Source organism: Aquarana catesbeiana, linkage group LG08 (assembly GCF_042186555.1).
Source record: "Aquarana catesbeiana isolate 2022-GZ linkage group LG08, ASM4218655v1, whole genome shotgun sequence".
Taxonomy (NCBI): Eukaryota; Metazoa; Chordata; class Amphibia; order Anura; family Ranidae; genus Aquarana; species Aquarana catesbeiana.
The window spans coordinates 293394927-293680820 of NC_133331.1; the positions used below are offsets into that span (position 1 = coordinate 293394927).

A 285894-nucleotide genomic window follows, 5' to 3' on the forward strand; every position below is an offset into this window, starting at 1 on the left:
TAACCAACCACTAAACCGTAGGGGTCAGCATTTGCTGGTTGGGGTGGTATAAGAGGTGGGAGGGCTTGGAATTGACACCAAGGGCCTAATAAAGATCAGTCAATGCTAAAAAACATCGGGTGTTCGCCCGTTCGCCGAAAAACAAACATTATAGAGCGTTCCCGGGAAATTCGAGCCCCCGCTGAACGCCCCATAAAGCACTGCGAGATCGCAGTGCATTGCTGTATGATGATTGGCCAAAGCATGCACCTGACAGTCAGTCTAGTATATATATATATATCTATATATATCTATATATAGATACATATATACTCTGCATCCAGTGTAACCTATATCTACAGTGCATTCCATAGTGTACTGTTTCTACTACCTTTCTGGTGGTGTACACAGTACACAATACAGTGTGGTGTTGCAAAACAAAATTGCCATCATGTCCGGAAGACCACCAAGGAGAGGCAGACGCTCACAGGCCACTAAAAGAGGGCAAGCAGGCTCTGTGTCTACAGTCGACAGTGCTGGTCGTGGACACGGTGCATCCTCTGCAGGTGGCCGTGGGACACACTTGTCCTTTTTTCTGCTGCTGGCCATGTTATTGAGCCAGAACATGCAGAAGAGTTGGTGGAGTGGATAACAAAGCCGCCCTCATCCTCCTCATCCTCTGTCACCCAGGCTCAGAGTAGTTTGACTTCCAATGCATCTGCCAAAGCGGCCTATTCCACCGGTTCCTTGTCCACAGTCACTCCTTCCGTAGCCCCACCATCATGCATGGAGGAGTCCCCCGAACTATTCGACCACAGTTTTGGGTACATGCTGCTGGAGGATGTGCAGCGATTGGAAGGCTCCGATGTTGGTTCCCAGGTTGAGGAAGGGAGTAACTTGAGCCTAAAGAGAGGGGGTGCCCAAGAAGGACAAGAAACTGGCAGTCATGTTCCCCCAGCTGCAGCATACTGCCAAGTTTGCTCCAGTGACAAGGATGGAGGGGGTGATGAGGTCACTGACTCTACTTGGGTGCCTGATAGAAGAGAGGAGGAGGAGGAATAGGAGGTGGCACAACTCCAATGAGGCAGGATGTCCTCTAGGGGGCAGCTTAAGGGCAGCCACCTTACTGCAGCAGGTGCTCCGCAGGTGCAGGGCGCTGCTGACTCCCTGCTGATTTTGAAAAGTTTCTTGGTGTGGGCCTTTTTTGACACATGTGCAGCAGATCGCACCATTGCTGTTTGCAACCCATGTCTGAAGTGGATCAAGCGTGGCCAGAACAGAAGCCACTTGGGCACCACATGCTTGACCAGACATATGACGACCTCCCATGCAGTCCGTTGGCAACAGCACTTGAAAGACCCACATCAAAGAAAAAGGTGGACTTCTCCTTGCACCTCATCTGGAATCTCCAACCCCACTATACCTCCAGTCCTCTCAAAAACCTGCACTGAGAGGAATGAAGGTATAACAATAGGTGTCTCAAGTACTTGTAGCCAATCTGCTAGCAGTACACCACCATCTGATTTTAGCAGGCAAATTTCCCTACCCCAGTTGCTAAACCGTAAAAAGAAATTTGGACCCAGCCATCCACATGCTCAGCGTCTGAATGCTAGCTTGGCCAAATTGCTAGCATTGCAACTGCTGCCTTTTCAGCTGGTAGACTCTGCCCCCTTTCATGAATTTGTGGAATGTGCTGTACCTCAGTGGCAGGTTCCAAAAAGCCATTTCTTTTCATGGAAGTCCATTCCGGCTCTCTACCGGCATGTGGAAGGCAATGTTTTGGCCTTGTTGGACAGGGCGGTCAGCAGTAAGGTGCATATTGCTGCTGACTCATGGTCTAGCAGGCATGGGCAGGGATGTTACCTTTCCTTCATGGCGCACTGGATAACTCTGCTGGCAGCTTTGAAGGATGCAGGACAGGGTTCAGTATTGTTGGAGCTTGTTCCACCACCACGTCTCCAAAATGCTAGTGGTGATTCTGCCACAGCTCTCTCCTCCACCCCCTCCTCTTCCTCTATGGCCTCTTCTGCAGATTTGTCCTCTGAACCAGCGGTGCTCCCTAAGCGTTCAAGGGCCTACGCAAGCACTTAGGCATAAAGATGCCATGTGGTGCTTGAGTTGATCTGTTTAGAGGTGGTTGATGCCACGCCAGCTTAAGCCAGAAATGGTTGTATGCGACAATGGCACCAACCTTCTCTCCGCCATCCAACAGGGACACTTGACCCATGTCCCATGTTTGGCACACATCCTGAATTTGGTAGTGCAGCGGTTCTTGAGCAGGTACCCAGGCTTACAGGATCTCCTGAGGCAGGCCAGAAAAGTCTGTGGTCATTTCCGCCGGTCATACAATGGCAGTGCTCGGCTGGCTGACATTTAAAGGGAATGCAACCTGCCCACCAACCGCCTCATTTGTGACATGCCCACCAGGTGGAACTCAACGTTGGCAATGCTGCAGCGGCTGCACACACAGCAGAGGGCGATTAATGAGTACCTGTGTGATTATAGCACCAGGACAGGGTAAGGGGAGCTTGGCTTTTTTTTCGCCATGCCGGTGGCTACTGATCATGGATGCATGCACTGTCTTGTCACCATTTGAGGAGGCCACAAGGATGATGAGCAGCGACAATGCATGCATCAGTGACACGGTCCCTCTAGTCTTCCTGTTGGAGCACACGCTTGGTGGAATAATGGACAGGGCACTTGGGGCAGAACATCGGGAGGAAGAGGAGGACTTCCTTACCTCTCAATTCCCCCTTTATCCAGATAGTATTCCTGCGGGCCCGCCAAACACACAGAAAGAAGAGGAGGATTGTGTCAGCATGGACGTGGAGTATAACACTCAGCAGCAGCCTTCAAGGATGGTTTTCAGTCCCCAGAAACCCAAGGAGTTGTACGTGGCTGGGAGGAGGTTGTTACGGATCATGTGATCCTTAGTGACCCAGAGGACTCAGAATCGAATGCCTTTCCAAACTTACGCTGGATGGCCTCCCTGATTCCGCAAAGCCTGCAAAAGGACCCTAGGATTCGTGGTATCAAGGAGAGGGATCATTACTGGCTGGCACCCCTTCTTGATCCACGTTACAAGGGTAAGGTTGCTGAACTCATCCTGCCTTCCCAGAGAGAGCAGAGGATGAAACATCTTCAGGAGGCCTTGAAGAAAGGTTTGTGCAATGCATTTCCAGACCCTGGGAGGTTACAATTTCCTGGTGCTGGACAATGTGTTGCAGAGGGTTTCTTCAGTCAGAGGAAGGGCGGTGGAGAAGGTGGCCAGCTGACCGATGCCTTTAAACAATTTTTCAGTCCTCAGCACCAAGTTTTGATTGGTTCAAGCAACCATCGCCAGTATCTGCATTACATGGTGCAGGAATATCTAGGGGTAAGAGCAGACTTGGAGACCTTTCCAACAGACCAACCACTGGGTTACTGGGTCTTAAGGATGGACCACTGGCCAGAACTTGCTCAATATGCAAGAGATACTGGCCTGTCCTGCATCCAGCGTTCTTTCTGAACGCACATTCAGTGCTGCTGGAGGGTTTTTAACGGATCATAGAGTGCGCCTGTCCACAGACTCTGTTGATAGGCTCACATTCATAAAACTGAATCAGTCTTGGATCAGCAGCAGCTATCAAGCACCTGATGCTGATGTAACTGATTGATTTTTCTATGGATGTGGGATCCCTTGAAGACTGCCTATGCTGAGTGACTATCCTATTCCTCCTCAATCTTGATGATGCTAGCTTCCAACAATATTTTTGGTTTAGGGCACCACCACCACTGCCTAAGGCTCAATTTTTCTGCCCCTGTTTAACAGGGGCACGTAGTTACAATTTTTCATATATTTTACAGCAGGGCCTGTTCCTGTGCCCACCAAGAGTAACTGTGAGGGCTTACAGTGTTGTGGCACCACCACCACCACCAAAGGCCCAATTTTTCTGCTCCTTTTTAAAAGGGGCATGTAATTACAATTTTTGATATAGTATTTCACAGCAGGGCCCGTTCCTGCGCTCACCAAGAGTAACTGTGAGGGCTTACAGTGTTCTGGTACCACCAACACCTAAGGCCCAATTTTCTGCAGAGTATATATGGCAGGCCGTATACTATATATACTTCTGTTCAGAGTATATACTGTAGGGCCTGGGGGAACCCACACCATTTTTTTTTTAATTTGGGTGCGGGGTTCCCCTTAATATCCATACCAGACCCAAAGAGCCTGGTAATGGGCTGGGGGGGGGGGGAACCCATGCCATTTTTTCTCAATGATTTTCATCTATATTGCTGGGACCCGACAATACATTACAGCAGTTTTACATGACTTTTTTTCCTTTAGAAATGTCATTTTGCTGCAGGGATTGTTCTAAACATGGGAAAATGGTGCCACTTTACAGGCATACTAAAGACACCCCCCCAGGCACAATATTTAAAATGAATATTTCATTTTTATTGTTTCACTTTAAGCATTCTTAAAATCATTGCTCCTGAATAAATATCAGTTTTTAAAACTTTTTTTGCATTGATTCATGTCCCCTGGGGCAGGACCCGGGTTCCCAAACACTTTTTATGGCAAAAAGTGGCATATAAGCCTTTAAAATGAGCACTTTTGATTTTTCACATTCGTGTCCCATAGACTTTAACTTTAATGAACAAACTTTTTGCACGTTCGCATTTTCTGCTGCGAACCGAACTGGGGGGTGTTCAGCTCATCCCTACTGCTGAGTAGCTTGCTGGAGAATTAAGGTTCAAAGTTTATTCCTAGCACTGTTGCTCCTCCTTGGCAATGTGTTAGAAATTCTGTACATAGCCCTGCAGAACAGACAGACAGTGAACAGTCCACATGGGCTTTGCTGCTTGATAGGGATGAGCCGAACACCCCCCGTTCGGTTTGCACCAGAACATGCGAACAGGCAAAAAATTTGTTCGAACTGGTGAACACCGTTAAAGTCTATGGGACATGAACATAAAAAATCAAAAGTGCTAATTTTAAAGGCTTATATGCAAGTTATTGTCATAAAAAGTATTTGGGGACCTGGGTCCTGCCCCAGGGGACATGTATCAATGCAATAAAAAGTTTTAAAAACGGCCGTTTTTTCGGGAGCAGTGATTTTAACAATGCTTAAAAAAAAACAATAAAAGTGTAATATTCCTTTAAATTTCGCAGCTGGGGGGTGTCTATAGTATGCCTGTAAAGGGGTGCATGTTTCCCGTGTTTAGAACAGTCTGCCAGCAAAATGACATTTCTAAAGGGAAAAAAATCATTTAAAAGTGCTAGAGCTAGTGCCGGCTATAATGAATTGTCGGTCCGGAAATACACATAAAAGTTCATTGATAAAAACGGCCTGGAATTTCCCCACAGGGGAACCCCGAACCAAAATTTAAAAAAAAAAAAAAAATGCGTGGGGGTCCCCCTAAATTCCATACCAGGCCCTTCAGGTCTGGTATAGATATTTAGGGGAACGCCGTGCCAAAATTTGAAAGAAAAATGGCGTGGGGGTCCCCCTCAAAATCCATACCAGACCCTTTAGGTCTGGTATGGATTTTAAGGGGAACCCCGTACCAAAATAATGAAAAAAATGGCGTGGGGTCCCCCCAAAAATCCATGCCAGACCCTTATCGGAGCATGCAACCTGGAAGGCCGCAGGAAAAGAGGGGAGGACGGGAGAACACCCCCCCTCCTGAACCGTACCAGGCCACATGCTCTCAACATTGAGAGGGTGCTTTGGGGTAGCGGCCCCCCCAATGCACCTTGTCCCCATGTTGATGGGGAGAAGGGCCTCATCACCATAACCCTTGCCCGGTGGTTGTGGGGGTCTGTGGGCAGGGGGGCTTATCGGAATCTGGAAGCCCCCTTTAACAAGGGGACCCTCAGATCCCGGCCCCCCGTGTGAAATGGGGTACAAATGTTCCCCTACCATTTTACAAAAAATGTGTGAAAATGGTAAAAAAAAGACACTACACGCCTTGGGACAAGTCCTTTATTAAAAAAATGAAAAAATAAAAATGTCCCACGGAGTCTTCTTCTTCTCGCGTTCCAACGGACCGAAAAAGAAAAAAAAAAAAGCCACAAGCTGCCTACGATCTGCCTCCATGGGAGGCACCCACTGTAATGACGGGCCTCTCAGGTGACAGTTCTTTTATAAGTGAGGGTGGAGCCACACGATGTCATCGCTGGGTGACCCCGCCCACCTCTGACGTAAGGGGATATCCCTATGGCTTTCCCGTAGCGTCAAAGGGGGCCAGGGTCACTCGGTTAGGTAACCGGGTGGCCCCGCCCCCTCTGACGCTACGGGAAAGCCATAGGGATACCCCCTTACATCAGAGGGGGGCGGGGCCACCCGGCGATGGCATCGTATGGCTACTGTTCTTGATTCAGAGATACTTATGTTAGGATCATTTAAAGTATTGTCCCAATGGACATTGCCAGATTTCGAGAAAGGTCGCTGGGTGGCCCTACCAATTTTTTTTCTTTAAGGCCTTGTGGCATACCTCCCAACATTTTGAGATGGGAAAGAGGGACACCTACTAGCAAATGTATGTAGGCATAGGAAACGCCCCCTTCCACACCCCCTTAAAGGAGTATTAACCCAAAAAAGGTTAATTAAACCGACAAGTGCTTTTTTTTACCACTACTATTCCTTTATATTGGCTTTTAAAATGTACAAATGCAGCAATTTAGAAATTGGATGAAAGCTTTAGCACTGGGAAACACTTTTTGAAAGATAAAAAGTGCATTTTATATATAACTATATAGATCAGACCATAATGTGAGACAAATGAGGAGGAAAGGGGGACATTGCTCCAAATCAGGGACAGTCCCTTGAAATCAGGGAGCTGTGCTTGTGGACTGTAGTTATGCCTCTGCTTGCCTCCGTTTTTTTTAATAGGCCTAACATCTTCTACAATATTGCATATCAGGACCCTAATACTGTTCAGTACATGATCATATGGAATACCCCGATGAGTACTGAATGTGACCATTCCATGGCATCTGTGTGGAGGTGGACACATTCTTCACAAACTCTAAAAAGAAGTTGCCTGATCCTTGAAAAGGGGATCCACAGAAGTGAGTATATGTATCTATTTTCTACAGGATTCTTTTGAAAGCTGGACCCCTCTCTTGGAAATTGTGTCCTTTTTATTTTTCCTGGTCTCCCAATTTTATGGAAAAATGTTGCATGTCCTACACGGCAGTGAGGACTCAACAAGCATTAACACTTCCTCCTCAAAGTCTCCTAGCAGAGTCTACCAGACAGAACTTTGTCAACTTTGATGTCTTTAGTGAACACTGATTTCCTTACATGTGTTTTTACATTATGAATGTAGCGCTCACCCCATAAAGGGCCCACAGTTTAGGTCCCAAGGCTCTTTCCCAGTAGATGCACCGGCAGCCACAGTCATTATTTTGGCTCAGTAATCAGTTTAGGGGTATGCTTTTTCAACACTTTTTAGCAGAACTTGACATTGGATGGATGTGGAGCAGGGGTCTCCAAACTGTGGCCATTTGCTTGCCTTGATCCGACCCTTGGAGCACTATTCCTCCAACTGACACCAGTTATGGGGTATCATTTACATCCATTGATGCCGAGGCATTTTCTGCTCCCACTGGCCAGTCTGGCCCCCCAAAAGTCCGAAGGATAGTAAACTGGCCCTTTGTTCAAAAAGTTTGGAGACCCCTGGTGTAGGGCAACTGTGGGATACTCCAGCAACATCAAGAAGTAACTTCTTTCTATTGAACAATCTGAGCACAGTCTTTGCAGCAGCAAATAATGGGCTGAGCTACACTAGGACATCATAAACAATGTCCCCTTTAAGCAACACTGACTCTAATGCAAGAGGGATAGTAGCAGTACAGTCACTGGGATCTCCCACACTGGTCTGTGCTCACTAATGTTCTTGGGTAATTGGATGCCTCTTTCCAATATCTTCAAGACACCTCTCCTGTGAATTCTTCAAGCCGGATCCCCAAAAAGAAGTCCCTCAGTCAGCTCCAGAAAACTTCAGAATAGCCCCCCCCCCAGCTAGCATACCTGGGACCTTGATGACCAGTAGAGGCATGGCAGGTCTGCCCAGATGGGCAGCAGCCCTCCAGGATGGGATCTCCTCCTCTAGGATAAGAAGCCCTCTGTTCCAGGCCCCAGGCTATTTATGCTCTCTCCCAGCCACCGTCTGGGCATCACTTCCCAGGGATTGGCTGTGTGTGTGTTCAGTCACTTAGTCGTGACCTCATGGACCAGGCTTTTCTGTCCTCCACTGCCTTCCTTGCTTAACTTCACATTCATTGTTTCCATGATGCTATCTATCCATCTTGTTTTCTCTCGTCCTCTTCTCCTTTTTTCTTCCATGTTTCCCAGCATCAGGGTCTTTTCCCTCTGAGTCCTCTGTTTGTATTAGGTGGTCAAAGTATTCGAGTATCAGCTTCAGGATCTGTCCTTCCAGTGAATATTCAGGGTTGATTTCCTTCAAGGTCGACTGGTTTGATCTTTTTGCCGTCCAAGGAATTTTCAAGTCTTCCCCAACACCATAGTTCAAAAGCAGGGATTGGCTAGGACTGCGTAAATATTCAGCTGCTGATTTGACTCTCCCAGCCCACTATCTTCCAGAACCCTCCAGACTGACAAGGGGTAGGGTAAACCCCACAGTCAGTGAAACACAGAACAGACCACAATATTCACAAGCAGCTGAACCAGGGCTGGGGTGGGCAGGAGGGGAAGTTGCCCTGGGTGCAGTGAAGCAAAGTGGCAAAAAATGGACACAGGGTGGTACACCCGTACTACAGCATAAATTAATAGTGGAGGAGGGGGGGCACATTTCTGCATCTGGGATGACCCTGTCCCGGTACTGAGCTCAATTGATTACAGTTAGCCGAGAGCTAAATTTACCTAACCAAGCACCTATCTAGGAGGTTGCTACATTAATATTAGAACACAGGCTTTCCTGTCCTCCACTGCCTCCCGGAATTTGTTTAACTTCATGTTCATTGTTTCCATGATGCTATCTATCCATCTTGTTTTCTCTCGTCCTCTTCTCCTTTTTTCTTCCATGTTTCCCAGCATCAGGGTCTTTTCCCCATGAGTCCTCTGTTTGTATTAGGTGGTCAAAGTATTTGAGTTTCAGCTTCAGGATCTGTCCTTCCAGTGAATATTCAGGGTTGATTTCCTTCAAGATTGACTGGTTTGATCTTCTTGCCGTCCAAAGGACTTTCAAGAGTCTTCTCCAGCACCATCACCAAAGTTCAAAAGCAGGGATTGGCTAGGACTGCATAAATATTCAGCTGCTGATTTGACTCTCCCAGCCCACTATCTTCTAGAACCCTCCAGACTGACAAGGGGAAGCAGTCAACCCCACAGTCAGTGAAACACTGAACAGACCAAAATAATCACATGCAGCTCAACCAGGGCCGGGGCAAGGGGTGGGCAGGGGGAGTTGCCCTGGGCGCAGTGAAGCAAAGGGGCAAAAAATGGACGCAGTGTAGTGCACCCGTTCTATGACATTGTGGCCCTCAGGTAATTTGAGTTTGAGACCCCTGCAGCCACAGTACCCTACTGCAGGGCCAACTCCTGGCCTCTGGATAGTGGTTCTGCTGACATCCCAAAAGGAGCTTACCCAACTCCTGGGATGAGATCTCCTGTCTCCTGACTAGGGCTGGGGCATCCCTGAACCCTGGTTGAGACCTCCTGTCTCTTGACTCCTATCTATGCCCCCTCTGAAACCTGGGTGAGACCCCCTGTCTCCAATATTGGAGCTGTCTCCAAACTGGAAGCCTCGAGCTATCCACAGGCTTGAGTATATACTGAACCTGCACACCTGAGCACTCACACAGGCTGCAGGCGCCCAGCAAAATCTGGACACAGGATTGAAGGTGTCCCCTTGGGGACTGCTTGGATTTACCTGCTCATCTGCACCCCCATGACCTTGTGGACATTCCAACCCACCTGACACTCTGGGTTCAGACATCTTTGCACCACCTTATAGTAATAAGTCAGACAACTCAGTGCATTTATATTCTATTAAGGTTCACTGGAACAATTCAAAGAGGGTATTGTTACACAGAGGAGGCAATAGATCTACTGAGCTTTGGGTAACAGTCCCAACTCAGCAGAGGAATTCCTCTACAATAACACAAGTCAAGATAATTTGTAGATAACAGTATATTATATACACATATGTACAGTAGAATACTACTGGAACCTGAAAGGATAAGCAAAGGTTAAGTATTTATGCTGGCAGACTTCTAAAGGGGGAACTGTCAGGGCTAGGCTCAGCCCTTCCTTCTCTGAGCTGGCCGCTCAGCTGTTGGCTAATTGCCAGCTCCTATCTCTCCACAGTTACGCAGCTGTTGATGATATCCTGCTCCTCAGTTCTGCCTACTTAAACCGTCCAGCCCAGAGGATCTCTGCCTTTGCCTTGGTCAACATCACAGAGACCATCTCCTGCATTCCTGTTAAAAGACTTGCTTGGCTGACATCCCTTCTGGCTCCAGATCCTGCTTGCCATTTTACTATGCTCATCTCCGGCTTCCTGGCGTTTGGCTTGTCTGACTATCCGTTCCGGTTCCTGAACTCTGGCTATGTTTTGACTACGTTTGTTCTATTTACCTTTATTATTAAACAAGTGTGATTTAACTGTACTTCTGTCTCGGTCTGATTTCATGGTTTCTGACAGGAACCCAGTCCAGCCTATTAACCTTTCATCCTAATGAGAGATACGGCTTAATAGAAATGGTATGAGGGCCCTTTAAGTAATAATGGCAGCAACATCCCCGTTGCAGGCCTGATGGTCTTCACTGGCAGTTGGAGCTTATTAATTATATCCAATAAGATGCAGTAACAAGCGATGGGATTTCTTGAAATTGAAGAAGCTATATTGGAATTTCCTTTCAAATTTGGCTATTTGTGAACGTAACGAATACAAGTTCATCTGAAGCTACGAATTATCCGAAATAACGAATGCCGCATCTAAACAAATTAATAATAAATAATAATAATAAAAAGGTTTTATTATTATTATTATTTATTATTATTAGATCGTTACGTTCCATTCTTTTAGATACGGCATTCGTTATTTCAGGTCATTCAAAACTTTGGATAAATTCGTACTCGTTACGTTCACTAACAGCCAAATTTTAAAGGAAAAGGAAATAACTAATAATAACTATTAAATTGTAGGTATTTCAGATTTTCAAATTTTCATTCTTATTTTTGGATTTTCAAATTTCCAAATTTCCGAAATTCCTCATTTCGAAATTCCAAATTTCCTCATTTCGAAATTCCAAATTTCCGAAATTCCAAATTTCCGAAATTCCTCATTTCGAATTTCCAAATTTCTGATATTTCGAGTTTCCAAAATTTTCCAATTTCCGAAATGTCCAATTTCCGAAAATTTAGAAATTCGGAAATTTTGGAAACTGAAAAATTTGGAAATTTTGGATTTTCATTCTTATTTTCGGATTTTCAATTTTCCGAAATTCTGCATTTCCTCATTTCGAATTTTCAAAATGTCGAATTTCCGAAATTTTCCAATTTCGGAAATTTTGAATTTCTGAATTCTGAAAATTCTGAAATTTTGGAAATTGACAAATTCAGAAATTTCGGAATTAACGAATTTGTCAAAATTTGTTAAAAAACGAATTTGGAACTAAACGAATTGCACGTGTCTAGTGTAGTCCACATTCCTACACAAGCAAAACATTTCCCGTACTCCCGTCCAGAATACGACTTCTTCCTCGTATACAACCTCTGAAGCCTGACATGTTCCGATTTTCATAGAAACCATTTCCAGCACCCCGGACAGGAACGCGGGATCGCTCCAGGGTGGGATATCTTTGACGTGTGACCATTTCTGATTTCCACGAATAACATTTCCGGCATTCGGGGTAGGAATGTGGCTTTTTAACACCTGTGAGATCTTTGATGCTTGTAAAGATTGGACTTCCATGAGAAACATTTCCCGCACTCTGGGCAGGAATATGGTTTGTCCCCCGTGTGAGACCTCTGATGCATGGCAACGGTAGATTTATATGCAAACCGCTTCCCGCACTCAAAGCAAGAATACGGCTTCTCCCCCGTGTGGCATATCTGGTGAACAATAAGGTGGGACTTCTGTGAAAAACATTTCCCGCACTCCTCACAGGAATACGGCTTCTCTCCCGTGTGAGTCCTTTGATGTGTGACAAGTTCTGATTTCCGTGGATAACATTTCCCGCACTCTGGGCAGGAAAACGGCTTCTCACCGCTGTGGCATATCTGATGTTTGGAAAGAAGGTACTTCTGTGAAAAACTTTTCCCACACTCGAGACAGGAATACGGCCTTTCCCCCGTGTGAGATCTGTAATGTATGACAAGGTCCGATTTATAAGGAAAAGATTTCCCGCACTCGGAACAGGAATGGAGCTTCTCGCCCGTGTGAGATTTCTTATGTACATAAAGATGGGACTTTTGTGAAAAACTTTTCCCGCACTCAGCACAGGAATAGGGGCTCTCCCCTCTGTGAGATTTTTGATGTGTATTAAGATTGGACTTTTGTGAAAAACGTTTCCCGCACTCAGCGCAGGAATACGGTTTCTCACCAGTGTGTGATCTCTGATGTACAGAAAGATTGGACTTTTGTGGAAAACATTTCCCGCACTCAGAACAAAAATACGACTTCTCACCAGTGTGAGTTTTCTGATGTACAGAAAGACTTAATTCAGAGCTAAAACTTTCCCCACGTTCAGGACAGGGAAATGTCTTCTCCCCCTGAATTCCGGCCCCACCCCTCACAGTACGAGGTTGCTCAGAGTCAGAGGGATTCCATGGTCTATCCACACTGTGAAGTCCACCATCCATAGTGGAGATCATTGTCTTTTCTCCTCCACAATCTCCTGTGATGTCCTCATCTTCCATTTTACAACCTGGAGATAAAGTGAGAAGATCCTTTGAGGGTTTCTCCATGGCGTGTCCTGGAAAAATATAAAAACACCATTAATAGATATGAGAGGGTTAGTTCACTTCCATCAAGATTCCATCTGGATCAGGTAGATATGAATGATGTTCTCTGTGGAGGTCCCAACCAGTAGGGACTCTTCCCCTCTTCGGCCAAAGGGCCTTTGGTCCTCCTCCCAGATCACTTCTACATTTACACAGCCTTGTCAGAAGAGCCGGAACCAATGGGGACTGGGAGGTCCATGCTCTTTACACAACCACAAGCCTAGGCACTGGGTCATGTGACCTCTGATAGACAAGAGGGTCATTATCTATTCTACTGTTTACTTTTCATCCCAACAAGATTTTTATGGTAACATTTAGCTATAAGTCTGCTGGAAGAAGAGGAACCAACCTAAGAAAGGCTCAATCTGTGTTATCACATCTGTGCTACTGTGACTAGGAGTGGACACACAACCTAATACTGCCAGCTGAACCCCAGGACGGGTATCAGTACAGGGAGGTGACCATTATCAACCTATTATTGGCTGATATCACTCAGCTCCCGCCCTCCTCTGGACCAATCAGTTTGCAGTAACAGATCAGAGATAAGAGAAGAATATATTATGGGTCACCTGTGCTGATCTCTGTAGGAGTGTCCTCCTCTATGAATGTCCTCGTCATTCCAGCCTCCTCCATATATTGCTGATCATCCCTCACATACGTCTCTTCTACTTCACCCTCAACTTTCATGTTCATCAGATCTTCACCCTAAACCAACAGAATGGCAGAAAATAACATCTGTAACATAGAAGTATTTATGATGTGAGATCACATAGAAAATATCATCTTGTAGAGTCCACACATCATCTCCACATGTCAGAGTGTTCAATCACTTTATGTTCCCGACCCTCAACTCCACCTACCTGATGATGGTGAGGGATGGTGTGACCTTCCTGTGTGGAATCCAGGGAATACAGAGGACGGGGACATCTCTCTGGTGGGTTTCTGCTACTAGGTGGCTCCATTATATTGTCCTTGTAGAGGTCCTTGCATTCTTTAGAAAACTCCTTCATTACACCATATTCATCATCCTCCTCTTTAAACTCTTCTTTCAAAACAATATTATAATCCCCAAGGTTTCCACTCTAAATAATAATAAAACATTCATTGCAACATTGAAACATTTCTGTATAAATCTCAGCTATCAGTGATTGTTCCTCATCTACCTGATGATGGTGAGGGATGGTGAGACCTCCCTGTGTGGAATCCCGGGAATACAGAGGACGGGGACATCTCTCTGGTGGGTTCCCATTACTGGATCCATCTGTAGGAAACACACACACTGACTGAATACATTGTTTCTATGTGTTTAGCAGATGATGGGGGATCTAGGTGGACCCTCCGTACTGCTCTCTTCTTTACAATAAAGTCTCCTCTTACCCGGTGATGTGAGGGGCGGCTGATTGTCCATCATGACGTCCTTGTAGAGATCCTTGTGTCCTTCTAAATACTCCCACTCCTCCATGGAGAAATAGACAGTGACATCCTGACACCTTATAGGAACCTGACACACACAATGATACAGTCACCATCCAGACACATCCCTTGTCTGTTACTGGATAATGTCCCAGAATTCCCAGCACCGCTCACCTCTCCTGTCAGCAGCTCCATCATCTTCTTGGTGACTTCTAGAATCTTCTCCATGTTGTGTCTCTCAGGTTTTAGGGAGTCACACGGAGGCACTGTGATGGTCATATGATCACCTGACTTCACAAGAGGAAATCTCTGTATTGGGGAACCAATAGGAATATCATGTTAGAATCCCAGAATCCTCCTCACCTCTCCGGTCAGGTCTGTGTTTTATTAATAGAGATAAGAGTGATGTCATGTGACCTCCCAGAATCCTCCTCACCTCTCCGGTCAAGTCTGTGTTTTATTAATAGAGATAAGATCGATGTCATGTGACCTCCCAGAATCCTCCTCACCTCTCCGGTCAGGTCTGTGTTTTATTAATAGAGATAAGAGTGATGTCATGTGACCTCCCAGAATCCTCCTCACCTCTCCGGTCAGGTCTGTGTTTTATTAATAGAGATAAGAGTGATGTCATGTGACCTCCCAGAATCCTCCTCACCTCTCCGGTCAGGTCTGTGTTTTATTAATAGAGATAAGAGTGATGTCATGTGACCTCCCAGAATCCTCCTCACCTCTCCGGTCAGGTCTGTGTTTTATTAATAGAGATAAGAGTGATGTCATGTGACCTCCCAGAATCCTCCTCACCTCTCCGGTCAGGTCTGTGTTTTATTAATAGAGATAAGAGTGATGTCATGTGACCTCCCAGAATCCTCCTCACCTCTCCAGTCAGCAGGTAGATGATCTCCAGGGTGAGGTTTAGTATCCTCTCAGTCATGTGACTCCGGTCCTCCTCCATCCTCATTAGTCATGTGATCTATACAGGTTTCCTGTAGACCAATAATTGATAACAGATCATTATAAGGGCTGTACTGGTTGTAAAATATTAGGATGGGGGTGTACGAGGGGATAATATGAGGGTTATAACTGTTTTGTTTTGAGATGTTTATCTTTCATTAGTCTTCGATCTGTAGGCAAGAAAACCTAAATAAGATCCCCTTTATGTCTAAATAACCCCACACCATCAAACCTTCATATAATCCATTAATATAGACCAGTGCTCTCCAAACTCCGGCCCTAAATCTGGCCCTTGAGGCAATATTCCTCCCACTTACACCAATGATGGAGCACTATTCTTCACACTGACACCTATGATGGGGCACTATTCCTTCCACTGATACCAACTATTTCTACCCCAAAGATAGGGCATTGTTTACTCCCACTGGCCACAGTCTGGCCCCCTTAAAGACTGAAGGACAGCAAACTGGCCCTTTGTTTAGAAAGTTTGGAGACCTCTGGTATAAACTGATGAGGTGAAAGGGTGATTGGTGGGAAAGGTGACACATCCCCAAAATGAAGAGAATTTTCCGGCCCCGTAAGTGGGGAATGTTCTGACCCTGAAAGGGTTAATCTAGGTTTCCACACTATATATGTGTGTATCATCATCTGCTGGAGATAAAAGACGTCACAGTGACTATGGAGGAAGAGGACGGAACATGACGGGGAGGGGGGGGGGGGGTTACTGGGTGTAAATAGAAAATAAGATCTTATTACCTCCTCTACTGCCAGTTCCAGCAATGTCTTCTCTCTACTTCCTCCCGACTCACCTCTCACCCGGGAGTTACTATTTATACCTGACATCACTTCCTGTCTGTACCCGACATCACTTCCTGCTTGCTGGTATCATAGAGGCTTAGTATCTCCGTATAAGTGAGATTACCACCTTGTGGAGCTCAGAGGAATTTCAGCCCCAATAAGCATCCAGTATAATCATGGCCTTGTGTTGTTTGTGTATTATTATTATTATTACAGGTACTTATATAGCACCATCAATTTACACAGCACTTTACATTTTATTACACATTCACACGTGTTATATCTGGTTTTCACCAATATCTGTATTATTCCCAAAACAATTTCCTTCACACTTTTGCTACTCTCATGTAGAAATTTATAATATAATAAGTCCTCGCGTAGAATCAATGTCAGAAAGGACATGCCCAGTGCTTCTTGACCAACCCAGCCCTCCAGGCAATGGGCCAGCATATAACCTCCAGCATACTTATACCAGCCTGCAAGCATTTAAAGTGATTCTAAAGGATATACACCAAAAGTATTGTCTGTACTGTCTGCCCTAATGTTGTAAAGCGCTGCGTAAACTGTCGGCGCTATATAAATCCTGTACAATAATAATAATAATAATAATAAAGTATTGGGACGCCTGCCTTTACACGCATATGAACTTTAATGGCATCCCAGTCTTAGTCCGTAGGGTTCAATATTGAGTTGGCCCACCCTTTTGCAGCTATAACAGCTGCAACTCTTCTGGGAAGGCCGTCCACAAGGTTTAGGAGTGTGTCTATGGGAATGTTTGACCATTCTTCCAGAAGCGCATTTGTGAGGTCAGGTACTGATGTTGGTCGACCTGAGGGCCTGAAATTTTGAAGCTGAAACCCATGGTTCTTGTGAGAGCTGACTGAGGGAGGATGTCCACAGGTCCTGTCTGGTGCTACTGAGGATGGCTGCCGTGGGGGCTTCAGGAGCCTTGTGAGTACAGACCCCCACAGGGGATCCTGGGGTCTAGTGCTGTTAAATCCTCCTCTGGGTGCTTGGAGTCAGTTACTGGGTGCAAGCTAAAGGGGACACTGGCTAGTGTCTTGAAGAGGCAAAGTTACATAGTAGGTGAGGTAGGGTTGCCACCTCATCCCTTTAAACCCGAACACATATGAATTACACAGGTTCTGTGGCTGATTAAGATGGTAATTAAACTCACTTGGTGCCTTATGTGCCATAAATTAGCCTCAGAACCTGTGTAATTCATATGTGTCCGGGTTTAGAGGGATGAGGTGGCAACTCTAAGGTGAGGTTGAAAAAAGACACAAGTCCATCAAGTCCAACCTATGTGTGTCAGTATTACCTTGTATATCCCTATATGTTTTGGTCATTCAGGTGCTTATCTAATAGTTTTTTGAAACTATCAATGCCCCCGCTGAGACCACCGCCTGTGGAAGGGAATTCCACATCCTTGCCGCTCTTACAGTAAAGAACCCTCTATGTAGTTTAAGGTTAAACCTCTTTTCTTCTAATTTTAATGAGTGGCCACGTGTTTCATTAATCTCCCTTCTGCGAAAAAGTTTTGTCCCTATTGTGGGGTCACCAGTACGGTATTTGTAAACTGAAATCATATCCCCTTTCAAGCGTCTCTTCTCCAGAGAGAATAAGTTCAGTGCTTGCAACCTTTCTTCATAACTAATATCCTCCAGACCCTTTATTAGCTTTGTCGCCCTTCTTTGTACTCGCTCCATTTCCAGTACATCCTTCCTGAGGACTGGTGCCCAGAACTGGACAGCATACTCCAGGTGCAGCCAGACCAGAGTCTTGTAGAGCAGGAGAATTATCATTTTATCTCTGGAGTTGATCCCCTTTTTAATGCCAATATTCTGTTTGCTTTGCTTGCAGCAGCTTGGCATTGCATTGCTGAGCCTATCATCTACTAGGACCCCCAGGTCCTTTTCCATCCTAGATTCCCCCAGAGGTTCTCCCCCCAGTCTTTAGATTGCATTCAGATTTTAGCCACCCAAATGCATTATTTTACATTTTTCTACATTAAACCTCATTTGCCATGTAGTTGCCCACCCCATTCATTTGTTCAGATCTTCTTGCGAGGTTTCCACATCCTGCTGAGAAGTTATTGCCCTGCTTAGCTTAGTATCATCTGCAAATACAGAGATTGAACTGTTTACCCCATCCTCCAGGTCGTTTATAAATAATAAATAAATTAAATAGGATTGGTCCCAGCACAGAACTCTGGGGGGACCCCACTTCCCACCCTTGACCATTCCGAGTATTCCTCATGTAGCACCCTCTACCTTAGGTAGGTGCAAGTGTAGGTTTTAGTGTAAACTGCCAGTGCAGGTCAATTTAAGCAGGCCTATGCTGTGAGCTAGGTCTGCTTGTTTTGATCTGGGGGCAGGGGAGTGGTTTAGTATAACAGTAGGTGACTGACATGTGCCTCAGCTCTTTGGCGCCTCCTCTGTTTCCAGGGAGAATGTTCTGGAAAAGGGTCAGGGCAGAGAGCTGGAGTGACATGGGGTGCATGTGAGGAGCTCTGACCAATCAGCAACTAGGATTGGCAGGGGGCAGGCCTCCTACATATACCCATAGTCAGCCTACTGAAGGAGGTGTTGTCGGGTGGGTGAACAGGATGATGGAATGTTAGACTGTTGTGTCTGAGGGAACCTCCTTTCTGGGGGGGGGGTGTACCTCAAGCAGAGAGCTTGGGAGCCTCTCCTTACCCGGTCATGGAGAGGTGTCCTGGAACAGGAGCTGGAGGAGACAGTTGGTTAGCACGTCCGGAGTAAAGTCACTCAGGAAGGATCCAGGGCAGGTGTCGGTGAGTGGAAAGCACAGTGGAAAGCTCTGGAAGAGACATGCCAGGGGAGCTGGATGTAGAGCCAGAGGGAGAGACTGTGGGAGTTTGTGTCAAGTCGCTGCAGCCAGGAGGGCAGGCAGCATTTGCAATCGGACTTGCTGGGATCCGTAGTCCATCTACATTTATTCTTCTCAGGTAAATTGGTTGCTACCACAAAGGGGTACTGCAGGCCCCCGCCCTACAAATGGCCATTAAGTAAAGACACTGGGACTGATTCAGAGTGAGGCCTAGTCATGTTCTGATGGTGTGACTTGAGTACTAAAATTGGACAGAGAAGTAGTGTGCTGGAGGACGTGTTCTGAGGTAAAAAGTCTGTCAAGTTTAGAGTCAGCCATCTTGTCCTGCTGAGAAGTGTGACGCAGTTACTTTTATTCTACAAAGTACAATTCATCCTATGGGCATCTCATGTCCCTTTTCCGCAACCAAGTTCAATCCCCTAATAAAAACAAGCAAGAGACTGTTCATTGACTGAGAAGTGTGTCTAATGGATGTCTGGCAGCAGGGTGAAATGTGTGGATGCTGTAACACGTAGCAACCTAGCGAGGCCATCGCTACACCCATTTATCACCACCCTCTGAACTCTCCCTTGTAGCCAGTTTTCAATCCATGTACTCACCCTATGGTCCATGCCAACGGACCTTATTTTGTACAGTAAACGTTTATAGGGAACTGTGTCAAATGATTTTGCAAATTCCAGATACACCACGTCTACGGGCCTTCCTTTATCTAGATGGCAACTCACCTCCTCATAGAAGGTTAATAGATTGGTTTGGCAAGAACGATTCTTCATGAATCCATGCTGATTACTGCTAATGATACTGTTCTCGTTACTAAAATCATGTATATAGTCTCTTATCATCCCCTCCAAGAGCTTGCATACTATTGATGTTAGGCTAACTGGTCTGTAATTCCCAGGGATGTATTTTGAGCCCTTTTTAAATATTGGTGCTACATTGGCTTTTCTCCAATCAGCTGGTACCATTCCAGTCAGTAGACTGTCAGTAAAAATTAGGAACAATGGTCTGGCAATTTCTTGACTGAGTTCCCTAAGTACCCTCGGGTGCAAGCCATTCGATCCCGGTGATTTATTAATGTTAAGTTTCCCAAGTCTACTTCTAATTCTGTCCTCTGTTAACCATGGAGGTGCTTCCTGTGATGTGTCCTGAGGATAAACACTGCAGTTTTGGTTACTGAAGCCCCCCCAGATTCCCCCGTAAAGACTGAGGAGAAGATTAAATTAAATTCAATACCTTCGCAATCTCTACATCCTTTGTAACCAGATGTCCTTCCTCATTCTTTATGGCGCCAATATGATCTGTCCTCCCTTTTTTACTGTTTACATACATAAAGAATTTCTTGTGATTTTTTTGCTCTCCTCTGCTATGTCTTTCATGTTCTATCTTAGCCACACTAATTGCATCCTTACATTTCTTGTTGCATTCTTTATAAAGTCTGAATGCTGAGGATGATCCCTCAACCTTGTATTTTTTGAAGGCCTTCTCCTTTGCTTTTATATGCATTTTTACATTGGAGTTAAGCCATCCAGAACTTTTGTTCGCTCTTTTAAATTTATTACCCAATGGGATGCATTGGCTAATGCCCTTATTTAATATGCTCTTAAAGTGAACCCACCTCTCCTCTGTGTTCTTTGTTCCTAAGATTTTATCCCAATTTATATCTTCTAGCAAGGTTCGTAGTTTAGGGAAGTTGGATCTTTTGAAATTCAGGGTCTTTGTATTCCCTTTATGTTTCCTATTTGTGTGATTTATACTGAAGCCAATTGACCTGTGATGGCTGTTTCCTAAATTGCCGCGTATTTCCACATCCGTGATCAGGTCTGTATTGTTGGAAATCAGTAGATCTAGTAACGCTTTATTTCTACTTGGTGCATTTAGCATCTGACCCATAAAATTGTCCTGCAAGACATTTAGGAACTGGCGAGCCTTAGACGAATGTGTGGTTCCCTCTGCCCAGTCTATGTCTGGATAGGTAAAATCCCCCATTATGATAACACTTCCCATCCTTGCTGCTAATCCAAATTGTGATAGGAGGTCCACCTCCCCCTCAGGTTAGGGGGCCTATAGCATACTCCCAGTATTATTTTCCCCTTAGCTTCATCGCTTTGGAGCTCTACCCATAAGGATTCCACCTCCTCCCTAGCTCCCTTAGTGATGCCATCTCTCACATTCACTTGTACATTATTCTTGATAGATAGGCATACCCCTCCCCCTTTTTACCCTCTCTATCCCTGCGATAAAGGTAATATCCTTGAATGTTTGCTAGCCAATCATGAGAACTGTTGAACCAGGTCTCTGAAATTCCCACAAAATCCAAATCCTCCTCGTACAACAGTATCTCTAGTTCACCCATCTTGTCCACCAGGCTCCTGGCATTGGTGAACATGCTACGTAGTTTAGACCAGTTGCATACTATCCTCTTATTGGGTGTTCCAAGATTGCTGTTAGGTCTTGTTTGGGGTTTATGTGCTTTAGTCAACCTACCACTAATGCTCCCAATACTACCCTCTTGACTATGTTCCGTGCTGACTATCTCTACCTCTGGACCCCCACCCCGGTCGCCTAGTTTAAAAACCTCTCTAACGTTTTGGCCATATTTACGCCCAGTTCACTGAGTTCCTTCAGCTGTAAAGGGACTTGTTCATTCCATACAGGATCTGTATGGTCCTACAGATAATCTGCTACACAGAGTCTATTGAGAGAGTTGTCCTCTTGTGAATAGTTCATTTGGAGTATCCTACTAATTCCCTTCTCCTATCCAAGTTCTCCAAAAAAAAAAACAAAAAAAAACACAAAACCAAATCCCCTAGACTGGTAATTGGAGACAACGAGCGGAAGAGTGTGTGCACCTGGCTGTGTGAAAATACCCTGTGACTGGCTGTGGATTAATCAGTGGGAGACCGGGAAAAAAAAATATCCAGGCTGCTCCAGTGGGGGTACCGCTACACCCCCTTAAAATCTGTACAAGACTCTGTTAAGCATTTTGGATGGGACTCTGTACAATTGTTTTTTTCTGTAGGATGTGCTACCGCAAAAATTACATTTACAAATGTAGCACTAACTCACGGTGGAGCTGCTGGTTTAAACAGGCTTATTACCTTCACTCTCGACACCCCTGCTTCACTGGCACCGGGTCTAGGGTTCCATTGAGTTTACCTCTGGACGATGAAAGCACCAACACTTGAGTACGTTTTCAATGATTTATTGAACCAAGTAGCAAAGGAAGTAGCAGGAAAGAGGCAGGAGGGAAGCTACAGGGAAGCTCAAATACCTTTGTTTAAGATTCTTGAGAACGTCCTTTAAAGTGGAATATTGAAATCCGATGCAATCCCCTTGTGGGACACAATCTCTGCTCGCCTGGATAGGCCTCTCTCACTTACCTAGCAGCCAGTACGTAACACGAACAAAAGTCTCTGCCACAGACTTGTTTAAAATAAATCCGTACAATCCTCTGCCACAGGATATGTTAAATTTTGCGGTAAATGTCAGACACAGTACTTGGACCTCTAAGCCAACCTGGCAGTACTATGCTGTGGAACTATTTTAGGATACGTCCTCCAACCGAGTCACCAGGCCCCTCTCCAGACCAGCACTCTGCGTGATCCTTCCATGACGGGTCCTCCCCTGGGATCTCCTCGGTTGTCCAGCTTCTTCACTCTGGATAGAAAGCTCAGGACCATTCCTCGGCTGCTGTGGTAGGCCCCAGACATGCTTCTGAGCCCACCCACGCGCCGCAGGCCTCCGGAACGGAGGACCACGAGGTAGCACTAACGCATACCTGTCGGCCAGGAGGGCCAGCAGGTGGCTGTAAAACAACCTATAAATGCCCATAAATACCCTCTCCCAGAATGCAACTCGGAGGACCACCTCCACGAGTTGTCACCGGGACAAAGGAGCACCCATACGCTTAGACACGTTGCCCTTCCAACACTAACCAGTGGTAACAGCGACACCCAGACACCCACCGGCTCAGTATGGAAACACACGCAACGTCAGCCAAGCTGGAACAGAGGCAAATCTAACTTCCCTAACGAACAAGTTACTAAATTTACCTATCAGTGGGTAGATCATAAATCTACCAGCGCTACATACTCCCCCCACTACAATAGACGTTGTCCCCAACGTCTGTCCAAACATAATGATAATAACTCCCAAGCCTGGGAGTAGGTATTTGAGCTTTTAAAACTTGGATAGATAGAAAAGAAAGAAAGACAGTGAAAAGACATTATAAGACTTACATCTATAAAACAATATGTTCACATCCGTAAACAAAATCATCCTATGACTGTACATAACCTCACTATCTATCTAGCTGAAAAGCCTCCCAGCTTGATAGGAGATCAAATAATTCCTGAAAAGAAAACATGTTAAACACATATATACTGCACAACTTCAGGAGCAAAGCCTCATTTAAAAATGAGACTCTCTTCCCATCATCTATTATCAAAAAGAATCTTTAGGAGTCCATCCCTGTATAAAATGTTTTTTCCATGAAAGAAATATGGCTAGCAAAGAGTCTTTGAATCTGAAGACGTCAAAGTGAACATTATATTTTGACCACGAAGATCCCTTTATACTGACACTAACTAACTAACTTTAAAGTTCTATTGTCCAAAGTTACCAATAAAACCGGGGATTTGGCAATGTCAGTGTCTTTCCCAGTTTATCCACTGTGGTAATTAAATACACAACGTTATCTTTTCCGGGCCTGCAGATGACCACTTTGTCAGCATAGATGTGCCGACCGAAGTTCCAGTGCATAAAACATCCACTAAAACGTTCATCCATTTTAACAGAACATCCAGTCTTTCGGAAAGGCTTAGGCACAGACAAATAGTCCCAAACAGCTTCATTGTACCAAAGTTCCGGTTTAGTTTCAATCACTTGCCTGTCCTGGGGCACATAAGGGAACTCCAAGCCATACTCCGTAGCTACACGCTTGTTTAACACTCTCTGCAAATGTGCAAGTTTGGGTAAGGATCTGTTTTTATAGCAGAGACGATGTCTTTGCCTTGTGACCATAACAGTTCCTGTGACATAGTCTCAAACAAGTCATCATCACCGTAAAGATCCGACATGGATTCTATTTCCGAATCTCCCAACTCCTCCGCCGGTAGATATTTATTTACAGTCCCATATACATTCCCCACCAGCAGCTTACCCGTTCCTGTCGTGGACTTTACTGCATCCGGTTCAGGTAACCTCGGGGGTAGGTCTCGGCCACGGCCGCTGGAAGCCTTCACATATCCCACCTTCCTCTGCACAGGCACAGTGGATTCAGAACTCAAAGCAAAGTCCGCTGATGTGACGGCAACAGCAGCGTCTCTCTCCGGAACATTCTCAGCAACAACAGGCAAAGTGACGGCCTGCCGCTCTCTCTCCGTAGCAATAGCAGCTTCTACTGTGGCGATACCTGTTGCCCAATCCATCCGATAAGCACGGGGCGACATGGTAGGTTGCTCCACCACAAACAAGTACTCTCCACATTGCGGACAATGACCAAATGGATGGAGATGTACGGCCAGTCCTTCACATTTATGGCAAATCATGCCCAGTTCCTCAATATCTCCTGAGGTATACAGAACAAACCTCCCCTGCGGCTTCAGACGAACTCCCGTGTCTGTAAGCAGGGTTCCGGTCAGCACAGTATTCAACGCATTGCTCGCAGGGAACATTCTCTGTCCCATAATTGGCTGCATCGCTGAAAAAGACATGGCCACACTCTGATCTTCTCAGCATGATCACGAGGCCTCTCTTCTTCTCTGGCGCCAAACACATACACGCGTCAAACGCGGTATCAAGTAGGGTAGGCTCCTCCCACTTGTTCTTCTGATCATGTAGCTCCCGGGCTTTTACTGGCGCCCGCCGCCTACGCACTCAGAAATAAAGTCCTGTAACTTTTAACCTCTTCTCTTCCTGAATAACTTTGACAAAGTCCAGCTCTCACTGTAAACTCCTGGTGAAACACCTCTCTGGGTTGTGAGAATTGACGGTCAACAAATCCTGGACGACGCCCCCACATGTAGCACTAACTCACGGTGGAGCTGCTGGTTTAAACGGGCTTGTTACCTTCACTCTCGACACCCCTGCTTCACTGGCATCGGGTCTAGGGTTCCGTTGAGTTTACCTCTGGACGATGAAAGCACCAACACTTGAGTACGTTTTCAATGCTTTATTGAACCAAGTAACGAAAGAAGTAGCAAGAAAGAGGCAGGAGGGAAGCTACAGGGAAGCTCAAATACCTTTCTTTAAGATTCTTGAGAACGTCCTTTAAAGTGGAATATTGTAATCCGATGCAATCCCCTTGTGGGACACAATCTCTGCTCGCCTGGATAGGCCTCTCTCACTTGCCTAGCAGCCAGTACGTAGCACGAACAAAAGTCTCTGCCACAGACTTGTTTGTATTAAATCCATACATTCCTCTGCCACAGGATATGTTAAATTTTGCGGTAAATGTCAGACACAGTACTTGGACCTCTAAGCCAACCCAGCAGTACTATGCTGTGGAACTATTTTAGGATACGTCCTCCAACCGGGGCATCAGGCCCCTCTCCAGACCAGCACTCTGCGTGATCCTTCCATGACGGGTCCTCCCCTGGAATCTCCCCGGTTGTCCAGCTTCTTCACTCTGGATAGACAGCTCAGGACCATTCCTCGGCTGCTGTGGCAGGCCCCAGACATGCTTCTGAGCCCACCCACGCGCCGCAGCGACGCGGGCCTCCGGAACGGAGGACCACGAGGTAGCACTAACGCATACCTGTCAGCCAGGAGGGCCAGCAGGTGGCTGTAAAACGACCCCCAATATATGGCGTCTGTCCCATAAATACCCTCTCCCAGAAGCACCCATACGCTTAGACGTTGCCCTTCCAATACTAACCAGTGGTAACAGCGACACCCACCGGCTCAGTATGGAAACACACGCATTAGGTCCACCTTGCTAGTCCCGGGTCGGACCCCCTTTGTTAGGTCCACCTTGCTAGTCCCGGGTCGGACCCCCTTTGTTAGGCCCACCTTGCTAGTCCCGGGTCAGACCCACTTTATTAGGTCCACCTTGCTAGTCCCGGGATGGACCCACTTTGTTAGGTCCACCTTGCTAGTCCTGGGTTGGACCCACTTTACTAGGTCCACCTTGCTAGTCCCGGGTTGGACCCCCTTTTGCCTTCATTCTTTGTGGCATAGATACAACAAGGTGTTGGAAACGTTCCTCAGAGATTTTGCTCCATAGTGACATGATGGCATCACGCAGTTGCTGCAGATTTGTCGGCTGCACATACATGATGCCACCACATCCAAAAGGTGCTCTATTGGATGGAGATGTGGTGAATGTGGAGGCCATTGGAGTCCAGTGACCTCATTGTCCAGTGGTGAGATGATTGGAGCTTTGTGACATGGTGCATTATCCTGCTGGAAGGAGCCATCAGAAGATGGGGACACTGTAGTCATAAAGGGATGGACATGGTCGGCAACAATACTCAGGTAGGCCATGGCGTTTAAACCATGCTCAGTTGGTACTAAGGCGCCCAAAGTATGCCAAGAAAATATCCCCCCCCCCCACACCATTACATCACCACCACCAGCCTGAACCGATACGAGGCAGGATGGATCCATGCGCCAAATTCTGACCCCACCATCTGAATGTCACAGCTAAAATCCAGACTCATCAGTCCAGCCAAGGTTTTTCCAATCTTCTATTGTCAAATTTTGGGGAGCCTGTGCCAAAAAAGAAAAAAAAAGTGATTATTATTTTTTTTTCTAGTTTTTTTTTAATCTAAGTATTGCACTAAAACATTTTTTTCAAGTCAGTATAACGAAAGGAAATCCTTGTTCGTCTTATAAATATAAATATTTAATAAGTAAGTAAATTACTAAGTTATTGCGGAATAAACAGGTTCTTAGCAAAGATGTTCACCTATACAAAAATGTGCGGGTAAAATGTTATAGCAACTTTGCAAATATCTGCATGTGCTCCTTTTTTTTAAAAAAAAAAGGGCAAAAAAATGAAAAAAAAAGTGTTTATTTTATTGTAAGGATTGCAAAAAATATATATGTACATATTTTTTTTGGAAAAAGTAAAAAAGTAAATGACCAAGTTATTGCTGAATGAATAAGTTTTTTTGCAGAGATGTACACCTATACAGGTTTTGTTAAAATGTTATAGTAATTTTGCAAATATCTACAATACATGTGCTTGTTTTTTTTTTTTTAATGCTGTCAAAAAATGAAAAAAAGGGTTTATTCATTTTTTTTTCTAGTTTTTGTTACTTTTTTGTTCTAAGGATTGCATTTAAAAAATAAAAAAAAATTCAAGGAAATATTACGAAAAGAAATCCTTTATATGTCCTTTTTTTCCCCCTAAAATAATAGTAACAGTAAATAACCAAGTTTTTACTGAATAAACAAGCTCTCATCAAAAATGTGTGGTTAATATTTTATAGTCATTTTGGAAATATGTACGTGTGCTTTTTTTTCACACAATATAATATTTGGTGGTCTTTTTTTTTTTTTGCTGTTTTTAAGCATGCTTTTTTGCATATTTTTTTTTTAATGATTATTTCCTTTGTTATAGATATTGTAACACACAGTATATTTGGTGGTAAGTTTTTCTTTTTTTTTTTTTTTTTGCTGTTTCTCAGCATGACTTTTTGCATTGTTGTGTGTGTGTGTGTTTTTTCTTTCCTTTTTATTGTAGATAACACACAATATAATATTTGGTAGTAATTTATTTTTATTTATTTTTTTTAGTATGCCTTTTTGTTTATTGTTATTTCCTTTGTTATAGATAATACACAATATATTTGGTGGTCGTGTGTTTTGGGGTTTTTTTGCTGTTTTTTTAAGTATGCTTTTTTTGCATTCTTTATAATATTATTTCCTTTGTTATAGATAATACACAATGTATTCGGTGGTCGTTTTTTTTTTTTTGCGGTTTTTAAGCATGCTTTTTTTTGCATTTTTTTATATTATTATTTCCTTTGTTATAGATATTGTAACACACAATATATTTGGTGGTAATTTTTTCTTTTTTTTTTTGCTGTTTTTCAGCATGCCTTTTTGCATTGTTGTGTGTTTTTTTTCTTTCCTTCTTTTGTAGATAACACACAATATAATATCTGGTGGTAATTTTATTTTTATTTTATTTAATTATTTATTTATTTATTTTTTAGCATGCCTTTTTGTTTTTTGTTTTTTTATTATTATTTGCTTTGTTATAGATAATACACAATATATTTGGTGGTCATTTTTTTTTTACTGTTTTTAAGCATGCTTTTTTGCATTTTCTTTACATTATTATTTCCTTTGTTAACATACAATATAATATTTGGTGGTAATTTATTTTTATTTTATTTTATTTATTTTTTTTTTTTAGTATGCCTTTTTTTTATATATTATTTCGTTTGTTATAGATAATACACAATATATTTGTTTTCTTTTTTTTTTGCTGTTTTTCAGCATGCCTTTTTGCGTTGTTAAGGGCTGCCCATCGAACGGCAAATATCACGACCCCAAAACTATGCTGCACGCATTCCCCAAGGATCTACACTTAATAAAAAGGTGGTTAGAACAGCTACCGGACGGTAGAGGGGACATCAATGAATACGTTCAGAAAATAAAGGAGGGGAAACCAAACGAAACGTTCCGCATGTGCTCCAAACACTTCCCCCCGGACAGTTACTACGTCACTAAAGCGGGAAAAAAACGGTTACAAAAATTGGCCCTTCCGACTATTTTCCTCGATGGTTACATCCAAGACGACCTTGAATCTCAGATTTGTCCTTATAGAAAAAGGTGGCTACGCAAAGCGTCCGTCTGTCCTACTTGTGGACACTCCCTTGTGGAGCCGGAAGTCAGAGTGGAGATGGGGGTTCAAACAGAGGATCCATATCTGGGATATGAATCCACGTCTCCAGACAACAAAAAGAAGAGCAGAAAGCATTTTAAGACGCACACAACACGGTATAAACATTTTTACAATCGCCTTAGTGGTCTCTTAGAGGTGGTGGTGTGGGGGATTAAGCGAGGTCCACACGGTCACAAAGGAGCTGGCTAGTGATCTAGGGCAGTGGTCTCCAAACTGCGGCCCTTTGATTGCTTGTATCCAGCCCTTGGGGCAGTATTTTATTCACTGACACCAATGAAGGGCCACAGTTCCTTCCAATGACCCCAACAATGGGGCCCAGTAATACCCATGATGGGGGAACATTCCTCTCAAGGACACCAATGATGGGGGCACAGTTCCTCCCAATGACACCAACAATACCAACGATGGGGGAACATTCCTCCCAATGACACCAATGAAGTGGCACAGTTCCTCCCAATGACCCCAACAATGGAGCCCAATAATACCCATGATGGGGGAACATTCCTCCCAAGGACACCAATGATGGGGCCCAATAATACCAATGATGGGGGAACATTCCTCCCAATGACACCAATGATGGGGCACAGTTCCTCCAAATGACACCAAAGATCGGGCACTATGCCTCCAACTGGCCCTTTGTATGGGAAATTTGGAGACCTCTGATCTAGGGTGTCCACCAGGAAAAGAAAGGGGAGGGAGATTGGAGAGCCCTTATAGTAGATAGCTTCTTAAGTGGTAAAAAAAAACCCCACAAAGCTGTTGAGGCTTTGGTCACCAAAAGGCATGGGAAAACACTCAACCTTCCAATACGCGGGTGGAGGAAGCCCATCTCCAGGCAGGGAAGAGGCAGTTGTTCTCTACGCCTTGATGCTCCCATCCTGGGTCCTCTCTGGGATTCTCAAGTGGGTGCAAGGAGTTGGTTGTGTGCGAAAAAAACCCGTTGGTAGTTTTCGATTGGCAGAGGCGTCTGGAGTTGTGAACAGACCCTTAAAGTGGGTAGAAGTGGTCAACTTTACTGAACAAAAAGTTTCTTCATTTGAAAACGCATTTCGTGGCTTGGCACTTCCGCACTGAGATCCAATCAACGGAAAAATGCTGTAAAAATAACCTGATGATTTGGACCCCTGCTGGGTGTGAGCCTCCCCAGAGCCCATCTTGCCCGATAACCGACTGCGAAAAAGAATATGGAAGGGCACACCGGGAATTTTCCCAGTTCTAGGTTTATCATAAAGTTCAGCTTTTTCTCCTTCCAAGGCACTCCCCTCCAACACGTTTCACCCGAGATGGGCTTAGTAGGAATGAGTGAATGAATGAATGAGTGACTTGTATAGCGCTACCTATGCGAACTGAATCGCCTCAGGGCGCTTTTTGCTGCCGGTGTCCGTCTGCAGTATAGCGCGGTCCTTGCCCCATGGGGTCCTGACACGCTTACAAACACATACACATACAACATACACATATTTGGCCAATTTTTTGACAGGATCTAATTAACCTACCAACATGTCTTTGGAGTGTGGGAGGAAACCGGAGTACCCGGAGGAAACCCACGCAGGCACAGGGAGAACATGCAAACTCCAGGCAGATGGTGTCGTGATCGGGATTTGAACCAGCGACCCTATTGCTGCTAGGTGAATGTGCTAACCACTACACCACTGTGCTGCCCATCTACGACGTCCAATCTACAAGTTGAGCCAGGAAACACATTTCATCTTGGGAAATGAAGAAACTTTTTGTTCTAGCACTTTTGCGGCTAATACCCGATGGGGTTCTGAATGTCGTTTTTGGCTTAGGCTGATGGGCTTAGTTGTAGACGCCCTCTACGACTAAGCCTATCTTGGGTGAAATGCGTTTAGTGGGGCATGCCTTGGGAAGAGAAAAAGCTGAAGCCTTTCTGATAGACTTTTTGGCTTCCCCGGTGTGGACTTCCACCCCCGTTTCATTGCCACGTCTTCAGTTCAGGGTGAACACAAACCTGTTTTCCTTGGAGCAATGACATCATCAGGTCCAGGAGGATCACAGGAACCCCGGGTGTTCACCCTGAACTGAGGATGTACCAGGCTGAGCCACAAATCCTATTCACACATCTTATTCCGGGCGTCTCTGCCGATCAAACTTTTGGGATTGCGTTAAAATTTGAGCCCAATTTCCAACAGCATTAAAGTTTTGGTCAAATTTGCTGTTGGTTAACTTTACCCCGGAGAGCGATCTATGTTCCATGGGGGAAAATAGCTTTATTTTGGGGGACCCTCCCTGCACTTCCTTATTTTCCTAGGTCAATGCTTGCTGCCTCCTGGGATACCTTCTTCACAGGTCTCAGGTGGCCCCAGGATATTCTAGGGCGCATATGTCATGCCATTAGGTGGGCTGGCCATTTATTTATGTTTTTTGGAGAGGCCCCCCTGATGGCACAGTGCATGACCCAGAAGAGACAGTGGGTTCCCCCTTGGTGGAATCAGAAGAAGATGGCAGCTGGGGACTGGGTGTGCTATGGCGAAGCGGTGGATCCCTAGTGAACTTCGCTGGATCTCAAGATATGTGGGTATATACCCGGCTGCTATACAGGCAAGAGGGGAGTGGGTAAAAAAGGGACAGGGTTCGTCTTTAATAAGTTCACCTTTTCCAAAAAAAGATGAGCCAGTTCTAAATATCTTGACCCCACCACAGATAGTGGCTGTAATGACCCGTGCTACTGATCTAGAGGCACTTCTCTCTTCTGGGACCTTACTTACAGGAAGTTTCAGATGCTCTACTCATTGGTCAGCGCAGACACATGGCTGCGCTGACCAATGAGCTCTTGCTATTGCAGGTGATATGATGCAAGTGATCCCCTCTGGATGTGTTTAGCATGAGTATTTCCTATGATCGTCAGCTCCACCTATTGGCGATAAATTTCCTAGAAATTTCCTGATTGAGGTATTTCAGGAAAGATGGAGCTGACGGTCATAGGAAATACACATTGGATACATTATGAGGATTATTGGCAATGACGGCCAACTTTATACTCCTATAAATATTGTACAACCAATACAATCTATATAATTCCCCATCCATTATCATCTACAGGGCAGCCTGCATAGATCACATGACCAAATCACTGAGTAAAAGGAACGGAGTCACATGACTGAGAGGATACTAAACCTCACCCTGGAGATCATCTACCTGCTGACCGGAGAGGTGAGGAGGATTCTGGGAGGTCACATGACATCACTCATATCTCTATTAATAAAACACAGACCTGACCGGAGAGGTGAGGAGGATTCTGGGAGGTCACATGACATCACTCTTATCTCTATTAATAAAACACAGACCTGACCGGAGAGGTGAGGAGGATTCTGGGAGATCACATGACATCACTCTTATCTCTATTAATAAAACACAGACCTGACCGGAGAGGTGAGGAGGATTCTGGGAGGTCACATGACATCACTCTTATCTCTATTAATAAAACAGACCTGACCGGAGAGGTGAGGAGGATTCTGGGAGGTCACATGACATCACTCTTATCTCTATTAATAAAACACAGACCTGATCGGAGAGATGAGGAGGATTCTGGGATTCTAACATGATATTCCTATTGGTTCCTCAATACAGAGATTTCCTCTTATGAAGTCAGGTGATCATATGACCATCACAGTGCCTCCATGTGACTCCCTAAAACCTGAGAGACACAACATGCAGAAGATTCTAGAAGTCACCAAGAAGATGATGGAGCTGCTGACAGGAGAGGTGAGCGGTGCCGGGAATTCTGGGACATTATCCAGTAACAGACAAGGGATGTGTCTGGATGGTGACTGTATCATTGTGTGTGTCAGGTTCCTATAAGGTGTCAGGATGTCACTGTCTATTTCTCCATGGAGGAGTGGGAGTATTTAGAAGGACACAAGGATCTCTACAAGGACGTCATGATGGACAATCAGCTGCCCCTCACATCACCGGGTAAGAGGAGACTTTATTGTAAAGGAGAGAGCAGTACGGAGGGTCCACCTAGATCCCCCATCATCTGATAAACACATAGAAACAATGTATTCAGTCAGTGTGTGTGTTTCCTACAGATGGATCTAGTAATGGGAACCCACCAGAGAGATGTCCCTGTCCTCTGTATTCCCGGGATTCCACACAGGAAGGTCACACCATCCCTCACCATCATCAGGTAGATGAGGAACAATCACTGGTGGTTATACTGTATACAGAAGCTTGTTTGTTACAATAAATGAATTTATACATTTAGAGTGGAAACTTCAGGGATTGTAATATTGTTAAAGAAGAGTATAAAGAAGAGGATGAGGAGTATGGTGTGATGGAGGAGTTTTCTGAAGGACATAAGGATATGATGGAGCCACCTAATACCAAGAACCCACCAGAGAGATGTCCCTGTCCTCTGTTTTCCTGGGATTCCACACAGGAAGATCACACCATCCCTCACCATCATCCGGTAGGTGGAGTTGAGGGTCGGGAACATAAAGTAATTGAACACTCTGACATGTGGAGACGATGTGTGGACTCTACAAGATGATATTTTCTATGTGATCTCACATCATAAATACTTGTATGTTACAGATGTTATTTTCTGCCATTCTGTTGGTTTAGGGTGAAGATCTGATGAACATGAAAGTTGAGGGTGAAGTAGAAGAGACGTATGTGAGGGATGATCAGCAATATACAGAGGAGGCTGGAATGACGAGGACATTCATAGAGAAGGACACATCTACAGAGATCAGCACAGGTGACCCATTATATATTCTTCTCTGGGAGGAGAGGAGAAGAGTCCCAGCTGGTTGGGACATCCACAGAGAACATCTGCTCACTCATATCTACCTGATCCAGATGGAATCTTGATGAAAGTGAACTAACCCTCTCATATCTATTGATGATGTTTTTATATTTTTCCAGGACACGCCATGGAGAAACCTTCAAAGGATCGTCTCACTTTATCTCCAGGTTGTAAAATGGAAGATGAGGACATCACAGGAGATTGTGCCGGAGAAAAGACAATGATCTCCACTATGGGTGGTGGACTTCACAGTGTGGATAGACCATGGAATCCCTCTGACCCTGAGCAACCTCATACTGTGAAGGATGGTGCTGGAATTCAGGGGGAGAAGACGTTTTCCTGTCCTGATCGCGGGGAAAATTTTAGCTCTGAATTAAATCTTACTGTACATCAGAGGTCTAACAAAGATGGAGACTTCCATTCCTATTCTAACGTTGGGCAATGTTCCGCTTACATATCAGAATTCATGAGCTATTACAGATCTCAAAACAGGGAAGAAGCAGTATTTCTGTTCAGAGTGCGAGAAATCTTTTTCGTGTAAGTACACTCTTTCCAAACATAAGAGGTTGCACATGGGCGAGAAGCTGTATTCCTGCCCCGACTGCAGAAAATGTTTCATGCAGAAAGGAGACCTTGTTAGACATCAAAGATCTCACAAGGGTGAGAAGCCGTATTCCTGCCCCGAGTGCAGGAAACGTTATACACGGAAATCAATCTTTTTTTAAACATCTAAGATCTCACACGGGTGAGAAGCCGTATTCTTTTCCTGAGTGCGAGAAATGTTTTTCAGAAAAATCAGAACTTGTTATACATCAAGTATCTCACACAGGGTAAAAGCTCATTTTTCGGCGAGTCTTTCCAGACATCGGAGAAGTTGTATTCCTGCACCAATTACGCGAAATGGTTTCCAAGAAAATCAGACCCTGTAACACATCAAAGATCTCACACGGGGGAGAAGCCGTATATATTACGTACTTCGTAGCAGAGCCTGAGTCAGAGGCCTCTTTTACATCTCTGACTCGGGGGGGCCCCAGATAGTGTAGACAGGAGGCGCAGGAGTGCCAGAAAGTCTTGCTAGCAGCTGGGCAGATGTCCTTGCTGGGCAGGTGAAGTCGTCAGATGGTTTCAGCAGGTAGGCAGGCAGATGGTGCTGGTGACAGCAGGCAGGCTGGGTCATACACAGACTTGAAGAATCGGGTACAGGTCACAGACAGGAACATAGTCAGGAAGCAAGCCGGGTCTGGATCCGATTAGTGGAACTGAAGCCAAAAGGAGCAGACAGAAGAACGGTCACTGGACAAGCCGAAGTTGATGCAGGTGGAGTTCAGGGAACAGATACACAGGAGGCTGAAGACAAGGCAGCATTGAATCTGAGCACTGGGTGGGTTTAAATAGTCTGTTTGGCGCCAGCATCTGTCACAGGTGCACGCAAGCGTCGGCGCGCACGACTTGTGTTTGCGCACGAGATCGCGCATGCGCATATCTATTAGCCAATGCCCAGTTCTTACGAGCATGAAAGGGAATCAGTTTTAGCTTGTGCCCAAGAGTTCTTCCAGAGGGATTATTCTGTTTGCTGGCATGTACACCCTGACACTGTATTCCTACTCTGAGTGCGGGAAAGGTTTTTCACAGAAGTCTTGCTTTTCAAACCATCAGAGAACCCACAAAACCCTTGAGGTGTATTAACATCCTGAGTGTGGGAAATGTCTTCTATATGGATCATATTTTGCTGTACATCAGAGATCTCACACCGGGAAGAAGCACACCTTGATATACACCTCAGAAAACACGTGGCTGAGCGCTCCTCTGATCTTAATCATGGAAGAAACTCTTTATAAGGAAATTAGAGATCACTAAAGACTTAAAAGTTCTGTCTGAGTTACTCTGCTAGGAGAGAGAAGGAGGGGGTGTCACTGCTGGTTGAGTCCCTCTAGGAGAGAGAAGTAGGGGGTGTCACTGCTGGTTGGGTCCCTCTAGGAGAGAGAAGGAGGGGGTGTCACCGCTGGTTGGGTCCCTCTAGGAGAGAGAGAAGGAGGGGGTGTCAGTGTTGGTTGGGTCCCTCTAGGAGAGAGAAGGAGGGGGTGTCACTGCTGGTTGAGTCCCTCTAGGAGAGAGAAGGAGGGGGTGTCAGTGTTGGTTGGGTCCCTCTAGGAGAGAAAAGGAGGGGGTGTCACTGCTGGTTGGGTCCCTCTAGGAGAGAGAAGGAGGGGGTGTCAGTGTTGGTTGGGTCCCTCTAGGAGAGAGAAGGAGGGGGTGTCACTGCTGGTTGAGTCCCTCTAGGAGAGAGAAGGAGGGGGTGTCACTGCTGGTTGAGTCCCTCTAGGAGAGAGAAGGAGGGAGTGTCACTGTTGGTTGGGTCCCTCTAGGAGAGAGAAGGAGGGGGTGTCACTGCTGGTTGAGTCCCTCTAGGAGAGAGAAGGAGAGGGGTGTCAGGGCTGGTTGGGTCCCTCTAGGAGAGAGAAGGAGGGGGTGTCACTGCTGGTTGGGTCCCTCTAGGAGAGAGAAGGAGGTGGCGTCACTGCTGGTTGGGTCCCTCTAGGAAAGAGAAGGAGGGGGTGTCACTGCTGGTTGGGTCCCTCTAGGAGAGGGAAGTAGGGGGTGTCACTGCTGGTTGGGTCCCTCTAAGAGAGAGGAGGAGGGGGTGTCACTGCTGGTTGGGTCCCTCTAGGAGAGAGGAGGAGGGGGTGTCACTGCTGGTTGGGTCCCTCTAGAAGAGAGAAGGAGGGGGTGTCACGGCTGGTTGGGTCCCTCTAGGAGAGAGAAGGAGGGGGTGTCACTGCTGGTTGGGTCCCTCTAGGAGAGAGAAGGAGGGGGTGTCACCGCTGGTTGGGTCCCTCTAGGAGAGAGAAGAAGGGGGGGGGTCACTGCTGGTTGGGTCCCTCTAGGAGAGAGAAGGAGGGGGTGTCACTGCTGGTTGGGTCCCCCTAGGGGAGAGAAGGAGGGGGTGTCACTGCTGGTTGGGTACCTCTAGGAGAGAGAAGGAGGGGGTGTCACTGCTGGTTGAGTCCTTCTAGCAGTGTAGTTTGAGCTTTAGTAGAAGCTTCAAAGGAAAAAATCATGGTGACAGAGGAGCTAGATAATGCTCTTGTAGAGAAGGAGAGATCAGACTAGAGGACAGTACTGGTCATTTCATTGCAGTCGTTATCAGCCTATACAAGATTCTTCATTTCTTTCTAGTAATGTAGTCTGATCTCTCTTGCTCTACAGCAGAAGCTTCAAAGGAAAACATCATGGCACGAGAGGAGCTAAGCATTATCTGTGGATGGAAGAGAAGGGGAGGTCAGACTATAGGACAGAACTGAAAATTTCAGTGCAGTCGTTATCAGGATGCTTCTTTGTTTGCTAGGCGTTTACCACCTGCTGGCTGAACGTGGAAAATATGACATTTTCAGATAGATTTGCCTCATAAAAATTAAAAGTTAAACAAATAAAGATTAAATGTTCTTCATCTGATGATATTCTTTGTAAGTTTATTGATAAAAGTTTGCCTTCAGATCTGTATGATGAAATGTTCTTTTCTTTTCCTTTATTTCTTTCTCTAACACTACAAGTACGGTCCATCCTGTAGGTTTTAGTTTTAGTCTTAATCTCGTGTCTTAGTAGTTTGGTTTTACCGGCTTGTAGTTGTTGGAACAGCCGACTCTCCCCCTTCTCATAAATCTCAGGAGATCTGTAGTAGACTCCAATGATAAGTCCATCAGTTCATAGACCCATCTATCATTTCTCCCGTAATTCCTTCTCCGCACCATCACCATCTCCAACCACAAGATCATCTTTCTTCCTCACTTTCACGTCCCATCTAACATAGAGAAACCCCCCTCCATCTTTTCTATGTTCTGTCTCCTTCTAAACAAGAGGATCAGCATGAATACAAACAGCCCAGTCTTGTGAGGAGTCAAGCCGTGTTTCTGGAACACCAACTATGTTGTCAGATCTGTATGATGAAATGTTCTTCTCTTTTCCTTTTTCTAACACTACAAGTAAGGCCCATCCTGTAGGTTTTAGTTTTGTACTTTTATGTTTGTGGTTTTGGCTTTGTGGACCAGGCCTGGTATAGATTTTAAGGAGGGACCCCAAGCAAAAAAAAAAAATTTAAATAAAATTAAAAAAACTAAAAAAAAATTGTAGGTTCCACGCAAAATATATACCAGACCCTCTACCTGAGCATGCAGCTTGGTCAGCCAGGAAAAATAGGGCAGCGAGCATGCATCCCTTTTGAACCAAACCAGGCCACATGCCCTCAACATGGGGAAGACGGGACCCCATAGCAAAACACCTTTTCCCCATGTTGATTAGAACAAGGGCCTCCTCACCACAACCCTGGCCTGGTGGTTGTGGGGGTGTGTGCATTAGGACCCCTCAGGTCTGGTATGGATTTTAAGGGGGGGAACCAGGCAAAAGAACAATTACAAAAATTGCAGATTCCCCCGCAAAATCCATATTAGACCCTTATTGTTATTATTATACCAGAGCATGCAGCCTGACTAGGCAGGAAAAATGGAGCAGCAAGCATGAATCCCCTTCTGAACCAAACCAGGCCACACGCCGTCAACATGGGGAAGATGGCACCAAGGGCCTCTTCCCCATAACCCTGGCCCAGTGGTTGTGGGGGTTTGGAAGAAGAAGAAGGCCCTCAGATACTGCCCTCCACGTGAATAAACAACAAAATATACACACTGCCGCAATAACAAAGTCTTTAATTAAACATTAAAAATCCCCAAAAATGTTCCATGATGTAAATCCATCCAGTGATATACTGTAGATCCAGGTCAATCGCAATGAACAAACACCCGCTGAAAAATGAAAAAATGGGGTGGCACATCTGCTCCTGACAACTGCTTGCTGCAGATGGCAGCTCCCAGCCCCTGGTATAGATGAAGAACTGGGCCAGGCTGGGGTTGTGAGGAGGAGGCCCTTCTTCTCATCAACATGGGGACAAAGTGCTTTGCCAGGTGGGTCTCCAGATTTTGATGAGTCCCTACCTAAAGACCCCCCTCCAAGCCACTGCTCAAGGTTGTGGGGAGGAGGCCTTTATCCTCATCAAGATAAGCACAAGGTGTTTTGCCATGGAGGGCTCCAGATATTCATGAGTTCCTACCTGCAGAACCCCCACCGCCAACCACTGTCCAGGCTTCTGGGGAGGAGGCTCCATTTTTCAATAACATGGGGACAAGATGCTTTGCCGAGGGGAGGTCTCCAGATTTCATAAGTCCCTGCCTGCAGACCCCCCTCCCAACCACTGGCCAGGATTGTGGGGAAGACAAACTTATCCTCATCAATATTGGAACAAGGTGCTTCACTAGGAAGGCCTCCAAATTTCATTTGTCCCTTGCCTGCAGACCCCCCCCCCAACCACTAGCCAGGGTTGTGGGGAAGAGGCCTCTATCTTCATCAACATGGGGACAAGGTGCTTTGCCAGGGCGGTCTCCAGATTATGAGTTCCTTGCCTACAGACCCCCCCAAACAGGGTTGTGGTGAAGACACTCTTATTGTCATCAACATGAGGACAAGGTGTTTTGCCGGGCCGGTCTCCAGATTTGATGAGTCCCTGCCCGCAGAACCCCCTCCCAACCACTGGCCAGGGTTGTGGGGAAAAGGCCACTATCTTCATCAACATGGGGACTGGGTGCTTTACCAGGAAGGTCTCGAGATTAGATGAATACCTTGCCTGCAGACTCTCAACCACTGGCCAGTATTGTGGGGAAGAGACCCTTATCCTCATTAGCATGGGGACAAGGTGCTTTGCCAGGGAAGTCTCCAGATTTTGATGAGTCCCTGCCTACAGAAGCCCCTCCCAACCACTGTCCAGATGTGATGATGCCACCTAGTAACAGAAACCCACCAGAGAGATGTCCCCGTCCTCTGTATTCCCCAGATTCTACACAGGAAGGTCACACCATCCTTCACCGTCATCAGGTAGGTGGAGTTGAGGATTCTGTATATACAATTATATACAGAACTTACAAATTTCCTTTACAGGACCATAAAGTGATTGAACACTCTGACATGTGGTGACGATGTGTGGACGCTACAAGATTATATTATCTATGTTATCTTACATCCTAAATTAACAAACGATGAAAAGGGCTCATCAGCCTCGTGCATTTCAGGTTTAATATTAGGTCAGAGGAGAATGGGCAGACTGGTTCGAGTTTATAGAAAGGCAACAGTAACTCACATAACCACTCGTTACACCCAAGGTATGCAGAATACCATCTCTGAACGCACAACACATCCAACCTTTAAGCAGATGGGCTACAGCAGCAGAAGAGCACACCGGGTGCCACCCCTGTCAGCCAAGAACAGGAAACTGAGGCTACAATTGGCACAGGATCGCCAAAATTGGACAATAGAAGATTGGAAAAATGTTGCCTGGTCTGATGGGTCTGGATTTCAGCTACGACATTCAGATGGTGGGGTCAGAATTTGGGGCATGGACCCATCCTGCCTTGTATCAGCGGTTCAGGCTGGTGGTGGTTGGCAATCTTTGGGCCCCTTAGTACCAATTGAGCATGGTTTACACGCCACGGCCTACCTGAGTATTTTTGATGACCAGGTCCATCCCTTTATGACTACAGTGTCCCCATCTTCTGATGGCTCTTTCCAGCAGGATAATGCACCATGTCACAAAGCTCCAATCATCTCACCACTGGACAATGAGGTCACTGTACTCCAATGGCCTCCACACTCACCATATTACTTTCAAAGACTCTTCCCTTTACCCTCAATAATCTTGTTTCTTGGGGTTGAAGATCCTCTGAGCTCTACTAGGTGGCGATCTCACTTCTGCCCAGACAGGAAGTCTCTATGGTAGACAGGAAGTGATGTCAGGTACTGACAGGAAGTTCCGGGTGAGAGGTGAGTCAGGAGGAAGTAGAGAGGAGACATTGCTGGAAGTGGCAGCAGAGAAGGTAATAAGATATTATTTTCTATTTACACCCAGTAACTCCCCCCCGTCATGTTCCGTCCTTTTCCTCCATAGTCACTGTGACGTCTTTTATCTCCAGCAGATGATGATACTCACATATATAGTGTGGAAACCTAGATTAACATTTTTTATTATTTTTTTTAAAAGCCGTGGCGTGTGAAACACACCCAAAAAATCCACCTGGTGGCAAAAAAAAAGTGCACACACATAAAGAGTGACACAAAACGTGCAACCGGTGTACTATGGACCTCCCTAGGAAGGACCTTACAAGTGGTCGGCCCGTGCATTAAGGGCACATGGGCGCCGGCCTCTCTCTTTTGCCACCCCCTCTATCACCAATAGACAGATTCATGCATTGCATGAATCTATCTATGGCCGCCGCTGCCGCCCCCTATTCAGGCGCCCGGTCCCTTTTCGGGCGCAGGGTGCTTGAATTACAGCGGCGGGAAGTGTTTTTGAAGCACCTGATTGAAGCCATAGAATCTAGTAGGCGTCAAAAAAGGTAACCCGCGGGGGCCATGCTGGGCCCTCGCAGGTCACTCAGCTGTGTTAGAAAAGTGAATGAATATTCGCTTTCCTAACACTAAACCGCCTCTCCGCCAATCAGGTGCTCGGGTCTGTTACCCATCACCTGATTGGCTGAAACGACAGGCGCTGTGATTGGACGCCAGGCGTCCAATCATAGCAGAGGACGGGAGAAGACATCGAGGAGCTGTCCCACCGAGACAGGGTAAGTGCAGACGGCGGGCGGGGTGCACACTGGCGACAATTGATGGGCACAGTGGCTGCGTTTGATGGGCACAGTGGCTGCGTTTGATGGGGCACAGTGACTGTGTTTGATGGGGCACAGTGGCTACGTTTGATGGGCACGGTGGCTGCATTTGATGGGCACAGTGACTGTGTTTGATGGGGCACATTGGCTGCGTTTGATGGGCACGATGGCTGCGTTTGATGGGCACAGTGACTGCGTTTGATGGGGCACAGTGACTGCGTTTGATGGGGCACAGTGACTGCGTTTGAAGGGCACAGTGACTGCGTTTGATGGGGCACAGTGGCTGCGTTTGATGGGCACAGTGACTGCGTTTGATGGGCACAGTGGCTGCGTTTGATGGGCACAGTGGCTGCGTTTGATGGGCACAGTAACTACGTTTGATGGGACACAGTGGCTGCGTTTGATGGGCACAGTGACTGCGTTTGATGGGCACAGTGGCTGCGTTTGATGGGCACAGTGACTGCGTTTGATGGGCACAGTGGCTGCGTTTGATGGGCACAGTGGCTGCGTTTGATGGGGCACAGTGGCTACGTTTGATGGGGCACAGTGGCTGCGTTTGATGGGCACAGTGGCTGCGTTTGATGGGCACAGTGACTGCGTTTGATGGGGCACAGTGGCTGCGTTTGATGGGCACAGTGGCTGCGTTTGATGTTTTTTTTTCAGAATTTTTCAGTTTGTTTGCACCCCCCAAAAATTTGGAGCCCCAGCCGCCACTGGACCTTACCCTGATCCCCCGGGGCGTTTAGGCTCCAGATGGGGACTGAGGTACTCACTATGGCTATGGTTGCCACCTCATCCCTTTAAAACCGAACACATATTAATTACACATATTAATTCTGCGGCTGATTAAGGTGGTAATTAAATTCACTTGGTGCCTCATCTGCATTAAATTTCAATTCAGAACACCTGTAATTCATGTGTGTTTGAGTTTAAAGGGATGAGGTGGCAACCCTAATTATAGCCCGTCTGGCTGAAACCAGATGTACCCCGTTCTCTGGAGGGTCTGCCGCAACAGACCCACCCAAGTACTTGGTGGGGCTCCCCCCCGAAGGGAGACCCATGTGAGAGAGGGTGAACCAAGCCAGAAGGCCATGTCCACCCCCTCACAAGACTTTCTAGGCAGGCCCGAGGACCCACACCCTACCAGTCACACAGTGACAAAACAGTGTACATAATCAACAAAAAAAATACAAAAAGTGACAAACACGGGGTATATAAATAAAAGAAAGTGGGGAAGGAGGAAGTGAAGGCAAGTGAAAGTGACCATTGTGCGGGACAATGGCCGGCCCTTCGGCCAGGAATGAAAAATTCCTATGGCCCTAGCCAAAAGGCCCGGCCCAAGAGGCAGGTGTGAAAAAAAGTGTGTGTGGTGCAGTGACCAAGGTGCCAGTAAAACTCATAGTGCCCCTCACATAGTGAGAATTATGGCGCCCCCGGAACTGCCACTCCAGGGGCACATACATCACGAGCTTTTCTCCAACCCTGGACCACAGCCAGGCCAATGCAGCCCCCATCCCAACCAGGAAGGTATCGGAACCCTGAGAGCTTATGGAGAACCCCGGCCGCAGGGCTCCAACATCGCTCCCATCTAATTACATTCGGTAGTACTAGCCAATTCCCTCCAATAACACCGAAAGGGGGCAGGCATTCTTCCCAAAAGACTGACAAGGACAGGAACTGCACAAATCTAGGCCAGGGACCTGACCCTTCGGCCAGACCCAGTGGTCCTCCATCCCCATCAGGAGGCTCCCTTTCCGTCTTTCTCTAAAGGAGACCTGTTAACGGCCCTCAGTTACGTCGAGCAGTCCGCTTTCGACTCTCCCTGATACTTACTTTCAATTCTCCGTTAAACTAACTGTCCAGGTTACCATTACGCCAATTCGATTTGCATAGCCACCGCCACCCCTAACCCACCGCCGTGGATCAGGGAAAGTTAGCACAGTGCCACCACTCGGCAACTGATAAGAACAGATACTACACTTGATCTTAGCCAAAAGGCCGAGAAATGATCTAGATGAACATTTCCCCACGTACAGGCCGGAACATTTCCTTCAGTTTGGAGATGTCACCTTTCCCACCAATCACCTTCTTACCTCATCAGTCTAATGGATTATACCATTTTTATTGGGTTGGGGGTGTTTATTTAGATATAAAGAGAACGTTATTTAGCTTTTCTAGTATGCAGATAAAAAATCAAGTGAAAGATAAATATCTCAAAACAAAACAGACTTTACATAACCCTCATATTATCCCCCATCCTAATATTGTACAACCAGTACAGTGTAGATCATTCTCTGTTATTAATTATTGGTCTACAGGAAACCTGTATAGATCACATGACCAATGAGGATGGAGGAGGACCGGAGTCACATGACTGAGAGGATACTAAACCTCACCCTGGAGATCATCTACCTGCTGACCAGAGAGGTGAGGAGGATTCTGGGAGGTCACATGACATCACTCTTATCTCTATTAATAAAACACAGACCTGACCGGAGAGGTGAGGAGGATTCTGGGAGGTCACATGACATCACTCTTATCTCTATTATTAAAACACAGACCTGACCGGAGAGGTGAGGAGGATTCTGGGAGGTCACATGACATCACTCTTATCTCTATTAATTAAACACAGACCTGACCGGAGAGGTGAGGAGGATTCTGGGATTCTAACATGATATTCCTATTGGTTCTCCAATACAGAGATTTCCTCTTGTGAAGTCAGGTGATCATATGACCATCACAGTGCCTCCATGTGACTCCCTAAAACCTGAGAGACACAACATGGAGAAGATTCTAGAAGTCACCAAGAAGATGATGGAGCTGCTGACAGGAGAGGTGAGGAGGATTCTGGGAATTCTGGGACATTATCCAGTAACAGACAAGGGATGTGTCTGGATGGTGACTGTATCATTGTGTGTGTCAGGTTCCTATAAGGTGTCAGGATGTCACTGTCTATTTCTCCATGGAGGAGTGGGAGTATTTAGAAGGACACAAGGATCTCTACAAGGACGTCATGATGGACAATCAGCCGCCCCTCACATCACCGGGTAAGAGGAGACTTTATTGTAAAGGAGAGAGCAGTACGGAGGGTTCACCTAGAGCCCCCATCATCTGATAAACACATAGAAACAATGTATTCAGTCAGTGTGTGTGTTTCCTACAGATGGATCCAGTAAAGGGAACCCACCAGAGAGATGTCCCCGTCCTCTGTATTCCCGGGATTCCACACAGGAAGGTCACACCATCCCTCGCCATCATCAGGTAGATGAGGAACAATCACTGATAGTTATGATTTATGCACAAACATGTTTGTTACAATCTTAAGAAAAAGTGTGTAGCGCCAAAAGTAAATAAACAGCGATAAAATGTGAATACAATGGTATAAATGGACAACAAATTGAAATAAAGTCCAAAATACTGTTAAAGTGTAAAAATATATATATATAAGTCCAATCTTAAATGAAAATCAACAATGAAAAAACGATATAGTGAAAAATATAAATTTAGGTGCACAGTCCCATGATAGGATCAGCAATATAAACTTGTTGAAAGCACAATAGCTCAGTGCAAAGATGTGCACAAAAATTTGGTGGTGACTTGAAAAGTGAAGAGGTGATCCAGCACAGTGCTCCAGAATCATCCAGAAGCTGGCTGCCATTACAGCAGCAAACACGCACTCGGTGTAGATCTGCCATGTGTTGTGGGGGAAGGCTATTCAGCAATTAGCACCACCCAGATGTAGCTGTAGTAAATAAAGCTCACCAGGAGCCAGGTGAAATCTCCACAGTGTAGTATTTATTGGATTTGTATGTTAAAAGCCAAAATAAAATGAATCATAAAAACATGACAATGGGTGCCATAACGTCCTCTTGGACGAAACACGTCGGGGAGGAGACACTAGTGCTGACGTCAGGCCACTATCCAATACCGAGTCTGCAGTGGCACCCATTGTCATATGTTTATACCGCAGTATTCACATTTCATCGCTGTTTATTTACTTGTGTCAGCTGCCGCCCCACCACAGCACAGAGATGCACCTTTTTTTTACTTATGTTTGTTACAATTAATGTTTTTTTTTTATATCCAGAGTGGAAACCTTGGGGATTATAATATTGTTGTCAAAGAAGAGTATAAGGAGGAGGATGAGGAGTATGATGTGATGGAGGAGCTTTCAGGAGGACACAAGGATATGATGGAACCACCTAGTAACAGAAACCCACCAGAGACATGTCCCCATCCTCTGTATTCCCGGGATTCCACACAGGAAGGTCACACCATCCCTCACCATCATCAGGTAGGTGGAGTTGAGGGTCGGGAACATAAAGTGATTGAACACTCTGACATGTGGAGATGATGTGTGGACTCTACAAGATGATATTTTCTATGTGATCTCACATCATAAATACTTCTATGTTACAGATGTTATTTTCTGCCATTCTGTTGGTTTAGGGTGAAGATCTGGTTATCATAAAAGTTGAGGGTGAAGTAGAAGAGACGTATGTGAGGGATGATCAGCAATATATGGAGGAAGCTGGAATGACGAGGACATTCATAGAGGAGGACACTCCTACAGAGATCAGCACAGGTGACCCATAATATATTCTTCTCTTATCTCTACTCTATTACTGCACACTGATTGGTCCAGAGAACATCTCCTCACTCATATCTACCTGAACCAGATAGAATCTTGATGGAAGTGAACTAACCCTCTCATATCTATTGATGATGTTTTTATATTTTTTTCCAGGACACGCCATGGAGAAACCCTCAAAGGATCATCTCACTTTATCTCCAGGTTGTAGAATGGAAGATGAGGACATCACAGGAGATTGTGGAGGAGAAAAGACAATGATCTCCACTATGGATGGTGGACTTCACAGTGTGGATAGACCATGGAGTCCCTCTGTCTCTGAGCAACCTCGTACTGTGAGGGATGGTGCCGGAATTCAGGGGGAGGAGACATTTTCCTGTTCTGAGTGTGGGAAATATTTTAGCTCTGCATTAAGTCTTTCTATACATCAGAGGTCCCACGCGGGTGAAAATCTTCATTGCTGTCCTAAATGCGGGGAATGCTTTTTTCATATCGGAGAATTCGTCCAACATCAAAGATCCCACACGGTGAAGAAGCCGTATTCGTATTCTTGTTTTGAGTGTGGAGAAAACTTTTTTCACAAAGGAGAATTCCTGAAGCATTACAGATCTCACACAGGCGAGAAGCCGTATTCCTGTCCTGAGTGCGGGAAACGTTTTACAGAAAAGGCCACTCTTTCTAGACATCAAAGGTTGCACACGGGAGAGAAGCTATACTCCTGCTCCGAGTGCGGGAAAAGCTTTACGCAGAAAAGCCTCCTTGTCCGTCATCAAAGAACTCACACAGGAGAGAAGCCGTATGTCTGCTCCGAGTGCGGGAAATGTTTCACACAGAAACGCCTCCTCGTCCGTCATCAAATAACTCACACGGGGGAGAAGCCGTATTCCTGCCCTGAGTGCGGCAAATGTTTTACGCAAAAGTCCAGTCTTAATGAACATCAGATACGCCACACGGGGACAAAGCAGTTTATCTGCAACGAATGTGACAAATGTTACGTACGGAAATCAGAACTGGTCGACCATCAAAGGTCTCACACGGGGGAGAAGCCGTATTCCTGCCTTGAGTGCGGCAAGTGTTTTTCAAGGGAGACTTATCTTAACAAACATCGGAAAACCCACACAACCGTTAAGATTAATTAGTATAGAATTTTTTTCTGTACATCAAGGATGTCACCTTGATTTACATCTCCAAAATCAATGTGGCTGAAGAATGGATGCTGTGGGAGCTTCCTAATACCTGGACATCATCCTCTCCTTGGCTTGGAGGCCAATTTCGAGAGACTCTCTTTTCTCTTTCCTCCATGATTCTCCCCTTTTTCTTTTACCATTTTATGTCTTGACTTTTTTTTTTTTAGTTTGTATTGGTTTTGGTCTCTTAGGTGCATCCAAGGACTACATGGATATGGCTCAGTGTTTTTTTGGGAGTTAGGATTGGATTTATGGGGTGCAATGTGAAGACCACATAGGGATGGGAGATCTCGTTCTTGACTTCTGCCTTTTTTTTATAGAAAGTCGTCATCACAACCTCCTTAGTATTTATGGAAGTTGAGGCCTTATAGGTGGTAGACTTATCTCCTCAGAGGACCTCCTCCTTTACTCCTCCGCTTGGAAGTGACGCTTCAATCTGGAATAAAGAGACATGATGTTTATGATGCATATTCTAGAAATTCTAGCTCTAAATTTTTTTTTCGATGTTCCACCTGCTGTTTGCGTATTTCGGTATGATTAAAAATATCAATAAATACTGTAAGATATAAAAAAATGAAATAAAAATAAATGTTTTATCATATTTCATGGGTACCAGCACTACAGTTTATTATTAATAAATTATCATATTCGATTTTTGGGGTGTAGAACATCCACTGGCAGCTGCTGGGCATTGTGCACCTACAAGTATAGAGCATAGGGGTCTACAGTATCTCACAACAGTGAGTAGACCCCTCAGATTTCTGTAAATATTTTCTTCTATCTTTTCATGTGACAACACTGAAGAAATGACACTTTGCTACAATGTAAAGTAGTGAGTGTACAGCTTGTATAACAGTGTAAATTTGCTGTCCCCTCAAAATAACTCAACACACAGCCATTAATGTCTAAACCGCTGGCAACAAAAGTCAGTACACCCCTAAGTGAAAATGTCCAAATTGGGCCCAAAGTGTCAGTATTTTTTGTGGCCACCATTATTTTCCAGCATTGCCTTAACCTTCTTGGGCATGGAGGTCACCAGATCTTCACAGGTTGCCACTGGAGTCCTCTTCCCCTCCTCCATGATGACATCACAGAGCTGGTGGATGTTAGAGACCTTGCGTTCCTCCACCTTCCGTTTGAGGATGCCCCACAGATGCTCAATAGGGTTTAGGTCTGGAGACATGCTTGGCCAGCCCATCACCTTTACCCTCAACTTCTTTAGCAAGGCAGTGGTCGTCTTGGAGGTGTGTTTGGGGTGGTTATCATGTTGGAATACTGCCCTGTGGCCCAGTCTCTGAAGGAAGGGGATCATGCTCTGCTTCAGTATGTCACGGTACATGTTGGCATTCATGGTTCCCTCAATGATCTGTAGCCCCCCAGTGCCGGCAGCACTCATGCATCTCCAGACCATGACACTCCCACCACCATGCTTGACTGTAGACAAGACACACTTGTCTTTGTACTCCTCACCTGGTTGCCACCACACACGCTTGATACCCTATGCGTTTATCTTGGTCTCTTCAGACCACAGGGCGTGGTTCCAGTAATCTACATCCTTAGTCTGCTTGTCTTCAGCAAACTGTTTGTTGGCTTTCTTGTGCATCATCTTTAGAAGAGGCTTCCTTCTGGGATGACAGCCATGCAGACCAATTTGATGCAGTGTGCGGTGTATGGTCTGAGCACTGACAGGCTGACCCCCCACCCCTACAACCTCTGCAGCAATGCTGGCAGCACTCATACATCTATTTCTCAAAGACAACCTCTGGATATGACGCTGAGCACGTGCACACAACTTCTTTGGTGGACTATGGCGAGGCCTGTTCTGAGTGGAACCTGTCCTGTTATACCGCTGTATGGTCTTGGCCACCGTGCTGCAGCTAAGTTTCAGGGTCTTGGCAATCTTCTTATAGCCTAGGCCATCTTTATGTAGAGCAGCAATTCTTTATTTCAGATCCTCAGAGAGTTCTTTGCCATGAGGTGCCATGTTGAACTTCCAGTGACCAGTATGATAGAGTGAGAGTGATAACACCAAATTTAACACACCTGCTCCCCATTCACACCTGAGACCTTGTAACACTAACGAGTCACATGACACCGGGGAGGGAAAATGGCTAATTGGGCCCAATTTGGTCATTTTCACTTAGGGGTGTACTCACTTTTGTTGCTAGTGGTTTAGACATTAATGGCTGTGTGTTGAGTTATTTTGAGGGGACAGCAAATTTACACTGTTATGCACAACAAAATGAACCTCGATGGGTTGATAGGGAAAACAGTCCCACAAATAGCAGCAAACCGTAAACATGAACAGTTTATTCAATGATATTCATATAAAAACAATCCAATTGTCAATGTAAGAGGAAGTGGGGAGTAATGGAAAGTGAATTGAAAGGCTTACGGAGTCACTGGAGGTCCCCAGAGCAACGAGGAGCTGACGGCATCTAAGGGTGGGGAAAAACACTAGCAGCAGGGGAGGCGTCAATGTCCCTGCTGTGCTCAAGCCAAACGAAGGACCCGCTCAGTTGTGTGGAGGGATGCAGGGCGTACTGGTGATGGAGGAGGGGGAGGCAGCGGTTGGCGGGAAGGTGGAACTCCAAATTCCGTGCTCCACTCCAGGACGCCGAGCCGGCTGGAGTGCTGACCAGGGATGAGATAGTGCCACGGTCCACAGATGTATCCAAGCTGCTCTCTCCTGGTGGAGCCATACAGGCGTATGGCTGCTCACTGCTGGGTGGGAATGCCCTGTGGGGATGTAAAAACCAGGAGGATGGAATTGGAGCTGGCATGGAGAGCGGTCAGCGCTGATGGAAGCTGTGGTGACTGAATCTGTTTAGGGACCGGAGTGACCCCACAAGCTTCCTTGTTGCAGTGACGACGCGTTTTGCGCGCACGCACTTTTTCAAAGTCACGTGAATCGGCAACCAAGAAGTTTAATTACCCAGTGTAAGGGGGGGAGTGGGCAGAGCAGTGAGGGCAGGACAATTTGGTAAAAAGCATTAACTCCTCGTTGCTCAAAAGGGAGTCTCTAAAGATATAAATGATTATACAAATACAATTGGTACAGAAGTAAAATCAATAAGCCATAGCTGAACCATTGGCCCTTGGTATTGTGTATGCATATGATAGGCATACAAAAAGCATAATAGATGGCACAAAAAAAAACGCACAACAATAAATTGTAAAATAAAAATTTCAAAATGGAAAATTTATCACAATTGTAAAAATATAAATAGAGATTTGTATGTACAGTATATGTATATACAAGTAAACATATACATGGAGTCCACCATCGATCAAAATGGAAATATGTATATGAATAAAAATTTAAAAATGAAACATAAATAAGTAGAAACAGTGAAAAAAAAAATATTGAAAAAATGAAAGAAAAATAAAAGATGTGCAATGTAATATGCATTGTATAAAGATCTGTAAGGGAATTTACGGATACCTTAAGCTCAGTCAGATCTCTGTTGGTTAAGAACCCAGCAAGCCAGACTGAACCCCAACGCACACTGTCCAGCCCTCGGGCGTCCACCTCCAAGGCAGCGGAGGTCAGTGACTTCAGGGGAAGAGGGGGCAAGAGCGCTTCTTTCCCTCACGGATTCGGATGAGAAGGAAGATGATAGCAAAGCATCCAGATACAAGCTATCATTAGAGGAGGTAGATGATCACCTGAGAGCGATCTACACGACTCTAGAGATCCAAGAGGAGAAAGTACAATTGTCGGTGTATGACAAGATGTACCAAGGCTTGGATGAATCCAAACACAGAGTGTTTCCTGTTCACAAGGTTCTTTCCGATGCAGTCAAAAAGGAGTGGAAAGACCCAGAGAGGGGTCCTTTTTTTTTCAAAGACCCTCAAAAGAAGGTTCCCCTTTGAAGATAAGGAGACAGAGTTGAGAAGACATGGGGATATTAAAAGACGCAATGGACAGGAGGGCAGATTCCCTGCTGAAAAAAGCATGGGATTCCACCTCATCCAGCCTCAAGCCCACAATGGCTTCCACAGTAGTGGCCAGGAACCCAACTGATCCCGCGGGTCCTCAGGAAATTCAGGGAGGAAAGCACGGATCTGATCCTGGTCACCCCCTTCTGCCCCGAAGAAACTCTGGTTTGCAACTCTGCTAAATCTGGCAACAGAAGCTTCCTGAAAACTACCCATCCAGAAAGGATCTGCTAACACAGGGGGCACGGAACCATCCGGAAGAAGATCGTCTACAATTGACAGCCTGGTTTCTGATGAAGACCTCCTAAGAGCCAAGGGATTGTCAGAAAAGCTCATGACCACCCTTCTCTCTAGTAGCAAAGAAGTGACCGAGGGCTATCTACATGAAAGTGTGGAAGAAATGTAATTCCTGGTGCTCTTCTAAGGGTTTCCAGGTCAAGAATATAATTTCAGTTTTGGAATTCCTCCATGATGGAATGTTGAAGGGGCTGGCAGCCAGCACCCTTAAAACCCAGGTGGCGGCTCTTTCAGTTTTTTTGAAAAAAGACTTTATAAAAAGAAGTTTTAATTTCTAGATTTTTCAGGAACCTTGTGCGAAACAAGCTGGTGGTTTTTTTCCCAGATGGGATTTGTCTATTGGGTTGCAAGGATTCATTAAGGCTCCTTTTGAACCCTTACAGGAGACATCTTTGAAGAATTTAGTTCTAAAAACAATTTTTTTAGTGGCCATCACGTCAGCCTGAAGGATTAGCGAGCTTCAGGCTTTGGCGGTCACGGAACCTTCTTTAATGATATTCCTGGATCGAGTAATCCTTCGAACAGACCCAGCTTTCCTTCCCAAGGTGGCTACACCTTTTCATTGCTCACAGGAGATAGTATTGCCCACCTTCTCTCCGTCCCCAGCCAATCCAAGAGCGGAAGCTTTTCATACACTGGATGTTAGGAGATGTCTGTTACAATACCTAACCTTGACTAAAACGCTTAGGAAATCAAATGCACTTATTATAAACTTTTTGGGATCCCGCAAAGGGGAAAAAGCTTCTAAGAGCACAATGGGAAGGTGGCTTAAAGGGGCAATCAAAGAAGCCTACAAGGTTAAGGGAGAAGTGCTCACTTCTGGTATTTCTGCCCACTACAAGATCGACGGTAGTTTCCTGGGCCGAAAAGGCCGGTGCTACACCTGAACAAATATTCAAGGCTGCTACCTGGTCCAACTTCTCTATGTTCCTCCGGAACTATAGGTTGGACCTGTTGTCATCTGCAGATCAGGCCTTCGGTAGGAAGATGCTGCAGGCAGTAGTCCCACCCTAGGGTAAGTTTCTCTATTATCCTTTCCAAGGCTGTCCTGAAAGGCGATTTGGGAAAACCTTAGCTAGACTTACCGGTGATGAGCCTTTCAGGACAGCCGTTACTACCCTTCCTGTTGTCTTAGAAGTATCTGTCATGGTTGTCTTGGTGGTTTCTGTGCTTTGTTTTCCAGCATGTCAGAGGCCACGCAATAACTGAGGCCATGGGGGAAGAGAAGGGATTTTAACCCCTTGCTGCTGAGCGTACGCAGATACGCGGCCTTGGCTTTCGGGGGTTATACCGGGATGATGCCCGCAGCTGCAGGCATCATCCCAGTACCAGTTTTTAGAGCTGGCGATCGGCTTTCCAGTGATAACAACCAATGTGACTAAAAGCCACTCGGCTGTTATACCGGAGGAGCGGGAGGGGATGTCTCCCCCTCCCGCCGCTCTCAACCGGCCTCCCGTCCCACCAGGAGACCTGATCAACAATTCGATGCCTCCAGCGGCTAGGGACAGCTTGGAACGAAGTCGGAAAAGTCTTCGTTCCAGTCTCCTGATTGTAAACACGGAAGCGACGTCACAACGTCACTTCCCGTTTACTCGGCGCCGGTTTTAAAAAAATATACAGTATTCAGAATGGCCGAAACTGGCGATCTGAATCTGTAAAGGAGGGATCGGGGGTCTTTTAGATTCCTCCATAAAGAGTACCTGTCACCACCTATTACTGTCACAAGGGATGTTTACATTCCTTGTGACAGCAATAAAAGTGATCAAAATTTTTTTTTTTAAACACAATTTAATAATATAAAAATAAATAAGAAAAAGAAATTTAAAGCGCCCCCGTCGCCGCGAACTCGCGCAGAAAAGAAAAAGCATACGGAAGTCGCGCCCGCATATGTAAACGGTGTTCAAATCACACATGTGAGGTATCGCCGCGATCATCAGAGCGAGGGCAATAATTCTAGCACTAGATCTCCTCTGTAACCTGGTAACCATAAAAAAAATTTAAAGCGTCGCCTATGGAGATTTTTAAGTACCGTAGTTTGTCGCCATTCCACTAGTGCGTGCATTTATAAAGAGTGACATGTTTGGTATCTATTTACTCGGCGTAACATCATTTTTCACATTATACAAAAAAAATTGGGCTAACTTTACTGTTTTGTTTTTTTAAAATTCATGAAAGTGTCCCTTTCCCCAAAAAGTAGCGTTTAAAACACCACTGCACAAATACCGTGTGACATAAAATATTGCAACAATCACCATTTTATTCTCTAGATTCTCTGCTAAAAATATATATAAAATGTTTGGGGGCTCTAAGTAATTTTCTAGTAATAAATACGGATTTTTAACTTGTAAACACCAAATATTAAAAATAGGCTTAGTCATGAAAGGGTTAAAGGCTGCAAGTGTTTCCTGGCAAATGGGCGGAGCTATTCTCTCTCCAAGGCTGTCCTGAAAGTCTCTTAGAAATATCAAAAACCAAGGTTTTTCAGTACACAGGCCTCCTCCCAGGGGCAGGAGCCCCAGGAGAATCATGGCTGAACCGGCCTCCGAAACATTTTATATTCTCCCTAACCACCTTCTGGGCACCCCCCTCCCAAGGATTGGCTGAGGTCAGATAAATATTCATAACTTCAGTGGCTGATCCTCCTACTCAATTTCCCAAAGCTTCTTCCAAGAGCAGACAGGAGCAGTCGCCCACCAAGCTTGGGGAAACCTGACCAGACCTAGGAAACAGATCAGTGGGGGACAAATAAGTCCCATTTTTTGGTGTTAGTTGGATAAAATAATCCCTATTATTGGTATCAGTGAGATAATAGAGGACGCATTGTTGGTGTCAGTGAGATAAAAGAAGTCCCATCGTTGGTGTCAGTGATATAAAAGAAGTCCCCTCGTTGAGATAAAATAAGTCCCATCTTTGGCGTCGGTGAGATGAAAGAAGTTGCATCATTGATTTCATTGAGACAAAAGAAGTCCCATTGTTGGTGTCAGTGGGATAAAATAAGTCCCATTTTTGGTGTCCATGAGATAAAATAAGTCCCATTGTTGTTGTCAATGGCATAAAATAAATTCCATAGTTGGTGTTAGTGGGATAGAATAAGCCCCAAAGTTGGTGTCACTGAGAACAAAGTCTATCCCTAGCCCAGCATTGGTGTTCAGTGGTGATACTTATCTGATCACACAATCCTGCTCTGCTGCCTCTCTGCTGGTGTCATTGGTGTCCGTGAGATAAAAGAAGTCCCATTGTTGGTGTTGGAGGGATAAAATAAGTCCCACCTTTGGTGTCAGTGGGATAAAATACTTACCTGATCACACACACTCCCGCTGCCTCTTTGTTGAGGTCAGAGTTCTACTTTCACTGTCAGAAAGGAGATCGCTCCACCCAACAGTCGGATATAATTGCAGTGCCTGGTGATGGAACCCAGAGAGCGTTCCAGCCGTCATCACCTCTCTGACACTCGTGTCAGAAACCATGAATCAGACTGAGACAGAAGCACAGTTAAATCACACTTGTTTAATAATAATAAAAAAGCAAACAGTGTAAACGTAATCAAAACATAGCCAGAGTTCAGGAACCGGAACGGACAGTCAGACAAGCCAAAACGTCAGGGAGCCGGAGATGAGCGTAGTAGATCAGCAAGCAGGATCTGGAGCCAGAAGGAATGTCAGCCAAGCAAGTCTTCAACAGGAACACAGGAGAGCGTCTCTAGAGATGTGACCAAGGTGAAGGCGGAGATCATCTGGACTGGACTACTTAAAGCGGACTTCCGCCCAAATTCTTTTTTTTAAGTCAGCAGCTACAAATACTGCAGCTGCTGACTTTTAAAATATGGACACTTACCTGTCCAGGGCGCCCGCGATGTCGGTACCCAAAGCCGATTTGTCGCTCGGCTCTCGGGTGCTGCCACCTCCATCTTCGGTAAGGGCATCAGGAAGTGAAGCCTTGCGGCTTCACTTCCCGGTTCCCTGCTGCGCATGCGCGAGTTGCGCTGCGCAATCCGGATGGTCCCTGCTGTCTCTGGGAGCCATGTGTTTCCCAGCAGACAGCGGGGGGGGGAGGCGTAGACTCCCGCGGGGAGTCTATGCCCAGAAGTGGGTGCAAATACATGTATTATACAGGTATCTGCACCCCCCTTCCCCCTGAAAGGTGCCAAATGTGACACCGGAGGGGGGGAAGGGTTCCGAAAAGCGGAGGTTCAATTTTTGTGTGAAACTCCACTTTAAGTAGGCAGGACTGATGAGCAGGATATCATCAACAGGGGAGTCACTGTGGAGAGATAGGAGCTGGCAATTAGCCGACAGCGGAGCGGCCAGCTTTGGGAAGGAAGGGCTGAGCCCAGCCCTGACAACACGGAGTCATGGAACCTGAAGGATGAAGATATGATGGGATTGTAGACTAAATCCTGGGAATGGACACTTGGCAACAATGGCAAGGCTGTGTTCACACTAGGGGACTTTTCTTAAGGCTGCAGTTTCTCTGAGCTCCACAAGGTGGTGACCTCACTTCTACCCAGACAGGAAGTCTCTATGGAAAACAGTTCCTATAAGGTGTCAGGTAGAGACAGGAAGTTCCGGGTGAGAGTTGAGTTGGGAGGAAGTAGAAAGGAGACATTGTTGGAAGTACCTTTTGTTGGAAGTAGCAGTAGAGGAGGTAATAAGATCCTATTTTTTATTTACACCCAGTAATCCCCCGTCATGTTCCGTCCTCTTCCTCCATAGTCACTGTGATGTCTTTTATCTCCAGCAGATGATGATACACACATATATAGTGTGGAAACCTAGATTAACCCCTTCGGGGTGAGAACATTCCCCCATTCACGGGGTCGGAACATTTCCTTGTTTTTGGAGATGTCTCACCATAGTACTTTCTTGTAACGAGGGATGAGGGTCAGATTCGGGTTGCACTGAAATTTGATCCCAATTTCCGTAATTGGAATTCTCCTTGAATTTGTGGTCGATTTCATTTTGGTGCTCACCCATAATGCACAGCCTTTGTACCTGATAAGCAGCCCATAAAGGGGGGAGGAAGTGGATCCCCTCAACCTTCACTATAGGAGGGTGTCTGAGGTCAGCCAGTAGAGAGGGGAGAAGGTGGAGATCTCCGCCCCTCACTATAAGAAGAGGGGGGATATGATATTAGTGGATATTGAGGGGGGAGATAATCTCCTCCCTCACTATAAAAGAGGATCTGAGATCAGCCTCGGTGTAGATATTTTGGAGTTAGTTATAGAGAACGGGTTGTTTGGAGCGGGAGAAGGTGGGTCATTGTCTGAGTTCTCCTAAGGAAGCCACATTCCTGGCAGGGGGCAGTAGCCAGTGCTTTCTGCAAGCTGGGCTCTGGTGAGGAAGAGGTGGTGGACAATCAGGTGTCAGACCACTCTTGGGTGTCATGGAGGGAAGATCAGGAAGGCGCTGAGGGAGAACACGGACATGTTGGAAGAGGGAGAATGGTGTCCAAGTGGAGGGGAACTTCAGAGTGGACAGCAGAGCTCAGCCATCAACAGACATCTGGTGGGCATGGTGTCTCCACTGCTGACACTACCGTTGTTGCAATCCCTTAGGCATTACCTGTATTTGAAACAACCAAATGTAACCTGCCAGTTCCCACTGGGGGAAGCCCACCTATTAACCTCTTTTATCCCCGTCCTAATATTGTACAACCAATACAGTCCTGATAATTCTCCGCTGTTCCTCTACAGAGAGGCCTGTATAGATCACATGACTGCATCAATGAGGATGGAGGAGGACTGGAGTCACATGACTGAGAAGATACGAAACCTCACCCTGGAGATCATCTACCTGCTGACTGGAGAGGTGAGGAGGATTCTGGGAGGTCACATGACATCACTCTTATCTCTATTAATAAAACACAGACCTGAGGGGAGGAGGATTCTGGGAGGTCACATGACATCACTCTTACCTCTATTAATAAAACACAGACCTGACCAGAGAGGTGAGGAGGATTCTGGGAGGTCACATGACATCACTCTTATCTCTATTAATAACATACACATCTTGACTGAGGGGAGGGGATCATTTTGAGAATATTACATAATATTACTGTTTTATTTTGAATACAGAGTTCTCCTCCTATAAAATCTGGTGACCATGTGACCATCACAGTTCCTCTACCTCACTCTCTGAAACCTGGGAGACACAACATGGAGAAGATTCTAGAAGTCACCAAGAAGATGATGGAGCTGCTGACAGGAGAGGTGAGGAGGATTCTGGGAATTCTGGGACATTATCCAGTAACAGACAAGGGATGTGTCTGGATGGTGACTGTATCATTGTGTGTGTCAGGTTCCTATAAGGTGTCAGGATGTCACTGTCTATTTCTCCATGGAGGAGTGGGAGTATTTAGAAGGACACAAGGATCTCTACAAGGACGTCATGATGGAGAATCAGCCGCCCCTCACATCACCGGGTAAGAGGAGAATTTATTGTAAAGGAGAGAGCAGTACGGAGGGTCCACCTAGATCCCCCATCATCTGATAAACACATAGAAACAATGTATTCAGTCAGAGTGTGTGTTTCCTACAGATGGATCTAGTAATGGGAACCCACCAGAGAGATGTCCCCGTCCTCTGTATTCCCGGGATTCCACACAGGAAGATCACACCATCCCTCACCATCATCAGGTAGATGAGGAACAATCACTGATAGGAATGATTTATATACAAGCATGTTTATTATAATGGATGTTTTATTATATATTTAGAGTGGAAACCTCAGGTTTAATAATATTAAAGAAGAGTATAAAGAGGAGGATGAGGAGTATGGTGTGATGAAGGAGCTTTCTGGAGGAAGCAAGGATCTCTATAAAGATCTCATGATGGAGCCACCTAATACCAGGCACCCACCAGAGAGATGTCCCCGTCCTCTTTATTCCCGGGATTCCACACAGGAAGGTCACACCATCCCTCACCATCATCAGGTAGGTGGAGTTGAGGGTCGGGAACATAAAGTGATTGAACACTCTGACATGTGGAGATGATGTGTGGACTCTACAAGATGATATTTTCTATGTGATCTCACATGATAAATACTTCTATGTTATTTTCTTCCATTCTGTTGGTTTAGGGTGAAGATCTGATGAACATGAAAGTTGAGGGTGAAGTAGAAGAGACGTATGTGAGGGATGATCAGCAATATATGGAGGAGGCTGGAATGACGAGGACATTCATAGAGGAGGACACTCCTACAGAGATCAGCACAGGTGACCCATAATATATTCTTCTCTTATCTCTGCTCTGTTACTGCACACTGATTGGTCCAGAGCAGGGCGGGAGCTGAGTGATATCAGCCAATAATAGGTTGATAATGGTCACCTCCCTGTTCTGATACCCGTCCTGGGGTTCAGCTGGCAGTATTAGGTTGTGTGTCACTCCTAGTTACAGTAGCACAGATATGATAACACAGATTGAGCCTTTCGGAGGTTGGTCCCTCTTCTTCCAGCAGACTTATAGCTAAATGTTCCCATAAAACTCTATTAACAGTCTTGTTGGGATGAAAATTAAGGAGTATTTTGTTTATCAGAGGTCAGATGACCCAGTGCCTAGGCTTGTAGTTGTGTAAAGAGCATGGACCTCCCAGTCCCCATTGGTTCCTGCTCTTCTGACAAGGCTGTGTAAATGTAGAAGTGATCTGGGAGGAGGACCAAAGGCTCTTTGACTGAAGAGGGGGGAGAGTCCCAGCTGGTTGGGACCTCCACAGAGAACATCTGCTCACTCATATCTACCTGATCCAGATGGAATGTTGATGGAAGTGAACTAACCCTCTCATATCTATTGATGATGTTTTTATATTTTTCCAGGACACACCATGGAGAAACCCTCAAAGGATCATCTCACTTTATCTCCAGGTTGTAAAATAGAAGATGAGGACATCACAGGAGATTGTGGAGGAGAAAAGACAATGATCTCCACTATGGATGGTGGACTTCACAGTGTGGATAGACCATGGAATCCCTCCGACTCTGAGCAACCTCGTACTGTGAGGGATGGTGCCGGAGTTCAGGAGGAGGAGACATTTCCCTGTCCTGAATGTGGGGGAAGTTTTAGATCTGAATTAAGTCTTTCTCTACACCAGAGGTCCCACGCAGGTGAAAAACTTCATTCCTGTTCTGAGTGCGGGGAATGCTTTTATCATTTGAAAGAATTCATTAAGCATCAAAGATCTCACACAGAAAAGAAGCCGTATTCCTGTACCGAGTGCGGGAAAGGCTTTTCAGAAATGAGAAGTCTTTCCAGACATCGGAAATTGCACACAGGGAAGAACCTATATTCCTGCTCTGAGTGCGGAAAATGTTTTGCAGAGAAATACTTCCTTGCTCGTCATCAGAGAACCCACACGAGTGAGAAGCCGTATTCCTGCTCCGAGTGCGGGAAATGTTTTACGCAGATGCCCGGCCTCCTCCGCCATCAAAGATCTCACACAGAGGAGAAGCCTTATTCCTGCCCCAAGTGCACAAAGTGTTACAAATGGAAAGCCGAACTTGTTAAGCATCAAAGATCTCACACGGGGGAGAAGCCGTATTCGTGCCATGAGTGCGGGAAAAGTTTTACCGAAAAGATCACTCTTTCCAGTCATCAGAAACTGCACACGGGTAAGAATCTGTATCCCTGCCCCGAGTGTGGGAAATGTTTTACACAGAAGCCCACCCTCGCCCGCCATCAATTAACTCACTCGGGCGAGAAGCCGTATTCCTGCTCCGAGTGCGGGAAGTGTTTTACAGAGAAGCCCGGCCTCCTCCGTCATCAAAGATCTCACTCAAAGGAGAAGCCTTATTCCTGCCCCAAGTGCACAAAGTGTTACAAATGGAAATCAGAGCTGGTCAGGCATCAGAGGTCTCACACGGGGGAGAAGCCGTATTCCTGCCCTGAGTGTGGGAAACGTTTTACAGACAAGATCACTCTTTCCAGACACCAGAGACTACATTCGGGTGAGAATCTGTATTCCTGCCCTGAGTGTGGGAAATGTTTTACACACAAGCCCGCCCTCGCCAGTCATCAAAGAACTCACACAGGGGAGAAGCCGTATTCCTGCTCCCAGTGTGGGAAATGTTTTGCACAGAGAACCACCCTCCTCCGTCATCAGAAATCTCACACCGGGGAGAAGCCGTGTTCCTGCCCTGAGTGCGGGAAATGTTTTTTACAGGAGTCTGATCTTCGCAGACATCGGAGAACCCACACAACAGTTAATATGTATTAGTATAGAAATGTCTTCTGTATAAATCATATTTTGCCGTACATTAGAGATCTCAGCTATGAGTAAGCATCAGTTGATGTGAAACGCGTTAGAGATTTTCTCTCTGCCATCCACCTCTGATGTGACTGTATCTTGGATTTTATTTATTTTTGTTAAATAAAGATGCCTTTCTTCATTGAGTGCGGCTGTCCAGGATCCTTTTCCTCTTCTACATTAGAGATCTCACCTTGATATTCGTCCCCAAAACACAGAGCTGAAGAGTGGATGCTGTAGGAGCTTCACCATACATGGACATCCCCCAAAACACAGAGCTGAAGAGTGGATGCTGTAGGAGCTTCACCATACATGAACATCCCCCAAAAACACAGAGCTGAGGAGTGGATGCTGTAGGAGCTTCACCATACATGGACATCCCCCAAAACACAGAGCTGAGGAGTGGATTCTGTAGGAGCTTCACCATACATGGACATCCCCCAAAACACAGAGCTGAAAAGTGGACCTTTATAGGAGCTTCACCATACATGGACATCCCCCAAAACACAGAGCTGAAGAGTGGATGCTGTAGGAGCTTCACCATACATGGACATCCCCAAAAACACAAAGCTGAAGAGTGGATGCTGTAGGAGCTTCACCATACATGGACATCCCCCAAAACACAGAGCTGAAAAGTGGACCTTTATAGGAGCTTCACCATACATGGACATCCCCCAAAACACAGAGCTGAAGAGTGGATTCTGTAGGAGCTTCACCATACATGGACATCCCCCAAAACACAGGGCTGAAGAGTGGATGCTGTAGGAGCTTCATCATACATGGACATCCCCCAAAACACAGGGCTGAAGAGTGGATGCTGTAGGAGCTTCACCATACATGGACATCCCCAAAAACACGGGGCTGAAGAGTGGATGCTGTAGGAGCTTCATCATACATGGACATTATCCTCTCCTTGGCTTGAAGGCCAATTTCGAGAGACTCTCTTCTCTTTCCTTTCTACTTTTGGTTCTCCCTTTTTTCTTGTGGTTGATAAACACTATATTACCAAAAGTATTTGGACGCCTGCCTTTACACGCACAGGAACTTTAATGGCATCCCAGTCCTAGTCTTTAGGGTTCAAAGTTTGTTGGCCGAAAGTTGGACAACAATTGTCTGATGGAGCATACTAACTGTCGGATTTTAGGCAAACAGTCTGTCATCACACAATTTTCTGCCGAAAATCTAATCGTGTGTAGGAGGCTTAAGTCCCTAGGTTTCAATATTGAGTTGGCCTATCCTTTGCAGCTATAACAGCTTCAACTCTTCTGGGAGGGCTGTCCACAAGGTTTAAGGAGTGTATCTATGGGAATGTTTGACCATTCTTCCAGAAGCACATTTGTGAGGTCAGGCACTAATGTTGGACGAGAAGGCCTGGCTCGCAGTCTCCGCTCAATTCATCCCAAAGGTGTTCTATCAGGTTGAGGTCAGGACTCTGTGCAGGCCAGTCAAGTTCCTCCACCCCAAACTCGCTCATCCATGTCTTTATGGACCTTGATTTTTTTGCAATTACCCCAAACTGTTCCCACAAAGTTGGGAGCATGAAATTGTCCAAAATGTCTTGGTATGCTGACGCCTTAAGACTTCTCTTCACTGGAACTAAGGGGCCAAGCCCAACCCCTGAATAACTTCCCCACACCATAATCCCCCCTCCACCAAATGATTTGGACATTCAGTGCACAAAGCAAGGTCCATAAAGACATGGATGAGCGAGTTTGAGGTGGAAGAACTTAACTGGCCTTCACAGAGTCCTGACCTCAACCCGATAGAACACCTTTGGGATGAATTAAAGTGGAGTCTGCGAGCCAGGCCTTCTCATCCAACATCAGTGCCTGACCTAACAATTGCGCTTCTGGAAGAATGGTCAAACATTCCCATAGACACACTCCTAACCCTTGTGGACAGCCTTCCCAGAAGAGTTGAAGCTGTTCTATCAGCAAAGGGTGGGCCAACTCAATATTGAACCCTACGGACTAAGACCGGGATGCCATTAAAGTTCATGTGCGTGTAAAGGCAGGCGTCCCAACACTTTTGACAATATAGTGTACATCCCCCAAAAACAGGTGGCTGAAGAGTGGATGCCGTGGGAGCTTCATCATACATGGACGTTATCTTCTCCTTGGCTTGAAGGCCAATTTTAAGAGACTCTCTTCTCTTTCCTCTCTACTCTTGATTTTCCTTTTTTCTCGTGGTCTTTCTTCATTCCCTACCATTTTTTGGTATGGCATTTTTTTTAACAAATTAAACACTGGGTTAGGTACCGTAGGATCAGGAGTGCTGGGTCTATGCCTTGGCCAGCACTGATAGGCGCCACCCAAATCGGTGAGTAGGCATACCTATCACTTCTACTCCTGAACACGAAAGAATAATGAAGACACCAAGTGGGGAAGATACCCCAAGGAGTTCAAAAGGGAGGAGGGGAATGAGGCGAAGAGCGGTCTTACCTATAGAGTTATGAACTTTATTGCATATCAAAATTGGACAGATACAGTAATGTGGACTGCGCACTACAGGTTAAAACATAGGACAATGTTGTCATAAAAAGCACACACCCGGGTTCACATGTAGACCACAATCGTGAATTGTCATAAAGTACAGGAAACTTTCCATTCACCTTAGAGACAATGAACAGTCCATAGGTTTGTTTTGTATTTTATTGAGGGATTTTGAACTTGAATAGGGTAAGGGAAAATTATGGGATGCCCAGAACCAATAGGATGATCAGTTGGAACCTCTATTTACACTTCTATAGCTCCAGTCTCCTCCAGCACAACGCTTATCTGTAGACCGTTCCTCTCTCTCCTATACAACACTTGGTTCCTGGTACAGCTAGCACATGGCGGGCCCAACTCTGACTCTGTCAGGCCTTAGCAACTGCCGTTTGCAGGGAGGGACCGCGGGGCCCCTTTAGTGTAGCAACAAATAGTGGAAGAAAAGTCTTTTAGTGCTAGGTGACCTATGGTGGACTACTGCTCCCAGTCAGTCCTCTTCAGGCCCTGCCAGCTCTCCTGACCGCAGCTGCCCCGGACTCCACTGCCCGTGACATCACAGTCTCTCCGGCTGGCTCTACATCCGTTCCAGACTGCACACTCCCAGTCCACTCCGGCATGCCTCCCCAGCTCTCCCAACTGTGCCTGTCACTCACCAGCCCTCCTGGCTGCACTCCGGTGGATCCCTCCTGGAGACTTGCCCAGCAAACACTAGCTCCCGTTGTCTTTCTCTGTCCCTCTTGGTGCCTCCTGTCCAGATCCTTCTTTGTTTCTCATAAAGGCCCCGACTTGCACCCAAACCCCTCAGGCCCAAGGTCACCAACAGACTGGTGAGTGCCTCAAGGGACCCGACAATATAGTGCTCCATCTCCAGCTTCTTCCACCCAAAAACTCCTCCCCAGCTGGGCTGACCCTGGGTATATCAAGGAGGCCTGCCCCCCTGCTAATCCTAGTTGGGGGATTGGTCAGGGCTCCCTGAGACACCTTCAGACAGTTCCACGTCTCTTCTCCTTCTTCCTTCTAGAAGCCTCTAGAACAGGAGTTTCAAACTGGTGGCCCTCCAGCTGTTGCGAAACTACAAGTCCCATGAGGCATTGCAAGAGCTGACAGTTACAAGCGTGACTCCCACTGGCAGAGGCATGATGGGACTTGTAGTTTTGCAACAGCTGGAGGGCCGCCAGTTTGAGGTCCCTGCTCTAGAAGCAGAAGGGAGGTAACCGAAAGATGATGCTATCTGTGAGTCACCAGCCTACTCTGAGCCACTCCCAGCCCACATAGATCAAAACGAACGGGCCTAGCTTACAGCTCGGTCTGAATAAATGTACCTGTACTTCCGAAAAATCCTAATTCTAGCACCTACCTGAAGTAGAGGGTGCTACATTGATATAGATAAGTGTGTGTGTGTGGGGGGGGGGTTCAGTTCTAGAGAGATGGCATGAAACCTCAGTGTTGTTAGCCTGGATATGGCTGTACAGATACACCGTGGACGTCTGCTCTCAAACCGATATCGGAGATCCACCCCTCAGGTTTTACTTACTGTATCATGAAACATTGATTAGTGTTGGGGGGGTCAGGATGCAATGCGACAACAGGAAACCTTAGTGTTGTTATCCTAGATTGTGGCTAATACAAGGACATCTGTCCTCACTGATAAGTCTGAGATCCCCAGGGAGACATGTGCAATTCTTTTTAGGCCCGAATTCATTTTTTTAAACAAATTTTGATCATAACGAGTGACCCGAAAAAGGAATGAAAAGAAAACAAACTAATTTTTTGGCAGTGCACATGTCTAATGCCAGGTAGCCTTGGCTTATCTGGAGATTCTCCTGTTGTGGGGCTGCTGACCATGTTTTCCTCCTTGCAGTGTGTAGGTCAGTGGATGCGGGGCTCGTCCAAGCCTCGGGAGCTTTCGGCAAATGTTCCTCCCAGTAGACGGGGGGGCTGAAGACTCACAGGGGAAGTGATGGTAGTCCGTTCGCCTCGAGCGCACCGTTGGGAGCCTTGGTTGCTCGGTACTGGACTTTGAGTCCTAGGGGCTTGTCCGCTGGGAAAATCAGGATAGTGGTGGAGAGCCTGGATCCAGGGGTGATAGTTCTGTGTGGGTATGATTCCAGTGGCCACTGTAGTCTCTCTGCTTTTCATGGGTGATGGAGTGCTGGTGCCATCAATGGCGGTTCTGCTGCTGGTAGTCACTAGGTTCTGGTGTGAACTGGGGTGTGCTGAAGCAATTCACCGAACTAGTTTCGTCCACTAGGGTGGCGTGGACTTCTTCAGTTTGGCGTTCTCTCCAAATTCCTCTGCCTTTAGGCGATAGAGTGCTTGTGCCATCAATGGCGGTTCTGCTGCTGGTAGTCACTAGATTCTGGGGTTAACTGGGGTGTGTGGAAGCAATTCACCGAACTAGTTTCGTCCACTAGAGTGGCGTGGACTTCTTCAGTTTGGTGTTCTCTCCAAATTCATTTGCCTTTTTAAAGGGTTTGGGTTGTTCCCTAATGAGAGCTAACAGGTGAAGCCGCCCCTGTCCAATAATTTGAGGGCAAAGAAGCCCTTCACTTTAAGGCCGTTAGGTTGGCCTTTTTTGAAATTAAGCAAAATGCTGTGCAATGGATGTCTTTTCTTTATCAGTTCCTCTGATGCTAGATAGGTGTTCACCGATACGGATTGGTAAAGGGCGTTTTGTTTTGCCTACGTAGTATTTGTGGCACGGGCATTCAATGATGTAAAGGACCTGAGTGGTGTTACAGTTAATAAAGTCCTTTTTATCTGGTAGGTCATCCGTCCATCCGCATCCGTGAATAGGTCAGTTTTGTCCACAAATTTGCAGATGTGGTGTTTTCCACATGGGAACTCTCCTTTTAGTTTGGGAAGGTCAGTTAGCCAGTTCCTTGGGGTAATTTTGATGGATTCTGATCTAACAAGTTAACCAACGAGGTTTCTGGCCATTTTTGGCAACCAGTTGAGGTCCAGGGCCCACTATATTTACCAGCTGTGGTGTTCGGGTTAACAAATGCCAATGCCTGGCTAATATATTGCTAACTTCCCCCCCATTGTGTGCAGTATGGGGTGATGATCCTCACTGGATCTAGGGAACCCTTGTGAATGGTCTCTGTTTCCTTGCGTTTTTAATAGATCAGATCTGGGTCTTTGGGAGGCGTGTCTTCTAGATCTTCTCAGGGTTCTGTGCGAATATTTCCTTTCTCTGAAACTTTGGTAGAGCTGTGCAGCCTCTTCCTTGTATTGGTTTTGGCCTCTCTGGTGGACTCTAGAGCCAGGTAGATATAGTTCAGTGTTTTTTAAGGATAAAGGATTTAGGATTAGATTTATGAGGTGCAATGTGAAGACCACATAGTGATGGGAGATCTTTTACTTGACATCTGCTCTTTTTTTTTTTTTTTTAACATAGTTGCCATCACGACCTCTTTAGTACATAGTTAGTCAGGTTGAAAAAAAAACACAAGTCCATCTAGTTCAACCAACAAGTTATTGTTTATGGAAGTTGAGGCCTTATAGGTGGTAGACTTATCTCCCTAGGGGGACCTCCTCCCTTAATGAGACATGATGTGTATGATGCATATTCTAGAAATTCTAGTTCTGAGAATCAGATCTTTTGATGTTCTACGTGCTGTTTGCGTGTTTCTGTATGTTAAAAATATCAATAAATACTGTAAAAAAAAAAAAAAAAAAGTAAAAATTTTTCATGATATTTTCATTTGTACGAGCACTACGCTTTATTATTAACCACGTGCCTACCGGGCACCCTCACCCCCTTCCTGCCCAGAACAATTTTCAGCTTTCAATGCTGTCACGCTTGGAATGACAATTGCGCGGTCATGTAACACTGTACACATGACATTTTTATAATTTTCTAATTATTATTAGAAAATATTATTATTATTATTATTATTATTATTATTAATTTTCTAATTTTCTAATACAAATTGAGCTTCCTTTTGGTGGTATTTAATCACCACTCAGGGGGTTTTATTTTTTGCTAAAAAAACAAAAAAAGACAGAAAATTTTGAAAAAGAAAAAAAAAAACCTTTTTTTATATTTTGTTATAAAATTTTGCAAACAGGTAATTTTTTTCCCTCATTGATGAGCACCGATGAGGTGGCACTGATAGGCTGCACTGATGGGGTGGCACTGATGGGGTGGCACTGATAGGCTGCACTGATGGGGTGGTACTGATATGCTGCGCTGATGAATGGGCACTGATAGGCTGCATTAATAGGCACTGATCAGGCAGCACTGATGAGGCTGCACTGATGGGTGGCACAGATGGGCACTGATAAGTGACACTGATGATGAGGCACTGGTGGGCGCTGATGAGGTGGCACTTATGAGCGCTGATAGGCTGCACTGATGGGGGTTGATGAGGTGGCACTGATGGGTACTACTGATGAGGTGGCACTAATGGGCACTGATAGGTGGCACTGGTGAGGCAGCACTGATCTGGAGGCACTGATGATGCTGCACTGATGGGCAAAGATAGGCAGCACTGATGATGAGGCACTGGTGGGCACTGATTAGCCGTACTGATGGATGGCACTGATGGGCACTAAGGGGACCGATGTCCCTCTAACAGAAGCCAGTTAATGGCTTTTTTCTTTTCTTCACGCTCACTGCGTGAGAAAAAAAAAGAGCCAAAAACCAGCTTCTATTTACTTCCATGATCAGCTGTCATTGACTGACAGCTGATCACGTGGTATAGGGCCCGCTGTGATTGGCCCTTTACAACGATCAGTGATCAGGTGAGTCGCAGGAACTCGGCAATCGCAGCGCGTGCCGCCTGCAGCCCGAGAACGGAAGGACGTCCATGTACGCCCTCCCGGCATTTTAAGCCCGCGCTGTAGCCGTCTTTCTGCTGTAGTGCGGGCGCCAAGTGGTTAATAAATTATCACATTACCTGGTTTTGGGGTAGAAAGCAAGGTCCATAAAGACATGGATGAGTGAGTTTGGGGTGGAAGAACTTGACTGGCATGCACAGAGTCCTGACCTCAACCCAATAGAACACCTTTGGGATGAATTAGAGCAGAGACTGCGAGCCAGGCCTTCTCGTCCAACATCAGTGCCTGACCTCACAAATGCGCTTCTGAAAGAATGATCAAACATTCCCATAGACACACTCCTAAACCTTGTGGACAGTTTTCCCAGAAGAGTTGAAGCTGTTATAGCTGCAAAGGGTGGACCAACTCAATATTGAACCCTACGGACTTAAGCCTCGTACACATGATCAGATTTTCGGCAGGGAATTGTGTGATGACAGACTGCTTGCCTAAAATCCGACCGTTAGTATGCTCCATCAGACAATTGTTGTCCAACTTTTGGACAACAAATGTTGGATGGCAGGCTAGTAAATTTTCGGTGGACAACAGTCTGTTGTCAGTTTTTCGTATCGTCTGTACACAAGTCCATCACACAAAAGTCCAAAGTACAAACACGCATGCTCGGAATCAATGCTCACCAAACACGACATTAGCAGAAGGTGCCCAAAGGGTGGCGCTCAAGAGTTGAAACTCCATGTAGTACGTGACTACGTTCGTGTTTGTTGGCCGACAATTGTGTGCCGTTAGTATGCAAGACAAGTTCCCGGCACACGCCCTTCGGACAAAAGTCTGATGCATTCTCTCCTGAAAATCCGATTGTGTGTACGAGGCTTAAGACTGGGATGGCATTAAAGTTCATGTGCGTGTAAAGGCAGGCGTCGTAATACTTTTGGTAATATAGTGTATCTCTGCCCTTTTTTATATATTGGTACCACGTTGGCCTTTCGCCAATCAGCTGGTGCCAATCCTGTCAGTATACTGTCCCTAAAATTAGGCAGGCTACTCAATACTTTTGGTAATATAGTGTATATACCGGGAATCTACAGGACAGTCAGTCTAACATCGCTAGTATGTAAACTATTGGAGGGGATGATAAGGGACTATATCTAAGAATTTCCTGATGAAAATAGTATCATTAGTAGTAATCCGCATGGATTTACGAGAGGGAAATATAAATTCTGGTGCACAGAGAATTATATTGTCCAGCCAGCAATAAATGTCTATTACCTGATTAATCAGAGTTAAAAAACAATCCATAAATGTCTCTGATATGTGGTAGAGTAGATCTGATTAAAGGAAGCACAAGACCACTGGTGGCTGCTATCCTCAGAGTTGTGACTGGCTCTGTATAAAACGATGGGGAAGAGAACACAAGGGAAGGAAGCGCCAGCTAAGTGTAGTATCTCAGTTAAAAAGTTTAATAGCACTGGATTAAAAACACAAAAAGTAAATAGAAAGTATGCTTATCTAGTACAAACTATGGCCTGTAGAAGGAACTAGATGGTCCGAGCGCGTAGCCTTGCCTTGCTCTTGTCTGGTCCTCCCATCATTCCGGTGACGTCACTTCTGTCATGTGTTCCACGCTGGTTGGCCTGGTCTCCCCCAGGCTCCCGAGCCATGCCATTTCCCCCCCCAGCAGTCGGGAACAAATGCCAGCGGTCCTGCAGGACGGATTTAGGAGGAGCCAACATCGACATACTTTATACCAGATGAGCATACTTTCTATTTACTTTTTGTGAGTGTTTTTAATCTACTGTTTTTAAACCTTTTAACTGGTATACTACACTTAGCTGGCACTTCTTTCCAAATGGATTTATGAAAGGTCGTTCTTTTCAAACCAACCTGTTAACATTCTATGAGTAAGTGAGTGGCCATCTAGATAAGGGAAGGCCGGAGGATATGGATTTTGCGAAAGCATTCAATATAGTCCCCCATAAACATTTACTTTACAAACTGAGGTCTGCAGGCATGGACCATAAGGTTTGTTCATGTATAGAAAACTGGTTACAGGAGCACTTCCAAAGGGTGGAGATAAATATTGTGTACTCAGACTGGTCTGAAGTGGTAAGTGGGGTACCCCAAGGATCTGTCCTGTGAGCAATTCTTCTCAATTTATTCATAAATTATATAGTCCAGGGATCTCCAAACTCCGGCCCTCCAGCTGTTGCAAAGCTACACGTTCCATGAGGCATTTTAAAACTCTGACATTCACGGACATGACTAGGCATGATGGGAATTGTGGTTCCTGAAGAACTGGAGGGCCATAGTTTGGAGACCTCTGATATAGAGGATGGGATAAAGAGCTCAATCTCAGTGTTTGCTGATGATATGAAGCTAAGTAGGGCAATAGCTTCACTGAAGAGTATTGAAACTTTACAAGAGGTCCTCAATAAAATAATGAGGTGGGCAACTACATGGCCAGTGAGGTTTAATGTTGAAAAAGGTAAAGTAATGCACTTGGGGGGCTAAAAAATATGACCGCAAGTTACTGGCTAGGGGGAGAACCTCTGGGGTAAGAGAGACAGGTATGGGTTGAAATTGAACACATTGCGTGATCGAGCCACTGGGTACGTTTACACATTCCGGATTTATGAAGGCAACGACTCCCAGCTCCAGCCCCGTGAGTGCCCCACATATATAAGAACCAGTGGTAAAATTGTCTGGGACCTTGCATACCCCCTGTTCAAAAAAGGATACCACTTATATGTAGACAATTACTACAGCAGCTTGCCACTTTTCCATCTCCTGTATCGTAAACAAACCCTGGCCTGCGGTACCTTCCGAAAAAATAGGAAGGGCTTCCCACAGCGTTTACTATCAAAACGGCTACAAAAGGGGGAACCCCCATTCATGAGGAGGTGTTGGCCATGAAGTGGTGGGACAAGAAAGATGTTCACATGATGACTACCATCCAAAATGACACCTTGATGGAGATTCAGAGAAGACGTGGCCCCGTAGTAAATCCTGAATGTGTCCATAACTACAATCTGTATATGGGGGGGGGGGGGTTGTGGATTTAAATGATCAGATGCTGCAAACACATTTGTCAACCCGCAAGTCCCATTATTGGTATAAGAAAGTTGCATTTCATCTTTCAACCAGCCCACCACCAACCTCAAATATATTGAAGACATCAACACTGCCCTGATTTACCGGCAGCAAGGCTGTGTAAAAGTTTCACACATGTGGTATCCCTATACTCAGGAGTAGCAGAATTAATTCTGGGGTGTCATTTTTGCTATGTACATGCTACGTGTTGGAAATATCTTATAAATGGACAACTTTGTGTAAAAAAAATGCGTTTTCATTTTTTCCCACATTTTCCGAAAACTTCTGGAAAAAAATGAACCATTCAAAAGACTCATCATGACTCATAGATCATACGTTAGGGTGTTTGCTTTCCAAAATGGGGTCATTTTGTGGGTGATTCTATTGCCCTGGTGCTCCAGGGCCTTCAAAAGTGAGATAGGTCGTCATGAAATTATATGTGTAATTTCGCTCCTAGAACACCTGGAGGTGCCACTTGGATGTTGGGCCTGGAGGTGCTACTTGGATGTTGGGCCTGGAGGTGCAACTTGGATGATGGCAGCCGTCATCACCTCACTGCCACTCTACACAGAGCCCTGGAACCTGCGAGATGAGGACATGATGGGACAGAAGACCAAATTCCGGGACTGTCCTGCAGCATCTGGGAGACTTGGCAACAGTGACAAGACCGTGTTCACCCTATGAGGTGTTTCTCAGAGCTGCAGTTCCTCTGAGCTCCACAAGATGGTGATTTCACTTCTACCCAGACAGGAAGTCTCTATGGCAGATAGGAAGTGATGTCAGGTTACAAATAGGAAGTTCTGGGTGAGAGGTGAGTCGGAAGACGTAGAGAGGAGACATTGCTTGAAGTGGCATCAGAGGAGGTAATAAGATCTTATTTTCTAGTAACACCCAGTAACCCCCCGTCATGTCCGTCCTCTTCCTCCATAGTCACTGTGACGTCTTTTATCTCCGACAGACGATGATACACATATATATAGTGTGGAAATGTAGATTAACCCCTTCAAGGTCAGAATATTTCCCCACTTAAGGGGCCGAAACATTTCCTTCATTTTGGAGATGTCTCACCATAGTACAGTAGTTTCTTGTAACGAGGGATGAGGGTCAGATTCAGGTTGTACTGAAACTTGATCCCAATTTCCAAAATTAGAATTTTGCTAGAAATCGTGGTCGATTTAATTTTGGTTCTCGACCATAATGCTCTGCACAGCCTTTGTACCTGATCAGCAGCCCATAATGAGGGAGGACATGGACCACCTCAACCTTCACTATAGGGGGGTGTCTGAGATCAGCCATTAGAGGGAGAAGGTGGCTATCTCCGCCTTTACATTACTGGATATTGAGGGAGGAGATGGATAATCTCCTCCCTCACTATAAAAGAGGATCTGAGATCAGCCTTAGTGTAAATATTTTGGAGTTAGTTATAGAGAATGGGTTGATTGGAGCAGAAGAAGGTGGGTCATTGTCTGAGTTCTACTAGGGAAGCCACATTCCAGGCAGGGGGCAGTAGCCAGTGCTTTCTGCAAGCTGGGCTCTGGTGAGGAAGAGGTGGTGGACAGTGAGGTGTCAGACCACTCTTGGGTGTCATGGAGGAAAGATCAGGAGAGCGCTGAGGGAGAGCAGGGACATGTTGGGAGAGGAAGAAGGTTGTCCAAGATGAAGGGAACTTCACTGTGGACAGCAGAGCTCAGCCATCAACAGACATCTGGTGGCCATGGTGTCTCCACTGCTGACATTACCGTTCTTACAGCACCTTAGGCACTACCTGTATTTGAAACAACCAAATTTAACATGTGCCGATTCCCACTGGGGGAAGCTCACCTATTAACCTCTTATATCCCAATCCTAATATTGTACAACCAATACAGTCCTGATAATTATCTACAGAGAAACCCACATAGATCACATGACTACATCAATAAGGATGGAGGACTGGAGTCGCATGACTGAGAGGATTCTGAACCTCACCATGGATATCATCTACCTGCTGACCGGAGAGGTGAGGAGGATTCTGGGAGGTCACATGACATCACTCTTATCTCTATTAATAAAACACAGACCTGACCAGAGAGGTGAGGAGGATTCTGGGAGGTCACATGACATCACTCTTATCTCTATTCATAAAACACAGACCTGACCGGAGAGGTGAGGAGGATTCTGGGAATCTAACATGATATTCCTATTGGTTCCCTATTACAGAGATTTCCTCTTGTGAAGTCAGGTGATCATATGACCATCACAGTGCCTCCATGTGACTCCCTAAAACCCGAGGGACACAACATGGAGAAGATTCTAGAAGTCACCAAGAAGATGATGGAGCTGCTGACAGGAGAGGTGAGCGGTGTCGGGAATTCTGGGACATTATCCAGTAACAGACAAGGGATGTGTCTGGATGGTGACTGTATCATTGTGTGTGTCAGGTTCCTATAAGGTGTCAGGATGTCACTGTCTATTTCTCCATGGAGGAGTGGGAGTATTTAGAAGGACACAAGGATCTCTACAAGGACGTCATGATGGACAATCAGCCGCCCCTCACATCACCGGGTAAGAGGAGACTTTATTGTAAAGGAGAGAGCAGTACGGAGGCTCCACCTAGATCCCCCATCATCTGATAAACACATAGAAACAATGTATTCAGTCAGTGTGTGTGTTTCCTACAGATGGATCCAGTAATGGGAGCCCACCAGAGAGATGTCCCCGTCCTCTGTATTCCCGGGATTCCACACAGGAAGATCACACCATCCCTCACCATCATCAGGTAGATGAGGAACAATCACTGATAGTATCATTAGGATCTGTACATTATCTGCATTGTTACCATTGATGTCATTTTTATTATATATTCAGAGTGGAAACCTTGGAGATTGTAATATTGTTAAAGAAGAGTATAAGAAAGAGGACGAGGAGTATGGTGTGATGATCCTTTCTAAGGGACACAAGGATCTCTACAAGGACATTATGATGGACCTACCTAATAACAGAACCCCACCAGAGAGATGTCCCCGTCCTCTGTATTCCCGGGATTCCACACAGGAAGGTCACACCATCCCTCACCATCATCAGGTAGGTGGAGTTGAGGGTCGGGAACATAAAGTGATTGAACACTCTGACATGTGGAGACGATGTGTGGACTCTAAAAGATGATATTTTCTATGTGATCTCACATCATAAATACTTCCATGTTACAGATGTTATTTTCTGTCTTTCTGTTGGTTTAGGGTGAAGATCTGATGGACATGAAAGTTGAGGGTGAAGTAGAAGAGACGTATGTGAGGGATGATCAGCAATATACGGAGGAGGATGGAATGACGAGGATATTCATAGAGGAGGACACTCTTACAGAGATCAGCACAGGTGACCCATAATATATTCTTCTCTTATCTCTGCTCTGTTACTGCACACTGATTGGTCCAGAGTGGGGCAGGAGCTGAGTGATATCAGCCAATAATAGGTTGATAATGGTCCCCTCCCTGTACTGATACCCGTCCTGGGGTTCAGCTGGCAGTATTAGGTTGTGTGTCACTCCTAGTTACAGTAGCACAGATATGATAACACAGATTGAGCCTTTCTTAGGTTGGTCCCTCTTCTTCCAGCAGACATCTAGCTAAATGTTACCATAAAACTTGATTACCAGTCTTGTTGGTTTGAAAAATAAAAAGTAACCTTTTGGGAGAAAATACTCCTACAAGCTCCCTCCAGTGCTGCCTATCACCAGAAGCCTAGGCCTATGGTCATTGTTCTATGGTAAAGGGTCTGCAAGTCTGAACTTTGACCCTCATGTTTATCAGAGATCACATGACCCAGTGCCTAGGCTTGTGGTTGTGTAACGAGCATGGACCTCCCAGTCCCCATTGGTTCCTGCTCTTCTGACAAGGCTGTGTAAATGTAGAAGTGATCTGGGAGGAGGACTGAAGGCCCTTTGACTGGAGAGGGGAAGAGTCCCAGTTGGTTGGGACATCTACAGAGAACATCTGCTCACTCATATCTACCTGATCCAGATGGAATCTTGATGGAAGTGAACTAACCCTCTCATATCTATTGATGATGTTTTTATATTTTTCCAGGACACGCCATGGAGAAACCCTCAAAGGATCGTCTCACTTTATCTCCAGGTTGTAAAATGGAAGATGAGGACATCACAGGAGATTGTGGAGGAGAAAAGACAATGAGCTCCACTATGGATGGTGGACTTCACAGTGTGGATAGACCATGGAATCCCTCTGACTCTGAGCAACCTCGTACTGTGAGGGATGGTGCCGGGATTCAGGAGGAGAAGACATTTTCCTGTCCTGAGTGCGGGAAAAGTTTTAGCTCTGAATTGAGTCTTTCTCTACACCAGAGGTCCCACACGGGTGAGAAACTTTATTCCTGTTCGGAGTGCGGGGAATGTTTTTATCATTTTGGAGAATACATTAAACATCAAAGATCTCACACAGGGAAGAAGCCGTATTCCTGTTCTGAGTGCGGGAAATGTTTTTCAGAAAGGAGCAGTCTTTTTAGACATCAGAAACTGCACACGGGGGAGAACCTGTATTCCTGCTCTGACTGCGAAAAATGTTTTACGCAGAAATACATCCTTGTCCGTCATCAAAGAACCCACACGGGGGAGAAGCCGTATTCCTGCTCCAAGTGCGGGAAATGTTTTACACAGAAACACATCCTTGATCGTCATCAAAGAATTCACACAGGGGAGAAGCTTTATTCCTGCCCCGAGTGTCCAAAATGTTACACGTGGAAAGAAGAACTTGTCAGGCATCAGAGGTCTCACACGGGTGAGAAGCCGTATTCCTGCCTTGAGTGCGGGAAATGTTTTGCAGAGAAGAACACTCTTTCCAGACATCAGAGATTACACACGGGTGAGAATCTGTATTTCTGCTCTGAGTGTGGGAAATGTTTTACACAGATGTACGCCCTCGTCCTTCATCAAAGAACTCACACGGGCGAGAAGCCGTTTTCCTGCTCCGAGTGCGGGAAATGTTTTGCACAGAAGCCCACCCTCCTTCGCCATCAAAGATCTCACACAGGGGAGAAGCCTTTTTCCTGCCCCAAGTGCACAAAATGTTACAAATGGAAAGCAGAACTTGTTAAACATGAAAGGTCTCACACGGGGGAGAAGCCGTATTCCTGCCCTGAGTGCGGGAGATGTTTTTCACGAAAGTTCAGTCTTACTGAACACATGATACGCCACACGGGGACAAAGCTGTTTTCCTGCACCGAATGTGAGAAATGTTACGTACGGAAACAAGAACTTGTCAGACATCAGAGGACTCACACGGGGGAGAAGCCGTATCCCTGCCCCGAGTGCGGGAAATGTTTCCCATCGAAATCAGAGCTTGGCAGACATCAAAAATCTCACACGGAGGAGAAGCCGTGTTCCTGCCCTGAGTGCGGGATTTGTTTTCCAGGGAAATCAGAACTTGTCAGACATCAGGTGACTCACACGGAGGAGAAGCCGTATCCCTGCCCTGAGTGCGGGGAATGTTTCCCAGAGAAATTAGAACTTGTTAGACATCAAAAATCTCACACCGGGGAGAAGTCATGTTCCTGCCCTGAGTGCGGGGAATGTTTTTTACAGGAGTCTGATCTTGATAGACATCGGAGAACCCACATAACTGTTAATATGTAGTAGTATAGAAATGTCTTCTATATGAATCATATTTTGCCGTACATTAGAGATCTCACTTTGATATACCTCCCCAAAAACACGGGGCTGAAGAGCGGATGCTGTAGGAGCTTCACCATACATGGACATCCCCAAAAACACAGGGCTGAAGAGTGGATGCTGTAGGAGCTTCACCATACATGGACATCCCCAAAAACACAGGGCTGAAGAGTGGATGCTGTAGGAGCTTCACCATACATGAACATCCCCCAAAAACACAGCTGAAGAGTGGATGCTGTAGGAGCTTCACCATACATGAACATCCCCCAAAAACACAGCTGAAGAGTGGATGCTGTAGGAGCTTCACCATACATGGACATCCCCAAAAACATGGGGCTGAAGAGTGGATGCTGTAGGAGCTTCATCATACATGGACATCCCCAAAAACACAGAGCTGAAGAGTGGATGCTGTAGGAGCTTCACCATACATGGACATCCCCAAAAACACGGGGCTGAAGAGTGGATGCTGTAGGAGCTTCATCATACATGGACATCCCCAAAAACACAGAGCTGAAGAGTGGATGCTGTAGGAGCTTCACCATACATGGACATCCCCAAAAACAATGGGCTGAAGAGTGGATGCTGTAGGAGCTTCATCATACATGGACATCCCCCAAAAACACAGAGCTGAAGAGTGGATGCTGTAGGAGCTTCATCATACATGGACATCCCCCAAAAACACAGAGCTGAAGAGTGGATGCTGTAGGAGCTTCACCATACATGGACAACCCCAAAAACACAGAGCTGAAGAGTGGATGTTGTAGGAGCTTCACCATAAGTGGACATCCCCAAAAAACACAGCTGAAGAGTGGATGCTGTAGGAGATTCACCATACATGGACATCCCCAAAAACAATGGGCTGAAGAGTGGATGCTGTAGGAGCTTCACCATACATGGACATCCCCAAAAACACAGAGCTGAAGAGTGGATGCTGTAGGAGCTTCACCATACATGGACATCCCCAAAAACACGGGGCTGAAGAGTGGATGCTGTAGGAGATTCATCATACATGGACATCCCCAAAAACACGGGGCTGAAGAGTGGATGCTGTAGCAGCTTCATCATACATGGACATGATCCTCTCCTTGGCTTGAAGGCCAATTTCGAAAGACTCTCTTCTCTTTCCTCTCTACTTTTGAATCTCCCTTTTTCTCCTTTCTCTTCCGTTTTATGGTTTGTTTTTTGGTTTGTATTTGCTTTAGCCTTTCAGGTGCACCCTAGCACTGCATGGATATGCAGTAAAACCTTGGTTTGAGAGTAACTTGGTTTGAGAGCGTTTTGCAAGACCAGCAAAATTTTTAAATAAATTTTGACTTGATATACAAGTGATGTCTTGATATACAAGTAGTATCTTGTCACAACTGAGTATAAAAGAGAAGAGAGGCGCCTCTAAGTGTAGCAATATGGTTACATTTAATGAAGGTACAACATTTAGAAACTCACATGGTTGATTAAAACAGGCACATCTGAGTATGAAGGCATCCGGGGTAAAGATGTCCACATAGACTATCCTCCTCATGGCCATTGATGTTGTCCCTTCCACGCTGCGCTCCACGAGCGGTTCAAGCCTTGCTTTCAGATTGCTCTACTGCAGGGTAGTCTTTTCGGTCACAATTGCAGACAGCTTTACCCCAGGTGCTTGCATATTTAGATGAGCCTCTTTTAATCATCAATCATGTGAGTTGCTAAATGTTGTACCTTCATTAAATGTAACCATATTGCTACCCTTAGAGGCGCCTCTCTTCTCTTTTATACTCTCTATCTCCTGATGGATTTTGCTTCTAATCCCCTTGTGGAGGCTTCCATTTGTGGATGGACATTTAATAGTCACACAACCTGATCACATTGTTATAATCTTTTTATATGGACTATAAACTGAAGGACCTACCATATGAATAAATGGTTGTGGAAGGAATCATTTGAGTTTTCATTATTTCTTATGGGGAAATTCGCTTTGATATACAAGTGCTTTGGATTACAAGCATGCTTCTGGAATGAATTATGCTCGCATTCCAAGGTTTTACTGTACCTCAGTGTTTTGGGGGATTTAGGATTAGATTTATGGGATGCCGTGTGGAGACCACATAGTTACAGGAGATCCCATTCTTGACATCTGCTTGTGGTCTCCATACGGCATCCCATAAATCTAAACCTAAATCCCCCAAAAACACCGAGGTATATCCATGTGGTTCTAGGGTACACCTGAGATGTCAAAAATAATACAAACCAACAAACAAACCATAATATGGAAGAGAAGTCTTTTAGGAAGTCTCCATCACAACCTCTTTAGTGTTTATGGAGTTTAAGGCCTTTAACCTCTTTGGCACTGCTGTCCCCTCCCTATTGTCCTAAAGAGGTTAAAGGCCTTAAACTCCATAAACACTAAAGAGGTTGTGATGGAGACTTCCTAAAAGACTTCTCTTCCATATTATGATTTGTTTGTTGGTTTGTATTAGTTTTGGCCTCTTAGGTGTACCCTAGAACCACATGGATATACCTCGGTGTTTTGGGGGATTTAGGTTTAGATTTATGGGATGCCGCGTGGAGACCACATAGTTACAGGAGATCCCATTCTTGACATCTGCTTGTGGTCTCCACACGGCATCCCATAATATCTAAACCTAAATCCCTCAAAACACAGAGGTATATCCATGTGGTTCTAGGGTACACCTGAGAGGCCAAAACTAATACAAACCAACAAACTAACCATAAAATGGAAGAGAAGTCTTTTAGGAAGTCTCCATCACAACCTCTTTAGTGTTTATGGAGTTTAAGGCCTTTAACCTCTTTAGGACCATGGGGAAGGGACAGCAGTGCTAATCTGAGTGTAGTGTTATGCCGTGTACACACGAGCGGACTTTTGGACTGGACTGGTCCGATAGACTATCCAACGGACTTTCGACGGACTTCCAACGGACTTTCCCAACGAACGGACTTGCCTACACACGATCACACCAAAGTCCGACGGATTCGTACGTGATGACGTACGACTGGACTAAAATAAGGAAGTTAATAGCCAGTAGCCAATAGCTGCCCTAGCGTCGGTTTTCGTCCGTCGGACTAGCATACAGACGAGCAAACGTTTCGATAGGAACTGGGTCCAGCGGAGTTCCGACGTAAAGATTTGAAACATGTACTAAATCTGAAGTCCGTCAGATGTTCGACCGAAAAAGTCCGCTGCAGGTCCAATGAAGCCCACACGGTCGAATTGCCCGCCGGACTCGGTCCGTCGGACCAGTCCGGTCGAAAAGTCCGCTCATTTGTACGCGGCGTTAGACTGTAATAGGAGGTTAACCACTCACAAGATAAAAAAGTAGTATGGCACATGTCAAGGAGTAGACCTCTCTGCCCAGTCCGGACCGCTGCAATCCGTGTAATCCTCAATCACGGCCATGCTGGTGGGTTCCAGGGCTGATGGAGGAGCGCAGGGGGGCTGACGGCAGAGATGTCACCAGATGGAGAGGCAGGAGGTGTGGCGGGACACATTCAGGGCATGCGTGCTCCTTCTTCAGGCCATGTAGCGGCCATGTTGGATGTGGTCTTACAGCAGCATCAGAGCCGGCGGACTACTTGTAGAGTCACCTCTTTAGGAGCCCCCCGCTTACATTGTACCGCGGACGGGCGGCTTCTACGGGCACAGCGACGTACCTATACATCGCTGGCCTCTTACGGGTACAGGGCACGCAGGGAGAAGGAACAAATAGATTAACACTTGTTAGGCACACACTTAGACCGTTTGATTAACCCCGAGATCTTAACCCCTTCCCAGCCAGTGTCGTCAACATAGTGGCATTGCATAGTATTACCCTGTTTCCCCGAAAATAAGACCTAGCGTGATTGTCGGTGATGGCTGCAATATAAGCCCTACCCCCCAAATAAGCCCTAGTTAAAGTCCTTGTAGGTCTTCTTTTCAGGGTAGGGCTTATTTTCGGGGAAACGGGGTAGGGCTTATTTGGGGGTAGGGCTTATATTGCAGCCATCACCGACAACCATGCTAGGTCTTATTTTCCGGGAAACAGGGTAGCACTGATCACTGTATTATTGTCACTGGAGATATCGTTGTCAGTCAGTTTCCAACCAGTGTCAGTTAGTGTCAGATTGCCCGCCACACTATCACGGTCCCACTAAAAGTCCCCGGTCACCGCCATTACTACTATTACTAAAAAAAAATGAATAAAGAATGAAATAAAAATTCCAGTATATACCCCATAGTTTGTAGACTCTATTGCCCCGTACACACGAGCGGATTTTCCGTCTGAAAAAACTTGGATGGTTTTTCCGATGGAATTCCGCTCAAGCTTGCCTCGCATACACACGGTCACACAAAAGTTCTCTGAACTTTCGACCGTCAAGAACGCGGTGACGTACAACACTACGACGAGCCGAGAAAATGAAGTTCAATGCTCCCGAGCATGCGTCGAATTGTTTCTGAGCATGCGTAGGAATTTTGCGCGTCGGAATTTGTACAGATAGGAACTTTTCCCGACCGAAAAATAGAGAACATTGCTCTCAATCTTTTGCTGGCTGGAATTCCGCCAGCAAACGTCCGATGGAGCGTACACACGGTCGCATTTTCCGACAAAAAGCTGTCATCGGAGTTTTGCTGGCGGAATTTCCGATCGCGTGTACGCGGCTTAAAACTTGCACACAAACCAATCAATATACAGTTATTGAGATTTTTTTTTTCTTAATCAAAGACATCTAGCGGAATAAATTTTGGCCAAAATTTATTAAGAAATTTGATTAAATTCTTCTTTGGATATGTTTTAAAGCAGAAAGTAAAAAAAAAATGTTTTTTTTCAAAATTGTTTGTCTTTTTCATTTATATAATAATAATAATAAAAAAAAAAAAAACATTGGTGATCAAATACCATCAAAAGAAAGCTCTATTTGTGTGGAAAAATATGATATGAATTTCATTTGGGTACAGCATTAAATAACTGCACAATTACCAGTTAAAGTAGCGCAGTGCTGATAGCAAAAAAATAACCTGGTTATGAAGGGGGGTAAAACCTTCCAGAGGACAAGTGGTGAAGCTGGCCATACACCAGTAGAATTTTATTCCTTATGCAATCATTTCGTTGAAAAGCCCTTCATATTTCAACCGGACCTTCTACATCAGGGATCCTCAAACTACGGCCCTCCAGCTGTTGCGGAACTACACGTCCCATGAGGCATTGTAAAACTCTGACATTCACAGACATGGCTAGGCATGATGGGAATTGTGGTTCTTGAACAACTGGAGGGCCATAGTTTGAAGACCCTTGTTCTACATGAATGGAATCCCAGATGGACTGAGCAGGTTTCTGTTGTTGGTAGGACATGTGCTTTATAATGAGGAGAAGCGTTCCCAAATGAAAACCACGTTTACCGCTGGAATTTTGTTGTCTTGAGAAAGAAAAAACTTCCATCCGGCTCTGTCAAAACTTTTTTAATCACTACAGACAAAAAATGATCATGGCTTTGACCTCACTGACCATTAGAATATCAAACTAATGTTCCGAAAATGATCAAATAAAATTCTACTGAGGGTATGGCCAGCTTTACTCTTTGCAAGAAGAGTCCCCACAACCACCGCACACTGCATCAAATTGGTCTGCATGGCTGTCATCCCAGAAGGAAGCCTCTTCTAAAGATGATGCACAAGAAAGTCCGCAAACCGTTTGCTGAAGACAAGCAGACTAAGGACATGGATTACTGGAACCATGTCCTGTGGTCTGATGAGACCAAGATAAACTTATTTGGTTCAGATGGTGACAAGCGTGTGTGGGGGCAACCAGGTGAGGAGGACAAAGACAAGTGTGTCTTGTCTACAGTCAAGCATGGTGGTGGGAGTGTCATGGTCTGGGGCTGCATGAGTGCTGCCGGCACTGGGGGGCTACAGTTCATTGAGGGAACCATGAATGCCAACATGTACTGTGACATACTGAAGCAGAGCATGATCCCCTCCCTTCAGAGACTGGGCCGCAGGGCAGTATTCCAACATGATAACCACCCCAAACACACCTCCAAGACGACCACTGCCTTGCTAAAGAAGCTGAGGGTAAAGGTGATGGACTGGCCAAGCATGTCTCCAGACCTAAACCCTATTGATCATCTGTGGGACATCCTCAAACGGAAGGTGGAGGAGCACAAGGTCTCTAACATCCACCAGCTCCGTGATGTCGTCATGGAGGAGTGGAAGAGGACTCCAGTGATAACCTGTGAAGCTCTGGTGAACTCCATGCCCAAGAGGGTTAAGGCAATGCTGGAAAATAATGGTGCCCACACAAAATATTGACACTTTGGGGTCCAATTTGGAGATTTTCACTTAGGGGTGTACTCACTTTTGTTGCCAGCGGTTTAGACATTAATGGCTGTGTGTTGAGTTATTTTGAGGGGACAGCAAATTTACACTGTTATACAAGCTGTACACTCACTACTTTACATTGTAGACAAGTGTCATTTCTTCAGTGTTGTCACATGAAAAGAAAGAAGAAAATATTTACAAAAATGTGAGGGGTGTACTTACTTTTGTGAGATACTGTAAATCAACTTCATTATCCTTCCCTCTAATCCATTTTATATACCTATCCAACCATCGCAGTACCCCCCTCCCTCACCTTTCAATAAAAGGCTACTTTCTGTTCATGTTTAAGGCTTAAACCCCAGGATTGGTTTCCACCACCAAACCCCCCCCTTCGGTCGCTCGTCCGTCCGCCCACCAGCCCCCCGCACTTACCCCTGAAGTGAAGGACACGGTTGTATCTGGGAAGATGTGATGCCACGAAATGCAGGAAGACGTGTAACGGCCCTGGACCAAGTCAAAGGGTGCAACTGTCAGAACGAGCCAAGACGATCATGAAGGGAAGCCAACTGGACCGAAGACCAGGGGAGCCGAGCCGAAGTGTCAGGCGCGCCTGGATGATGTGCAGCAACAAGACGGAAGGGAGGAAGGAGAATGGAAGCCTGTGCTTCTCCTCTCGGCCGTTCTCTGTCTGGGAGGAGAATCAGGAAGACAATAGCTAATATTCACTATTGCCACAAAAGTGGGTGGGCTGAGGGCGCAGAGCCCACCCTTTTTGAAGCCAATCACGTGCTTTGAAAAAAAAAAAAAACCCTATTGGAATCCATACGTCCGGTGCCCTGCATGTAGATTATGGGGGGCTGCCCCCCTTATGGACGTGCCACCACTGATACCTACACGAGTCCATCCGTGAGTCCAAGGTAAGAGGCTGGCTCTGCACAGGGTGGAGAGTGGGGCCGATAAAAAAAAAGGGGGGGGGGGGAGTTAGGAGAGTAGCAAAGACTCGTCAAAAGGGAACGGCAGGTAATGATGAACCCAGGGTTGCCAGAGTTTTGTATAACCACTTCCGGGCCCGGCCTTTTCTGGCACTTTTTTTTCACGTGTAACAATCAGTATTTTTTGCTGGAAAAATACTTTGAACCCCCAAACATGAGGCCTTAGAGAACAAATTGGTGGGTTTTGCAATTTTTTATGTCACATCTGCATAGTGTTTTTTCAAACACAATTTTTTTGGGGGAAAAAATACACTTTTTTGAGGACGTACGTTGAGTAGGGCTAAATGAGGGGTCAGGGGAGACTGTAGCAGAGAAGAACGTAGAAATGATTTGAAATATCTCCTACCAAAATTGGGTGACTGTGGGACAGGACCACCAGATATGGATAATTCATTCTATTGGGCAATATTCTCTGTTGACCCATCCTTCTCGAGCCTCAGTCAGCCTAATTGAAGGATTCCACCTATATGCAACTAGGGTCTCTAATCTAAGTTCTGAAACATATCTCAAATACTCTCATTTATAGAAATTTCTGTTCTCCTTGAATAATCCCACCAATTGACAATTAAGTGGGCTAGCTGGGCCTGAGATTAAGAGCTTGGTCTGAACTTGACAGCTGGGTGATGTAAGGGGACCTGGGTGAGCTTGGCATAGGCTTAAGAGCTTGGTCTAAACTTGACAGCTGGGTGATGTAGGTGGACCTGGGTGAGCTGGACCTAGGCTTAAGAGCTTGGTCTAAACTTGACAGCGGGGTGGGGTAGGTGGAACTGGGTGAGCTGGACCTAGGCTTAAGAGCTTGATCTGAACTTAACAGCTGGGTAGTGTAGGGGGACCTGTGCTAGCTGGGCCTAGGCTTAAGAGCTTGGTCTGAACTTGACAGCTGGGTGGTGTAGGTGGACCTGGGCTAGCTGGGCCTAGGTTTAAGAGCTTGGTCTGAACTTGACAGCTGGGTAGTGTAGGTGGACCTGGGCTAGATATGCCTAGGCTTAAGTTCTTGGTCTGAACTTGACAGGTGGGTGGTGTAGGTGGACCTGGCCATGACAGCTGAAGGCTCAAATACTTGACAGCTCAAATACTCAAAATTAATAGAATGTTCTGTTCTCCTTGAATAATTCTACCAATTTGACAGCTAAGTGGGCTAGCTGGGCCTTGGTTTAAGAGCTTGGTCTGAACTTGACAGCTGGGTAGTGTAGGTCAATGTTTCTCAACTTCAGTCCTCAAATACCCACAACAGGTCATGTTTTCAGGATTTCCCTCAGATGAAAGGGCTGTGGTAATTACTAAGGCAGTGAAACTGATCAAATCACCTGTACAAAATAAAGGTAGGAGTGAAAACATGACCCGTTGGGGGTACTTGAGGACTGGAGTTGAGAAACATTGGTGTAGGTGGACCTGGGTGAGCTTGGCATTGGCTTAAGTGCTTGGTCTGAACTTGACAGCTGGGTGATTTAAGTGGACCTGGGTGAGCTTGGCATTGGCTTAAGAGCTTGGTCTGAACTTGACAGCTGGGTGATTTAAGTGGACCTGGGTGAGCTTAGCATTGGCTTAACAGCTTGGTCTGAACTTGACAGCTGGGTGGTGTAGGTGGACCTGGGCTAGCTGGACCTAGGCTTAAGAGCTTGGTCTGAACTTGAAAGGAGGGTGGTGTAGGTGGACCTGGGGTTGCTGGGCCTAGGCTTAAGAGCTTGGTCTAAACTTGACGGCTGGGTAGTGTAGGTCAATGTTTCTCAACTCCAGTCCTCAAGTACCCACAACAGGTCATGTTTTCAGGATTTCCCTCAGATGAAAGGGCTGTGGTCATTACTAAGGCAGTGAAACTGATCAAATCACCTGTACAAAATAATAGAGAGAATGAAAACATGACCTGTTGGGGTACTTGAAGACTGGAGTTGAGAAACATTGATGTAAGTGGACCTGGGCTAGCTGGGCCTAGGCTTAACAGCTTGGTCTGAACTTGACAGCTGGGTGGTGTAGGTGGACCTGGGCTAGCTGGGCCGAGGCTTAAGAGCTTGGTTCGAACTTGAAAGGTGGGTGGTGTAGGTGGACCTGGGCTTGAAAGCTGAGTGTGATAGCTTGGGCCTGATCACGACAGCTGCGTGGGGTATCAAAATGAGTGCCAAAAGTTTAAAGAGGAATAGGGACACCACATCCTATCATTTAATATGTATCAATACCCAAAAAGGAGGAAAAAAAAACATCAGGACTTTATCAGTGCTCCATGAACACATGAAGACATTTATAGATCGATATGATTAAAAATCTTATATTTATTTATTACATAAATTATTACAAATTACATCAAGAAACAATAAATTGCATAGAAAAAGGAATGCTCCCTCATCATCCTGGTGTAGTCATCCTGTACATGCAGTAAATGCACCAGAATTATAAAGCACTTAGTAGAGCTTCAAAATGTGCTGTAATAAGGGCACAGCCAGGTGTGTTTCATCCTCAACATGTTTCGTGGTATAGGCCGCTTCCTCAGGAGGCCAAAAGACGCAAGCAGTGTACGATATATATATATATATATATTTATATATATATATATATGTACAGTATATACACTGCCTTTGGCATCCAAAACACCCTGAATTATCCTGGGAATTGACAAATATATAAATCTTGGAAGGTGGATAATGGAATCTGATATTACTTTTCACGCAGAAATTGTTCAAGTTCTGGCAGAAATGCCAGAGGCGGAAAACAAGCCTGAACCTTGTTCTCCAAAATTGACCATAGTGGCTCTATTAATAGTCAGAATACTTTATTAATCCAGAAGGGAAATTTTTGAGGTCTGGCGACTGCGGCACCCAGGGCAGATGCGAGACTTCGTCTGCATGCTCGTCAACCTACGATTTGACAACAACAGTTGTGCGAATCGGAGCATTATCATCTTGGTAAATAGCGCTCTCTTTGGGAAACATGGGCCGGCCAAAATTTGTACACAGTCGGTGGCAGTGACTCTACCTTTCAGTGTGATAATGGGGCCTGCAGAATACCAAGATATGGCTGCCCAAACCATGATTTCACCACCACCATGCTTTACCGTTGGCAAAAGACAGTCCTGGTTGTGTAGCAAGGTCTTTTAATGCTTTTGGTCTACTGAGAACCTCCAAGGCCAAAGATCGCTGACATCCTTCAATAAGTGGTGGGTTGTGAGGCATAGTGGGAGCAAAGATGGTGAAAGTCATTGGGCACCAGACACTTCTTGGATGTAAAAGAGGTTTTATTTGTTTTGGCAGTCCTTTTTTATATATTTTGGGGGAAAGAGGGTTAGGGCCAGGACACCCTTAGATAGTTGCAAACTCAGTTGTCAGACTCCAAGACAATAGGAGAACAGCCGTACAGGGAAAAACCCCAGCAAGGCACCACTTCTGCACATGCAGGATTGCTGTCTCCTATGGTAACAGTCCTTTAACAGTTCCTAACTCAACGTATCAGTTCTTTCAGCTCCACTGCAACTGCTCCTTGTAGTTCTTCAGCACTGAGCTCCTGGTCTCTCACTAGACCCTCTGATTCACTGACTATGAATCCCTTGAGCTCCTCCAAAGTTGGCAGTGATATCCCCCTCAAGCGTCACCCCCGCTTCTCTGCTGGGTCCCTAGCTTGGCACTCCTGATACTTCTCAAGCTTCACCCCTGCTAACCGTCTCGGTCCCTGGCTTGACACACAAGGCTGCTCTACATGTGTCTCCTCCACTGGTTGGGTCACTGACTTGATCACCGCCTGAAGTTTCCCGATCCTCCACCATGCCCTTCGGCGAGAATATGGATCCGGTACTTGCTTTAGTTACTCACTGTGGTCCCTGGTAAAGGCAATTGGTCCCTTCATGGCGACAGCTTCCGTTCTACCTCCGAACTTATCAGGTTCTCCAGCCGACAGATCCCTCACTTTTGGTTGGACTGCAAGCTGCAGCCTCAAGCCTGCGCTGCCCTCTTACTTCTGGATAGGCCCTCACACAGATGCCCCCGGGATAGGCCCAATCTCCAGCCTAGCAGCCCGAGGCAGATGACACACGTCCACCCAGATGGCAGTTTGGGTAGCACAGAACACAGATCACCTGACTCCACCCAAATATATTGGCTCTCCCAGCAGGCCAAGGGATTAAAGAGAACCCCTGCCAATTGACTGGGACTCCCACATACCCATAACCTGACCTTGAGTTGCCCTTCTCATATCTAGTACAACCAAGTGCCCGGCCACCTAGTGGTAGAAGAGAAAAGTACAACAAGGCCAAACTTAGGGAGAAATCAATAGATCTCTAACAAGTTAACTATAGTAGCTACCCCTGCGAAGGAATTTGGTGAGGAGCTCCCTGACTAAACCCCAGGGGGCTACAGTTGGATTCATCGGACCATATTACAGTCTTCCATTGATTAATAGTCCACGATTTATGCGTGTTGCACCACTCTCTCCTCTTCTGAGCATTAATATCGGTCATTATTGGTTTGGCAGTTGCAGCTCACCCATTAATGTTTTGCTTATGGAGTTCCCTCCGCACAGTTTTTGTGGACACGGGCTTTGGAAGACTGAGATTGAGCTCTGCAGTCACTTTTGCAGCAGTTGTTTTCTTATTCCGAGTCACAATCTTGTGCAATGTCTTTTTGTCTCTTTCGGTCGGCTGACCATGTCAACCGCGCTTATGCTTGTCACACAACGTTTTCCTAGAAACTGTGTAACCTTTGATCCTGTACCTAGCGACATGGTTAGCTCGGTGTCTCATCACACAGCGGAAGCAAAAGAATGTTACCTCACTTACGCTTTCAATGCTAAACATGTCGTCACTTTCACATCTGCAGTGTCGTTTTTCCATACTTTGTCTAACCTGTGTAGGTACTTATTGTGCTTTGTACCCAGCTGAGTAAAGTTGGTAAGAAGCAGGTAGAAGGTCCCAGAAACGCACTTGGGAACCCTGGGGTAATATGCAAAGAGGGGCAGAGTCCCGGTACTCTAAGCAGGTGAGGAACTCCCGTCACTGCAGGGCAAGAATCTGCTGCGCACCCCTGACACTGCCGCTGTGCACAAGCTAGGTGCACCCTCCTGCTGCCCTCAGTAGAGCAGAATTGTCTTGTCCCAGCTGTGTGTCCTCTGCAGACACGCATTGTCCACACTGTAGATACATCCTGCACATCTGTAGTCCCAGAACATGTCTGGTGCCAGAAATGAGGAGACCTAAGAGCCAGTTTTAGAAGGGCAGTGAGGGGATATAAATAGAACTTGGACAGATTGTCTTCCTCAGTTCTGGAGCGTTAAAGTACTCCGGCCCCTCTCCATTCCCATGTGAGCACAGATCAAGCCTCCTGCTGTGTGGCCCGGTTCCTAACAAGCCCCCAGACCAGTAGCGGTTAGTAGTCCAGGGGTTGGGGACCTCTGTTCTAGAGGGAATATCCTTTTAATTGTTTTTAAGGGGTTTTAAAATACGGCTGCTTATTCACTATAACACATACATACATTGTTTGTGGGTCTTTCCAGTAGAGCAGAGTGGGGATTTAACATTATTGTTCTGAGCTTGACAGCTGGGAGGAGTAGGTGGACCTGAACTAGACAGCTGAGTGTGATAGCTTGGGCCTGATTGTGACAGCTGAGTGGGCTAATTGAGCCAGTTGCAACTTCTTAGCCTAGGCTATCCAGCCATCCAACTGTGGGCCTCTGTCCTTCTTCTGACCCACCATCAATGTGCAGCCACTTCAAGGAAAAGTCTATGAGGGGCCACCGCACAGGTCACTCTCTTAACCTTGGTGGATGAGCAGTTTATAGTCTTGGTGCTCTGAGCTTGACAGCTGGGAGGAGTAGGTGGACCTGAACTAGACAGCTGAGTGTGATAGCTTGGGCCTGATTGTGGCAGCTGAGTGGGCTAACTGAGCCAGTTGCAACTTCTCAGCCTAGGCTATCCAGCCATCCAACTGTGGGCTTCTGTCCTTCTTCTGACCCGCCATTAATGTGCAGCCATTCCAAGGAGAGGCCCAAGATGGAGCCACCGCACACACACTCCTAATGGCTCTCTCTTAACCTTGGTGAAGGAGCAGTCTGCAGTCTTGGTGGTCTGAGCTTGACAGCTGGGAGGAGTAGGTGGACCTGAACTGGACCTCTGAGTGTGATAGCTTCTTCCTGATTGAGGCAGCTGAGTGGGCTAACTGAGCCAGTTTCAACTTCTCAGCATAGGCTATCCAGCCATCCAACTGTGGGCTTCTGTCCTTCTTCTGACCCGCCATCAATGTGCAGCCATTCCAAGGAGAGGCCCAAGATGGAGCCACCGCACACACACTCCTAATGCCGCTCTCTTAACCTTGGTGAAGGAGCAGTCTGCAGTCTTGGTGGTCTGAGCTTGACAGCTGGGTGGTGTAGGTGGACCTGGACTAGACACTTGAGTTTGAAAGCTTGGGCTTGATCGTGACAGCTGAGTGGGCTAACTGCAACTTCTCAGCCTAGGCTGTCCAGCCATCCAACTGTAGTCCTCTGTCCTTCTTCTGACCCTCCATCAAAGTGTAGCCACTCCAAGGAAAAGTCCATGATGGAGCCACCGCACGGGCATTGCTAAGGCTGCTTTCTTAACCTTGGTGGAGGAGCAGTCTAGAGGCAGACACATAGGGGCACCTTAAAGAGTCGTCACTGGGTGCAAATTGTCATGTAATTTACTATTTGGGGAAGCTGCGATTGAACGTGAGCTTGAAATTTACTATCTGCCCAGCAAAATATCATCCCATAATAGGCCATTACATTTTCAGGTAGTTGGAAGTAGCTTTACTGACCAGGTGGTGATCTTACTCAACTTAACTACTGGGATACTGGGGAGAGAATGCTCAAAACTGAGCATCTGCTGAGTTTCCCGTAGTATGCATCTACAACGATATACAGCACATAAACAGCACAAGGCCATTAACTTTCACTGTCAAAAAGGGGATCATTGCTCCCAACAGTCTGGTATTATTGCAGTGCCTGGTGGTGAATCCCAGAGAGCGTCCCAGCCGTCGTCACCTCACTGCCAATTCTGCACAGATTCCTGGAATCTGCGGGACGGGCACGTGATGGAACAGTAGATTAAATCTTGTAGACCGTCCTGCAGCATCCAGAACTCTTGGCAACGATGACAAGCCTGTGATCACACTACGAGACGTTTCTCGGGGCTGCAGTTTCTCTGAGCTCCACAAGATGGTGATCTCACCCAGACAGGAAGTCTTTATATGCGACAGGAAGTGATGTAATGTACAGACAGGAAGTGATGGCAAGGTATAAATAGGCAGTTCCGAGTGAGAGGTAAATCAGGAGGAAGTAGAGAGGAGACGTTGCTGGAAGTGGCAGCAGACGAGGTAATAAGATAATATTTTATCTTTACACCCAGTAACCCCCCCACCCCGTCATGTTCCGTCCTCTTCCTCCATAGTCACTGTGACGTCTTTTTATCTCCAGAAGATGATGATACACACATATATAGTGTGGAAACCTAGATTAACCCCTTCAGGGTCAGAACATTTCCCCACTTACTTGGAGATATGTCACCTTCTCACCTTAGCAGTCTCTTGTTAACGATGAATGAGATTCCGATTTGGGTTGTAACAAATTTTCAGGATTTGAGTTTTGGTGGAATTTGTGATTGGTTAGCATTTTCGCTCACCCATAATACCTTGTGCAGCCTTGGACCCGAATCAGCAGCCTCACAACAGCCAATAATGGGGATAGGGTGTGGATAGTCCCACCCCCTCACTATAAGAGGGAGTCTGGGATCAGCCAATAATAAAGGAGGAAGTAGGACACAATATAACAACAGGTTTGCAGGAAGGAAAAAACACAACAAACTCAATCCTACATTTTACTATTCCCACTGGTGGCAGCCTGCCTATTATCTCCATCCTGATATTTTACAAACACTACAGTCCAGATAATGTTCCTCTATTCCTCTAGAGAGAAACCCGCATAGATCACATGACCACATCAATGAGCATGGACAAGGACTGGAGTCACATGACTGAGAGGATACTAAACCTCACCCTGGAGATCATCTACCTGCTGACCGGAGAGGTGAGGAGGATTCTGGGAGGTCACATGACATCACTCTTATCTCTATTAATAAAACACAGACCTGACCGGAGAGGTGAGGAGGATTCTGGGAGGTCACATGACATCACTCTTATCTCTATTAATAAAACACAGACCTGACTGGAGAGGTGAGGAGGATTCTGGGAGGTCACATGACATCACTCTTATCTCTATTAATAAAACACAGACCTGACCGGAGAGGTGAGGAGGATTCTGGGAGGTCACATGACATCGCTCTTATCTCTATTAATAAAACACAGACCTGACCGGAGAGGTGAGGAGGATTCTGGGAGGTCACATGACATCACTCTTATCTCTATTAATAAAACACAGACCTGACCGGAGAGGTGAGGAGGATTCTGGGATTCTAACTACTGGTTCTCCAATACAGGGTTTTCCTTTGCTGAAGACAGGTGACCACGTGATCATCACAGTGCCTCCATGTGACTCCCTAAAACCTGAGAGACACAGCATGCAGAAGATTCTAGAAGTCACCAAGAAGATGATGGAGCTGCTGACAGGAGAGGTGAGCGGTGCCGGGAATTCTGGGACATTATCCAGTAACAGACAAGGGATGTGTCAGGATGGTGACTGTATCATTGTGTGTGTCAGGTTCCTATAAGGTGTCAGGATGTCACTGTCTATTTCTCCATGGAGGAGTGGGAGTATTTAGAAGGACACAAGGATCTGTACAAGGACGTCATGATGGACAATCAGTCGCCCCTCACATCACCGGGTAAGAGGAGACTTTATTGTAAAGGAGAGAGCAGTACGGAGGGTCCACCTAGATCCCCCATCATCTGATAAACACATAGAAACAATGTATTCAGTCAGTGTGTGTGTTTCCTACAGATGGATCCAGTAATGGGAACCCACCAGAGAGATGTCCCCGTCCTCTGTATTCCCGGGATTCCACACAGGAAGGCCTCACCATCCCTCACCATCATCAGGTAGATGAGGAACAATTATTGGTGGTTATAATTTCATATGTTTGTTACAATGAATTTCTTATATATTCAGAGTGGAAAATTTGGGGATGATAATATTGTTAAAGAAGAGTATAAAGAGGAGGATGAGGAGTATGGTGTGATGAAGGAGCTTTCAGTAGGACACAAGGAGGTCACAATGGAGTCACCTAATACCAGAAACTCACCAGAGAGATTTCCCCGTCCTCTGTATTCCTGGGATTCCACACAGGAAGGTCACACCATCCCTCACCATCATCAGGTAGATGAGAAACAGACATTGGCAATATCATAATGATCTGTACATTATCTGCATTGTTACAATTTCTTATATGCCAATTTTTTTTCTTTTTTTTTTATATTTAGAGTAGAAACCTGAGTATTCCTAAAGATGATGTTAAAGAACAGATAAAAGAGGAGGATGAGGATGGGGTAATGGTGTCAGAGTTTCACAAAGATCTCTGCGAGGACACCATGGTGGAGTCATGCAGCTACAGGAACCCACCAGAGAGTTGTCCCCGTCCTCTGTATTCCCGGGATTCCACGCAGGAAGGTCACGACAACTATGAAATACCTGATCAGGTAGATTTTATTCTATTCTTTTTGAATTTTGGAGGATGGCTACATTCTAGCACTAATACACGTAGTCTTTGAAGGAAATCAGCAATATGTTTATATTTTGAATTCGTTTTCAATTTCGTTTTCGAATTTTGGACGAAATTTTTGTTTCTCGTTATTTCGGATTTGTTTTCTTTTTTTAAATTAGATCTTTTTTATTGAAAGTAACTTCATTGAACACACAAATTCAGATGGTTACGTTCCAGCATACAGATCGAGTTCAATTCCGTGTTACATGAGGACATTTAGCATTAATGTTACATGACTTAACGAACAAACGCATTCCGCATGAGGCAAATGGCAATCACAATCAGCGAATTAGATATACTTGTGCGATACTTTAGTTATATTTGTGACTTCTACAGGTCGTTGCTTGTCCAACATATCCTCTATTGGTCATTTTCCTCGGTTTTGTTTTCTATTTAGTACTATTGTAATTTGGAAACTTGAAAACATCCAAATAACTAAAATTTTGTCTATCTGAATTTCGATTCGGAACGAAACGAACTGCATATCTCTAGATGCGGAAGCCACGGTGGCGATTAATAAAACTATTGACCCTGTGTACCTGAAATTGGAGGCTCTGGCCCCCCTCACCTCTGTCAGTCCTACAAACAGCACTGGGGAAACTGGCTCAAGATGTAGCCTCCTTGAAACAAGAGATGTCCTCCTTTTTAAACTGGGCTCACATCAGTCCTACAAAGGTGAGAATTCGTTGTGCAGGGACCCTGAGAAGGACCGGAAGTGTTGGTGGTGTGGTCAGTATGGATATATATCCAAGAACTGTGGGCAGCCTGAATCCAAAAATTCACACAGGCCGCCATTAACTACTTAAAGTGGTTGTAAACTCTCCCCCACAACTTTGTCCCATGTAAATCGGCATAAAAAACCCTAATGAACACTGCTTGTAGATATCTCATTACTTGCTTAGTTTTGTAATCCTTTTTGTTCTTTAGAATGACGTCAATGAGCATGGCCAGATCTCCCCTGATTTACGGCACACTCTGTGTACTTGTCTATCTGTTATCAGGACTTCCTACAGCACAGCTCTGAAATCCCAGGAGACTTCATAATCACTCAGAGCTTCCTACTGCACCCCATGTGACCATGTGACATCACATGCAGTGTAACCCTGGGCATAGGACAGCATTACTGCAGTTTTATCAGCTGAAGCTGATAAGACTGACATAGGCAAACACTAGATAATCGGCACAAGTAAATACTATGAAATTAAACAAGTCAGCTATGAGCAGTGAAGCAGGGTTGCCATAGAAACGTTGGATTGAGAAGGAGGCTTGGTTAACAGTACAGGAAGTGCTCAATATAAGGGCGGAAATGCACTCTACTGTGGGCCCAGAAAACAATACTTAAAATGGCGCTGCCTTACCCCTGGAAACAAGTTAAGTAATATGCGATTTTAGGCTGGATTACAGTGGCTATAGTTTGATAATTACTTATTATAATGGACTAAATGAAAAAAAGCGTCAGGGTGTGAGAGTTTACTTCCTCTTTAAGGACCAGCTGCCGTCGTTATGCGTCGCTATTTTGACGTTAAAAATCGTTGATACTGTCCTCTTTCACATAAAAGTGGTCTCAGCGGCAGATTCGCCGCAAGATCACTTTTATCAGTGGTGGGAGAGGGGCCCCCCCCTCCCGCCACACTTTGGGGTCGTCTTTGCCGCTTACCGGAGCCGTCTGTAACAGCGGAGCCGATCTGTTCTTCTCCCCTCACTGCCTGGATGCCGAGTGAGGGAAAGATGGCCTCCCACTCGTCTCCATAGCATTGGAGGACGGAAGCGACGTCAAACATCGCTTCTGCCCAATGCTCTTAAAGGGGAAGTTTTTCCCTGTTCATTTTTCAGGACAGCACCATAGAGAGACCTTGGCTCCTCCCATCTCAGGAAACACCGCCGTACACTTCAAGATTTAAGCCTCACCGTCCTGCTGGCCCCTCGGTTCTGGTGTTTTCTCAGCAGGCAGGGAGGTACCAAAAGTAAATCCCTGTGGTTCCTGGCGGAAACCATCCTCAAGTGGGCTGAAGCAAACATTCTATCCCTATCGGCGGTACATTTGAAGGGGGAACAAAACCAGGTAGCAGATTTCCTCAACAGGAAAATGCTGAGGAAAGGCGACTGGGTTTTGAATCAGGACGTCTTAGAGGCAGTCACTCGGAAGTGGGGGGTGCCATGTGTGGACCTCTTCGCTTTGAGGGAAAACACAAAAACATGTCTCTTCTTCTCCCTGAACAGATGGGACGGGTCGCTTGGAGTGGACGCACTGGCTCAGAGCTGGCATTTCTCAAGTGCTATGCCTTCCCCTCACTCCTGGACTAATTCCAGCAGTACTGAGAAAGTTCCAGTTGGAAAGCAGAACTCTCATTCTGATCGTGCCACATTGGCCCAGGAGACCATGGTTCTCCATCTTGAAGGGCCTGGCGGTGGAACCCCCCTGGATTCTGCCAGTCCAGGAGGATCCAAGAAGGGCCAATCTGTTGTCCTCAGGTGGAGCGGTGGAACCTCGCAGCTTGGCTACTGAGGAGGAATTGATGAGGGGAAGGGTTTCTCGGATCGTTTAGTGACGACCCTCCTAAGTTGCAGAAAAAGGGAGATGCAAGCTATCTACCTAAAAGTGTGGAAACGTTTCAATAGCTGGTGCACAGAAAGTTCCTTCGATGTACGCAGCTCCGTAGCGGTGTTAGAATTTCTGCAGTCAGGGGCGGACAAAGGGTTAGCCCTTAGCACCCTGAAAGGACAGGTATCTGCTTTGAGTGTTTTCCTGGAAAAACAGCTAGGTACAGATCCATGGATAGCCAGGATTTTTAAAGCCTTAAGCAGGCAGAGACCAGTCAGAGTCTCCCCCTTCCCAGTGTGGGATCTTTCTTTAGTTTTACAGTCCCTCACGTGGGAACCATTTGAGCCATTGGAGACCTGCAGGTTAAAATTGTTCACCCTCAAAACTGTGTTTTTGGTGGCAATCACTACGGCAAGGAGAGTGAGTGAACTCGAAGCCCTCTCTATTACGGCACTTTTTTTTTTTCAGGTGTTTCCGGACCGTGTGATTTTTAAAACCGATCCGGCCTTTTTGCCAAAGGTGGCCTCTAGATTTCATAGAGGCCAAGAAATTATTTTGCCTACCTTCTGTTCGAATCCTGTGAGGGAACAGGAACATATTTTTCATAAATTGGACGTTAGAAGGTGCATCCTTCAGTACTTGGATAGTACAAAACAGTCTAGGAAATCTGATTCCTTTTTTGTGTTATTTTCAGGGGCTAAGAAAGGATCCAAAGCCTCTAGGCGTACAATAGCCAGATGGCTGAGTTTAGCTATCATTCAGGCTTATGTAGTCGGGGGGGTTGGAGGCCCCGGAGGGTATTAAGGCACATTCCACCTGGGCAATGGCGACTTCTCAAGCAGAGTGGGCTGGTGCTTCTCCGGAGCAGATCTGTAGGGCTGCAACGTGGTCCAGTTTTGACAAGTTCGTGAAGCATTACAGGTTGGACCTGCTGTCAGCAAAAGACCAGGCTTTTGGGCGTAAAGTACTGCAGGCAGTAGTCCCACCCTAAGGTAAGGTGCTCGCTTATCCTCTCTATGGTGCTGTCCTGAAAGACGAACAGGGGAAAACTGAGTTACTTACCGGTAACATCTTTTTCCAGGAGTCTTTCAGGACAGCACGGGTATCCACCCAAATTGTTGGACACTCCTGAAGAGCTCATCGCATGAGATCGTCAAGTAGGATAAAGGTTAGTATGACGTGTTCTTGTGTCTCTCCAGCTGGCCGGAGGCACTCTTGAAGAACTGAGGGGCCGGTGAGGCTTAAATCTTGAAGTGTAAGGCAAAAAAAAAGAAAAGAATATTACCGATAAGTAACTCCGTTTTTTGTTTTTTTTTCATGGACGCTCTCCCGGCAAAGTAGGTCCACGCTGTAGCCGTCTTTTGGCTATAACGCGGATGGGAAGAGGTTAAAGGGGGGAAAAAATGTATTGAAAAAAATAAATAAAAATACTTATTTTTTTTTATTGCATTTTAGTGTAAATATGAGATCTGAGGTCTTTTTGACCCCAGATCTCATATTTAAGAGGTCCTGTCATGCTTTTTTTTTCTATTACAAGGGATGTTTACATTTCTTTTAATATGAATAAAAGTGACCCAAACATTTTTTTTTTAAAAGAACAGTGTCAAAATAAAAAGTAAAATAAATAAGAAAAAAAAAGTAAAGCGCACTGGCCCGCCGAGCTTGCATGCAAAAATGAACGCATATGTAAGTCGCGCCCGCATGTGAAAACGGTGTTCAAACCACAGATGTGAGGTATCGCCGCGATCGTTAGAGCGAGAGCAATAATTCTAGCTCTAGACCTCCTCTGTAACTCAAAACTGGTAACCTTTAGAATTTTTTAAACATCGCCTATGGAGATTTTTAAGGGTAAAAGTTTGAGGCCATTCCGCAAGCGGGCGCAATTTTGAAGCGTGACATGTTGGGGTATCAATTTACCCGGCGTAAGATTATCTTTCACAATATAAAAAAAATTGGGCTAACTTTACTGTTTTCTTATTTTATAAGTCAAAAAATGTATTTTCTTTTCCAAAAAAAGTGCTTGTAAGAACGTTACGCAAATAATCTGTGACATAAAGTATTGCAATGACCACCAATTTATTCTCTAGGGGGTTCTAAGTAATTTTCTAGCAAAAAAAAAATGATTTTAATTTGTAAACACCGAGTTTGAAAAATAGGACCAGTCCTCTTAAGTGGTTAAACTAGTTGTTTTTGGGGCAGAGAGACGACCCTCGGGGCAGGCAAGCCAAAGTCCTAGCAAACCAGAGTCCATGGTCCAAACCAAGTCCAGTGATATCGGTCATTGTCATTTGTCAGGAGGTCAACATGTTTATATCCGGTGAAACCTAAGTCATGAAATGCTCGTAGCTCGTTTTTTAGGCCATAGAGATGATTGGAGCCCTTCTGGTCTCTAATCAGCTCTATGGTCAGCTGGCGGAACCACCGGCTGCATTCTCAGGTTCCCTGGTGGGACAGGAGAGCCAGAGAAAACCATGGAAGATGGCGGGAGGGGGGGGGGGGAACGTTCCCTCCCACTGCTTGTAAAAGCAGTCTACAGGCTAATTAGCCGCTAGGATTGCTTTTACATGAAAGCCGACCGCTGGCTGAAAAGAATGATACTAAGATGATACCTAAACCTGCAGCCATCATTCTGGTTTAACCATTATATTGCTGGTCCTTGTTGGGCATATATTGTGATGTTCTTTTTTTCATGCAGCCTGTGGGCTGCATGAAAAAAGAGATTGATCGGTGAATATGCCCACCATTAGAATACCTCCCTTCATCCACCCACTTCTAATGATGGGCATATATGCACCATTTTTTATTTTTTGTTTAACTGTGGTGGTTCAATCACCTCCTACAGCGCTGGAGTTGCTGATTTACCTATCGTGAGAGCAAACGCTGTTGCTGCCAAGATAAATGAATCAATGCTGCAGCTGAGTGGTGTAATTGAAAAGCAAACAATGGTAGAAATAAAACATTAACTCAATAAAACAACTTATATCGCAATCTGTGCCTAAAAAATATATGCCAAAGCATGGGGGCAATCCACCCCTAATGTTAGGAGCAATTCGCTCCTCCACCCCTGTCCCCATGCTTTGGCATATATGCTCTTCTCTTTTTAACTGTGGTGGTGAAATCACCTCCTACAGCGATGGAGTCGTGCCTTTACGTATCGTGGGAGCAAATGCTGTTGCTGTCAAAATAAATAAACCCGTGCTGCAGCTGAATTGCGTACCTGCTAAGCAAATGATGGTTAACAATAAACAAAGTAACATTACAGTATAATGGATGAATAACTTGTATAGCGCTACATATGCGAACTAAATCGCCTCTTCCTGAAGGCCAGATGGTTTTCTTCCAAGCGGATGTCCGCGGGTAGAGCGTTCCATAGCCGTGGTCCTTGGACTGTAAACCTTTGTTCGCCTTTTAATTTATAACGGGTCTTGGGGATGTGGAGGAGGTTCTGGTTAGTTGACCGGAGAGGGCTACCTGGGGTGTAGTGCTTTATTTTTTCACAGAGGTATTGCTGGGCTTTTCCTTGTGTACATTTGTGAGTGAGGCAGAGGGTCTTAAATGTAACCCGGTCCTTCACGGCTAGCCAATGTAGGGTCCTCAGGGACGGGGTGATTGATTCCCAGGGTTTTTTTCCGGTTACCAGTCTGGCTGCTGTGTTCTGGACGATTTGTAGACGTGAAATTTGGTATTTTGGATGTCCTAGTTAGAGGGAATTTGAGTAGTCGAGTCGGGAATTGATGATTGTTCCAACTACTGCTGCTGTATCTCCTTCCCGGGACGAAGGGGATGAGTCTACACAATAGGCGAAGAAGGTAGTGGGATCCACTAACTACTGATCCATTTTGTGCATCCATCATCCTGTTTGAGTCAAAGATGAAACCGTGGCTTTTGGCTTTAGTGCTGGGGGTGATGGGTTGTCCGACGATGATGAGTGGTGTGGACATCGTGCCAGGGTTTTTGTTTCGGTTTGCGTGGAGGAGTTCTGTTTTAGATCCATTGAGTTTAAGGGAGCTCTCCGTCATCCAATTGTCGATCAATGAGAGACAGTTTTCCAGTGCCTGATATTGGTCTTATTTGTTGGTGATGCATAGGTAGAGTTGGATGTCATCCACGTAGGAGTGATAAAGTAGGTCCTGGTTGCTGATGATTTTGAGGAGTGGGCGGAGATGGATGTTAAAGAGCATGGGCGACAGGGGTGATCCTTGAGGGACTCCGCATGTAATTTTACATGCTTCTGAAGTGAAAGCTCCTAGTTTCACTTTCTGAGATCGTTCTCTAGGAAGGATGCAAACCAGGGTAAGTCTGAGTCTGCAACTCCAGCTACTTCTGTGAGACAAGTGAGCAGGGTTTTGTGGTCTACTGTGTCGAAAGCTGCACTGAGGTCCAGCAGCACCAGGAGACACGATTTTCCTTCATCTGCTGCTTCGAGGGTGTCATACCAGATTTTGAGGAGTGCAGTTTCTGTCCCGTGGCCAGGGCGGAAACCAGATTTTAGAGTGTCCAAGAGTTTATGGGTGTCCAGATGGCGTTGTAGCTGTTGTACTACTGCTTTCTCGATAATTTTGGAGATGGTGTTGAGGCTTGTGACTGGTCTGCAGTCGTTTGGGTCTTTGGGATCGAAGTTAGGCTTCTTTAGGAGGGATTTGATTGTGCCTTGCTTGAGGGAGGTCAGGACGATTCCTTCTTTAAATGACTGGTTTATGAGCTATGTTATGATGGGTGCCAAGATGTCAGTACATTCTTTCAGAAGTTCTGTGGGAATAATGTCATTTGGCGATGTGCTGTCTCGGAGGTTTCTGATGATGGTTTTGGTGGTGTCAATGGTGATTGGGACCAGAGTAAGTCTTGGTGGTTGTAGAATCTTTGTGTGGTTTTTGTCTTCTTGCTCAGGCGGAGTGGGGTTACTTGCTATGTTCTGCTGAATTATTCCCCGAATGGTTGCGATTTTGTCAATTAAAAAATCAGATAACTCATTGCAGAATTCTTGTGTTTCGTTTGCTGGAGATTCTAAACAGGTGGGGTTCATAGTCTGGGCGACTAGTTTGAAAAGTGCTCGAGGGCGGTTTATGGCTTTTGAGATAGTTTTGGAGAAACGTTCTTTTTTTGCTATGAAGATGGATTTGTGGTATTTTGTGGTGAGTGATTTGTAATTTGTGTGGTTTTCCATTGTTGGGTTCCTTCTCCAGGCTCCTTCAGCTCTTCTGCGTTCTTGTTTCAGTGATGCAAGAGAGTCATTGAACCAGCCCGAATTGTTTTTGCGGGTGGGTGCTTTGCGTATTGGTGCGACTATGTCTGCTGTCTGTAATAATGCTGTGTTAAGGGAGTTAAGTGTGTCTTCAGTTGAGTAGTTTTTATAGCAGTAAGACATACCATACCTGCAAAGCAAATACAACAAAAAACAGTAAAAACACACAAATAAAACATTACAGTTCTAAAATACAATAACAATAGAGAGAGAACAATAGAGCGGACAATAGAGAGCAAACGTAAGAGAGAACAATAGAGGGAGAAGAAAAGTAAAACGACAACTTTTTGGCTTTTTTATTTTTTGTGTTTTATTTATTTTTTTTTTTTTTGCATTTTTATAAACTGTAAACTGAACGTTGCAGATTAGGGTTTTTCGAAATGTGATGGCCATCTCATCTTTCGAGACCCTGTGTAAGTGTGCCCTAGGACTGTGCAGTGCTGTACCCTGTGGTAGCGTTTGAAACCGTCACCGATGGAGAGACCAGGTTGGTCAGGACAGGAGGGACAATAAAAGCGGGTGTCAGGCCTATATCCACGTTTTCTGCAGACATGACGTCTTCTTTGGGGGTTTCTTTTGGGTAGGGGTACCAGAGAGGACATACAGGAAATGCCTCTCATGCAGCCGGCTCACTGCATTTGCGTTGGGAAGGTGGGGCAAAGCACCGTCTGGAAACGGAAGGGCTCTGACGATCTCTTCCTGGAATTTTAGGAAGGATCCAGTTCGTCCTGAAGCTCTGTATAGCACAAAAGCATTCAGCAGAGCCAATTGGAATAAATATACAGACACTTTTTTTTATATCAGCGTCTGGCCTTACGGGCAATTAGGTACGGTGCCAACAACTGGTCGTTGAGGTCCACCCCTCCTGTGTTAAGGTTTTATTCAGCTAAAACCTAACTGATATCACCCACCAGGTGATCAGGGGGTTAAACCTTTATTGGGTAATCTACGGCGGGTGCCCTGACACTATAAAAAAATAACTAGCTAACCATCGTCGCCCATGACGCTAATACGGTGATCACTGGGGACAGGGGGTGATCAAGGGGTTAAACCTTTATTAGGGGGGGTTGGGGGAGGGTCCCTAGACCTAACGTTGATTAGTGTCACAAATGACACCAGTACAGTGATCAAAGGAAAATATGAACACTGCACTGGGTGACACAGTGACAGGGAGTGAAGGGGTTAACTGGGGGGGGGGCGATCGGGGGGTGAAATATGTGCCTGTGTACTGTGTCAGTGTAATGTTGGTGCAACTCACATTTGGATGTCCTCTCTCCTCTCTCTGGAACGGAAAAGAATTCCAGAGAGTGAGATGACATCACTTCCCCTGTCTGTGTTTACACTTACACAAACAGGGGAGGAGGATTTCATTCGTCAGGACCAATCAGCACGCCCAGTCCAGAAATCTTTGGCCTGGTCCTGGAGTCTGATCGGTTCTGAAGCGAATTTGATCAGCGTGGCCACCTAAGGGGCACGCGCATGCGCCTGACGTAAGGTAACGTCGATTTGCCCAACTGGGCCAACCTGCCGCAGGCTGGTCCGGAAGTGGTTAAAATGAGCACTTTTAAATTTTTTCATGTTCGTGTCCCATAGACTTTAATGGTGTTCGCACAAATTTTTTCCCTGTTTGGGGTGGTGGTGGGGGGGGGGTGTTCAGCTCATCCCTATCCCTCACCATCATCAGGTAGATGAGGAACAATCACTGATAGTATCATTAGGATCTGTACATTATCTGCATTGTTACCATTGATGTCATTTTTATTTTATATTCAGAGTGGAAACCTGAGAGATTCTAAAGTTGATGTTAAAGAAGTAATAAAAGAGGAGGATGAGGAGCGTAGTGTGATGGAGCTTTCTGAAGGACACAAGGATCTCTACAAGAACATTACAATGGCGCCAACTAATAACAGGAACCCACCAGAGAGATGTCCTCCTCCTCTGTTTTCCTGGGACTCCACACAGGAAGGTCACACCATCCCTCGCCATCATCAGGTAGGTGGAGTTGAGGGTTCGGGAACATAAAGTGATTGAACACTCTGACATGTGGAGACGATGTGTGGACTCTACAAGATGATATTTTCTATGTGATCTCACATCATAAATACTTCTATGTTACAGATGTTGTTTTCTGCCATTCTGTTGGTTTAGGGTGAAGATCTGATGAACATGAAAGTTGAATGTGAAGTAGAAGAGGAGTATGTCTGGGATGATCTGCAATATACGGAGGAGGCTGGAATGATGAGGATATTCATAGAGGAGGACACTCCTACAGAGAACAGCACAGGTGACCCATCATATATTCTTCTCTTATCTCTGCTCTGTTACTGCACACTGATTGGTCCAGAGTAGGGCGGAAGCTGAGTGATATCAGCCAATAATAGGTTAATAATAGTAACCTCCCGTCCTGGAGTTCAGCTGGCAATATTAGGTTGTGTGTCACTCCACCTGGACCCTATTCCCTCTCAAATACTACGGTCACCCTCTGACTCTGTCCTACACTCTCTAACCCACATCTTCAATCTCTCCTTCTTCTGGCATCTTCCCCAATGCTCTAAAACATGCACCCCATACTTAAAAAACCGTCCTTGGACCCTACCAATCTTAACAATCTACACCCTATCTCCTTGCTCCCCTTTTCCTCTAAACTCCTTGGAACGCCTGGTCTACAACCGACTGAGAGACCACCCCATAAAGAATAACCTTCTTGATCCTCTTCAATCTGGATTTCGCCCTCAACACTCCACAGAAACTGCTCTTCTAAAACTCACAAATGGCTTACTAACCACAAAAACCAACGGACACTATTTTGTACTCCTACTTCTGGACCTTTCAGCTACCTTTGATACGGTTGACCACAAATCAATCAAATAATGATCCCGCGCTACAGCAATAAAAGTAAAGTGCAAACAGTGCTCAATAAATACAATCAAATGTACAATTAATTAATGAACTGGTGAATCGATCCAGGGGCATTGATAAACAAATTAAATTAAATAAAAGTCAATATGGTGATATTCTTCTACTCAGATGTTTTTCAAATGAATGTCCAAAATGCTCCTTTGAAATAGGTTTAAACTTACCGCAACATTTTGCAAGTGAGAAGTAAAAAATCCCATCAATAAGCTCACAGAACCCTCACCTTGATGTCTTTAATCAACAGCATAGAGTTGTAAAAGAATCTATTCCGCTATTCCGACATCTACCACCAGGGGGTCCTCCGTTCCAATTACTGTTGAACTTGAGTGGAAGCTTTAGATCCACATCCTCATATTGTTCTCGTACTCCCGGGGGGGGGGAGAAGGGATGGGAGAAAAAGAGAACTCCAATGGTGTAGTATGTTAAGACGTAAAGACGTAGTCAGCTCCCGGCCACTCCCTACGCGTTACGTCATCACGTGACTTCATCAGGGGATCACCCCCTCCTCCTCAAAAAACGTTTCTCCCTCGGTCTCCGTGACCGCGCTCTTCAGTGGCTCTCATCCTACCTATCCCAACGCACCTTCAGTGCCACTTACAATTCTACTTCCTCCTCTTCTCTTCCCTTCTCCGTTGGGGTCCCCCGAGGTTCTGTTCTTGGACCTCCTCTTATTTTCAATCTACACCTCTTCCCTGGGTCAGCTGATAGCCTCACACGGCTTTTAATGTCATTTCTACGCTGACGACACCCAAATCTATCTCTCCACCCCTCAACTCACCCCATCAGTCTCCTCACCCATCACTAACTTACTAACCGACATATCTGTATGGATGTCACACCACTTCCTCAAACTCAACTTGTTACAACTAGTTACAAAGCCACCCACAACTCTGCCCCCAGCTACATCACTAACCTAGTCCCAAAATACCAACCTAATCGTTCTCTTCGTTCCTCCCAAGACCTCCTGCTCTCTAGCTCCCTCATCGCCTCCTCCCATATTCACCTCCAGGACTTCTCCCGAGCCTCTCCCATCTTCTGGAATACCCTACCCTAATCTGTCAGATGATCTCCAAATCAATCTACTTTTAGGTGATCCCTGAAAACATTTCTCTTCGGAGAAGCCTATCCTGCCTCCATCTAACTGTTCTTTTATTTTCTTCATCAGCTTATCCCCCACAGTTATTACCGTTTCTTATCACTTGACCCTCCCTCCTAGATTGTAAGCTCTAACGAGCAGGGCCTTCTGTTCCTTCCTGTATTTGAATTGTATTGTAACTGTACTGTCTGCCCTAGTCTAAACTTTGACCCCCTTGTTTATTAGAGGTCACATGACCCAGTGCCTAGGCTTGTGGTTGTGTAAAGAGCATGGACCTCCCAGTCCCCATTGTTTCCCGCTCTTCTGACAAGGCTGTGTAAATGTAGAAGTGATCTGGGAGGAGGACCAAAGGACCTTTGACTGGAGAGGGGAAGAGTTCCAGCTGGTTGGGACATCCACAGAGAACATCTGCTCACTCATATCTACCTGATCCAGATGGAATCTTGATGGAAGTGAACTAACCCTCTCATATCTATTGATGATGTTTTTATATTTTTCCAGGACACGCCATGGAGAAACCCTCAAAGGATCGTCTCACTTTATCTCCAGGTTGTAGAATGGAAGATGAGGACATCACAGGAGATTGTGGAGGAGAAAAGACAATGATCTCCACTATGGATGGTGGACTTCACAGTGTGGATAGACCATGGAATCCCTCTGACTCTGAGCAACCTCGTACTGTGAGGGATGGTGCCGGAATACAGGGAGAGAAGAAACTTTCCTGTCCTGAGTGCGGGCAATGTTTTAGCTCTGAATTAGTTCTTTCTACACATCAGAGGTCCCACGCGGGTGAGAATCTTTATCCCTGTTCTGAGTGCGGGGAAAGTTTTTCTCGTGTAAAAGAATTCCTCAAGCATCACAAATCTCACAAATCAAAGAAGTTGTATTTCTGCCCCGAGTGCGGGAAAGGTTTTGCAGTTAAGAGCAGTCTTACCAGACATCAGAAAATACACAACAATGAGGACCTGTATGTCTGCTCCGAGTGCAGGAAATGTTTTACAAAACGGTACGATCTTGTTCAACATCAGAAACGCCACACAAATGTGTTTATCTGCGCCGAATGTGGGAAATGTTACACACGGAAAGATGAATTCGCTAGGCATCAAAGATCTCACACGAGGAAGGACATATTTATTTACAGAAGTCTGATCTAAGGAGACCTCGGAGAAGCCACACAACCGTTAAGATGCATTCAATGTGTATCTGTCGTACATCAGAGAATTCGCCTTGATATACATCCTTGAAAACACACATGGCTGAAGAGTGGATGCTGTGGGAGCTTCATAATACCTGGACATGATCCTTTCCTTGGTTGGGAGGCCACTTTCCAAGAGACTCTTTTCTCTTTAACCTCTACTGCTGATTCAGTAGTAACCTCCAGCTCTGCTGATCCCTCACTCAGTAGTACCTCTAGCTTTGCTGATCCCCCCTTAGTAGTAACCCCTAGCTCTGCTGATCCCCCCTCTCAGTAGTAACCCCCAGCTCTGCTGATCCCCCTCTCGGTAGTAACCTCCAGCTCTGCTGATCCCCCTCTCAGTAGTAACCCCCAGCTCTGCTGATCCCCCCTCTCAGTAGTAACCCCCAGCTCTGCTGATCCCCCTCTCGGTAGTAACCTCCAGCTCTGCTGATCCCCCTCTCAGTAGTAACCTCCAGCCCTGCTGATTCCTCCGCTCAGTAGTAACCCCCAGCTCTGCTGATTCCTCCGCTCAGTAGTAACCCCTAGCTCTGCTGATACCCCGCTCGGTAGTAACCTCTAGCTCTGCTGATCCTCTGCTCAGTAGTAACCCCCAGCTCTGCTGATTCCCCTCTTGGTAGTAACCTCTAGCTCTGATGACCCCCTCCCCACTCAGTGGTAACCCCCAGCTCTGCTGATCCCCCCCCCCCCACTCAGTAGTAACCTCCAGCTCTGCTTATCCACCGCTCAGTAATAACCTCCAGCTCTGCTGACCCCCCCCCCCCGCTCAGTAGTAACCTCCAGCTCTGCTGATCCCCCCCCCTGCTCAGTAGTAACTTCCAGCTCTGCTGATCCCCCTCTCAGTAGTAACCTCCAGCTCTGCTGATCCCCCCGCCCCCACTCAGTAGTAACCTCCAGCTCTGCTTATCCACCGCTCAGTAGTAACCTCCAGCTCTGCTGATTCCCCCCCCCGCTCAGTAGTAACCTCCAGCTCTGCTGATCCCCCCCCTGCTCAGTAGTAACTTCCAGCTCTGCTGATCCCCCTCTCAGTAGTAACCTCCAGCTCTGCTGATCCCCCCGCCCCCACTCAGTAGTAACCTCCAGCTCTGCTTATCCACCGCTCAGTAGTAACCTCCAGCTCTGCTGATCCCCCCCCCCGCTCAGTAGTAACCTCCAGCTCTGCTGATCCCCCCCCCGCTCAGTAGTAACCTCCAGCTCTGCTGATCCCCCCCCCCGCTCAGTAGTAACCTCCAGCTCTGCTGATCCCCCCCCCCGCTCAGTAGTAACCTCCAGCTCTGCTAATCCCCCCCCTCCCCTGCTCAGTAGTAACCTCCAGCTCTGCTGATCCTCCGCTCAGTAGTAACCCCCAGCTCTGCGGATCCCCCCACTCAGTAGTGATGCTTTTTGACAATAAAGGTATCCTTTCTAACATCGACTCCTCATGTAGCCACTCCAACCCACCTCATTTAAAGTCACAAAATCCCCCCCTCTCTGCTACGATATAGGGATGGAGACATGTGTGTTCCCGCATGTTTCACTCAAAGTCCCAAATTTTCCTCTTCTATAAACCAAATCGGGGATGGAGGTGCGTGGGGTGTCTATGACAGTGATGGAGAACCTTGGCACCCCAGATGTTTTGGAACTACGTTTCCCATGATGCTCATGCACTTTGCAGTGTAGTTGAGCACCATGGGGAATGTAGTTCCAAAACATCTGGGGTGCCAAGGTTCTCCATCACTGGTCTATGAGGTAGTCTGTGACCGTGTACAAATGTGTACTATTATATATATATATGTGTGTGTGTATGTATGTATATATGTGTGTGTGTGTATATGTATGTATGTATGTGTGTGTGTGTGTATGTGTATATGTGTATATATATGTATATGTATGTATATATGTGTATATATATATATATATGTATGTATATATATATATATATATATATATATTAGGGTATTTCTGTTGTTCTCATTTATTTCAACGGATCAACTGTGGGTGCCAACTGTTCTATAAATTGTGTAATTTTGTATCGCCATCCAGCATATTCTATGTATTGTATATATGTGATTGCTTCTTTTTAACTTTGATCTATTAAAGCTTTATATATTTTTGTAATTCCGTGTGACCTTATAGCTGTTCACTGCCCTCTCAAAGTCCCACCTAGAGGAAAACTGTCTTTCGGGATGTGGGTCAGTGCCGCTCATATGTTGTGACAATTGGCACCATTTTTAATCATTTACTATTATATACAGGGCAAGCCTCGGCCTTGTCTGTTTGCCTCTTTTTTGAGGCTTCATTGACCTATCCTGTTCAATGTCTATGCATGTCGATCCCCGGTTAGAGGTGGAGCCTGTTCAGTCTGCTGTGGGGCTTTGTTTTGTTGTCATTACCCGGGAGTTGCGATACCAGTCAGGGCGCGGCCCCCCCCCCCCCCCCTCATCAGCACCAGGTGGTGCGGGGGCCTGGGGTGGGCTGGACTCTCCTGGCATCGGCGCCACACCTCCTACAATATCCGCATGACGTCAGCCCTGGGACGCCGCCTGGTGTTTGTTTAAAAAAAAAAATCGTAAATTTGAAAATCTGAAATAATAACTTAACAATTACTAACTATTAAATTATAGACTTTGGAAGTACCATTGAAATTTGGCTGTAAGTGAACGTAACGAATACGAATTTATCCAAAGTTACCAATTATCTGAAATAACAAATGGAACGTAACGAATTAATAATAATAAAAACGTTTATTATTAATTTGTTCCGTTCCATTTGTTTAAATGCGGCATTTGTTATTTCGGATCATTCGCAACTTCGGATAACTTCGTATTCATTACGTTCACTAACAGCCAAATTAGAAAGGAAATTCCAATACCTATAATTTAATTGTTAGTGATAGTTAAGTTGTTATTATTAGTTATTATTTCAGATTTTCAGGATTTTGGAATTTCCAAATTTACACATTTTTTACGAATTTTCAGAATTTTACCAATTCACTTCATTTTCACAGATTTACAAATTCCGATCATAATGAATGACCCGAACAAAAAAAAAAAATGAACGAATATTTTGGCAGTGCACATGTCTACTCACTACCATCTGGTTACGTGTTTTCACATATCTATCTAATAAATATATATATATGTATGTGTGTGTGTGTGTGTGTGTATGTACCATGGTTCAAACCATATGTAGAATATATATATATATATATATATATATATATATATATATATATATATATATTCTACATATGGTTTGAACCATGGTACATATTTATTCATTCATGTTTCTTGTTGTAGACCCAAGTGCACCTGCAGAGTGTCATTTTATATATATGAAACGCGTTGGACCTACTGGATGCACCTGTTCTTTAGATGATTCATTGACCTCAATACTTTTAACCACTTGCCGCCCGCCATATAGCAAAATGACGGCGGCAAAGTGGTTGCGTTATCCTGATTGGACGTCATATGACATGATCGGGATAACTAGCCGGGGCGCAGCATGTCAGTCTGACACACCGCAACTCCGGTCTAGGTAAAGAGTCTCTAACGGAGACTCTTTACCACGTGATCAGCCGTGTCCAATCACGGCTGATCACAGTGTAAACAGGAAAAGCCATGTATCGGCTTTTCCTCACTCCCGTCTGTCAGACACGAGTAGAGGAGAGCCGAACGGCTGCTTCTCTGACCAGGGGGGGGGGCTGTGCTGATTGATTATCAGCGCAGCCCCCCTGAGGATGCCCACACTGGACCACCAGGGATGCCCACCACTTGTGACCACCAGGGATGCCCACCACTTGTGACCACCAGGGATGCCAGTCAGTGCCAAACACTAATGCCTGCCAATCAGTGATGCCCATCACTACCGTCTATCAGTGTACATCGGTGCCCATCAATGCTGCCTATTGGTGCCCGCGCAATTGTCATTCAAAGTGCAACAGCGCTGAAAGCTGAAAATTGGTCTGGGCAGGAAGGCGTATAAGTGCCCGGTATTGAAGTGGTTAATGTACCATATGTCTGTGATCCCATTATATTTATGTAAAAATAAAAAATAAAAACGTGGATGAGCGCTCCTCTGATCTTTATAATATACGAAAGACTTCACAAGGGGGAGTGGCTTTAATGAAGCCCTGTGTGTATTGATTTTCTATTTGTTTTAAAAGGGACCAGCAGATCCCCAGCTCAGTAGTACCCCCCCCACTCAGCAGATCCCCAGCTCAGTAGTACCCCCCCCACTCTGCAGATCCCCAGCTCAGTAGTACCCCCCCACTCTGCAGATCCCCAGCTCAGTAGTACCCCCCCCACTCAGCAGATCCCCAGCTCAGTAGTACCCCCCCACTCAGCAGATCCCCAGCTAGCTCAGTAGTACCCCCCCCACTCAGCAGATCCCCAGCTCAGTAGTACCCCCCCCACTCAGCAGATCCCCAGCTCAGTAGTACCCCCCCTACTCAGCAGATCCCCAGCTCAGTAGTACCCCCCCCACTCAGCAGATTCCCAGCTCAGTAGTACCCCCACACTCAGCAGATCCCCAGCTCAGTAGTACCCCCCCTACTCAGATCCCCAGCTCAGTAGTACCCCCCCCCACTCAGCAGATTCCCAGCTCAGTAGTACCCCCCCCAATCAGCAGATCCCCTGCTCACTAGTACCCACAGATCCCCAGCTCAGTAGTACCCCCCACTAAGCAGATCCCCAGCTCAGTAGTACCCCCCCCCACTCAGCAGATCCCCAGCTCAGTAGTACCCCCCACTCAGCAGATCCCCAGCTCAGTAGTACCCCCCCCCACTCAGCAGATTCCCAGCTCAGTAGTACCCCCCCACTCAGCAGATCCCCAGCTCAGTAGTACCCCCCCACTCAGCAGATCCCCAGCTCAGTAGTACCCCCCCCCCCCACTCAGCAGATCCCCAGCACATTACATACAGTGCCTTGAAAAAAGTATTCACACCCCTTGACATTTTCCTGTTACATTTGTCATGTTACAACCAAAAACATAAATGTGTTTTATTGGGATTTTATGTGATAGACCAACACAAAGTGGCACATAATTGTGAAGTGGAAGGAAAATGATAAATGGTTTAAATTTTTTTTTTTACAAATAAATATGTGAAAAGTGTGTGTGTGTGTGTGTGTGTGTGTGTGGGGCATTTGTGTTCAACTTCCTTTACTCTGATATCCCTAACTAAAAACTAGTGGAACCAATTGCCTTTAGAAGTCACCTAATTAGTAAATAGAGTCCACCTGTGTATAATTTAATCTCAGTATAAATACAGCTGTTTTGTGAAGACCTCATAGGTTTGTTAGAGAACCTTGGTGAACAAACAGCATCATGAAGGCCAAGGAACACACCAGACAGATCAGGGATAAAGTTGTGGAGAAGTATAAAGCAGGGTTAGGTTATAAAAAAAATCTCCCAAGCTTTGAACATCTCACGGAGCTCTGTTCAATCCATCATCGGAAAATGGAAAGAGTATGGCACAACTGCAAACCTACCAAGACATGGCCATCCACCTAAACTGACCGGCCGGGCAAGGAGAGCATTCATCAGAGAAGAGCCAAGAGGTCCATGGTAACTCTGGAGGAGCTGCAGAGATCCACAGCTCAGGTGGGAGAATCTGTCCACAGGACAACTATTAGTCGTGTTCTCCACAAATCTGCCCTTTTTGGAAGAGTGACAAGAAGAAAGACATTGTTGAAAGAAAGTCATAAGAAGTCCTGTTTGCAGTTTGTGAGAAGCCATGTGGGGTTTGCCGATCCTCCCCCCCTCTAGTCCCCGCTCACTTTCCACTATATTGCTCCCAACCTGCGCACCACATGTGACATTACTAGTTTGTTTCACCTACTCTGGTCCCCCAGCACTGCTGATCCTCTGTCTTCTCTCTCCGGTCCCCACTCTCCTTTCCCCTATAGTGTTCGGATTTTGCACATCACATGTGCTGTCTGCTAGTTGCTCCAGTCCGGACCACGCTCACCTTCCTGCTGCTCCACGCTGCACACCAGATGTGATGTCTGCACCAGACACCCCCAGAATATATATATACATGAACCCGGAAGTGACTGCTGATTACATCTTTCCAGTTTACTTGTTGGTTTCCCAGTGCATCCTGGGATATCTCATACCTGCAATACCTCCAAAAAAAAGCTAACACTGAATAAAAGCCCCTCAAAAGCTTTTTTTTTTTTTTTTTAAAGCGCTCTGAATGGCAAAGCACCTGTCACTAAATAAAATGGTCACCTTACAGTCCTCTTCACGTGTTGTGTTCACTTCATAAATGATACCCCAACTCCCATGTCACTTTCTTGGTGCTTCAAAGTGTCTTCAAAGCCTCCATAGAAGTCCTTGACAACGCTCATTAACAGCACCTGAAGCTTTTGAGGAGCTTTTATTCACAGTTAGCTTTGCTTTGTTTTGGAGGTATTGCAGGTTTAAGATATCCCAGGATGCACTGGGAAACCAACAAGATTGGACCGGAGTGCAACTAGGAGATGGCACACAGGGTGTCCAACATGGGAAAACTTTCTTGGTGCTTCAAAGTGTCTCCAAAGCCTCCATAGAAGTCCTTGACAAAGCTCGCTAACAGCACCTGCAGCTTTTGAGGAGCTTTTATTCACAGTTAGCTTTGCTTTGTTTTGGCGGTATTGCAGGTTTGAGGTATCCCAGGATGCACTGGGAAACCAATAAGATCTGACCGGAGTGCAACTAGCAGATGGAACACAGGGTGTGCAACACGGGAAAACTAGGTGAGTGGGGACCGGAGAGAGAGGACTGAGCAGCAGAGGATCAGCAGTGCTGGGGGACCGCGAAACTAGCAACATCACACATAGTGTGCAATGTGGGAGCAATACAGTGGGAGGTGAGCGGGAACCACAGAGAGAAGGATCAAACCAGAGTGAGGGACTCCTGACACCCGACTGGGTATCTCAGCCAGAGAGCTGCTTCCTCACCACTGGAACACAGGAACAAAAGATTATAGCTGGGGATTGCACCAAAGAACTAGACGACACTAGCTTAGGTGCAAACAGGAATAGCCTTTGTTGAAAATTCACATCGAATTTATACCACACAAAATCAGATAAGAGCTTGATCGCATTATCGTAAACAATGCCTACCCCAGACAGCCCAGTGCCTACAGAGGAGTACATGGAACAGAGAGACCATACAGTATAATATTACTCATTTAGGGGTGATCCCGAGGGAGGGCTGGCAATCCCAGGGTACCCTTCGATAGCTCTAAGCCCAAGATACAGTCCAAAAAGCAACATACCCTGAGATGAGGGGTCGGAGCAACAGCTGGTAAAAGATACCCGGGAGCAGTCCCTACGGGTGAGAGTGCCACAGCCGCAGCTACTGAACCCTGGTAAGATGTTGTGGTCGACATTCCAGGAGTTTCCAGGCGAGCTCCCTCACCAAAACCACCCCAGCCAAGGTCCACCAAGGGCAGAGCACAGTCCCAAAAGAGCGATGTGATAGGACGCTGGGCTCTGAATAAATTTCAGCGTGGTGTCCCTGATGAACCCAATCACCATAGAGTTTCCAGTAAACCAAGCCAGGAATAGTTTTTAGAGCAAACACAAGGAAACAGTTCTTCAAATACCGTATGTAACGTAAAGGGAAATGTAACAAATAACAGGGTAGATGTGGACAGAAAAGTTCCCTGCAGCCAGTGTTTGTGACACAGAGGATCAGCAGAGCTGGGGGTTACCACTGAACAGGGGATCAGCAGAGCTGGGGGTTACTACTGAAAGGAGGATGAGCAGAGCTGGGGGTTACTACTGAAGAGGATCAGCAGATCTGGGGGTGCTACTGAGTGAATTTGGGTTTGATCACTACATTTAAAAACTGTTATCGCTTTGGCCCCACTAAACATTATCATCACATTATTGTATTGTGCACACCTTAAACAGCGGACGTAGAATTCTTTCTATTGTGTAGTATTCTCTGTTGATCCATCCTTCCTGAGCCTCAATCAGCCTATGGGGAGAATTACATTTATTTTAAACTAGGGTACCTAATCTAAATGCTAAAACATATCTAAAATACCCTCATAAAATAGAATCTTCTGCTCTCCTTGAATAATCCTACCAATTGACAGTTTAGTAGGCTAGCTGGGCCTTGGCTTGACAGCTGAGTTGGCTAGCTGGGTCTGGGCTTGAAAGCTAGATCTGAGTGGTTGGGTAAAATAGGTGGAACTGGGCTCTGACACCTGAGTGTGATAGTTTTGGGCCTTCGTGACAGCTGAGTGAGCTAGCTGGGCCTGGGCCTGAAAGCTTGGTGTGCGCATAACAGCTGGGTGGTGAAGGTGGACCAGGGCTCGACAGCTGAGTGTGATAGCCTGGACTTGATCATGGAAGGTGAGTGGGCTAGCTAGGCCTGGGTTTGAAAGCTTGGTGTGAGCTTGACGGTTGGGTGGTGTAGGTGGACTTGGGCTTGACAGCTGAGCCTGGTAGTTTGGGCCTGATCAAGACAGCTAAGTGGGCTTACTAGGTCTGGGTTACAAAGCTTGGTCTGAGCTTGACAGCTGGATGGTGTAGGCGGACCTGGGCTTGACAGCTGAGTGTAATAGTTTGGGCCTGATCATGACCGCTGAGTGGGCTAGCTGGGCCTGGGCTTGAAAGCTTGGTGTACGCTTGACAGCTGGGTGGTTTAGGTGGACCTGGGCTAGACAGCTGAGTGTAATTGCTTGGTCCTGATCATGACAGCTGAGTGAGCTAGCTAGGCCTGGGTTTGAAAGCTTGGTCTGAGCTTGACATCTGGGCAGTGTAGATGGATCTGGGCTAGACAGTTGAGAGTGAGTGCTTGGACTTGATCATGAAGGCTAAGTGGGCTAGCAGGGCCTGGGCTTGAAAGTTCGGTGTGAGCTTGACAGTTGGGTGATATAGGTTAACCTGGGCTTGACAGCTGAGTATGTTAGTTTGGGGCTGGTCATGTCAGCTGAGTGGGCTAGCTGGGCCTGAGCTTGACAGCTTGGTGGTGTAGGTGGATCTGGATAGCCCAGGCTTACAGGTTCCAACTCTGGGCCTCTGTCCTTCTAACAGACCACCAATGGGCAGCCACTCCAAGGAAATGACCATAAAGGAGCCACTGCACAGGCACTGCGAAGCCTGCTTTCTTCACCCAAGTGGTGGAGCAGTCTAGAGGCAGATACATACACATAAAGGTGCCCTAAGGAGTCTTCACTGGGCACAATAATAAGTGATATGACTATTTGGGGAAGCTGCCCAGAAAAATATTGGCCCACAAAAGGCCAGTAAATATGAGTTAGAATACTGTATGTCTTTATTGACCAGGTGGTAATCTTACTCAGAAGTCTCTGGTAGACCCACAGAGACTTGCCTCAACCACTTGAATACCCAGGAGAGAACCGTAAAAACAAGTGCTGCGGTTCCCGGATGAGTTGACATGTATGTATCCATAAGGATATACAGGGTCATGCTCCCAGTTTTTCTAGGGCTGCAGCCCTCCGAGCTCCATAAGGTGATATGTGGAGAGAATCCCCACTCATGATGCCGCTATGGTATCTACTGAAAGGAAGTTCAGTGGGACACAAATATGCCATATTGTCTTGAAAACTAAAATAAGCCCCCAAGGATGATGACATACAGCTGGTGGTCCTGTCGGAAAGTGAGCCAATTTTGGATCCAGGTCTACACGCTCCTCCATACATTACTGCATTCTGATATCAACCGAAACCCTTGGGTGGGGGGGGGGGCCTCCTTTTTAGACCTACAGATGCATTGTTTCATTTAGAACGTCAGCTAGCAATGTACCTTTTTATAGCAACTAAGCTAGGGTCTGGAAATCTGCTGTTCTTATTTTCGAAGCAGTAAAACACTGTATGAACGACATCACAGTTAATGAGAAATTAATGGCTATCTTGTTGGACTCCTATGATAAATTCCTTTGAGTTTGGCAGCCTTGGATAGCATACGCCCATCACTTATGTTTTGAACATCTTTTAACGATAAGACATTGACCCCTGAGACCTTTCTTTCCCTCTTCTTGTCCCTACCCCATCCAAAATCTGTTTCTCTTTATTTCTCCCCTTTCACCTTCATCTTTTTTTTTTGGCCTCACCTTAACCACTTAAGGACCAGGCCTCTTATTCAAACTTGTTGTTTACAAGTTAAAATCCGTTTTTTTGCTAGAAAATTACTTAGAACCCCCGAACATTATATATTTTTTCAGACACCCTAGAGCAGTGATTGCAAAACCTATGGCACGCGTGCCACAGCTGGCATACAAAGCCATCTCTGTGGGCACAGGGGAGAGAGTCTAGGTTTGCGGCAGGTAGAGGAAAACAGAGCAGCAAAGTGCAGGAATCTATCTGCATGAGTGAGTGGGTGGCCCGCAGCGTCCGCGGTGAAGGTGAACAGGACTGAGAGCCCGGGAGGGAGAGAAAAGGTTCACTCTCCCACCCCCCCCTCACACTCCCCCCCTCTCTCTCACACATCTCCTCTCTTTCTCTCTCACCCCCCTCTCTCTCAGCCCCCCTCTCTTTCTCTCTCTCTCTCATTCTCTCTCTCTCTCTCTCTCTCAGCCCCCCTCTCTTTCTCTCTCTCTCTCATTCTCTCTCTCTCTCTCTCTCTCTCTCTCAGCCCCCCTCTCTTTCTCTCTCTCTCTCATTCTCTCTCTCTCTCTCTCTCTCAGCCCCCCTCTCTTTCTCTCTCTCTCTCATTCTCTCTCTCTCTCTCTCTCTCAGCCCCCCTCTCTTTCTCTCTCTCTCTCATTCTCTCTCTCTCTCTCTCAGCCCCCCTCTCTTTCTCTCTCTCTCTCAGCCCCCCTCTCTTTCTCTCTCTTTCTCATTCTCCCTCGCTCTCTCTTTCAGCCCCCCTCTCTCGCTAATTGCAGTGTTGGCACTTTGAAGTAAAGCAGTTGGTTTTGTGTTGTAGTTTGGGCACTCGGGCTCAAAAAAGGTTCACCATCACTGCCCTAGAGAATAAAACGGCGGTCGTTGCAATACTTTATGTCACATCGTATTTGCGCAGCGGTCTTACAAACACAATAAAAAAAAAACAAAACACTTTTTTGAATAAAAAAATAAGAAAACAGTAAAGTTAGCCCAATTTTTTTTTATATTGTGAAAGATAATGTTACGCCGAGTATACCCAACATGTCACGTTTCAAAATTGCGCCCGCTCGTGGAATGGCGACAAATTTTGACCCTTAAAATTCTCCATAGGCGCCGTTTAAAAATTTCAGGCTACCAGTTTTGAGTTAAGGAGGGGGTCTTTTGCTAGAATTATTGCTCTCGCTCTAACGATCGCGGCGATACCTCAAATGTGTGGTTTGAATAACGTTTACATATGGGGGCGCGACTTACGTATGTGTTCGCTTCTGCGCACGAGCTCGGAGAGACGGGGCACTTTAAGAAAAAAAATCTTATTTATTTTACTTTCTATTTTTTCACTGCCCTTTAAAAAAAAAAAATGGGTCACTTTTAGTCCTATTACAAGGAATATAAACATCCCTTGTAATAGAAAAAAAGCATGACAGGGCCTCTTTAATGTGAGATCTGGGGGGTCAAAAAGACCTCACATCTCATATTTACACTTAAATGCAATAAAAAAAAAAATAAAGTCTTTTTTTATTTATTTTTTTCAATACATTTTTTCCCCCATTAACTTCTTCCCGTCTGCGTTATAGCCGCAAGACGGCTACAGCGCGGAACTACTTTGCCGGGAGGGCGTCCATAAACGTCCTCCCGTGCTCGAGCGGCTTGCGCCGCGCGCGGTACGCTCTGTGATCAGCGGGTCTGTGAGACTCGGCTGGTCACAGATCGGAGTAAGGGGTCGATCCCGTAAGTAAGGGGTCCAAGCCGGTACTAGCAAGGTGGACCTAATTAAGTGGCCGGTCAGTATATATTTTATCAATTCACAGGAGAAATCAGGCCGCCTTGGATGCCATAGGTCCTCTTGCGTGCGGTCTTGTTTGTCCCACGACCATAACGTTTCTTTGTTGACACAATTCATGCATTCACTATATAGCAAATGGCTCTGTTTCTTGTGTAGCACTAGCTCACGGTGGAGCTGCAGATTTAAAGTGGGCTGTTACCGTCACCTTTTTGCCTGTAGTTTCACCAATACCGGGTTTAGTGTCCCCGTTGAGCTTATTATCAGACAATGTAGGCACCAGTCACTTGAGTACTTTTCCAATGCTTTAATGGGAGATAACTGGAAGAAGTAGCAGGAATGAGGTAGAAGAAGGGTTGCAGGGAAGTTCAAATACCTTTTCTCGGTGTAGCACTAAGGAATAGAAATCTCAGAGATGAATGTATTTTTCGGTTCAGGATTAAATCTTTGCCTGCCTGGATAGGTCTCTCTCACTAACTTAGCAGCCGGTACGCGGCACGAACAAAAAGTCTCTGCCACAGACTTGGGTGAAGCAAAACTGCACGATCCTCTGCCACAGGATGTAGTAGTTTTCGATGAACAGCAAACACAGTACCAGAACCTTTAAGCCGACCCGGCAGTACTTGTGCGGTAGTGTAGGTTAGGATGCGTTCTCCAATCGAGTCACCAGGCCCTTCTTAAAGTGGAGTTCCACCCACTTTTACAACTCTTCAGCATCCCTCACTAAACTGTGCACTGCAAACGAATTGGATATTTAAATTTTTTTTTTTCTCAGCACCTCCTGTATTTCTGCTGTATTCATTTTTCACTTCCTCCTCCCTAGCCGTGGCTCATCGCATCATTTCCTGTTTGCAATGTCTTCTGGGAAGGGGCGGCAACTTCCTCTGACACTGCCGTTGCTATGGAAACCTGACCTGAAACCTATTACACTGCTTGTGCTGCACTGAGCATGTGTGAGATCTGCAAGGATGAGATCCAGGAAGAAATACAGTCTGGCTTCAGATGCCCACACTTAAGATGGCCACAGCCTGCTGTAAGTTTATAAAATAACAAACTACTGCTATAAACAAACAAAACAGACCTTAGTTTACAGACTAACTTTACTAATATACATTAAGCTTGTGTATTATAGGGGTATTTTTATTTAAAAAGTATAATTTTGGCCGGAACACCACTTTAAGACCAGCCTTGCATGGTCTCTTCAAAGATGGGTCCTCCCCTGGATCTTCCCGATTGTCCAGCTTCTTCCCTCAGGACAGACAGCACAGGACCATCCCAGCAATAGCAGGCCCCAGACAGGCTGCTGGGTCTACAGCAACGCAACGCAACCCTCCAGGCCAGAGGGCTACGAGGTAGAACTCATTGACACATACCTCTAGGCCAGGAGGGCCACGAGGCAAAGACTCCCCAAAACATGGCGTCTGTCCCATAAATACCCTCTCCCAGAATGCAACTCGGAGGACCACCTCCGCCGAGTTATCTCCGGCACAGAGGAGCATCCATACACTTCAGCTTGTTGCCTTTCCAACACCGACCCATGGAGACAACGACACCCACAGGCACAATGTGAAACTACACGCAACACAGCCAAACTGGAACAGAGGCTAAATCTGACAATAAACTGAATCTGAACTATGTACAGAACAGATGACCCGCTAAATTTACCTATAAGCGGTAGATTGAAAAATCTACCAGCGCTACACTTGTGCTGTCCATAAAAGCTTTTGTGAAAAGAAAGTTAAAATAAGCCCCATCCTTGGTATCATTGGGATAAAATATCTGCTGATCTCGGAGTTATACTATCACTGTTATGCCCCGTACACACGGTCGGACTTTGTTCGGACATTCCGACAACAAAATCCTAGGATTTTTTCCGACGGATGTTGGCTCAAACTTGTCTTGCATACACACGGTCACACAAAGTTGTCGGAAAATCCGATCGTTCTAAACGCGGTGACGTAAAACACGTACGTCGGGACTATAAACGGGGCAGTGGCCAATAGCTTTCATCTCTTTATTTATTCTGAGCATGCGTGGCACTTTGTCCGTCGGATTTGTGTACACAAGATCGGAATTTCCGACAACGGATTTTGTTGTCGGAAAATTTTATATCCTGCTCTCAAACTTTGTGTGTCGGAAAATCCGATGGAAAATGTATGATGGAGCCTACACACGGTCGGAATTTCCGACAACAAGGTCCTATCACACATTTTCCATCAGAAAATCCGACCGTGTGTACGGAGCATCAGAGATCACTCCACTAGGGTTGCCACCTCATCCCTTTAAACCTGAACACCTTTGAATTACACAGGTTCTGAGGCCGATTTAATGCAGATAAGGCACCAAGTGAGTTTAATTACCACCTTAATCAGCCACAGAACCTGTGTAATACATATGTGTTCGGGTTTAAAGGGATGAGGTGGCAACCCTACACTCCACTATGGTTGCCACCTCATCCCTTTAAACCCAAACACATATGAATTACAAAGGTTCTGTGGCTGATTAAGGTGGTAATTAAACTCACTTGGTGCCTTATCTGCATTAAATCGGCCTCAGAACCTGTGTAATTCAAAGGTGTTCAGGTTTAAAGGGATGAGGTGGCAACCCTATACTTCACCCAACAGTCAGGTATAATTGCAAATCCTGGTGATGGATCCCAGAGGCTGCTCCAGCAATCATCACCTCGTTGCCACTCTGCACAGTGTCCTGGAACCTGCGGGCTGAGGACATGATGGGACAGTATTCAAAATTTCAGGACTGTTACCACATCATCCCTTTAATCCAGAACACATATGAATTACACAGGATCTGAGGCTGATTTAATGCAGATAAGGCACCAAGTGAGTTTAATTACCACCTAAATCAGCCACAGAACCTGTGTAATTAATGTGTGCCCTGGATTAAAGGGATGATGTGGTAACCCATCCATGACACATGGCAAAAATTACAAGGCCATGTTTACGCTACGAGACGTTTCTCGGGGCTGCAGTTCCTTTGAGCTTCACAAGATGGCGATCTCAGGAAGTCTCTATGGAAGACAGGAAGTGATGTCAGATGCAGACAGGAAGTGATGTCTGGTATAAATAAGTCCTGGGTGAGAGGTGAGTCGGGAGGAAGTAGAGAGGAGACGTTGCTGGAAGTGGTGGCAGAGGAGGTAATAAGATAATGGAAAATTGAATACTTACCTTTCCGTAATTTTCCTTTCCTGGTGCCTATCCAAGGTAGCATACGCATGGTTGGTTGCTCCAACTCCGGCCAACCCACAGGACCATTATAACTCTATAAAAGAGACTGACTCCCCCCCCCCGCCCCTATTCTCGTAACTAGACGCAATTCAGCCACAAGAATAAGAACAAGGGAGGGGAATGTGCTGCCATAGATAGGCACCAGGAAAGGTACGTATTCAATTCTCCTGGTGTCTTCATGGCAGCATACGAATCGAAAATAACTCGCTACCAGAGAGGGAATGCTGAAGAAAACAGAATTTTTAATTGACTATGTGTATGCTGTCATAATGGCACCAGCAACAGGGTCAAGGGGGGGCGTCGCTCTCTTTTATAGAGTTATAATGGTCATGTGGGTTGGCCGGGGATGGAGCAACCAACCATGAGTATGCTGCCATGAAGGCACCAGGAAGTTATTTTCTATTTACACCCAGTATCCCCCCCCCCGTCATGACCATCCTCTTCCTCCATAGTCACTGTGATGTCTTTTATCTCCATCAGATGATCATACACACATATATAGTGTGGAAACCTAGATTAACCCCTTCAGGGTCTGAACATTTCCCCACTTACCGGAACATTTACTTCAGTTTGGAGATGTATCACCTTAGCAGTCTCTTGTAACGAGGGGTGAGATTCAGATTCGGGTTATTGATGAAATCTGATCCAAATTTCCAGATTTTGAATTTTGGTTGAATAATTTTAGTGTTCACCCATAATGCTCTGTTTAGCCTTGGTCTTGCTCAGCAACCCATAATGAGGGAGGATATGGATAACCCCCACACATCACTATTAGAGGGGGCCTGAAATCAGCCAATAGTGAGGAAAAAAAGTGGATATCTCTGCCCCTCGCTAAAGGAGGAGGTATGATATTACCAAATATTCATAGAGGAGATGGATAATTCCATCACTCACTATAATAGGAGGTCTGAGATTGGCCTTAATGTCAGTATTTTGGAGCTGGTGATAGAGAACGGGTTTATTGGAGCTGGAGAAGGTGGGTATTGTCTTAGTTCCACTAAGAAAACCACACTCCAGGCAAAGGACAGAAGCCAGTACTTTCTGCGTGTTCTCTGCACATCTCCTACCACTTTTGGGCAGAGAAGACAACTGCAGCCACCATTGCATTTCCAGGTCTTGCATGCAGCTGCTTCCAGTTCTATGGTGGAGTTTCATGTTCTTTGGAATACAAGTAGTGCCCAAGTTGCTGCCACAAAGGTACAGTCAGCAGTGGAGACTCTTTGGCCACCAGATGCCTGTTGATGGACATGATTTGCTGTCCACTGTGAGGTGCTCCTGCTCTTGGATGACCTTCTCCCTCTTCTAACATGTCCTGGCTCTCACACTTTCTCTTCTCCATTGGAGAAGTTTTAAACTTCCCTTCATGACACTCAACTGTGGTCTCACATCCCATCGTCTGCCACCAAAAAACTCACCAGGGAGAAGAGAAAGTTTGAGAGCCAGGACATGTTAGAAGAGGGAGATGGTCATCCAAGAGCAGGAGCACCTCACAGTGGACAGCAAATCATGTCCATCAACAGGCATCTGGTGGTCATAGAGTCTCCATTGCTGACTGTACCCTTGTGGCAGCAACTTGGGCACTACTTGTATTCCAAACAACATGAAACTCCACCATAGAACTGGCAGCAGCTGCATGCAAGACCTGAAAATGCAATGGTGGCTGCAGTTGTTCTCTGTACAGAAGTGGTAGGAGGTGTGCAGAGAACACACACACCAAGTAAGCAGGCAGATAGGGCAAAATATAACAGGTTTGAAGCGAGCAAGAGACACAACAAACATTGGGTAACCCAATCTATAGGGGCCAATTCCCACTGGGGGAAGCCTGCCTACTAACCCATTATATCTCCATCCTAAAACTGTACAACCAATACAGTCCAGATAATTCTCCGCTATCCATCTACAGAGAAACCCACATAAATCACATGACCACATCAATGAGGATGGAGGAGGACCGGAGTCACATGACTGAGAGGATATTAGAACTCACCCTGGAGATCATCTACCTGCTGACCGGAGAGGTGAGGAGGATTCTGGGAGGTCACATGACATCACTCTTATCTCTATTAATAAAACACAGACCTGACCGGAGGGGTGAGGAGGATTCTGGGAGGTCACATGACATCACTGTTATCTCTATTAATAAAACACAGACCTGACGGAGAGGTGAGGAGGATTCTGGGAGGTCACATGACATCAATCTTATCTCTATTAATAAAACACAGACCTGACCGGAGAGGTGAGGAGGATTCTGGGAGGTCACATGACATCACTCTTATCTCTAGTAATAAAACACAGACCTGACCGGAGAGGTGAGGAGGATTCTGGGAGGTCACATGACATCGCTCTCATCTCTATTAATAATACAGATTCTTGACTGAGGGGAGAGGATAATTTTGGGAATATTACATAATGTAATGTTTTTGCTTGACTACAGAGTTTTCCTCCTATAAAATCTGGTGATCATATGACAATGACAATCACAGTTCCTCTACCTCATCTTCTGAAACCTAAGAAAAACAGCAACAGGAAGGTTCTAGAAGTCACCAAGAAGATGATGGAGCTGCTGACAGGAGAGGTGAGCGGTGCCGGGAATTCTGGGACATTATCCAGTAACAGACAAGGGATGTGTCTGGATGGTGACTGTATCCTTGTGTGTGTCAGGTTCCTATAAGGTGTCAGGATGTCACTGTCTATTTCTCCATGGAGGAGTGGGAGTATTTAGAAGGACACAAGGATCTCTACAAGGACGTTATGATGGACAATCAGCCGCCCCTCACATCACCGGGTAAGAGGAGACTTTATTGTAAAGGAGAGAGCAGTACGGAGGGTCCACCTAGATCCCCCATCATCTGATAAACACATAGAAACAATGTATTCAGTCAGTGTGTGTGTTTCCTACAGATGGATCCAGTAATGGGAACCCACCAGAGAGATGTCCCCATCCTATGTATTCCCAAGATTCCATACAGGTCAATATTAAAGAAGAAATAAAAGAGGAGGATGATGAGGATGGGGTGATGGAGGAGTTTCCTAAAGGACACAAAGTTCTGTACCAGGACACCATGGTGGAGTCATCCATCTACAGAAACCCACCAGAGAGATGTCCCCCTCCTCTGTATTCCCGAGATTCCACACATGAAGATCACACCACCCCCCACCATCATCAGGTAGATGAGGAACAATCACTGATAGGTATGTTTTATACACTATCATGTTTGTTACAATAGATGTTTTATTATATATTTAGAGTGGAAACCTTTGGGATTATAATATTGTTAAAGAAGAGTTTAAAGAGGAGAATAAGGAGTATGGTGCGATGAAGGAGCTTTCTGGAGGACACAAGGATCTTTATAAAGATCTCATGATGGAGCCACTTAGTAGCAGAAACCCACCAGAGAGATGTCCCCGTACTCTGTATTCCCGGGATTCCACACAGGAAGATCACACCATCCCTCACCATCATCAGGTTGGTGAGGAACAATCACTGGTTGTTATGATTTATACAGAAATGTGTTACAATGTATGTTTTATTATTTAGAGCGGAAACCTTGGCTATTATAATATTGTTGTGAAGGAAGAGTTTAAAGAAGAGGATGAGGAGTATGGTGGGGTGAAGGAGTTTTCTGACCCATGTGAGGACAATATGATGGAGCCACCTAGAAACCCACCTAAGAGACATCCTTACCTTCTGTATTCCTGGGATTCCAAACAGGAAGGTCACACCATCCCCCACCATCATCAGGTAGGTGGAGTTGAGGGTCGGGAACATAAAGTGATTGAACACTCTGACATGTGGAGACGATGTGTGGACTCTACAAGATGATATTTTCTATGTGATCTCACTTCATAAATACTTCTATGTTACAGATGTTATTTTCTGCCATTCTGTTGGTTTAGGGTGAAGATCTGATGAACATAAAAGTTGAGGGTGAAGTAGAAGAGACGTATGTGAGGGATGATCAGCAATATACGGAGGAGGCTGGAATGACGAGGACATTCATAGAGGAGGACACTCCTACAGAGATCAGCACAGGTGACCCATAATATATTCTTCTCTTATCTCTGCTCTGTTACTGCACACTGATTGGTCCAAAGAAGGGTGCGAGCTGAGTGATATCAGCCAATAATAGGTTGATAATGGTCACCTCCCTGTACTCATCCCCATCCTGGGGTTCAGCTGGCAGTATTAGGTTGTGGGTCACTCCTAGTTACAGTAGCACAGATATGATAACACAGATTGAGCCTTTCTTAGGTCGGTCCCTCTTCTTCCAGCAGACTTATAGCTAAATGTTACCATTATACTCTATTACCAGTAGGGGTGCAACAGATCGTCACTGATCCGTGATCCATACGGGTCAACCTCCGCGGATCGGCACACCCGCGATCCGCGGAGCGCTCGGCGGCCTCGGCCATAGGAAAGGCCACGGCTTCGGCCTAGCTCCGGAGCGGCGGCCATCTTGGTACACCCGGCGGCGGCCACTGTATCGTCAGGAAGTGACGTTTCGTCGCCGCCATCTTGCTACACCCCACACTCCCTTGCACAGTACTGTAATGATCGAGTGAGAAGGGGGCAAGCGGACATCTTGTTACACCCACCGGAGTTCTAGATTTAAAAGCTATTTTCCACACAAAACGGAGCTTATATGCATAAATACAGTATTTGTAGGTCGGACGGACTGTTTAGATGTTACATTTTAAAAGCAACAGCAAACCCGCTGACCTTACATGGTTGCTAATGTGACAGAACACCTCTGATTTTCACATTTAACATTAAATGTGAAAATCAGAGGTGTTCTGTCACATTAGCAACCATGTAAGGTCAGCAGGTTTGCTGCTGCTTTTAAAATGTAACATCTAAACAGTCCGTCCGACCTACAATTACTGTATTTATGCATATAAGCTCTGTTTTGTGTGGAAAATAGCTTTTAAATCTAAAACTCCGGTTTGTGTAACAAGATTTGTCTCTTTTTTTTTTTTTTTTTGGCTGATCCGAAAATGATCCGATCCGTGACTCTGATCCGAGGATCGATCCGATCCTTGAGTTTTTTGATCCGTTGCACCCCTAATTACCAGTCTTGTTGGGTTAAAAGGTAAGAAGTAGCATAAAGGATGAAACTCTTGTTCATCAGAGATCACATGACCCAGTGCCTAGGCTTGTGGTTGTGTAAAGAGCATGGACCTCCCAGTCCCCATTGGTTCCTGCTCTTCGGACAAGGCTGTGTAAATGTAGAAGTGATCTGGGAGGAGGACCAAAGGCCCTTTGACTGAAGAGGGGGGAGAGTCCCAGCTGGTTGGGACATCCACAGAGAACATCTGCTCACTCATATCTACCTGATCCAGATGGAATCTTGATGGAAGTGAACTAACCCTCTCATATCTATTGATGATGTTTTTATATTTTTCCAGGACACGCCATGGAGAAACCCTCAAAGGATCGTCTCACTTTATCTCCAGGTTGTGAAATGGAAGATGAGGACATCACAGGAGATTGTGGAGGAGAAAAGACAATGAGCTCAAGTATGGATGGTGGACTTATTAGAGTGGATAGACCATGGAATCCCTCTGAGCAACCTCGTACTGTGAGGGATAGTGCCGGAATTCAGGGAGAGAAGAAACTTTCCTGTCCTGAGTGTGATAAATGTTTTAGCTCTGAATTAAGTCTTTCGCTACACCAGAGGTCCCACACGGGTGAAAATCTTCATTGCTGCCCTGAGTGCGGGGAATGTTTTTTTGTAATAGGAGAATTCCTCAAACATCAGAGATCTCACACGGGGGAGAAGCCGTATTCCTGTTCAGAGTGCGGGAAATGTTTTTCAGAAAAAGCCACTCTTACCATACATCAGAGGTTGCACACGGGCGAGAAGCTGTATTCCTGCCCTGAATGCGGGAAGCATTTTACTCGGAAACACATCCTTGTTAGTCATCAAAGATCTCACACGGGTGAGAAGCCGTATTCCTGCTCCGAGTGCACGAGGCGTTTTATGCGGAAATCCGACCTTGTTGATCATCAACGATCGCACACGGGGGAAAAGCCGTTTTCCTGTTCTGAGTGCGGGAAATGTTTCTCACGAAAATCCAGTCTTACTGATCATCAGACGTGGCACACGGGGGAAAAGCTGTTTGTCTGCAGTGAGTGTGGGAAATGTTGGCCACGGAAATCAGCGCTTGTTAAACATCAAAAAACTCATACTGGGGAGAAGCCGTATTCCTGTCTAGAGTGTGGGAAAAGTTATACAAAGAAGTCTTATCTTATCAATCATCAGAGAACCCACATACCCCTCAACTTTTATTAGTGACCCGAGTGCTGTAAATGTCTTCTATTTGAATCATTTTTTGCCATACTTTGGGCATCTCACGCTGGGAGGAAGTACTCCTTGAGATACATTCCTGAAGACACGTGGATGAATTATGGATGTTGTGGGAGCTTCATAATACCTTGGCATGGTCTTCTTCCTTGGTTTGAGGAAGGGAGGAAGTACTCCTTGAGATACATTCCTGAAGACACGTGGATGAATTATGGATGTTGTGGGAGCTTCATAATACCTTGGCATGGTCTTCTTCCTTGGTTTGAAGGCCAGTTTTGAGATACTCTCTTCTCTTTCCTCTCAACTTTTGATATTCCTTCTTTCTTGTGGTCCTTCTCCTTCCATGTTTTTCCTTCCTAATCTCTACCCTCCCTTTTCCTGTCTCCTTTCCCTTCGTTTTAGATCTTGTTTTTTTTTTTTTTGTATTCGTTTTCTCAGCTCAGGTACATCTTGGAGCCCATGTGGACACAGTTCAGTGTTTTTTTGCCATTTTGAAATACATTTCTGCTTAATACCGCAAGTGGGGAGACCACGTAGGGGCAGGGGAACCCTTGGTGACATCTGCTCTTTATAGGAAGTCCCCATCGCAACGTCTTTTCGTAGTTGTGGAATTTAGTCATTCAGTCATATGTCTGACAACCCCTCTTCTGAAGTGACGTGTCTGACAACCCCTTCTTCGGAGGTGATAGTCTGACAACCCCTCTTGGGATGTGATAAGTCTGACAGCCCCTGCTTAGAAGTCAAATGTCTCACAATCCCTCTTTAGAAGTCATACGTCTGACAACCCCTCTGTGACAGAACTGTCCACCACCCCGCTTTGGTGCTTCCATCAAGATATAGCTTCCTCCAGTCTGGAACCAGGAACCAGATATTATAGCAGCATATTGCAACCAAGATACTAGACGGGACTAGCTCAGATGCAAAACTGGAACTGTTTATTGAAAACTCACACAGAACTTATTTACAGGCTAGGTGGAGTGCACACAATACTAGCAGACAGACAGAAACAGTAGGTCACCCAATTAACAATGGGAGAGAATACAATCAGAAGACATACAATGTTCTAGAAAGTCTGATAGTGTGGAAATAATTTATCTTCATAGATCTCCTGAGGATAGTCTCATGAGGCTGATAAAGATTTCTGTTACAAGTGAAGGAGCTCCTCTAACCCAGTCTGCAGGAGGGCCACCATATTCCCTCTAACCATTAGCCTGTACAAGATTAATATTACACCTTTCCATACACTCCAGAAGGGAAGCTTCATTGTCCTAATTCAGAGAATTAATCCAAGCCTCACTCTCTGCATTCATTACGTGGCTGTCCATCATTAGAGAATGATCAGCTCTCTCCATGGGCCATAATCAGTGGGTAGGGGGCTTGTCCCTAGTCTTCTCCAAAAGCCCCTGTCCGGGTTGGATATGTTGCACCCTCTTTGGAAGTGATATGTCTGACAACCCTTCTTTAGAAGTTATATGTCTGACAACTCCTCTTTAGAAGTCATATGTCTAACAACCCCTCTGTGACAGAACTGTCCAGCACCCCGCTTTGGTGCTTCCATCAAGATATAACTTCCTCCAGTCTGGAACCAGGAACCAGATATTATAGCAACATATTGCACCCAAGATACTAGACGGGACTAGCTCAGATGAAAAACTGGAACTGTTTATTGAAAACTCACACAGAATTTATATACAGGCTAGGTGGAGTGCACACAATACTAGCAGACAGACAGAAACAATAGGTGACCCAATTAACAATGGGAGAGATACAACCTTGTGTATTCTGTCCACTAGACACGTCATCAGAAGACATACAATGTCCCAGAAAGTCTGATAGTGTGGAAATAATTTATCTTCATAGATCTCCTGAGGATAATCTCATGAGGTTGATAAAGATTTCTGTCCCAAGTGAAGGAGCTCCTCCAACCTAGTCTGCAGGAGGGCCACCATATTCCCTCTAACCATTAACCTGTACAAGATTAATATTACACCTTTCCATACACTCCAGAAGGGAAGCTTTATTGTCCTTATTCAGAGAATTAATCCAAGCCTTCGCTCTCTGCATTCATTACGTGGCTGTTCATCATTAGAGAATGATCTGCTCTCTCCATGGGCCATAATCAGTGGGTAGGAGGTTTGTCCCTAGTCTTCTCCAAAAGCCCCTGTCCTGGTTGGATCTGTTGCACCCTCTTTGGAAGTGATATGTCTGACAACCCCTCTTTAGAAGTCATATGTCTGACAAACCCTTCTTGGAAGTCATATGTCTGACAAACCCCTCTTTAGAAGTCATATGTCTGACAACCCCTCTGTGACAGAACTATCCAGCACCCCGCTTTGGTGCTTCCATCAAGATATAACTTCCTACAGTCTGGGACCAGGAGCCAGATATTATAGTGGCATATTGCACCCAAGATACTAGACGGGACTAGCTCAGATGAAAAACTGGAACTGTTTATTGAAAACTCACACAGAATTTATATACAGGCTAGGTGGAGTGCACACAATACTAGCAGACAGACAGAAACAATAGGTGACCCAATTAACAATGGGAGAGATACAACCTTGTGTATTCTGTCCACTAGACACGTCATTAAAAGACATACAATGTCCCAGAAAGTCTGATAGTGTGGAAATAATTTGTCTTCATAGATCTCATGAGGATAATCTCATGAGGTTGATAAAGATTTCTGTTCCAAGTGAAGGAGCTCCTCCAACCCAGTCTGCAGGAGGGCCACCATATTCCCTCTAACCATTAGCCTGTACAAGATTAATATTACACCTTTCCATACACTCCAGAAGGGAAGCTTCATTGTTCTTATTCAGAGAATTAATCCAAGCCTCGCTTTTTTATTTTATTTGAATCCTTCAATGAACATCTCACCGTCCTCTAACACTTCTACAGAAGCAGTGTATCCGGATTGGTGCAACCTCTGTAAAACCCTCTGAGTCGTACCCAGACCCTGCTCTGTGAAGATGGCCTGTAATGATGCTTTGGGCACTGGATTCTGCGTGGGGTGCTCACATTGGCACACGCTGAAACTCGTTTAGGTAGCTGCAGGGTGTTCTACAGGTCGAGGGTGGTGGTCCAGGGCTATAGAACCCAGCCCCTGAAGACCCCTTCAGGGGTTTGCCCACCAAGTCATATGTCTGACAACCCCTCTTTAGAAGTCATATGTCTGACAACCCCTCTTTAGAAGTCATATGTCTGACAACCCCTCTTTAGAAGTCATATGTCTGACAACCCCTCTTTAGAAGTCATATGTCTGACAACCCCTCTTCGGAAGTGATTTTTCAATCTGGGATAAGGAGACATGACGTTTATGAGACATATTGTATAACTTTCCATCCCCTAACTCTGATCACTGGTTCTCTTTCTATTTCACTTGCTGTTTACATATTTCTGTATATTAAAAAAATATCAATAAATACGACATTAAAAAAGTGGAAATTAAACTCGTTTTGATTTCCTTCCATTCGCAGACGGGCCATTTGCCTATGTGATTCTCCTGATAGAAGAAGCAAGAAGTAATTATATTCAACCTTTAACAAAATAAAAAAGAAGAATTGCGCTAGGTGCGTGATAAATGTGAAAATTTGAAAAAAAAAAACAATTTTAAAAAGGTGCCGTGAAGGATATCCTGCAGCTAAGCACTATAACCCCGATATAGGGCACAAAAAGGCATAGATAAAGGTAAGAGTGTAGCACCGGATAAATACTACAAGTGAGTATGATGTGTGTAATAATAATGTATACAGTATATTACCAGTAGAACAATAGTGATCAATAATCCAGTGCAAAATGAAAAATGAAATGAAAAACAGCCCATGTGTAATTACTCCATTGACGGTAAACATGCATATAAAAACACAAAAAAAAATTGGCGACAAAAACAATTCATAAATGAAAGTATCCAAATGGAAGTTTTCCGATGCGTGACCCAGGGTTTATGTTTTCCACCACTTGTGCTGCCCGTCACCTTTCAATAAAACAATGGAGGCCTACCAGAAAGCCTGCGACCGCCCTTACTCAGGGAGGTCAAAACAGGCTTAGTAGAGCAACAGGAACGCTGTTAGGATCCCACAGACCTCCTACACAGGTGACCGGTCAGCATCAACGAAGATCATCTTCAATGGCGCACTCCCAGGAGCCAATCGCTATACACCAATGGACGTGCGCTTCCACGGGTCAGGCTCCTGGGAGTGCGCCATTGAATATGATCTTCGTTGAAGCTGACCGGTCACCTGTGTAGGAGGTCTGTGGGATCCTAACAGCGTTCCTGTTGCTCTACTAAGCCTGTTTTGACCTCCCTGAGTAAGGGCGGTCGCAGGCTTTCTGGTAGGCCTCCATTGTTTTATTGAAAGGTGACGGGCAGCACAAGTGGTGGAAAAACATAAACCCTGGGTCACGCATTGGAAAACTTCCATTTGGATACTTTCATTTATGAATTGTTTTTGTCGCCAATTTTTTTTTTGTGTTTTTATATGCATGTTTACCGTCAATGGAGTAATTACACATGGGCTGTTTTTTATTTCATTTTTCATTTTGCACTGGATTATTGATCACTATTGTTCTACTGGTAATATACTGTATACATTATTATTACACACATCATACTCACTTGTAGTATTTATCCGGCGCTGCACTCTTACCTTTATCTATATTCAACCTTTACTTGTAGCGTAGGTCGCTAGGGTCATTGCAAGTGTCTTGGGTGCTGCCACTGAGCAAATTTGGTCATGAACCGCTAGCGTCATTGGTCACCAAGATGTTAGCAGTCTCACAGCATTATTGGTTGCTAAGATGCCAGCAGTCTAACAGCATCATTGGTCGCTAAGACGCCGATGGCCGCTGCCTGCTGACTTGTAAACAAGCTGGCAAGCATTCAGGATGTAATGTCATGAACTTATTTGGTCAATGACACCAAGCCACCCCCCCCCCCCTTTGTTTACATTCACCCTCCAGGGTGGGAGCTGTCATTTCCAACACCGTAGGAAGATTTTTCATGCTGGTCGCCCTTTTATCTTTTGGTGGGTCATCAGGATTGTCATTCATAATTGATGTTGATCTACAATGTGATTGATGATGGATTTACACCTTAGGACATTTTTTTGAGGGGGGGGGGGTTTGTTTAATAAAGGACTTCCATCGGGATTTATTTATATTTTGCTGAAATCACATCGGGGGGCCCTTTTATTTTAAAGGGGGCTTTCAGATTCACTGGGCCAGGGTTGTAGGGAAGAGGCCCCTGTCCTCACCAACATGAGGACAAGGTGCTTTGTCAGAGGTTCCCCCCCCCCCAATATCAAGGGCATATGGCCTGGTATGGTTCGGGTGGTGGGGGAGGGGGGCACATTGCTTTGTGCACTGGTGATCAGTCATCTTGGAACAGGAAGGGGCCATCCCCAAACTGTTCCCACAAAGTTGGGAGCATGAAATTGTCCAAAATGTCTTGGTATGCTGACGTCTTAAGAGTTCCCTTCACTGGAAATAAGGGGCCAAACCCAACCCCTGTGGGGCCAAGCCCAACCCCTGAAAAACAACCCCCACACCATAATCCACCCTCCACCAAATGATGTGGACCAGTGCACAAAGCAAGGTCCATAAAGACATGGATGAGCGAGTTTCGGGTGGAGGAACTTGACTGGCCTGACCTCAACCCGATAGAACACCTTTGGGATGAACTTGGGCGGAGCCTGGGAGCCAGGCCTTCTCATCCGACATCAGTGCCTGACCTCACAAATGCTCTTCTGGAAGAATGGTCAAACATTCCCATAGACACCCTCCTAAACCTTGTGGACGGCCTTCCCAGAAGAGTTGAAGCTGTTATAGCTGCAAAGGGTGGACCAACTCAATATTGAACCCTACGGACTAAGATTGGGGATGCCATTAAGTGTAAAGACAGGCGTCCCAATACTTGATCGGCCGATCCAACAGCATGTCTCCATGATCCCCTCATGCAGTTCCTATTAACCGTAAATGTAAAGGGGTGAACACCACCATGATGGATCATAAACCGTTAACAACCTCAGTTAAAAGTCGTATCTAAAGATTCGGTATACACTCACCGGCCACTTTATTAGGTACACCTGTTCAATGGCTTGGTAACACAAATTGCTAATCAGCCAATCACATGGCAGCAGCTCAGTGCATTTAGGCATCTAGACTTGGTGAAGACGACTTGCCAAAGTTCAAAGCGAGCATCAGAATGGGGAAGAAAGGGGATTGAAGTGACTTTGAACGTGGCATGTTTGTTAGTGCCACACGGGCTGGTCTGAGTATTTCAAAAACTACTGGGATTTTCACACACAACCATCTCTCTGAGCTATGAGTAAGCACTTGGCATAAGTGCGAAACGCGTTAGCTGATTGCCTGTACACGCTGTCCATGGTGTCTTGTACATGATATGTTCCTGATTTTACAATAAAGAAACTTCTTTGGATAATATCTTCCTGGTGTGCAGCTGTCCGGATTTTCTCGTCTACTCACAACCATCTCTCGGGGTTTACAGAAAAAAGAGAAACTATCCAGTGAGCAGCAATTGTGTGGAGGAAATTGCCTTTTTGAGGTCAGAGGAGAATGGGCAGACTGGATCGAGATGATAGAAAGGCAACAGTAACTCAAATAGCCACCCGTTACACCCAAGGTATGCAGAATACCATCTCTGAATGCATAACAGATGGTCTACAGCAGCAGAGGACCACACCGGGTGCCACTCCTGTCAGCTAAGAACAAGAAATTGAGGCTACAGTTGGCACAGGATCACCAAAATTGCACAATAGAAGATTGGAAAAACGCTGCCTGGTCTGATGAGTCTGGATTTCAGCTGCGACATTCAGATGGTCGGGTCAGAATTTGGCACATGGATCCATCCTACCTTGTATCACCGGTTCAGGCTGGTGGTGGGGGTGTAATGGTGTGGGGGATATTTTCTTGGCACACTTTGGGCCCCTTAGTACCAATTGATCATGGTTTAAACCCCACGGCTTACCTGAGTATTGTTGCTGACCATGTCCATCCCTTTATGACTACAGTGTCCCCATCTTCTGATGGCTCCTTCCAGCAGGATAATGCACCATGTCACAAAGCTCCAATCATCTCACCACTGGACAATGAGGTCACTGTCCTCAAATGGCCTCCACAGTCACCAGATCTCAATCCAATAGAGCACCTGGAACGGGAGATGGATGTGCAGCTGACAAATCTGCAGCAACTGCGTGATGCTATCATGTCTACTTGGACCCAAATCTCCGAGGAATGTTTTCAAAACCTTGTTGAACCTATGCCGCAAAGAATTAAGGCAGTTCCGAAGGGGGTCCAACCCGGTACTAGCAAGGTGTACCTAATAAAGTGACCGGTGAGTGTATATATCCAAGTCATAGGACATTTCCAAGTTTAATGGAAGCATGGAAGGCAAAATGTTTGGGTCCCAGTCCTTGGATAAAAGTCAACTGACAAGGAGCCGAAGGATAATTATCCCAACATTCCAGTATTAAAGATATCAAAACCACTCAGCTAGGCCTCATTTACACACATCCTAAAGAAGTTGAGAGCATAAAGACGTACTACTAATATCAGAAGATGAACTCAAATGCCCTGGCCTAATACCCGGGGCACTTATATTTAAACAAGCAAGGGTGAAGGAAAGGAGGTGCTTCCTTGGGGGCACTGTGTGATGATTTGCACTACAAAGGAGACAGGCTTAAATATCACTGTTGGATCGAGGCTCAGGAAAACACCAGTGGGACGTTACTCTATGTCTATGATAGTTGGTGTACCATGCCTCGTATACAAAGGAAGATTTAGGAGACATTTTCTACAAAGACGTGAGGTTAGACTCTATAAAAGCCTGCCATTGATCATCAAAACGTTTAGCTGTGGAAGGATAGTTAGATCCAATTTCTCTCTGAAAAGTAGAAGTTTCAGGTGCCTCTTGACATCCGTAAGGTTGGGAGCCCCCCCCCCTGCCGAGATCAAGTGTTTAAGTATGACCCTCCATGCCATCAGTAAGCAAAGCTGAATCCACTGGAGGCTTTCCCTGGACCTCATGAGAGGTGAGTGGTCTTGGACAAAAACAGAGTCTGTGGACCCAAATAGAAGGTTTTTCTTAGTTTCTGTCAGTAAATTTTGTAAATAAGTCATTTTTCTCCTTCACTGATATGCGATGATGAGGGGGCACTGATGAGGCGGCACTTATGGGCACTGATTAGGTGGCACTGATGAGGAGGCACCAAAATGCCACTCTTATGGGCACTGATAGGTGGCACTCATGAGCACTGATAGGCGGCACTGATGGGCGGCACTGGTGGGCACTGGTAGGCGGCATGGATAGGCAGCACTGATGGGCATTGATGGGTGGCACTGATGGGCAGCAATGATAGGCAGCGCTGATAGCCCGCCCCCTTGTGACGTCACGGTCCCAGTATGTGCAGGGACTCTGGGGTCACGCCCCCTTATGACGCCAGAATCCCTGTGCATGCTGGGACCGTGACGTCACAAGGGGGCGGGGTCACCGCCTATATAAATGGCTCCGCAGCTCGCACACAGCATTCCAGCCGGAGATAGTGCCGTGTCAACATCGGAAGAAGAGAAGAAGCGGCGAGACAGCGGCGACAAGACAGCGGCAGCAGACCGGGCCCCCCGCTGGCAAAAGAGCTGGAAGAAGATAGCGGAGGGGCCCGGGAGAAGAGGCGGAACACTGGGAGAAGTCGGAAGAAGACACCCCCCCCCAAAGTCGGAAGAAGATCCCGGAGCTGCCTAATAAATTAATCTTAAAACCTGTGTACTGTGTTTTTTTTTTTTTTTATTGACACTTTTCCCTAGGTGAATGGGTAGGGGTACCATGTACCCCATACTCATTCACATAGGGTGGGGGGCCGGGATCTGGGGGCCCCCTTATTAAAGGGGCTCCTGGATTCTGATAATTCCTCTGCTCGCAGACCCCGACAACCAACGGCCAGGGTTGTCGGGAAGAGGCCCTTGTCCTCATCAACATGGGGACAAGGTGCTTTGGGGTGCAGCGAGCCCCCCTCCCCCAAGGCACCCACCCCCCCCATGTTGAGGGCATGCGGCCTGGTACGGTTCAGGGGGGGGGGGCGCTCGCTTGTCCCCACCCCCATTCCTGTCCGGCCAGGCTGCGTGCTCGGATAAGGGCCTGGTATGCTCTTGGAGGGGGAACCCATGCCGGTTTTTTATTTAAAATTTGGCGCGGAGTTCCCCCTAAAGATTCATACCAAACACAGTGCCGGGCATTGGCGGGGATCCAAGTAGGATCCCCGTTCATTGAAAGTAGGACACATGCCGGCTTCATGTCGCAGGGCAAAGGCGGATCCAAAGTAGGACAGCTGTCGTGTCGCACCAGTGTGAACCCAGCCTTACAGATGAGTGATAGCTTGGGTCTGATCACGACAGCTGAGTGGGGTAGCTAAGCTAGTTAGATAGCTGGACAGCCTAGGTTGAGAGGTTCCAGATGTGGACCACTAATAAGTGACAGTTGACATCCATCTACTGTAGCTTTTTTTATGACCCACCACCAATATTGACAATATTGACATGTATACATAAATAACGGTATACAGTTCATACACAGCGCAAAGCCATGTTGACACTTTAAAATGTTTCTCGGTCTGTAGCCCCAGTGTCATTGTCATTGAAAGGTAAAAAAAGCTCCATTTGTGGAGTCAATTGAATATATTACGTCTGCATTGTTGGTTGCAGTGGGATAAAATATGTCCCATCATTGATATCAGTTGTTTAAAATAAGCCCCATCTGTGGTGTCAGTGAGATAAAATAAGTCCCACAGTTGGTGTCAATGGAATAAAGTAAGGCCCATCATTGGTGTCAGTGGAATAAAGTAAGGCCCATCATTGGTGTCAATGGAATAAAGTAAGGCCCATCATTGGTGTCAATGGAATAAAGTAAGGCCCATCATTGGTGTCAATGGAATAAAGTAAGGCCCATCATTGGTGTCAATGGAATAAAGTAAGGCCCATCATTGGTGTCAGTGGAATAAAAAAAGCCCCATCATTGGTATCAGTGAAATGAAATAAGTCCTATCATTGGTGTCAGTAGGAGTAAAATAAGTTGTTAGCGTCAGTGAGAACAAAGTCTAACCCCAGCCAAGCATTGGTGGTCAGTGGGGATCACAAGCTCCTGCTCTGCTGCCTCTCTGCTGAGGTTGGAGTTCTACTTTCGCTGTCAGAAAGGAGATCGCTCCACCCAACAGTCTGGTATAATTGCAGTTGCTGGAGATGGAACCCAGAGAGAGTTCCAGCCGTCATCACCTCACTGCCTCTCTGTATAGAGTCCTGGAACCTACGAGATGTGGACATGATAGTAGAGTTGCCACCTCATCCCTTTAAACCCGAACACCTTTGAATTACACAGGTTCTGAAGCTGATTAAAAGCAGATAAGGCACCAAGTGAGTTTATTAATCACCTTAATCAGCCACAGAACCTGTGTAATTAATATGTGTTCGGGTTTAAAGGGATGAGGTGGCAACCATACATGATAGGATAGTAGACTAAATCCTGGGACTGCAGCATCTAGGACAGCCTTTCTCAGCCTTTTTAACACAGAGGAACCCTTGAAATAGTCCTGCGGACTCAGGGAACCCCTGCTAAAAATTAGAAATCTACAACTCATGATACGTTAGTGTGATGGTCAGTGGGAAGAATGGTCCTTACACTTGTGGCCATTGGGAAGAATTACCTCCTTACAGATAGTTAAAAAAGATCAATGGTATCAGTGGGAAAATATCTAAGAGGTAGAAATCGCCCAATGCTGAAGGAACCCCTAGCAATCTCTGGTGGAACCCTGGTTGAGAATCACTGATCTAGGACACTTGGCAACACACTGTGCAGTGTGGGCTGCAGTTCCTTTGAGCTCCACAAGGTGGTGATCTCACTTATACCCAGGCAGGAAGTCTCTATGGTGGACAGGAAGTGATGTCAGGTACAGACAGGAAGTTCCGGGTGAGAGGTGAGTTGAGAGGAAGTAGCGAAGAAACATCGTTTGGAAGTAGCAGCAGAGGAGGTAATAAGATATTATTTTCTATTTACACCCAGTAACCCCCCCCCGTCATGTCCGTCCTCTTCCTCCATAGTCACTGTGATGTCTTTTATCTCCAGCAGATGATGATACACACATATATAGTGTGGAAACCTAGATTAACCCCTTCAGGGGCAGGACATCCCCCCAACGCACGGGGTCGGAAAATTCTCTTCATTTTGGAGACGTGTCGCCATTCCCACCGATTACTTTTTTCTCCTTAAGCCTCGTACATACGATCGGATTTTCTACAGACAAAGCGTCGGACTTTAGTCAGAAGGGCGTTGGCCAGGAACCTGTCTTGCGCACAATTGTTGGCCAACAAACACGAACGTAGTGAAGTAATACGTGGTTTTCAGCTTTTGAGCACCACCCTTTGGGAACCCTTCTGCTAATGTTGTGTTTGGTGAGCATTGATTCCGAGCATGCGTGTTTGGACTTTTGCCCAACGGACTTGTGTACACAGGCTCGGAAAATCCCACAACACACCGCTGTCCGCAGAAAATTTATAAACCTGCCATCCAACATTTGTCCACGGAAAGTTGGCCAACAATTGTCTGATGGAGCCTACAAACGGTCGGATTTTCCGCCCCCAACAGCCTGACATCACACAATTCCCGTCGGAAAATCCGATCGTGCGTACGAGGCTTTAGAGGTCTCTTGTATTAGGGATTAGGATCAGATTCGGGTTGTACTGAAACTTGACCCCCAAGAACTCTGTGTGTGTGTGTGATTGGACACAGCTGATTTCAGCCAAAATCGTTGGGCGAAATCAGCTGCCGAGCCGTGCCATGTCCAATCACAGCGAGGATCAGCAGGGAAGAAGGCCACTCGCGTATTTCATGGTCGTGCCTGAACATGCCGCCCACTCGCAGTAAATGTTCCCGCGGGCGGGTCGGAAAGTGGTTACAGTAAATTCAATACCTCTGAGGGTCTGGGAAGGTTCAAAAGAACTGCCGTTCTCCTAAGAAATGTCCATTAACCTTTACCTAACAGACCACTGATAACCAGAGATCTTCTGATGAGGTCCATCATATATTCCGTCACAGCCTGTTGATCCAGGCCTGGTTTATAAAACCCGTTAACCACTTAAGGACCAGCCTCGTTTTGGATTTTAGGTGTTTACATGTTTAAAACAGGTTTTTCTGCTAGAAAATGACTTAGAACCCCCAAACATTATATATGGTTTTTCTTGGAGAATAAAATGGCGGTCCTTGCAATACTTTTTTTTGCACCGTATTTGCGTTGCGGTCTTATAAGACCACTTTTTTTGGAAAAAATTCACTTTTTTGAATAAAAAAATAAGACAACAGTAAAGTTAGCCCAATTTTTTTTTATATTGTGAAATATAATGTTACGCCAAGTAAATTGATACCCAACATGTCACGCTTGAAAATTGCGCCCGCTCGTGGAATGGCGTCAATTTTTTACCCTCAAAAATCTCCATAGGCGACGTTTAAAAAATTCTACGGGTTGCATGTTTTGCGGTACAGAGGAGGTCCAGGGCTAGAATTATCGCTCTCGCTCTACCGGTCGCTGCGATACCTCACATGTGTGGTTTGACCACCGTTTTCATATGCGGGCGCTGCTCGCGTATGCGTTCGCTTCTGCGCGCGAGCTCGTCGGGACGGGGGTGTTTAAAAAAAAAAAAAAATTTATTTTTATTATTTATTTTACAATATTTTATTTATTTTTACGCTGTTTAAAAAAAAAAAAAATGGTGTCACTTTTATTCCTATTACAAGGAATGTAAACATCCCTTGTAATAGAAAAAAGCATGACAGGTCCTCTTAAATATGAGATCTGGGGGGTCAAAAAGACATCACAACTCATATTTACAATAAAATGCAATAAAAAAAAAAAAAAAAAATGACATTTGAAAAAATGTGCCTTTAAGAGGCGTGGACGGAAGTGACGTTTTGACGTCGCTTCTGCCCAGCAGTGTCATGGAGACGAGTGGGCGCCATCTTAGCCTCACTCATCTCCAGGCACACCACAGGGAAGGACGCGATCGCCTCCGCCGCTACCGACGGCTTTGGTAAGCGGCGAAGGGCACCGGATCGCGGTGGGAGGGGGGGGCCCTCTCTCGCCACCGATAAAAGTGATCTCGCGGCGAATCCGCCGCAGGGACCACTTTTATCTGAAAGCCAGCACGAAAACAGGGATACTTGGGTTATGGCAGCTAGCTGCTGCTATAACAACGATATCCCCGTTCAAAGTTTGGACGTACATCGTCGTGCGGCGGTCGGAAAGTGGTTAAGACTTGTCATAAGTAGCTTAGCAGGTATTAAAGGAATATCTGAAGGTTTCTACTCACAGAGACGGGCTTTATGGCGTATCGTAAAAATGTTTTAGCAAGCAGCGGAAAGCGAAATCAACATCTCCCTGCTGAGCTAAAATCTACACATAATTCATAACCTCTGTAGTGATTAACCACTTAAAGCGGCGTTCCGGCCGAAATTATACTTTTTAAATAAAAATCCCCCTATAATACACAAGCTTTATGTATTCTAGTAAAGTTAGTCTGTAAACTAAGGTCTGTTTTGTTAGTTTATAGCAGTAGTTTGTTATTTTATAAACTTACAGCAGGCCATGGCCATCTTAAGTGTGGGCATCTGAAGCCAGGCTGTGTTTCTTCCTGGATCTCATCCTTGCAGATCTCGCACATGCTCAGTGCAGCACAAGCCGTGTAATAGGTTTCAGGTCAGGTTTCCATAGCAACGACAGTGTCAGAGGAAGTTGCCGCCCCTTCCCAGAAGGCATTGCAAACAGGAAATGATGCGGTGGGCCGCGGCCAGGGAGGAGGAAGTGAAAAATGAATACAGCAGATATACAGGAGGTGCTGAGAAAAAAAAAAAAAATATATATATATATCCAATTCGTTTACAGTGCACAGTTTAGTGTGGGATGCTGAAGAGTTGTAAAAGTGGGTGGAACTCTACTTTAAAGACCAGGCCTCTTTTTCAGACTCGGTGTTTACAAGTTAAAAACAAGTTTTTTTGCTAGAAAATTACTTAGAACCCCCAAACATTATGCTTTTTTTTTTTTTTTTTCCTAACACCCTAGAGAATAAAATGGCGGTCGTTGCAATACTTTCTGTCACACCGTATTTGCGCAGCGGTCTTAAAAGCGCACTTTTTTTGGGGGAAAAAAATCACTTTTTTTTTAATAAAAAAAAAAACAAGACAACAGTAAACTTAGCCCCATTTTTTTTTTTATATTGTGAAAGATAATGTTACGCCGAGTAAATTGATACCCAACATGTCACGCTTCAAAATTGCGCCCCGCTCGCAGGATGACGTGAAACTTTTTACCCTTAAAAATCTCCATAGGCGACGTTTAAAAAATTCTACAGGTTGCATGTTTTGAGTTATAGACGAGGTCTAGGGCTAGAATTATTGCTCACGCTCTACCGATCGCGGCGATACCTCACATGTGTGGTTTGACCACCGTTTTCATATGCGGGCGCTACTCAGGTATGCGTTTGCTTCTACGCGCGAGCTCGTCGGGGCGGGGCGCTTTATATATTTTTTTTTCTTATTTATTTTACTTGATTTTATTTATTTTTTCACAGTTTTTTTTTTTTTTTTTTTAAATGGTGTCACGTTTATTCCTATTACAAGGAATGTAAACATCCCTTGTAATAGAAAAAAAGCACGACAGGTCCTCTTAAATATGAGATCTGGGGGTCAAAAAGTCCTCAGATCTCATATGTGGACTTAAATGCAAAAATATATAAATTTTTGTCATTTAAAAAAAATGACAACAGAAAAATGTGCCTTTAAGACGTATGGGCGGAAGTGACGTTTTGACGTTGCATCCGCCCTGCTATAGTATGGAGACAGATGGGGGGTCCATCTTCCCCTCACTCGTCTCCATACCCGGCCACGGACAGGTCCCGATCCCCTCCGGCGGAGGGCGCAGGAGAGCGGCGGGAGGGGGGTGGCCCCTCTCCCGCCGCCGATAACGGTGATCTCGCGGCGAATCCGCCGCAGAGACCACCGTTATCGTACACAGGACCGCCGGCTCAAAAAGATGGCTACCTCGGTTGTGGCTGCAGCTGCTGTCGTTACCGAGATATCCATCTTTAAACTGCAGACGTATATATGTACAGGAGCCGGTCGGCAAGTGGTTAAGTTAATAAAGGTGATTCCACTAAATGTAGAAGACCACGGGGGGCGTGGCCTGGCAGCTCATGGAGTAGGACGTGAGTAGAGAGAGCTCCTTCTCCCGGCACTCCTAACACAGATCCTGTGCTAATATCCGCGGCATACAAAGTTCCGATCTGTCCCCCAGTGATCCAGGCAGGTGTGGGGAAATGTCACCGCCGAAAAAGACGACCGGAGCGGCCGATAAGCTGTCACAATATCGCCGCCAGGAAAAGGAGATGCAGACCGAAGATGGCGCCGGCTCAGGTACAGACCCAGATCCCCATGCTGACGGCACAGTTAAAGTACTTGATGCCATAGCGGCTCTCCAGGGAACTTTGACAGCCAAAATAGATGAAGTAAAGATAGATATATCCCTGCTCAGGCAAGATCTATCTAGAGTGAGAGATAGAGTAACGGAGGTGGAAACCCGGGTCGGCACAATGGAGGATACTCTGTACCCTCTGCAACATGCTCAACAAGACATGCTGAGGCAAATTCAACAGTTGCAATCTCACCAAGACGACCTCGAAAATCGTATCAGGAGATGCAACCTTCGGTTCATAGGCATACCGGAAAAGGAGGAAGGCACAGACCCGGTCACATTCTTAGAATCTATCCTTACTACGCAATATGGTAGAGAAGCCTTTTCTATGATGTTTGCGGTGGAGAGGGCTCACCGCATCCCAGCAAGACCCCCCCCGCCTGGAGCGCCACCTCGTACATTTATTGCAAAATTCTTGAACTTTCGGGACAGAGATAAAGTTCTCCGTTTATCGAGGGAAAAGGGAAATATACAGCTAGGAAATACTCATGTTGCGGTATTTCCAGATTTTTCTAACGCAATACAGAAGAAAAGAGCGCAATTTCAAGATGTAAAGCGACGTCTGCGCACATTGCATCTTAAGTATGCTATGCTCTTTCCCGCCAGGCTGCGGGTGGAGGAAGATGGACGCGCACAGTTCTTTGAGGACCCTGAAGCTGCAGCAGCATGGCTAGACCGAAGAGGCCGTCCAGCATAACAACCGCTTCAACAGTGAAGATTCGACAGATGGTCGGACTTTCTTTTGCTAGATGATGGAAGGTGAGAAGGAGAACCATTGTTATGTATAACCTGGTAATGACATACAAGGCATAGTGAAATGCTTCCCCCTCCCCTAATCCCATCCTTCATATATCGATTACCACTGAGAAGTATTTCATCACCAACATCACTAAGCTATACATACTCACTATGGACAGCACTTTATATCTGCAATACTCCTCTTCCCCTCTGTCCCTTAACTTGAACTACAACCTGGCGGAATATATACAAGGAACTAAGTATGGCCTGAACACAAGCCTCACACCTTTCCTTGCAGACTAGGAACAAGAGAAAATTCTGACACAGACATAGCTCGGATCCACATGGAGGTGCCGTGGGAGGAGTATGGTAATAACTTCGATCCTCCTCTTGTCACCTTGCTTCGTGACTGTCAGTGGGAAACGCTTTTTGATTTTCGCCCCCCAGGAAATGGTTATAAAAAGCAGACCACGATTAGTGGCTACGCTAAGATTTGTGCCTCCAGCTGGTTTAAATAGCTGGATGTTAATGTTTGTTTTGCAGGTTCGGGGAAACATGCTCACGCCAAGTTGGGGAGGCGTGCAGCCGGGAGGGAAAGGAAGGGTTCAATTTTGTTATTTTAGTTTTGGGAAATGTAACATGGCTGTATTCTATGGTCATATCAGCACATATACCATGAACAGAAATGCAGATAAATGTGATATACACAGGAAGAGCTGGGTGATTGAAGATTTATATGTGAATGTGTTCTTGCCTGGCTGGTCTGATCTAACGGTACCTATTTTCTGATAAAATGACCTCTATTAAATTTGTTACCTGGAACGTAAGGGGCCTGCGAGATAGGATCAAGCGGACAGCGGTCCTGCAATACCTGAAATCACAAAAAGCTGATATCACTGCCCTGGTAGAAACACACATTACTGGGCATCTACAGGCAGCTTTAAAAAAACCATGGGTGGGATGGAGCTATCATAGCATACATACCAACCAGTCTAGAGGAGTCTCAATTATTGTCGCCAAAAAAGTGCAATTTGAGTTGGTGTCTTTGGAATCAGACCAGCAGGGAAGATTTTTGTTTCTTAATACACTTATAGGAGGGAACCCGCTCCTAATTCTGGCAACCTATGTGCCTCCCCCATTCGCGTCGGAGGTGGTCATGAAGGGATTGGCATTTTTGGCCAAGAACCCGTCGACCCCAGCCGTATGGATGGGAGACTTCAACATGGTCATGAATCCAGCATTAGACAGGCCATCACAAGAGAGCTCCCCCAGAGGTTCATCACAACACACTAGATTAAGCCGGCTGCTGACAGAATTCGCCATTACGGATGTCTGGAGGTGGCATAATCCATCCACAAGGGCATACACTTGTCATTCAGTGGGTCATCACACAATGTCACGGATAGATTATGTGCTAGTAACCAATACTCTGCTACCAAAGGTTACAGGCTCTGGAATCGCACCTAGAGCTTTATCTGATCACGCACCGTGCTGGATAACGGTATCTCTACTAAAATCCGCCCCCACTTCCCCATGGCGACTTAACCCCTTCTGGCTCACAGTACTACCAAACATAGAGGGCCTTGCGTTAGAATTACAACACATACTCAATGATAAATGTAACAGAGACGCTTTAGCTGCGGAATGGGACTCATTTAAAGCACACGCACGTAAATTACTGTCCCTCAGGATAAATAGATTTAAAACATCCTCCAAACTTATTTTACAACTGGCAACTGACAAACTGACTGAACTTGAAAGAGAATACACATCAGACCCTAATTCTGTAAATCTCCAAAGAGTTAAACTACAAACTAGAGTAGTTAATCACATGCATATAGAAAAAGCTAGACAACAAATTTTTTTCTGCAAACAGCGGGTGTTTGAGCATGGCGAACAGGCTGGTAAGCTCCTAGCATATTTGGCACATCTAAATGACAAACCCCCAGTAATAGTGTCCTTGAGTACACCACAAGGAGACAATATCACGGATCCCCCCCAAGTAGCGGCCAGGTTTCAATCGTTCTATGGTGAACTATACAAATCCCAGAATATTTACTCTCAGCAGGACATACAGGCCTATTTGCACACGATACACTTCCCCAGACTCAACATGGAACAAGTCGAGATGCTTGAAGCTCCTATAACACAGGAAGACATAACGGAAGCAATTTCCCATCTATCCAAATCTAAGGCACCCGGGTCAGATGGTTTACCTTTAGAATTCTATGACACCTTCTCAGAGATACTCATTCCTAAGCTCAAACAACTATACCACAATATTTTCAAATCGGGAATACTCCCCCCTTCTATGCAAGAAGCTCAAATAATAGTCCTACCTAAGGCAGGGAAAGACACTCGTTTTCCCGAGTCATATAGACCCATTTCCCTGCTCCAGGTAGACATCAAATTATTAGCCAAGATACTAGCCTCACGCCTCAACAAAGTAATTTTATCCCTGATTCACCCTGACCAAACTGGTTTCATGCCGGGCAAAAATACGGCCATGAATATCAGACGGTTATTCATGAACCTACAAGCCCAACATAACAATCACGGATCTAGGGTGGTGGTGGCCTTGGATACAGCCAAGGCCTTTGACTCAGTAGAATGGTCATTTTTATGGGAATGCTTAAAGGAATTTGGTTTTGGCCCTCGCTTCCTTAAATGGGTACAAATTTTATATCAAACACCGAAAGCAAGAGTACTCGTAAATGGGTGGCTTTCAGACCAGTTCCCCCTGGAAAGGGGTACACGGCAGGGGTGTCCCCTCTCCCCTCTCCTGTATGCACTGGCAGCCGAGCCGCTGGCGATTGCTATTCGAACGGAACCAGGTATTGATGGGTTACGTATAGACAATTATACCGAAAAAATAGGCTTATACGCAGACGACACCATCCTATATCTAGCAGACCAGGGTACATCGCTTCAAACCGCGTTAAGCATCATTGAAAAGATGGGAAGCTATTCTGGTCTGCGCATAAATTGGGATAAATCCCAGATACTCCCCATAGATCACTTTCCACCTCCGTATACATCCCAGGAACTCCCCTTAACTAGAGTTAATATGATTAAATACCTAGGGGTAATGGTTACACGAGACTTAGAGGACTACATAATTAATAATGTGGAGCCTTTGTTCTCCCTGATCAAAACCAAGACACAGGCCTGGTCCAGATTGCCCCTGGGGGTAATGGGACGGATAAACATCATCAAGATGATTTTACTCCCTAAAATCTTATATATAGTATGGCATGCTCCCTTATATATCCCTCTTAAGATCTTCAAGAAAATGGAGGCTATCCTTAATTCTTTTGTTTGGGGACATGGGCGGCATAAACTGGCCTGGCATATCCTTAAAAATCCCACATCTATGGGGGGAACCGCACTGCCGGACTTACAGGAATATTACATTGCGGCTCAACTATCTCATTTGTACTATTTCAATAAGTCTGAAATGCAGCGCTACAAAATGTTAGTATGCGAGGACCCAAGAAGTCCACTGTCGACCCCTTTGCAAGCCATATTCAGAGGGGGACAGATACACAAAAAAACCCCCAGATTCAATGGAGGAATGCTCTCACACCATCAAAAAATATGGGAAATAACTCTGAAACGGCTAAAAATGGGGCACATATATTCCTATTCTCCCCTTTGGCTTAATAATAACATGCCAGAACTCAAAAATATTCCAGACCCACAGGTGTGGGCCAGATACGGGATACTATACCTACATCAGGTAATGACTGATATGCGACCCAAATCCTTCCAATCTTTAAAAGATGAATACTCAATCCCACATCACCTATTGTTCAGGTACTTGCAGCTTCGCCATGCCCTACGCTCACAAACCAGACACTTAACAGGCTCCATTGCTCACCCTCAGGTTTTGGAAATAATCTTGGGTGAAGAATCCCAAAAACTAATCTCAGGACTATACCACACTATTCGCATACCTGAGATTCTATCTGTAATCCAGAAAGCCAAGTCAACATGGGAAAGAAATGTGGGAGCCATAGATGATACAGACTGGGATGAAGTGTTAGAGAATGTAAAAACGTCCTCACCCAAATTATCAGACAGGCTCACCCAGCTATATATAGTTCACCAAGCATACCTGACACCACAGAGGCTGGCAAAATTCAAACCCTCATATAGATCCACCTGCCCTTTATGTACTCATGGACCAGGCACCTTCTATCACCTGATATGGGAGTGCCCCACGATACAAGAATACTGGAGACAGCTGATAAAATTTTTGCATGATAACATGGGCTCCCCGGTTGTCTTAGACCCAAAATTATGTATCTTGGGGCTACTACCTGATACAGACTTAGACAAGTTTCACACTACTTTCATATATGAAACTTTATTCATTTCCAGAAAAGTTATAGCTCGCTCATGGATGCAAACCACACCTCCTAGTTTAGCAAGCTGGAAAAGAGATGTTAATAGTACCCTTCCCTACAAAAAAATGATTTACATACACAGAGGCTGTACTCAAAAATACTCGAAGATCTGGGACAGATGGGTGGAGGATGGAGAGACCTGTACATAACATATCCAAAACCGAGTATTGCCCGTGTGGATAGTAGAGCCATATCCGATACAGGATATATAGAACCGGACAAACATGAGATACTCACACGAGTTCAACCTTGTAAGAATACATTTCAAGTGCTAAAGTCTTCTCTTTAACTGTTCTTCATAGCAAACAACTGAATGTAATCACATGCATCTGTAATAATTATGACTGAATACTTGTATCAAGATATATCAAATACTAACTGTAAATCGGTGAATCTATGTTCAATAAAGTTGGATTTCCCAATTAAAAAAAAAAATGTAGAAGACCACTGCCATCATTTTAGTAGAGTACTAAACGCCCCCAATGTTAGGAAGGGCAGAGGGGAAGCGAGGCCCATTACTACTTCATAGGAAGGAGCATTTCGGGAGGTCATGAGGGGTCTTGTTCAGAAGGTAATTTTTTGTTGAATGATAAAATAGGGGTTGTCGTGTACAGTGGAACCTCGGATTGCGAGTAACGCGGTTTACGAGCGTTTTTAAAGAAAAAAAAAAATCCTGACTCGCTTTGCGAGCGTTGTCCCACAGGACAAAGAGAATTCAAGCCTCTGCGGTGTGCAGTACCGCATTTGGCCAGAGGTGCGGGGGGGGCGCCGGTGATGCTTGGAGCCACTCGGAGACACTCCATTCCCGAGCGTCTCCGGCGCCCCCCCCCCCCCCGCACCTCTGGCCACAAGCGGTACTGCATAGACAAGCAGTGGCTGTGAAACGGATTATCTGAGTTTCCATTACTTCATATGGGGAAACTCGCTTTGATATATGAGTGCTTTGGATTACAAGCATTCTTCTGGAACGAATTATGCTCGTAATCCAAGGTATTAGTGTACTCAGGATATTCATACATTTATAAAACTGTATCTCCATGATCATAAACATGTTTGACGTCCCCTTGGCCACTCCGTAGACCTTCCTATTGGGCAGGTCATTTCTGTCAACACCTTCCTCAAGCACCAGTAAGGAGCGGCTCCATCAGCAGTCTAGAACACTTCTTTACCATCGAAACAAAGAACATCTCCCAAGTAGGGATGAGCTCAGGTGGGTCATAAGTGGTCAAGGCGTTCCCCTCCTAGCAGCTGCACATACAAGGGGCTTATGTTTGCCTGTCCACAGTGGCAGTTCCATGTCGCAGCATTTTTAGGCATAACGTTCCAGCAGCCGGTGCTTTCTGTGAGCTGGGCTCTGGTGAGGAAGAGGTGGTGGACAATGAGTTGTCAGACTAGACTTGGGTTCCGCAGAGAGAAGATCAGAACAGCTGTGAGGATGAGGTCAAAGAGGGAGAACAGGAGCATGTTGGAATGGAGAAGGGTGTCCAACAACAAGAGCACTTCACAGTGGACAGCAGAGAACAGACTTTTTATTGACCATGGTGTCTCCACTGCTGACCATTCCCTTGTTGCATCAACTTGGGCGCTACCTGTATCTGAAACAACATGAGGCTCCACCGAAGAGCTGGCAGGAGCTGCATCCAAGGTGCCGGGGAAGCAATGGTGGCTTGAGTTGTCCTGTCTCCCTGCATGCAGGTGGTGTGGAATGGGGAGGGAGATAAGTGGAGCACACACAAACACTAAGTAACCCAATCTACATTGCCAATTCCCACTAACCCCTATATCCCCATCCTATTATAGTTCAACCAATACAGTCCAGATAATTCTTTACTATCCATCTACAGAGAAACCCACATAGAGCACATGACCACATCACTGAGGATGGAGGAGGTACGGAGTCTCATGACTGAGAAGATACTAAACCTCACCCTGGAGATCATCTACCTGCTGACCGGAGAGGTGAGGAGGATTCTGGGAGGTCACATGACATCACTCTTATCTCTATTAATAAAACACAGACCTGACCGGAGAGGTGAGGAGGATTCTGGGAGGTCACATGACATCACTCTTATCTCTATTAATAAAACACAGACCTGACCGGAGAGGTGAGGAGGATTCTGGGAGGTCACATGACATCACTCTTATCTCTATTAATAAAACACAGACCTGACCGGAGAGGTGAGGAGGATTCTGGGATTCTAACATGATATTCCTATTGGTTCTCCTATACAGAGATTTCCTCTTGTGAAGTCAGGTGATCATATGACCATCACAGTGCCTCCATGTGACTCCCTAAAACCTAAGAGACACAACATGGAGAAGATTCTAGAAGTCACCAAGAAGATGATGGAGCTGCTGACAGGAGAGGTGAGGAGGATTCTGGGAATTCTGGGACATTATCCAGTAACAGACAAGGGATGTGTCTGGATGGTGACTGTATCATTGTGTGTGTCAGGTTCCTATAAGGTGTCAGGATGTCACTGTCTATTTCTCCATGGAGGAGTGCGAGTCTTTAGAAGGACACAAGGATCTCTACAAGGACGTCATGATGGACAATCAGCCGCCCCTCACATCACCGGGTAAGAGGAGACTTTATTGTAAAGGAGACAGCAGTACGGAGGGTCCACCTAGATCCCCCATCATCTGATAAACACATAGAAACAATGTATTCAGTCAGTGTGTGTGTTTCCTACAGATGGATCCAGTAATGGGAACCCACCAGAGAGATGTCCCCGTCCTCTGTATTCCCGGGATTCCACACAGGAAGGTCACATCATCCCTCACCATCATCAGGTAGATGAGGAACAATCACTGATAGTTATGATCTATATACAAGCATGTTTGTTACAATGGCTGTTTTTATTATATATTTAGAGTGGAAACCTCGGGGATTATAATATTATTGTTAAAGAAGAGTTTAAAGAGCAGGATGAGGAGTATGGAGTTATGAAGGAGCTTTCTGGAGGACACAAGGATCGCTATAAAGATCTCATGATGGAGCCACCTAGTGGTAGAAACCCACCAGAGAGATGTCCCCGTCCTCTGTATTCCCGGGATTCCACACAGGAAGGTCACATCATCCCTCACCATCATCGGGTAGGTGAGGAACCATCACTGGTTGTTATGATTTATACAGAAATGTGTTACAATGTATGTTTTATTATTTAGAGCGAAAACCTCGGGCATTATAATATTATTGTGAAGGAAGAGTTTCAAGAGCAGGATGATGAGTATGGTGTGATGAAGGAGTTTTCTGAAGCATGTGAGGACCTCTGCAAGGTGATGGAGCCACCTAGAAACCCACCTGAGAGACGTCCTTATCATCTGTATTCCCGGGATTTCACAAAGGAAGATCACACCATCCCTCACCATCATCAGGTAGGTGGAGTTGAGGGTCGGGAACATAAAGTGATTGAACACTCTGACATGTGGAGACGATGTGTGGACTCTACAAGATGATATTTTCTATGTGATCTCACATCATAAATACTTCTATGTTACAGATGTTATTTTCTGCCATTCTGTTGGTTTAGGGTGAAGATCTGATTATCATGAAAGTTGAGGGTGAAGCAAAAGAGACGTATGTGAGGGATGATCAGCAATATACGGAGGAGGCTGGAATGACGAGGACATTCATAGAGGAGGACACTCCTACAGAGATCAGCACAGGTGAGACATCATATATTCTTCTCTAATCTCTGATCTGTTACTGCACACTGATTGGTCCAGAGTAGGGAGGGAGCTGAGTGATATCAGCCAATAATAGGTTGATAATGGTCACCTCCCTGTACTGATACCCGTCCTGGGGTTCAGCTGGCAGTATTAGGTTGTGTGTCACTCCTAGTTATAGTATCACAGATATGATAACACAGACTGAGCCTTTCTTAGGTTGGTCCCTCTTCTTCCATCAGACTTATAGCTAAATGTTACCATAAAACTCTATTACCAGTCTTGTTGGGATGAGATGTAAGAAGTTCCTGCTCTTCTGACAAGGCTGTGTAAATGTAGAAGTGATCTGGGAGGAGGACCAAAGGCCCTTTGACTGAAGAGGGGGAAGAGTCCCAGCTGGTTGGGACCTCCACAGAGAACATCTGCTCACTCATATCTACCTGATCCAGATGGAATCTTGATGGAAGTGAACTAACCCTCTCATATCTATTGATGATGTTTTTATATTTTTCCAGGACACGCCATGGAGAAACCCTCAAAAGATCGTCTCACTTTATCTCCAGGTTGTAAAATAAAAGATGAGGACATCACAGGAGATTGTGGAGGAGAAAAGACAATGAGCTCCACTATGGATGGTGGACTTCACAGTGTGGATAGACCATGGAATCCCCCTGACTCTGAGCAACCTCGTACTGTGAGGGATGGTGTCGGAATTCAGGGGGAGGAGACATTTTTTTGTCCTGAATGTGAGGAAAGTTTTAGCTCTGCATTAAGTCTTTCTCTACACCAGAGGTCCCACACGGGGGAGAAACTTCATTCCTGTACTGAGTGCGGGAAATGGTTTTCTCATTTGGGAGAATTCATTAAACATCAAAGCTCTCACATGGTAAAGAAGCCGTATTGCTGTTCTGAGTGTGGGAAATGTTTTACACAGAAACACATGCTTGTTAGTCATCAAAGAACTCACACTGGTGAGAAGCCGTATTCCTGCCCTGAGTGCTCAAAGCGCTTTACGCGGTCAACGAATCTTGCTATACATCAGAGATTGCACACGGGGGAGAAGCCGTATTCCTGTTCTGAGTGCGGGAAATGTTTTTCGCGAAAATCCAGTCTTGTTGATCATCAGACGTGGCACACGGGGGAAAAGCTGTTCATCTGCAGTGAGTGCGGGAAATGTTGGGCACGGAAATCAGAGCTTGCTAAACATCAGAGATCCCACACGGGGCAGAAGCCGTATTCCTGTACAGAGTGCGGGAAACGTTATACAAAGAAGTCTTACCTTATCAATCATCAGAGAACCCACATACCCAACCCACATACCTCTCAACTTTTATTGGTGTCCCCGGTGCTGTCTTCTATTTGAATCATTTTTTGCCATAATTTGAGCATCTCACACTGGGAAGAAGTGCTGGATGCCGTGGGAGCTTCATAATACCTTGGCATGGTCTTCTTCCTTGATTTAGAGGCCAGTTTTGAGATACTCTCTTCTCTTTCCTCTCTATTTTTGATATTCCTCCTTTCGTGTGGTCCTTCTCCTTCCATGTTTTTTTTTTCCCTGATCTTTATTCTCCCTTTTTCCTTCTCCTTTCCCTTCATTTTAGATTTGTTTTTTTTTTTTGTTTGTATTGGTTCTCTCCGCTCAGCAGTTCAGTGTTTTTCGGCATTTGGGATTACATTTTTTCTTGATACCGCACAGTGAGGAGACCATGTAGGGACAGGGGAACCCTTGGTGACATCTGCTCTTTCTAGGAAGTCCCCATCGCAACATATTTAGTGCTAGTGGAATTTAAAAACCTATAGGTGGTAGACTTATCTGCTTAAAGGTCCCCCTGTCTGATAACCCCCCTTCGGATGTGATATGTCTGACAACCCTTCTTTGGAAGTCATGTGTCCGACAAACCCTCCTTGGAAGTCATATGTCTGACAACCCCTCCTTGGAAGCCATATGTCTGACAACCCCTCCTTGGAAGCCATATGTCTGACAACCCCCCCTTGGAAGTTCATATGTCTGACAACCCCCCCCCCTCCCCCCTTCGGATGTGATATGTCTGGCGATCCTTCTTCAGAAGTCATGTGTCCGACAACCCCTCCTTGGAAGTCATATGTCTGACAAACCCCTCCTTGGAAGTCATATTTCTGACAACCCCTCCTTGGAAGTTCATATGTCTGACAACCCCTCCTTGGAAGTTCATATGTCTGACAACCCCTCCTTGGAAGGTCATATATCTGACAACCCCTCCTTGGAAGGTCATATGTCTGACAACCCCTCCTTGGAAGGTCATATGTCTGACAACCCCTCCTTGGAAGTCATATGTCTGACAACCCCTCCTTGGAAGGTCATATGTCTGACAACCCCTCCTTGGAAGGTCATATGTCTGACAACCCCTCCTTGGAAGGTCATATGTCTGACAACCCCTCCTTGGAAGGTCATATATCTGACAACCCCTCCTTGGAAGGTCATATATCTGACAACCCCTCCTTGGAAGGTCATATGTCTGACAACCCCTACTTGGAAGTCATATATCTGACAACCCCTCCTTGGAAGTCATGTCTGACAACCCCTCCTTGGAAGTTCATATGTCTGACAACCCCCCCCCCCCCCTTCTGATGTGATACAGTATGTCTGACGATCCTTCTTCAGAAGTCATGTGTCTGACAACCCCTACTTGGAAGTCATATGTCCAACAACCCCTTCTTGGAAGTCATATATCTGACAACCTTTCTTGGAAGGTCATATGTCCGACAACCCCTCCTTGGAAGTCATATGTCCGACAACCCCTCCTTGGAAGTCATATGTCCGACAACCCCTCCTTGGAAGTCATATGTCCGACAACCCCTCCTTGGAAGTGATATGTCCGACAACCCCCTCCTTGGAAGTGATATTTCATTTTGGGATAAGGAGACATGACGTTTATTATAATGCATATTGTATAACTTAACATCCCCTAACTCTGAACTCCGTTTTTTTTTTTTGCGATTTCACCTGATGTTTCCATTTTTCTGTATGTAAAAAAGAAAATACCAATAAATACTACATTAAAAAAAAGAAAGAAAACTCAGTTTGTTTCGCACCAAACTCTGCCTGTTAGCAGACAGGGCCATTTACCTATGCAACCCTCCTGATGGAAGAAGCAGGAAGTAATTACTCTCATTGGTGGTCGCAGCCGCAGCAGGAATTATACACCCTGTCACACTTAACAGGTGTAGCGCCTGCCAAGCGTGACCCATTCAAGTGAATGGGGCCTCTGTGCAAATGCCCTGCAACTGTGTGCAATGCATGCAGTTGCAGCATGCTAGTGTGGGATTCAAGGGGCTAAAGCAGGTGGTGAGGAGGTGATAAAATGTCACCCCCAAACTGCAAATGTAAGCAAGTCCCTACTGTCCTGAGCCTCCTATCGTAGTTACTTTTTAGGGGACCCCTAGGATGAGGACGGGGAGGGACACCATGGGAGGAGGGACGGGAGGGACGCTGTGGGAAGAGGATGGAGATGTATGCCATGGGAGGAGGATGGAGAGGGGCGTGTGGGATGAGGACTGGGGGGGATGAGGAAGGAGAGGGATGCCGTGGGAAGAGGACAGTGAGGGACCCCGTGGGTTGATTAGGGGGGAAGGACGCAGTGGGAGGACGAGGAGGGACGCCATGGGATGAGGACAGAGAGGAACGCGGTGGAAGGAGGAAGGGGAGGGATGCCGTAGGTAGGGGACGGGAAGGGACACCATAGGAGGACGGGCAGGGACCCTGTGGGTTTATAGGGTGGGAGGACGGGGAGGGAGGCCGTGGGAGGATGGGGAGGGACGCTGTGAAATGAGGACAGAGAGGGGCGCCACGGGAGGAGGATGGGGAACGGCGCTGTCGGAGTTGGAAGGGGAGGGATGCCATGGGAATTGGACGGTGAGGGGCGCTGTGGGAGGAGGATGGGGAGGGGCGCCATGGGAGGAGGATGGGAAGGGGCGCCGTGGTAAGAGGACGGGGAGGGGCGCCGTGGGAGTTGGAAGAGGAGGGACGCCGTGGGAGTTGGAGAGGGACAACATGGAATGAGTATGGGGAGGGAAGCCGTAGGTGGGGGATGGGAAGGGACACCATGGGAGGACGGGCAGGGACCCCATGGGTTGATAGGGTGGGAGGATGGGGAGGGACGCTGTGGGAGGACGGGGAGGGACGCTGTGGAATGAAGACAGAGAGGGACGCCGTGGGAGGAGGATGGGGAACGGCGCTGTGGAGGTTGGAAGGGGAGGGACGCCATGGGAATTGGACGGTGAGGGGCGCTGTGGGAGGAGGATGGGGAGGGACGCCATGGGAATTGGACGGTGAGGGGCGCTGTGGGAGGAGGATGGGGAGGGGCGCCGTGGGAGGAGGATGGGAAGGGGCACCGTGGTAAGAGGACGGGGAGGGGCGCCGTGGGAGTTGGAAGAGGAGGGACACCGTGGAGTTGGAGAGGGACAACATGGAATGAGGATGGAGAGGGACGCCGTGGGAGGAGGAAGGGGAGGGAAGCCGTAGGTGGGGGATGTGAAGGGACACCATGGGAGGATGGGCAGGGACCCCGTGGGTTGATAGGGTGGGAGGATGGGGAGGGACGCTGTGGAATGAGGACAGAGAGGGACGCCGTGGGAGGAGGATGAGGAACGGCGCTGTGGGAGTTGGAAGGGGAGGGACGCCATGGGAATTGGACAGTGAGGGGCGCTGTGGGAGGAGGATGGGGAGGGGCGCCGTGGGAGGAGGATAGGGAGGGGCACCGTGGGGGGAGGACGGTTGAGGGGCGCCATGGTAAGAGGACGGGGAGGGGTGCCGTGGGTTGATAGGGAGGGAGGACGGAGAGGGACGCTGTGGGAGGACAGGGAGGGACGCTGTGGAATGAGGACAGAGGGGGGCGCCGTGGGATGAGGACGGGGAACGGCGCAGTGAGAGGGGGAGGGGCGCCATGGGATTTGGAAGGGGAAGGACACCACGACAATTTGACGGGGAGGGGCACCGTGGGAGGAGGATAGGGAGGGACGCCATGGGGGGAGGGACCCGTGGGAGGAGGATGGGCAGGGATACCTTGGGAGGAGGATGGAGAGGGACCCATGGGAGGGGGGACAGAGAGGGGGAAAGAGGTGCAATTTTGGAGTTGCTCTGACCCAGTCGTCTAGCCACTACAATTTGGTGCTTGTCAAAGTTACTAAAATCCTTATTGGAGGAAACAACAAAAGAAAGACCGCCGCTCCAGATGAAATCAGTTGACTAAGACGCTTCGTACAGGTGCAAGCCCCGGGTCGCCTGCCGTGAAGGACTGAATTAAAGAAATTGGCTGCACACCAACGTAGTAGAACTCCATTTATTGAATGTTCCATATGATAAACATGATACACACCACATTTGCAATGCTGAAAAACAAAGGTGTACATAGTACCCCTATCAATTCACCAAAAAAGTGTCAAAAAGTAATAACACAGGGACAGTTTTTAACAAATCATTTATTAAAAAATAAAAAAGTGTCCCCCGATGTAAATCCATCTTCAATCACGCTACCCGCCACACCGCCGACCCAGAAAAAAAAAAAAGCCTGGCCTTAATTGATGGCCAACTGCCAAATGCCTCCTTCACCATCTGACAGTTATTATATAGGTAAGGGCGGGGCCACCTAGTGACGCCAGCTTTGCCCAATCAGGGCACAGAATGCACTGTGAATTGCAGTTCATTTGGCAGGGCGAACACCCTGCAAATTCGGGTGTTTCCCAAACGGGGGGAACAGCCAATGTTTGGCCTGAACTCATGCTTGGGCCAAACCATTCGCCTAACACTAGTAGCTAAGCTAGTTGGATGGCTGGACAGCCTAGGCTGAGAGGTTCCAACTGTGGGCCACTAACTAAGTGACAGTTGGCATCCATCTGGCCTTTTTTCTGACTCACCACTAATTGGGTGAGCTAGCTGGGTCTGAGCTTGACAGCTGGGTGGTGTAGTTGGACTTGGGCTCGACAGCGTGAGAACTTTGGTGTGATCATGACAGTGGAGTGGGGTAGCTCACCCAGCTGGATGGCTGGATAGCCTAGGCAATTCCAACAGAGGGCCTCTGCCTTTCTTCTGACCCACCACCAATGTGCAGCCGAAGGAAAGGTCCATGATGTAGCCACAACACAGCAACTGCTAAGGTCTCACTCTTTGCCCAGATGGAAGAAAGTCCCATAATTGGTGTCAGTGAGATAAAATAAGTTGTTGGTGTCAGTGAGAACAAAGTCTAATGCCAACCCAGCATTGGTGATACCCACCTGATCACAAGCTTCTGCTCCACTGCCTTTGCTCATGTCGAAGTCCTACTTTCACTGTCAGAAAGGAGATTGCTCAACCCAACAGATTGGTATAATTGCAGTGCCTGGTGATGGAACCCAGAGAGTCTTCTCACCTCACTGACACTCTGCATAGATTTCTGGAACCTGCTGGATGAGGACACCATGGGACAGTAGACTAAATCCCGGGACTGTCCTGCAACATCTGGGACACATGGCAACAATGACGAGGCCATTTTCACACTACGAAATGTTTCACGGGGCTGCAGTTCCTCTGAGCTCCACAAGATGTGATCTCACAACTACCCAGACAGGAAGTCTCTATGGAAGGCAGGAGGAAGTGATGTCAGGTATAAATAGTAAATTCCGGGTGAAAGGCGAGTCGGGAGGAAGTAGAGAAGAGACATTGCTGGACCTGGCAGTAGAGGAGGTAATAAGATCTTCTTTTCTATTTACACCCAGTAACCCCCCGTCATGTCTGTCCTCTTCCTCCATAGTCACTGTGATGTCTTTTATCTCCAGCAGATGATGATACACACATATATAGTGTGGAAACCTAGATTAACCCCTTCAGGGGAAAAACATTTCCCCCACTTATGGGACAGGAACATTCTCTTCATTTTGGAGATGTGTTACCTTCTCACCTTAGCAGTCTCCTGTAACGAATGAGATTCCGATTCGGGTTGTACTAAAATTTTGATCCCAATTTCCAGGATTCTAATTTTGGTTGAATAGTTTTGGTGCTCACCCATGCCTTTCGCAACCTTGACATGGTCAGCGGCCAATGATGGAGGAGGATGTGGATAAAACAACCCTTCACTATAAGAGAGGGTCTGAGGTCAACCATTAATGGGGGGGAGGAAATGGATAAAACCCAGCCTTCACTATAAGAGAGGGTCTGAGGTCAACCAATAATGGGGGAGGAAATGGATAAAACCCAGTCTTCACTATAAGAGAGGGTCTGAGGTCAACCAATAATGGGAGAGGAAATGGATAAAACCCAGCCTTCACTATAAGAGAGGGTCTGAGGTCAACCATTAATGGGGGGGAGGAAATGGATAAAACCCAGCCTTCACTATAAGAGAGGGTCTGAGGTCAACCAATAATGGGGGAGGAAATGGATAAAACCCAGCCTTCACTATAAGAGAGGGTCTGAGGTCAACCAATAATGGGGGAGGAAATGGATAAAACCCAGCCTTCACTATAAGAGAGGGTCTGAGGTCAACCAATAATGGGGGAGGAAATGGATAAAACCCAGCCTTCACTATAAGAGAGGGTCTGAGGTCAACCATTAATGGGGGGAGGAAATGGATAAAAATCAGCCTTCACTATAAGAGAGGGTCTGAGGTCAACAAATAACGGGGGAGGAAATGGATAAAACCAAGCCTTCACTATAAGAGAGGGTCTGAGGTCAACCAATAATGGGGGAGGAAATAGATAAAACCCAGCCTTCACTATAAGAGGGGGTCTGAGGTCAACCATTAATGGGGGGAGGAAATGGATAAAACCCAGACTTCACTATAAGAGAAGGTCTGAGGTCACCCAATACACGTACACATGACCAGACTTTCCGGCAGAAAAGGTCCGACGGAACGAATCCGTCAGACATTCCGATTGTGTATGGGCTTCATCGGACCTTTTCTGTCTAAAAATCTGACGGACCTTAGAAGTAGAAAATGTTTCAAATCTTTCCGACGGACTCGATTCCTATCTAAAAAAAATTTGTCTGTATGCGAGTCCGATGGCCTGAAAATGACACAAGGGTAGCTATTGGCTACTGGCTATTGAACTTCCTTTTCTAGTCCGGTCGTACGTCATCACGTTCGAAACAATCGGACTTTGGTGGGATCGTGTGTAGGCAAGTCCGTTTTGTCGGAACTCTGTCGAAAAGTCCTTTGGAGTTCAGTCCGACAAGAAGTCCGCTTGTGTGTATGCTTCATAAGAGAGGGTTTGAGGTCAGCCATTAATGGGGGGAGGAAAAGGATAAAACCCAGTCTTCTCTATAAGAGGGGGTCTGAGGTCAATCATTAATGGGGGAGGAAATGGATAAAACCCAGCCTTCACTATAAGAGAGAGTTTGAGATCAGCCAATAATGGGGGGGGAGGGGATGGATAACCCCCACCCCTCACTATAAGAGGAGGTCTGAGATCACTCAATAATGGGAGGGAGATGGATAAAACCCAGCTCTCGTTATAAGAGGAGGTCTGAGACCACCCAATAATGTGGAGATGGATTATATGACAGTAATGAGGCCTAAGCACACCCAAAACTGAGTCAGAAATACTGTCACACCCTTTTTATGTTAAAAAAGGCCAGTTTGTGACACAAGTAAAATTCTAATTCTTGGCAGAAAGGTCAGACAGAAAATGACACATCCCTTGTACCTCTTAGGGTCTGGGAAAGTTCAAAAGAACCACTATTCTCATAAAGAATGTCCATTAACCATTTCTTAACAGACCACTGATAACCAGAGATCTTCTGATGAGGTCCATCATATATTCCGTCACAGCCTGTTTATCCAGCCCTGGTTTATAAAACCCATTAAGACTTGTCATAAGCAGCGTAGCAGGCATTAAAGCAATATCTGAGGGTTTCTACTCACAGAGACGGGCTTTATGGCGTATCGTAAATGTTTTAGCAAGCAGCGGAATGTTAAATCAACATCTCCCGGCTGAGCTAAAATCTACACATAATTCATAACCTCTGTAGTGATTAAGTTAATAAAGATGATTCCACTAAATGTAGAAGACCACTACCATCATTCTAGCATTAAACACCCCCGTGTTATGAAGGGCAGTGGGGAAGTAAGGCCCATTACTACTTCATAGAAAGGAGCATTTCGGGAGGTCATGAGGGGTCTTGTTCAGAAGGTAATTTGTTTTGTTGAATGATAAAATAAGGGTTACTAGATCATGACATGTATACTCAGGATAGTAACATATTTATAAAACTGTACCTACATAATCATAAACATGTTTAACATCCCCTTGGCCACTCTGTAGACCCTTTTATTGGTCAGATCCTTTCTATCAGCACCTTCCTCAAGCATCAGTGAGGGGTGGCTCCATCTGCAGTCTAGAACACTCCTTTACCCTCGAAACAAGGAACATCTGCCAAGTAGGGATGAATTTAGGTGGGTTCGGAGAGGAGTCAATAAGTGGTCGAGGCATTCCCTTCCTAGCAGCTGCACATACAAGGGGCTTGTTATTGCCTGTCCACAGTGACAGCTATGCAGCATCAGTATCAGGCATAACATTCCAGCAGCCGGTGCTTTCTGTGAGCTGGGCTCTGGTAAGGAAGAGGTGGTGGACAATGAGATGACAGACTAGACTTGGGTGCCATGGAGGGAAGATCCAGACAGCTCTAGGGATGAGGTGAAAGAGGGAGAACAGGAGCATGTTGGAAGGGAAAAGGGTGTCCAACAACAAGAGCACTTCACAGTGGCCAGCAGAGAACAGGCATCTGGTGGTCATGGCATCTCCACTGCTGACCATACCCTTGTTGCATCAACTTGGCTACCACCTGTATTTGAAACAATATGAATCTCCACCAAGGAACTGGCAGGAGCTGCATCCAAGGTGCTGAGGAAGCAATGGTGGTTTGCGTCTCTTTGTATACAGGTGGTGTGGAATGTGTGGAGAACATACAAACACTAAGTAACCAAATCTACATTGCCAATTCCCACTTGCGGTAGCCAGCCTACTAACCCCTTATATCCCCATCCTAATATAGTACAACCAATACAGTCCAGATAATTCTCCACTATCCATCTACAGAGAAACCCACATAGATCACCTGACCACATCACTGAGGATGGAGGAGGACCGGAGTCACATGACTGAGAGGATATTAAACTTCACCCTGGAGATCATCTACCTGCTGACCGGAGAGGTGAGGAGGATTCTGGGAGGTCACATGACATCACTCTTATCTCTATTAATAAAACACAGACCTGACCGGAGAGGTGAGGAGGATTCTGGGAGGTCACATGACATCACTCTTATCTCTATTAATAAAACACAGACCTGACCGGAGAGGTGAGGAGGATTCTGGGAGGTCACATGACATCACTCTTATCTCTATTAATAAAACACACACCTGACCGGAGAGGTGAGGAGGATTCTGGGAGGTCACATGACATCACTCTTATCTCTATTAATAAAACACAGACCTAACCCAAAGGTAGAACATAATTTTGGGATATTATATGATATTACTGTTTTGCTTGAAAACAGAGTTTTTCTTCTATAAAATCTGGTGACCATATGACCATCATGATGCCTCTACCTCACCTTCTGACACCTAAGAAAAACAGCGACAAGAAGATTCTAGAAGTCACCAAGAAGATGATGGAGCTGCTGACAGGAGAGGTGAGGAGGATTCTGGGAATTCTCGGACATTATCCAGTAACAGACAAGGGATGTGTCTGGATGGTGACTGTATCATTGTGTGTGTCAGGTTCCTATAAGGTGTCAGGATGTCACTGTCTATTTCTCCATGGAGGAGTGGGAGTATTTAGAAGGACACAAGGATCTCTACAAGGACGTCATGATGGACAATCAGCCGCCCCTCACATCACCGGGTAAGAGGAGACTTTATTGTAAAGGAGAGAGCAGTACGGAGGGTCCACCTAGATCCCCCATCATCTGATAAACACATAGAAACAATGTATTCAGTCAGTGTGTGTGTTTCCTACAGATGGATCCAGTAATGGGAACCCCCCAGAGAGAGGCTTTTTTGAGCTGAACTATAGCTAAATACTAACATAAACCTCTATTAACAGCCTTACTGGGATGAAAAGCAAGGTCCCACCCCCAGTGCTGCATATCACCAGAAGCCTAGGCCTATGGTCACTTGTTCTATGGTAAAGGGTCTACAAGTCTACTTTGACCCTCTTGTTTATCAGAGATCACATGACCCAGTGTCTAGGCTTGTGGTTGTATAAAGAGCATGGACCTCCCAGTCCCCATTGGTTCCTGCTCTTCTGACAAGGCTGTGTAAATGTAGAAGTGATCTGGGAGGAGGACCAAAGGCCCTTTGACTGAAGAGGGGGGAGAGTCCCAGCTGGTTGGGACATCCACAGAGAACATCTGCTCACTCATATCTACCTGATCCAGATGGAATCTTGATGGAAGTGAACTAACCCTCTCATATCTATTGATGATGTTTTTATATTTTTCCAGGACACGCCATGGAGAAACCCTCAAAGGATCGTCTCACTTTATCTCCAGGTTGTAAAATGGAAGATGAGGACATCACAGGAGATTGTGGAGGAGAAAAGACAATGAGCTGCACTATGGATGGTGGACTTCACAGTGTGGATAGACCATGGAATCCCTCTGACTCTGAGCAACCTCGTACTGTGAGGGATGGTGTTGGAATTCAGGAGGAGGAGAAATGTTCCTGCCCTGAGTGCGGGAAATGTTTTAGCTCTAAATTAACCCTTTCTATACATCAGAGGTCCCACACGGGGGAGAAGCTTCATTCCTGTCCTGAGTGCGGGGAATGTTTTTTTCATATAGGAGAAGTCATCAAGCATTACAGATCTCACACGGGGAAGAAGCCTTATTTTTGTTCTGAGTGTGGGAAATATTTTTCAGAAAAGACGACTCTTTCCAGACATCAGAAACTGCACACCGGCGAGAGACCATTTTCCTGCCTTGAGTGCGGAAAATGTTTTATACAGAAATCAGATCTGGTTAATCATCAAAGATCACACACGGGTGAGAAGCCGCATAAATGCCCTCAATGCACAAAAAGTTATACACGGAAATCAGATCTCGTTAACCATCAAAGATTACACACGGGTGAAAAGCCGTATTCCTGTTCTGAGTGCGGGAAGTGTTTCTCGCAAAAGTACAATCTCACTGAACACCAGATAAGCCACAGAGGGAAAAAGCTGTTTTCCTGCGCTGAGTGTGGGAAATGTTATTCGCGGAAATCAGAATATGTCAAACATCAGAGATCTCACACGGGGGAGAAGCCGTATTCCTGTTCTGAGTGCGGGAAATTTTTTGTACAAAAATCAGAACTTGTCACACATCAGAGGTCTCACACAAGGGAAAAGCCGTATTCCTGTTCTGAGTGCGAGAAATGCTTTTCAGGAAAGATCGCTCTTTCCAGACATCAAAGATTGCACACGGGCGAGAGGCCATATGCCTGTCCTGAGTGTGGAAAATGTTTTAAACGGAAACGCACCCTTGATAACCATCAAAGATCTCACACACGGGAGAAGCCGTATTCCTGCCCCAAGTGTACAAAATGTTATACAAGGAAATCCGACCTTGATAGTCACCAAAGCTCTCACACAGGGGATAAGTTGTATTCCTGTTCTGAGTGCGGGAGATGTTATACATGGAAGTCAGACCTTGTTAAACATCAAAAAGCTCACACAGGGGAGAAGCCGTATTCCTGTCCCGAGTGTGCAAAACGTTATCCACGGAAATCAGACCTTGTTAAACATCAGAGATCGCACACAGGTGAGAAGCCGTATTCCTGTTCTGAGTGCGGGAAATGCTTTGCACGAAAGTCCAACCTTACAGAACATGAGATACGCCACACGGGGACAAAGCTGTTTTCTTGCTCTGAGTGTGGGAAATGTTATCTATGGAAATCGGAATTTGTCAAACATCAAAGATCTCACATAGGGGAGAAGTAGTATTCCTGCCCTGAGTGCGGGAAATAGTTTTTCACGGAAGTCTTGTTTGACCAGACATCAGAGAACCCACACAACCCTCAAGGAGTATTAGTATCCCAAGTGTGGGAAATGTCTTCTATATGGATCATATTTTGCCGTACATCAGAGATCTCACACCGGGAAGAAGCACACCTTGATATACACCTCAGAAAACACGTGACTGAGCGCTCCACTGTTCTTTATTTTTAACAAAAGACTTAAAAATTGGGGGTTTACTAAAACCTTCAAACTTTTGTCTGGCTTAAAAAGATTAAATATTTATATTCTTAAAAACATGATGTTCTCTCTACCTTTTCTGTGTCCCATGTCCTTCTGAATAAAAGTATTAGTATAAATGCCAACAGCCCAGTCTTGTGAAGGGTCAAGCCGTGTTTCTGGAACACCAACCACATCTTCAACCACAAGATCATCTTTCTTCCTCACTTTCACATCAAATCTAACATAGAGAAACTCCCCCTCCCATCTTTTCTATGTCTGGTGTCCCTCTAAACAACCCCTCCCTCTCCTCCGGCACCTTTCCTTCCCCGCTCAAACATGCACTGGTTACCCCCATACTCAAAAAACGCTCACTAGACCCCACCTGTTTGAATAACTTAAGACCCATCTCCCTGCTCCCGTTTGCCTCCAAGCTCATCGAACGCCTTGTTCATAACCAAATGAGTCGCTACCTCACGGACAACAACCTTCTCGACCCCCTACATTCCGGCTTCCACCCACAATGTTCTAATGAAACTGCCCTACTAAAACTAACCAATGACCTAATAACTGCTAAAACCAATGGCCACTACTCGATACTCAAACTTTTAGACCTCTCTGCTGCCTTTGACACAGCTGACCACCTGCTCCTCCTCAGCAAATTACACTCCCTTGGCCTCCGTGATTCTGCATTATCCTGGTTCTCCTCCTACCTATCTCAGCGCACTTTCAGTGTCACTTAAAACTCCATCTCCTCCGCTCCCCTTCCTCTTTCTGTTGGGGTACCCCAAGGCTCCGTCCTTGGGCCTCTCCTATTCTCGCTCTATACCTCTTCCCTGGGCCAGTTGATAACCTCCCATGGCTTCCAATACCACCTCTATGCCGATGACACACAGATCTATCTCTCCACTCCTCAACTCACCCCCTCCATCTCCTCACGGATCTCAAACTTACTGAATGACATATCAGTATGGATGTCACGCCACTTCCTCAAACGTAATCTTTCTAAAACTGAGTTTGTTATATTTTCACGGTCCCCCTCCTGTGACTTCATCTTTAATATCAACAACACAACCATTGGTTCCTCCACACATGCCAGGGTCCTGGGTGTAATCCTTGACTCTGACCTCTTCTTCAGCCCCCATATCCAATCACTGGCTAAATCCCGCCGCCTTAACCTTCACAACATCTCCAGAATTCGACCCTTCCTGACTAATGACACCACAAAGCAACTTATTCACTCCTTGATTATTTCCCGCCTTGACTACTGCAACTCTCTCCTTAATGGCCTACCCATAAGTAGGCTATCCCTCCTTCAGTCTATTATGAATGCTGCTGCTAGACTAATAAACCTCACTAATCAATCTGTGACTGCCGCCCCTCTCTGCCAATCCCTTCACTGGCTTCCCCTACCCCACTGTAAAATTCAAAATGCTAACCATAACATACAAGGCCATTCACAACATCACCCCCATCTACATCACCAACCTCATCTGTAGATATCGCCCAAATCGTCCCCTCCGCTCCTCCCAGGACCTCCTGCTCTCTAGCTCCCTTGTTACCTCCTCCCATGTTCGCATTCAGGACTTCTCCAGAGCCTCTCCCATCCTCTGGAACTCCCTGCCCCAGTATGTCTGATCAGCCCCTAACCTGTCCACCTTTAGGAGATCCCTGAAAACTCATTTATTCAGGGAAGCCTATCCCACACCCACCTAACAACTGTCCCCGAGCCACCGCCATCAAATCATTCTCTGCAGCTATTACCTTTTGTATCACCACCCCCTCCCTTTAGAATGTAAGCTCTACGAGCCGGGCCCTCCTGTATCTTTTGTATTGAAATGTACTGTAATTGTTTTGTCCCCCCTATACATTGTAAAGCGCTGCGTAAACTGTTGGCGCTATATAAATCACGTATAATAATAATAATAAACAAGAGGATCAGCATGAATACAAACAGCCCAGTCTTGTGAGGAGTCAAGCCGTTTTTTCTGGAACACCGACCACATCTCCAACCACAAGATCATTTTTCTTCCTCACTTTCACATCACATCTAACATAGAGAAACCCCCCTCCATCCTTTCTATGTCCCGTGTCCCTCTAAACAAGAGGATCAGCATGATAACAAACAGCCCAGTCTTGGGAAGGGTCAAGCCATGTTTCTGAAACACCGACCACATCTCCAACCACAAGATCATTTTTCTTCCTCACTTTCACATCACATCTAACATAGAGAAACCCCCCTCCATCTTTTCTATATCTCGTGCCCCTCTAAACAAGAGAGTCAGCATGAATATAAACAGACCAGCCTTGTGAGGAGTCAAGCCGTGTTTCTGGAACACCAACTACATTCTCATCACTGAAACCATCAACATCCCCCATTTTGCTCGGCAGGTTTCTGGATTTGGTGTATCGAATTACGTTATTATTTTGTAACATAATTTTTGCTGTAGTATTAGGTTTATATGTAATTGAGGGATCTCACTTTTTGCCACGTTAACCTTCCATCATCTTCTTTCATTTCACCCTCATGTCCCACCTACTCTTTAGGGATGGGATTTTGGCTGAAGTACTTCCAAAGGTTAGTTTTCAACTTTTCTCCTGCTAGTTTGAGGTCATGTCTCTGTGTTCTTGATCTTAGTTTCATATTAAAAATCCTGCCCTCCTGAACCTTATCCGCTTCCTTAATGTATTTAAAGGTTTCATGTCCCCCCTTTTCCCGTCTTTCCTCCAGACTGTACATATTATTTCCTCAAGTCTCTCCTCATATGTTTTATCCCTCAGATCTTTTATCATTTTTGTTGTTTGTCTCTGGATTCATTGTATCTTATCAATATCTTTTTATAAGTGAGGTCTCCAGAACTGGGCACAGTATTTTAAATGAGGTCTCGCTAAAAATCTATATAGAGGAATCAGGGCCTCCTTCCTCCTGCTGGTGACCCCTCTAATGATATATAGATCTATATTGAGGAATCAGGACCTCCTTTTTCCTGCTGGTGACCCCTCTAGTGATATAAAGATCTATATAGAGGAATCAGGACCTCCTTCCTCCTGATGGTGATCCCTCTAATGATATAAAGATCTATTTAGAGGAATCGGGACAACCTTCCTCCTGCTAGTGACCCCTCTAGTGAAATAAAATCTATATAGAGGAATCAGGACCCCCTCCCTCCTGCTGGTGACCCCTCTAGTGATATAAAGATCTATATAGCGGAATTAGGACCTCATTCCTCTTGCTGATGACCCCTCTAGTGATATAAAGATTTATATAGATGAATCAGGACCTCCTTCCTGCTGCTGGTGACCCCTCTAGTGATCTAAAGATCTATATAGATGAATCAGGACCTTCTTCCTCCTGCTGGTGACCCCTCTAGTGATTTAAAGATCTACATAGAGGACTCAAGACCTCCTTCCTTTCGGTGGTGACCCCTCTAGTGATATAAAGATCTATATAGAGTAATCAGGACCTTCTTCCACCTGCTGGTGATCTCTCTAGTAATATAAAGATCTATATAGAGGAATCGGGACCTCCTTCCTCCTGCCGGTGACCCCTCTAGTGATATAAAGATCTATATAGAGGAATCAGGACCTCCTTCCTCCTGCTGGTGGCCCTCTAGTGATATAAAGAACTATTCACTAGTCTAAACCCTAAATCTAACTGGGCTAGCTGTAAATGGGAACATGACCTTTCAATCGATCTAACAAACCAAGACTGGGAAAACATATATACATGTATACACAAAGGAACAGTAAATGTATATGCACAAAAAACGCGTTTAAAATATATTCCAGATGGTATAGAACTCCCATAAGGCTAAGTAAAATCTAGCCTTCACTCTCCCCACAATGTTGGAGATGTGAGGAGGAGATGGGATCATTGCTACATATTTGGTGGACATGTCCCAAATTACAACCTTTCTGGAAAGAAGTCCACCGAATTACAAACCAGGTCACCACCTTCAACCTCGATTTCTCACCAGAGCAATTCCTACTACATCACTCCTCGATTCCAAAAAGCGCATACCTCCGCTTACTTGCCATACACATGGTGAATGCGGTGAAGATGTGTGTTCCAGCCAAAAGGCGTTCCCCAGAATCACTGTCTATCACAGACTGGTTCAAACGAATACAAAAAACAGCCGAAATGGAAGACTTGATACATCAAACAAAAGTCACACCCTTTAAATTCACCAAACGCTGGTCTTGCTGGCTAAATTTTGTCACGACAGACGAATACAAAAACGCTACACCCTGATATGGCCTCGGGCATCGTGGCTCGGAAAAGGGAAAGGCAACCCTCCTAAATCTCCCTCCCCATTCACATACCCCCACACCCCTGATTTCCAAATCGGAATACTAACACTAAATCTGCTATACAACAACAAACAAATTTCCAACCGCCCTAGATATATGAAAGAAAATAAAGAACTGCTATCCTTCCTAAACTGATTATCCACCTAGTGACAAATGAAAATCATTATATTGTACCATATGTTCTATATCTTTAACAGAAATACTGCTCCATCTGTACGTTTTTGGGGGGTTTTTTTGTGCATTTTAGCGGCTGCGCCTGCGTTTGTACTTTCCTCTGTTATATCTTATATACCTTCAATAAAAACATTTAATAAAAAATAAAGAGCTATATTGAGGAATCAGGACCTCCTTCCTCCTGCTGGAGATCCCTCTAGTGATATAAAGAAGTATATATAAGAATCAGGACCTCCTTCTTCCTGCAGGTGATCCCTCTAGTGATATAAAGATCTATATTGAGGAATCAGGACCTCCTTCTTCCTGCAGGTGATCCCTCTAGTGATATAAAGATCTATATTGAGGAATCAGGACCTCCTTCCTCCTGCTGGTGATCCCTCTAGTGATATAAAGATCTATATAGAGGAATCAGGACCTCCTTCTTCTTGCTGGTGACCCCTCTAGTGATATAAAGATCTATATAGAGGAATCAGGACCTCCTTCCTCCTGCTGGTGATCCCTCTAATGATATAAAGATCTATATTGAGGAATCAGGTCCTCCTTCCTCCTGCTGGTGACCCCTCTAGTGATATAAAGATCTATATAGAGGAATCAGGACCTCCTTCCTCCTGCTGGTGACCCCTCTAGTGATATAAAGATCTATATAGAGGAATCAGGACCTCCTTCCTCCTGGTGGTGATCCCTCTAGTGATATAAAGATCTATATAGAGGAATCAGGACCTCCTTCCTCCTGCTAGTGATCCCTCTAGTGATATAAAGATCTATATAGAGGAATTAGGTCCTCCTTCCTCCTGGTGGTGATCCCTCTAGTGATAACTAAAGATCTGAGGGGGCTAGCTTGGCCTGGGCTTGAAAGCTTGGTCTGAGCTTACAGCTGGGTGTTGTAGGTGAACTTGGGCTCAACGGCTCGGGTCTGATCATGACAGTTGATTGGGGTTGCTGAGTCAGTTGAGCCTCTGCCCTTCTTCTGACCCAGAAGAGTCACTGTCAGTGACTATGTACGAATTATGGCCGACTATGGGTACCCCATGGTGCAGACATTGTTTCCCGAGGACAGCGCCATTTACCAAGATCATAATGCTCCAATTCACACAGCTGGCTTTAAATGGTGGTTTGACGAGCATGCAGATGAACTCTCACACCTTCCCTGGGCGCCGCAGTCACCAGACCTCAATATTATGGAGCCACTATAGTCAATTTTAGAGAACGAAGTTCAGGCTTTGTTTTTGGCCTCTGGCATCTCTATGAGAACTGGAACAATTTTTGCGTGAAGAGTGGTGTCAGATTCCATTATCCACCATCCAAGACTTCTATTTGTCAATTCCCAGGAGAATTCAGGCCGTCTTGGATGCCAAAGGTGGCCCAACGTCGTATTGGGGAACGGTTGCGTTCTTTTACCTGGCGTTTCCATAATTTTACCCAACCCCTGTGAGCCTCTATAGGCAGGGGTAGTTTTTAGTTCCCCTTTAATTTTTGGGCTGCTCCCTGTTGGGTCATTTTCTCTGGGTTGGCCCTGCCTGCTGTTGTTCAAACTGTGAGATGTTTCTTTTGGGGCTGCAGTTCCTCTGAGATCCACAAGGTGGTGATCTCACTTCTACCCAGACAGGAAGTGATGTCAGCTACAGACAGGAAGTTCCGGGTTAGAGGTGAGTCGGGAGGAAGTAGAGAGGAGACATTGCTGGAACTGGCAGCAGAGGAGGTAATAAGATCTTATTTTCTATTTACACCCAGTAACCCCCCGTCATGTCCGTCCTCTTCCTCCATAATCACTGTGATGTCTTTTATCTCCAGCAGATGATGATACACACATATATAGTGTGAGAACCTAGATTAACCCCTTCAGGGGCAGAACATTGTCTTCATATTGGAGATGTGTCACCTTCTCACCTTTTCCCACCAATGACCTCTTCTCCTTGGCAATCTCTTCTAATAAAGGATGAGGATCACAATCAATTTCTTTTCAAAATTTGATCCAATTTCCAGGATTCTAATTTTGTTTGAATTTGTGGTTTATTTTAGTAAAGGGACTTATATAGGCGTCGTCAATTTACCGAGCGCTTTATATACGTATAATAGACATCAGTCCCTAACCTCAAGGAGCTTACAATCTAAGGTCCCTATCTCACATTCATAGATACAGTATCTCACAAAAGTAAGTACACCCCTCAGTCACATTTTTTGTAAATCTTTTCTTCTATCTTTTCATGTGACAACACTGAAGAAATGACACTTGTCTACAATGTAAAGTAGTGAGTGTACAGCTTGTATAACAGTGTAAATTTGCTGTCCCCTCAAAATAACTCAACACACAGCCATTAATGTCTAAACCGCTGGCAACAAAAGTCAGTACACCCCTAAGTGAAAATGTCCAAATTGGGCCCAAAGTGTCAATATTTTGTGTGGGCACCATTATTTTCCAGCACTGCCTTAACCCTCTTGTGCATGGAGGTCACCAGAGCTTCACAGGTTGTCACTGGAGTCCTCTTCCCCTCCTCCATGATGACATCACAGAGCTGGTGGATGTTAGAGACCTTGTGCTCCTCCACCTTCCATTTGAGGATGCCCCACAGATGCTCAATAGGGTTTAGGTCTGGAGCCATGCTTGGCCAGTCCATCACCTTTACCCTCAGCTTCTTTAGCAAGACAGTGGTGGTCTTGGAGGTGTGTTTGGGGTCGTTATCATGTTGGAATACTGCCCTGTGGCCCAGTCTCTGAAGGGAGGGGATCATGCTCTGCTTCAGTATGTCACAGGACATGTTGGCATTCATGGTTCCCTCAATGATCTGTAGCTCCCCAGTGCCAGCAGCACTCATGCAGCCCCAGACCATGACACTCCCACCACCATGCTTGACTGTAGACAAGACACACTTGTCTTTGTTCTCCTCACCTGGTTGCCACCACACACGCTTGTCACCATCTGAACCAAATAAGTTTATCTTGGTCTCATCAGACCACAGGACATGGTTCCAGTAATCCATCTCCTTAGTCTGCTTGTCTTCAGCAAACTGTTTGTGGTCTTTCTTGTGCATCATCATTAGAAGAGGCTTCCTTCTGGGACGACAGCCATGCAGACCAATTTGATGCAGTGTGCGGCGTATGGTCTGAGCACTAACAGGCTGACCCCCCACCCCTACAACCTCTGCAGCAATGCTGGCAGCACTCATACGTCTATTTCCCAAAGACAACCTCTGGATATGATGCTGAGCACGTGACCTCAACTTCTTTGGTGGACCATGGCGAGGCCTGTTCTGAGGGGAACCTGTCCTGTTATACCGCTGTATGGTCTTGGCCACCGTGCTGCAGCTCAGTTTCAGGTATAATACAATAAAATACAAGAGGATTAAGAGGGCCCTGCTCAGAAGAGCTTACAATCTAATAGGGTGGGGGCAGGTGGTACAAAAGATTGTAACTGTGGGGAATGAGCTGGTGGAAGTGGTAGGAGATTAGTTGGAGACATGATAAGCTTCCCTGAAGAGATGAGTTTTCAGGGATCGCTTGAAGGTAGCAAGAGTAGGGGATAGCCGGACAGGTGGAGGTAGCGAGTTCCAGAGGATGGGAGAGGCTCTGGAGAAATCCTGGAGACGAGCATTGGAGGAGACAAGAGAGCTTGAAAGCAGGAGGTCTTGAGAAGAGCGGAGAGGACGATTTGGGTGATATTTGGAGACAAGATTGGTGATGTAGCTCGGGGCAGAGTTGTGAATGGCTTTGTATGTTGTGGTTAGTATTTTGAATTTAATTCGCTGGGTGATTGGGAGCCAGTGTAGGGATTGGAGGAGAGGGTTGGCAGATGCTGATTGGGAGCCAGTGTAGGGATTGGAGGAGAGGGGTGGTGGTCAGTGGAGGGATTGGAGGAGAGGGTTGGCAGACACTGAGCGGTTGGTAAGGTGGATAAGTCTGGCAGCAGCATTCATGATAGACTGAAGAGGGGAGGAGCCTATGGAGAGGTAGGCCAATGAGAAGGGAGTTGCAATAGTCAAGGAGAGAGATAACAAGGGAGTGAATGAGGAGCTTGGTGGTTTCATTTGTTAAAAAGGGGCAAATTTTAGCGATGTTACGGAGGTGAATTCTACAAACTTTTGACAACGATTGGACTTGGGGCTGAAATGACAAGTCAGAGTCTAGGATTACACCTAGCACCCTGGCGTGAGGGGAGAGACTGATAGTCGCATCGTTGATTTTGATGGAAAAGTCATGGAGGGGGCACGGGCAGGGGGGAATATTAATTGTTCAGTTTCTAGAGATTTAGTTTAAGGAAGTGGTGCAACATCCATGCTGATATGTAAGTTAGTAATGCGAGAGGAGACTGAAGGAGTGAGGTGAGGAGTAGACAGATAGATTTGGGTGTCATCGGCGTATAAGTGGAATTGGAAGCCGTGGGCGGTTATCAAGTGTCCAAGGGAGGAGGTGTAGATAGAGAAGAGAAGGGGTCCAAGAACAGAGCCTTGGGGGACCCCCACAGAAAGGGGCAATGGAGAGGAGGAGACAGAGTTGTAGGTGACACTGAAGGAATGCTGTGATAAATAGGCAGAGAACCAGGATAGAGCAGAATCTCGGAGGCCAAGGGAATGTAGTTTATTGAGAAGGAGTGGGTGGTCAACAGTATCAAAGGCCGCAGAGAGGTCAAGTAGTAGGAGTATGGAGTACTGGCTGTTGGTTTAAGCAGTTAGTAAATCCTCTTGATGTGTCCTCCTCCTCCCAGGCACAGAACATCCAGTATTCAGCCAGAACTGCTGGTGTGTCCTCCTCCTCCCAGGCACAGAACAGCCAGTATTCAGCCAGCAGTGCTGATGTGTCCTCCTCCACTAATCCAGCCAGACCCAGTAAAATTGGTGATGAGGAGTCACGTCGCTGAAGAACAAAGCTGAAAGATGTTCACGGGTTGGCACGTAAGCGACCTGAATTTGCTACCGACCAGGGCCTCCACCCTATTTCTTCTTCAGAAAGGACTACACACATACCTTGTCCTTAAGATAAACTCCACCATTTTGTGTCACGCATGCTCCAAAGGCCTGTGACCCACCTTCACTCCGTAGTACTCACACTCTCATTGCCCAAGGCCTACCTTCTTGAATTAAGAAGTTCCACACAGTAGGCTTTTTTTAACGGTTTCCCGGGAAGTAGCAGGATAACATTCTGCACAACCATTTCTTCAAAGTTACCAGTGCAGTCCAACTTAGAACTTAGATAGTCCAGCCAATGCTCCCATTCTCTCTCCGCTGTGAGTTTCCTTATCATGGGTCCTCATCCAGAGCCTCTTGCCAGTCCATCCCCGAAGGCCACTCTCCTGCCCAGGTCACATACTGTACCTACATATTGTAAGTTTGGGGTGACTTTTTTACCATACTACTGTCTGACTTGGGCTCCACCCAGTACAGCTTTGAAAAAGGGTACTGACTCCACCACCAACCACTCAGGAGAGGGGCTCTACTAAAAGGGGTTCTAACCCCTGCTTACAGGCATATCACAGGGTACTTTTGTGGCCTTGCCTCGACTCGTGTCCCAACCAGGTAGCACATCTCAGGAGGGCGAACAAAGCAGGAAAGTAGCTCCAGGGCAGCAGATCTCAGGGTACTTGTGTGGCCTGGTCTCAACTCAAGTCTGCCCAGGTATCGCATAGCAGGAGTGTGAACAAAGCAGAAGGGCGCTTCTAGGCCAGCAGATTACAGGGTCCTTCTATGGTCCACGCGGGTAGCACATTGCAAGGGGGTGACATGTGCAGTATCAAGAGGGGGAAGCAGGGAGCATCCAGCAGAAGTCACGGGGTCCTGGGAAAGGTGGAGGACTTCTGTCACTTGGCTGCAACACAAGCAACAGCACAGCAAAGTGGGAAGCAGGGCTGCAGCCCAGGTCCAGGCAGGCAGCGTCATCATTGAGAAGAAGGGGCCAGGAGGAAGGTAAGACTCAGTTAACCCTCCTTTACATCCCTTGGGTTTTAAATACCTGGGCTTGGGGCTCAATCCTGTGGCCAGGCACCAGGTTGCCCTGGTGATAGGCTCTGCCGTCTTCTGCTCAGCCACACATAGCAGCATAGCCTTTTCGATTCCAAAAGACACAGCAGAATGCAAAAAAAGTGGGGCCGCGCCTTGACCGATGGGGAACGGTGCGCCCCCCACAGAGCGGAAGGTCTGCAGCCATGCATGTACCATACGCAGTTACAGACGGGCGTCTGACTGTCTGGTGCCTCGCACACAGCTGGTGTGGGGTGGAGGGACCTTCATGCAAAGGGGGTTGGGAGAGGAATGGTGATTTGGGCTTCCCTGTCTGCCTTCATGCAGTTGGTGTAGAGTAGTGTGGAGACATGCGGGGACTGGAGGAAAAGGATACGCATGACAATCTCAGTTAAAAAAGACTTTTTTTACAGGTAGATTTAGCCCATGTGTTTTCATTAGGCAGTACTAACTTACGAACACCGTGTAATCCAATCTACATGTTCCAATTCCAACTGGGGGAAGCCCACCTATAAACCCCTTATATCCCCATCCTAATATTGTACAACCAATACAGTCCAGATAATTCTCCACTATCCGTCTACAGAGAAACCCACATAGATCACATGACCACATCAGAGAGGATGGAGGAGGACCGGAGTCACATGACTGAGAGGATACTAAACCTCACCCTGGAGATCATCTACCTGCTGACCGGAGAGGTGAGGAGGATTCTGGGAGGTCACATGACATCACTCTTATCTCTATTAATAAAACACAGACCTGACTGGAGAGGTCAGGAGGATTCTGGGAGGTCACATGACATCACTCTTATCTCTATTAATAAAACACAGACCTGACCGGAGAGGTGAGGAGGATTCTGGGAGGTCACATGACATCACTCTTATCTCTATTAAAACACAGACCTGACTGGAGAGGTGAGGAGGATTCTGGGAGGTCACATGACATCACTCTTATCTCTTATAATAAAACACAGACCTGACCGGAGAGGTGAGGAGGATTCTGGGAGGTCACATGACATCACTCTTATCTCTATTAATAAAACACAGACCTGACCGGAGAGGTGAGGAGGATTCTGGGAGGTCACATGACATCACTGTTATCTCTATTAATAAAACACAGACCTGACCAGAGAGGTGAGGAGGATTCTGGGATTCTAACATGATATTCCTATTGGTTCTCCAATACAGAGATTTCCTCTTGTGAAGTCAGGTGATCATATGACCATCACAGTGCCTCCATGTGACTCCCTAAAACCTGAGAGACACAACATGGAGAAGATTCTAGAAGTCACCAAGAAGATGATGGAGCTGCTGACAGGAGAGGTGAGGAGGATTCTGGGAATTCTGGGACATTATCCAGTAACAGACAAGGGATGTGTCTGGATGGTGACTGTATCATTGTGTGTGTCAGGTTCCTATAAGGTGTCAGGATGTCACTGTCTATTTCTCCATGGAGGAGTGGGAGTATTTAGAAGGACACAAGGATCTCTACAAGGACGTCATGATGGACAATCAGCCGCCCCTCACATCACCGGGTAAGAGGAGACTTTATTGTAAAGGAGAGAGCAGTACGGAGGGTCCACCTAGATCCCCCATCATCTGATAAACACATAGAAACAATGTATTCAGTCAGTGTGTGTGTTTCCTACAGATGGATCCAGTAATGGGAACCCACCAGAGAGATGTCCCCGTCCTCTGTATTCCCGGGATTCCACACAGGAAGATCACACCATCCCTCACCATCATCAGGTAGATGAGGAACAATCTCTGGTAGTTGTGATTGATACACAAGCATGTTTGTTACAATTAATGTTTTATTATATATTTAGAGAGGAAACCTCGGGGATTGTAATATTGTTAAAGAAGAGTATAAAGAGGAGTATGGTGTGATGGAGGAGCTTTTGGAAGGACACAAAGATCTCTACAAGGACATCATTATAAAACCACCTAATAACAGAAACCCACCAGAGAGATGTCCCCGTCCTCTGTATTCCCGGGATTCCACACAGGAAGGTCACACCATCCCTCACCATCATCAGGTAGCTGAGGAACAATCACTGATAGTTATACAGTAATTTAAACTCAAGCTGTTACAATATGTTCTCTCTTTTAAATATTTAGAGTGGAAACCTCAGGGGTGATAATATTATTAAAGAAGAGTATAAAGGGGAAGATGAGAAGTATGGTGTGATGAAGGAGCTTTCTGAAGGACACAAGGATCTCTACAAGGATATCATAATTGAGTCATCAAGTAACAGAAACCCACCAGAGAGATGTCCCCGTCCTCTGTATTCCCGGGATTCCACACAGGAAGGTCACACCATCCCTCACCATCATCAGGTAGATGAGGAACAATCACTGATAGTATCATTAGGATCTGTACATCATCTGCATTGTTACCATTGATGTCATTTTTATAATATATTCAGAGTGGAAACCTGAGAGATTCTAAAGTTGAGGTTAAAAAAGAGGATGGTTGGGTGGAGGAAGTACGCAAAGATCTGTACCAGGACACCATGGTGGAGTCATCCAGTAACAGAAACCCACCAGAGAGATGTCCCCGTCCTCTGTATTCCCGGGATTCCACACAGGAAGGTCACACCATCCCTCACCATCATCAGGTAGGTGGAGTTGAGGGTCGGGAACATAAAGTGATTGAACACTCTGACATGTGGAGACGATGTGTGGACTCTACAAGATGATATTTTCTATGTGATCTCACATCATAAATACTTCTATGTTACAGATGTTATTTTCTGCCATTCTGTTGGTTTAGGGTGAAGATCTGATGAACATGAAAGTTGAGGGTGAAGTAAAAGAGACGTATGTGAGGGATGATCAGCAGTCTATGGAGGAGGCTGGAATGACGAGGACATTCATAGAGGAGGACACTCCTACAGAGATCAGCACAGGTGACCCATAATATATTCTTCTCTTATCTCTGCTCTGTTACTGCTCACTGATTGGTCCAGAGTAGGGAGCTGAGTGATATCAGCCAATAATAGGTTGATAATGGTTGGTTCTTCTTTCAGCTGAATTATAGCTAAATGCTAACATGAACCTCCATTAACGGTCTTGTTGGGGTCTCTCCACGGGGTCCCGGCTCTTGATTGGATAGATTGATAGCAGCGGAGCCATTGGCTCCCGCTGCTGTCAACCATATCCAATGATGCCCGCAAAGTAACCCCCCCCGGGAGAGCGCTTCTCCCAGGGGGTTATCTGATGTTGGGAGGAGCCGCTGGGGGACCCCAGAAGACGAGGTTTGGTGCCACTCTGTGCAAAACGAGCTGCACAGTGGAGGTAAGTATGATATGTTTGTTATTTAAAAAAAGAACCCTTACAATCACTTTAAAAGCAAGGTTCCCTACAGTGCTGAAAATTGAAGAAAACAGCTAAACGGCCGCACTCCGAATAACATCTTTTATTCGTGGCAAAACAGTGTGGAAGATCCAAAATCTCTTACATCATGGTGATGAAAGGTAAAGACAGACTAACGCGTTTCACATCAATATAGATGCTTAATATACCTATGATTAAGCATCTATATTGATGTGAAACGCGTTAGCCTGTCTGTACCTTTCATCAGCATGATTAAGCATCATACCTATGATTAAGCATCTATATTGATGTGAAACGCGTCAGCCTGTCTGTACCTTTCATCAGCATGATTAAGCATCATACCTATGATTAAGCATCTATATTGATGTGAAACGCGTTAGCCTGTCTGTACCTTTCATCACCATGATTAAGCATCATACCTATGATTAAGCATCTATATTGATGTAAAACGCGTTAGCCCGTCTGTACCTTTCATCACCATGATGTAAGAGATTTTGGATCTTCTAAACTCTTTTGCCTCAAATAAAAGGTGTTATCCGGAGTGCGGCTGTTCAGCTGTTTTCTTCAATTTTCTACATGATTGCAGAGCCTGCACCTGAAGTTATGAGTGGGGAGGCATTAGAGACACCAACACGCTTGGAGCAGCATCGCTACCTTATATTTTAGACTGAATCTTTCCCTCCAGTGCTGCATATCACCAGAAGCCTAGGCCTGTGGTCACTTGTTCTATGGTAAAGGGTCTGCAAGTCTGAACTTGGACCTCTTGTCTTATCAGAGGTCACATGACCCAGTGCCTAGGCTTGTGGTTGTATAAAGAGCATGGACCTCCCAGTCCCCATTGGTTCCTGCTCTTCTGACAAGGCTGTGTAAATGTAGAAGTGATCTGGGAGGAGAACCAAAGGCCCTTTGATTGAAGAGGAGAAGAGTCCCAGCTGGTTGGGACCTCCACAGAGAACATCTGCTCACTCATATCTACCTGATCCAGATGGAATCTTGATGGAAGTGAACTAACCCTCTCATATCTATTGATGATGTTTTTATATTTTTCCAGGACACGCCATGGAGAAACCCTCAAAGGATCGTCTCACTTTATCTCCAGGTTGTAAAATGGAAGATGAGGACATCACAGGAGATTGTGGAGGAGAAAAGACAATGAGCTCCACTATGGATGGTGGACTTCACAGTGTGGACAGACCATGGAATCCCTCTGACTCTGAGCAACCTCGTACTGTGGGGGATGGTGCCGGAGTTCAGGGAGGGAAGACCTTTCCCTGTCCTGATTGTGGGGAAAGTTTTAGCTCTGCAGTTGACCTTATCATACATCAGAGGTCCCACACGGGTGAGAAGCTTCTTTCCTGTCCTGAGTGCAGGGAATGTTTCTTTCATATAGGAGAATTCCGCAAACATTACAGATCTCACACGGGGAAGAAGCCGTATTGCTGTTCTGAGTGCGGGAAATATTTTTCAGAAAAGATCACGCTTTCCAGACATCAGAAACTGCACACGGGCGACCGGCCATACGCCTGCTCCGAGTGCGGAAAATGTTATACGCTCAAACATATCCTTGAAAGTCATCAAAGGACTCACACCGGGGAGAAGCCGTATAAATGCACCGAGTGCACAAAATGTTATTACCGGAGATCGGATCTTGTCAATCATCAGAGGTCGCACACGGGTGAGAAGCCGTATGCCTGCCCCGAGTGCGGGAAACGTTTTTCACAAAAGTGCCATCTCACTGAACATCAGCTACGCCACACGGGGACAAAGCTGTTTTCCTGCGCCGAGTGCGGGAAATGTTTTTCAAATAAGTCCAGTTTTTATAATCATCAGGGACTGCACACGGGTGAGAAGCCGCATTCCTGTTCTGAGTGCGGGAAATGTTTTGCGCAAAAATCAGAGCTTGTCACACATCAGAGGTCTCACATGGGAGAGAAGCCGTATTCTTGCCCTGAGTGCGGGAAATGTTTTGCACAGAAGGGCCATCTTTCCAGACATCAAAGATTACACACGGGAGAAAAGCCGTATTCCTGCTCTGAGTGCGGGAAAAGTTTTGCGCGAAAGTCTAACCTCACTGAACATCAGATCCGGCACACAGGGACAAAGCTGTTTTCCTGCACTGAGTGCGGGAAATGTTATCTGTGGAAATCAGAATTTGTCAAACATCAGATGTCTCACGCGGGGGGAGAAGCCATATGTCTTCCTTGAATACGGGAAATGTTTTTCAAGTCTTGTCTTAAACACAACCCTTGAGGTGTATTAGTGTCCCGAGTGCGGGAAATGTCTTTTGTATGGATCAAATTTTGCCGTAGATCAGAGATCTCACACTGGGAAGAAGCTCACCTTGATCTACACCTCAGAAAACACGTGGCTGAGCGCTGCTCTGATTTTTCTGTTTAACGAAAGGCTTCAGAAAGGAATTCAGAGTTGACTAAAGCTTTCAAACTTCTGTCTGGCTTAGGCTGGCCATACGCCTGTAGAACATGTAGCACCCTCTAGTGTGCTACTAATGTTAGTGTAGGAAAATTTAAGTTTTGACTCATGGTAAGTTATGTGAGTCTGAAATTGGGTCAGGGTTACTGCAGGTCAGGCTGGATGACTTCACAGAGGCAGGTCTTTGGTATGTCCCCCTGGATCTAGAAGTTTGAAGAAGCTTCTTGAAGTTAGTGGGCGGAGGCCAGAAGGTACTGATCTGCTTACTTGAAGGAACTTTGGCCATCCCCAGGCAGAGTGTCCTGGCAGAGTGGCTAGGTCAGTCCATCTAGACTTGCCACTTGCATAGGTCCCCAGACGGATTGAACAGGTTTCATTTGTGCCTAACATGTGCACATGTACATTTAGCACACTCTAGTGTGCTACTAGTGTTAGTGTAGGAAAATGTAAGTTATGTGAGTCTGAAATTGGGTCAGGGTTACTGCAGGTCAGGCTGGATGTCTTCACAGAGGCGGGTCTTTGGTATGTCCCCCTGGATCTAGAAGTTTGAAGAAGCTTCTTGAAGTTAGTGGGCGGAAGCCAGAAGGTACTGATCTGCATACTTGAAGGAACTTTGCCAATCCCTAGGCAGAGTGTCTAGGTCAGTCCATCTAGACTTGCCACTTGCATAGGACCCCAGACGGATTGAACAGGTTTTATTTGTGCCTAATATGTGCACATGTACATTTAGCACACTCTAGTGTGCTACTAGTGTTAGTGTAGGAAAATGTAAGTTATGTGAGTCTGAAATTGGGTCAGGGTTACTGCAGGTCAGGCTGGATGACTTCACAGAGGCAGTTCTCTGGTACCTCCCCCTGGATCTAGAAGTTTGGAGAAGCTTCAGGAAGTCAGTGGGTGGAGGCCAAGAGGGACTGATCTGGATACTCGAAGGAACTTGTCCAATCCTCAGGCAGAATGTTCTGTCAGAGTGGCTAGGTCAGCCCATCAAGACTTGCCACTTGCATAGGACTCCAGACGGATTGAACAGACTTCATTTGTGCCTAACATGTGCACTTGTACACGTAGCACCCTCTAGTTTGCTACTAGTGTTAGTGTAGGAAAATTTACTGTAAGTCATGACATATGGTAAGTTATGTGAGTCTGAAATTGGGTCAGGGTTACTACAGGTCAGGCTGGATGACTTCACAGAGGCAGTTCTCTGGTACCTCCCCCTGGATCTAGAAGTTTGGAGAAGCTTCAGGAAGTTAGTGGGTGGAGGCCAGGATGGATTGATCTGCATACTTGAAGGAACTTGGCCAATCCCCAGGCAGAATGTTCTGGCAGGGTGGCTAGGTCAGTCCATTTAGACTTGCCACTTGCAAAGGATCCCAGACAGATTGAACAGGTTTCATTTGCGCCTAACGTGCACATGTACATGTAGCACCCTCTAGTGCTAGTGTAGGGAAATTGAAGTTATGACTCATGGTTAGTTTGTGAGTCTGAAAGGAAGTTAGTGGGTGGAGGCCAGGAGGGACTGATCTGCATACTTGAAGGAACTTGGCCAATCCCCAGGCAGAATGCCCTGGCAGGGTGGCTAGGACAGCCCTTAAAAATGGGGAAGCCATGCCAGCAGAGGAGTGCTGAGGAGGCTGCCGGTGGCCTAGAAGGGAAGCCCTGTGTCTGGGGGGGCTCTTCTTCCAGGGTGGGCTTGGGAAGTTCCTATCAGAGTCTCAGTTTGAGAAGGAATCTTGCCTGTGGAGCAACAGGGAGCAAAGAGGACAGTGAGTACATCAGCACAACCAGGGATTCAGGAGGGGAACGACTCACATGTAGCAAGCCTTTCAGGAGGGCCGCACTGTGCTTAACCCTTCCTATCCCTTGCAATAGGAGATCTTCAGAGCAGCCAGGTGGGCTGGTGGACAAGCGGCCAAGAGGGCTGGTAGTTCCTGCAGGCAGTAGAGCTGGGAGCAGTTCTACAGAGGAGAGGGATACTGAAAACAGCTCACAACATATTGTGCCATTTTCTAAGGGGACTGAGAGCTCCTAGTCCTTAAGGGACTTTTGCTTTTGATCACTAAAGATTGATGGTGTCCAGAAAGGACAGGCCAGTGTTTTGTACATAGGTAGGATGTTGTCACCATTCATTGTTTCAGTCAAGCTGGGCATCCCATAACCCCTTTTACTCCATCAAATTTATTACCCCCAAGTTATTATCCATCCTGCTCATTGGAAAGTTAAAAATGCAAATATAATGACAGTTTTATATGAAACAAAGATTAAAGATTTACATTTTTTAAAACATGATGTTCTCTGTAATGTTTCTATGTCCCGTGTCCCTCTAAACAAAAGGATCATCATGAATACAAACAGCCCAGTCTTGTGAGGAGTCAAGCCGTGTTTCTGGAACACCAACCACAAGATCATCTTTCTTCTTCACTTTCACATCACAACTAACATAGAGAAACCCCCTTTTAAGATGCTAAAATGTTAGCAGTCTCACTTCATCATTGGTTGCTAAGATGTTAGCAGTCTCACTTCATCATTGGTTGCTAAGATGTTAGCAGTCTCACTGCTTCATTGGTTGCTAAGATGTTAGCAGTCTCACTTCATCATTGGTTGCTAAGATGTTAGCAGTCTCACTGCTTCATTGGTTGCTAAGATGTTAGCAGTCTCGCTGCATCGTTGGTTGCTAAAATGTTAGCAGTCTCACTGCATCATTGGCTGCTAAGATGTTAGCAGTCTCGCTGCATCATTGGCTGCTAAGATGTTAGCAGTCTCGCTGCATCATTGGTTGCTAAGATGTTAGCAGTCTCACTTCATCATTGGTTGCCAAGATGTTAGCAGTCTCACTTCATCATTAGTTGCTAAGTTGTTAGAAGTCTCACTTCATCATCGGTTGCCAAGATGTTTGCAGTCTCACTTCATCATTGGTTGCTAAGACGTTGGCAGTCTCACTGCATCAATGGTTGCTAAGACGTTAGCAGTCTCACTGCATCATTGGTTGCTAAGATGCCAGTGGCTGCTGTTGACTTGTAAATAAGCTGGCAAGCATTCTGGATAATGTCATTGACCCAATATGGTCATCATCTTATTTTGTCAATGACATCAGCCAGCTCCATTGCCCTTTGTTTACATTCAGCTGAGAGGCTCGAGAACTATGATTGGCGAAGAGGAGTCGGGTGAAGATCGTCATGCTGGTTGTCGTTTTTTTCTTTCTATGGGTCATCGGGATCATCATTCATCGTGACTGACATGGATCAACACCACTGGATGACGTGACGTTATTGAGGATGGAAGACGTTTTTTTGGGGGGGGGTGGTTGTTTATTAACCACTTCCCTAAATGCCCATTTTCATATGACGTCTACAGGAACACTCTGTCCCTCCGGGCGGGCCTCATATGACGTCCTTGGCTTCCCGGCGGTATAGGGGGCGCGTGCGCGCCGCCAATACCATTTTTTTTTTTGGGTGAATGATTAACCAGGAGTACTATGTACCCCTTACTCCATCACATGCACAGACAGTACCTGGGGGCTTCCTCATTTCCAGAATTGAAAAAATCCTCCTGCAGACCCACACAACCACCATGCCAGGGTTTTAGGGAAGAGGCCCTTTTCCTCATCAAGGACAAGGGCATGTTGAGGGCATGTGACCTCATATTCTTCGTGGAGGGCACATGCTTGTTGCCCCCCTTTTCCTGGTCAGCTCTTAGACTGCATGCTCAGGTAAGCATCTGGTGTGGATTTTGGTGGAGAACCCATTTTTTTTTGCATAGGGTTCCACCTTAAAATTCATAGAAGTCCCAGAACTCTCCCCTACTTAATAATAGCTGGCTGCTTTTTGTTTGTGTTTGAAGCTGAACTCCAGGAATGCTCTGTATTGCATACACACATTGGTCCAGCTTGGCGCCATGTAAGTAGGCAATGGCATAACTCGATGAGCTGTTGAGATAGCTGAACGTTGCAGTGGTCGGTGCTACTACAGGAATAGCTGCGACATTCCAGGTCCTGCTGGGATTTTTTCTGGGCAGTTTCCCTCTGCAAACTGACCGATGAGGATCGACACTGACTCCATTATATTTCAATGGATACAAGGTGTTCGCTGATTGGACAAAGTGGAGATCATGATATCCATCCTCTCCAACTTGTCCAATCAGAGAACGTCAACTAATTTTATTTGAAAGCCCTTAGAATTTCATCCAGACTTGCTGCTTGAATGGTCTGCTCTCAGAAAAAAAAATCTTCTACTTCCCTTGAATATGCTTGCCATTTGACAGTTGCGTGGGGGGCTAGCTGGGCCTGGTCTTGACAGTTGAGAAGGCTAGCTGGGTCTGAGCTTGGCAACTGGGTGGGCTAGCTGGATCTGAGCTTGAGCCCCTGTGTCTTGCATTCATTGTACTATACGTGGTTGTGATATAGCAGTTTTTTCTTGACAAAGTCCTTGCCCACATCCTGATAAGTCAACTTTCTACAGATTGCTGATTAGTGGGGAGAAAGCCCCTTATCCCCCTCTGCGTGGTTTCACCCACATACAGCAATCTGCAGGGACATTTAATACAGTATACCACATGATATGGATTAGGAGCATAAAGAAAGGAGACCCCCTTCTGTGGATGGTATATCGTATCTCCCTCTCATCACATTCTGTGCACCCTAAACAGCAGATGTATACTTCTTTCTATCACGTAGGATTATCTGTTAGTCCATCCTTCGTGAGCCTAAATAAGCCTAATCAAAGAAGTACACCTAGATGAATCTAGGGTATCTCATCAAAATTCTGAAACATATCTCAAATACCTTCATAAAAAGAATCTTCTGTTTTCCTCAAATATTCCTACCAGTTGATGGTTTCATGGACTAGTTGGGGCTGGAATGGAAATTTGAGTGGACTAGCTTGGTCGGGGGGGCTTAAAAGCTTGGTTTGAGCTTGACAGCTGGATGAGCTAGCTGGATCTGAGCCGGACAGCTGGGTGGTGTAAGTGGACCTGGGCTCAGTGACTTAGTGTGATACCTTGGGCTTATTTGTGACAGCTGAGTGGGCTAGCTGGGCCTGGGCTTGACAGCTGGGTGGTGTAGGTGGACCTGGACTCAACAGTTGAGTGAGGTAGCTTGGGCATGACTATGCCAGCTGAGTGGGATAACTGAGGCTGGGCTTGGTCTGAGCTTGGCAGCTGGGTGAGCTAGCTGGGTCTGAGCTTGGCAGCTGGGTGGTGTAGGTGTAGGTGGACCTGGGCTTGACAGCTGAATACCCAGATTACTCTTTGGATTGCAACCCAATCTTGACCTTGGTTTGTTAACTAGACTAAGCTTGCTTGCTACCAGCCCTGACCTCGGAACTGTTTTCGGACTACGTTTGCTCACTACCTGACATTGGATTTTACTGCCAGCTTCTGTCTCCTGCCTGACAAGCCTGAGAGCTAAAGGTACCATTGCTTTTCAAAGCCACTCAGTCCCGATGCCTTCTGGCCAGGAGCTATAACATCTTGTTCTAAGACCTGTGGGCAACCAATCCATGATAAAGTCGGCAACCAGGTGAAAGTAAAAACATTTTGTTTATTGTTCCAAAAGAGTGAAAGGTTCCGTATGAGATCCAACACTAATGCTTTCAGTCTAAAAAGACCTCACTCTTGGTTGTTTTTTAGACTGAAATGCACTAGTGTTGGATCTCGTTTGGAACTTTTTACTCCTTTGGAATAATAAAGAAAAAGTTTTTACTTTCACCTTGTTGCCTTTTTTGTGAATCAGGTTTTCACATTACAAGCGGTTGGAGGCTGCCAGTCTGGCACGGTGATAGTGTGAATTAAGCTCTTGCCTTGGAATTGCCAAAATTGGGTAGCAGCACCATAAGTTTTTGTGATTTATTTTTTTTGTGGGCAACCAAGTATCGGTAGGAATGCTTGCCTTAAAGGGAAAGTTGGCTGCTATAGGCAGAAGAAACACCAGCCAGTTATAGCTCCTGATCTAAGCACCAGGCTTTGCGTTACAATGGGCTAGCTGGGCCTGGTCTTGACAGCTGAACTGTGTAGGTAGGCCTAGCCTTGACACCTGAGTGTGACAGCTCAGGTCTGATCCCAACAGCTGATTGGGATAGCTGAGTCAGTTGGGCAGCCTAGGCTGAGAGGTTCCAACTGAAGGCCTCTGCCCTTCTTCTGACCAGTGTTAATTTTGGCAGCAAATTTCGATTTAGTTTTAGTCTTAGGACTAAAATTGCGTTTTAGTCCCATTTTGGTCTTCTGCAAGTGTTTTATTTTTAGTCATAGTCTTTGACTAAAATGCCATTTTAGTTTTAGTCCCATTTTAGTCATCATATTTTAGTCGACTAAAATCTCCAGTACATTTTAGTCAAATAAAATCATTTTAGTCAACTAAAATTGAATGTGTTTAGTTAAATTGTAATGCATTATTTAAGCATTTCTCTAGAATTTCCAAACTCATTATGAACTCATTATGTACTTATTATGAGTAAAAAAAAAATCGAATATCATGTTTTTATTTATGGTATTAATGTTTGAACAAACTCACAGATACAGATTTAGCCGCTCTGGATGGTCTGAGGAGGCCAGTAATGCTGCACAATGCTTTGGACTGAGGTTTGAGGAGGCCAATAATGCTGCACAGTGCTCTGGACAGTGGTCTGAGGAGGCCTGTAATGCTGCACAGTGCTCTAGACGGTGGTCTGAGGAGGCCTGTAATGCTGCACAGTGCTCTGGACGGTGGTCTGAAGAGGCCTGTAATGCTGCAGAGTGCTCTGGACGGTGGTCTGAGGAGGCCTGTAATGCTGCAGAGTGCTCTGGACGGTGGTCTGAGGAGGCCTGTAATGCTGCAGAGTGCTGGATGGTGGTCTCAAGTCTGAGGGATGGCCTGTAATGCACAGTGCTCTGGATGCCACCATGCCAGTGGTCACTGGTCAGAGGAGGCCTGTAATGCCGCACAATGCTGGATGGTGGTCTCAGGTCTGAGGGATGGCCTGTAATGCCACTGCCAGTGGTCAGAGGAGGCCTGTAATAATGCACACACAGTGCTCGGGACGGTGGTCTGAGAAGGCCAGTAATGCTGCATAGTGCTCTTAGTGTTGGTGTGACTAGGCCTGTAATGCTGTACAGTGCTCTGGACAGTGGTCTGAGGAGGCTTGTAATGCTGCAGAGTGCTCTGGGTGGTGATCTGAGGAGGCCTGTAATGCTGCACAGTGCTCTGGACAGTGGTCGGAGGAGGCCTGTAATGCTGCATAGTGCTCTGGATGGTGGTCCGAGGAGGCCTGCTGCAGAGTGCTGGATGGTGGTCTCAGGTCTGAGGGATGGCCTGTAATGCACAGTGCTCTGGATGCCACCTGGCCAGTGGTCACTGGTCAGAGGAGGCCTGTAATGCTGCACAGTGCTCTGGATGGTGGTCTGAGGAGGCCTGTAATGCTGCATAGTGCTCTGGATGGTGGTCTGGGGAGGACTGTAATGCTGCACAGTGCTCTGGATGGTGGTCTGAGGAGGCCTGTAATGCTGCACAGTGCTCTGGATGGTGGTCTGAGGAGGCCTGTAATGCTGCACAGTGCTGGATGGTGGTCTCAGGTCTGAGGGATGTCCTGTAATGCACGGTGTTCTGGATGCCACTGCCAGTGGTCAGAGGAGGCCTATAATAATGCACACATAGTGCTCTGGATGGACTGTGCTCTGGGGAGAGGCCTCAGGCCTGCTGTACTTGTAATGTACACTAGTACTACACACTCACAGTCTGCTCTGGATGTGGGCGGTCATCTGATGAGTCGGGACTCGGGAGTGGGACAGTCTCGTCGGGACTCGGGAGGTCTGCCTTTAATAAACAGTTCTGCTCTGGTTTCTGGCAGTCGTCACGGACGATGCACACTATCAATTCAACTCGCTTGCTTGGTGGGAGCAGAAGCAGGCAAAGCTCCGTGAAAACCGGAAGTTAGTTTACGAGGGTAAACGTTCCTGTCTCACATTTTCGTCCGAAAACGGATTGTATTTTCGTCATAGTTTTCGTCAGTGGACGAAAATGTGCTGTACTTTTTGTTTAGTCTTCGTCACCGTAAAAATACAGCTGACAGAAACTTTGACGAAAATGTTTTCGTTGACAAAATTAACACTGCTTCTGACCCACCACCAATTGTACATGGTAGGCTGCCCAAAAAATATCGGTCCATAAAAGGCCTGTATATTTTCATGTAGTTAGGAAGTCTATTTACTGGCCAGATGGTAATCTTACTCAGAAGTCTGTGGTAGATCCTGTGAGATTCACCTCAGCTACTGGGATACCAAGGAGTCAACCCTTGAAATTGAGTATCTGCTCAGTTTCCCAGGTGAGTTGACATATGCATCTATAGGCAGGGGTTCATTTTGAGTTCCTCTTTATTTTGGTAATTTCCTCTGGGTTGGCCCTGCCTGCTGCTTATTCAGGGTTTGGAAGGAGTCACCTCAAGGTCTTTTTAGGAATTCGGCAATGTAAGGAGAAGTTTGTTTTTCCTCACTGTCAGGTGGCGCCACCGAGCCTTGCGGGAAGCCAGGGAGGCACCAGTGGATGCTTCTCATCTATTGGGACATAACCTGAGTGCCCTGACCAGTGAGCCAAGTTATGAAAGATACCATTGCATCTTATTACCCATTGTTCTGGACTGTGTGCCATGTTGTTGCATTGCAGATGTGCCAAATTGGACGGTTGTAACCTGTTTATTAATAAAAGTTAGGTAAAGTTGAAGCAAGCAATTCCTTGCTTGATTACTCTCAGTGGAGTAAAGGCCTGCATTACAGTGAGTGGAGAGTTAAATTCAATCAAAGCCCATCTCCGGGGTTGTGCCCGCTCATGCACGGGGTAACTGCTCATTTTGTCTAGGGGCAAGGAGAAAGGAGATTTACTTACCTAATCCTCCCAGTACAAGACCAGTTCGGCAACCCTGGGCTCCAGCGGTCTTGAGTTGTGGACTGTTACTGATGTCATCAAGCCCAGAGCAGGTGCCACAGACCAGAAACAGCCCACTGCTGGACCATGGAGGAGCGCCATTTTCCAGTTTAACAAAGGATCGAGTGAGTATAAGCTTTCTCCTCACCCATAGACAAAATGAGAAATTGACCAGTGCAGTGTGGGTGCAGCCCCTCTGCATTGGAAAACCTTTTTTTTACCTGGAGTTGGGCTTTAGGAGTGAAGTTGAGTTAAACTGTGAAGTATTTGTGCAAACCTGGTCAGCCTAGGAGAAAGTGATGATTAGGGAATGGGAATCACCCTCCTGACAAAGAGAACCCCCCCCCCCCCCCATGTATTAACCTCCTGACAAAGAGAGAAGACCTCCATCATATATCACCCTCCTGACAAAGAGAGAAGACCTCCCTCGTGTATCATCCTTCTGACTAAGAGAGAAGACCTCCCTCATGTATCATCCTGACAAAGAGAGAAGACCTCCATCATGTATCATGTATCACCCTCCTGACAAAAAGTGAAGACTCCCCACACGTATCATCCTCCTGAAAAAGAAAGAAGACCTCCCTCATGTATCACCCTCCTGACAAAGAGAGAAGACCTCCCTCGTGTGTCATCCTTCTGACAAAGAGAGAAAACCCCCCTCACGTATCATCCTCCTAACAAAGTGAGAAGACCTCTGTCACGGGCATGGCCAGAGCGGAGGCTGTTGGAGAGGACTGTGTGCAAGCCTGTTGCCCACCGATTATGGGCCCTAGCATTTGAGGTGAATGAGAAATCCAGTCTGAACTGTATTAATCGGACTCAGTCATGTATATATTGTATGGGGACTCCTTACTGTATATTTGTGTCCCTGAAGAGGGAGGGGGGATTCCTCCAGCAGCCCCCTGCTGATAAGACTGATTCATTCTGCTGGGACACATCCTGTGAGGAGATGCTGGTGTTATCAACATGTGTTTATGTTAATTGAGAGAGCTGGTCACATTAGCCACCAGCCCTGGCTAATAGACGAATGGTCTAGGCTGAGGAGGGGGGAGATTGTTGTTTGTATTGTTAATTGTATTAATGTGTGAAGCTCGGTGCCCACAAGACTGTCATCTGGTCTGGGTACATTTTGTAGTAAATTAGGTCATGTTAATTAGGTTAGCTTTGAGTCATCCCTGATATAAAAAGGTCTGTGAGATCTCAAAATAAAGGCAGTTCTGATGTACTCCAAGACTGGTGTTGTCTAGTTCTTGGGGTTCCTATAGCCAGATCCATTGGACTCGTGTTCCAGAACTTAGGAAGCGGTATATGACGGAAGCACTCAAGCGGAGTGTGGGGCGTTCCGTGACATTGGTGGCAGCAGTGGGATAGCTTCCTGAAGTCTGAAGTCTGGGACATCCAAACCTCCAACTGGATCCAAGATCAGGATAGCAGACTTCAGTCACCCCAGCGGAGATATGGACCTGGCATCAGAATTCCCGGGGCTGCTGCGGATCATCCTTTCAACGTACACCAGGACTGTGTCTGAGGATGAATACCTGGAGCTCAGGCAGCTGATTCGGGTGGAGCTCTGGATTGCAGCCCTCCGTCTCGCTGGTATAAAACAGGGCAAGTGCTTTCCAACCCAAGAGCAACGGGCCAGTGACCAACGGGCATTGCGGATGGCATTCCTGGGAGAGCAGCCCCAGGAGCAATGGGTGACTGAGTTGGACAGGTTGGTCCAGCAGGAGATAGAGCTGGACAATCGATATCGGGCTCTGCAATGGCGCGCAGAGGAGGGATATTTAGGGGAGACAACAGAATGCTCTCCGGAGGGATATGACTTTGGCGGCCCTGGATTGCTGTGGGAGAACCTTACAGATCTTTTTATGTTTGGCGATGAAGGGGAACCTGACCTTGAGGACATGAGAGACTATAGAGAGTCTATGCTCGGTCTTGCAGGGGTCTCAGAGCTCAAACCTGATCTGGACCATTTGCTAAGGAAGGAACAGCATCTGGAAAGGGCATACAGGAAACTGCTAGAACAAGTTCAGCAGCATGCCAGAGAATCGGCAGTGGAAAATCCGGAGATTGCCGTCCCCAAACCTGAAGTGCTGACAACAGGGCAGAGCTCTGCTAACCTCTGTCCAGAAATGATAACATCTTCTGGGTTCCATGGACAGGAGATGGTGAACCCCTATTCCCCGACATCAGTTGCAGAGACATGGGATTTGATAGACTTTTCTGCTGAGGAAGAACAACCTGATGAGCCTCCAGCAGAAGAGCTGCTATCAGGGCCAAAGTTCACTGTGTTCTGCCCAGCACCAACAGTGGCTTCGGCCTTCCTGAGAGAAGAGGTAGTCGGCCTTTCTCCCACAACACTGACAGGGACATGTGATTTTCTGCCAGCAGCATCTATGGAGTTAAAACAAACTTCTCCAGCTGAAGATCTGGTAACTGAACTGAGGGTCCAAGACCTCTGTCCCACACTTTTACCACTTCCAGAGACTGGGGATTTAATAGACATTTCTGTAGAGGAGGAACCACCTAGCAAACCCCCAGCAGAAGTGCTGGCAACCGGACAGAGGGTCCAAGACCTCTGCCCCACATCTGCAGCAATTGTGGAGGCTCAGGGTGAGAAGATGGCAATCACTTCCCAGCAGCAGATACAGGGGGAGAAGGGAGAGGAGGTGTGTGTTGTCCCTCCCCAACAGTTGGCCAGGGTGGAGGAAGTGGGCTTTCCTCCCCAGCAAAGATCCGTGTACCTGGGAGACAGTACCATCGACATGTCGTCCCAGCAGCCAGATGAGGGAATGGAAAAGGAAGCAGCCGGCTCACCTCCCCAATGGCAGCTACACAGTTTGGGAGGGGAGGAAGCCAGCTGCCTGCCCCAACAGTTAGCTGGAGCAGAGGATGCGGAGTCCCCAGCAGAAGTGCTGGCAACAGGGCAGAGTGCTACCAACCTCTGCCCAGCACCAGCAACAACTACAGAGTTCCAGGGAGGCGGGGCAGTCGGCCTCCCTCTCCAACAGTTAGCCGGAACAGATGGTGTGGAGTTTCCAGCAGAAGGGCTGGCAACAGGGCCGAGGACTGCTGGACTCTGCCCTCAACTAACAGAGGATGGATTTCCTGTGAAGGTGGATGGGACTTCAGTCTCCACCTGTATACCCCAGGGATGCTGGGCAGTGGGCCCAGATCCCCAACAGCATGACAGAGTGAGCCCAGTCACCCTGTCTTCTCTCCAGCGGCAGATATGTTCTCTGAGAGAGGCAGAGGATGGCTGGGTGAGTAATGCACTGTTTGGGATAATTTGTTTGGGGTACTGTGTGGGTACAGGCAGTAGAGGACTGGAGCTGTTTACTAACTTCGGAGTCAACCCGTCTGGGGTCTCCTCCTGTGTTAGTCTCCTGCCGAAAGGGGAGAAATGTCACGGGCATGGCCAGAGCGGAGGCTGTTGGAGAGGACTGTGTGCAAGCCTGTTGCCCACCGATTATGGGCCCTAGCATTTGAGGTGAATGAGAAATCCAGTCTGAACTGTATTAATCGGACTCAGTCATGTATATATTGTATGGGGACTCCTTACTGTATATTTGTGTCCCTGAAGAGGGAGGGGGGATTCCTCCAGCAGCCCCCTGCTGATAAGACTGATTCATTCTGCTGGGACACATCCTGTGAGGAGATGCTGGTGTTATCAACATGTGTTTATGTTAATTGAGAGAGCTGATCACATTAGCCACCAGCCCTGGCTAATAGACGAATGGTCTAGGCTGAGGAGGGGGGAGATTGTTGTTTGTATTGTTAATTGTATTAATGTGTGAAGCTCGGTGCCCACAAGACTGTCATCTGGTCTGGGTACATTTTGTAGTAAATTAGGTCATGTTAATTAGGTTAGCTTTGAGTCATCCCTGATATAAAAAGGTCTGTGAGATCTCAAAATAAAGGCAGTTCTGATGTACTCCAAGACTGGTGTTGTCTAGTTCTTGGGGTTCCTATAGCCAGATCCATTGGACTCGTGTTCCAGAACTTAGGAAGCGGTATATGACGGAAGCACTCAAGCGGAGTGTGGGGCGTTCCGTGACAACCTCCCTCGTGTATCACCCTCCTGACAAAGAGAGCAAACCTCCCTCATGTATCACCCTCCTGACAAAAAGAGAAGACCCCCTCATGTATTATCCTCCTGACAAAGAGAGAAGACCCTCCTCATGTGTCATGTATCACCCTTCAAATTCTGACAAAGAGAGAAGACCCCTCCTCATGTATCATACTCCTGACAAAGAGAGAAGACCCCCCTCACGTATCATCCTCCGGACAAAGAGAGAAGACCTCTGGGTTGTATTTCAGAGACTTATGCCCTGTACACATGTCCGGTTTTCCCATCGGAATAAACTCTGAAGGTTTTTCCGATGGAATTCTACTGAAACTGTCTTGCGTACACACGATCACACCAAAGTCCGACTGTCAAGAATGCGGTGACGTACAACACGTACGACGGGACTAGAAAAAAGAAGTTCAATAGCCAGTAGCCAATAGCTTCCGTTTTGTACTTGCTTCAGAGCATGCATCATTTTTGGTACGACAGAACAGCATACAGACAAGCGGTTTTCCCGTTAGGAATTGGTTCCATCGGAAATATTTAGAACATGTTCTCTTTCTAGGTCCATCAGAATTTTCGACGTAAAAAGTCCGATGAGGCATACACACGATCGGAATACATGATGAAAAGCTCCGTCTGACTTTTTCTGTCGGACATTCCGCTCGTGTGTACGGGGCATTAAACTGGATCTTGAGTAAGACACAGACCTGTGTATAGAGGTGCTCTGGGCATTAGAGGGGTAATGGGCAGTGACCAGGAGAATGAGAGAGAGTGGCTTATAGCCTCAAACTGTGAACATGGTTAAAGTGTGAGCTTGTCGAAGAAGTCAATGAAATGCTTGAAACTCTGTAGAAAGGATGCTCATCTGTGCTGGTCACGCTACAAATCTATAGAGATATACACAGTGACGGCTGGTGTGTTTTTTTGGGGGGGGCGGCACTAACACAGCTCCCCCACCACCACCACCACCACCCGCTGTCCTTACCTTGGATGCCGGCGGTGAGAGCATGGCGGGCCTGGGGAAAGCTGCTCCGGTGACCGGTTTCCTCTCCTGGAGCAGCTTCAGCGGTGTCTCCTCTCTCCTCTTCCCGGCACTAGGTGTCCAATAGAATTGCCTGACATTTTTGGCCAATCGGGAGACAGGTTTCATCGGGAGGATCAGTGTTGCAACAGCGAATTTTCATTTGCTGTTGCAACACACCTGTGTGGGCTCCAGACGCAATGCACTGCCTCCCAAGTCCACCCTATTTTGAAGCTTATTAGGGCTTCAAAATAGGGCTTATTAGGGTCTATGGCTCTAATCAGGTTCTTTAAAAAAAAAAACCTGGCCGCTCTAATTCATATGCCCAGTGACTAGTTTTGCCACCTTTTCTTCAGGCCAAACCTGAACAATTTAGTGGCCTGGGACAACTTTAGGTGCCCCTAAGGAGAGTAGAAATGCGGTGCACATAGTGTGCCACAGTGAACAGTGGATGTGGCCGAGTTGCTCTTGCTTATATCATTGCCCTGCCCCCCCATTGATGCCAAACCTGCCCCCAGACATCCGCTCACAGCTCTCGGAAAGGCAACAGATTTGTGTGTGACTATTACTTGGGGAGCCACAGCCTGGTCTGAATAATGTGTCCAGGTGGCAACCCCACCGGTGACCCAATAGTATACCTCCCAACATTTTGAGATGGGAATGAGGGACACCTACTAACAAACGTATGTAGGCACAGGACACACCCCATTAAAGGAGAAATAACCAAAAAAAAAAAAAGGTTAATTAAAACCAGAATGGCTTTTTTTACCACTACTATTCCTTTATATTGGCTTTTAAAATGTACAAATGCAGCAATTTAGAAATTGGATAAAAGGTTTAGCCCTGGGAAACACTTTTTGAAAGCTAACAAGTGCATTTTTTATACAACTCTATAGATCAGACCAAAATGAGGGACAAATGAGAGGGACAGAGGGACATTGCTCCAAATCAGGGACAGTCCCTCGAAATCAGTGACAGTTGGGAGCTTTGCGATGGGGGGGGGGTGGCGAGGATAGGTGGGCCGCCCCTGGATATACAGCACATACACACACAGCTCAAGGCCGTGTGCACACTACCGAGACATTTCTCAGGGGCTGCAGTTCCTTTGAGATCCACAAGATGGCAACCTCACTTCTACCCAGACAGGAAGTCTCTATGGAAGACAGGAAGGGATGTCAGTTACAGACAGGAAGTGATGTCAGGTATAAATTAGTTCCGGGTGAGAGGTGAGTCGGGAGGAAGCAGAGAGGAGACATTGCTGAAAGTGGCAGTAGAGGAGGTAATAAAATCTTATTTTATATTTACACTCAGTAACCCCCCCCCGTCATGTTCCGTCCTCTTCCTCCATAGTCACTGTGACGTCTTTTATCTCCAGCAGATGATGATACACACATATATAGTGTGGAAACCTAGATTAACCCCTTCAGGGGCAGAATTTTTTCTTCATTTTGGAGACGTGTCACCTTCTCACCTTGGCAGTCTCTTGTAAGGAGAAATGAGATTTGCATTCAGTTTGTACTGAAATTTGACCCCCAAGATCAAGGATTCGAATTGTGGTTTGTCTTCATTTTTGGAGACGTGTCACCTTTTCCACCAATGACTTTCTCCTTTGCAGGCTCTCGTGATGAGGTTCTCCTCTCTTGTGGATGAGAGATGAGGATTACATTCAGGTTTTTTTTTTTTTTTTTTTTAATTTGGTCCAGTTTTCAGGATTCTAATTTTTGGTGGAATTTGTGGTAGATTATTTTCGATGCTCGCCCATAATGCCCTGCACAGCCTTTGACCTTGGTCAGCAGCCAGCATTGGAGAACGAGGTGGATAATTGCACCCTTCAATATTAGAGATGGGCTCAGACGTGTTTTGAAATCCCACATACCCGATCCCACCAGGAAGCATTCACTACACATGGCTAATTACAGGCAGGGAGACGTTTCCCAGGTTGGCAGCTGTACAGATCGGGAAACATCTTACTGACGGTGATTGGCTGTGTGCGGTGTCGGTTTCCTGGCTGGATCGGGCCCGTGGGATTTTAAACACTCCCGAGCCCAGCTCTATTCACTATAGGAGAGGTTTGAGATCAACTTCTAATGGTGGGAGGACATGGGTACCCTTGCCCTTTACTATGCAAGGGGGGGTCTAAGATCAGTCAATAATGGGGGAGATAAACAGCCCCGCCCCTAACTATGAGGGGGTCTGAGATCAGCCAATAATGGGGCATTTGGATAACCCCGCCCCTCACTATGAGGGGGTCTGAGATCAGCCAATAATGGGGGGATATGGATAGCCCCGTCTCTCACTATGAGGGGGGTCTGAGATCAGCCAATAATGGGGGGATATGGATAACCCCGCCCCTCACTATGAGGGGGTCTGAGATCAGCCAATAATGGGGGGATATGGATAGCCCCGTCTCTCACTATGAGGGGGGTCTGAGATCAGCCAATAATGGGGGGGATATGGATAACCCCGCCCCTCACTATGAGGGGGTCTGAGATCAGCCAATAATGGGGGGATATGGATAGCCCTGTCCCTCACTATGAGGGGGTCTGAGATCAGCCAATAATGGGGGATATGGATAGCCCTGTCCCTCACTATGAGGGGGTCTGAGATCAGCCAATAATGGGGGATATGGATAGCCCTGTCCCTCACTATGAGGGGGGTCTGAGATCAGCCAGTAATGGTAGGGAGTGGATAACTCGCCCCCTTCTAAAGAAAGGACGCGTCTAATCCTGAGATCATCCAGTAATAGTTACATAGTTAGTCAGGTTGAAAAAAGACACAAGTCCATCCAGTTCAACCTTAAAAACAATAAATAAATCAAATAAAAAAATATCGTACAATCCAATATACCCAATTTTATACCCTCAGTTGATCCAGAGGAAGGCAAAAAACCCCAGCAGAGCATTCTCCAATTTGCTACAGCAGGGGAAAAAATTCCATCCTGATCCCCCAAGAGGCAATCGGATTTTCCCTGGATCAACTTTACCTATAAATGTCAGTACCCAGTTATATTATGTGCATTAAGGAAAGAATCCAGGCCTTTCTTAAAGCAATCTACTGAGCTGTCCAGAACCACCTCTGGAGGGAGTCTATTCCACATTTTCACAGCTCTTACTGTGAAGAAACCTTTCCATATTTGGAGATGAAATCTCTTTTCCTTTAGATGTAAAGAGTGCCCCCTTGTCCTCTGTGTTGACCGTAAAGAGAATAACTCAACACCAAGTTCACTATATGGACCCCTTATATATTTGAACATGTTGATCATATCCCCCCTTATTCTCCTCTTCTCAAGAGTGAATACATTCAGTTCCTCTAATCTTTCCTCATAGCTGAGCTCCTCCATGCCTCTTATCAGTTTGGTTGCCCTTCTCTGCACTTTCTCCAGTTCCCTGATATCCTTTTTGAGAACTGGAGCCCAAAACTGAACTGCATAGTCCAGATGAGGTCTTACTAATGATTTGAACAGGGGGGGGGGGAATAATATCTCTCTCTCTGGAGTCCATACCTCTCTTATACAAGAAAGGACTTTGCTCGCTTTGGAAACTGAGGGGTGAAATGGATCACCCTGCCCCTTACGATACTAGGAGGTTTCTAAGATCAGCCAATAAGGGGGGGGGGGGGGTGGATAACCCCTCACTATAAAAGGGGTTTGATTTCAGCCAATAATGCTAGTAAAGAGATAACCCTACCCCTTTTCTATAAGAAGGGGTCTGATTTTAGCCAGTTCAAGGGGGAAGCTTGATAACCCTGCCCTTCACTTTTAACGGAGTCTGATTTCAGCCAATATAGGGGATAGATTGATAAACCCACCCCTCACTATAATAGGGAGTCTGATTTTAGGCAATAATTGGGAGTGGAGAATAACCCCTCTCCTCAAATTAAAAGGGGTCTGATTTCAGCCAATAAAGGGGGGAGATGGAAAACCCACCCCACAACGTAAATGGGGGTCTGAGGTCAGCCAGTAACTGGGGAAAGATGTGGGTAACCCCAAACCTCAAGATAAGAGGAGGGAGTGATTTCAGCCAATAAAAAGGGGGGGGGGAGATGGATAACCCCACCCCTCACCATAAAAGGGGGTCCAAGTTCAGCCAATAACGAGGGCAGTGGATAACGCAGTTCTTAGGGACAGATCAGGGGAGGTGATTTAGTTAACAGGGTTTGAGTTGTGTGTGTGTTGCAGTAGTGAGGTACGTTCCTCCTCCCAGACACAGCAGCCAGTATTCAGCCAGCATTGCTGAGGTGTCCTCCTCCTCCCAGGCACAGAGCAGCCAGTATTTTCCCAGCATTGCTGAGGTGTCCTCTTCCTCCACTAATCCAGCCAGGTGGTGAGGAGTCACATCGCTGGAGACAAGCAAAGTAGGAAGGTACTCACAGGTCGGCAGATCACAGGGTACTAGCGTGGGTTTGCGTCGATTTAGGTACAGCCAGGTAGCACATCACAGGAGGGTGAATAAAGCAAGAAGGTACTCCCAGGGCAGCATATCACAAGGTCCTTGTGAGACTGGCCTCAACGCAGGTCTACATGGGTAGCACATTGCATGAACAAAGCAAAAGGGTACTTGTGTAGACTACCCTCAGCTCAGGCCTACTTGGGTATCCCATCACAGCAGCTCCGCGAACTAAGCATAAGGATACTTCCAGGGCAGCAGATCACAGGCTCCTTGTGTGTCCTGTGCTCAGGTCTACCTGGGTAGCACATCACAGGAGCGTAAACTAAGCACAGAAGTGTACTTCCAGGGCAATAGATCACAGGTTCCTTGTGAGGACTGGCCTCAGCTCGAGTCTAACTGGGCAGCACATCGCAGGAGCATGAACACAGCAGGAAGGTACTCGAGGGTCAACAGACCATAGGGTACCTGTGTGGCCTGGGCTCAACTCGGGGTCTATGCAACATCGTAAGGACGAGAATACAGGTGTATGGCGTGGTGGGAGCTGCATGCCAGGCGCTGGGAGAGGAACAGTGGCTCGGGCAATCCTGTCTCCCTGCGTGCAAGTGCTTTTTCATCAGGCAGTACTAACTACAAACTCTAAGTACCCCAATATACATGAGCCAATTCCTACTGGGGGTAGGCCCGCATATTAAGCCCTTATACCCCATCCTAATATTTTACAACCAATACAGTCCAGATAATTCTCCACTATCCATCCCCAGAGAAACCCACATAGATCACATGACCACATCAATGAGGATGAGTGAGGACCAGAATCGCATGACCACATTATTAAGAATGGAGGAGGTCCGGAGTCTTGTGACCGAGAGGATACTAAACCTCACCCTGGAGATCATCTACCTGCTGACCGGAGAGGTGAGGAGGATTCTGGGAGGTCACATGACATCACTCTTATCTCTATTAATAAAACACAGACCTGACCGGAGAGGTGAGGAGGATTCTGGGATTCTAACATGATATTCCTATTGGTTTCTCAATACAGAGATTTCCTCTTGTGAAGTCAGGTGATCATATGACCATCACAGTGCCTCCATGTGACTCCCTAAAACCTGAGAGACACAACATGCAGAAGATTCTAGAAGTCACCAAGAAGATGATGGAGCTGCTGACAGGAGAGGTGAGGAGGATTCTGGGAATTCTGGGACATTATCCAGTAACAGACAAGGGATGTGTCTGGATGGTGACTGTATCATTGTGTGTGTCAGGTTCCTATAAGGTGTCAGGATGTCACTGTCTATTTCTCCATGGAGGAGTGGGAGTATTTAGAAGGACACAAGGATCTCTACAAGGATGTCATGATGGACAATCAGCCGCCCCTCACATCACCGGGTAAGAGGAGACTTTATTGTAAAGGAGAGAGCAGTACGGAGGGTCCACCTAGATCCCCCATCATCTGATAAACACATAGAAACAATGTATTCAGTCAGTGTGTGTGTTTCCTACAGATGGATCCAGTAATGGGAACCCACCAGAGAGATGTCCCCGTCCTCTGTATTCCCGGGATTCCACACAGGAAGGTCACACCATCCCTCACCATCATCAGGTAGATGAGGAACAATCACTGATAGTATCATTTAGGATCTGTATATTATCTGCATTGTTACAATTGATGTCATTTTTATTTTATATTTAGAGTGGAAACCTGGATGTTCTTACAGTTGAGGTTAAAGAAGAGATGAAACAGGGGGATGATGAGGATGGCTTGATGGACACCATGGTGGAGTCATCCATCTACAGAAACCCACCAGAGAGATGTCCCCATCCTCTGTATTCCCGGGATTCCACACACAAAGGTCACACCATCCCTCAACTTGACCAGGTAGACCATGATCTAGTTCCGCTCTTGAACATTCCTTATAACCCCAGAACATCATATATTTTCAGAAAGTAGAGGCCCTGTAGAATATAAGGATGATCGTTACAATTTTAATAAGCCACCCAGTCACTTTTACATAAAAGCACCAACGTGGCAGGCCAAAAGAGAAATAAGCTCAAAAATGCTGCTGCAGCTGTTAGCTTGTTTGAACCCAATGAGCTATCAATGGACCAGACATGTCAAAAGCGCTCAATGAGTTAACAGGTATTGATATGGAAGCTATGATTAATACACAAGCATGTTTCTTACAAAAAAATCTTTTTGTTATATACTTAGAGTGGAAGCCTCGGGGATTATAATATTGTTGTTAAAGAAGAGTTTAAAGAGGAGGATGAGGAGTATGGGGTGATGGAGAAGATTTCTGAAGGACACAAGGATCTCTACAAGAACATTATGATGGACCCACCTAATACCAAAAACCCACCAGAGAGATGTCCCCGTCCTCTGTATTCCCGGGATTCCACACAGGGAGATCACACCATTCCTCACCATCATCAGGTAGATGATGAACAATCACTGATCGTATCATTAGGATCTGTACATTATCTGCATTGTTACAATTGATGTCATTTTTATGATATATTCAGAGTGGAAACCTGAGAGATTCGAAAGTTGATGTTAAAGAGGAGTATGTTGTGATGGAGTATTTTGAAGGACACCAGGGTCTCTATAAGGATGTTCTGTTGGAACCACCTAATACCAGAAACCCACCAGAGAGATGTCCCCGTCCTCTGTATTCCCGGGATTCCACACAGGAAGATCACACCATCCCTCACCATCATCAGGTAGGTGGAGTTGAGGGTCGGGAACATAAAGTGATTGAACACTCTGACATGTGGAGACGATGTGTGGACTCTACAAGATGATATTTTCTATGTGATCTCACATCATAAATACTTCTATTTTACTGTAAAACCCTCCTAGTGCTAGAAAAGATGTAGGAAAATCTACTTGACTCATGGTAGTTTATATAAGTCTATTAATTGGGTCAAGGTTCAGATTCAGGTCAGGGTGGAAGACTCTACAAACCAATCCTCTATCGATTCCCCCCTGGTTTCTGGAGGTTTCATGGAAACTTCTAGAAGCTAGTGGGCAGGACTATAGAGTCAGGGATCTGTATATTGATGGGAATCTGTCCTATTCCCCAGGCATGGTGGCTGAATCAGCCCATAGATGGTGAGGAGTCTGGCCAGAAAGGGGAGTCGGGTGGAAGATGAAGTGTTGAAGTGCTGGTGTGTGTGGCCTGCGAGGGGGCCCTGGAGAAGAGGGTTCTGCCTGCAGGCTGAAAAAGGTATCTCCATGGCCTGCAGTCCACCAGGGAAGGACGGCCTGTTAGCCAGGAAATAAACTAGCCCAGCGAAAGGCTTGAAAGCAGAACAGTGTGAGTACCTCTGCACCCCCAGGGCCTACAAGGGGAGAGGGCTTGCTGCTGTAGATGCCATACCCAACCAGTTCCCTCTGGGGCAGTGGTGCAAGTCTGTTCTGGAATCCCTTGCTCTGGCATACTCTTCACAGCAGCCAGGTGGGCTTGTAGGTTCTAGCCAGGGTCTGAAGAAGTTCATTTAAAGGGGACCAAGCGCTCCTTACAGAGACTATGTGGCTGATCCGTAAAGAGATAGAAGCCACTCCGGAGGGGGTAGGAAGCCCAGGATCCATCTGTGTGTGTTTTTTTTTTTTGTACAGAAATAGGAAGTTTTGTCCTCCAAAGTTAAAAGTGCATCTGGAAAGTATTCACAGCGCTTCACTTTTTCCACATTTATGTTACGGCCTTATGTTACGGCCTTATTCCAAAATGGATTCAATTCATTATTTTACTCAAAATTCTACAAACCATGACCCATAATGAAAACGGGAAAGAAGATTGTTTGAAATCTTTGTAAATTTCCAAACAAAAAAAAAAAACCCATGTACATAAGTATTCACAGCCTTTGCCATGACACTCAACATTGAGCTCAGGCGCATCCTGTTTCCACTGGTCATCCTTGAGATGTTTCTACAACTTGACTGGAGTCCACCTGTGGTAAATTCAGTTGGTTGGACATGATTTGGAAAGGCACACACCTGTCTATATAAGGTCCCACAGGTAACAGTGCATGTCAGAACACAAACCAAGCCATGAAGTCCAAGGAGTTGTCTGTAGACCTCAGAGACAGGATTGTATGGAGGTACAGATCTGGGGAAGGGTACGGAAAAAATTCTGTAGCATTGAAGGTCCCAATGAGCACAGTGACCTCCATCATCCGTACCACCAGGACTCTTCCTAGAGCGGGCCGCCCGGGCCAAAACAAGCGACCGGGGGAGAAGGGCCTTAGTCAGGGTGGTGACCAAGAACCTGATGGTCACTCTGACTCTCCAGTGTTTCTCTGTGAAGAGAGGAGAACCTTCCAGAAGAACAACCATCTCTGCAGCACTCCACCAATCAGGCCTGTATGGTAGAGTGGCCAGACGGAAGCCACTCCTCAGTAAAAGGCACATGACAACCCACCTGAAGTTTTCCAAAAGGCACCTGAAGGACTCTCAGACCATGAGAAACAAAATTCTCTGGTCTAATGAAACAAAGGTGGAACTCTTTGGCCTGAATGGCAAGCGTCGTGTCTGGAGGAAACCAGTCACCGCTCATCACCTGACCAATACCATCCCTACAGTGAAGCATGGTGGTGGCAGCATCATACTGTGGGAATGTTTTTCAGCAGCAGAAACTGGAAGACTAGTCAGGATTGAGGGAAAGATGAATGCAGCAATGTACAGAAACGTCCTTGATGAAAAGCTGCTCCAGAGGGCTCTGGACCTCAGACTGGGGTGAAGGTTCATCTTCCAACAGGACAACGACCCTAAGCACACAGCTAAGGAGTGGCTACTGGAGAACTCCATGAATGTCCTTGAGTGGCCCAGCCAGAGCCCAGACTTGAACATCTCTGGAGAGATCTGAAAATGGCTGTGCACCGACGCTCCTCATACAACCTGATGGAGCTTGAGAGGTCCTGCAAAGAAGAACGGGAGAAACTGCCCAAAAATAGGTGTGCCAAGCTTGTAGCATCATACTCCAAAAGACTTGAGGCTGTAATTGGTGCCAAAGGGGCTTCACCAAAGTATTGAGCAAAGGCTGCGATACTTCTGTACATGGGAGGAGCCTGTGATAGTTGTGTACATGGGAGGAGCCTGTGATAGCTGTGTACATGGGAGGAGCCTGTGATAGTTGTGTACATGGGAGGAGCCTGTGATAGCTGTGTACATGGGAGGAGCCTGTGATACTTGTGTACATGGGAGGAGCCTGTGATAGTTGTGTACATGGGAGGAGCCTGTGATAGTTGTGTACATGGGAGGAGCCTGTGATAGCTGTGTACATGGGAGGAGCCTGTGATAGTTGTGTACATGGGAGGAGCCTGTGATACTTGTGTACATGGGAGGAGCCTGTGATAGTTGTGTACATGGGAGGAGCCTGTGATAGTTGTGTACATGGGAGGAGCCTGTGATAGCTGTGTACATGGGAGGAGCCTGTGATACTTGTGTACATGCGAGGAGTCTGTGATGCTTATGTACATGGGATTTTTTTTCCTTTTTTTTATTTTTAATAAATTTGCAAAGATTTCAAACAAATTTCTCTCACGTTGTCATTATGGGGTGTTTGTAGAATTTTGAGGAAAATAATGAGTTGAATCCATTTTGGAATAAGGCTGTAATATAACAAAATGTGGAAAAAGTGAAGTGCTGTGAATACTTTCTGGATGCACTGTACTGTTTCAAGTCAAGTTGGGCATCCCATATAACCCCTAGACCCTATCCAAAAACAAGCCCACAGACTGGTTACTGACTTTGGATGCAAGTTGGAAAATGCGTGTTGCCTGGCTGTGCAGACCTATAGGGGGACCCAAAACTCAGCAGCTCCTTAGGGGGTAGCGCGACATTACAGATGTTATTTTTTCTGCTATTCTGTTGGTTTAGGGTGAAGATTTGGTTCAAATAAAAGTCAAGGATGAAGTAGAAGAGACGTATGCGAGGGATGATCGGCAATATACAGAGGAGGCTGGAAGGACGAGGACATTCATAGAGGAGGACACTCCTACAGAGATCAGCACAGGTGACCCATAATATATTCTCCTATCTCTGTTACTGCTCACCGATTGGTCCAGAGTAGGACGGGAACTAAGCTATAGAAGCCTAGGCCTGTGGTCTCTTGTTCTATGGTAAAGGGTCTGCAAGTCTGAACTTTGAACCTCTTGTTTATCAGAGATCACATGACCCAGTGCCTAGGCTTGTGGTTGTGTAAAGCGCATGGACCTCCCAGTCCCCATTGGTTCCTGCTCTTCTGACAAGGCTGTGTAAATGTAGAAGTGATCTGGGAGGAGGACCAAAGGCTCTTTGACTGAAGAGGGGGGAGAGTCCCAGCTGGTTGGGACCTCCACAGAGAACATCTGCTCACTCATATCTACCTGATCCAGATGGAATCTTGATGGAAGTGAACTAACCCTCTCATATCTATTGATGATGTTTTTTTTATATTTTTCCAGGACACGCCATGGAGAAACCCTCAAAGGATCGTCTCACTTTATCTCCAGGATGTAGAATGGAATATGAAGACTTCACAGGAGATTGTTCAGAAGTAAAGACCATGAGCTCAGCTATGGACACAATTCACAATGTGTATAGACTATTAAATCCCTCTGACTCCGAGCAACCTCGTACCGTGAGGGATGGTGCCGGGATTCAGGGGGAGAAGAAATTTTCCTGTCCCGAGTGCGGGAAAAGTTTCACCTCTGAATTGAGTCTTTCTATACATCAGAGGTCCCACACGGGCGAAAACCTTCACTGCTGCCCTGAGTGCGGGGAATGTTTTTTCCATATAGGAGAATTCAACAAACATTGCAGATCTCACACGGGGGAGAAGCCGTTTACCTGCGCTGAGTGCGGGAAATGTTTTTCAGAAAAGACGACTCTTGCCAGACACCAGAAGTTGCACACGGGCAAGAAGCTGTATTCCTGCTCCGAGTGCGGGAAATGTTTTACGCAGAAATCGGACCTCGATAGACATCAAAGATCTCATACTGGGGAGAAGCCGCATTTCTGCACTGAGTGTGGGAGAAGTTTTTCCGAGAAATATATGCTCGTTAGCCATCAGAGAACTCACACGGGGGAGAAGCCGTATTCCTGCGCAAAGTGCGGAAAACATTATACGCGCAGATCAGAAGTTGTCAAGCATCAAAGGTCTCATACGGGAGAGAAGCCATTCTCCTGCCCTGATTGCGGGAAATGTTTTTCACAGAAGTCTTATCTTCACAAACATCAGGGAACCCACGCAAACTTCGACAAGTGTTAGTGCGCCAAATGTGGGAAATGTCTTCTATAGGAATCGTATTTTGCCATACATCAGACTTGCACACCGTGATATACACTTCGGAAAACGCGTAGATGCCGTGGGCATCTGGGAAGGATCCTTTTCTTGGCTTGGAGGCCAGTTTCGAGAGACTTTCTTCTCTGCTTTTCGATGTTTCTTTTTTCCTTGTGGTCTTTTTCCTTCCATATTTCGTTTTTTTGTTGGTATTTGGTTTTCTCCTCTCAGGTGCCCCCTAGAACCACATGGACATACTTCGGTACTTTTTGGATTTTAAGATCAAATGCATGCCGAACGTGGATTGCGCCCTGGGGAGACCACATCCAGACAAGGGATCTCCTTCTTGACGTCTGCTGTTTTTAGGAATTCGCTATCGCAACCTCTTTTTAATGCTTATGGAATTTAAGAACCTATAGATGGTAGGCTTATATCTCCTTAAGGCCTCCTTCCATACTCCCTCCCCCTGAAAAGCGATTATATCAATCTGGGATAATGAAATAAGAAGTTTATGATGCATGTTGTATAATTTATCATCGGAACCATGGCTGTTTACGTATTTGTATATGGTGAAAAATATCAAATACTGCATTAAAAATAAAAACACGTGGATGGAGCACTTCTCTGATCTTTATATTGTAAAAAGGACTTCAAAAGGAAATTAAAGTTCATCTTTATTATCATTATACAGGATGTATATAGCATCAGCAGTTTGCACAGCGCTTTACAACATGAGGGCAGACAGTACAGTTACAATACCATTAAATACAGGAGGAATCGGAGGACCCGGCTTCTTGGCGCTTACAGTCTAAAAGGGGAGGGGGGTACAAGTGATACACAAGGTAATGACTGTGGGGGATGAGCTGATGGAGAAAATATGAGTTGTTAGGTGGAGGCAGGATAGGCTTCTCTACAGAGAAGGGTTTTCAGTGATCGCCTAAAAGTGGACAGAGTGGCAGACTGGGGTATAGAGTTCCAGAAGATGGCAGAGGCTTGAAAGAAGTCCTGGGAGGAGGTGACAAGGGAGCTAGAGAGCAGGAGGTCTTGAGAGAAACAAAGAAAATGATTTGGTAAGTATTTTGAGACTAGGTTAGCGATTGTAGCTGGGGCCGAGTTGTGGATGGCTTTGTAAGTTGTTAGTATTTTTAATTTTATTGGTTGGGTGAGCAGAAGACAATGGAGGGATTGGTATAGAGGGGTGGAGGACACTGAATGGAAATCAGAAGAGGAATTGGCAGTGAGGGGTGGAGGACACTGAAAGGAAGCCAGTGGGGTGGGGTTGGCAGAAAGGGGCTGAGGACACTGAAAAGAAGCCAATGGAGGGATTGGCAGAGAGGGGTAAAGGACACAGAATGAAAATCAGTGGAGGGATTAGAAGAGAGTGAAGGACACTGAATGGAAATCAGTGGAGGGATTAGCAGAGAGGGGTGCAGTACACTGTATGAAAGGCCAATTGGGGATTGGCAGAGAGGAGTGGAGGTCAATAAATTGAAGAGGGGGATGGAGGACACTGAATGGAAGCCAGAGGAGGGATGGTAGACCCTGAATGGATATTAGTGGAGGGACTGGCATAGAGGGTGGAAGACACTGAATGGAGGCCAGTGGAGGATTGGCAGAGAGGAGTGGAGGACACTTAATGGAAATCAGTGGAGAGATTGGAAGAGAGGGATGGAGGACACTAAATTGATGCCAGTTGAGGGATTGGCAGAGAGGGGTTGAGGACACTGGATGGAAGCCAGTGCAGGGATTGGCACAGAAGTGTGGAGGACACTGAATGAAACCAGTGGTGGGATTGGCAGAGAGAGGTGGAGGACACTGAAAGGAGGCCAGTGGAGGGATTGGCAGAAAGGGGTGGAGGACAGTAAATGGAAGCCAGTAGAGGGATGGTGGACACTCTAAATTAGTGGAGGGATTGGCAGAAAGAACACTAAACAGAGGCCGGTGGAGGGATTGACAGAGAGGGGTGGAGGACACTGAAATGAAGCCAGTGGAGGAATTAGCAGAGAGGGGTGGAGGACACTGAATGGAGGCCAATGGAGGGGTTGGCAGAGAGGGTAGAGGAAACTGAATGGAAGCCAGAGGAGAGATTGTCAGAAAGGGGTGGAGGACACTAAACGGAAGTCAGTGGAGGAATTGGCAGAGAAAGCGGTGGAGGACACTGAACGGTAGGCAATGGAGAGCTTGGCAGAGAGGAGTGGAGGACACTAAATGGAAGTCAGTGGAGGGATTGGCAGAAAAGTGTGGAGGACATTGAAAGGAAACCAGTGGAGGGATTGGCAGAGAGGGGTGCAGGACACTGAATGGGAGAGAGGGATGGAGGACACTGATGAGAAATCAGTGGTGGGATTGGCAGAGGGAGGTTGAGGACACTGAATGGAAGAGTGGGATGGAGGAAAATGAATGGAAGCCAATAGAGGGATTGGTAGAGAGGGGTGGATGATGCTGAATGGAAGCCAGTGGAGTAATTGGCAGAGAGGGGTGGTGGACACTGAACGGAAGCCAGTGGAGGGGTTGGCAGAAAAGGGTGGTGGTATCTCAATGGAAGCCAGTGAAGAGATTGGCAGAAAGTGGTGGAAGGCACTGAATGGAAGCCAGTGGAGGGATTGGTAGAGAGAAATGGTGGACACCGAATGGAAATTAGTGGAGGGATTGGCAAAAAGGGGTGGAGGACACTGAAAGGAAGCCAGTGGAGGGATTGGCAGAGAGAGGTGGAGGACAGTAAATGGAAGCCAGTGGAGGGATTGGCAGAGAGGGGGGAGGACGCTGAATTGAAGCCAGTGGAGTTATTGGCAGAGAGGGGTGGAGGATGCTAAATGGAGGCACATGGAGAGATTGGCAGACAGGGAGAACACTGAATGAAATCCGGCGGAGGGGGTGGAGGACACTGAATAGAATCTAGTGGAGGAATTGACTGAAAGGGGTGGAAGACACTGAATGGAGGCCAGTGGAGGGATTGGCAGAGAGAGGTGGAAGACACTGAATGGGGTATAGTGAAGGGATTGGCAGAGAAGGGTGAAGGTCACTGAATCAAGGCCAGTGGAGGGACTGACAGAGAGGGGTGGAGGACACTAAATGGAGGCCAGTGGAGGGATTGGCAGAGAGGGGTGGAGGACACTAAATGGAGGCTAGTGGAGGGATTGGCAGAGAGGGGTGGAGGCAGGGCCGGCCCAGGACATTGTGCTGCCTGGGACCAAGAATGAAATGCTGCCCCCCCCCCAAAAAAAAATCACGCCCACCAAAAGGCCCCCCACATCCATTATTTTATATCATGATAACTAAAGGGGACCCATCATGGCTCTTTACATGTATATAGGAGTATAAAGAGGACCTGTCATTGCTCTATACATGTATATAGGAGTATAAAGAGGACCTGTCATGGCTCTATACATGTATGTAAGAGTATAAAGAGGACCTTTCATGGCTCTATACATGTATGTAGGAGTATAAAGAGGACCTGTCATGGCTCTATACATGTATATAGGTGTAAAAGAGGACCTGTCATGGCTCTGTACATGTATATAGGAGTATAAAAGGACCTGTGCATGGCCAGCAGCTCTCCACAGAGAGCCATAACGGGGATCTGTCAATGTGAACAGACAGATGCCCATTCTGACAGGGGAAGAGAGACAGATCTGATGTTCCTAGTGATTAAGAACAGAGATCTCTCTCCTCCTCCAGTCAGTCCCATCCCCCCCCCCCCCCCCCCGTTAGAAACACCTCCCAGGGAACACATTCAACCCCCTCCCTGCCAGTGACATTTACACAGTAATAAGTGCATTTTTATAGCACTGATTGCTGTATAATTGTCAATGGTCTCAAAAATGTGTCAAAAGTGTCCAATCTGTCCACTGCAAGGTCCCATGGTAGGGCCGGCCCTAGGTGGAGGACACTGAATGGAGGTCAGTGGAGGGATTGGCAGAGAGTTGTGGAGGACACTGAATGGAAGCCAGTAGAAGGATTGGAGGAGTGGGGTGGAGGACACTGAATGAAGGCCAGTGGAGGGATTGGCAGAGAGGGGTGGAGGACACTGAATGGAGGCCAGTGGAGGGATTGGCAGAGAGGGGTGGAGGACACTGAATGGAGGCCAGTGGAGAGATTGGCAGAGAGGGGTGGAGGACACTGACTGGAAGCCAGTGTAGGGACTGGTAGAGAGGGGTGGAGGACACTGAATGGAGGCCAGTGGAGAGATTGGCAGAGAGGGGTGGAGGACACTGAAAAGAGGCCAGTGAAGGGATTGGCAGAGAGGGGCAAAGGACACTGAATGGAGGCCAGTGGTCATCATGATTGACGTAAATCTTGATCACTGGTCAACGTGATGAAGGATGGATTTGCACCATGGGACATCATTTTGTTGGGTGGGGGGCTGTTTAATAAAGGACTTGTTAATGATGTTTATTTGCTGTTTGATTTTTTGGGAATGAGTAACCAGGATGAACCCCTTGATTATTTACGCACCGAGGGGGGGGGGCAATATCTGGGCACCTTCTTATTTTTAAGGGGGCTTCCAGATTCTAATACATCCCCCTGCAGACCCACACAACCTTCGGGCAAGGGTTGTGGGGGCATAACACCCTCACTATGTTGGGGGGCGTGTAGCCTGGTAAGGTTTAGCGAGCACATGCTCCCTGCCCACCTGTTCCTGGCCAACCTGGTAGCATACTCGGATAAGAGCCTGATGTGGTTCTTGGGGGGAAATTCATGCTTTTTTGTAGTTTTTTTTGCATTGGGTGCACCCTTAAAATCCATATCCATCTCTCATCAAGATGATGGATGTGAGGATAAGAGTCTGATTCAGGTTAAGGGGAATCCTTGCCTACTTTATTTACAAACAGTTGGTGTCAGTGGAATAAAATATGCCTCATCTTTGGTGTCAGTGGGATAAAATAAGTTCTTTGTGTGTGTCAGTGGGATAAAATAAGCCCAATGTTGGTGTCAGTGAGATAGAATAAGCCTTATCCTTAGAGTTGCTAGCTCATCCCTTTGAACCCGAACACATATTAATTACACAGGTTCTGTGGCTGATTAAGGTGGTAATTAAACTCACTTGGTGCCTTATCTGCATTAAATTAGCCTCAGAACCCGTGTAATTCAAAGGTGTTTCGGGTTTAAAGGGATGAGGTGGCAACTCTACTTATCCTTGGTGTCAGTGGAATAAAATAGGCCCCATCCCGTGGTCATACTACAAGGTGTTTCTCGGGGCTGTAGTTCCTCTGAGCTCCACAAGGTGGGGATCTCACTTCTACCCAGACAGGAAGTCTCTATGGAAAACAGACAGGAAGTGATGTGAGGTATAAACAGGAAATTCCAGGTGAGAGGTGGTGAGTTGGGAGGAAGTAGAGAGAAGACATTGCTGGAACTGGCAGCAGAGAAGGTAATAAGATCTTATTTTCTATTTACACCCAGTAACTCCCCCGTCATGTCCGTCCTCTTCCTCCATAGTCACTGTGAAGTCTTTTATCTCCAGCAGATGATGATACTCACATATATAGTGTGGAAACCTAGATTAACTCCTTCAAGGTCAGAACATTGCCCTAATTATGGGGCCAAAACATTTCCTTCATTTGGGGATGGTTCACCTTAGCAGTCTCGTAACGAACAATGAGCTTCAGAGTGGTGAAATGTGACCCCAAATTCCAGGATCCAAATTTTGGTCGAATTGGTGGTTTATTTAGTTTTGGTGTTCACCCATAATGCTCTGCACAGCCTTGGATCCTGATCAGCACCCACTAATGGAGGCAGGTGGATAACCCCACCCCTCACTATAAGAGGGGCTATGAGATCAGCCAATAATGAAGGAAGGAGGTCCACAATTCCACCCCTCACTATAAAAGTGGGTCTGAGGTCATCAAAGAAGGTTCATAACCCTGCTCCTCACTCTAAGAAGGGCTATGAGATCAGCCAATAATGAAGGAAGGAGGTCCACAAATCCACCCCTCACTATAAAAAGTGGGTCTGAGGTCATCAAAGAAGGTTGATAACCCTGCTTCTCACTATAAGAGGGGTCTGAGATCAGCCAATAATGAAGGAAGGAGGTTCACAATCCAATCCAACCCCTCACTATTAAAGTAGGTATGAGATCATCAAAGAAGGTTGATAACCCTGCCCCTCACTATAAGAGGGGCTATGAGATCAGCCAATAATGAAGGAAGGAGGTCCACAATTCCACCCCTCACTATAAAAAGTGGGTCTGAGATCATCTAAGAAGGTTGATAACCCTGCCCCTCACTATAAGAGGGTTCTGAGATCAGCCAATAATGAAGGAATGAGGTCCACAATTCCACCCCTCCTCACTATAATGCCGCGTACACACGGTCGGACTTTTCGTCTACAAAAGTCCGACAGCCTGTCCGACAGACTTCCGGCGGACTTTCGGCGGACTTGCAGCAGACTTTCTAATGAACGGACTTGCCTACACACGACCACACAAAAGTCCGACGGATTCGTACGTGATGACGTACACCGGACTAAAATAAGGAAGTTCATAGCCAGTAGCCAATAGCTGCCCTAGCATGGGTTTTTGTCCGTCGGACTAGCACACAGACGAGCGGATTTCGGGGTCCGTCGTAGTTACGACGTAAAGATTTGAAGCATGTTTCAAATCTAAAGTCAGTCGGATTTGAGGCTGAAAAAGTCTGCTGAAAGTCCGGAGAAGCCCACACACGATCGGATTACCAGCCAGCTTTAGTCCGTCGGCGTCCGTTGGACTTTTGTAGACGAGAAGTCCGACCGTGTGTACGCCCCATAAGAGGGGTCTCCCTCCTTGCTATAAGAGGGGTCTGAGATCAGCCAATAATGAAGGAAGGAGGTCCACAATTCCACCCCTCACTATAAAAAGTGGGTCTTAGATCATCAAAGAAGGTTGATAACCCTGCCCCTCACTATAAGAGTGGTCTGAGATCAGCCAATAATGAAGGAAGGAGGTCCACAATTCTACCCCTCACTATAAAAGCATAGCTCCCAACTGTCCCTGATTTTAAGGGACTGTCCCTGATTTTGGGCAATGTCCCTCTGTCCCTCTTTCCCCTCATTTTTCCCTCATTTTGGTCTGAACTATATAGTTGTATATAAAATGTACTTTTTATGTTTCAAAAAGTGTTTCCAAGTGCTAAACCTTTCATCTAAATTGCTGCATTTGTAAATTTTAAAAGCCAATATAAAGGAATAGTAGTGGTAAAAAAAAAGTCCTTGTGGATTTATTTAACCTTTTTTTGGTTAATTCCCCTTTAAGGGGGTGTGTCAGGGGGCATGTCCTATGCCTGCATACATTTGCAAGTAAATGTCCCTGATTCCCATCTCAAAATGTTGGGAGGTATGTAAAAGTGGGTCTGAGGTCATCAAAGAAGGTTGATAACCCTGCCCCTCACTATAATAGGGGTCTAAGATCAGCCAATAATGAAGGAAGGAGGTTCACAATCCAATCCCTCACTATTAAAGTAGGTATGAGATCATCAAAGAAGGTTGATAACCCTGCCCCTCACTATAAGAGGGGTCTGAGATCAGCCAATAATGAAGGAAGGAGGTCCACAATTCAACCCCTCACTATAAAAGTGGGTCTGAGGTCATCAAAGAAGGTTGATAACCCTGCTCCTCACTATAAGAGGGGTCTAAGATCAGCCAATAATGAAGGAAGGAGGTTCACAATCCAATCCAACCCCTCACTATTAAAGTAGGTATGAGAGGGGTCTGAGATCAGCCAATAATGAAGGAAGGAGGTCCACAATTCCACCCCTCACTATAAAAGTGGGTCTGAGATCATCAAAGAAGGTTGATAACCCTGCCCCTCACTATAAGAGGGTTCTGAGATCAGCCAATAATGAAGGAAGGAGGTTCACAATCCAATCCAACCCCTCACTATTAAAGTAGGTATGAGATCATCAAAGAAGGTTGATAACCCTGCCCCTCACTATAACAGGGGTCTGACATCAGCCAATAATGAAGGAAGGAGGTCCCCAATTCTACCCCTCACTATAAAAGTGGGTCTGAGGTCATCAAAGAAGGTTGATAACCCTGCTTCTTACTATAAGAGGGGTCTGAGATCAGCCAATAATGAAGGAAGGAGGTCCACAATTCCACCCCTCACTATAAAAGTGGGTCTGAGATCATCAAAGAAGGTTGATAACCCTACCCCTCACTATAAGAGGGGCTATGAGATCAGCCAATAATGAAGGAAGGAGGTTCACAATCCAATCCAACCCCCCACTATTAAAGTAGGTCTGAGATCATCTAAGAAGGTTGATAACCCTGCCCCTCAGAGGGGCTATGAGATCATGCATCAATATGGCATCATCGTGGTTCAGGTCTGGACCGAGCCACTGTACCATCTGGACCTGTGGTCATCCCATATAGGAGTTGCTTCTATCCCCCACCCTCCGCCGCTGTCATTCTCAAGACCGAGCAGAGAGCAGGAAGCAGGATGGTAAAAAGCGGAGTGCGGGAGGCACAGCTCTGCATTGGATAGAGGGTGGGAGCGGCTGGCGGTCAACTTTTCATATTAACCAGCAAGTGACTGGTGGCTAGGACTGGCCTTGTATGAGTGAAGGGCAGAGGACACTACTGTGGAGCACAAGTGAAGAGTGCAGAGCACACAACTGGGTGGGGGTCTTTGTGATACGAGGGTGGCCTGTGCTGTAGGAGGGTGATGTAAAGGGGGGGGGGGGGGAGTGCAGTTGGGGAGTGATGTAGAGGGGAGCAGCGCTGTGAAGAGGGGCAGTACTTTGGTGGGGGGGGTGATGTGAAAGGGGCTCTGGGGGAGGGGGTGATGTGAAGAGGGTAGAGCACACTACTGGGGGGGGATTCGTGAAGTGAGGGGGTGGGTGATATGGGGGTAGGGGGTAATGTGAAGGGTCAGGGCATATTACTGTGGGGGGGGGGGTGGATTTGTGAAGTGAGGGGGTTGGTGATGTAAAGGAGAGAAGTGCTGTGAAGGGGGGGCAGATGATGTGAAGAGGGGCAGTGCTTTGGAGGGGGGGTGATGTGAAGGGGGCAGAGCACACTACTGTGGGGGGGATTTGTGAAGTGAGGGGGGGTGATATAAAGGGGGGGCAATTGCAGTGGGGGCGTGATGTCAAGGAAGGGGAGCAGTGCTGTGAAGGGGGGGCAGGTGATGTGAAGAGGGGCAGTGCTGTGGGTGGGTGATGTGAAGAGGGCAGAACACACGCGATTCGGACCTCAGCTGGAAGAAAATTTTACTGATCGGACCTCCTTAAATTTGAACTCAATACCCCTGGTGTAGACAGATAAACTCTCAGCTCCTCGGATTTTTGTAAATTGTTTCTAAAATTGGCTAAGGGTGCTGAGTTCCTGTACCAGAGTTGGGAGAGAGAGGTAGACGGACTAGTAATGTGTAAAAAAACAAAAACAAAGGTCTATGCTATGAGCCGCAAACCTTATGATGGTCACCTCCTAAAACCAGGCCCTTTACATCAGTGATGTTCTGAATATGGTGTAGAACGGATTCTAGAATGGATATTAGAGGGGAAGGAGGACAACCCTGACTATTATCATGTTGGACTGTAAAGGAACGAGAGAGGGACCTGTTGCTCTAGACCAGATATCTCCAAACTTCCTAAACAGAGGGCCAGTTTACTGTTCTTCAGGAGGACTTTAGGAGGGCTGGATTGTGGCCAGCGGGAGTAAAAATAAGGTCTGGCTTTCTTGTTTAAAAAGAAAAGAAAATGTCCTGGCATCAGTGGGAGTACATAATGCCCCATCTTTTTGTGACATTGCAAGGAATATTGCCCTGTTGTTGCTGTAAAAGGAAGGAATTGTGCCCCTTCATTGGTGTGATTACTCCCAATATGACCAACAATGAGGCTCAATTCTTTCCTTTGACACCAACGATGGGGCCCTATCGTTTCTGCCCTATCATTAGTATCAGTGGGTGGAATAGTACCCCTTTGTTGGTGTCAGTAACAGGAATTATGTCCTAACACTGGTGTCAGTGGATGGAATAATGTAGCAAAGGTCGGATAAAAGCAAGTAAAGGGCTGCATCTGGCCCCCTGGCTGCAGTTTGGAGACCACTCGTCTACACTCTGGTCTACCTCTGGTCTACCTCTGGATCTTGGCAGTGAGTCTCTGATTGAATATGCTAGGTGTGATTCCTCCTACAAGTTGGCCCTGATGAAGGGATTCTTTAGTTAGTCCCGAAACGCGTAGGCCCAAGGTGGAAGATTACACGAATATACATTCGAATTCTACATCAGCATATCCATATCCTTATTTTATTGTGTATGCAGTGAATTGTATTAGACGCTCTTCATATTGTCATATTTATATATTTTTGTATATTTGTATCAATAAAATAGTTTTTTTACTACTTTGTTGCCTTTAAAGTCCCACCAACTCTTTGAGGGGTTTTCTCTCTTTTACCTCTGGTCTACACTCTGCATTCACTGCATCCCAATTACCCATTTTATTGGGCAGACAAGGCCATACCATACCTTGACCCGCAGATCCCATGAAAATATTTAAATTTACTTGTCCTCCTTTCCTTGATCTGAAATAGAGACACCTGGCCTTCTCCTGGTTTGGGGAGTGCGGTGTGTTCAAAATGAATGCAATGCTACGACTGTGCTATCTCACGCAGGCTCTGGCAATTCAGATTCCCCAAACTTTTTTCAGTTGCATTCGTTTAAGACTTTATAAAGCTCACCTGGCAGGGCAAACCCACAAAAGGCAGGGAGATCTTGCTTTTAGCTAAGCACAAGGGGAGGCGTAGAGTTTCCAGGCCCTGCAAGTGCCACAAACTCTGGGTTTCTCTAAAACAGGACTACTTTCCGTTCCCTGTAGCAGGATCCTCATGGACAGAGAGGCAGTCATTGTTGGATTACTGCATATCCATCCACTCATTGGTCCTACCCTGTGAGAGACTGGCAGCTATATTGACCTACGCAACTCGCAAAGCTGCCCATGCCACTGTTGGGGAATTTTGAACGTGGCTTCAGTCGGGATACAGGCCTGGTGGTTATGGTCTTATTCCTACATTGCTACTGTGTTAGTAGGATTAAAGATTTCCCGGGGTTGCAAGTTGAGGAGCTCCAGAATGTCTTTCATGAATGGAGAGAATTGTTTTTTTTAGTTTTCTCCAGGATTGGTAACTCCAGATTTGGGTTCTTGAGTCCAGAGGCTCTGCAGTACCTTGAGATGGAAGAAGCCTGTAGCCCTGGGTCCATATTTTATAGGGGGCCAGCAGGCTGTGTGTGCAGGTATGCAAATCCTTGATAATCAAATGCAAGGCTCCAGAAGACAGGAGGTCCTCAGCCCAGAGGTCTGGGTGTGGGCCAGTACAGCTGGGAGAGGGAGAGGTACAGAGTTTGTACATGAGAACCGTGGTGCTGTGAAATGGTATGGAGCAGGGGTAGGCAATCTTTCAGAGGTTGAGGTCTACCTGGACAACACGTTGGAAGTCAAAGATCCCTGGGTGGGGGGGGGGGGGGGGGGAGTTGTGGGACACCCTTTAAAGAAAAAAAACAAAACCTATCAAGCCCCCAATAAAAACACGGCATAGTGTCCTGACCCCCCCCCCCATTCACAATAGTGTCCTCTGCTCCCCTTCACATCACCTCCACCCCGCCTCCCCCCCCCCCCCCACCGTAGTGTCCTCTGCCCCCCAATACAGTAGTGTCTTCTTCCTATGCATACCAGGGTCCGGCTAAAGAAGGAGAAAGAACGGGAAGGTAGGGGAAGGGCCGGCAATGCAGAGCCCTGTTCCCGATCTACCTGTCGACTACCCACGGTTGACTGGTAGATTAAGATCGACATCTTGCCGACCCACGGTTTTGAGGAACAGACACAAGGCCTAAGCTTGAGGCCTAAGCACTGACAATGCAAGAAGAAGCCAGGAGGCTTAATTTCCTCTTGCCTTTGTGTTTTGAAGTGATGTAAAACCAAATATACCAGGTTTGCTGGGGGCAAGAAACACAACAAACATAAAGTAACCCAATCTGCATGTGCCAATTCCCACGAGGGGAGGCGGCGTCAACACAACTAATAACCTCTTATATGCCCATCCTAATCTTTTACAACCAATACTGTCCAGATAATTCTCCGTTCTTCATCTACAGAGAAACCCACATAGAATACATGACCACATTAATAAGGATGGATGAGGAACGGCATCACATGACCGAGAAGATACTAAACCTCACCCTGGAGATCATCTACCTGCTGACTGGAGAGGTGAGGAGGATTCTGGGAGGTCACATGACATCACTCTTATCTCTATTAATAAAACACAGACCTGACCGGAGAGGTGAGGAGGATTCTGGGAGGTCACATGACATCACTCTTATCTCTATTAATAAAACACAGACCTGACCGGAGAGGTGAGGAGGATTCTGGGAGGTCACATGACATCACTCTTATCTCTATTAATAAAACACAGACCTGACCGGAGAGGTGAGGAGGATTCTGGGAGGTCACATGACATCACTCTTATCTCTATTAATAAAACACAGACCTGACTGTAGAGGTGAGGAGGATTCTGGGATCCTAACATGATATTCCTATTGATTTCTCAATACAGTGTTTCCCTCATCTGAAGTCAGGTGATCATATGACCATCACAGTGCCTCCATGTGACTCCCTAAAACTTGAGAAGACAAACATGGAGAAGATTTTAGAAGTCACCCACAAGATTATTGAGCTGCTGACAGGAGAGGTGAGCGGTGCCGGGAATTCTGGGACATTATCCAGTAACAGACAAGGGATGTGTCTGGATGGTGACTGTATCATTGTGTGTGTCAGGTTCCTATAAGGTGTCAGGATGCCAATAACTGTTACTCCTTGGAAGAGTGGGAGCATTTTGAAGGACAAAGGGACCTCTTCAACATTGTTAAGATGGAGAATCATCCGCCCCTCACATCACCGGGTAAGAGGAGACTTTATTGTAAAGGAGAGAGCAGTAGGGAGGGTCCACCTAGATCCCCCATCATCTGATAAACACATAGAAACAATGTATTCAGTCAGTGTGTGTGTTTCCTACAGATGGATCCAGTAATGGGAACCCACCAGAGAGATGTCCTCCTCCTCTGTATTCCCGGGATTCCACACAGGAAGGTCACACCATCCCTCACCATCATCAGGTAGGTGGAGTTGAGGGTCGGGAACATAAAGTGATTGAACACTCTGACATGTGGAGACGATGTGTGGACTCTACAAGATGATATTTTCTATGTGATCTCACATCATAAATACTTCTATATTACAGATGTTATTTTCTGCCATTCTGTTGGCTTAGGGTGAAGATATGAATAACGAAAAAATTGAAGAAGAAGAAGAAGAAGAGACGTACGTTGGAGATGATGAGCAATATACTGAGGAGGCTGGAATGACGAGGACATTCATAGAGGAGGACACTCCTACAGAGATCAGCACAGGTGACCCATAATATATTCTTCTCTTATCTCTGCTCTGTTACTGCTCACTGATTAACTCATTGGTTGGAGATATGGGATATCCACAGAGAACATCTGCTCACTCATGTCTCCTTGATCCAGATGGAATCTTGATGGAAGTGAACTAACCCTCTCATATCTATTGATGATGTTTTTATATTTTTCCAGGACACGCCATGGAGAAACCCTCAAAGGATCATCTCACTTTATCTCCAGATTGTAAAATGGAAGATGGGGACATCACAGGAGATGGTGCCGAAGAAAGGCTTTACAATGTGGATACACCATGGAATCTTCCTGGTTCAGAACCACCATGTATTGTGGGGGATGGAGACGGAACTCAAGGGAAGAAGAAATTTCCCTGCTCTAAATGTGGGGAAATTTTCGGCTCCGTACTAGGTCTCCAAGTACATCAGAGATCTCACACTGGTGAGGAGGTTCATTCCTGTCCTGAGTGTGGGAAATGTTTTCTTCATAATTCAGAACTCATCATCCATTACAGATCTCATACAGGAGAGAAGCCGTATTTCTGCCCTGAGTGTGGGAAATGTTTTTCACAGAAGTCTTATCTTGCTAGACATCATAGGTTACATACGGGTGAGAGGCCCTATGTCTGCCTTGAGTGTGGAAAATGTTATACTCGAAAATCTGAACTCATTATACATCAAAGATCTCACACAGGGGAGAAGCCGTATTCCTGCCTTGAGTGCGGAAAGTGTTATACGCGGAAATCAGATTTTGTTATACATCAGAGATCTCACACAGGGGAGAAGCCTTATTCCTGCCCTCAGTGCGGAAAATGTTTTTCACAGAAGGCCAATCTTAACACGCATCAGAGGTCTCACATGGACGAGAAGCCGTATTCCTGTCCTGAGTGCGGGAAATGTCATTCACAGAAATCCCACCTTCTTATACATCAAAGATCTCACACAGGCGAGAAGCCGTATTCCTGCTTTGAGTGCGGCAAACGTTTCTCAGATAGGACTGGCCTTTCCAGACATGAGAGATCTCACACGGGGGAGAAGCCGTATTCCTGTCCCGAATGCGAGAAATGCTTTTCACAGAAGTCCAGTCTTAGCGAACATCGGGTATGCCACAATCAGGAAAAGTCCTTTTCCTGCCCCGAGTGCGGAAAATGTTTTCCGCGAAAATCAGATTTTGTCAGACATCAAAAATCTCACACGGGGGAGAAGCCGTTTTCCTGCCCCGACTGTGGGAAACTTTTTACACGGAAGTCTACTCTTACCAAACATCAGGAAACCCATACCACTTTTGAGGCGTATTAATGTCCTGAATGCGGTAAATGTCTTCTATATGAATCGTGTTTTGCCGCACATCATAGATCTCATGCTGAGAGGAAGAACACCTTGACATGCTGTATAGACGTGGTTGGGCGCGCCTTTGACCTTCAAATAAAAAACACTTTATAAGGAAATCAAAAGTTCACCAAAAAACCTACTGTATATGGCTTCCTTGGCCATTAGAGAGAAGAGTGAGTGTGTCACTGCTGGGTGGGTCCCTCCTGCTGTGTAGTCTGATCTCCCCCTGATCTTCAGTAGAGGCTTCAAAGGAAAAAATAAGGGCGGGTGTGGAGCTAGATCAGCCTTTCTCAACCAGAGTTCTATGGAATCCTAGGGTTCCTCAAGAGGTTGCTAGGGGTTCCTTGAGCAGTGAGAAATTTCTGCCTCTCAGATAAGTTCCCACTGACACCAATGATCTTTTTAGCTATGTGTAAGGGGGTAATTCTTCCCAATGACCAGGAGTGTAAGGATCATTCTTCCCACTGACCATCACACTAATGTATCATGGGTTTTAGAATATAGTAATTTTTAACGGGTTCCCTGAGATCATAAAGTTATTTCAAGGGTTCCTTTGCGTTGAAAAGGTTGAGGAAGACTAAGCTTGTGGATGAAGAGCAGCGGAGAATCAGTCAGGGCTCACCATTTCAGTGTAGTAGTCGTGTTATCAGTCTATTCAGGAGGGTACGTGGAGAGTGCCACCTGCTGACTGAAAGTGGTGAATGTGACATTTTGTGATTTTAACATTTCATATATACTGTACCTTATAAAAAAAATGTAAATACGGTAACAATAATTATTTAATATAAAAGAAATGAAGATATATATTTAAAATAACTTTATTCTTTGGAAGTTGGTTGATAAAAATGTGCCTTCAAATTACGTGTTTTTTTTTTTTTTTTTCTTGTCTTTTATTACTTTTCCAACACTTGTAGTGCCTACCTTCGAAGGAGCCACTGTTTTTGCCACTGCAAAAAAGCAAACAGTTGGCATAGAGAGTAACCCTTCCTAAACCCTATGTTGAGGCAACCCTAGCTAACAAGAGTTAGGCCACCATAAGGGTTCGGCAGTCTGTAATATACCTTTTCTCTTCTGCTGGCTAGCTCGTTGGGGCCCAACTGTTTTTGTTGGAGTGCTGAGGATAATGTCCCTTTTAAGCACGTTAAAGGCATAAATAAAATAATTTTGCGTCAAGTGTAACAAAAAAACCCAAAACAAACCAAAAAGTGAGTCTATGGGGTTGATTTACTAAAGGCAAATAGACTGTGCACTTTGCAAAGTTCAGTTGCTCCAGAGCTTAGTAAATGAGGTAAAGCTTTACTTTGCAAAGAATACCCAATCACGTGCAAGGATAATTTAAAAAAACAGCCTTTTTGCTTGCATATGATTGGATGATGGAATTCCGCAGAGCTTTTCCTCATTTACTAAGCTCTGGAGCAACTGCTCTCGCAGAGTGCAACTTCCCTTTGCAAAGTGCACAGTCTATTTTCCTTTAGTAAATCAACCTCCATGAGTCACACAGGTGACACAAATATAGATGCGTGTCTTGATTGTTGATACACCAACTGAAATCTTCCACCATGTGATAAACTACCACCAATAAAGGATGTGCTCGTACCAGAGAGAAGGCTGAGTATCTCAGATGCTCCATCACCATTCGTAGGTCTACATACGGAAGATTGGGAAGATCATTCCAGGCAGCCGATGAGAAAATCACAGGTCCTCTTGCTCCAAGTGGACACACCAAATGGCAATACCCCAGCAAGAGATAAAACGCACAATAGTGTAAAATCTCAATAACAGGGCTTTTATTTAAAAGTAATGCACTTACATGCCAGCAGATAAAAAACAGCGTATGGGTATAGGCACAGAAACTTCTGTGTGCACTCTGGGTGTGATGACAGGAAGGGATACCTCAGCCCGACCGGTTTTGTCGCTTCAAGGACTTCTTTCGGGGCACCAGCACTATGATACCTGCAGGCTATACAGTTCCTCTTTTGGCAAATTCAGGTGGGGGTTTTGCCAGCAGCCTATCACCAATTCCAGTGGTAGCAGATGATCCCCCTCTGTTTCCTATTGGCACCATGATGACCCCTTAGTGTCTGCGGTGTCCTTCCCCTTGATTAGTCAGCAGGCTCTGTCAGCATCTGTGGTGCTCACCAGTGTTTCAGGATGTCTGCCACTGCTCCTCTCGCCCTCTCAAGTGCAGTGGTAAATGGTCTACTGGCAGACTGAAGCACAATCAACCCCTCTGATGGTCCTTCACACTCTTCATCTCCTCAGCCCGGGGACAACACTCCTCCTATTCCTCTGCTCGGAGCTCCATTGAATATGGGATCTGTAGTTTCTTTTCATGGTCTATAGAGAACTACACCTCTCACAAACCTCTATTCCTTCCAGGGTCCTAGAAGTCCTCATCCTCTTTTACTTTAGCTTTTCTGGTATGTAGTTGGCTGATGTCCAACTCTAATTATAAACTAATCAGTTCATAGACCCATAGATCATTCCACCATCACAACCTTCAACCACAAGATTATCTTTCTTCCTCACTTTTACATCACATCTTTTCTATGTCTTGTGTCCCTATAAACAAGAGGATCAGCATGAACACAAACGACCCAGTCGTGTGAGGAGTCAAGTCATGTTTCTGGAACACCAATTAAATCACATCTAACATAGAGAAACCCCCCTCCATCTTTTCTATGTTCCGTGTCCCTCTAAACAAGAGGATCAGCATGAATACAAACAGCCTAGCTGTCATTTACCTGGTTGAAGTGAAGAGAGGGCTTTCCTTGTGGCTTTGGTCCAAACAAAGTAGCACGGGTGCCGGGATCTGGGTTGTTGATAGTTGACCGTGGAGATGACCAACAAGGACTGTATCCCAGCAGCAGGCAGGAGTCTCAGGAAGTCCGGAGGAAATTCTGCAGCTGACATTCTATACACCCATGATAAGATGATACAGAGCAGGACCTCTAGTGCAGGTCTGGAAGGCTGCAGTACCGAGGTCAAGGCCAAGCTGAGGTATTGCACAGGTAAGTAGAAGAGCAACGTAGTCTGGAATCAAGCTGGGGTCATACACAGGTTATCGACAATGATGAGAGAGATGTAGTCTGGAGACAAGCCAGGGTCATAAATGGGTAAATGACAAGGATGAGAGTCTAGTATCATAGCCTAGAGCTGAGTCAGGGTCCTACACAAGTGAGAGAGACATAGAATGGAGCCGAGCTGGGGTCATAAATGGGTAAATGACAAGGATCAGAGAGATGTAGTCTGGAGCCGAGCAGGGGTCATAAACAGGTAAATGATAAGGATGAGAGAGACATAGTGTGGAGCTGAGATGGAGTCCTAAATGGGTAAATGATAAGGACGAGCAAGATGTAGTCTGGAGTTGAGCCGGGGTCATAAACTGGTAAAGGATAAGGATGAGAGAGACTAAGTCTGGAGCCAAGCTGGGGTCATAAACGAGTAAACGACAAGGATGAGAAAGACGTAGTCTGGAGCTGAGCTGGGGTCATACATGGGTAAAAAAAACAAGGATGAGAGATGACATCTGGAACCATTCCAGGGTCATTGTGACAGACCCAACTGGAAGAGGGCTTTTGGAGGTGACTATGGGCTAGCCCCCTACCCACTGATTATGGCCCATAGAGGAGACCATGTATTTTGGGATCAGAGGCTGAACTGAGCTCTTTTCAATGGTCTGACCTGGAGAAATTTGACAAACCACCTGGCACCCTGCCAAGTTACAGCTTCCTCCACTCTGGAACCAGGAACAAGGCATTATAGCTAAGAATTGCACCCAAGAACTAGATGACACTAGCTAAGGTGCAAACTGGAACTGACTTTATTGTAAACTTGCACAGAATATATACCACACTAAATCAGATAAGAACTTGATTACATTATCCGAAACTTTGCAAACCTAAACAGTAATATCAGCACATCTAATGAACAGCTAACATAACATAAACAGTGATCTAATTAAACAGTAAACTAATTAACAACTAGTCACCTAGACAAGCATAGGTGACTTAGGTCAGTGCCCACCCAGCCAGTTCGGCACCAGTTCCGCAGAAAAAAGACCTAGCGCTGTCCAAATCTCATTAACCAGCTTTCACTCGTGTAATCTGTCCACTGGAGAAGTCATCATTCATAAGACAAAACTCAATGTTCCAGCAGTCTGAAAAAAAGTGAGATTCATTTATCTTCATAGATTTCTTGAGGGAGATTTTGATAAATATTTCTATCCCAAGTGGAGGGGCTTCTCCAACCCAGTCTGCAGGAGGGCCACCACATTTCCTCTAACCATTAACCTGTACAAGATTAATATTACACCTTTCCATCCACTCCAGAAGAGAAGCTTTATTGTCCTTTTTTAGAGAAGTAATCCAAGCCTCGCTCTCATCGCTCAGTACGTTGTTGTCCATCATTAGAGAATGATCTGCTTTCTCCATGAGATCAGAGGCTGAACTGAGCTCTTTACCATGCTCTGACCAGGAGAAGCAGACAAAATCTCCACTCTCCTCCATGGACCATAATCAGTGGGTAGGAGGCAAGCCCCTATTCCACTCCGAAAGCCCCTGTCCTGGTTGGGTCTGTCACAGTCATCAACAGGTAAACGACAAGGATGAGAGAGACGTATCTGGAACCAAGCAAGGGTCATAAACGGGTAAATGACAAGTATGAGAGAGACGTAGTCTGGAGCCAAGGCGGGGTCATGCATGGATTAAAAACAAGAATGAGAGACGATGTAGTGTAGAGACAAAACAGGGTTATACATGGGTAAAAATCGAGGATGTGAGAGACATACAGTATCTGGAACCAAGCCAGGGTAATAAACAGGTAAATGACAAGGATGAGAGAGACATAGTCTGGAGCCAAGGTGGGGTCATGCATGGGTAAAAAACAAGAATGAGAGATGATGTAGTGTAGAGACAAACCAGAGTTATACATGGGTAAAAATTGAGGATGTGAGAGACGTACAGTATCTGGAACCAAGCCAGGGTAATAAACAAGTAAATGACAAGGATGAGAGAGACGAAGTCTGAAGATGAGCCAGGGTCATACACAAATGAGAGAGACGTAGTCTGCAGCTGAGCCAGGGTTATAAATAAGTAAATGACATGGATGAGAGAGGTGTAGTCTGAAGCCAAGCCGGGGTCATACACGGGTAAACGACAAGGATGAGAGAGACAAAGTCTGAAGATGAGCCGGGGTCATACACAAGTGAGAAAGACATAGTCTAGAGACGAGCCGTGGTCATAAATAGGTAAACGACAAGGATGAGAGAGGCGAAGTGAGAGGGACGTAGTCTGGAGTTGAGCCAGGGACATAAATAGGTAAACGACAAGGATGAGAGAGATGTAGTCTGGAGCCAAGCCAGGGTCATACACGGGTTAACGACAAAGGTGAGAAAAACGTAGTGTGGAAACGCGCTGGGGTCATACACGGGTAAACGGCAAGGATGAGAGACAAAGTCTCATAACTCTGGGGAAAGAAGCTAAGGGCACATGACTCCCATGGACTAGCAGACCCCAGAAAAAGAAAGGTTCTTAGACTCTTCACAGGTGGGGAACTGACTTGGCCCTTTTTGAGCATAGTTGCTGATTAAGGCACCTATCCATCCATCTACCAAGACCCTGGAGAGAAGACAACATACTCCACTGAGGTACAAGCTTAAAATCCCAGCTTCTCTGGTCTCTGACCCAATAAGACTCTCATGGTTCTGGATGAGGACTTCCAGGGATCCCATGGATAAGCACATTGAGGCCCTGCTGAAGACTTTGTTTTCCCTTTCTGAACCGACCTTACCACCAATAGTGGCTGCTATGGCAGTATGTCAGAGACTTGGGGCTTGGTCCGGTACAACTGGCAAGGAAGACTTGGGGCCTGGTCCGGTATAACTGGCAAGGAAGACTTGGGGCCTGGTCCGGTATATTTGGCAAGGAAGACTTGGGGCCTGGTCCAGGATACTGGCAAGGAAGACTTGGGGCCTGGTCCGGGATACTGGCAAGGAAGACTTGGGGCCTGGTCCGGTATATTTGGCAAGGAAGACTTGGGGCCTGGTCCGGTATAACTGGCAAGGAAGACTTGGGGCCTGGTCCGGTATATTTGGCAAGGAAGACTTGGGGCCTGGTCCGGGATACTGGCAAGGAAGACTTGGGACCTGGTCCGGTATATTTGGCAAGGAAGACTTGGGGCCTGGTCCGGGATACTGGCAAGGAAGACTTGGGGCCTGGTCCGGTATAACTGGCAAGGAAGACTTGGGGCCTGGTCCGGTATAACTGGCAAGGAAGACTTGGGGCCTGGCCCAGGATACTGGCAAGGAAGACTTGGGGCCTGGTCCGGTATATTTGGCAAGGAAGACTTGGGGCCTGGTCTGGTATATTTGGCAAGGAAGACTTGGGGCCTGGTCCAGGATACTGGCAAGGAAGACTAAAGGAGAACAACTTTTTTTGTGGAATCTTAGGATTCCATGGAAAAGAAAAAAGAGGAAATATTAAATAGATGCTAATAGGCTGCAGGAGGTATGCTGGGAAATAAAGGAAATGGATGTCAATAAGCTGCAGGAGATCTACACCTATTTTAGCAGATCTCCTGCAGTCTATTAGCATCTATTTCATAATTTACTTTGTTTTTTGTTTATTTTTTTTTTTAGTAGATCTCTTGAAGTCTGCAAGTATCTATTTTCTTTTTTTTTTCTTAGCACATCAGTGGCAATCTATTAGCATTTATTCCATTATATATATATATATATATTTTTTTTTTAGTGGATCTCCTGCAGTCTATTAGCATCTATTTCATTTTTCTTTTTTTTTTTATGCAGCTCTTCTTCAGTCTATTAGCATCTCTTTACTCATTTAGTTATAGCAGTCTATTAGCATCTATCTTATTATTTAATTATTTTTAGCAGCTCTCCTGCAGTCAATTAGCATCTATTTCATTTTTATTTTTAAAGAAGATCTCCTGCAGTATATTAGCATCTATTTTATTATTTATTTATTTTTAGCAGCTCTCCTGTAGTCTATTAGCTCCTATTTATTTTCTTTTATTTATTTTCAGCAGATCTACTGCAGTCTATTAGCATCTATTTCATTTCATTCTTTTATTTATTTTTTTTTATTTTTTTAGAATTCCTGCAGTCTGTTAGCATTTATTTCATGATTTATTTATTTTTAGAAGATTTCCTGCAGTCTATTAGCATCTATTATATATATATATATACAATGGGGACGGAAAGTATTCAGACCCCCTTACATTTTTCACTCTTTGTTATATTGCAGCCATTTGCTAAAATCATTTAAGTTCATTTTTTTCCTCATTAATGTACACACAGCCCCCCATATTGTACACACAGCACCCCATATTGTACACACAGCCCCCCATATTGTACACACAGCCCCCCATATTGTACACACAGCACCCCATATTGTACACACAGCACCCCATATTATACACACAGCACCTCATATTGTACACACAGCCCCCCATATTGTACACACAGCCCCCCATATTGTACACACAGCACCCCATATTGTACACACAGCACCCCATATTATACACACAGCACCTCATATTGTACACACAGCACCCCATATTGTACACACAGCTCCCCATATTGTACACACAGCCCCCCATATTGTACACACAGCACCCCATATTGTACACACAGCACCCCATATTATACACACAGCCCCCCATATTGTACACACAGCCCCCCATATTGTACACACAGCACCTCATATTGTACACACAGCACCCCATATTGTACACACAGCACCCCATATTGTACACACAGCACCCCATATTGTACACACAGCACCCCATATTGTACACACAGCCCCCCATATTGTACACACAGCACCCCATATTGTACACACAGCACCCCATATTGACAGAAAAACACAGAATTGTTGACATTTTTGCAGATTTATTAAAAAAAGAAAAACTGAAATATCACATGGTCCTAAGTATTCAGACCCTTTGCTCAGTATTTAGTAGAAGCCCCTTTTGATGAGTCTTTTTGGGAAAGATGCAACAAGTTTTTCACACCTGGATTTGGGGATCCTCTGCCATTCCTCCTTGCAGATCCTCTCCAGTTCTGTCAGGTTGGATGGTAAACGTTGGTGGACAGCCATTGTTGGTTCTCTCCAGAGATGCTCAATTGGGTTTAAGTCAGGGCTCTGGCTGGGCCATTCAAGAACAGTCACAGAGTTGTTGTGAAGCCACTCCTTCGTTATTTTATCTGTGCGCTTAGGGTCATTGTCTTGTTGGAAGGTAAACCTTCGGCCCAGTCTGATGTCCTGAGGACTCGGGAGAAGGTTTTCGTCCAGGATATCCCTGTACTTTGCCGCATTCATCTTTCCCTCGATTGCAACCAGTCGACATGGCCCTGTTCCTTTACTCCTATGAACATTGCCCCATGGATTCAAATAGTCCTCATATCTAATCCTCATGTGGATTTGGACATGGGCTTCTACCAAATATCCTTATTGTGTGACAGATGACAAATTTTTTTTTAAATCCCTCCACTGTACAGATAGCTAAAATGATCATTGTTCTCTATGGTTTGAGTCTAAGAAGCAGAAATTATTCAAGGAACCCCTAGCTACTTCTTAAGGAACCCCAAGGTTCCAAGTCCAAGTCTTTCTCAACCTGGGTTGAGAAAGACTGTTCTACAACCTGCTCTTCATGCTCTGAAGAAATCCTTGTGACGGATGAAACGCGTCAGCATGACGCCATCACGCTCCACCTAGCGTCACACACAGACCCACCCATCAGCCCTGGGTATTCCGTCCGCCCTCGTGTGAGGCCTCACAGCATGGAACCAGGAAGTGGACGCTGACCTACGCCGCACTCAGACGGCAAGCTCTAATACGCCTCCGCTCCCCATCACTGCTGCTGGCAAACCAAGCACACGGATCTACGAAGTCCCATCCAGCTGACCTGATCTGGATGTAGCCGCTCCGTACCATCTGAGATGATTCAAGTGGGATTGGCATGATCCACTAGCCTGCTCAACTTCGGTATCCCGGGACTGGTGAGACTGTATCTGTTCATATTCTAATCGTGACTGATGTCACCATAGTTACACAGTTGTCTCCCACCCACTGTAATTTCATTCACAGTGATTATTACCGATGAAGGCACATCTACACCTTTGCACCATCCCCACATAGCGGCTCATCTACTTCACCAGTCATTGTATGACACTCAGCTGTTAGTGTCTCAATCAGCTATGTCCATGCAATACATCTCAAGGCTCACCTAAGGCCTGGCATTGGCATTCTACAAGGCGGACTCCCCCCTAACCATACGGCTGCATACACCAATCTCCCAGCCTTGACCCACAACCTTCTGAGATACTTATGAGACGCTTCATGTTTTGCTGTGTATCTTTTCACTCATTAATTCAGCTGGGCGTTTTTGTTGTGTGTGTTTAGTGGTGGCCATCTGTGTGTTGTTCTGTTCCTAGACAACGTTGTCTATTTTCTTTTCTTAGTGTCAGGTCTTGGTTCACTTATTGTCATAATTTTTGATTTTGTGTTTGGTGTATATGTGGAATTATTCAACTCAAATATTAAATTTTTCATATTTTTGCTAATCTGCCGGTTCCTTGTTGATGAATTCTTTTTCCCTGGGTGGAACTGGCACCTGTCCCGTTCCTCTCCCCTGGGTCCCCTTTTTTGTGTTCTACAACCTGACATTACTTGGGGTCCCGTTCTTTTACAGCTCATTTACACTTACTTTGATTTTAACACGCATTAAAGTCCCTATACCGCTCCAACGTGGATTTTTGATGCGTTTTGAGGTTTCCGTGGTGCTTTTTTGAAGCTGGGCAAAGGCCACGTGCGTCCTGTTCTTCCATTTGTTTTAAAGGGGCTCAGTAGTACCCCCAGCTAAGTAGATCCCCAGCTCATCAGTACCCTTGTTCAGCAGATCCCTCCCTCAGTAGTTGCTCCAGACCTGTTGATCCCCCACTCAGTAGCACCCCCAGCTCTACTGATCCCCCGCTCAGTAGTAACCCCCAGCTCTGCTGATCCCCCACTCAGTAGTAACCCCCAGCTCTACTGATCCCCCACTCAGTAGTAACCCCCAGCTCTGCTGATCCCCCACTCAGTAGTAACCCCCAGCTCTGCTGATCCCCCACTCAGTAGTAGCCCCCAGCTCTACTGATCCCCCACTCAGTAGTAACCCCCAGCTCTACTGATCCCCCACTCAGTAGTAACCCCCAGCTCTGCTGATCCCCCACTCAGTAGTAACCCCCAGCTCTACTGATCCCCCACTCAGTAGTAACCCCCAGCTCTGCTGATCCCCCACTCAGTAGTAACCCCCAGCTCTGCTGATCCCCCACTCAGTAGTAACCCCCAGCTCTGCTGATCCCCCACTCAGTAGTAGCCCCCAGCTCTACTGATCCCCCACTCAGTAGTAACCCCCAGCTCTACTGATCCCCCACTCAGTAGTAACCCCCAGCTCTGCTGATCCCCCACTCAGTAGTAACCCCCAGCTCTACTGATCCCCCACTCAGTAGTAACCCCCAGCTCTGCTGATCCCCCTACTCTTTAGTAACCCACAGGTCAGCTGATCCTCCTCTCTCTTTGATCCCCACTCACCTCCTGCTATATTGCCATTCAATGCTGCGCACCACATGCGACATCTGCTAGTTTCTCTTTCTCTGGTCCCCCAGCTCTGCTGTTCAGTTCTCTCTCCAGTCCCCGCTCACCTCCTGCTATATTGCACCCATGCTGCTCACCGTCATTGCTAGTTTCTCCTGCTTTGGTCTACCATCTCTGCTAATCCTTCACCGCTCAGTCCTCTCAATCCAGTCCCCACTCACCTTCTGCTAATAGCGTTCCTACATTGCACACCATCTGCTAGTTGCTCCACTCCAGCCCATGCCCGCTCACCTTCCTGCTGCTCCATGCTGCACACCAGATGTGACGTCTGCACCAGACACTTCCAGAATATATACACGCATGTACCGGAAGTGATTGCTGATTTGGATACCTCCAAAACAAAGTGAAGCTAATTCTGAATAAAAGCCCCTCACATGCTGCAGGTGCTTTTAACGAGCGTTGTCATAGACTTCTATGGAAGCTTTGGAGACGCTTTGAAGCACCAAGAGACATGGGGAATAATTTTGGAAGCAAAGCAAACCCAACAGTTTGACCAGGATCGTAAGGTCACCATTTTATTTAGTGACAGGAGCTTTGATTGGCACTTAGAATGCTTTAAAAAAGCGTGTCCAGTGCCACATTTTGAAGGCCTTACACATGCGAACATTGCCCCATGGATTCGAAGGGTTCTCAAATCTGATCCTCTTGTGGATTTAGACATGGGCTTCTACCAAAACTCTTTATTGTGTGACAGATGACAAGACAACTTCTTTAATATCACTCCTGCTAAATCAAAATTTATTGTGCTTGAAAAACTAAAATTTGAAAGATCAGAGTGTCCATTCATAGACCCATCCAAAGACTTTGAATAAGAGATTCTAAGATCAACAAGAGATTAGAAGTGATGAAGGATGCCTTTCAAAGGAGAGGATATCCAACTGAATTTTACATTTGTAAAATGTTTATGGAAAATAAAATGAGTTCCCATAATGAGACCATGTCCCTTTCCATTTGCCATGTTCCGATTTCCATGTTCTGCACAGGCAGAAATCGCTCAAGGAACCCCAATGTACCTCAGGGGGACAGAATGGATTTTCTTTGGGAAACAATATGATTCCCTGAGAATTGTGCTGTGATAAGGGGGAGATTTCTGGAATGATTAGATATATAATGGGTTGGAGGGAAGGATAATAGGGTGAGCGATACAGTAAGATGAGGTGAGACATTAGCAGACGAAGAAGATGGGGGAAGATTGAGTGAGACAGTAAATAGTAAAATCCCTCCATTACACATAAACATAATATTACAGCAAAAATTATGTTACAAAATAATAAAGTAACTCAATACACAAAATCCAGCAACCTGCCAAGCAGAATGGGAGATGTTGATGGTTTCAGTGATGAGAATGTGGTTGGCGTTCCAGAAAGACGACTTGACTCCTCACAAGACTGGGCTGTTGGTATTCATGCTGATCCTCTTGTTTAGAGGGACATGGGACATAGTAAAGAAGGAGGGGGGTTTCTCTATCTTAGATGTGATGTGAAAGTGAGGAAGAAAGATGATCTTGTGGTTGGAGATGTGGTTGGTGTTCCAGAAACAAGGCTTGACTCCTCACAAGACTGGGCTGTTTGTATTCATGCTGATCCTCTTGTTTAGAGGGACACAGGACATAGTAAAGATGGAGGGGGGTTTCTCTATGTTAGATGTGATGTGGAAATGAGGAAGAAAGAAGATCTTGTGGTTGGAGGTGGTGATGGTGCGGAGGAGGAATTACGGGAGGAATGATAGATGGGTCTATGAACTGATGGACTTATCATTGGAGTCTACTACAGACGTCCTGAGATTTATGAGAAGGGGGAGAGTCAGCTGTTCCAACAAGTACAAGCCGGTAAAACCAAACTACTAAGACACAAGATTAAGACTAAAACTGAAACCTACTGGATGGGCCTTACTTGTAGTGTTAGAAAAAGGAATAAAGGAAAAGAAAAGAACATTTCATCATACAAATATGAAGGCCGAATTTTATCAATCAAATTACCAAGAATATAATGAATTTAAAAATCTATTTATCTTCATCTATTTCATACTAAAAAAAAAGTGTTAATACATTTGCATTTTTATCAGCTAAATATAAGAAGTTACATCTAAAAATGCCATATTTTCCACTTTCAGCAGGTAGGTGGTGCTCTGCAAGCAAGCTAAGCTGTCTCTGCAGGCTGATAAATACTGTACAAATATTGTCAGTCCAGTCATGTAGTGCGATCTCCTCTTCTCTGCATCTTCAAGCAATATATAGCTCTTCTCTCACTATGTTGTCTTTCTGTGAAGCTTCTGCTGAAGATCAGGGGAGATCAGACTACACTGCTAGAAGGACTCAACCAGCAGTGGCACCCCCTCCTTCTCTCTCCTAAAGGGACCCAACCAGCAGTGACACCCCCTCCTTCTCTCTCTTAGAGGGACCCAACCAGCAATGACACCCCCTCCTTCTCTCTCCTAGAGGGACCCAACCAGCAGTGACACCCCCTCCTCTCTCCTAGAGGGACCCAACCAGCAGTGACACCCCCTCCTTCTCTCTCTTAGAGGGACCCAACCAGCAGTGACACCCCCTCCTTCTCTCTCCTAGAGGGACCCAACCAGCAGTGACACCCCCTCCTTCTCTCTCCTAGAGGGACCCAACCAGCAGTGACACCCCCTTCTTCTCTCTCCTAGAGGGACCCAACCAGCAGTGACACCCCCTCCTTCTCTCTCTTAGAGGGACCCAACCAGCAGTGACACCCCCTCCTTCTCTCTCCTAGAGGGACCCAACCAGCAGTGACACCCCCTCCTTCTCTCTCCTAGAGGAACCCAACCAGCAGTGACACCCCCTCCTTCTCTCTCCTAGAGGGACCCAACCAGCAGTGACACCCCCTCCTTCTCTCTCCTAGAGGGACCCAACCAGCAGTGACACCCCCTCCTTCTCTCTCCTAGAGGGACCCAACCAGCAGTGACACCCCCTCCTTCTCTCTCCTAGAGGGACCCAACCAGCAGTGACACCCCCTCCTTCTCTCTCCTAGAGGGACCCAACCAGCAGTGACACCCCCTCCTCCTCTCTCCTAGAGGGACCCAACCAGCAGTGACACCCCCTCCTTCTCTCTCTTAGAGGGACCCAACCAGCAGTGACACCCCCTCCTTCTCTCTCCTAGAGGGACCCAACCAGCAGTGACACCCCCTCCTTCTCTTACCTAGAGGGACCCAACCAGCAGTGACACCCCCTCCTTCTCTCTCCTAGAGGGATCCAACCAGCAGTGACACCCCCTCCTTCTCTCTCCTAGAGGGACCCAACCAGCAGTGACACCCCCTCCTTCTCTCTCCTAGAAGGACCCAACCAGCAGTGACACCCCCTTCTTCTCTCTCCTAGAGGGACCCAACCAGCAGTGACACCCCCTCCTTCTCTCTCCTAGAGGGACCCAACCAGCAGTGACACCCCCTCCTTCTCTCTCCTAGAGGGACTCAACCAGCAGTGACACCCCCTTCTTCTCTCTCCTAGAGGGACCCAACCAGCAGTGACACCCCCTCCTTCTCTCTCCTAGAGGGACCCAACCAGCAGTGACACCCCCTCCTTCTCCCTCCTAGAGGGACCCAACCAGCAGTGACACCCCCTCCTTCTCTCCCCTAGAGGGACCCAACCAGCAGTGACACCCCCTCCTTCTCTCTCCTAGAGGGACCCAACCAACAGTGACACCCCCTCCTTCTCTCTCCTAGCAGAGTAAGCCGGATAAAACTTAGAAGTATTTAGTGATCTCTGATTTCCTTATAAAGTGTGTCTTCCAAAGATCAGAGGAGCGCTCAGCCATGTGTTTTCTGAGGTGTAGATCAAGGTGTGCTTCTTCCCAGTGTGAGATCTCTGATGTACGGCAAAATATGATCCGTATATAAGACATTTCCCGCACTCAAAGAAGCATAAAAAAGTGATGCCAGAAAAAAGAGCAAGGGGGTCCATCGAATCTGCCGTTTTATTTAATTTTTTTTAAATTTAAACAAAAAAAAAATGTTTTACCTTTTGTAATTTTACAACCAAGCAGTCCATCGAATTTGCGCTTTTATTTAATTTGATTGTTTTCTTTTTACTTGATACCTTTTTGTAATTTTAAAAGCAAGCGGTCCATTGAATCCTCCCTTTTATTAAATTTTTTTTAATTTACAGTGGGGACGGAAAGCATTCAGACCCCCTTAAATTTTTCACTCTTGTTGCATCTTTCCCAAAAGACTCATGGCTGTATTAGATCAAAAGGGGCTTCTACTAAATACTGAGCAAAGGGTCTGAATACTTAGGACCATGTGATATTTCAGTTTTTCTTTTTTAATAAATCTGCAAAAATGTCAACAATTCTGTGTTTTTCTGTCAATATGGGGTGCTGTGTGTACAATATGGGGTGCTGTGTGTACAATATGGGGTGCTGTGTGTACAATATGGGGGGCTGTGTGTACAATATGGGGTGCTGTGTGTACAATATGGGGTGTTGTGTGTACAATATGGGGGGCTGTGTGTACAATATGGGGTGCTGTGTGTACAATATGAGGTGCTGTGTGTACAATATGGGGGGCTGTGTGTACAATATGGGGTGCTGTGTGTACAATATGGGGGGCTGTGTGTACAATATGGGGTGCTGTGTGTACAATATGGGGTGCTGTTTGTACAATATGGGGGGCTGTGTGTACAATGTGGGGTGCTGTGTGTACAATATGGGGGGCTGTGTGTACAATATGGGGTGCTGTGTGTACAATATGAGGTGCTGTGTGTACAATATGGGGGGCTGTGTGTACAATATGGGGGTCTGTGTGTACAATATGGGGGGCTGTGTGTACAATATGGGGAGCTGTGTGTACAATATGGGGTGCTGTGTGTACAATATGGGGGGCTGTGTGTACAATATGGGGGGCTGTGTGTACAATATGGGGTGCTGTTTGTACAATATGGGGGGCTGTGTGTACAATATGGGGTGCTGTGTGTACAATATGGGGTGCTGTGTGTACAATATGGGGGGCTGTGTGTACAATATGGGGGGCTGTGTGTACAATATGGGGTGCTGTGTGTACAATATGGGGTGCTGTTTGTACAATATGGGGGGCTGTGTGTACAATATGGGGGGCTGTGTGTACAATATGGGGTGCTGTGTGTACAATATGGGGGGCTGTGTGTACAATATGGGGTGCTGTGTGTACAATATGGGGTGATGTGTGTACAATATGGGGTGCTGTGTGTACATTAATGAGGAACAAAAATGAACTTAAGTGATTTTAGCAAATGGCTGCAATATAACAAAGAGTGAAAAATTTAAGGGGGTCTGAATACTTTCTGTCCCCACTGTAATCCAATTTTTTTTAATTTATATGTTTTTGTCTTTTTAAAACCAAGTGTTTCATTGAATCTGCCCTTTTATTTCATTTTATTTAAAAAAAAATGTATTTACTGTATATGTTTTTGTTATTTTTGTTAACTGAGTATAGACCTAAGTTTGTCCCAAGCATGTTTGAATCTACTGATACTGTTGACTAATTCATTACCTCTGCTGGTAGTCTATTCCAAGCATCAACTACTCGGTTTCGGTAAAATAAAACTTTCTAAGATTAGTTTTGAACTTTCTTCCTGGTAGTATGAGGTCATGTCCCCGTGTTCTTGATCTTGACTTCATATTGAAGTCCTGTCCTCCTGAACCTCATTCACCCCTTTGATGTATCTAAAGGTTTCAGTCATGTCCCCCCTTTCTCGTCTTTCCTCCAGACTCTACATATTAGGTTCCTCAAGTCTTTCCCGATATGTTTTGTCCCTCAGACCTTCCACCATTTTTGTTACCCGCCTCTGAACTCGTGTCCACTCAGGACACTAATACACCTCACGGGTTGTGTGGGTTCTCTGATGTTTAGGAAGACAAGAGTTCTCTGAGAAACATTTCCCTGCACTCAGGGATGGAACTCGGCTTCTCCCTCAGTGTGAGATTTTTGATGTTTGACAAGTTCTGATTTCTTCGGATAACATTTCCCGCACTCAGGGCAGGAAAACAGCTTTTCTGCCACGTGAGACCGCACGTGCGTTTTAAGATTGCACTTCTGCGAAAATAGTTTCCCGCACACGGGGCAGGAATACGGCTTCTCCCCCGTGTGAGATCTCTGATGCACAGAGAGGTTGTTTCTCCGTGAAAAACATTTCCCGCACACGGAACAGGAATACGGCTTTTCCCCCTTGTGCAATCTCACATGATTGGAAAGATTGGCCCTCTGAGAAAAAAGCTTCCCACACTCGGGGCAGGAGTAAGGCTTCTCCCCCGTGTGAGACCTTTGGTGTATAACCACGTCTGATTTCCGGGGGTAACATTTCCCACACTCGGGGCAGGAATATGGCTTTTCTCCTGTATGTAATTTCTGATGTCTGGAAAGATGGGTCTTTTGTGAAAAACATTTTCCGCACTCAGTGCAGGAATACGGCTTCTCACCTGTGTGAGATCTGTAATGTGTGACAAGTTCTGATCTATGAAGAAAGCATTTCCCGCACTCAGAACAGGGATAAAGTTTTTCACCTGTGTGAGATCTCAGATGTACAGTAAGCCTTATTTCAGAGGTAAAACTTTCCAAACATTCCGGGCAAGTAAACTTTTTCTTCCCCTGAATCCCGGCACCATCCCTCACAGTACGAGGTTGCTCAGAGTCAGAGGGATTCCATGGTCTATCCACACTGTGAAGTCCACCATCCATAGTGGAGCTCATTGTCTTTTCTCCTCCACAATCTCCTGTGATGTCCTCATCTTCCATTTTACAAACTGGAGATAAAGTGAGACGATCCTTTGAGGGTTTCTCCATGGCGTGTCCTGGAAAAATATAAAAACATCATCAATAGATGTGAGAGGGTTAGTTCACTTCCATCACGATTCCATCTGGATCAGGTAGATATGAGTGAGGAGATGTTCTCTGTGGATGTCCCAACCAGCTGGGACTCTCCCCCCTCTTCAGTCAAAGAGCCTTTGGTCCTCCTCCCAGATCACTTCTACATTTACACAGCCTTGTCAGAAGAGCAGGAACCAATGGGGACTGGGAGGTCCATGCTCTTTACACAATCACAAGCCTAGGCACTGGGTCATGTGATCTCTAATAAACAAGAGGGTCAAAGTTCAGACTTGCAGACTCTTTATCATAGAACAAGTGACAATAGGCCTAGGCTTCTGGGTGATATGCAGCACTGAAGGAAACCTTGCTTTTCATCCCAAAACAAAACTGTATATAGTGGTTTATGTTAGCATTTAGCTATAATTCAGCTCAAAGAAGGAGGAACAACAGTGATTAACCTATTATTGGCTGATATCACTCAGCTCCCTCTCTATTCTGGACCAATCAGTGAGCTGTAACAGAGCAGAGATAAGAGAAGAATATATTATGGGTCACCTGTGCTGATCTCTGTAGGAGTGTCCTCCTCTATGAATGTCCTCGTCATTCCAGCCTCCTCCTTATATTGCTGATCATCCCTCACATACGTCTCTTCTACTTCACCCTCAGCTTTCATGTTCATCAGATCTTCACCCTAAACCAGCAGAATGGCAGAAAATAACATCTGTAACATAGAAGTATTTATGATGTGAGATCACATAGAAAATATCATCTTGTAGAGTCCACACATCATCTCCACATGTCAGAGTGTTCAATCACTTTATGTTCCCGACCCTCAACTCCACCTACCTGATGATGGTGAGGGATGGTGTGACCTTCCTGTGTGGAATCCCGGGAATACAGAGGACGGGGACATCTCTCTGATGGGTTTCTGCTACTAGGCAGCTCCAACATGTCCTTCTGGTCTTCAAAAAGCTCCATCACACCATACTCCTCATACTCTTCTTTATACTCTTCTTTAACAACAATATTATCCGTGAGGATTCCAATCTAAATATATATAATGAAACATTCATTGCAAAAAACAAGTTTGTGTATAAATCATAACTACCAATGATTGTTATTCATCTACCTGACACACACAATGATACAGTCACCATCCAGACACATCCCTTGTCTGTTACTGGATAATGTCCCAGAATTCCCAGCACCGCTCACCTCTCCTGTCAGCAGCTCCATCATCTTCTTGGTGACTTCTAGAATCTTCTCCATGTTGTGTCTCTCAGGTTTTAGGGAGTCACATGGAGGCACTGTGATGGTCATATGATCACCTGACTTCAGAAGAGGAAAACTCTGTAGTGGAAACCCAACAGGAATATTATATTAGAATCCCAGAATCCTCCTCACCTCTCCGGTCAGGTCTGTGTTTTATTAATAGAGATAAGAGTGATGTCATGTGACCTCCCAGAATCCTCCTCACCTCTCCAGTCAGGTCTGTGTTTTATTAATAGAGATAAGAGTGATGTCATGTGACCTCCCAGAATCCTCCTCACCTCTCCAGTGAGGTCTGTGTTTTATTAATAGAGATAAGAGTGATGTCATGTGACCTCCCAGAATCCTCCTCACCTCTCCGGTCAGGTCTGTGTTTTATTAATAGAGATAAGAGTGATGTCATGTGACCTCCCAGAATCCTCCTCACCTCTCCGGTCAGGTCTGTGTTTTATTAATAGAGATAAGAGTGATGTCATGTGACCTCCCAGAATCCTCCTCACCTCTCCGGTCAGGTCTGTGTTTTATTAATAGAGATAAGAGTGATGTCATGTGACCTCCCAGAATCCTCCTCACCTCTCCGGTCAGGTCTGTGTTTTATTAATAGAGATAAGAGCGATGTCATGTGACCTCCCAGAATCCTCCTCACCTCTCCGGTCAGGTCTGTGTTTTATTAATAGAGATAAGAGTGATGTCATGTGACCTCCCAGAATCCTCCTCACCTCTCCGGTCAGGTCTGTGTTTTATTAATAGAGATAAGAGTGATGTCATGTGACCTCCCAGAATCCTCCTCACCTCTCCGGTCAGGTCTGTGTTTTATTAATAGAGATAAGAGTGATGTCATGTGACCTCCCAGAATCCTTCTCACCTCTCCGGTCAGGTCTGTGTTTTATTAATAGAGATAAGAGTGATGTCATGTGACCTCCCAGAATCCTCCTCACCTCTCTGGTCAGGTCTGTGTTTTATTAATAGAGATAAGAGTGATGTCATGTGACCTCCCAGAATCCTCCTCACCTCTCCGGTCAGGTCTGTGTTTTATTAATAGAGATAAGAGTGATGTCATGTGACCTCCCAGAATCCTCCTCACCTCTTCGGTCAGGTCTGTGTTTTATTAATAGAGATAAGAGTGATGTCATGTGACCTCCCAGAATCCTCCTCACCTCTCCGGTCAGGTCTGTGTTTTATTAATAGAGATAAGAGTGATGTCATGTGACCTCCCAGAATCCTCCTCACCTCTCCGGTCAGCAGGTAGATGATCTCCAGGGTGAGGTTTAGTATCTTCTCAGTCATGTGACTCTGCTTTTCATCCATCCTTTTCGGGGTTTCCCTGTAGACCAAAAATTGATAACAGAGAATGAACTGGACTGTACTGTTTGTATAATATAAGGATGGGGGTGTATGGGGGGGAAAATATGAGGGATTCTATCATGGAAGAACGGTCCCCAGTGGAATTACACACGGAGAAATGAAGTCCTTTTGATATATAAAACCTGTTATCCGTTTTATTTTTGATTAGTTTTTGATATACCAGCAAAGAAAGCCAAATAAAGTTTTCTTTATCTCTAAATAAAACCTCCACCCCCAATAAAAGTTGTAAAATCTGTTTGAGGTGAAAAGATCATTGGTGGAAAAGTAACAAGAAGAAGACAATGTTTCGACCCCATAAGCGGGGAAATGTTCTGACCCTGAAGATGTTAATCTAGGTTTCCACACTATATATGTGTGTATCACCATCTGCTGGAGATAAAAGACGTCACAGTGACTATGGAGGAAGAGGACGGAACATGACGGGGGTTACTGGGTGTAAATATAAAATGAGATCTTATTACCTCCTCTGTTGCCAGTTCCAACAATGTCTTCTCTCTACTTCCTCCCGGCTGACCTCTCACCTGGAACTTCCTGTTTATACCTGACATCACTTCCTGTCTTCCATAGAGATTTCCTGTCTGGGTAGGATTGAGATTACCACCTTGTGGAGTTTAGAGGAACTGCAGCCCAAGAAACGTCCCATAGTGTGAACATTTCCTTGTGCTGTTTCTTACTTTAACCAACCTACTATTCATAGCATGTCAAGGGGTTACTGTGTTACTGTTATACTCTGCAGGGAAACAGGCAACCTACCACCCCTATAATGGTGACTCGTTTATTCCTCATGGGATTTCTGTGCTGTAACAACGTACCCAATTACACAGGGCCAGATAATGAATTGGATAACTGGATCAAGAGATCGCTGTGCCTGATCCAATCATATGGTTTACCACCCACTCATTAGGCATAACTGGTCATTAATTCAGCAGAGGGGGAAGCAAGGATGTTATTCCGAAACCTTCCAGCAGAATATCAGGCGGTCGTGGAGAAGGTGCTTAAAAGTGACCAAGATCACTATCCCGGGCTCAAGCCGATGAGTTATTCCTGCACCTCTGCAGTAGAAGATCAGGCTATCGTGGAGAAGAGACTTAAAGTGACCAAGATCACCATCCCAGACTGCGGCTGACGAGTTATTCCTCCACCTCCAAGAAGATCAGGCTATCACGGAGAAGGGGCTTGAAAGTGACAAAGATCCCCATCCAGGGCTGGGGCTGATGAGTTATTCCTGCACCTCCCTGCAGAAGATAAGGCTATCACAGAGAAGGGGCTTGAAAGTGACCAAGATCCCGGGCTGCGGATGTTGAGTTATTCTTGCACCTCCCAGAGGATCAGGCTATCATGGCGAAGGGGCTTGAAAGTGACAAAGATCACCATCCTGGGCTGAGGCTGATGAGCTACCCTTGCACCTCCCAGCAGAAGATGAGGCTATCATGAAGAAGGGTCTTGAAAGTGACCAAGATCACCATCCCAGGCTGAGGCTAATTAGATATTCCTGCATCTCACAGCATAAGATCAGGCTATCATGGAAAAGGGTCTTGTAAGTGACCAAGATTATCACCCCGGGCTCAGGCTAATGAGTTATCCCTGCACCTCCCAGCAGAAAATCAGGTAATTGTGGAGAAGGGGCTTGAAAGTGACCAAGATCACCATCCCGGGCTCAGGCTGATGCGTTATCCCTGCACCTCCCAGCAGAAGATCAGGCTATCGTGGAGAAGAGGCTTAAAAGTGACCAAGATCACCATCCCAGGCTGTGGCTGATGAATTATTCCTGCACCTCCAAGAAGAGTTATCCCTGCACCTCCCAGCAGAAGATCAGGCTATCACAGAAAAGGGGCCTGAAAGTGACCAAGATCCCGGGCTGCGGCTGTTGAGTTATTCCTGCACCTCCCAGAGGATCAGGCTATCACGGAGAAGGGGCTTTAAATTGATGAAGATGACCATCCTGGGCTGAGGCTGATCAGTTATTCCTGAAGCTCTCAGCAGAAGATCAGGCTCTCATGGAGAAGGTGCTTGAAAGTGACCAAGATCACCAGCCCGGGCTGAGGATGGTGAGTTATTCCTGCACCTCCCAGAAGATCAGGCTATGTCGGACAAGGGCATGAACGCGACCAAGATCACCATCCCAGGCTGGGGCTGATGAGCTATTCCTGCACCTCCCAGAAGATCAGGTTATCATGGAGAAGGGGCCTGAAAGCGACCAATATTACCATCCTGGGCTGGGGCTGATGAGTTATTCCTGCACCGTCCAGCAGAAGATGAAGCTTTCATGGAGAAGGGGCTTGAAAGTGACCAAGACCACCATCCTTGGTTGAGGGTGATTAGTTATTCATGCATCTCCCAGAAGATTAGGCTATCGCAGAGAAGACACTTGAAGGTGACCAAGATCACCACCCCGGGCTGAGCCTTATGGATCATCTCCAGACAGACTGACCCAGACTTGCATAGTGAAAACTGTTAAACTAGAACACGTAGTTGAGTGGCAAAGTGGAACAATTTCCATCCAAGAATCAGAGATGTGGGCAAAGAGATAGAAATCCCATGACCTTGAGCAAGACCTACGTGCAGGCCTCAGGTGAACCTCATCCATTTACTGTAAGAGTATAACTGGGCTGGGACAGGACCCAGTGGTTGCCCCTTAATACTGGCAAAGTTATTATGGTGGTGGCCCAGTCCCAGAGAAAGATTAACGTTATCAGCAGAAACCTAAAACTGCTGAGACAATGGTCCAGTCCCAATGCTGGAGACGTATAATATACTGCAGAGTATTATTCCCCCAAGACTCATCGGTGACCTGGCAGGTCATTTTTTTCAAGGGCCTGAGCCTTACCCATTGCAGAAAGAATACACATGGGCACTGGAGTGTTCAAAAAACCTACACCTAGTTCAAGAGAAAAGTCATGTGTGTGCAACTATCAATTAAGCAAGTCTGACAAAATTGTGTAGTCTGTTCAGGATTTGAAAGGGGGTTGAAGCCTGGATTCCATCTTTGGTTTAGCACACTCCAACTCCTGGAAGGAAAACAACACCTGTATGACATCCAACTACTAAAGGTTGGTTATGGGTGGAACAAGAAGAGTTGGAAGTGTCAGACTTTGGCTTTCAACCTTTGAAAAAGCCTGTCCAAGTCTGCGAACCACAAGCGTCAGCCAGAGGTCCCATGGTGGCTGCCTCCTACTCTTCTACTTTTACATCCCAGACCTGCAGGAAGAGCCATGGAACCTGATGTTGTTGCACACCCAACTGGCTTCCCAGCTCAGGGCATTGCTCATGCTGTGTGGCCATCTGGACCATCACCCTCTGATATGCCTAAAGACAGAGACACATTGCCTCTTGTCCCAGAATATGTAGCCAAGACTTAAAGCCCCAGGTGCTCCCAGAGACCCCCTAACCCTCTATGCAGGATGACTTTGTATGGCCTGCAACCTTGCCTGATATGGCAAATTCTAGTGAGGTGAAGAATAGAGGAGTGCCACTTTGCGCACCATGTGCAGATGCAGGTGTTGGCTCCTCTAACCCCCAGGGGGTAAACATTGCTCTCTCCCACCAGTGCTCAGAGATACCATACCTGTTGAGACAGAAGTGACTTTGCACGTGAGCTTTTGCTAGGTGACTGGACCTCCTATATTTACTCCAGGTGTGTGAGCCTTCTGGTTTGAGCACAAGAGCATGCAGCTTCCTTCAAAGCTTTGGTCACTGCATAGAGCACTATGCTGGTGTCCAATGTGTTGAGCTTAAAGTGGCGTGGGCTTTTGCATACAGCCATTATCCGTTGTATCCAGAGCAAAAACTCTTTTTGACTACCCTGTGAAGCATGTTGGCAGGTGTAGTGCCCCCCTATGTGTTTCCACTCCTCTGTTGATGTAGTGGGATGAATTGTTTGCCTTTTTAGTATCTGCTGTAGGTGGGGCCTGGCAGTTCGGGTATAGGAACAAGACACCCCTGACCAGCATTATGTAGGTCTGTGCCCTGTGTACTAGAGAGACAGAGCACTCTGCAGGGCTAAACTTTAAGGAGGCTTGAGTGAAGGAGAAATGTTAGGTGGATGGTTGAGGGGGAAGGCAGAAGAACTTTGGATACCCCTGACCTTCATTTAGCTAATCTGTAGCCTGGAGGGGAGTAGGCCTTTTGGGACCTGGGTCTGAAGAGACACTTTGTGGAGGAACTCACTGCTGGGGGACTTGAATGTAGGAGCCATGTTAGGGGAATCCTTGAGGGAGAAGACAGAAGGATTTAGGCTACCCCTAAATTTAATTTAGGTGGTCTATAGCCTGGTGTGGAGTAGGCCTTCAGGACCTGGGTCTTAAGTGACATCTTGTAGGACAACCCACTACTGGGGGACTTGAGTGGAGGAGCCATGTTAGGGGGATCCTTGAGGCAGAAGGCAGAAGGACTTTGGCTAACCTTGACCTTCAATAAGCTGGACTGTAGCAGAGTAGGCCTTTGGGACCTGAGTCTGAAGAGACGCCTTGTGGAAGAACTCACTGCGGGGGGCCTTGAGTGGAGGAGCCATGTTAAGGGGAACCTTGAGAGAGAAGGCAGGACTTTTGCCAATCCTGGCATTCAACTAGCTGATCTGTAGCCTGGAGTGGAGTAGGCCTTCGGGACTTAGGTTGTAGGAGAACCCACTGCTGGGGAACTTGAGTGGAGGAACCATGTTGGGGGATCCTTGAGGAAGAAGGCACAAGGACTTAGACTAACCCAAATTTCATTTAGCAGGTCTGTAGCCTGGAGTGGGTTAGGCCTTCGGGACCTGGGTCTAAAAAGATACCTTCTAGGAGAACCCACTGCTGGGAGACTTGGGTGGAGGAGCCATGTTAGGGGGATCCTTGAGGGAGGAGGTAGTGGGACTTTGGCTATCCCTGACCTTCAGTTAGCTTGTTTGTAGCCTGTAGTGGATTAGGTCTTTGGGACCTGGGTCTGAAGAGACACCTTGTGGAAGAACTCACTGCAGGGGACCTTGAGTGGAGGAGCCATGTTAGTGGGATCCTTGAGGGAGAAGGCAGGACTATGGCTACTCCTGACCTTCAATTAGCTGGTCTGTAGCCTGGAGTGGAGTAGGTATTCAGGACCTGGGTCTGAAGAGACACCTTGTAGGCGAACCCACTGTTGGGGAACTTGAGTGGAGGAGCCATGTTAGGGGGATCCTTGAGGGAGAAGGCAGAAAGACCTTGGCTACACCTGACCTTCAATTAGCTGGTCTGTAGCCTGGAGTGGAGCAGGCCTTCGGGACCTGGGACTGAAGAGACACCTTGTAGGGGGGGCCACTATTGGGAGACTTGAGTGCAGGAGCCATGTTAGGGGGATCCTTGAGAGAGAAGGCAGAAGGACCTTGGCTACCCCTGACCTTCAATTATCTGGTCTGTAGCCCAGAGTGGAGTAGGCCTTCAGGACCTGGGTCTGAAGACACACCTTGTGAGAGAACCCTCTGCTGGGGGACTAACAAGAGCTTGCTGGGAAGGAAGGTTAGACTTTGTTGTTCTGTATTAAGCACTGAAGTGTACTGCAATGAGATAAATGAGGAAGATGTCACCCTGTTGTGCCAAAATCATTTTACAGCAAGGCGTTGAAAAGCATCTTGAGTGGTGGCCTGTAGGATGTGGAACACAATATGTCTTTTGAGTTTCTCTTAAAAGACAGGTATTTGAGTGTTTTATCTGGAGAAGATGCGGGGCGGGACCTGGATCAGCTATCAGGAGCCACTGTCCAATCCAGTTCCTATACAAGCAGGTCCAGGGTTCCCTTTAGCTGCCCACCCGAACTACCAGAAACTTCTTACCTCCCTGTGATGGATGTAATGTTCCATGGGAAATGCAAGTAGCCATTTGCATGGTTTGCTTATCTGTCTCTGCTGAGTGTCTCATGGACTGTACTGCCTCCTAGAGACCCTTTAGCAAAATTGCCCTTAGACAGCCCTGTTATTGCAATCTCTTGTTATATATTGTATTGTGGTATATGCATATCTGTTTGTCACTCAGGCTCTGTTAGCATTGTCAATGTGAAGACCACTGATATAGGAGGAGATGAAATGCTTTTGGAGTGAATTAGGTGCCCTTATATAAAGTTCCTTAAATCAACATCGGCCTCATAAAAAAAAAAGTGAAACATAAAGGTAATCTAATTAATGATTGATGTTCAATCCTTCCATTTAAAGGAACTAATAAAAAAGATAAAACATATAAAATATATATAATAAACTTTTAGCTAACACTCATCTAACCACCTGCCCCTGGATCCTGCTCCCTCGCAAATGCTACGCTCACCTTCTGACTCGATTCTACACTCTCTTACTCACATTTTCAACCTCTCCCTCTCTTGTGTCACCTTCCCAAACTCTCTAAAACATGCGCTAGTCACCCCCATACTTAAAAAGCCCTCACTGGACCCCACTAATTTTAACAACCTACGTCCCATCTAAATCACCTCCAAACTTCTTGAAAGACTGGTCTACAGCCGACTGAGTGACCATCTGACTATGAACAAACTTCTTGATCCCCTTCAGTCTGGATTTCACCCATAACATTCCATGGAAACTGCTCTCCTTAAACTCTCAAATGACCTAATAATGGCTAAAACCAGCAGACAGACACTATTCTGTACTACTTCTCCTGGATCTCTCTGCTGCCTTTGACACAGTGGACCACCCCCTCCTCCTCAATAATCTCCACTCCATTGGTCTCCGTGTACTCTTCGCTGGTTCTCATCCTACCTATCCCACTGCTCCTTCAGTGTCACTTACAACTCTACTTCCTCCCTTCCTCTTCCTTTCTCCGTTTGGGGTCCCCCAAGGTTCTTTTCTTGGACTTATCCTTTTCTCAATCTACACCACCTCCCTGGGTCAGTTGATTGCCTCAAATGGCTTTCAATATCATCTCTATGCTGATGACACCCAAATCTATCTCTCCACCCCCCAGCACTCTCCATCTGTCTCCTCACGCATCACCAACTTACTAGCAGACATATCAACCTGGATGTCACATCACTTCCTCAAACTCAACCTATCCAAAACCAAGCTCGTGATATTTCCTCCCTCAGGTGCCACTTTCCCTAATTTCTCTGTCAATATTAACGGCTCAACTATCAACTTGTCCCCCCACGCCAAGGTCCTAGGTTTAATCCTGGACTCTGAACTAAACTTTCGGCCCCACATCCTATCGCTATCCAAAATTTGCCGCCTCAACCTCCGCAACATACGCCCCTTCCTAACCAATGTCACCACAAAGCTTCTAATCCACTCCCTGGCCATCTCGCGCCTTGACTACTGCAACTCCCTTCTCATTGGCTTACCTCTAAATAGGCTATCCCCACTTCAGTCCATCATGAACGCTGCTGCCAGGCTTATCCACCTCACAAACCGCTCAGCGCCTGCTATACCCCTCTGCCAATCCCTCCATTGGCTGCCACTCAACGAACAAATTAAATTCAAGATACTAACTATAACTTACAAAGCCATCCACAACTCTGCCCCCATCTACATCACTAACCTAGTCTCAAAATACCAACCTAATCGTTCTCTTTGCTCCTCCCAAGACCTCCTGCTCTCAAACTCCCTTGTCACCTGATCCCATGCTCACACTCAGGACTTCTCAAGAGCCTCTCCCATCCTCTGGAATGCTTTACCCCAATCTGTCCGATTTTCTCCTACATTATCCACTTTCAGACGATCCCTGAAAACTCATCTCTTCAGAGAAGCCTATCTGGCCCCCACCTAACAACTGTACATTTATTTTCTCCATCAGCACATCCCCCTCAGTTATTACCTCTTGTATCTCTTGACCTTCCCTCCTAGATTGTAAGCTCTAAGAAGTAGGGCCCTCTGATTCCTACTGTATTAATGTGTATTGTATTTGTACTGTCTACCCTCAAGTTGTAAAGCGCTGTTTAAACTGTTGGCGCTATATAAATCCTGTATTATAATAATAATAATAATGCCCCGTACACACGGTCGGACTTTGTTTGGACATTCCGACAACAAAATCCTAGGATTTTTTCCGACGGATGTTGGCTCAAACTTGTCTTGCATACACATGGTCACACAAAGTTGTCGGAAAATCCGATCGTTCTATACGCGGTGACGTAAAACACGTACGTCGGGACTATAAACGGGGCAGTGGCCAATAGCTTTCATCTCTTTATTTATTCTGAGCATGCGTGGCACTTTGTCCGTCGGATTTGTGTACACACGATAGGAATTTCCGACAACGGATTTTGTTGTCGGAAAATTTTATCTCCTGCTCTCCAACTTTGTGTGTCGGAAAATCCGATGGAAAATGTCCGATGGAGCCCATACACGGTCGGAATTTCCGACAACATGCTCCGATCGGACATTTTCCATCGGAAAATCCGACCGTGTGTACGGGGCATAAGTGTTTTAATATGTGATTGAATATTATTGAATATTGAATGCCTGTAAGGGTTAGGCCAGGTTCATTAAATTGATTTTGACCAGTTTGCTGCCAGGTCCCGCTCTCCACATTCAACCTCAAGTGACCAGACCTTTTGTTTTGCCATTTTCACTTTTTTATATCATTTTTTTCTATTTTTTTTTACTAACATCTTTGAATGTGTATAAAATATCCCCCATTCCCCTACCCCACATACCATTCATTTTTGTAAAAAACACAGAACCAATAAAAAAACATCCCACATCAGTTGTGCAAATGTTTATCGAAACAATTGTTTCCATAAAAAATACACTGAAATAATGAATACACACAGACACAACATAGCATACAAAAATCGTATTAAATTAAGAAGATAAAAACTGTGTTGAGCTAATAAATAACGGATATTATGACTGTGGATTTTACCCTTTTGAGATAGAGAAAGAGATTGAGGGCACAGAGTCTTCAATCTCCTATTCCTCTCCCACCTTGCACTCACTAATACTGGATGCAAAAGTATTCAGTACTGAGCTCTTCCTTGTTCAATCACAGAGGGAATGCCATTCATGTTTACCGATCCCTTCAGACAATGAACACCAGAGTACTCAGTACTGACCACTTCCATGTTCAATCACAAAGGGAAGAGATAGCAAACACACCATTCATGTTTACCAATCCCTTTAGACATGAATGAACACCAGAGTACTCAGTACTGAGCGCTTCCATGTTCAATCACAAAGTGAAGAGATAGCAAATACGCCATTTATGTTTACCGATCCCTTCAGACATGAATGAACACCAGAATACTCAGCAGTGATCGCTTCTGCATTCAATCACAAAGGGAGGAGATAGCAAACATGCTACTCATGTTTACCGATCCTTTAAGGCATGAATGAACACCAGAATGCTCAGCACTGAGCACTTTCCTGTTCAATCACAGAGGGAAGAGATAGCAAATACGTCATTTATGTTTACCGATCTTTCAGACATGAACACCAGAATGCTCAGTACTGTGCGCTTCTGCGTTCAATCACAAGTGGGAGAGATCGCAAACATGCCATTCGTGTTTACCGGTACCCTCAAAAAATGAATGAATACCGGAGTACTCAGTACTGAGCGCTTGCATGTTCAATCACAAAGGGAAGAAATGGCAAACACGTCATTCATGTTTACCGATCTTTCAGACATGAACACCAAAATGCTCAGTACTGTGCGCTTCTGCGTTCAATCACAAGGGGGAGAGATCACAAACATGCCATTTGTGTTTACCGATACCTTCAAAAAATGAATGAATACCGGAGTACTCAGTACTGAGCGCTTCCATGTTCAATCACAAAGGAAAGAGATAGTAAATGCCTATGACCTCTTACTCTCTTGTGTTTCTAATCCCATTGTGCCTGTAATAAATCTTTTAACCACTGGTGAGGCTGGGTATCCGGTCCTTAGTAGCAGTGGAGAGGTGGCACTGAAGGCAGCACTTTGTAGAGGAGAAGCAGCTCTGGAGGGTCATAAAGGAAAGAGAAAGGCGCCTCTAAGTGCAGTGGTTAAAAGATTTATTGCAGGCACAATGGGATTAAAACCTCTTACAAGATAGTAATAGGTCGTAGGCATATAGTGATTTGTCCTCGGGTCTGACTAAGGAACTGTGCATGCTCCGAAACACATTACGGCCCACCACCTTCACCTGATGTCACATTGGCTTGGTTCTCGAACCCGGGCCACCTTATTGCATCTTCACCTCCTCACCAATCCACATCACCAGGGACTCTGACAGCTGCAGGACGGCTCTCTCTCCCCCCCAGACAGACGAGGATTACAGCGATCCGCATGAGGACAAATCATTAAATGCCTATGACCTCTTACTCTCTTGTAAGTGTTTTAAATCCCATTGTGCCTGTAATAAATCTTTTAACCACTGCACTTATGCCGCGTACACACGGTCGGACTTTTCGGCTACAAAAGTCAGACAGCCTGTCCGACAGACTTTCGACGGACTTTTGGCGGACTTGCGGCAGACTTTCTAATGAACGGACTTGCCTACATATGATCACACAAAAGTCCGACGGATTCGTACGTGATGACGTACACCGGACTAAAATAAGGAAGTTGATAGCCAGTAGCCAATAGCTGCCCTAGCGTGGGTTTTTGTCCGTCGGACTAGCACACAGACGAGCGGATTTTTGGGTCCGGCGTAGTTACGACGTAAAGATTTGAAGCATATTTCAAATCTAAAGTCCGTCAGATTTGCGGCTGGAAAAGTCTGCTGAAAGTCCGCTGAAAGTCCGGGGAAGCGCACACACGATCGGATTGTCAACCGTATTTTGTCCGTCGGACTTTTGTAGACGAAAAGTCCGACCGTGTGTACGCGGCATTAGAGGCCCCTTTCTCTTTACTTTATGCTCAGTACTATGCACTTCCGTGTTCAACCACAAAGGGAAGAAATAGCAAGCATGCCATTCATGTTTACTGATCTCTTCAGACATGAATGAACACCAGAGGACTCAGTACTATGCACTTCTGTGTTCAACCACAAAGTGAAGAGATATCAAACACACCATTTATGTTTACTGGTCTTTTAAGTCATGAGTGAATACCAGAGTGCTCAGTACTGAGCACTCCAGTGCTCATTTATGAAACTAAAGGGATTGGTAAATATGATAGAGACATGTTTACTGCTCCTCGCTTGCCATCTTGAAGAGAGACAATCCTCCTGGTTGTGCACCAGTAGTCTCCCCTTCGTGTTCCTTCCACAACTCACTGTCTCTGTAGGTACAGGTGGTGGGGGGCAGTGGGTATTGGAGGGTACACAGGGGTTGTAGAGGGGACGCAAAGGGTGAGCAGACTAGAGACACATTGAGGGTTGGGGCAGAGGGTAGGATCAGTGACAGTGTGGGGCAGAACTAGGGGACCCTTCTGCTATAAGATCATGGTTGTTGTCATTTTGCTATTTAAAAAAATAACAACAGAAATGAAAGTGCATTCATCTTGGCTCTTTGTGGCAGAGGATGCTTTGCTCTTTGTTTTAATGTTGTATATATTACCTTTTTTCCCTTTGATGCTTTTGCTAATGAGCAAGGGAGATCAGGCTACACTGCAGGAGGAACTCATCCAGTTGCGACACATCCCCCTTTGATCTCCCCTAGCAGAGTATGCCAGACAGACCTTTGTGAACTTTGATATCTTTAGTGAACACCAGTTGATTTGTGAAACATTTTTTTAAATTTTGAGGATGGGAAGCGCAGCCACAGGGTGTGCTTCTTCCCAATGTGAGATCTCTGAAGTACAGGAAACTATGATTCATATAGAAGATATTTCCCACACTCAGGACACTAATACACCTCAAGGGTTGTGTGGGATTTTTGATGAATGGAAAGATGGGCCTTGTGTAGTAAACATTTCCCGGACTCAGGTCAGAAATACGGCTTCTCCCCTCTGCAAGATCTTTGAAGTTCAGAAAGACTGTACATCTGTGAACACCATTTCCCGCACTAAGGGCACGAATATGTCTTCTTGCCCGCGTGAATCCTCTGATGTCTGCAAAGGCTGGACTTTTCAGAAAAATATTTCCCGCACTCGGTACAGGAATACGGCTTCTCACCTGTGTGACATCTATGATGTTCATCAAGATAAGACTTCCGTGAGAAACATTTCCCGCACTCAGGGCAGGAATACGGCTTCTCACCCGTGTGAGTCCTCTGATGTGTGTTAAGATGGGACTTCTGTGAAAAATATTTCCCGCACTCAGGGCAGGAGTAGGGCTTCACCCCCGTGTGACATCTTTGATGTTCAGAAAGATAAGACTTCCGTGAAAAACATTTCCCGCACTCAGAGCAGGAATGTGCCTTCTCGCCCGTGTGACTCCTCTTATGTCTGTAAAAACTGGACTTATCTGAAAAACCTTTTCCGCACTCAGGGCAGGAATACGGCTTCTCACCTATGTGAGATCTTTGATGTGCAACAAGGTCGGATTTCAGTGCCAAACATTTCCTGCACTCACAACAGAAACAGGGTTTCTCACTTGTGTAAGAAGTTTGACACCCAACAAGTTTTGAATTCCATGGATAACACTTCCAACACTCTGGACAGGAATGAAACCTTTCACCCCTGTGAGACCTGCAATGTATAATTAGTTCTGATTTATGAAGAAAACATTCTCCGCATGCAGGACAAGAATGAAGTTCCTCAGATGTGTGAGATTTCTGATGTACAGAAAGACTTAATTCAGAGCTAAAACTTTGCCCTAATTCAGGACAGGAAAATGTCTTCTCCTGAATTCTGACACCATCCCTCACAGTACGAGGTTGCTCAGAGTCAGAGGGATTCCATGGTCTATCCACACTGTGAAGTCCACCATCCATAGTTGAGCTCATCGAGCTCATTGTCTTTTCTCCTCCACAATCTCCTGTGATGTCCTCATCTTCCATTTTACATCCTGGAGATAAAGCGAGAAGATCCTTTGAGGGTTTCTCCATTGCGTGTCCTGGAAAAATATAAAAACATCATCAATAGATATGAGAGGGTTAGTTCACTTCCATCAAGATTCCATCTGGATCAGGTACATATGAGTGAGCAGATGTTCCCTGTGGATGTTCCAACCAGCTGGGATTCTTCCCCTCTTCAGTCAAAGGGCCTTTGGTCCTCCTCCCAGATCACGTCTACATTTACACAGCCTTGTCAGAAGAGCAGGAACCAATGGGGACTGGGAGGTCCATGCTCTGTACACAACCTTAAGCCTATGCACTGGGTCATGTGATCTCTAATAGACAAGAGGTTCAAAGTTCAGACTTGCAGACACATAGAACATGTGACCATAGGCCTATACTTATAGTGATGTAGACTTATAGTGAATGTATTTAGTGTTTAGGACCCACCTGGTCTGATTTCTGTAGGAGTGTCTTCCTCAGTAAATGACCTGGTTAGCCCATCCTCCTCCATAGACCGATGATCATCCCTCAGATACGTCTCTTCTTCTTCTGCTTTAACCTCAACTTTTATATCTATCAGATCTTCATCCTAAACCAAGAGAATGGTAGAAAATTACATGTGTAAAATATAAGCTGACATAAAAAAAGCTAAGCCCACACATCATCTCCAATAGTCACCTACATGTTCTAGATGCTCCATCCCACCAATTTTGTAACAGTGAGAGATGGTGTGATCTTCCTGTGTGGAATCCCGGGAATACAGAGTACGGGGACATCTCTCTGGTGGGTTCCCATTACTGGATCCATCTGTAGGAAACACACACACTGAATACATTGTTTCTATGTGTTTATCAGATGATGGGGGATCTAGGAGGACCCTCCGTACTGCTCTCTCCTTTACAATAAAGTCTCCTCTTACCCGGTGATGTGAAGGGCGGCTGATTGTCCATCATGACGTCCTTGTAGAGATCCTTGTGTCCTTCTAAATACTCCCACTCCTCCATGGAGAAATAGACAGTGACATCCTGACACCTTATAGGAACCTGACACACACAATGATACAGTCACCATCCAGACACATCCCTTGTCTGTTACTGGATAATGTCCCAGAATTCCCGGCACCGCTCACCTCTCCTGTCAGCAGCTCCATCATCTTCTTGGTGACTTCTAGAATCTTCTCCATGTTGTGTCTCTCAGGTTTTAGGGAGTCACATGGAGGCACTGTGATGGTCATATGATCACCTGACTTCACAAGAGGAAATCTCTGTATCGGAGAACCAATAGGAATATCACGTTAGAATCCCAGAATCCTCCTCACCTCTCCAGTCAGGTCTGTTTTTTTATTAATAGAGATAATAGTGATGTCATGTGACCTCCCAGAATCCTCCTCACCTCTCCGGTCAGGTCTGTGTTTTATTTATAGAGATAAGAGTGATGTCATGTGACCTCCCAGAATCTTCCTCACCTCTCTGGTCAGGTCTGTGTTTTATTAATAGAGATAAGAGTGATGTCATGTGACCTCCCAGAATCCTCCTCACCTCTCCGGTCAGCAGGTAGATGATCTTCAGGGTGAGGTTTAGTATCCTCTCAGTCATGTGACTCCGGTCCTCCTTCATCCTTATTGATGTGGTCATGTCATCTATGTGGGTTTCTCTGTAGATAGATAATGAAGAATTGAGTGATATGTACATCTATATACAATAAGTGCAGTGCTCCAAGATAATCAAACAAAACCAAACCTAACCAAGTCTGGACGGGTGTTTCTCTACATCTTGTATCTGTGACAAAACTGTCCCTAGCCCTACATTAGGTGCATCAGTCTGAACTACAAAATCCTTGGAAAAATCTGGGGAATACGGAACTGGCTGTGCACCGAGAGCCTTCTGTAGGACCTGAAAGATTCCTTCTGCTCTGAGGACCATTTCACCGTAACATAAATCATGGTGGGGGCAGATGTATAAACTAAACTATAGTTTGTTTTTATAGGAGGAAGGCCTCCAGTCTTCCCCCAAACTGGAAGGTCCAAGTCATTGAGACTTTGCATTGCCTTGAGGAGGGTTAAAGAGGAACCCTCCATTTTTTTTTGTTACCAGAGCTCTTTTGTGGCTCTTGCTTTTTGAACCCCTTCTGAGATTAAAAGTGTTGCATGCAAAGCCCCATTTTTTTTTTCCCTCGTTACTTTTTATGACCAGAAACCCCTTTAGTGAGATGACCTTTCCAGAACAATTCAGGTCTAAGCAGTAATTCTTCATGAACAGTAATCTGCAGTGCCTCAATTTTGATGCCAGAGCTCTCGATACATGGACACGACCTTTAATTAGCAGGAGGAAAGTTCAATACCAATTTTAGAAAATATTTTTTTTCCTGAAAGATGTAAGGAAGGGCATGCCAGTAAACGAGATGGCTCTTCTTGACGAGCTCCTGTGCACAGACTATTACGTGTTCCCTTTCGTGCTTGCAGGAATTGGGTATGTGGTAATGCACATACCCGTGCACACACCTGAGCTCACATGTACTTGTGACAGATGTTTGCGCCAAACAAGCTATTTAAACTGGTGCTCAGGATCAGTGCTGCTTGTTCTTCAGCCTCCTCTGAATCCTGTGATTCTGTATCCTGATTCCAGTTGCTGCCGTGGCTTGTTTGACTACTCTCTGAACTCCACCTGCACTGACCTTGGCTTGTCCCCTGACCTTTCGCTTCGGTCTGCTCCATTGACTTCTGCCTCACTGATCGGTTCCAGACCCGGCTTGTTTCTTGACCACGCTCTTGCCTGTGCCCTGTAACCGATCCATCCCGTCTGTGAATCACCCGCCCCTCCTGATTCTTCTACTCTGCCTGTTGTCCTCAACTACCACCCTGCTGTTCCGGCTGACCTACAGTTTGCTACCTACAACCATCTCAGCTGCCCATTGTCACCAGTACCAGCCTGCCTCAGTCTGCTGCCTACCAGCTCGCCTGCTTACTGGAGCCTTCTGACGACTTCACCTATGTAGCATGAACACCTGCCCTGCTGCTAGCAAGACTTACAGGCACTCGTGACACTTTGTACTCCTGCTATCATGGCCTAGAGGTGTAAGAGAGACCCTCCTCATCATATCAGGCTCTGTTACCAGGTACGTGATAAAAGAGTAGTCGAGGCATTGAATAGACTTCCAGCAGAGGCAGTAAGTCAATCATAGAGACGGAAGCCTCTCCTCAGTTCAAAACACATGAAAGTCCACTTGGCGTTTCCAATAAAGCACTTAAAGGACTCTCAGCTGGCTTTCATTTTGCACTGAGGAGAAGCTTCTGTCCAGCCACTCAGCCATAAAGCCCAGATCAGTGGAGGGCTGCAGTGATGGTTGTTCTTCTGGAACGTTGGCCCATCTCCACACAGGATCTCTGGAGCTCAGTTAGAATGACCATCAGGTTCTTGGTCACCTCTCTAACTAAGGCCCTTTTACACCGATTGCTCAGTTTGGCCGGGAAACCAGCTCTTGGAAGAGTCCTGGTTGTGCCAAACTTCTTCCATTTGAGAATTATGGAGGCCACTGTACTCTTGGGAACCTTCAGCGCAGCAGACATTTTTACGAGGTACGTGATAAAAGAGTAGTTGAGACATGAAATAGACTTCCAGCAGAGGCAGTAAGTCAATCATAGACACCGAAGCCTCTCCTCAGTTCATAACACATGAAAGTCCACTTGGCGTTTCCAATAAAGCAATTGAAGGGCTCTCAGCGGGCTTTCATTTTGCACTGAGGAGAAGCTTCTGTCCAGCCACTCAGCCATAAAGCCCAGATCAGTGGAGGGCTGCAGTGATGGTTGTCCTTCTGGAACTTCAGCCCATCTCCACACAGGATCTCTGGAGCTCAGTCAGAATGAGCATCAGGTTCTTGGTCACCTCTCTCACTAAGGCCCTTCTCCACCGATTGCTCAGTTTTGTCCGGGAAACCAGCTTTTGGAAGAGTCCTGGTTGCGCCAAACTTCTTCCATTTGAGAATTATGGAGGCCACTGTACTCTTGGGAACCTTCGGTGTAGCAGACATTTTTTTTGTAGCCTTCCCCAGATATGTGCCCTGCAGTAATCCTGTCTCTGAGCTCTGCAGGCAGTTCCTCTGACTTCATGGCTTTAGCTCTGATACCGTATCCATTGTTAGTGGTCAGACCTTTTATAGAGAGGTGTGCACCTTTCCAAATCATGTCCAATCAATTTAATTTAGCACTGGTGGACTCCAATCAAGGTGTAGAAACATCTCAGCAAGGATCAAGAGAAATGTGAGGCACCTGAGCTAAATTTCAAGTGTTGTTGCAAAGGGTTTGAATACATATGCCAATGTAGTATGTAGTACCAACTGTAGTATCAGGCTGCAGCATAACAGCATTGAAAAAAGTGAAGGGGGTCTGAATACTTTATGAATGCACAATATATATATATACTGTACATACACTATATTACCAAAAGTATTGGGACGCCTGCCTGTACACGCAAATGAACTTTAATGGCATCCCAGTCTTAGTCCATAGGGTTCAATATTGAGTTGGCCCACCCTTTGCAGCTATAACAGCTTCAACTCTTCTGGGAAGGCCGTCCACAAGGTTTAGGAGTGTGTCTATGGGAATGCTTGACCATTCTTCCAGAAGCGCATTTGTGAGGTCAGGCACAGAGTCCTGACCTCAACCCGATAGAACACCCTTGGGATGAATTATAGAGCAGGGATTGCGAGCCAAGCCTTCTCGTCCAACATCAGTGCCGTAGGGGTTCAATATTGAGTTGGTCCACCCTTTGCAGCTATAACAGCTTCAACTCTTCTGGGAAGGCTGTCCACAAGGTTTAGGAGTGTGTCTATGGGAATGTTTGACTTTTCTTGCATTTGTGAGGTCAGGCACTGATGTTGGACGAGAAGGTCTGGCTCACAGTCTCCACTCTAATTCATCAACAAACAAAGAAGGAACTTATGAACCAAGAGACTTTGCTTTAGTTCAATGTGGGTGTTAGCAGATGGGGATGATACCCTAAAGCTACTTGCAAACACTCAGGAGCTCAAGAGATCACAGGTGGGTGTGTTCCTCTGAATTGGAAAGCATATCAGAAAAAAAGGGAGGAGAGGAAAACGAATTCTTCAACAAGGAACCAGCAAGATAGCAAAAGTATGTGATTTATTATAGAAAAATAATTCCACATATACAACAAACAAAAATCAAAAAATATGACAATAAGTGAAACAAATACCAACACTAAGAATAAAATAGATTATTAGATTATCCTAGGATTATTACCAAATATGGTGCCCAATGGGAACAGATCAGGACCATTCTCAGTAACCACTGGCATATTCTCTCTGGCTCCCCTGCTCTCGGTGAGATAGTGGGGGAACGCCCTCTCCTCACCGCCCGACGTTCTCGGAATCTCAGGGACCATCTGATCCATTCCGAATATCAAAGGTCATCTAGTCAAAACTGGCTCACTCAACTTCCACCCCTGAGGGGCATGTTTAAATGCGGCAGATGCACTATTTGTAGGTATGTGGAGCGCACGGACGTGTTCACTGGTTCTGATGGTAAGAGACAGTTTAAAATTTATAACTTTATTAACTGCAATACCACACGAGTAGTCTACATGCTCACATGCCCATGTGGCAAAAAATATGTGGGAAAAACTCAAAGGAAACTCAGGATCAGAATCAGTGAACACGTCCAGAGCATCCTCAGTAAGGATGACGAACGCCCCATTCCCCTACATTTCCTTAATCATCATGGCGGGGATCCCACGGGACTTACTGTCAAGGGTATCTACAGGTTAAATCTTCCTCTTAGAAGGGGTGAATTTGACAGGATTCTCTGCCAGAAAGAAAAAATGTGGATATATACCCTTGACAGTATGTCCCCACTTGGGTTAAATAATGAGTGCAACCTGTCAGTATTTCTCACATCCTAGTTGCTAAGGGAGATACCTCACGCTTTTCTGTTTTTGTCTTTGCCTATTTGATAATACATTTATTTACGTCTGATTCCCATATCCACTTTATTTTTCTTATTGCCTTTAGTACCATTTTCTTCTCTTTTCCCCCCCCTTTCCTCCCCCTTTTTTATGTAATTTTGTATGATTTTGAGGAGGTGCTGCACCCACGGATGGGCCCGTTTTACTTATAATTCCCGTTGTCCTATGGTTTGAATGGCTGTCTATTTGTTGCGCTGTAGCCTAGACAACCGATAGCTGACGTATTCACGTCTGTAACTGGGATGGCTATATAAGCCGCCTGCTCTAGCTACGGCGCATGCTCTGAAGAAATCCTTGACGGATGAAACGCGTCAGCATGACGCCATCACGCCCAACGTAGCACTCACACGGTCCCACCCATCAGCCCTGGGTATTTGAGTCGCTGATTCGCTGAAGCCGCTGAAGCCTTGCCGCAGGGAACCAGGAAGTGTTTGAGGAGTTACACCGCATCCAGGCGGCACGCCATAAACACCCCTCCATTCTCCACTATCCTGGCTGGCATTCGGCCATACAGACCCACGAGCTACCCTCACTTGACCAGAGGAGGATTCAGCTGTTTTGCACAACGTGAGAAGATCCGAGGATCGGAGTGTTCTGCATGCCTGCCATACACTGATGTCCATGGACTGGTGAGACTGTATCTATCCAATATCTTTTGTGACCACTGTCACCATAGTATTATCAGTGTTCCCGCTTCATGATTCAGCAAACACGCTGTGTTTATTCATCACCACCCACACAGGCACACACTCCCTCATGTACCCACGTATATTCTCCATACAGCTGCTGATGTATGTTACCAGCTACGGCTGAGTACTCATCTGCTAGTGCCATCATCAGTTATCCTCGTGGTTTACATTTTTAGTTATACTCCAGGTCTGTTACCGGCAGCGTGCAGAGCGGACTCTCATTATCCCACGGCTGCATACATTTACCTCTTGGCCCTCAACATTACTTCATAGACACAATTTATGAGACGGTCCTTGTCTACTTAGCCAGTTGGATGTAATTGTATGTGGTGGCCATCTGTGTGTTGTTTCTGTCCTTAGACAACGTTGTCTATTTTATTCTTAGTGTTGGTATTTGGTTCACTTATTGTCATATTTTTTGATTTTTGTTTGGTGTATATGTGGAATTATTTTTCTATAATAAATCACATACTTTTGCTATCTTGCTGGTTCCTTGTTGAAGAATTCGTTTTCCTCTCCTCCATTTTTTTCTGATCCACTCTAATTCATCCCAAAGGTGTTATATCGGGTTGAGATCAAGACTCTGTGCAGGCCAGTCAAGTTCCTCCACCCCAAACTCGCTCACCCATGTCTTTATGGACCTTGCTTTGTGCACTGGTGCGCAGTCATGTTGGAACAGGAAGGGGCCATCCCCAAACTGTTCCCACAAAGTTGGGAGCATGAAATTGTCCAAAATGTCTTGGTATGCTGACACCTTAAGAGTTCCCTTCTCATAACTAAGGCTCCAAGCACAACCTCATCAGAAGACGCTCCTGTTGAGGTGATAACTTCCGTGGACGGCCTGGACATCTCATGAGATGGTTGCAGTTCCATCTTTGTTACATTTTTGTATCACTTTTGCTCCAGTTTTCTGACTGATAAGTAAAGCCTTTGCTGATCTTCTTGTAGCCTTCACCTTTCTTGTGTAAATAAATTATTTTCTTTCTCAGGCCTTGTGACATTTCTCTTCCATGTGGCGCCATTGAGGACATCATGAAATGGAAGGGGGCTTTCTTTGTGAAGTAACGCCCTTTATGGTCAACTGTCTGCTGGACATTTGACTAATGAATAATTACACTCAACTGTAGATGAATTCTTGTTCCATATTTGGTGAGGTTGAAAAAAAGACACAAGTCCATCAGGTCCAACCTGTGTGTGTGTGTGCTCCTATGTTAATTATCGATGCTCCCCGCTGTATATTAGAAACTGGTTTTCCTCTGATGGGACTTTATAAGGCAAGAGTCTTCAAAAATATCAAAAACATATATAGTTTATTTGGTATCAAAAAGATTAAAAATATAACAAAACAACATTTATAAATACTGAAGAAAACACGAGGGATGCTACAAAACAGGTGTGGACAATAACGTGAACATAAAGCCACATCAACTATACAAACTGGAGTCTAACCCACACGGGCCCGACGCGTTTCGAGGTTTAAAATTTGATTAAGACCTCTTCTTCGGGGGCTGGTGGTGAGATGAGTGACTATCTATATATTTACAAAAAAGAACAAAACATCTTAAAGCAAGTTCATGGTATGATAGCGTCATACACATTTATATAGCATGAAAGTCAAAACTGATTCAACATTATTAAGTGATACGCTCACCATTTGACTCCTGAACCCACAATTTGAAAGCATCCAACTTCAAAAACAGAGATAAGCGCAGTAGACCACCGATGAAGAAATGACCCCCAGTCCAGCGCTAGCACCAGAAACACGGCACGGACATGCAGATCACAGCAGGACACAAAGGGCGTCCTACCATTCGCAAAATGACACCACTAGCCACAGCGGTTGTAGGTAGTATGTGATATCACCTGGGGCACAGAGAAAGACAATCTGGTAGATTCCAATCCACAAATGTGAGGCAAGGGGGGATGGGAAAGGGGGGTGGGGAAGGGGGGGGGAGGGGGAAAGGAGGGGAAAGGGGGGAAGGAGGGGAAAGGGGGGAAGGAGGGGAAAGGGGGGAAGGAGGCGGGGGAGGGGGAAAGAAGGAGGGGGGAAAGGAGGGGAAAGGGGGGAAGGAGGGGGGAAAGAAGGAGGGGGGAAAGAAGGAGGGGGGAAGGAGTGTATGGTTGAATCGGAAGCAGAGGGGAGAGAAAAGTCTCACATAGAGTATTGGGGATTGCATGTATTATATATAATATAATATTTGTATAATAAAAGCAGCAGCGTGTGAGGTGCTTACCTATAGACTCATGTAAAATGGACAATCCTCCTAACATGAGTAGAAGGAAGTAACATAAAGTCTAGCAACGAGTAGGAGAAGATATAATAGCACTCGGTGTCATCAGATCTCCCAACAAATAGAGGGGGAGGAAAACACAGCGGTTGAGCACAGCCGCATGCAATCACTGAAAAGACACAGAGGGACACAAAAATTATTATGTGATTAACCACTTCCCGCCCGCCCTATAGCGGATTGACGTCCGGGAAGTGGTTCTGTTATCCTGACTGGACGTCGATCGGTGGAGCAGTGTGTCAGTCTTGGTAAAGAGCCTCCGGCGGAGGCTCTTTACCACGTGATCAGCCGTGTCCAATCACGGCTGATCACGCTGTCAATAGGAAGAGCCGTTGATCGGCTCTTCCTCACTCGCGTCTGACAGACGCGAGTAGAGGAGAGCCGATCGGCGGCTCTCCTGGCAGGGGGGGGTCTGCGCTGATTGTTTATCAGCGCAGCCCCCCCCGCAGATCACCACACTGGACCACCAGGGATCGCCACTAGGACCACCAGGGAAGGGGCAACATGTGGATGGCCAGGTATGTACCCCATGGCCATCCACATGTGCCCAGTGTGCCAAATCTGTGCCAATCAGTGCCCACAAATGGGCACTGATTGGCACCATTATGTTGCAGTGATGCCCAGAAATGCCACCCTTAGGGGCATCACTGCAAACAAGCAGTGCCATCAGTGCCACCCATCAGTGTCCATTCATGCCACCTGTCAGTGCCCATCCGTGCCCATTCGTGCCCATCTGTGCCAACTATCAGTGCCACCCATAAGTAACCCTCAATGCCACCTATGAGTGCCCATCAATGCCACCTATGAGTGCCCATCAGTGCCGCCTATAAGTGCCCATCTGTGCCACCTATGAGTGCCCATCAGTGCCGCATACCAGTGCCACCTATCAGTGCCCATCAGTGCCGCCTATCAGTGCCCATCATCAGTGCCCGTCAGTGCCACCTCATCAGTGCCACCTCATTGGTGCCACCTCATCGGTGCCCTTCAGTGCCGCCGTATCAGTGCCCGTCAGTGCAGCCATATCAGTGCCCATCATTGAAGAAGAAAACGTACTTATTTACAAAAAAGTTTTAACAGAAACAAAGAAAAACTTGTTTTTTTTTTTCAAAATTTTCGGTCTTTTCTTATTTGTAGCGCAAAAAATAAAAACCGCAGAGGTGATCAAATACCACCAAAAGAAAGCTCTATTTGTGGGAACAAAATGATAAAAAATGTATTTGGGTACAGTGTAGCACGACCGCGCAATCGTCATTCAAACTGCGACAGCGCCGAAAGCTGAAAATTGGTCTGGGCGGGAAGGTGTCCAAGTGCCCCCCGGTATTGAAGTGGTTAACTAAAATCACATTAAAAAACAGCATGCACAAAGCTGTTGCCCTATAATCTCCCAGCAGATGCACAGCACAATGCAATGTAAGTGGATATGCATCTGCTGGTGGAGTTCGCCTACACTGATAAAAATCAAATGCAAGTGTAATGATAGAAGTGGAGTGATTACCTTAGGGAAGGGTGTGGCTGAGCGACCTGTCCGACGCCTGTGTAGGCATAAGACTGGCCGTCATAGCAGGTGATTTATCTAGTGCCTCTCATTGCTGATGATATCAGTAACAGCTGGTGTCTAAGTGGGCGTCATAGGCGATGGGAGGGGTGTCGCCCTCCGAGTCCTCGGCGCGCAGGCCCGCCCCCTTGATCCCACACACGAATCAGAGTGCAGAGGGAGGAACCATCTGAATCTGACAAAAACACAAAAAAAAACAAAAAAAACTCGTGCTGGGAGGGAACCGCCGTCCGCGTCGGGGACCCGCGGCGCATGGTCACCCCGGGACCGGAACACGATGTTCAATATATTTACTATGTCCCTTAATTTGACATCAATTGATATATTTGTAGTGTGTTAATATCATTCCCCTTACACTATTCTTTTAAATCTGTTTTACAGTCCTTTTGACTGCATTCATGCGATTTTTTTTCACATGCACTGACTGCGCTGTCAATCCCTTTCATGCAACATCGAGCGCCTTGGTTTTGCATATAATTAGGGTATGTAATTGAGGCTGAGGTCCCTTTTGTTAAACAAAGTTAAAAGAATTTTTCCATACTTATATGCTAAACTTCTCTTTTCAGGTGCCCTCTAATTCCCCTGTAGCCAAATACTGGGCTGAGTGTGACTTCCATTGCCAGTGTTTTGGTGGTGTCTCCCTTGCGTTTTGGAGCCTGCATAGTATGTTCTGGGTGTGGGGGGGGGGGGGGGGTGGGAAGACTGGGGGATATGGGCTGGGCGGCAATTTGACCGCTCTGCGGTGCGATGGTTTGCCTTCAGCGTTACAAGATTATGTTGATTTAATAATGCATCTTTTTCTTTGTTATAGTGGTTTTACTCTCTGCAGTACACTTACACATTCCCCTGATGAAGCCAATGTTTTGGCGAAACTAGTTGGGAACAACTAGTTTCGCCAAAACATTGACTTCATCAGGGGAATGTGTAAGTGTACTGCAGAGAGTAAAACCACTATAACAAAGAAAAAGATCACCTTTCAACATCATTGGTGACGGTCACTCATTTGAACTGTACTTCTGTTTTTGTTTTATGTTTTTGTACCTTTTCATGTAAACATTTTAGATGTTTTTGGTATCAATAAAATGAACTAAATGATTTTATAAAAAATTGTTCTATTTTTTTTGGTGGCACCGTAATAATCCCATCATCCCCTTTCCCCCATCTTGAGATCTTTTCAATCGGGATGAGGTGCCGTATTTAGTAGGACACACCACCCACCACCTAACATGATTAGAAGCATAGTTTATGAAAAGTTTTTACAAAAACTGGGGTATGTTCAGTTTCCGGGGAATCCCATTCTAACATGGGCCAACGTTGTTATAGTCAGATACGACCAGCCTGCCAGTTTTACCAGGGAATTCTAATGAAATGGATGATATACATTCTGCCTGATAGGCACGTGTAACTATAGGGTCTGGTAAATTCACAACAGAGAATTTTTGAATAGTGAATTCTCAGGAGGAACCTACGAATATGATTAGAAACATAGTTTATGAGGGTTCTTTCACCAAAACTGGGGTATGTTCAGCTCCGGGGGGATCCCATTCTGGGCCCCCTGAGGCGAAGCCCTCTAAGAAGGGTCGAAAAGAAATGGCATCATTCAGGCCAGGAGGCTTGGTGGCCTGCCAGACGATAAATCCATTTCTGTTCTTTCTGAAGCAGAATTTTGTCGCCACCGCGTAGTCCTGGATGGACGCGGTCCAAAAATCAAAAAGGACAGTTTGGGGAATTTCCCTGCATGAAACGCTGTGACGTGTCTTCCCAGCGGTAAGCTGGGGTTGCAGGATTTCATAGAAGCTATGTGGCGGTATGCCCGCCGCCAGAACTCCTGGTTGGTTTTGCCCACATGGTAGCATGCACAGTCGCAGATCAGTAGGTATACAACAGCCACTGTCTTGCAATTTGCAAAAATGCTTTGGAGCGTACTTATTGACCATTTGGTAGTTTGATGTTAGGTTTGGTGTTCGTGTACTGGCAGTACGGGCACCCGCCGTACCGGAAAGTGCCCGGGTGTTTGCAGGGATCACGTTTACCCATCCCCCTCCCCCCCTGAGAATTCACTAGATACTAAATTGTCTCTGATGGATCTGGCCCGCTTGAAAGTGAAGGAGGGCTTGTCCTGCACATAGGGGCCAATTGTAGGATCTAGTTTAACCACTTCCCGCCCGCCCTATGGCGGATTGACGTCCGGGAAGTGGTTCTGTTATCCTGACTGGACGTCATAGGACGTCCAGGCAGGATAACATGCCGCAGCGTGCCCCCGGGGGCGCGCATCGCGGCGATCGGTGGAGCGGTGTGTCAGTCTGACACACCGCTCCACCGATCTTGGTAAAGAGCCTCCGGCGGAGGCTCTTTACCACGTGATCAGCCGTGTCCAATCACGGCTGATCACGCTGTCAATAGGAAGAGCCGTTGATCGGCTCTTCCTCACTCGCGTCTGACAGACGCGAGTAGAGGAGAGCCGATCGGCGGCTCTCCTGGCAGGGGGGGGGTCTGCGCTGATTGTTTATCAGCGCAGCCCCCCCCCCCCGCAGATCACCACACTGGACCACCAGGGATCGCCACTAGAACCACCAGGGAAGGGTGCAACATGTGGATGGCCAGGTATGTACCCCATGGCCATCCACATGTGCCCAGTGTGCCAAATCTGTGCCAATCAGTGCCCACAAATGGGCACTGATTGGCACAATTATGTTGCAGTGATGCCCAGCAATGCCACCCTTAGGGGCATCACTGCAAATAAGCAATGCTATCAGTGCCACCCATCAGTGTCCATTTATGCCACCTGTCAGTGCCCATCCGTGCCCATCTATCAGTGCCCATCCGTGCCAACTATCAGTGCCACCCATAAGTAACCATCAATGCCACCTACGAGTGCCCATCAATGCCACCTATGAGTGCCCATCAGTGCCGCCTATAAGTGCCCATCCGTGCCACCTATGAGTGCCCATCAATGCCACCTATGAGTGCCCATCAGTGCCGCCTATAAGTGCCCATCCGTGCCACCTACGAGTGCCCATCAATGCCACCTATGAGTGCCCATCAGTGCCGCCTATAAGTGCCCATCCGTGCCACCTATGAGTGCCCATCAGTGCCGCATACCAGTGCCGCCTATCAGTGCCCATCAGTGCCACCTATCAGTGCCCATCAGTGCCACCTCATCAGTGCCACCTCATCTGTGCCAATCAGTGCCGCCGTATCAGTGCCCGTCAGTGCAGCCATATCAGTGCCCGTCATTGAAGAAGAAAACGTACTTATTTACAAAAAGCTTTAACAGAAACAAAGAAAAACGTGTTTTTTTTTTCAAAATTTTCGGTCTTTTTTTATTTGTAGCGCAAAAAATAAAAACCGCAGAGGTGATCAAATACCACCAAAAGAAAGCTCTATTTGTGGGAACAAAATGATAAAAAATGTGTTTGGGTACAGTGTAGCACGACCGCGCAATCGTCATTCAAACTGCGACAGCGCCGAAAGGTGAAAATTGGTCTGGGCGGGAAGGTGTCTAAGTGCCCCCCCCGGTATTGAAGTGGTTAAGGACGTGCCAGTATCTTTCAACAATGTTCTTAATGATCTTACGTTGATTGGAAAACCTAGTTATTATCCGAATTGGATTGGTTTTATTGCTCTTAGATTCTGAGTTAAAGATTAGTGCATCACTAGGTTGCGCACATGCCCATCTAAAGGCCCTCTTAGACATTTTTTTGGAATACCCACGTGTCAGGAGTCTCTCTTTAACCACCTCCCTACCCGCCCATAGTCATACGACGTCCGCAGATGGGATCTCCCATCCTGGGTGGACGTCATATGACGTCCTGGGATTCCCGGCCGTCTAGGGGGGCCCGCGCCGCGCGCGCCGCGTTCCTCGGGACCCGGTGCGTGTGCCCGGCGGCGTGTGCCCGGCGGCGTGTGCCCGGGGCACTCAGCGGCTCCGCCGATCCCCGCTGAGCAGGAAGATGACAGGTGCAGCTACGGACCTGTCAGAGCGCCGCTCTCCCCTACGGGGGGATCGGATGACGGCGGACCGTAGCGTCCGTCGTCACCCGATCCGATCCGAAAACGGATGGAAAAGTAGATTTTTCCTCCGTTACACTTTTCGGATCGGAGCGGGGTCGGATGTCAGCGGACGTGTCACCGCTGACATCCGACGCTCCGTAGGGATGAATGTATGTCCGTTTTTCATCCGAAAACGGAAGGATGAAAAACGGACATACGGATCCCTCGTGTGAAAGAGGCCTTACACAGTAATCAATGCAATTTTATAGCATTGATCGCTGTATAAATGTGATCGGTCCCAAAAAATGTGTCAAAAGTGTCCAATGTCGCAGTCACCAAAAAAAAAAAAATCGCGATCGCCGCTAAAAAAAAATTAAAAAATATATTTTTTTTTTTTAAAAATGCCATAAATCTATCCCGTATTTTGTAGACGTTATAACGTTTGCGCAAACCAATCGATACACGCTTATTGCGATTTTTTTTTTTTTTTACCAAAAATATGTAGAAGAATACGTATCGGCCGAAACTGAGAAGAAAAATGTGTTTTTTTTAAAAAAAAAAAATTGGGATATTTATTATAGCAAAAAGTAAAAAAATATTGTGTTTTTTTTTCAAAATTGTCGCTCTTCTTTTGTTGATAGCGCAAAAAATAAAAACCGCAGAGGCGATCAAATACCACCAAAAAAAAAAAAAAAAAAAAGCTCTATTTGTGGTGAAAAAAAGGACGTCAATTTTTTTTTTTTTTTTGGGTACAACGTCGCACGACCGCGCAATTGACGTCTAAAGTGCGACAGCGCTGAAAACTAAAAATTGGCCTGGGAAGGAAGGGGGTGAAATTGCCCTGGTATTGAACCGGTTAAGCTTATCAGCCTCTCTCTTAAATACAATATCATCAGTACAGTTTCTACCTGACCCGTAGTTACTGACTGTAAGGGATCGAACGAATCGGTGGTGGGGGGGTGAAAGCTTGTGGCGTGTTGGATGGAGTTCCCTGATGTCTTCCCCCCCCCTCCTGTCATTTCCCCCCCCTCCCCTCCCTACAGAGGCGGCTCTCTAATTAGGCAAATTAGGCGGTCGCCTAGGGCCTCACACTCACAGGGGCCTCGCAACTGCCTAATTTGCCTAAGAGCCACCTCTGAGGCTGTCCCACAGGGCACCCATGGATGAGACAAAGCCGCGCTTGTCACTCTCTGGCTCCTATCACATTTGTAAAGACACGGACGCACCCGGGCATGGATTATCCTCCCCCTCTCTCAGGTCTTTCTGCTGCTCCCGCTCGGTTTGCTCCAACGCTGTCTGCAAAAATCTTACAAGGGAGGAGGTGGAGCTGCAGCTTGCTGAGATGGGAGTGAATGAACATAGAGTGATGCTGAGTGCTCATTGCCCGAGATCGGAGATGCCCCCCTCCTGCACATATCACCCACCTCTATTCACTTCGTGCCCCCCTCCTGCGCATACCACCCACCCCTATTCACTCCGTGCCCCCCCCTGTACATACCACCCACCCCTATTCACTCCATGCCCCCCCTATTCACTCCATGCCCCCCTTCTGCACATTCCACCCTCCCCTATTCACTCCGTGCCCCCCCCTGTACATACCACCAACCCCTTATTCACCTTGAGGCGGAGCATCTCACTACTGCTGCTGCTTGTATGGGTGGGATGTGTACTGCGCCAATCCTTGTTGACCTTCCTCTCCTAGTCATGTGATTGGTACAGTACACATCCCACCCACACAAGCAGGAGCAGTAATAAGATGCTCAACCTCGGGGTCCTTCCTTAACTCCTGCAAAGTGTGTGAGTGGGGCCTCATGTCTAAATTTTGCCTAGGGCCTCACAAAGCCTAGAGCCACCTCTGCCTCCCTACCCCCCTTTCCCATCCCCCCTTGCCTCACATTTGTGGATTGGAATCTACCGGATTGTCTTTCTCTGTGCCCCAGGTGATATCACATACTACCTACAACCGCTGTGGCTAGTGGTGTCATTTTGCGAATGGTAGGACGCCCTTTGTGTCCTGCTGTGACCTGCATGTCCGTGCAGTGTTTCTGGTGCTAGCGCTGGACTGGGGGGTCATTTCTTCATCGGTGGTCTACTGCGCTTATCTGTTATGTTTAAAACAGGTTTTTCTGCTAGAAAATTACTTAGAACCCCCAAACATTATATATGGTTTTTTTCTTCTAACACCCTAGAGAATACAATGGCGGTCATTGCAATACTTTTTTTTTTTTTTTGCACCGTATTTGCGCAGCGGTCTTTATAAGCGCACTTTTTTTGGAAAAAATTCAGACAACAGTAAAGTTATCCCAATTTTTTTTTTTTTTATATTGTGAAAAATAATGTTACGCCGAGTAAATTGATACCCAACATGTCACGCTTGAAAATTGCGCCCCGCTCGTGGAATGGCGTCAAACTTTTACCCTCAAAAATCTCCATTAGGCGACGTTTAAAAAATTCTACAGGTTGCATATTTTGCGCTACAGAGGAGGTCCAGGGCTAGAATTATCGCTCTCGCTCTACCGGTCGCGGCGATACCCTCACATGAGTGGTTCGACCACCGTTTTCATATGCGGGCCCTACTCGCGTATGCGTTCGCTTCTGCGCGCGAGCTCGTCGGGACAGGGGGGGTTTTAAAATTTTTTTTTTTTTTTATTTTTATTATTTATTTTACAATATTTTATTTATTTTTACACTGTTTAAAAAAAAAAAAAAAATTGTGTCACTTTTATTCCTATTACAAGGAATGTAAACATCCCTTGTAATAAAAAAAGCATGACAGGACCTCTTAAATATGAGATGTGGGGGGTCAAAAAGACCTCAGATCTCATATTTACACTAAAATGCAATAAAAAAAAAAAAAAAAAAGTCATTTAGAAAAATGACATTTGAAAAAATATGCCTTTAAGAGGCGTGGACGGAAGTGAGATTTTTAATTTTTATTATTTATTTTACAATATTTTATTTATTTTTACACTGTTTAAAAAAAAAAAAAAAAAAAAATTGTGTCACTTTTATTCCTATTACAAGGAATGTAAACATCCCTTGTAATAGAAAAAAGCATGACAGGACCTCTTAAATATGAGATCTGGGGGGTCAAAAAGACATCAGATCTCATATTTACACTAAAATGCAATAAAAGAAAAAAAAAAAAAAAAAAAGTCATTTAGAAAAATGACATTTGAAAAAATATGCCTTTAAGAGGTGTGGACGGAAGTGAGATTTTAATTTTTATTATTTATTTTACAATATTTTATTTATTTTTACACTGTTTAAAAAAAAAAAAAAAATTGTGTCACTTTTATTCCTATTACTAATGTAAAAATCCCTTGTAATAAAAAAAGCATGACAGGTCCTCTTAAATATGAGATCCGGGGGTCAAAAAGACCTCACATCTCATATTTACACTAAAATGCAATAAAAAAAAAAAAAAAAAAAAAAAGTCATTTAGAAAAATGACATTTGAAAAAATATGCCTTTAAGAGGCGTGGACGGAATTGACGTTTTGAGGTCGCTCCCGCCCAGCAGTGTCATGGAGACGAGTGAGCGCCATCTTGGCCTCACTCGTCTCCAGACACACCACGGCACAGGACGCGATCGCCTCCGCCGCTACCGAGGGCACCGGATCGCGGCGGGATCCGATAAAAGTGATCTTGCGGCGAATCCGCCGCAGGGACCACTTTTATCTGAAAGCCGTCCGCCGCACGAAAACGGGGATACCGGGGGTTATGGATGGCAGCTAGCTGCTGCCATAACAACGATATCCCCGTTCAAACTTAGGACGTACATCGTCGTGCGGCGGTCGGGAAGTGGATAATAATGTTGAATCAGTTTTGACTTTCATGCTATATAAATGTGTATGACGCTATCATACCATGAACTTGCTTTAAGATGTTTTGTTCTTTTTTGTAAATATATAGATAGTCACTCATCTCCCCACCAGCCCCCGAAGAAGAGGTCTCAATCAAATTTTAAACCTCGAAACGCGTCGGGCCCGTGTGGGTTAGACTCCGGTTTGTATAGTTGATGTGGCTTTATGTTCACGGTGTACCTTTTACAAGCATACTGTTATTGTCCACACCTGTTTTGTAGCATCCCTCGTGTTTTCTTCAGTATTTATAAATGTTGTTTTGTTATATTTTTAATCTTTTTGATACCAAATAAACTATATATGTTTTTGATATTTTTGAAGACTCTTGCCTTATAAAGTCCCATCAGAGGAAAACCAGTTTCTAATATATAGTCTCATAGGGATGTGGGCAAGTTGTCTTCCTCCACAAGGTCATCGTCACTATTCTCATCGATGCTCCCCGCTGAAACCACTAGAGAATTCCACATAGTTACATAGTAGGTGAGGTAAAAAAAAAAAGACACAAGTCCATCAAGTCCAACCTATGTGTGTGATTATATGTCAGTATTACATTGTATATCCCTGTATGTTTCGGTCATTCAGGTGCTTATCTAATAGTTTCTTGAAGCTATCAATGCTCCCCGCTGAGACCACCGCCTGTGGAAGGGAATTCCACATCCTTACTGCTCTTACAGTAAAGAACCCTCTACGTAGTTTAAGGTTAAACCTCTTTTCTTTTAATTTTAATGAGTGGCTGCATGTTTTTTTAAATCCCGTTGTGCAGAAACATTTTATGCCTATTGTGGGGTCTCCAGTACAGTATTTGTAAATTGAAATCATATCCCCTCTCAAGCGTCTCTTCTCCAGAGAGAATAAGTTCAGTGCTCACAACCTTTCCTCATAACTAAGATCCTCCAGACCCTTTATTAGCTTTGTTGCCCTTCTTTGTACTCGCTCCATTTCCAGTACGTCCCTCCTGAGGACTGGTGCCCAGAACTGGACAGCATACTCCAGGTGCGGCCGGACCAGAGTCTTGTAGAGCGGGAGAATTATCGTTTTATCTCTGGAGTTGATCCCCTTTTTAATGCCAATATTCTGTTTGCTTTGTTAGCAAAAGCTTGGCATTGCTGAGCCTATCATCCACTAGGACCCCCAGGTCCTTTTCCATCCTAGATTCCCCCAGAGGTTCTCCCCCCAGTCTATAGATTGCCTTCAGATTTTTGCCACCCAAATGCATTATTTTACATTTTTCTACATTGAACCTCATTTGCCATGTAGTCGCCCCTCCCCCATTCATTTGTTCAGATCTTCTTCCAAGATTTCCACATCCTGCGGAGAAGTTATTGCCCTGCTTAGCTTAGTATACAAATGTATAATAACAATAGTGTGTGAATGTGGGGGGGAGGGGACATTAGAGTGTAAGCTCCTTTGACTGGTGTGACTGGCTCAGTGATCTCTGTACAGCGCTGCGGTATATGTCAGAGCTACATAAATGTATAATAATAATTATAGTGTGTGACTGTGGGGGGAGGGGACATTAGAGTGTAAGCTCCTCTGTACAGAGACTGATGTGACTGTGGGGGAGGGGACATTAGAGTGTAAGCTCCTCTGTACAGAGACTGATGTGACTGTGGGGGAGGGGACATTAGAGTGTAAGCTCCTCTGTACAGAGACTGATGTGACTGTGGGGGGAGGGGACATTAGAGTGTAAGCTCCTCTGTACAGAGACTGATGTGACTGTGGGGGGGAGGGGACATTAGAGTGTAAGCTCCTCTGTACAGAGACTGATGTGACTGTGGGGGGGAGGGGACATTAGAGTGTAAGCTCCTCTGTACAGAGACTGATGTGACTGTGGGGGGAGGGGACATTAGAGTGTAAGCTCCTCTGTACAGAGACTGATGTGACTGTGGGGGGAGGGGACATTAGAGTGTAAGCTCCTCTGTATAGAGACTGATGTGACTGTGGGGGAGGGGACATTAGAGTGTAAGCTCCTCTGTACAGAGACTGATGTGACTGTGGGGGGAGGGGACATTAGAGTGTAAGCTCCTCTGTACAGAGACTGATGTGACTGTGGGGGGAGGGGACATTAGAGTGTAAGCTCCTCTGTACAGAGACTGATGTGACTGTGGGGGGAGGGGACATTAGAGTGTAAGCTCCTCTGGTGCAGAGACTGATGTGACTGTGGGGGAGGGGACATTAGAGTGTAAGCTCCTCTGGTGCAGAGACTGATGTGACTGTGGGGGAGGGGACATTAGAGTGTAAGCTCCTCTGTACAGAGACTGATGTGACTGTGGGGGGAGGGGACATTAGAGTGTAAGCTCCTCTGTACAGAGACTGATGTGACTGTGGGGGGAGGGGACATTAGAGTGTAAGCTCCTCTGTACAGAGACTGATGTGACTGTGGGGGGAGGGGACATTAGAGTGTAAGCTCCTCTGTACAGAGACTGATGTGACTGTGGGGGAGGGGACATTAGAGTGTAAGCTCCTCTGTACAGAGACTGATGTGACTGTGGGGGGGAGGGGACATTAGAGTGTAAGCTCCTCTGTACAGAGACTGATGTGACTGTGGGGGAGGGGACATTAGAGTGTAAGCTCCTCTGTATAGAGACTGATGTGACTGTGGGGGAGGGGACATTAGAGTGTAAGCTCCTCTGTACAGAGACTGATGTGACTGTGGGGGAGGGGACATTAGAGTGTAAGCTCCTCTGTATAGAGACTGATGTGACTGTGGGGGGAGGGGACATTAGAGTGTAAGCTCCTCTGTATAGAGACTGATGTGACTGTGGGGGGAGGGGACATTAGAGTGTAAGCTCCTCTGTACAGAGAGTGATGTGACTGTGGGGGAGGGGACATTAGAGTGTAAGCTCCTCTGTACAGAGACTGATGTGACTGTGGGGGAGGGGACATTAGAGTGTAAGCTCCTCTGGTGCAGAGACTGATGTGACTGTGGGGGAGGGGACATTAGAGTGTAAGCTCCTCTGTACAGAGACTGATGTGACTGTGGGGGAGGGGACATTAGAGTGTAAGCTCCTCTGTATAGAGACTGATGTGACTGTGGGGGAGGGGACATTAGAGTGTAAGCTCCTCTGTATAGAGACTGATGTGACTGTGGGGGAGGGGACATTAGAGTGTAAGCTCCTCTGTATAGAGACTGATGTGACTGTGGGGGAGGGGACATTAGAGTGTAAGCTCCTCTGGTACAGAGACTGATGTGACTGTGGGGGGAGGGGACATTAGAGTGTAAGCTCCTCTGTACAGAGACTGATGTGACTGTGGGGGGGAGGGGACATTAGAGTGTAAGCTCCTCTGTACAGAGACTGATGTGACTGTGGGGGGAGGGGACATTAGAGTGTAAGCTCCTCTGTACAGAGACTGATGTGACTGTGGGGGGGAGGGGACATTAGAGTGTAAGCTCCTCTGTACAGAGACTGATGTGACTGTGGGGGAGGGGACATTAGAGTGTAAGCTCCTCTGGTACAGAGACTGATGTGACTGTGGGGGAGGGGACATTAGAGTGTAAGCTCCTCTGGTACAGAGACTGATGTGACTGTGGGGGGGAGGGGACATTAGAGTGTAAGCTCCTCTGTACAGAGACTGATGTGACTGTGGGGGAGGGGACATTAGAGTGTAAGCTCCTCTGTACAGAGACTGATGTGACTGTGGGGGGAGGGGACATTAGAGTGTAAGCTCCTCTGTACAGAGACTGATGTGACTGTGGGGGGAGGGGACATTAGAGTGTAAGCTCCTCTGTACAGAGACTGATGTGACTGTGGGGGGGAGGGGACATTAGAGTGTAAGCTCCTCTGTACAGAGACTGATGTGACTGTGGGGGGAGGGGACATTAGAGTGTAAGCTCCTCTGTACAGAGACTGATGTGACAGTGGGGGAGGGGACATTAGAGTGTAAGCTCCTCTGTACAGAGACTGATGTGACTGTGGGGGGAGGGGACATTAGAGTGTAAGCTCCTCTGTACAGAGACTGATGTGACTGTGGGGGGAGGGGACATTAGAGTGTAAGCTCCTCTGTACAGAGACTGATGTGACTGTGGGGGGAGGGGACATTAGAGTGTAAGCTCCTCTGTACAGAGACTGATGTGACTGTGGGGGAGGGGACATTAGAGTGTAAGCTCCTCTGTACAGAGACTGATGTGACTGTGGGGGGGAGGGGACATTAGAGTGTAAGCTCCTCTGTACAGAGACTGATGTGACTGTGGGGGGGAGGGGACATTAGAGTGTAAGCTCCTCTGTACAGAGACTGATGTGACTGTGGGGGGAGGGGACATTAGAGTGTAAGCTCCTCTGTACAGAGACTGATGTGACTGTGGGGGAGGGGACATTAGAGTGTAAGCTCCTCTGTATCAGAGACTGATGTGACTGTGGGGGAGGGGACATTAGAGTGTAAGCTCCTCTGTACAGAGACTGATGTGACTGTGGGGGGAGGGGACATTAGAGTGTAAGCTCCTCTGTATAGAGACTGATGTGACTGTGGGGGGAGGGGACATTAGAGTGTAAGCTCCTCTGTACAGAGACTGATGTGACTGTGGGGGGAGGGGACATTAGAGTGTAAGCTCCTCTGTATAGAGACTGATGTGACTGTGGGGGAGGGGACATTAGAGTGTAAGCTCCTCTGTACAGAGACTGATGTGACTGTGGGGGGAGGGGACATTAGAGTGTAAGCTCCTCTGGTGCAGAGACTGATGTGACTGTGGGGGAGGGGACATTAGAGTGTAAGCTCCTCTGGTTGCAGAGACTGATGTGACTGTGGGGGAGGGGACATTAGAGTGTAAGCTCCTCTGTACAGAGACTGATGTGACTGTGGGGGAGGGGACATTAGAGTGTAAGCTCCTCTGTATAGAGACTGATGTGACTGTGGGGGAGGGGACATTAGAGTGTAAGCTCCTCTGTATAGAGACTGATGTGACTGTGGGGGGAGGGGACATTAGAGTGTAAGCTCCTCTGTACAGAGAGTGATGTGACTGTGGGGGAGGGGACATTAGAGTGTAAGCTCCTCTGTACAGAGACTGATGTGACTGTGGGGGAGGGGACATTAGAGTGTAAGCTCCTCTGGTGCAGAGACTGATGTGACTGTGGGGGAGGGGACATTAGAGTGTAAGCTCCTCTGTACAGAGACTGATGTGACTGTGGGGGAGGGGACATTCGAGTGTAAGCTCCTCTGTACAGAGACTGATGTGACTGTGGGGGAGGGGACATTAGAGTGTAAGCTCTCTGGTACAGAGACTGATGTGACTGTGGGGGAGGGGGACATTAGAGTGTAAGCTCCTCTGTACAGAGACTGATGTGACTGTGGGGGGAGGGGACATTAGAGTGTAAGCTCCTCTGTACAGAGACTGATGTGACTGTGGGGGGGAGGGACATTAGAGTGTAAGCTCCTCTGTACAGAGACTGATGTGACTGTGGGGGAGGGGACATTAGAGTGTAAGCTCCTCTGTACAGAGACTGATGTGACTGTGGGGGGAGGGGACATTAGAGTGTAAGCTCCTCTGTACAGAGACTGATGTGACTGTGGGGGGAGGGGACATTAGAGTGTAAGCTCCTCTGTACAGAGACTGATGTGACTGTGGGGGGGAGGGGACATTAGAGTGTAAGCTCCTCTGTACAGAGACTGATGTGACTGTGGGGGGAGGGGACATTTAGAGTGTAAGCTCCTCTGTACAGAGACTGATGTGACTGTGGGGGAGGGGACATTAGAGTGTAAGCTCCTCTGTACAGAGGACTGATGTGGACTGTGGGGGGGAGGGGACATTAGAGTGTAAGCTCCTCTGTACAGAGACTGATGTGACTGTGGGGGAGGGGACATTAGAGTGTAAGCTCCTCTGTACAGAGACTGATGTGACTGTGGGGGGAGGGGACATTAGAGTGTAAGCTCCTCTGTACAGAGACTGATGTGACTGTGGGGGGAGGGGACATTAGAGTGTAAGCTCCTCTGTACAGAGACTGATGTGACTGTGGGGGGAGGGGACATTAGAGTGTAAGCTCCTCTGTACTAGAGACTGATGTGACTGTGGGGGAGGGGACATTAGAGTGTAAGCTCCTCTGTATAGAGACTGATGTGACTGTGGGGGAGGGGACATTAGAGTGTAAGCTCTCTGTATAGAGACTAATGTGACTGTGGGGAGGGGACATTAGAGTGTAAGCTCCTCTGTACAGAGACTGATGTGACTGTGGGGGAGGGGGACATTAGAGTGTAAGCTCCTCTGTATAGAGACTGATGTGACTGTGGGGGAGAGGAGCGGGGACATTAGAGTGTAAGCTCCTCTGTACAGAGGACTGATGTGACTGTGGGGGAGGGGACATTAGAGTGTAAGCTCCTCTGTACAGAGACTGATGTGACTGTGGGGGAGGGGACATTAGAGTGTAAGCTCCTCTGTACAGAGACTGATGTGACTGTGGGGGAGGGGACATTAGAGTGTAAGCTCCTCTGTACAGAGACTGATGTGACTGTGGGGGAGGGGACATTAGAGTGTAAGCTCCTCTGTACAGAGACTGATGTGACTGTGGGGGGAGGGGACATTAGAGTGTAAGCTCCTCTGTACAGAGACTGATGTGACTGTGGGGGAGGGGACATTAGAGTGTAAGCTCCTCTGTACAGAGACTGATGTGACTGTGGGGGAGGGGACATTAGAGTGTAAGCTCCTCTGTACTAGAGACTGATGTGACTGTGGGGGGGAGGGGACATTAGAGTGTAAGCTCCTCTGTACAGAGACTGATGTGACTGTGGGGGAGGGGACATTAGAGTGTAAGCTCCTCTGGTACAGAGACTGATGTGACTGTGGGGGGAGGGGACATTAGAGTGTAAGCTCCTCTGTACAGAGACTGATGTGACTGTGGGGGAGGGGACATTAGAGTGTAAGCTCCTCTGTACAGAGACTGATGTGACTGTGGGGGGGAGGGGACATTAGAGTGTAAGCTCCTCTGTATAGAGACTGATGTGACTGTGGGGGGAGGGGACATTAGAGTGTAAGCTCCTCTGTACAGAGACTGATGTGACTGTGGGGGGAGGGGACATTAGAGTGTAAGCTCCTCTGTACAGAGACTGATGTGACTGTGGGGGGAGGGGACATTAGAGTGTAAGCTCCTCTGTACAGAGACTGATGTGACTGTGGGGGGAGGGGACATTAGAGTGTAAGCTCCTCTGTACAGAGACTGATGTGACTGTGGGGGGGAGGGGACATTAGAGTGTAAGCTCCTCTGTACAGAGACTGATGTGACTGTGGGGGAGGGGACATTAGAGTGTAATCCTCTGTACAGAGACTGATGTGACTGTGGGGGGGAGGGGACATTAGAGTGTAAGCTCCTCTGTACAGAGACTGATGTGACTGTGGGGGAGGGGACATTAGAGTGTAAGCTCCTCTGTATAGAGACTGATGTGACTGTGGGGGGAGGGGACATTAGAGTGTAAGCTCCTCTGTATAGAGACTGATGTGACTGTGGGGGAGGGGACATTAGAGTGTAAGCTCCTCTGGTACAGAGACTGATGTGACTGTGGGGGAGGGGACATTAGAGTGTAAGCTCCTCTGGTATAGAGACTGATGTGACTGTGGGGGGAGGGGACATTAGAGTGTAAGCTCCTCTGGTATAGAGACTGATGTGACTGTGGGGGAGGGGACATTAGAGTGTAAGCTCCTCTGTACAGAGACTGATGTGACTGTGGGGGGAGGGGACATTAGAGTGTAAGCTCCTCTGTACAGAGACTGATGTGACTGTGGGGGAGGGGACATTAGAGTGTAAGCTCCTCTGTATAGAGACTGATGTGACTGTGGGGGAGGGGACATTAGAGTGTAAGCTCCTCTGTATCAGAGACTGATTGTGACTGTGGGGGAGGGGACATTAGAGTGTAAGCTCCTCTGTACAGAGGACTGATGTGACTGTGGGGGGGAGGGGACATTAGAGTGTAAGCTCCTCTGTACAGAGACTGATGTGACTGTGGGGGAGGGGACATTAGAGTGTAAGCTCCTCTGTACAGAGACTGATGTGACTGTGGGGGAGGGGACATTAGAGTGTAAGCTCCTCTGGTACAGAGACTGATGTGACTGTGGGGGGAGGGGACATTAGAGTGTAAGCTCCTCTGTACAGAGACTGATGTGACTGTGGGGGGAGGGGACATTAGAGTGTAAGCTCCTCTGTACAGAGACTGATGTGACTGTGGGGGGAGGGGACATTAGAGTGTAAGCTCCTCTGTACAGAGACTGATGTGACTGTGGGGGGAGGGGACATTAGAGTGTAAGCTCCTCTGTACAGAGACTGATGTGACTGTGGGGGGGGAGGGGACATTAGAGTGTAAGCTCCTCTGTACAGAGACTGATGTGACTGTGGGGGAGGGGACATTAGAGTGTAAGCTCCTCTGTACAGAGACTGATGTGACTGTGGGGGAGGGGACATTAGAGTGTAAGCTCCTCTGTATAGAGACTGATGTGACTGTGGGGGGGAGGGGACATTAGAGTGTAAGCTCCTCTGGTACAGAGACTGATGTGACTGTGGGGGGAGGGGACATTAGAGTGTAAGCTCCTCTGTACAGAGACTGATGTGACTGTGGGGGGGAGGGGACATTAGAGTGTAAGCTCCTCTGTACAGAGACTGATGTGACTGTGGGGGGAGGGGACATTAGAGTGTAAGCTCCTCTGTACAGAGACTGATGTGACTGTGGGGGGAGGGGACATTAGAGTGTAAGCTCCTCTGTACAGAGACTGATGTGACTGTGGGGGGAGGGGACATTAGAGTGTAAGCTCCTCTGTACAGAGACTGATGTGACTGTGGGGGGAGGAGGGGACATTAGAGTGTAAGCTCCTCTGTACAGAGACTGATGTGACTGTGGGGGAGGGGACATTAGAGTGTAAGCTCCTCTGTACAGAGACTGATGTGACTGTGGGGGGGAGGGGACATTAGAGTGTAAGCTCCTCTGGTACAGAGACTGATGTGACTGTGGGGGAGGGGACATTAGAGTGTAAGCTCCTCTGTACAGAGACTGATGTGACTGTGGGGGGAGGGGACATTAGAGTGTAAGCTCCTCTGTACAGAGACTGATGTGACTGTGGGGGGAGGGGACATTAGAGTGTAAGCTCCTCTGTACAGAGACTGATGTGACTGTGGGGGGAGGGGACATTAGAGTGTAAGCTCCTCTGTATAGAGACTGATGTGACTGTGGGGGGAGGGGACATTAGAGTGTAAGCTCCTCTGTACAGAGACTGATGTGACTGTGGGGGAGGGGACATTAGAGTGTAAGCTCCTCTGTATAGAGACTGATGTGACTGTGTGGGGGAGGGGACATTAGAGTGTAAGCTCCTCTGTACAGAGACTGATGTGACTGTGGGGGAGGGGACATTAGAGTGTAAGCTCCTCTGTATAGAGACTGATGTGACTGTGGGGGGAGGGGACATTAGAGTGTAAGCTCCTCTGTACAGAGACTGATGTGACTGTGGGGGGAGGGGACATTAGAGTGTAAGCTCCTCTGTACAGAGACTGATGTGACTGTGGGGGGAGGGGACATTAGAGTGTAAGCTCCTCTGTACAGAGACTGATGTGACTGTGGGGGGAGGGGACATTAGAGTGTAAGCTCCTCTGTACAGAGACTGATGTGACTGTGGGGGAGGGGACATTAGAGTGTAAGCTCCTCTGTACAGAGACTGATGTGACTGTGGGGGAGGGGACATTAGAGTGTAAGCTCCTCTGTACAGAGACTGATGTGACTGTGGGGGGAGGGGACATTAGAGTGTAAGCTCCTCTGTATAGAGACTGATGTGACTGTGGGGGGAGGGGACATTAGAGTGTAAGCTCCTCTGTATAGAGACTGATGTGACTGTGGGGGAGGGGACATTAGAGTGTAAGCTCCTCTGTACAGAGACTGATGTGACTGTGGGGGGAGGGGACATTAGACTGTAAGCTCCTCTGTACAGAGACTGATGTGACTGTGGGGGGAGGGGACATTAGAGTGTAAGCTCCTCTGTACAGAGACTGATGTGACTGTGGGGGGAGGGGACATTAGAGTGTAAGCTCCTCTGTACAGAGACTGATGTGACTGTGGGGGGAGGGGACATTAGAGCTGTAAGCTCTCTGGTACAGAGACTGATGTGACTGTGGGGGGAGGGGACATTAGAGTGTAAGCTCCTCTGTATAGAGACTGATATGACTGTGGGGGGAGGGGACATTAGAGTGTAAGCTCCTCTGTACAGAGACTGATGTGACTGTGGGGGGAGGGGACATTAGAGTGTAAGCTCCTCTGTACAGAGACTGATGTGACTGTGGGGGGAGGGGGACATTAGAGTGTAAGCTCCTCTGTACAGAGACTGATGTGACTGTGGGGGAGGGGACATTAGAGTGTAAGCTCCTCTGTACAGAGACTGATGTGACTGTGGGGGGGAGGGGACATTAGAGTGTAAGCTCCTCTGTATAGAGACTGATGTGACTGTGGGGGGAGGGGACATTAGAGTGTAAGCTCCTCTGTATAGAGACTGATGTGACTGTGGGGGGAGGGGACATTAGAGTGTAAGCTCCTCTGGTACAGAGACTGATGTGACTGTGGGGGGAGGGGGACATTAGAGTGTAAGCTCCTCTGTACAGAGACTGATGTGACTGTGGGGGGAGGGGACATTAGAGTGTAAGCTCCTCTGTATAGAGACTGATGTGACTGTGGGGGAGGGGACATTAGAGTGTAAGCTCCTCTGTACAGAGACTGATGTGACTGTGGGGGGAGGGGGACATTAGAGTGTAAGCTCCTCTGTACAGAGACTGATGTGACTGTGGGGGGAGGGGACATTAGAGTGTAAGCTCCTCTGTACAGAGACTGATGTGACTGTGGGGGAGGGGACATTAGAGTGTAAGCTCCTCTGTACAGAGACTGATGTGACTGTGGGGGGAGGGGACATTAGAGTGTAAGCTCCTCTGTATAGAGACTGATGTGACTGTGGGGGGAGGGGACATTAGAGTGTAAGCTCCTCTGTACAGAGACTGATGTGACTGTGGGGGGAGGGGACATTAGAGTGTAAGCTCCTCTGTATAGAGACTGATGTGACTGTGGGGGAGGGGACATTAGAGTGTAAGCTCCTCTGGTACAGAGACTGATGTGACTGTGGGGGGAGGGGACATTAGAGTGTAAGCTCCTCTGTATCAGAGACTGATGTGACTGTGGGGGGAGGGACATTAGAGTGTAAGCTCCTCTGTATAGAGACTGATGTGACTGTGGGGGGAGGGGACATTAGAGTGTAAGCTCCTCTGTACAGAGACTGATGTGACTGTGGGGGAGGGGACATTAGAGTGTAAGCTCCTCTGTATCAGAGACTGATGTGACTGTGGGGGGAGGGGACATTAGAGTGTAAGCTCCTCTGTACAGAGACTGATGTGACTGTGGGGGAGGGGACATTAGAGTGTAAGCTCCTCTGTACAGAGACTGATGTGACTGTGGGGGGAGGGGACATTAGAGTGTAAGCTCCTCTGTACAGAGACTGATGTGACTGTGGGGGGAGGGGACATTAGAGTGTAAGCTCCTCTGTACAGAGACTGATGTGACTGTGGGGGGGAGGGGACATTAGAGTGTAAGCTCCTCTGTATAGAGACTGATGTGACTGTGGGGGGGAGGGGACATTAGAGTGTAAGCTCCTCTGTACAGAGACTGATGTGACTGTGGGGGGAGGGGACATTAGAGTGTAAGCTCCTCTGTACAGAGACTGATGTGACTGTGGGGGAGGGGACATTAGAGTGTAAGCTCCTCTGTATAGAGACTGATGTGACTGTGGGGGAGGGGACATTAGAGTGTAAGCTCCTCTGTATAGAGACTGATGTGACTGTGGGGGGAGGGGACATTAGAGTGTAAGCTCCTCTGGTACAGAGACTGATGTGACTGTGGGGGAGGGGACATTAGAGTGTAAGCTCCTCTGTACAGAGACTGATGTGACTGTGGGGGGAGGGGACATTAGAGTGTAAGCTCCTCTGTACAGAGACTGATGTGACTGTGGGGGAGGGGACATTAGAGTGTAAGCTCCTCTGTACAGAGACTGATGTGACTGTGGGGGAGGGGACATTAGAGTGTAAGCTCCTCTGTATAGAGACTGATGTGACTGTGGGGGGAGGGGACATTAGAGTGTAAGCTCCTCTGTACAGAGACTGATGTGACTGTGGGGGGAGGGGACATTAGAGTGTAAGCTCCTCTGTTACAGAGACTGATGTGACTGTGGGGGAGGGGACATTAGAGTGTAAGCTCCTCTGTACAGAGACTGATGTGACTGTGGGGGGAGGGGACATTAGAGTGTAAGCTCCTCTGTACAGAGACTGATGTGAGCTGTGGGGGAGGGGACATGAGAGTGTAAGCTCCTCTGTACAGAGACTGATGTGACTGTGGGGGAGGGGACATTAGAGTGTAAGCTCCTCTGTACTAGAGACTGATGTGACTGTGGGGGAGGGGACATTAGAGTGTAAGCTCCTCTGTACAGAGACTGATGTGACTGTGGGGGGAGGGGACATTAGAGTGTAAGCTCCTCTGTACAGAGACTGATGTGACTGTGGGGAGGGGACTTAGAGTGTAGCTCCTCTGTACAGAGACTGATGTGACTGTGGGGGGAGGGGACATTAGAGTGTAAGCTCCTCTGTACAGAGACTGATGTGACTGTGGGGGGAGGGGACATTAGAGTGTAAGCTCCTCTGTACAGAGACTGATGTGACTGTGGGGGAGGGGACATTAGAGTGTAAGCTCCTCTGTATAGAGACTGATGTGACTGTGGGGGAGGGGACATTAGAGTGTAAGCTCCTCTGTATAG

The 285894-nt window shown here is 46.2% G+C and overlaps 8 protein-coding genes, 3 long non-coding RNA genes and 3 pseudogenes across 14 annotated transcripts in view; 9 read left to right on the forward strand and 5 right to left on the reverse strand.

The window, feature by feature from the left end:
- LOC141104988 (uncharacterized) overlaps positions 1-14195 on the reverse strand; it is a 443832-nt gene extending 429637 nt beyond the window's left edge. Inside the window, exons 1-3 of the mRNA XM_073594794.1 lie at positions 14102-14195; positions 13799-14020; positions 13508-13643 (exon numbers count right to left, since the gene is read on the reverse strand). Of these exons, the coding sequence (XP_073450895.1) occupies positions 13508-13643; positions 13799-13948 (286 nt within the window). The 5' untranslated portion in view covers positions 13949-14020; positions 14102-14195. The remainder of the gene's footprint in view (positions 1-13507; positions 13644-13798; positions 14021-14101) is intronic.
- A 334-nt stretch (positions 14196-14529) lies between these two features.
- On the reverse strand, positions 14530-16134 carry LOC141105020 (uncharacterized). Its single transcript, XR_012235523.1, has 3 exons — positions 16059-16134; positions 15226-15334; positions 14530-14660 (listed from the first exon to the last, which is right to left on the reverse strand). It is a non-coding gene; the product is annotated as an uncharacterized lncRNA (long non-coding RNA).
- Positions 16135-40412: 24278 nt separating this feature from the next.
- LOC141106802 (oocyte zinc finger protein XlCOF8.4-like) lies at positions 40413-44334 on the forward strand. The gene is made up of 3 exons (XM_073597729.1): positions 40413-40494; positions 43602-43710; positions 43984-44334. The coding sequence occupies exons 2-3, from the start codon at positions 43627-43629 to the stop codon at positions 44332-44334; spliced, it is 435 nt and encodes a 144-aa protein (XP_073453830.1). The 5' UTR covers positions 40413-40494; positions 43602-43626.
- Positions 43212-43293, reverse strand: LOC141106939 (U2 spliceosomal RNA; annotated as a pseudogene).
- A 95-nt stretch (positions 44335-44429) lies between the features above and the next one.
- LOC141104867 (uncharacterized) lies at positions 44430-47665 on the forward strand. The gene is made up of 4 exons (XM_073594653.1): positions 44430-44544; positions 45371-45577; positions 45733-45868; positions 46031-47665. Exons 2-4 carry the CDS (start codon positions 45443-45445, stop codon positions 47011-47013), a joined length of 1254 nt encoding a protein of 417 aa, XP_073450754.1. The 5' UTR covers positions 44430-44544; positions 45371-45442; the 3' UTR covers positions 47014-47665.
- Positions 47666-57581: 9916 nt separating this feature from the next.
- LOC141106803 (uncharacterized) lies at positions 57582-222450 on the forward strand. The gene is made up of 27 exons (XM_073597730.1): positions 57582-57720; positions 57837-57934; positions 58015-58230; positions 58377-58512; positions 74962-76511; positions 93206-93271; positions 105987-106425; positions 115741-115766; positions 124212-124332; positions 124449-124714; positions 124795-125013; positions 125086-125289; positions 125445-125580; positions 126954-127839; positions 143197-144042; positions 147928-148162; positions 150321-150479; positions 150753-150887; positions 150976-151099; positions 151216-151313; positions 151395-151616; positions 151689-151898; positions 152054-152189; positions 152705-153419; positions 164104-164313; positions 180764-181039; positions 220992-222450. The coding sequence occupies exons 1-27, from the start codon at positions 57636-57638 to the stop codon at positions 221857-221859; spliced, it is 8682 nt and encodes a 2893-aa protein (XP_073453831.1). The 5' UTR covers positions 57582-57635; the 3' UTR covers positions 221860-222450.
- Positions 58704-61800, forward strand: LOC141105459 (uncharacterized; annotated as a pseudogene).
- Positions 71679-73227, forward strand: LOC141105014 (uncharacterized). The gene is made up of 3 exons (XR_012235517.1): positions 71679-71760; positions 72785-72896; positions 73097-73227. It is a non-coding gene; the product is annotated as an uncharacterized lncRNA (long non-coding RNA).
- LOC141105008 (uncharacterized) lies at positions 91046-92396 on the forward strand. The gene is made up of 3 exons (XR_012235511.1): positions 91046-91147; positions 91740-91856; positions 92266-92396. It is a non-coding gene; the product is annotated as an uncharacterized lncRNA (long non-coding RNA).
- Positions 158718-163053, forward strand: LOC141104948 (oocyte zinc finger protein XlCOF8.4-like). The gene is made up of 3 exons (XM_073594756.1): positions 158718-158886; positions 162234-162348; positions 162693-163053. Exons 2-3 carry the CDS (start codon positions 162271-162273, stop codon positions 163041-163043), a joined length of 429 nt encoding a protein of 142 aa, XP_073450857.1. The 5' UTR covers positions 158718-158886; positions 162234-162270; the 3' UTR covers positions 163044-163053.
- LOC141104821 (uncharacterized) lies at positions 171483-207793 on the forward strand. Of its 3 annotated transcripts, none has more exons than XM_073594593.1 (9): positions 171483-171533; positions 176369-176483; positions 200958-201304; positions 201421-201518; positions 201609-201794; positions 202128-202349; positions 202439-202636; positions 205794-205929; positions 206360-207793. In XM_073594593.1, exons 3-9 carry the CDS (start codon positions 201220-201222, stop codon positions 207163-207165), a joined length of 1731 nt encoding a protein of 576 aa, XP_073450694.1. In that variant the 5' UTR covers positions 171483-171533; positions 176369-176483; positions 200958-201219; the 3' UTR covers positions 207166-207793. The 3 variants fall into 3 exon arrangements, with proteins under 3 accessions (XP_073450694.1, XP_073450693.1, XP_073450692.1); XM_073594591.1 differs by lacking the exons at positions 171483-171533; positions 176369-176483 and adding exons at positions 196706-196806; positions 200677-200830; XM_073594592.1 differs by lacking the exon at positions 171483-171533 and having other exon boundaries at positions 175965-176483.
- On the forward strand, positions 212450-220505 carry LOC141104938 (gastrula zinc finger protein XlCGF66.1-like). The gene is made up of 6 exons (XM_073594746.1): positions 212450-212548; positions 219242-219356; positions 219703-219837; positions 219924-220047; positions 220164-220261; positions 220387-220505. The coding sequence occupies exons 2-6, from the start codon at positions 219261-219263 to the stop codon at positions 220414-220416; spliced, it is 483 nt and encodes a 160-aa protein (XP_073450847.1). The 5' UTR covers positions 212450-212548; positions 219242-219260; the 3' UTR covers positions 220417-220505.
- A 14646-nt stretch (positions 222451-237096) lies between the features above and the next one.
- Positions 237097-242522, reverse strand: LOC141104842 (uncharacterized). 2 transcript variants are annotated; one of them, XM_073594624.1, is made up of 6 exons: positions 242441-242522; positions 241845-241938; positions 240561-240695; positions 240192-240392; positions 239901-240036; positions 237097-239329 (listed from the first exon to the last, which is right to left on the reverse strand). In XM_073594624.1, exons 2-6 carry the CDS (start codon positions 241920-241922, stop codon positions 238428-238430), a joined length of 1452 nt encoding a protein of 483 aa, XP_073450725.1. In that variant the 5' UTR covers positions 241923-241938; positions 242441-242522; the 3' UTR covers positions 237097-238427. The 2 variants fall into 2 exon arrangements, with proteins under 2 accessions (XP_073450725.1, XP_073450724.1); XM_073594623.1 differs by lacking the exon at positions 242441-242522 and adding an exon at positions 242296-242420.
- An 8102-nt stretch (positions 242523-250624) lies between these two features.
- LOC141104845 (uncharacterized) lies at positions 250625-263240 on the reverse strand (annotated as a pseudogene).
- Between the last annotated feature and the right edge of the window lie 22654 nt (positions 263241-285894).

Coding starts and splice junctions, on each gene's coding strand:
- LOC141104842 (XM_073594623.1), bottom strand. CDS start 242,345: ATGGTGATACACACATATATAGTGTGGAAACCTAGATTAACATCTTCA. Junction 241,939..242,295: donor CCTAGATTAACATCTTCAGG/GTCAGAACATTT, acceptor TTTGGTCTACAG/GGAAACCCCGAAAAGGATGG. Junction 240,393..240,560: donor TGGAGCTGCTGACAGGAGAG/GTGAGCGGTGCT, acceptor ATATATATTTAG/ATTGGAATCCTCACGGATAA.
- LOC141104938 (XM_073594746.1), top strand. CDS start 219,261: ATGACCACATTAATAAGGATGGATGAGGAACGGCATCACATGACCGAG. Junction 219,838..219,923: donor TTGAGCTGCTGACAGGAGAG/GTGAGCGGTGCC, acceptor TGTGTGTGTCAG/GTTCCTATAAGGTGTCAGGA. Junction 220,048..220,163: donor TCCGCCCCTCACATCACCGG/GTAAGAGGAGAC, acceptor TGTTTCCTACAG/ATGGATCCAGTAATGGGAAC.
- LOC141104948 (XM_073594756.1), top strand. CDS start 162,271: ATGGAGGAGGACCGGAGTCACATGACTGAGAGGATATTAAACTTCACC. Junction 162,349..162,692: donor TCTACCTGCTGACCGGAGAG/GTGAGGAGGATT, acceptor GCTTGAAAACAG/AGTTTTTCTTCTATAAAATC.
- LOC141106802 (XM_073597729.1), top strand. CDS start 43,627: ATGAGGATGGAGGAGGACCGGAGTCACATGACTGAGAGGATACTAAAC. Junction 43,711..43,983: donor TCTACCTGCTGACCAGAGAG/GTGAGGAGGATT, acceptor TCTCCAATACAG/AGATTTCCTCTTGTGAAGTC.
- LOC141106803 (XM_073597730.1), top strand. CDS start 57,636: ATGGAGGAGTGGGAGTATTTAGAAGGACACAAGGATCTCTACAAGGAC. Junction 125,290..125,444: donor CCATCCCCCACCATCATCAG/GTAGGTGGAGTT, acceptor CTGTTGGTTTAG/GGTGAAGATCTGATGAACAT. Junction 144,043..147,927: donor CCTGAAGCTGCAGCAGCATG/GCTAGACCGAAG, acceptor CCTATTGTTCAG/GTACTTGCAGCTTCGCCATG.
- LOC141104867 (XM_073594653.1), top strand. CDS start 45,443: ATGGAGGAGCTTTCAGGAGGACACAAGGATATGATGGAACCACCTAGT. Junction 45,578..45,732: donor CCATCCCTCACCATCATCAG/GTAGGTGGAGTT, acceptor CTGTTGGTTTAG/GGTGAAGATCTGGTTATCAT. Junction 45,869..46,030: donor TCCTACAGAGATCAGCACAG/GTGACCCATAAT, acceptor ATTTTTTTCCAG/GACACGCCATGGAGAAACCC.
- LOC141104821 (XM_073594593.1), top strand. CDS start 201,220: ATGGAGGAGTGGGAGTATTTAGAAGGACACAAGGATCTCTACAAGGAT. Junction 202,637..205,793: donor CCATCCCTCACCATCATCAG/GTAGGTGGAGTT, acceptor CTGTTGGTTTAG/GGTGAAGATTTGGTTCAAAT. Junction 205,930..206,359: donor TCCTACAGAGATCAGCACAG/GTGACCCATAAT, acceptor ATATTTTTCCAG/GACACGCCATGGAGAAACCC.